This window comes from Notamacropus eugenii, chromosome 4 (genome assembly GCF_028372415.1).
Source record: "Notamacropus eugenii isolate mMacEug1 chromosome 4, mMacEug1.pri_v2, whole genome shotgun sequence".
Lineage (NCBI taxonomy): Eukaryota > Metazoa > Chordata > Mammalia > Diprotodontia > Macropodidae > Notamacropus > Notamacropus eugenii.
In genome coordinates, this window is record NC_092875.1 from 452,990,578 (window position 1) to 453,278,935 (window position 288,358).

At 37.2% G+C, this 288,358-nt stretch overlaps 1 protein-coding gene across 1 annotated transcript; it reads left to right on the plus strand.

Annotated features, from left to right (window-relative positions):
- Positions 1 to 27,927: 27,927 nt before the first annotated feature.
- TMEM161B (transmembrane protein 161B) lies at positions 27,928 to 152,068 on the plus strand. Its single transcript, XM_072606201.1, has 12 exons — positions 27,928 to 28,178; positions 81,666 to 81,769; positions 90,229 to 90,312; positions 91,516 to 91,613; positions 93,752 to 93,908; positions 122,738 to 122,889; positions 123,444 to 123,504; positions 123,982 to 124,122; positions 126,897 to 127,010; positions 135,342 to 135,516; positions 139,823 to 139,919; positions 141,513 to 152,068. Exons 1-12 carry the CDS (start codon positions 28,176 to 28,178, stop codon positions 141,788 to 141,790), a joined length of 1,464 nt encoding a protein of 487 aa, XP_072462302.1. The 5' UTR covers positions 27,928 to 28,175; the 3' UTR covers positions 141,791 to 152,068.
- The last annotated feature ends 136,290 nt before the right edge of the window (positions 152,069 to 288,358 follow it).

Consider the following 288,358-nt stretch of genomic DNA (forward strand, 5'->3'; position numbering starts at 1 on the left):
CATGTGTTTATATGTGTGTATAGCCTTTAACATCCATCACCAGTCTGAACATGCTAAGCTGGGAATTGAACAATTTCACTTTCTCTCCGTCTTCTGTAATAATCAGTTCACTCCAAGAAGTTTTCCTGAAACTATTTTCTCAGGGCTGTTCCATGCTTTGCGGTCATCCTCTATTACTTAATTTGATCAATCAGTTTCTTGTGTCTCTACCTTGGTTTCTTTATATGCATAATTTTCCCCCTTTCCTTTTCATCAAAATTGTTTCTTTGTGCTTTCAGAATTTCATTTTTTAAACTTAAAAAAAATCACTCTATCCCTCCCATTATTTCATCCCACTGAACAAATTTAAATAAAATAAATTAAAAAACAAACTCAGACAAAAAACCCCCCAAATTTCTCAATACATAACTGTATAGTTGGGCAAAACAAATTCTCACATCAACCATGTCTGGAAATAGATGTCTCTGCATTTTAATTTGATCACCTTTCTGTCAGGAGGTGAGTAGAATGCTTAATCTTTATTCTTTTGAACTGGAAGTTTATCATTTCATTGACCAGAGTTCTTTTGAAGCTTTTTTTCTTTAGGTGGTTATTACTGTACAAATGTTCTTCTAGTTCTAACCACTTTGCTCTGCATCAATTCAGACATCTTTCTAGTTTCCTCTGAAATTGTCCATTTCATAATTTCTTATAACACAACAATATTCCATTACACTCACATGCTACAGATTATTTAGTAATTCTACAATAAGAGGACAGCCCTCAGCTTCCAATTTGAGGCTAACCTGAAAAGGGAAGGGGAAGGGATTAAAGATTTCTCTACTACCTACTATGTGCCAGGCATTGTGCTAAGCTCTTAACACATACTATGTCATTTGATTCCCACAGCAACACTTCTGGGAAGTAGGTGCTGTTATGACCCTCATTTTATAGCTGAGGAAACTGAGGCAAGCAGAGATTAAGTGACTTGCTCATGCCACAGCTAGTAAGTGTCTAAGGCTGAATTTGAAATCGGTTCTTTCTGACTCCAAGTCCAACACTCCACTCACTCTGCCACCTGGTTTCTATGAATATTTTTGTGTATACAAATCTTTTTCCTCTTTGTTTTGGTAATATTTTTGAAGTATAGGCCTAATAGAGATATAGCTGGGTCAAAGGGCAAGTAGAGTAAGAATTTCACTCTTGAGAGATTCCATTATTTCCTATATTGGCCTCCATTATTACTGGGCTAATCTCAACTATTATATGATTGGTATGACTGATATGCTATATGATACTGTATAATATATCAAAATATAATACAATGCAATATGATACAAAATAATTAACATAACAATACAAATCAGCAAGAGCAACTGATAAATGGTAAGAAAAGTTTATTTTTTTATATCAAAAAAATTTCAATTGTAGGGCTTGGTTTTGGGGACATGGCTGTTTAGGTAATTCTGGAAAGTAAATACAAAGGTTTTTTTTATACTTACTAGTAAAGAAAGAACATATTGTTTTTCTCCATTGACTTAAAAACCCTCAATTTAAGTTATTGTTGAAACTAATAAACAGCTGACAACGAAACTCTTTAATAGGAGATGCTGGATATCATAAAACAGCATCACTCACAAATTCTGGAGGTGGAGGTAGGAAGGAGCATTAACAGTAAAACAAAATTTTATTACCTGTCCTGCTGTCTTTGCACAGCTTATGCTAAAAATGTCCACTCACCTGTTGCAAAATAAGACAACATCTTTTCAACATTTCATTATACATAGTGCTTCTCATCACAAACTACAGACTATCTCAAAAGTTATTAACTTGCAGCGCTAACATTTTAAGGCCACTGCAGCATAGTGTTGATGGTTTATATTTCAAAGGAGAAATAAATCATTATACATAATTTTAAAGATGTTGCTAGGTTGCTTGATAAGCTTAAATCAAGATTAATGGGGTATTTTACTGGAAATAAGAGGCTAATCCATGAAGCCTGTAGCAAGATGGTGGGCTGTACTCTTTTCTTTGTAAGTTGCAGCCTTGGTCACTACATATTTAATTCTTTTAAGTCTTTTAGGACACCACTGAATGCAATAGTAGGAATGCTATGATAGTCATAGCACATTCACACAGACATAATTCTGAGTCTACTGAAATATTAAAGATTTGTCTCTTTCAATATCTATCCTTGACATAATTACTTGATTTGTCAAGTCATTTGATGACGATTACACAACACTTGAAATGTGATGTCTTCAAGGGAAGAACAGACCTTTCCCAGGTATTCATGAGGACAGTCTGTTGAGCACAAGATGGTTAATTATTCTTACCTAATATATGATGTTAATACAACAGTGATTTAACTCATGCTATCCATAACATTCCCAACTATATCTGTGTTATGTTGTAACACCAATGTGATAGCCATAGCCACTACTATGAATATGCACATATATTTCCAAGTTAGATTCACAAAATATAATAACCTCTCTTCCTCAAAGGCAAAATCAAAATATTTATTTAGAACATCACTATTAGGGTACCAGAAGGTAAGATTTAGCAAGATACTCATTGCCAATCCAGAGAGCACTGACATCTTAAGCATTCTGTTAAGGCCTCCCCACAAACAAGTTCCCCTAGGCAAAATTCCTTCCTCCATCTCCCCCTCCCCCCATGCTGCCTTCTCTCTCCCCAGCATTTTATTTCAGTCAACATTCTGTTGGGCAAGCTCCTCCTATTCTTTTTCTGTTGGGCAAGGTCCTCCCACAATGGGCTCCATGTGACTTAGGCTCTATGTGACTCAGGCTATATCACAGCTGTGAGCTGAGCCAGAGCACAAAACAGTTACATAGGCTTATTAATGGACGGGGAAGATCTTCCTATTCCATTAACATTACACATGTCAGTCACTGGATAAACAGTATTTTCTGTGAAAATTTACCTACAATGAAGAATACTTTAAACAAACATTATGGCATGGGATCTCATTGTCTATAGTCCCTTGGTCAAAGTTTTGAGCTCCCTTTTATGTGTTGTCATTCCCCACTAAATGTGAGCTACTTTCGATCAAAAATTACTTCTCTTGTCCTTGTATCTGTTAATGCCAGCGCCCACCTTGTACTAAGTGCTTCATATGTCTTTACTGATTGATTACCTCCTCATAAGACAAAATCACTGTATAAACACCTATGTTGATTCAACATCTGAAGACCAATCACACAAGAGACTCAAACATAAGTATAATTAGTAAATCAAAATTCTCCATAACTTCTAAGGAGATTTTAAAATGGTTAATGATCTGTACATTATGTTGATGTATCAGCAGCCAACTGGTCAGGCAAGTTAGGACGCCCTCTCCCACTAAGGGACCTTAGCTCTAGAATATGGTAGACAGTTGTTCAGTCCTACCTACCCTCTAAAGAGAGGAGTTATGCTCTTTTCTCCATGTCTTTGGCTCTTTGTGACCCCACTAACTAGCCTTGGGGGAAAATCTTAGTTATGGTTTATGTCTTGGTTATCACCAAAAGGATTCCTTTGAGAAGTACCCAATGTACAAAGTAGATCAGGGATAAGATTTCTACTTCCCTTCAAAAGAAAACATTAGAATACAAAAATCAAGTCAAACCAGTTAGCATTTATTAAGTCCTTACTACGTGTCAGGCATCATGCTAAAGACAAAACATGAAAAAGTAAATCATAATTCCTGTTGTATTCTTGGTAGAAGTTGATGTTTAAAATATTAAACATGAAACACTTAGTGGAACTACTGGACAGCCATTTTGCCTTCACTTTGATTCTGCATCATCCAAACAACTCACTCCCTTGATGTCCGTATTTTCTGTAGAGCAAGGGCATGGCATGGCCTAGGCTTATTCTCCTTATTTATGGGGTTATTTTCTCCTCTGAAAAGCACTATGCTAACTACAAGGGATATGTCCTGGTCCCAGTCACTCAGACCTCTCTGTGACTCCACAAGGTAATCCCTAACCCTGGAAATATCCATCTCAGGATCGCCATTCTCATTTATGCTCAGGGAAAGAAACATAAAGCAGAAGAGCCAGCTACGGCTTTGTGATGCAGTCTCAGGGTCATCTAGGACAGCCCACATACTCGCTGACATTTGTGAATTATTGCCATTATTACCAAAGTATAGTGGGAGAGGGGGAAAAACCCATTCTTCCTCAATAAGAACTGTTAGAGTGCCAAGCTACATTTTCAGGTGAGGGGAAGAAGAGAATTATAATAATATAATATAATATATTATAATATAATATAATAATATAATCCTCAATTATAAGCATTTATGAAGCACCTTCTATGTACAAGGAATTGTGACAGAAATAACATTGTTCAAAAAATCTTGTCCTTATGAATATCGACTAGGGTATAAAACACAGAGTCATATGGTTGCCAAAGATGTTTGCCCTTGACATGCAAGATGACTAATTGCATTCCAAATGGAAGGCAGATTTCCTATATATAGATGATGAGGTACTCTATATTCTTCTGTTCATGAATATTTTGCTGATTACACCATCTCCCAGAAAGCTCAGTGATATCCACAAGTCCTTAGAAGAGACAGGCTTGCCAATCCATGCTGGAAAAACCAAATAAATGAAAAATATCTGTTCAGACTTATATTCAGTTTGGTGACCAGTCCTTCAGCTAGTCTATAAGCATCTATCTATCTTAAAGAAACATTGTAGATGGACAATAAGATGAGTCTACAAATAATTTGGAGGAAGACAAGCTGGACTACATTTTTAAAACTGTTTAGTGTTTCCAACAATCTCAAACTTCTCTGACACAAAAACCCATCATTTAGTTTTTGTAAACTTTTAATATTTATGAATATCCTTTGTTTTTCTGCAACTCTCATTTTCAATTATATTCTTCCCCACCCCCATCAGTAAGTCATCTCTTGTAACTTGTAGCAAAGAAGAGAAAAGAAAAAAAGTATTTCAGCAAAACTAACCACCACTTCAACCAAGTCTGATATATGTGAAATGTTCCACATTCTTAGTTTACCACCTGCGCAAAGAAAGTAGGGTATTGCATTTTCTTATCTGTTCTCTGAAGTCCATTTTTTTTCAAAGACTAAATTCTTCCAGTGAAAGAGGCAGCATCATATAGTACACAGAATAGTGGACTTGGACTAAGGAAGACTGAGTAAGGTACAAATCTGTGATATATATTAGATGTAACCATAGGCAAATCAGTTAACGCCTCTGAGCCTCGGGCAACTTCCTAAGGGAAGTGAATAGATGAATTGCTACATGCATCAGCTGAAGGACTTCCCATATAGATGAAATCACAACTCACAAAAATTGTGAGTTATCCAAGGGGCAATGAAAAGATACAAGGTAGAGGTAAATAGGCTTCAGCATAACTCTAACTACTGCCTGCATGTGACAAGTGATATGAGAAGTAGCATCCAGGAAATATGTGACTGGAAAAGGAAGTAAGCCAGTCATATAGGTGGGAGTTTTTCTTGCCTTTTTCTTTAAAAAAAAATTATTTGTTAAATGATCAAGCATTCCTTTTTCTCCTTCCCATCCTCCCTCATCCACTGAAAAAAATAGGACAAAAGGAAGGAGGGAAGGATGGAGTAAGGGAGAGAAGGAAGAAAGGAAAGAAGGAAAAGATACAGAACTTGTATATCTCATAGGCACAGTCAAGCAACACCTTTTCTCATATTCTTCATATCCAAAAATGCATTTTGTATTCATGCATTGGTAAGGGAAGGCAAGGAAATAAGCATTTACATGAGTAAACAGAATCCTGAAAATTTTTAACATTCATTTTTTAAAATTTTGAGTTTCCAACTCTCACTGTCCTTCTACCCATCACCAATCCATTGATAAAATGAACAAAATGATATAATCATATATTTGAAATAATGGAAAACTATTTTTAACATTCATTTTTTAAAAGAGAATCCTGAAAATTTGTTTAAAAAGGGACATGTAGAGTTACAGTACTGAATTTGTTTCTGCTACAGAGGATACCTACCAATACATCACAAAGCACTGATGACATCAATATTAAATTTGTACTTTATGTTCTAGGATAAGATAAACTTCAGGCCAACCTCAAACTTCATAATTCCTGCAATCTTGGCATTTATATTTCTTTGTAATCTTTTATGTTGAATTTCATTATTCAGATTTCACCTAATCAGAACATAGTAAAGAATCAGATAACCAGAAAGGCCTTTGCACAGCCTGCACCAAATAAAAGCCATAAAGACTATGCATTAAAACTAATATAAATTACCCTTGGAATGTCCAATCTAAACAGACATTTTCTCAGAGAAAGAGGGAAGAATCTGGTAGAACACTCCCGACAAACATTGGGTGATAATAGCATGGACCTCTCAGGGTTGTTACAAGGATCATATAAGGTAATATTTGCAAGATGCTTAGCCCAGTTGCTGGCACATAGTAGGCACTATATAAATGCCAGCCGTTATCATTATTTATCATCAGCATCATTTCTCTGCACTAAGCCTAGCACAAGTTTAGGTGCTGCAGGCAGAAACTGGGACAATCCTATGATATAACTGTATATTGGAATGTTGGAGTCAGGATGCTTTAAGCCTATTAATGTATGTAGGGTTGACTGTCACTTAGTCAGTTACCATAGGGTACTGCTTCCAATTCTTTCCGAGCATCTGTGATTGAAAGCACTTTTATAAAAAGACAGTGTCAGAAAGGTTTCTGATGTTGGTGATCTTGACTATCCATCTTGTTTCTCAAAAAGCCAGTACAAGAATATGGCACAATTGAGATGATTTACTTAGGTAGCAGAATGAGAGCGGATCAGGGAGCCAGGAAAACTAACATACTCTTGAGAGTCTTGGGTTTACAGCACTGTCTGTCTTTCTGTGTAAATCCCTGGGGTTTAATTCTGTGGGAAGGGGCTTGGTCCTGTTAATGGTACTGCTGAGAGAAGGGGTTCTCTTTGTCTAGTCTGTGAGCAAGGGGAATAAACATAGGAGTGTGAAAGGGCTTCTTCAGATGACAGTAGTTATGAATGTAGATGATATCCTGTGTTAAATATGACCCCAGGTTCAGGTGATTTGGTAGGATCTTAGAAAGGTTTAGTGTAAGCTTTTCTGTTTCATTACTACAGAGGGTAGGATCAAGTAGATTTCACCACTAGGATTTTGGGTCATGCTTAGTAACTGTTCTCAAAGGGCTCAAGATGACCAGAGGATGTTTCCTGAAGCAGTATTCAATTCAATTTGCTAAATATGTATTAAGCGCCTACCATGTGCTAAGGGCTAGGGATACAAATAAGAGAAAGAAAGCTAGTCCCTGACCCTGAGGAGCTAACAGTCTAATGGGGGAAGAAAGATGGTGAAAAGGAAGCTGAAATATGAGAACGGGGAGAAGAAACAAGCTACTGATGGAGGATGGAGAGGATTCGGGCCCAGCTTGCTCACTGGCCCATGGCAACACCAGGTCTACAGTTTCTCTTCCTTCTGATAGGAAGGAAAAGTCCTCAAGCTCAAATTTAGTGTCTACATATTATTTTTACTTTCTTTACATGCAATTCTAATGAATTATTTCAATTCAACAAACATTTATTAAATTCCTAGAACATGCCAGAAGACAGACAGTGAGCTATATATAATGAAAAGAGAAGATGGCCTCTAAGTTAGGAAGTTCAAGTTTGGCTTCTGACATATACTGGGTCTATGACCCTGGACAAATCACTTAACCTCTCAATGGTTTAGGCAAGTCTCTCAGATCTAAACTGGAGAGCAGATGCTGACCCGTGTTGGTAGAGTCCCTCACTAGGAGCTATCAATATTCATGCAATCACACATCCGGTATCCGACATTATGAAAAGCGCTGGGGGTACAAAGACAAAATTAAAAGAATTTCTTGCCTTAAAAAGTTAATAATTCTACAAGAGAGAAATAATAGATAAGTATGTATCATGCAATACGCTATAATTTTGTGAGAAGGGATGAGCACTACAGACTGGGGGAATCTGAAAATTCCTCATGAAGGTGAGAAACTGAGGGGGATGATGGTGATGATGGTCAGGAGGGTCCTTGAGACCAAGGAGAGCAGGGAGGATGTTCCAGGAACGAGACAACATTGGCAAAAGGCCCAGAGGTGAGAGAAGGAAAATCATTTACAAGAATCAGAAAGTAGGTCAGTTGAGCCAGGATATGGAATTTGTAAGGGCTGTAATGTAAAAGAATTCTGAAAGGACAGGATGGAATGAAATTGTAAAGGATATTAAGTTGTTAGAATTTTATGTTTATCTTGAAGGCAAGATGGAGCCACTAGAGCTTCCTGAGAAGTGAACCATCAAAATTAATCAACAGAGCCGTGTTTTAAGAATATGCATTCAGAATACCACTGCTAGCTCTATATCCCACAGACATCCAAAAAAAGGGAAAAGGACCTATTTGTACAAAAACATTTATAGCATTTCTTTTTGTGGTAGCTAAGAGTTGGACATCAAAAGGATGCCCATCAGGTGGGGAATGGCTAAACAAGCTGTAGTATATGATTGTAATAGAATATTATTGTGCTAGATAAGAAGTGACAAGCAGGATGATTTCATAAAAACCTGGAAAGACTTATTTGAACTGATGCATAGTGAAGCGAACAGAGCCAGGAGAATGCTGTACACAGTGACAGCAATATTTTTCCATCAAGAAATGTGAATGACTTAGCTATCCTCAGCAATATAATGATCCAAGAAAACACCAAAGAACTAAAGATGAACCATACTATCCTCCTCCAGAGAAAGAATTGATATTGATTGATTATAGACTGAAGCATGCCATTTTTTCATTTTCTTTCATTTTTTTCTTTTACCTAAGTCTTTTTAAGCAAAATGAGCAATATGAAAATATTTTACATTAAAAAAAAAGAATATCTAGTCTGTGTGGAGAATGGAGTGGAAAGGGGAAGTCAGGAGTCCAATAGGGTCACACATGATACGTGAAATGGGATTTGAACCGAAGACTCCCTTACAACAAAGCTAGTGCTAATCTACTACATCATTGTGTTGACTGAGGGTATCCAGAATTTCTGGCATACTTTAGTTTTATAAGCTCCATTCTATGTGTTTCTATTTTTGGTTGCCTTTAATCAGGTGATATGATGATCAAGTTTTTGTTGCAACTTAATCGACCAATCAATATTTGCTTAGGCGCCAATTATGTGCTAGGTACTGTGCTAAGTGCTGGGGATACAGAAAAAGTCAAAAGATAGTCTCGCCCTCAGGGAGTTTACAATCTAAGCAAAGTCTTAATAATGAAATAATCTTTCAGTCCATCTATGCAGGAATTCAATAGCTTTCTCAATCCACTTCTGCCATGGGGATATATGATACTTCAACTTAAGGATGTTCTTTCACCATTTTACATTTCCTCTATGACTTATGATGGCAACAGCTTTAATATAGATTGTTGTGTCCATATCCTGAATGTCTTCACATTTTCTACCAAATTTGTGGGGGAATATGTTCATTTATAATGGCTATACCAAATGGTCCCTCTTTACTAGTTGGGTTCAATATCATGAAACACAAAAAAAGGGCTTTAAAAAACTGATCAAGGTATCACTTTCTCTTCCTTGGAAGCATCTGAAACATTGTCATTGCTTTTGTTACCCAAATCATTATTGGGTAGAATTTCTAGAGGGGACAGTAAGCTAAGATTTTCAATAATTTTAGAATTCTTGGGTTTTTTTCTCTTTATATTTACATAATTCTTGAGCTCCCACTCTTTTCATCTAGTTTGGGTTTAGAGATGAATTTTTTTAAAGTAACGACCTGCATTGATCTGCAATATGTTCTGTAACTCAGAAATGCAAAAGGTAGTGTACAACCCTTAATTATAGCTGGTAAAATCTGTTTCCAGTTTTGGTATGTAATACTGGTACATAATAAAGACATACATGCCTTCATCCATTTTGGTAGTCAGTGCCATAAGCACCAAAGTGGTTCCCTAAGATGGGGCATTGAAGTTTATAATTTGTTCTGGAATATCTAGTCTTTTTATGGTACTGGAATATGAAAATGAGTCACTTGCTCCACTATCATCTGTGGCAAGCCAATCATCACAAAAGTTCTGAGTAGAGGCATCCTGCAATTCTGTATTGTTCTGTTTCTTTGGGTCTTAGGATTGATTACATAATGTTGATCAGGATGCCCTGACAATAAATATTACTACTGGAGCATAGTTTTCTGGCACTTGAGAACTCCTGTCTAGCCTTCTCTGCTACTATAAGAATCTCAGGGTACAAAGTTCATTAACGTGCCTGGAAATCTACTTTGTCACTTCTTGTGGACAACAGCTTTGAGGAAATTGAACATGGATTAGGAGTTCACATAGAACCAATGAATGAGAGTGACACTTTCAAATATTTGGTTCTCTACATGCAAAATACATTTAGCACAGTTATAAAAACTAAGTTGAAGTTGTATACACACGTACATATATACATATATACCCCCCCACACACATATAGTTGCTTGTTTGTTTTGTTTTGTTTTGTTTTTGGAGAGGAAGGCAAAGCAATTGGCATTCAGTGACTTGCCCAAGGTCATACAGGTAGTAAGTATCAAGTGTCTGAGGCCAGATTTTGAACTCAGGTCCTCCTGACTCCATGGCCAGTAGTCTATTGACTGGGCCAACTAGCTGTCCTGAGCCTGTATATATTAAGAGACTCACTGACATTTTGTAGTCAAAATTCAGTTGAAAGACTATGTTTAGAGCAGGGGTGGGGAACTTGTGGTCTCAAGGCCACATATAGCCCTCTAGGTCCTCAAGTGTGGCCCTTTTACTGAATCCAAACTTCACAGCATAAATCCTCTTAATAAAAGGATTTGTTCCGTATAATTTGGTCTCAGTCAAAAGGCCACACCCAAGGACCTAGAAGGCCACATGTGGCCTGGACACTGTGGGTTCCCCATCCCTGGTTTAGAGCAACTGACATTTCTGCAATGCCAGTCTTAACAGATACCTTTCCAATAGTAAAATGGACAGCAGTGGATTTAGAAAATATCCAAATAAACACTCACATATTAACAAGATATAAGTTGTATCATCCCAAAGCATATATAGAGAGATTGACATTCTCATCAAAACGGACTGATAAATGTTCTCCTACTACGTAACAGCAAAAAGTTTACAAAAGTACTTCTTGGACAGACATTTCACAGAACAACAATAAGGCTGATAATGCATGTATCCCTGGATCAAATGTAATAGATAGTAGGTTATTAGTGGATGGAGAAACAGCTGAGATCTAAGAACAGAATGAAAAGGACGTTCCTGTTCAACATGCGCATAAACTCAATAGTGCATCAAAAGGGAACCTTAAGCAAATGATTGAGTCAGGTGGACTTTGTTTACAAAAACAGAGAATGCTCACGTTATCAACACAACTGGATCACGTAAGTCATTCCTTCTTCCTACTTTTCTCTTGGGTTTCTTGCATAGTGTAGCAAGGTGTGTGTGTGTGTGTGTGTGTGTGTGTGTGTGTGTGTGTGTGTGTGTGTGTGTGTGTGCATGTACATGTGCGTGCATGTGTGTTCCCACGTGGGCACCCATGGGGGAAGGGGGAAATTCTCCACTCACCAGTAGCAATGGTGTGTTATGGCAGAAGTATGATATGTTTGCACAGAGCCTGGGAAGGAAAGGGAAAGATATTACTTCCTGAATCCCAATCCTCTTTTAAGAGGAGGGAGAATTCCAAATTCCTTAAATAGCATAATTCTAGAATTTAGCCTCTTGCAGAGAAAGATTTCCAGGACAGCAGCACCAAATCTCAGAGTTTCCTTGTGGGTAACTCCTGTTTCAAAAGCTATTGAGTTCAAAAATTCTACTTATTGAGTCTTCTAGTGAGAGATTTCCAAATACCTTCGACTTTTTTGAAGAAGGAAGAAGGCGGTCCACACTGTTCCTGATTAACATCATACTTGGAATCCAAAGCAAGGGCTCCTACTCTTCTTAAAAGAACATAGAGATACCCTGACCAAGCATTTCAAACTAAGCCAGAAGCTGGAAGTGTACAGAAGATGGTGATGGGAGCAACTATGCACATCCCTTCAGACCAGCATCTTGCTGAGTGTAGTAGATCAAAATTCATCAGAGACTGGAGAATGAGCTCAACAATACGTAGCAATATGTGCAGTCCTGTAGCATCAGAGGTATGAACTGCTTCTTCTTACAATATCCTAGCCCAGAGGTGGAGAATCTGTGGCCTTGTCTAGGTTCTCAGGTGTGGCCTTCTGACTGAGTCTAAGTTTTATAGAACAAATCCCTTTATTAAGGGGATTTGTTCCTGAAGTTTGGATTCAGTCCAATAGCCACAGATATTCCCCATGTGTATGCCTCTCATCATGTTTGCCCTGGTCACTCTATGTTGTACCTCTCTTCTCATGAACATGACATTTATAAATTCTCACAATTGGCACTAAAGGCATTTGTGTGCCCCAGGTTTATTGGGAAGATGTTTCACTGCCACTTTTCTTACTATACTACTGTAGTTATGGATAAGCATATTTGCAAGAGCTAGTGAACTTTATAGGTAAGAATCCAAGGAGTACCTTGAACATGGAGTATTCATAATCTGTGGAATCTCATCCTGTGAGTTGGGCAATGCTCCCAGGAGCTAAATAGAAATTACAGAAAGTTCATTCATAAAGACCTTGAACTTATTGATTGACACAGACTTTGCAAAGAAATGGTAGAAACTGCAACATACAGCAAACTTTTAGTACCTACCAAATGCACATGGAGTTAGAAGTATACACCAGAAGCTGCTTATTCTTCATAAAGTAACAGATGACAAATCTCTATAATACAAATACAACTCCCTCTCCACAACCTTTGAGAACTCAACAAGTAAACTGTGTTGGAATTGGATCATGCTTATTGACAAAACCATTGCTCAAAGTCATGCTGATCTAACAATGACACACAAAAATGTAAGTACATTTTAAAGAGATATCATCATACTGAACACTCATAACTTCTAAATTTAAAAAATACAGAGACAGTAAAAGAAATTAAAATCAGGCAGGAACAGTAAGAAGTAACATATTATAGCTGAAACACGGTCTACTTCCTTGAGTCTAGAGAAAACAAGCTTAGATCCCCAAACTTTCATTCAATTAGAAAGAACAACAAACAAAAATAATTTTATCTACCTGTGCAATAATCTATCAAACATTAAACATAAAAGAAAAAGAGTAGTATAGGGACTTGTCCTTTGGCCATTTCTGTCTGAACTCCACTGAACAGAATGAGAAAACAATAATATTTTCACATAATTATAGTGTTTTCAGGATGCCCCCATTTGATCCTTAAAACAAAACTGTTAGGTCCATGTTCTTATTATCCTCATTTCATGAATGAAGAAACTGAGGCCCAGAGAGTGAATGACTTATCCAGAATCACGCAGTGAAGTGTTCTCTGAAAGTGATTTCTATCCAAGGTCGAATTCCAAGTACAACATTTGATCCACTAGACTATACTCTGTGTCTGAGGTAGAACGAATATTTAGGTTATTTGGTATCTTAGCCCAAAGTTTATTAATAATAGCAAATTACAAGTGGAAAGGTCACAGTGCTTTATATACCTTAAAGGGACATAAAAATGCCAGCTATTATTTTTATTGTTATTATTGGCCACCAATTAGATAGCTTTAAGAACTGAATGAATGAAAAGCATTTATTAAGCACTGTGCCAGGCACTATGTTTAGCACTGAGACAGACATACAAAAATCACGACAGTCCTTGTTCTCAAGAAGCTTACATCCTCACAGGGGGAGACAGGGGAGTGGAGGCTAAGGAGTGGTGTTTTGGTTTAGGAAGACACAGAGATGGTGAATGGAGTTATAGGGAAGAGGAGATGAAGGAGGAAAAGTTTGGAGGATGGGCTCAGTGGCATGGCATGAAGATACATGAAGTGACAGCTGATATTTAGGAAGGATATAAAATCTTTTAAAAAGAAAAGATAGGAAATCAAAAAGCCCAGTGATTTAAGACCATTTATTTGAAGAGCAAACAACCAAACAAACCTTAATAGGCCCTGAGGGCATCATTGCTTTGCAGCACAGTACAATAATTGCTATCCATAAAGCAGCCTTGTGCAGTGGAAAGAAAGTTGGATTTGGGAATTAGGAGACTGGGGTTCCAATCCCTGCTCTAACACTTATTTGTTTTTGAGACCAAGCTTAAGTAACTTCTCTGATTCTGCACTTTCTCATCTATTCAATCATAAGATCATGAATCTACTGCTGAGAAGGACATCAGAGATCCTTCAGTATAACTGCACCACCACCACCATTTTACACTGATAAAACAACTGGGGTTCAGAGAGTCAAAGCAACTTGCCTGTGGTCATAAACAGATTGTGAATGTCAGAGGTTGGATCTGAAGCCAGATCTTCTAACTCCAGTACTGGTCAGTACTCTTTTCCATTGTACCATGATGCCTCCCATGATTAATCAATAAGCTTTTACAATGTATAGTTGGGGATAATAATGCATACATAAACTACCTGCAGGGTTGCTGTGAGGAAAATTCTCTTTAGAAGTTCAAGTCACACATAAGTGTTGATTGATGATGACGAATATTAACACTGAAGTTTGGGTCTAGTTTACAGACAACGTAGAAGCCACATTATCTTCCATATTTCTGAACCACTGAACTACAGTGATGACATGATTGTCATATCATCCATATTATTGTGCTAGGATTCACGCGTACATATTTGAAAAGAATGTCAAAAATGACTATAAAATCCTGCCAGTCTTTTTCTTCTCAAGCAATGTTACAAAAGTGATTATGGTAAGTGTTCTACCTAGCCAGGTTTCTAATCCATCAGATATGATTTCTGAGGCATCCCCTTGGACCTGACTGTTCTGTCCAAGATTTGTTTATATTAATGCTCCCATAAGAGTTCGTATTAATTACATTGACTCTGTGATTAAATTTGATAATAATAAAAAGACTGTACATTGTATTGCTTACTTTCTCAAATGTCCCAGGGGTGGCACTCTAGGTCCTCGTGTGACCCTCTGACTGAAAGCCACATGTGGCCTTGAGGCTGCAGGTTCCCCACCCCTGGCTCCAGATCATTTATTAATCCAAATGCTCATATCTGGGGATCTACAGTTGTTACTATGTTGCTAGTTCTGGGCTTACCTACAGTCTTCTAATCTAATAGCATTTGAAGCAAATATGGTACAGTGGGAAAAGTATTTGATTTGGAGGGAGAAACCCTCGGTCCAAATCCTTGCTTTGCCACTTCTCACCTGTGTGACCAGCTCCCTTATGTTCTCTGAATCTCAGAGTCTTCATGTGAAAAACAAAAACAAAAACTTGGACTAGCTGGCTCTCTAAGATTTCTCTGAGTTTTAAAACTATGATCCCATGAGTTGTAAAAAGTTTGTAGTAACCTGGCTGTTGTGGCGATCAAATGAGATAACACCTTTAAAATATTTTATAAACCTTGACTGTATAAATGTCAATTATTATATTAGGTTTCCCCTCTTGGTAGGAATAAATAGGCTGCAGCATATTTCTAATAATGACTTTTGCACAATTAATGATGTAAAGTTATTATCTATGAAACATGATCAGAAGAAGAGGTAGACTGACTATATTTTAACAGGGATGGCTGGTGTGTCAGCGGTAGAAAGAAGACTTCTGTCTGAACAGATTTTTACCTTACAAAGGTTAGTTTTTATATAAACATTGTTAAAGATGAAGCAATATATGCAATTGAACTTTAAGCACATTTATCATTTAACATAATACTTGTCATTAGCCAGTAGAAAAGCATTTTATATCATAAAAGCTTATTCATTTTCAATGATTGGTTAGGTGACTAAACATTTTTTAAAATGAATTTCTTTTTCTTAGAAAAATATTATTTTCTACTACATATTTTTGTGATTGAACATTTCTACTTTATTCTTGTTTTAAATCAAAATACAGAAATAAATGATTAAAAACAGATTTAAGACTATGTTTGCATTATAAGACAAACATGGAAAACTTTTGTTCAAACCAAAAAGACTAACATCAAAATCAAATTTATATATATGATTACTATATGTTAAACTTCTTCAACTTGGCAACTTGTTTCACTAAAACATTATTTATTCAAAAAATTATAAAATAAAGAAATTTAATATTAAATCTTGCAGATAATAAGCATATGACATATAAACATATGACATCTTGTTGGGTTACGTCTTTAAATTCTTATGGACTGTCCCACAGAATATTTTTAACTATTTTATTATTAGTTTTATAATTTCACATTTAGTACTTTTGCAATTATGGGTAGAATAAAGTGTATATTTTGTAATTATAACCTCATGATATAAATTTTAATTTGCTATATTTGAGGAGTAAAAATAATTAGAACAAAAAACACTGGGAATCATTGACTAGAAGAAAATATACAAGAAGTTCCCCTGTAGAAGATCCATGGGACAGCATAGAAAAGGATAGAAACATAGAATAAGAGGGAATAAATGAATTGAGCTCTGCACTGATGGAAGGAAGAGAGTGTCTACATAAATGAGAGCAAAGATCCACTGAAATATATTTTTCTCATTGTATTATGGCAAGTAATATTATGTATTCAATTATGAACTATTGTTGAAGTTCTGTCATTATTTATATAGATCATTATTAATCTAGATCGTACAAAGGAATAAAAAGCAGCATGGCGTAGTGGAAAGAATGCTGTTTCTGGATTTAAAGGCATTGGGTTTTGTTTCAACTTGATCGGACAAGCATTTATTAAGCATGCTACATGGAAGTGACTGCATACTAGAGTTACCACGATGAAAACAAAACAATGTTGACCTTGAGGGAGCCGGAAAGAAACAAAATAAGACAAACAAATAAGTATAATACAGGATAACTAGAGGGGGCAAAAAACCCCACTAGCAATTGGTATGATCATGGAAGAACCATTGCCTAAGCTAAGTCTTGAAGGTAGGCAAGAATTCTGAGAGTCAGAAGTGAGGAGGAATGAATTTCAGAACAGGGCAAAATGTACAAAGGTGGGAGAGGGAAGATCCAATTCAGAAACAGCTAGCGGTTGATTTTGGCTGATGGTTCTTACATGGGACAAGTATGAAGTTTGGAAAAGTATATTCCAATTAGATTACAAGGTATTTAAGCACCAAACTGAGTTTACATTTTATCCTAGAGTTCTTGGGAAGCCATTCAAAGTTTTTGAGCAAGTAACATGGTTGGGCCTTTGCCTTACAAATAATAAGCTACAATGAAGATGAATTGGAGATGGGAGATATTGGGGTTAGAGACCTATTAAGAGACTCTCTCTCCCTGTACCTTAATTCTAAACCTATCCTTTGCCCTCATTGTAGCATCTTGTCATTCCACCTTTACCTGCTTTTTCCAATTTTCATCCCACCTCATTTTCCTTCCTTCCAAATCTGCAGTGAACCAGTTCAACTGTACTTTACCCTGAATCCTTCATTCCTTTAACCATGCTATCATCATTCTTCTAACAAAAACTTTTAAACCAAATGATGTCATAACTGCATCTGAAAGCATATACGACATTCTACTTTGATACTTACCCACTTCTCTAGTGAGAGGAAGGACGTGAGTTCATCATCAGTTCTTTGAACGAAGACTGGTCATTTCAGTTAGTCAGTTGGTTAAGGTCATTCAGTTTAGCAATGAAGAAATTATTTGTAACCTTCCAGAAAGGACATAAATTAAAAGGTGGAGTCAAAGGCCTGATTGCAAGGCTTTGAGAAATTAAGAGGGATTTGAGGAAGTACAGATAATGACTTGTAGCAGATTTTTTTTTTAAAGTTTGGCAATGAAAGACAGGAAAAATATAAAATGCTAGTTCTTGGGGGTGGCAGAGTAATAACAAAATTGAAATTTTTTTAAAATATAAAATTGTATTCCTGGGTTTTGTATTCCCTAGCTTCTTGTCCAGATGTGGCTGCTACGATGATGGAAGGAGACTCTGGTAGACGCTATGTCAGAGCACACTCACTGGGGATGTCTTTTGGATTTGTCTTTTTGGGATTGTTTTTAGAGGTTTCTGAGAAGTTAGAAAAGAAGAATTCACAATGCATCTTGTTCCCAACACTCGGGATGTGCAAAGGCAGAATTAAAGGTCTTGTATGTGGTTGCCTCTCTTTTGTCACAAAAGAGGCCTCTGAGAACTTGCAAGCTCAAGCAATCATGATGAGGATCAGAAGCTAAGGAGTGAGGCTTTCCTTGGAGTTAGAACTGATGGGACATGGTGGTGAGATTAATCTGTGTTAAACACAGATTAGCTCAAAGGGAGCTATCTGCCAGGTAAGCTAGTGGACAATATCTTCTCAGGAGATGGTTGAACTTAGGGGCGAAGCCAGCCTACTCTCCACTGCAGAAAGTCAAGGAAGCTGTTTCCTTATAAATGATTTGTTTTCCCAGTTGTTTATACTTATTGATATTATCTGTGAACCTCTTTCCCCTTTACATAAAAGAAAATCCAAGGTGTTCTAAATACACATCTGGTGTGATTAATGGTGGCAGTAGGCAGAGATTTGAGAAGAGGTTTTGCTCTCAAGGTAAACACATTCCTGCTTGTGGTTGAGGTACAAGGGAGGAAGAACAGACATTGATTTTATTAGGAAATCCCAGAAGCAGTGGAAGTGTACTGTTATGCTACCAGGCAAGCACAAGTTTCTATTAGCAGAAGAGTCTATAAACTATACCTTATGTGTGTGTATATATATGTATATATATATATAAAAACCCCAAAACCCAGAAAAAAGGGAGCCATGCTGGGGGAGGAGGTGAACACACTGCCTGGGGTTTGCCCCCACTTTGTAAACCTTTAAAAGGAAGTATTTCTTAAATTCTTTACGTTCTCTCCAAGTGAGAGGATTCACACCTAAAGCAGGATCTGCAGTTACCAACCTTGTTCCTCTGTATCACCTCCCCCACCACCATCCTAGTTCATGTTTTGATGGAACATCCCATAAAGGGAAATGATCCTCCTCTGAAACTCCAAATGTGGAAAAATGCTCTTTACATGCTACATTCCATTGAAATTTTTTTTTATTATATCAAGTGTTTTTCTGGATTTGTATTTTTCTGATACAATGGCAGGCTTGCTTTAGATAGAGGGAGTGGAATTTTTCCAGAAATGACATTGATAGTACAAGGTAAAGGTAAGCAAATTCGCCCAGAACAATTTTTCATAAATGTGATCATTGTTCTTAGTGTGGCAAAGAGTAGAGTGGGACCCATATCTGTAGCGAGGTTCCATGTGTAGCAAGGGGGCTGCTGTCCCTGAAGGCCAAATAGATATCTCTAGCTTCTTCTCCTCCCACCCTTTTCCAAGGGAGACATTCCTGCCAAAGGGGAAGCAGAAGGTTGGGGCAAGAGGCTACTACCCTGCTTTCCTCAGAAAGAGGGGTGTCAAGTTAAAGCATATTTTTCTGCTCCCTTAAAAACTGTTTGTATAGGGAACATGATTTGGTTCCATCTAATTTCTGATTGCTTTGTCATTTGCGGGGAAGGGGAGACCCCCAAGCTTGATACCAAAACTTGACACCCATTTCCCCCTACTACCAGTTCCATAATGAACAGAGAGAATAGCAAAGAAGCCCATTTATCCAAAGTGTAACAAAACAGAAATCAGAGAAGGTAATATACAGAATATATACTAGACAATACAGACTGAAGAAAGTCTCCCATTAGGAATAAGATAACTCAGCTCTACAAAGAGAGAGTATCCTCGATCTTACTCAGTGAGAATACTTCCTGAAGTCTCTACAGTAGGAATCTAAGAATAGGGACACAAGGGAGATTATCAGCACCTGTCATGTCTTCCCAGAGAATTTTCCTTCAGCAACGTTTAGCAGGGTTGGCCTTTTCCATCTCCTTTTTCAAAGTGGGAAGCCAGGAGTGTCAGAAGCTATTGATTCTTGAGGAAGACTTGAAGTTTGATGAGCCCCAAAAGGGAAGACTCTTGCTTGAAGTATCCCAAAGTGGGGATTGGCTGAGAAATGAAGCTCTCAAATGGGGCAGCACCTGTATCTCCAACAATAATGAAAAAGGCCCATACCAATGGGCTTTGGGAGAGATTCCTTCAACCTCTTTATTTTAAGGATGAAGAAACTGAAGCTCAGAAGTTAGGAGAGTTATTCAAGATCATAAGAGTTAATAGTGGTACTCAATATTGACTTCAAATTTATGCTCAGTCATTGTACCATAATGGCTCAGAAAGAGCACCTACTGGATTTAAAATGTGGCTGAGCCCAGAACTGGTAAAATAGCTATCATTTGGGTATTCTCAGATATAGGCATTTGGAATGAGGGTGACTTGAACATCTGGGAAGGTGTCCAGTGTTATTTCTAGCCTCCTTTTGACCATCAAACTTATCAAAGAGCCAGAGAAATATGAAAGTCTGATGGGGAATATTAATGTGAGCAGATATAGATAGGCCAAGCAGGAATGGATGGACTGGAAAATTGGGTAGGTAGAACATTCATCAAAATTACACATATAACATTCCTTAAAAAGGGCTATCTAGGATTTTACTGAGACACTTCTGACATCACAGAGTCAAATCTGTACTCATAAATCCTAGCACAGTCATATGACAGTTATGAAATCAACTATTCATGCACATGCCATATTACAAAAGTTTAGTTGATGCAGAAGTTAATCAACATCTTGAAATATGACTATACAAAGAATGCCAGATCTAAAAACTCTGACTGTACCATACTCTATTAATAACCTACATAATCAAGCCAAATTTCAATCCAAAAATGGTGGTATGAGGAGGATTCTGCATATCTGCCTTTTTGGAAAACTTTGTTTCAATCCTTTGGAAAGTTCTTTTGATACTCTGTCTAAACCGTCTCTAATGTTGCTAAAGCAGTTGTTCAGGAATTAATTATTATAATTACTAATATTATATAAATGTCAGTTAAGTTTATAAAGCACTTTACATTCATCAACTAACTTGTCTCACCAACAACCCTGTAAGGTAAATACTTCCAGTATTATTATTCTCATTTTCTCAAGGAAGCTGAGGCTCAGAGGGATTAAGAGAAAATTTCCCAATCATATAAGTAGTATATGGCTACATTTGAACCCAAGCTTTCTTGACATCTAGGTCAAAGAAGTCTTTAGGGGAAATATATCTCTAAACCCTTTCATCAACAAAAGAAAAACAGAAAAAAATCGTTGAATTGAATATGTAACTAAAAAACCAAGTGTCCTTTCCCTTCCCTTCCCTTTTCTCAATAGCTCCCCATTGCCCAGATTACATTGTGCCACAGAGGACCCAACAGAGTAGGTGCCATAGGGCGCCCTTCCTCTGATATTCTTGCCAATGGCCTTCCCTTCCCTGCAAAAGGTTGATAACCTCCTTTGGAGGCAACTGAGAGTTAGTGTCCTACCCTGGTCTTAAGGGCCATTCTGAGTTATATCCCTCCTATGCAGATCATGCTATGTGAATGACTACAATCAGAAATGATGAGACTATCAGTCCTTACCATCTGCCCTGCCACTACAGCTTACAAACCTGAGTACTGCCATCCCACCTACCAAGGCACTCAAAGAATCTCTAGGTAATCCCATCCAGCCTGCAGTTGAATATTCCTTTAAGTATTGTTTCTTCCAACTAGAAAGTGAGTTCCTTGAGAACAGGATCAATTAATTTTCTTTAATTTATAGCCCCAAAGTTCAACACAGAGTTCAACACATTCTAAGGGCTTAAGAAATGTTCATTCATACACCATGTTATCTCTTTCAATTGTTATAAGCTTATGACCAGGCACTATATAAAAACTTAAAAGATAAGCAGCTTTTACACAACATCAGCAATATGCTTTTATGTATTGTATATAAAGTCAGGTTTTGTACCCTTATAATTGATAGTGATAATCGGCAATTTAAAACCAGTGACAGCCAACAGCTAGCCATAACTGAATCCTGCTATCTCATTTTTTTGTGACTGAGTGATGTAGGATTAGACAATAAAAACCTGAATCATATTCAGCAATAGCTAGACCTTTATTTAGGTAACTTGGTTTGATACTGGTTCTGAAAACTGTGACCTGATTATCTTAGTAGTATTAGAAACCACAAAATTGATTGAAAGATGGACAATTGGGATTATTGTCCTTGGGGGAAGCAGAAAAGAGTAACTGATGATCTTCGCTGTGGTCAGTAAAAGTACATGAAGAATCACTATAAAGATGATAACCAGGTATCTACCAAACAAACAAGAGATGACTGTTGTGACATCACAAGGATAATGTCTTGACTTGCTAGTGAACTGTACTGAAGTGACACAAAGCTGTACAAAACTTCACTCTCTCCTCCACAGTCATCAGTCTAGTGGCAAGACATAAGCCAAGACAATTGGCAATGGCCCGAAGATTAATGTAAATTGAAGGAAGGATGCATGTCCTGACTGTAAGACATTTTATACTAATCAACTGCTGAAATGATTTTTGAAATCCTTTTCTCTTTTAGACAAATCAAATAATCTTTCAAATTTGGCTTAACTAAGGTGGAGGGGTAATTGAAGAGAAGAACTTTCTTTTAACAGAGGCAGGGACTGATATATTGGGCACTTGCACAATACCCAACTTAATATTTATTTATTCTATTTGCTTAATAGAACAAAGTTTGCTGCTAATGACAAGTAGGGTGAAAAAACCCAATAATTTATTTTAAAAAATGAGATTTCAAAGTTATCTTGATAAATTCTATTAATGAGCTGACATTAATACAGTGAAAATCAAGCCAAGCAATTCTAAAGGATAAAAAGTGCCACCACAATTAACATGTAAGAAAGTATAGCTATCTAAATACAACAGATTTAGTGCCTTACAGAAACACCAAACACATTGAATTTCAGGAATTATACTCATAAAAGTACTATAAGTAAATCTGTTTTATGAGGCTTCTTTTGATATTCTAGTAATTAAACGACTTTATACAAGGTTCAAGAAATATACCAAAAGCATCACATTAAAGATCTGATATGAGATTGAAGTTGTTTAAAATGAATATTATAAAAGTCATTGATAAGGGGTCAGTTTTTTATCGCAGTACTACACCTCATGTAGAAAATACTAACTACAACCAAATTAAAAAACAAGTCCAAAGGAAAATAATTATTAGTAATTATTTAAAAGCTCAGAATAAGTCAGAGAGCAAATACATATAACAAAGTAGAAAGAGCACTGGACTGAGAGTCACAAGCCCTGGGCTCCAGTCCCAGCTTTGTAGTTTATGGAATCAGTATTAGAACTGAAGGTACCTCACAGCTGTAGTTCAACACACAAGCTCTTGAGGCCTCAATTTCCTTTTATATAAAACCTTTAAATAAAAATCTAAACGATCATTTTAAGGCTCAAATGAGAACATACAAAAATGCTTTAAAAACTGTTAAACATGATACAGATTTACATTTGTACTTATCAGAAAGATAGCAACAAAAGTGTTGAGTAGCCTGTCTTATCACTAACAGATCTTCTCACAACAACCAACAATTATTTGGTTGAAAAGACAGGACAACAAAAAGAACAATTTTATTGCCTTTAAGTACATGAAGGGATATTCAGAAACCATAAAGCATTCATTCAATAATGGGGACAGGAGAAGAAAATGGAATAAGCATTTATAAATTGACTACTATGTGCTTAAGCACTTTACAAATATCTCATTTAATCAATAAAGTACTTATTGAGGACCTATTGCATTGTAGTCTGTGCAGTGGAAGCAAATAAACGGAAACAAGTTCCTCTGCCCTCCAGGGAGTTTACAGTTTAATTAGAGAAATAAGATATAAATAAAATGAGGGACAGTTACAAAAGCTTTTTACAAATTCATGAATATATAATAACACAGTACAAGTTGTATGCATTAAAGACTATGGAGAGTTCACTGGGGAAAGGGTTAGTTAGGAAGGTTTTTGAAAGCTATCATGTTAGGCTTTGAAAAAAATCATGGATTTTATAAGTGGGGAGGAAGTTCAATGAATAGCAAATAGCTTAGACACTTCAACGTAGATTTAGTAAACTGAAGAATAAAATGAAAGTGGGACACAACTTATGAAAGACCTGTACGAGTAAGGAACATGTGTTCTTAAATCTTTTTTGGGTCACAGACTATTTCGTCAGTCTGGTGAAGCCTGTAGACCCATTCTGAGAAGGCTTTTAAATGTATGAAACAAAATACATACGATTACAAAGGATTCTATTACTATGTAGATGCTATTCAAAGTTATCAACATTTTTTGAAAGTTCATAGACCCCAGGTTAAGAACCAACCCCTGCCCCAGAATGCTGCTTCCCAATGTATTTCAACCCACCAGTGCATACTAGTCAGCACCATTTTCTGCTAGAATCTTTTCCTGATGCCCCCAATTGCTAATGTCATGCCTCCCATGGTACTTTGTCTTTATTTTATGTGTATCATGTCCATTTATTTTACGTGGTACAGTGGATAGAGTGCTAAAGTCAGGAAGGTCAACTCTGTGAATTCAAATCTGGCCCCACACACTAGATATATGATCCTGGGGAAGTCATTTAACCTGCTTGCCTCAGTCCCTCATCTGTAAAATGAGCTCAAGAAGAAAATGGCAAATCATTGCAGTATCTTTACCAGGAAAATCCCAAATGAGTCACAGAGAGTTGGAAATGATTGAAAGAAATGAATACAAATAACATGTATGTTATTTTGTAATAGTTTATGTACACATACACTACATGCTGTACACATGTAAATTTTTTCTATGTTCTTATAAAGTAAGTTCATTGTGAGGAGGGATCATTTTATTCTTTGTACTTCTATCCCTAGCGCTTAGCACACAGATGCTTAATAAATAACCGACTGAAAGAAGGAACAGAGTATTTTACCACTTCTCTCAACTGGCTCCTAGAATCCTTCTTTGGTTCTCTCACCTTAACTCCAAACAATCCATGTTTCCCCCCCACTCTCCCTGCTTTTCCTGTTCCTCTTCTCTTGGGAATTCTTTTCTGCCTATGTTAAAACTAGAAACTTATATGCAGGCAGTTTTCTCATCTATAAAATGGGGAGCTGGATGATCTCTATGTTCCCTTTTGGCTGTAAATCCTATTACTCCCCTGACATTTGTGGGGCTACCGCATGCCATAGAATGAAATTGTTTTTGGGTAAAATATACAAACTTCTACAAATGGATGTAAACTGCTCACAATTTGGTCCCATTTTATTAAGGATCTATTTAGCAATTAGTTGTGATGGGGGGCAGCCAGTCAACTGAAATTAAAGGATACTAACCAGATGTTATCATCTTCACAAAGTGGGAGTACTGAACAGGAACCAGAGTGCAGAAACTTCTGGTTTTAGCAATAAACAGTTAAGCAGCTAGACATCTAGTTGTGATTTCCCTTAGGCCTCATTTTTGCAGGAATAAATTTTACCCTGACAAAAATTTGCACCTGACTGGGACATATATGGAGACAATCTCAAAGAAAATGCCCAACTTAGGAGAATGCATTGTCCTGGATTTGATGTCACATCTTTTAATTCATAAATTCTTCCCTTCCATACCTTTTTATGGAGGTGGCTACTGCTTTGAAAAGGAAGCTATTACAGAGAGTTCTCAAATGATCACTGCCACTCTCTATGGTTAACTGCCCCTAAACCAAGTGCTACTGTAGAGTGCAAAAATTGGGGCTAAGTGATGAAGATTCCAACAATAATCAGCAGTTTCAGAACACCCCAATTTCATCACCGTACTAGTCTCCCACTCCTACTCCACCATCTACTTTGTACCCTTCTCTTGTCTATAAGACCTGCCCATCTTTCTTTGTTTATGATCAGGACTCTCAGGATCACAAGACTGATACTAGCGTCTACTTGAAGCACCAGAAGAAGGGAGGTAGGTGCAGTCTCTACATTCTTCCTTCCGGCTTCTTCTCTTGAAGCCTTAGTGCTTTAAATTTCCCAAGAGAAAGTGGGGATACCTTGAGAATTGTTTAGTTGAAGGGACATTATGGGTTCTAGTCCAACCCAACTCCTTCATTTTATAGACAAAAATATTATATTACCCAAGGTCATATAATAAATAGTAAGAGTATTTGAATCCAGATTCTCCAGCTCCACATCCGATGCTTTTTTTCACTGTCAGAACTGCAGGATCAGAGGGCATGAGCACTTGGTGGGGGGTACAGCCATTACCTGTAAGAGATTCTTCTCTCTCAGCTTTCATCCCTCCCCCAGCCACTGGACCCAGATGTCTCAGGAGGAGAAAGTGAGGCTGGTGACCTTGCACAGCCCTCCCTCACTCAAATCAGTCATATCATCTTGAAGTCATAGTCCTCTCCGAGAACGAAGGACAAACACAACAATCCATGTAGGATTTCAGGTCTTTTTTCCGGATGCCATTTTTTCTCATTTCCTTCTAGTCCTTCAGAATGGCCCTAGGCTGGGATGGTAAGAAGATGGTCATAACCTAGCCCTGTCCTATTACTGCGGTTTGGGGTGCTGAGAACCCTGAAATGCAAGGGTATGTGCAAGGGTCTACCTCGAAAGCCTTCTTTCAGCTGGAGTGGCAAGGTTTTATTATAACACCAGTAACGCCTGCCAAGATTCTTAGTGTATTAAAACTCCCATAGGAGCAGAGAGAGTTCCTATTTGATGAGGACGGGACTGATACTTACATGCCCCCCCCCAAAAAAAAATCCAAAACAAAAACCCTTGAGAAGATCAGGATGGGATTAAGGAGTGGTAAATAGCCCAGGGTGGGCCGGATGGAAAGAGTTAAAAGGTTGACGAGAGGATCTAAAAGGTCAGAAAGCCAAGGTGACCGGGCAGCCCAAAGGATGGGAGCATCTGGGTAGGGTGGGACGGGCAAGAGGTCGCAGGCAAACCACCAGAGTGGGAATGTGCACGGTCTTTTCCTCGTAGGGATCCAGGTCCCCTCGCTACCTTCCCATTCCCCAACACACGCTCTCCACGTTCTAGCATCTTCTCTAACGTGCAGGTAACACCTCCCCTTCAACGCTAAGACTGCCGACCTCACTGGCTTCCTTGAAGCCCCAACTCAAATCTTACCTTCCACTGGAAACCTTGCTAACAGCTCTTCATTCTACTGCTTTCCTTTTTTAAAGTATTTCCTATTTCCCTTCCATGTAGTTTGCACAGATTTGCTTGCACGTAGCAATGTGCAATGTAGCAATGCACGTTGCTACATTAGATTGTAGGATCCGTGAGGGCAGCATCTGTGTGCTCCCTCTAATTGTATCCTCCGGGTTCATCAGTGCCTGGCACGCACGCGGGGCTAATTAAGTGTTAATTGATTGACAGACCCATTCCTAGGTCCTAGCGGTCTCCGGTCACAGACAGACACTGACGCCACAGTCCTGGCTTTCTCCCCGCCAAGGTCGGAAGGCGATGGGGAAGGTCACAAGGAAAGTTACCAAGGACAAGAAGGTGACGAGGGGAAAGGAGAGCCAAGGGGGTGGGGGTGTCCACGTGAGGCACCTGAGGGGTGCGGGAGAGGAGAAGCATTTTACGCGCCGGGCTGAGGGAGGGGCACCTGCCCAGGTGTGGCCGTCCCAGAGAGGGCGGGGCGGGCAGGGAACAGTCTAGACACGTGTGCCGAGGGAGAGGAGGAGGGGAGGCCCGGCCCATCTCCCGCGGTCCCCTCACCTTGGGGGCCCGATTTCGGCAGCCCCAGCACCGACTCGCCACGCGGGGACCGCCGCCGCTCCCCGCCCCTCGGGCTCCCCGAGCCCAGCGCGCGCACGCGCATGCTCACACGCCGAGCAGCCCGCGCGCCGCAGCTCCTCCTCCACTCTCCTTCCTCCTCCCTCCCCGGCGCCGGCGCGGGTGACGGCCCCTCCTCCCGACGTAACCCCCCCCCCCCCTCCCCTCGCAGAAGTCTCCGGGGCTCCCACGGAAGTCCTGTTTTTACAGAAGACGCCCCTGCGTCCGCTCGCTGGCTGCGTGCCGCGAGGTCGGCTCGGAGAGTCTCTCAGGAGGCGGGACTTCCTGTCCCGCGCTCTCTCGTCTTCCGGCTGGAGCCGGAAGACCCCCCGCTCCTGGAAGGAGTCGGAAATTCCCGTACGGGAAGGTGAGACATTCCGGATCGTCCTGGGAAATCAGGAGGTGGGATCACCTTGCTCCAGCGCCATGGTGAGTCCGCGTGTTCGGGAAGCGCGGGCCTGGGGTGCACGCAGAGGGAGGGAGACGCTTGGCCATTCCCTTCCAGAAGCGGTGGGAGGTGGGTGAGCCCCGAGTGACAAGCCCCGGAGGCGGAGCCCACCGGGCGCCGGTCCTGCTCTGCAGGTGGCTGTGGGTGCCCGGGCTCCGGCAGGGCCGCCCCTCGCTGTCATCCGGGGCAGAAGAGTGCTAGTCGTGTTCCCACCTGCTTCTCAGTCAAGTTCCCACCGGGAAACCGCGTGCTTGAAACCTGCCCAACTGGCATCCGTTAAGTACCTACTGTGTGCGAAGGTGAGGTCAGGACCCAAGGACCTTGACCTCAGTAGTCAAAGTCTTGTGCGCTACGGGAGAAGACCCATTCATCCTCTTCTCAGACAATGGGATGATTGTCTTCTCAAGAAAAACATTCTTAGAGTACAAAATGGATACAAAGTATCATAGTGTTCACGCAGGAGGTCCCTTTTCCTTCTCTCGGGTAAGGATAGTAGTCTTTGCGCTTGAAAGGATTTGGTGCTTGTGTAAAAGCTGTTACACTGTATCTGCCTCTGCATAAACCACCTGCCTAGCTGAGTGTTAACCTTCATTTGGTACCTGTTCAGGGTCATCTGTTTGAAACATTCAGATAATAGTGGGGGTCTGTGCTTTTTGTTTTGCAGCTTCTAAAAGGCTTTGAGTCTAAATCGTAGTGAACTGTTTTGTGAGACTCTTTAGTTCATATTTTACACGTATTCTCACTTGTCACTTAGATTTTACTACACTGCATTATGTAACGTACAAGTTGGCAGGGTGGTGTAATGGAGAGAGCAGTGGATTAGGAGGCAGAGAACCTGGGCCACAAATCAGTTTCTGCTATTTACTACTGACCTTGGGCAAATCACTTAACTTCTTTGGGTTTCAGTTTCCTTATTTTATTGAATTTAAATGACCTCTAAACTCCCTCAGCCTTAAATTCTGTGATTCAGTTTATTTTACTTAGTGAGGTGAGTTGCTACACAGTTTCTTCAGAAACATGTTCACTTGCTTATTAAGTTTAAATAACTTACAGGGCTAGACTTTTGTTGAATGTAGCTTCAGCCAAAAAAAAAATCTGAAGGTTAACTTGCATCATTAAATACTAAAGAACATGAATATATATTTGTTCACCATGTTCCCACTAACTAGCAGGTCACCCAGTGAAGCTCTTAAGAAGTCAATTTGAGCCCCAAAAGTCATTTATTAGTTTGATAGAGCCTGCCGCCATGAAATAAAAATTCTTTGAAAAGAAAAGGATACACTGAAAAGTAACATTGATTTAAAGTCATGCTCAAGTATTATACAAGCCAGACATGAAGGGGTAAAGTGTAGCCTATCTCCAGACACATTTGGTACTACAGTGTTGTGTAAAGGATGAAAATACTAATAGCTTATTTCACACATTTAAATTAATTAATAAGTCATGGGTCCACAGTGGGCTTCTAAGGGCAGTTATGGATATCATTGCATTGTGTGAACAATCATGCCATTCTACAAAGAATCCCTTCAGAGATGGAATAATGAGCCATATTATCATAGGTCCTAATACATTGACCTTTTTTATGTTCTGTTAGTGAACTTCAGCCTTAGTTTCCCCATCTGTGAAGTGGGCCAGAGACACATACCTACCTGCTCTTGGCCTGAATCGCTGAGCTTTTGTGAAAGACAGAAGTGGATTGGTTATTCGTCTAAAATTATATTCCAGAGAGTTTAAAACTTAGAATGCCACCAAAGGTGGTGTGTGTGTGTGTGTGTGTGTGTGTGTGTGTATACATATATTTTATAAAACCTCAGGACTTCTTAATGAACAAAGGAGAATATACTGTATATTTCTATACTGTATATAAACTTGGTCTGATGACTGTCACCATTGCCCAACATTTTTAGTTCACTCGAGTTGGCTTCTGTAGTTTACTTTTGTTCATTTTATCTACATTTCCATGGTTAGGGATGTTTGTGTTTTTAGTTCTCCTGACCATAACATTAAATACTAGGCTGATTCACTCATTTTTTCACCCTCGTAGTTAATTTATATTTTTTAAAGTCAAGATATTCTTTTTTTCCTTTTCTCTGGTATGTCGTACCTCTAAATCACCTGGTATATATAACAAGGTCAGTATTCCTGTTATGTTAATAAATGCCTCCCAGAAGACCCAAGATTATTTTTAAGCTATTTTTAGAAAGTTCACCAAAGGAATAAAGACTAGAGTCTTCTCTGATTATGTATCAAAAGTAAAATGGAAAATAAATAAAGCCAGCATATAGAACATAGAAAGTGGTGTAAATGACCAACTTAAAATAGGAGAAACTGATTAGGAAACTAAATCTACAGTTAGTAATATAAATCTAATCATTTCCCTTGAAGATTAAATTATAATTTCCTTTCACTTAGAACTTCCCACTTTATTAACGTTTCTGAGGCCATCTTTTTCACACACACACACACACACACACACACACACACACACACACACAGAGTCTGTTCTTTCAACTTTGAAAAAAAGTTAGACCCAATAGACTTGAGTGAAAGGACATTTCAGAATTCAAAATGAAAAGACATTTCAAAATTCAGTTTAACAAACATTAAGTGCTTACAGCGTGCAATGTAGTGTGCTAGGTCCTGGTAAAAGAACAGCCCCATCCAGAAGAACATTTCTAATGGAAGCATCATATTACAACAAATGGCAACCTTGAACAAAATTTTATCAAGCAGTGAATAGTCCTTACACACACTCAAAGGTTAGTTCACAGTTCAAGAAAGGAACTTGCCTATACACTATTAGAGTAAGAAGCTCTGAAGGACTGAATCTTCTTTGGGTGTCAAGTCACTGGTATACTATTTTTCTAAGCCATGTAACCATACAGTTTTACTCTTTGAAAGTTATAATTTTTAAAGATTTAGTACTGTGAATACTTTAAGAGTTTTTAATCAGGATATGTTAATGTTACTTTTTGGCAAATATTCCTTAAATAAATTGGTTACCAGGCATGGTGGCCTATATTTATAATCCCAGCTACTGGTGAGGCTGAAGCTAGAGCAGGCTTGCACGACTTGGATCTCCTGGGCTGCTTGGAGCATGTCAGAGGATTTCCTTTACCTACAAAAGATGTTTTCCTCTGCATTTTTCAGGGCACCTGAAATCCTTTGAAACGCTGCAAGTCTTGGACCATAAGCAAGTTGTGAAGGTCTGGTCTAGAGGATCTCTTGAGCTTAGGAGTTTTAAACTGCACTAGGCTATGCTAATTGGGTGTCCCACACCAAATTTGGCATTAAAATGATGAGCCCCCTGGAGCAGTGGGTCCAACAGGTTGCCTGAGAAGTACCCAGTTCAGAAATGAGCAGGTGAAAGCCACTGTGGCTATTAGTAGTAGGATTAGACCTGTGAGTTACCTTTGCATTTCTAGCCTGGGCAAGATGGAGAGATTCAGTCTTAAATAAGAAATAAAGAAAATAGTTAAGTTCTTTAGATATTAATTTTAGTTTATAAATCAGTTTACGTTTTATGATGTGAAAATGTATTTGTTTTACTACACATTTTAAAGTTAGTCACTTTCTTATGTCTGAATCAAATAGCAAAAACAAATGGTTCATGTGTGCCAGAAGACAGTGGGAAGCTGAATTTAGTCTTTAGTTTTGTAGTTAAAAGAAATATTTCTATGCTACTGTTTTATTGTAAACTGTACAAAAGTAATAGAAATATACAGTAGTTATAAAATGTAATACAAATGTCATGTAGTGCCCTGTATATACTAAGCACTTAGTAGGTATTGAAAGAATAAATGCCTGTTGAAATCCTTCTCTTCCGTTAAGGCCAAAGTCAGGTGCCATGGTTTTTATGAAGTCTTTCCTGAGCAGCTTTAATGAATGTAGGACTTCCTCCTCTCTTCTTATACAGATCAGGTTTTTAAAAACCGAGGACTTTCTATGTTCCAGGAACTGGGCCAAGTGAAGAGGACACAAAGAAGTGAAACAGTTCTTGCCTTCAGGGAGCTTACGTTTGAGTGGAAGATATGCATACATACATGTTTTCATACACAGGTGTTCCAAAAGTCCTGTTGTTTTAGGCTTTAATCATAAGCAGATTCAATGCAAGGTGGCATCTAATGAGATTTAGGAGACTTTGTTTGGATAGTGGTGCTTAAACTGAGTTTTAAAGGAAATCAAGAATTCTTAAGGCTGAAGATCTGGAAAAAGAATGTCCCAGGCATGTAAAGGCATGGAGACAGGAGATATGTCATATCTCTGAAGAAAAGGGAGTAGACCAGTCTCGTTGAACTATAGAGAGAAAATTAATGTATAAGAAGACTGGAGAGGTGGGAAGAAGTCAGAATGAAGAGCTTGGTGCCAGACGAAAGAGTTTAACATTTGATTCTACAATTAAAAGAGAGCTGCTGAAGTTGGGTTTTTTTTTGGTTTTGTTTTTAATGAATAGTCATTTAAGTGCTTACTATATGGAAAGCACAAATAGTAAAGTAAAATAGTATTTGCTCCCAAGCCCCTTGGAATCAGCATATAGGAAAGATTTAAGGTGCAATTTATGGGAAAAGCCTCAATGTCCTTGGTGTACTGCAGCAAAGCAAATGTTTCTTTAATATAATTCCTGCTGATCAAATCATATCAGTTTCTGATAGTGAACTCTTTGATGGTGCCAAGGTCTTTGGTATCGAGAATTTTCCTCTCTGGTTCTTTGGTGGCTAGGGGTGTACCCCTTGTACGAGCAGTTATCAGGCTGCATCAACACAGGGATTGCCTCCCAGGATGATAACTGGAGGCGCCGGCTGGAAGCAGTGCTAATCTCAAGGCTCTTTGGTTCAGGGTCCTGGGCTGTACACATCAGGGTCTGAGGGAGGATGATGGCCAGGGTATTTGTGGTTGTTTGACCTGCCTGCCACGTGCTGCCTCCTGTTTCCCCCACAGGTTGCTTCTGCTAAATTGACTTGCCTGCTCTGTGTGGAAATTGGTGGGGATGACTAGCCCCTTTTCCTTAGTAGTTGTTGCCCCAGATCATGACTGTAAGGGCATAATTACATGTGTGCTTTAGGAGAATAGCCACTTTGGTGACTGTGTAGAGGATAGATTTGAGTGGTGAGAGACTTGATTTAGGGAGATCAAATAGGAGGCTATTGTAATACGTAAAGTGAGAATTGATGAGCTACTTATCTAAAGTCATAGCTGTACGAGTACAGAGAAGATGAGATGTCCTATGGATAAAAAAAAATTTTGCAACTGAGTGGATGTGAGTGGTGAGGGAGAATAAGGAGATGACCATATCACTGAGCTTATGAATCCGCCTGACTGTAAAGATACTGATACCTTCAACAGTAATAAGAAAATTCTGCAGAGGAGTGGTGTTTAGGGTAAAGATAATGTTCTTTTTGGGGAAGTTGAGTTTTAGGTTACTATGAAGCATTCCAGTTCTAATTCAAACATTTCTAGTTTGCCCATTTTTCCTTACTACATTCTTCCTTGTCTCTTCCTTGTGTACTTTTCTTATTCCTTTTATTACCTTGTAAACATCTTGAAGGCAGATATGGTTGTTTTTCATTTTGTGTCTCTGTGGATGTTTAATATCTTTGTTGAATTAAATGGTGTATGTGCTGTTATCCCCCTCCTAGGCTATAAGGTTCCGAAGGGTAGGGACCCTTTGCTCCCAACATTTTTCTTTTCATAATAACTATGTACTAGGCACTGTGAGGAAAGGGAAAGAAAGGGAATAAGCATTTATATGCACCTACTCTATGTGAGGCACTATGCTAAGAGCTTTATAAATATTATCTCATTTGATCCTGATAACCTTATGTGGTAGGTGTTATTATTATTCCCATTTTATAGTATAGGAAACTGAAGCAGGCAGTGATTAAGTGATATTTAAGATTCAAAATGCCTAGTTTCTATATATAGTCTAGTTTTATTGAATCCCAAGATTCTAATCTGGGGATATAACTGGGAATGTTTCACCATAAAACTAAATGTGGGTAAAAATGCTGTTTATGGAGATTGGAACTTGGACAAAGTCAAGGTAAAGTTGCTGCAATAAAAATCAGCTTACATTTGAATTGGATGCCCTCTAAGAGTTTTTCTGTGGTTTTAAGATATACATTATTGTATATACTTGGATGTTTTTAAACAAATTACAAATATATTAAGTTTTCATTGTGTTAACATGCATATGATGGAATACTTATAATGGAAGATTTGTTCAGAGCTACAAATTGGGGTGCCAGCATCACTTCCCTGTCATTTGTAGAATAGCTAGAGACCCAAGTCATTGGTAGTGGTTCTGGTGGAGACTTCCTTCAATATTGTAGGAAGGGGATCTGGAGTAAGAACCAGTGGGCATGTGGGACTTAACCATTGTTGAGCTGGCTCCCATCACCAACAGTTTTTTTCAGTGCATAGTGTGGAGGGTGGAGTAGTTAACATCTAAATTCTTCTCTAGCTTTTACAGTTGAATGATTGTGGTCTTAAGGAGGTGGCCTACTTGTCCTTATACTGTTACTACTTATTACTTCTGACCAGGATTTCCCTTCTCCCTATCTCATTGCAAAAACATGTAGCAGCATTCTTTCTAACATTTCTGTCCCTGAAGTAAGCCCCTATTTGGATGTTTATAAGAGGTTTCACTGGTAGTAGCAATGGGGAGCACCTAGGGTGGTGGGAAATCTTCCTTCTCTCCTCTTTCCCCAAATATTTCCCTTTTTTTCTTAATAGAAAATAATTCTTTGGGGTTTACCGCCTACTCTTGGGAAGAAATGGTCCCTTTTATTGGTGATCTTCTAGTGGAAGCTGGATTCCTAACTATTTGTTGGAAATATTGTAGAAGGAACTTCTATTAAGCTATTGGTTGGATTAGAGATGGTAAACACTCCTGAGTGAAGCCAAACCAGATTAAAATGTTAATTGGGAATTATTTAACAAAATAAATACAGATACAGCAAAACAGAAATAATGTTGATGTGTCCACAGCAATATCCTTATTACAGTTTAATGCCCTGTTTCTGTTTGAGTTGGACAGCCCTGGCTTAGATCACCTCTGAAATTCCTTACAATCCTACTATAACTGTACCACTTAGGTAATCCAGTCTTTGGGTAGTGGACTTAAATAACTGTAGTGTGATTGATCCACTTTTCAGAAAAACTCTGGGAGCTGAGGAAATTGCTGAACAGTCTAGAAGTAAGGTGGTAGAAGTAGAAGAATGTTTTTCTTCCCTTCCCTGTTATCACTCCATTGCACACTCTCAAACTCTTCTCTTGTCCTGCACTTAGAAGAGTGGGGATTGGATGGTAGCATTAATGGGGTGGGCAGAGGGGCGAGCGGAGGTTAGACGAGAAAGGGTTATGTGTATGTTTGGGATTCCCAGTGGTGGGAGTTTCTTTTCCTTCCCTGGTGCATGCTTCTTGGAGTGTCTGGTGGTCTCCTGAGGTAAGTATCCTTTCAGATTACTGTGTGTGAGTGTGCATTCAGGTGCCAATGTGCCACCTATGCTTAGACTATAGAAATGACTCTTTAGGAGAGTACTTCAGAGGAGCCGTCCAGACTTGTAAGAATGTCCGAGAATATCTCGAACTGTGCTAGGCTGTGATTACTCTGTTCTTACAGTAAGCTAATGGACTTATCTTTTTTTAGATTAGCGACAAATATTTTTGAAATATCTCTGAATTACTGATAAGTAAATGACTGATAAGTCATTCTATGTGGTTATGTAAATAGCATCTTTAACAAGGAATTAAATTGATTTTTATCATAATATACATTGTTACAGACCCCAGCAATTAACTAATGACCTTTGACTTTACTTTCCCTTTTCTCAATGTCAGAGCTTCCTGCTTGATTGTAGGAAAATTAATCTGATTGCTGTGTAGTGGTACAACAAAAACCTCATAAGGAATGCTTAAATATTTTTTTTGAGGCTGAGAAAACATTAAATAACAAAGAGTAAACATAAATAAGGCAGAGGGCATTTGTAAGGGGTGAATGAGTCTGGAATATTTTTGTGTAGCTTTATGTTATGTGTTTTTTAGGGACACTGCTTATATGAGACCATTGGTCCTTGTGTAGAAAGTTGTGAGAGAAGGGACCGAAGAGGAGAAGAGACAAGGACTTGATCTCACTAAGGAGAAAATTATGTAGGTGACTTGAAGTTACCTTGGGGTAGGGGTTCAATTTGTGAAGGAGAAATTTGGGCACTGTTTCTGCCTTTCTTTGTACGCTTAGCACTTATTGCCTTGTGCCTGGCACATAGACCTCATCTAGAGCATTGTGTTATATCACAGTTTAAGAAGGACATTGATAAGTTGAAGAGTGGCCAGAAAGGGGAGGAGGGGAGGAGGCTGTTAGCGTTCCAGAATATCCACAGAAGACATATTTGCATCTTCTGAGGTGGTAAAAGCTTTTCATACTTCTTGGAAATATATGACAATAATCTACAGATAATGTCAAGAATACGTATGTAGATAAAGAAAGAAGAGACTTGTCCTGGTCTTAGGTGATTTCTGAGAGCTGGAAAGGAGGGTTTGCTGTTGACTTTAGATAAAAAATCAGTAGCTGTACAGTCTTCTCAAAGCTTGCTTTAAAATGCAACAGATTACCCTCTTAGACTTGTCAAGTCAGAAAACATTTTACATTTCCTGTGATTTGCATTGGAAACAAATGATACTGGAAGAGTCTGGAAAGAATCTCTAGGAATTAGGAAGACCTGAGCAGGAAACTCAAGGGCAGAGGTGCTATTTTCAGCATTATAGCTGATTGGAGAGAAAAGTAGGCTATAGAAAGTGTAGATTTGCCTTTAAGATGATATTGAGTAACTGGGATTTGGCTTTCAGAACCATACTTCATCATGTAGAAAAGGATCCTGTGTAGGATTAAGAAAAATGTAGAGATTGGCTTTAAACAGGGTAGGGAAAGTAGAAAACTCCTAGATCAAAACACTCACCCAGACACTCCGCCAGCCAAGGTGAACAGGAGCATCAGAGGGTCCTAGTCTATTTCACATGACACTGACCAGCAAGAGGGTCGGGGACAGTGCTCAAAAGTCTGCATAGATGCACCGAGTATGACTGATAAAGTAAAGTAGAAATATTAAAGATAAATACAACAATATGGATAGCAGTTCTGGAATGTGTCAGTTCTGGAAACATAATAAAACCTTTTTCAGTTCAACTGAAAATGTTAAAATATATTTCTCCTTTGCAGACTTACCTGAAGAAAGGAAACTATTAATATTTAATAAAATTTCTCAGGAAATAATGCCCTCTACTAAGATTCTTTTCCACATTCTCTTAGACCTAATTTCTCTTAGGAAAGTGTGTAAAAGGTCAAGAATCAACTCTAAGGCTCTGGGAAATAGATTATCAGTGGTAAACAGAAAGAAATAGAACTGTGTAATTTTGTTTTATTGTGTAGTTAAACTTTCCCTGTTCAAGATTCCTATAACTTTGGAGGAGGCAGAGTTGAGTTAAGGCACGATCCCTGCCATTGTGAACATGATGGTTTTTTAGAAGGATATACTACATAAAATTTAAAATTATCAAGGAGCTGACAAAACCTGCACATGATGGAGATGCTTGGTACTGAAACATAGCATACATTAGTAGGTAGAGAAAGTGCATTTAGCTTGTATCAAGGCCTTTATTAGAGAGGAAAGGAGAGATGCAAAGATTCTGTGGAATTACAGTGGGCAAAATCAGTTGGATAGAAGAACTTCTAAACTTAAATTTTCATGCTTTGAGAAACCTATTAGAATTGCCCCAAGTGACTGGTAGTATCTTCATTACTTGAGGTTTTCATGTGGAAACTAGGCAACCACTTGTAGGAAAGAGCTAGCATTTTTATAGGACTTTAAGGTTTGTAAACAACTTTGCAAATATTTCATTTTAACTTCACAACTACTTGCATGCTAAGTGCTATTTATTATCCCCATTTTATAAATTAGAAAGCTGAGACACAGGTTATGCATAGATTGTACATATGTAATACTGCAAAACATTTGTTGGAAGGATTCTTGTTTAGAAATGGGTTGGATTAAGACTTCAGAGGTACCTTTTAAATCTGATTCTGTGGGAAAGGGGAAAAATCAAAGAAAACCCCAAGATTTTGGACATGATAGAATAGTTGACTAATAATATCAATGATAATTAAAGTGAATCAGAAGAAAGGATAGGTTTGGGATAAAAGATCAATCAGTTTTCAGATATGTTGAGTTTGGTGTACTATTGGGACACCCTGTGAAGTAGGAGTCCTGGAGCATAAGCATATTTGAATTAGGCTTTATATGATATGTGGATAGTAAATAGTCAAAAGATTTTTTCTAAGGATCAGAAACAGTGTTAACAAAAGTATAGATAAAAATCTTTTTAGTAGGCTGTTGGGAGTTCATAAAAGAGATAAGGGCTGGACATAAATATTCGTATATTATTTGAAGTTGGGAGTAAATGAAATTGCCAAGGGAAAGAATGGAAAAAGTGGTCAAGGGTAGAACCTTGGTGAACACACATTGGAGAGACTGATAAGGCAGACAAGATAACATCCAGTGTTGTTTGAAATGCAGAGTTTATAGCTATTAAAGCTTAAAAATTACTAAAGTGTAAAAATGACTAAAGCTTAAAAATTACTAAGACTTTTGGAATACCCTATTTAGGAAGAGTATGATGTGTCTGAAGCTAAAGGAGGAAAAATACTCAGAAGAAAGTAGTCATCAGGGTCAGCTCTTCAAAGATGTCTAAGAGGAAAAGGACTGAAATAACCCGTTTAGGGTCATAGGATCATAGATTGAGAGCTGGAATAAAGGTTGTCTATTATGTTGTATTCGTTTTAAGTTAGGAAATTGAGACCCAGAAAAGTGCAGTCATTTTTAAAAGGTTACAGCCCTACACTGTGCATGATGTTATTAGGAGGACATTGGTGACCTTTGAGAATTTACATTCCATAGGATAGTGGGGACAGATTTTTCACAAATAGCAGAAACTTCTTCCCCAGACCCAAGTCTTTGATAGCAATCCAGCAGTGTGATACCTAGACTGGGAGGGATTCTAGGGTTAGAAGCTCTAGAGGACAGGGCTTCCTTTTGGTAAAAAATGTCTCGATACTTACAAATTTGGTTGGTTTTTGCCATCTCTCTTTTAAATGAGGGTGTTGGATAGTTAACACCTAAGATCTTTTCTTTCCAGGTCTCAGAGTTCCATTATTGTGGACCTTTTTTGTACTGTTGCTCTTATTTCTGATTGAAGTTTTTCTCTCACTGTTTTACTGCACTTATGTTCCTCCAAATTGTCCTACCCCAAAAGAAAACACCTTGCCTTTTATAAAACTGTACAAGTTTCATGTTTTTCATTGCCAGCAGCAAAGTGTGTGTATGTGTGGGAGTGGGGGAGAAGGGAGGTAGAGATTTTTCCTTCTTTTCTCTTTTCCAAAACCTTTCAGTTTTTTAACTGAACAGTAAATGACTGAGGAAAGACAAAAGTCAATGAGAGCTTTTATAAAATAGGATGGACTGTCTTGGGAATTCATTTCAGTTCATCAAGATTTATTTCATGCCTCCTATGTGCTGGGTACTGTGCCATACCTTGGATATACAATGACAAAATTGATATAGTCCCTTTCCTTAGGGACCTTAGATTGTACTGCAGGAGCTGCTAATGGAAGGAAGTTTTCTTCTTCATTGGTGGTCTTCAGATAGAAACTGTATGATTACTTGCCAAGGATGCCAATTGATTGAGGGCATTCCTGTTCAGTAATCAGTTGGAGTAGATGGCCTATGATGTCCTTTCCAATTCTGAAATTCTGAGGTTCTGAAAGTTTCTGAATGAAGTTACTTAACCCCTTTAGTCCTCATTTTTCTCATTTATAAAATGAGGGGGTTGAATTAGATGGCTTCTGAGGTCTCTTCCATGCTCTCTCAGGTCCTGTGGCATAGAAGCCAGGCTTTTTGAGGCCTGAATTTCATTGTAGGCGGATGAGATTGGGCCACTGAAGAGGGAAAAGTAGAAGATGCATGAGAAAAAAGTGATATTTCTTGGAGTAAGATCTTAGAGGACGCAGGGGGGAATAGGATTGAAGGGGAACATACGGAGAAAGAGGATTAGCGTTAGCAAAGAATAAGAATACTTCATGCTCTGAGGTAGCAGGGAAGAAGAACAAATAGGTAATAATATTGAGATATTTTGAGAAGTGGAAATGAATTGAAATTCATATTCCTGGATGTTCTCAATTTTCTCTGTTAAGTAGAACACAAATCATCTGTCATAATTGTGACTTTTGGGTATGTGACTGAAATTTTAACAAGAAAAAGATTGGCATCAGTTGCTGTGGTGGATAAAATAGGGAGTTATCTTCAAGGAGGAGAATTTTGAAGAACAGTTGAAATTATGAACCTTGAGTTAAGTTATCATATGGAATCAGCTTAACATGATGACTTTCTGAGACACACACATATTTGTGTGTGTATGTGTATATATATATATATATATATATGTATATATATACACACACATATACAGAGAGCTCAAGTCTGTTGGTGAGGCAAATATTGTTTTGATATCGAAACTTGAAAAATAAAAATCAGACATATGGAGATGAATTGTTTTATATGATGGAAGAAACTGCTGGATGATGAACCAGTGTTATTGCTGGTCATTCCCTTCTCTCGAACTTGGGTCACTCATCCATTAGGTGTCAGGAATGGAACTTCAATGCAGGTCTTCCTGGGTCTGACTAAAACCCTTTATCTACAAATCTGCCTTTTACCTCCTCTCTTCTCTACCTTTATTCATTTGCCTTTAAAAAAAATCTTCAATGCCCTTAAGTAGTTGTACTTAAATTTTTATTTTTCTGTTAATCTTTTAAAAAGTCTAATTATATAGTTCATACAATATAGTGGAAGTAGTGAAGAGAAATAATAATGTAGGTTCACCTCAGAATTAGAATAACCTGGATTCTTGTCCTTCTTGAGACATGTTACTGTCTGTGTGGTCTTTGATAAGTCATTTAACCTCTCTGTGGCCCAGACATATTTGAGACTCTAAGTTGTAAAATAGTTGCTGATCTGATTGGAAGAGTGACTTTTCACAACGGGACTTCTCTATATGAAAGAAATCACAAGTCTAGGAGTTACTGAGGAGAAGTGGTGTAAAGGATTTCATCAAAGAAATGTATGACTGAAAAGAAGGGCTGGTCAGAGGGCAAGTATCCATGAGAGATAAAGAGCCCATGAGCTTCACTGGTATCCTGACTATCTCAGGATGACCAGAAGAAGGTTCCCAGGCTGTTGGGTAGATTCTCTGTGGAAAACTTACGGACAAGAGCAGTAGAACAAGGATAGGCATGAATGGCTTATTGGGACACTTGGAGAATTACCCATATTGATGAGATTGTGGATCCATTGGGGAATTTGATTATTCTGAGTAAATACATTCTAAAAGTTTATATTATTTGAATTCTATAACTTTCTTGGTGCTTCATTGCCCAAGTTCCACAGACTCTTGTGATTTTTACTCCCAGAATTATTTGTGAGATTCTGTAGCAGCAAACACTCTGACACATCCAGGATGATCTGCTGGCACAGGTTCTTAGATCTGCTTTGCTAAAAGGAAAGTAACTTTTGAGGGGTCAACAATATTCTTAAATCACACATACTAACAGAGAAAATACAGGCAGAGAAATAAAGACCAACAGACAGAGCATCCAACTGTCTGACCATAAGCAATACATAACATCACAGACCAACAGACAGACCAACTGTCTGACCATACATACATGTATAGTTATCACAGAGAGAAGCACCAAGAAATGGGTTTTCAAAGCCAGGGGGCTCCTTAGCGGCTACCCAGAGTCTCTTCTGGGACACAAACCTTCCGAAGAGTAAGCCGCAGAGCAAAACCTCAACTCAGAGTATATATACACACTTTTCAGAGCTGGAGGGCATCATGACCCTCATAACCCAGTATCTTATTAACAGTTAACAAAAGATAAGGGCCTTCCTATGAAATCTCCCCTAATCAAGCTTCCCTTAATGGGCTCCACCTGAGGCCTATTAAAGCTGGGAAGATCTTTAACTCTCATTAATATTACATTAACATTGTATATTCTCTTGGATTTTTAAATGTATGTTTTTTTGCTTAAATTTGCTGGGAAACTGACCCTGAGATCAAGGCCCATTTTCTTCATTTTGTATATCATGTTCTTTTAGTCTTCTCTAGTTTTAATAACAGAAAATCTTGTGAGACTCTAGTAGATATTTTCATACATGATGTTTTTTCTTTCTTGAAGGAGTTTTTCTTGGTTATTGTAGTTTTGAAGTTTAACAGTGATCATAGATTTCATAGAGTCATAGATCTACAGTTAAATGTACGTAGCTGTTCAATGCTGAGTTTCTCCTTGTCTCACTTATTTAATAGAGAAGGTTGCATGGCAAAATGTAGATCTGCATCTGTGGAAGAATTTGCTTACCCAGAGTTCGCTACATGAATTAAGTTCCAGAGCCCTGTCTAATCCCATCATATCAGTATAAGCAGCATGTTTGTTCTCTCTCTCTCTCTCTCTCTCTCTCTCTCTCTTTCTCATTTCAAATGTTGAGACTTTTCTTGTTAATATGTATCTTTTCATTGATCATATGTTTGTGTAGGCTATATAATTTATTGTTATTATAAATGTATTTCCATTTTTATTTTGTTTTGATATATACAAATACGTATGATTTGGAGTTAATTTATACTCTAAACCTCATTATCATATCAATTTGTTTTTTGTTTTGTTTTATTTACTATTTTATTCAGTTTTAATTTTTCAGTAATTTTGTTTCTTTTGGGCATTTTTATTTTAGAATTTTACAGAGGTGCTTCTTTTATTCATATAAATCTTATGGCTAGCTTTGTCATTATTGCATTTTGAAAATATGAGTATTCCATTGTGATGGAGAGGTGAATTTGTGAGCTCCAGAGTTTTGCCAAATTGAACTAAGATCTCACAGGTTTTAGTTAAGCTGCAATTTCTCAAAGTATAGATCTTATTGTATAAAGAGTGGTTCGTTTGCCAAGAAGTGATGAATCCTATGACAATAGCAAAAGTACTGAGTTTGATTCCTGACTTAATTTGTGTGAATTCTCTGGGTCTTTGTTCCTTCATCTGTAAAATTAGGAGTTGAATTAATTGATCTCTGAGGTTCCTTCTCCATTTCCAGAACTGTGATCATTAACCCTTGAAACAATAACAAATGACTCTCAGTCCTCTACAGCCCTCTTTTACTCTTGTCCAGTGAGCAGTGATAGTGATAGAAATGGGGACTTAGGGTGCTAAAAATTAACTTGTTTTTATGTGTTCTGTACTTTTTAGCTGTTGGTCACCTAATTGTGTGAGATAACAAAGTTTTATGGATATGTTTTGTTTTTAGAACAGTTATTTCCTTTAATGTTAGACTTTTATCTGTTGACCTACAAATTGACAAAGGGAAAATCTGAACCACATCAGTGTTGATATCTGCATTTTTGTGGTAAATGACAAAAGGAAGTTGTAACTAAATGGAAAAATAATTCTGGGATTGTGTCAATGTGGCATCATGTCTGGAAGCAGAGAAAACTCAATCCTCTACAAATATACCAGTGGGGCTTAGAAATCCACCACTATATAAAGAAATAAGAAAAGTTACTTATAGACCCCTCTGCCTAGTCCAGGAATCCATAAGGACCCCTTGAAGCCATTGGAGACTTAGAGGTAGACAAACTTGGGTAAATTGAAAACAGTACAGTAACAGTCTATGATAATTATGGTCAGGGCATACTTGGTGCCTGTGACCTTGAGTTCAGTGGTAGGAGATAGGACCTGTGCAAAGACCAACTTGAGATACTCCTGAAGCCCAATGCATTTCCAGAGGGAACAGCCCTACCCAAGGAACCCCAGTGTGATACTAGCAACCTAAACCCAGTACTGGGAGAAAGACTTTAGGCCCCTTGAAGTATCTCTGAAGCTGGTGGCAGGAGCTTAGCACAGCAAGAGGGAGTCCATGGGCAGACTAGCAAGACTCCCTTGAAGCATGTACCTAATCCTGGCCATCATTCAGGACTTAGGCAGGCCATGATCATGTCATGAAAGCTTGACACGGAGGTTGACATACCTCACCACCCAATTTGATATTAAGACTGATAAGGTGAAAAAAACAAGGAAACTCTAAATATGATGAAAAATAACTTGGATTGAAAAGTGCCCAGAGGGTAAACTCAAATGACAACAGTGGCCCCACTACAAGTTCAGGTAAAGCCTTAGAGGAAAAAAAAAGCCTGCCCTGGTCATAAACGCTACCAGAGTACCTGGAAGAACTGAAATAAATGATACATAATGAAGTGTAGGAAAGAATGGCAAGAATTGACACTTGAAGATCAATGGTGGACAATCTGAGTCAAGAACTGAATGCTCTGAAAATCTGATTGTGCTAAGCAGAAAATAACTCAGGAAGGTAAAAAGAAATATAAGAGCACTGAAAAAGAAAAGATCAAAGTCTAAGAAATATTAAAATCATTTGACCCAGAAAACAGATCCAGGAGAGATAATCTAAGAATTACTGAACTACCTGAAAATCAAGACAATCCTACCCATCTACCCCCACCCCCCCCAAAAAAAGTAGATACCATATTTTAAGAATTATAAATGAAAACTGCTTAGAACTCTTAGTACCAGAATATAAAGTGAAAATGAAAATAATCAAGTGGTCACTCCTTTAAGAAATCTCAAAATGAAAACTCCCAGGAGCATCATAGTCAAAATCCAGAGCTTCCAGGTCAAAGAAAAAAATATGGTGAGTGGCCAAAGATGGAGCCACAGTAAGGCTCATGCAAGACTTATAAGGTATTATATTTTAGGAGAGGTGAACTTGGAATACAGAATTCCAAAAGATGAAAGCTATGCACTTACAATTGAAGATGGCTTATATGACAAAACTAAGTATTCTCCAGAGAGGGAGGGGAATATAGTGGAAGGGGAATGGATCTTTGAAGACCAAAACTTTTGACATGGAAGTATACTTGCTAAGAGAAACATAGAAGGTACATATTTATTAAATTGAAAAGGAATATATGAGGGTGAATAGTACACATTTTAATAGAGGGATAAGAGACATGATTTCCCAGAATCATCTTTAGGGTCATAGAAAAAAGGCAAAAGTAACAGAAGGTCTTTTGATGATTTTCTTGTTTTCTGTGCTCTTGGGAGAACCCCAGAATGGAAGAACTAGAGTTCTACACTGGAGGAAAAAGGAAGAAAGGGAGGAAAATCTCATCTAATAGTGCATAAAATGAAGAGTATATAAATGAAGAAAGGGTGGGAGGAGCTAGGCAAATGAACCTGACTTTCACTTGAACTAGACAAAGGAAGATTGAATATAATTACACCCCTCCAAATATACACATGCATATTTTGCTCTTAAAATATTTTAAATTCAAAAGGGAAGGCACTAGGGAGAGCAGAATCTAAAAGAGAGAAGAAAGAATAGGTATTGTTACTAAGCAAACAAATTTGAATGTTGAAAAGAGGAATTTGGAGGGAGAATTAAAAGGAAAGGAAGGAAGATAAAAAAGAACACCTGGAATTAGGGTAAAGGAGCAGAAAAGAGCTGCTACAGTTTCATTTGTGAGGAGGAAACAAGAATTTATTAAGTGCCTACTATTTATGTCAGGCACTGTGCTAAACTCTTTATGAATATTCCATTTGATCCTCACAACGTTCCTGGGGTGTAAGTGCTACTCTTATTCCCATTTTGTGGTTGAAGAAACTGAGGCAAGCAGAGGTTAAGTGACTTGCCCAAAGCCACAAAGCTATTGTCTAAGGCACAATTTGAATTCTTCCTGACTCTACATAGTGGCCAGCTGTGCCACCTAGTCACCTCTTATAGGTTATAAGTAACAGGCAAATTCCTAATTTTTTTAAAATTCCATATATGTAAAGAAGCATATGGGAACAAAGAGAAGAAAAAGTACAAGAGGACGAGATGGAAGGATTCACATTTAACAGTCACAACACTGAATATGAATAGATAAACTTACCATAAAATGAAAAGGATAGCAGAATGGACTAGAAAACAGAAACCCACAGTGTGTTATTTACAAGAACCAAGAAACAGACTTGAAACACAAAGATTCACATAGTTAAAATTAAAGGCTGGAGCAAAATCTGTTATGGTACAGCTAAACTAAAAAAAGCAGAGGTAGATAGGGTTGCAATAAATGTGAACATGATTAAAAAAGATAAGTAGGTAAATTGCATTGTATGAAGGCACTATAAAGAATGAATCAGCATCAGTACTTAATATATGTGCACCAGATAGCATAGCATCTAAATATTTAAAGGAAAAATTAGTAGAAATACCTAAAAACTATAATGATGGGTGACTATAATGTATTCCTTTTATACCCTTTAGAAATGATAACTCTGTTGATTAATTGATTGGAATATAAAAGATTTATATGCCATTCAGTTGAACTGGACATCTTCACAAATATTGACCATTTGGGGAACAGTAAGATCTCACTGCAATAAATTTATATCTGGTAATCAGAGATTAAAATTAGTTGGAGACTAAACAGGATTCAAAGAACTGGTGGGTAAAAGAACAAATCAAACTATAGTAATTATAGACTAATTCTTTGTCAAAGAAAATGACAACAGATGAGACAACATTGCAAAGTTTAAGGGTTGCCACTAAAGCACTTGTTATGGGAAAATCATATTTTTAAACTAATCAACCAAAAAGAGAAAGAATAAGTCAAATTGGGCTGGTAGCAAAAGAAAACCTTAAGCAGTAACATATCAAATCCTCAAATAAGCAACAAAGTAGAAATTTAAAGAATAAGATTAATAAAATTCTAAACAAAAGACTAATTGGTAATTGGTATTCAATTGGTAATTAATTGGTAAAACTATCAGCTGCTTTTAAAAATGTAGCAATATAAAGTTAGGTAATTTGATTTTTTTAAAAAGAGAGAGGATCATCACCAAATTGTTCATTTCAAAAAATGAAATTTATCAGAATAATTTTATTAGAGAAATGAATTTGTCAGAAACTGTTTTGCCTACTTACATGCTAATGAAATAATGCAACAGTTCTCAAATGTGATCCCCTGGGATTCCTTTCTCTTTCAGGGACTTGAAAGCTTAAAACTATTTTTATAATAGTATTAAGACATTTTAATTTCTAATACAGTAAATATCAGTGCATATAACTCTCATAAACAAGACCTTTGGCTTCCTCAATTTTTATGTAGGTGGGATCCTGAGACCAAAAAACTTGAGAACTGCTAACTTATAGGACATAGAGGAATATTTACAAAAATATAAAATATTCAGATTACTAAAAGAAGAGACAGACTACTTTAAAAGCCAGTATTAGACAAAAAAAAAATTAACAATTTACGAATGAACTGTTGAAAAGAGGAGAGGAGAGAAATCCCTAGTACCACAGATTTATGAGTAAATTGTATTTTATGTTCAAAACAGAATGTACCAAGTTATTTCTGTAATACAAATGTGGTCTTGACAATTAAATCAAAGAGAGTAGAGAAAGAAAGTTAGAGATTAGTATCCCTAATGAACATTAAAGCAAACACGTAAAAAGAGGAAGATTATGCCTTATGATTATTTTGAGTTTACAGCAAGAATTCATATTTTATTTAAAATGAGGAAGATAATAAATATTAAAAATCATGTAAATAATACAAATTATAAAAACATGGTTATATGAGTAGGTGCTGAAAAGACTTATAAAATCTAGTACTCCTTTCTATTAAAAATTCAGAAAAGCAGAAGAATGAATGACCCTTTCTTTAATATAGTAAATAATATTTAGCTAAATTCAAGAAGAAACATTATGTGTAATGAATAAAAGTAAGGGTCTTTTTCAGTGAAGTCAGTGGTAAGCATAGATGCCCATTACCACTCCTGTAGTTTAACATAGTGCTACAAGTGCTAGTTGTAGCAAGTATAGCTGATCTGTGTATAGTTGTTTACATTCCGGGTCCCGGATTAGACCATGAGCTCCTTGAGAGCAGGGAACTTTTTTTTGCCTTTGTACTCCTTGGACTTAGCACAGCGTCTGGCGTGGAGTGGCCACTTCATAAATGTTTGCTTACTATTTTGGGAAAACAGAAGTATCATTTTTTGCAGATGACATTATGATTTACTTAGAAAACTCTATAGTCACTCCAAAAATAAATCAAAGCAATATATTCAGTATGTTGCAGGGTATAAAATAAATCCATATAAATCATCAGCATCCTTGTAATACTACACCAAGAACCAACAAGAAGAGCTTGAAAGAGAAATTCCTTTTGAAATAACTCCAGAAAGTATGAAATATTTGGTAGTACATCTACCAGGATAGTCCCAGCAACCATATGAATCCAACTATAAAACACTCCAGAAATAAAGATATAAAGAGAAACATTAACTGTTCATGGTTAGATTGAGTCAATAAAATAAAAATTATAATACTACCTAAATTAATTTATTAATCAAATTACCAAAATAATATTTTATATACCTAGAAAAAATAATAAAATTCATGCAGCAGAACAAAACGTCCTCAATCTCAAGGATAATAATGAAGAAAGTGAGTAAGAAGGCAAGTATATTAGAACCTGTTTCCAGACTCTACTACACAATAGTAATCATTGAAGGAATTTGATATTGTTTAAAAAAATAAATTAATCAGTGGAACAGTTTAGGTACCCAGCATACACAGGCAAGTGAATATAGTAGCAGAATCTTTGATAAACCCAAAGACCACAGTTGCTTCTGTAACAACTCACTATTCCAAAAAAAACACTGCTGGGAACACTTGACAGAAATCTGGCAGAAATTAGTTTTACAACAATACTTCATACCATGTACCAAGATAGGCTTCAAATGAATACATGACCTAGATGTAAAAAGCCACATCATAAACAAAATTAGTGGAGCAAGGAAGAAATTACCTTTTGGTACTGTGGTTAGGTGCAGCGTGGTTATTAGAAGGATCCCAGAAGATGAATTGACAATTTTGATTATATAAAGTTAGAATATTTTCTACAAATCAATCTAATGTAGTTAAAATAAGAAAGGAAACAGATGATTGTGGAGGGTGGGGGAACTTTTTGAGCAATTTTCTCAATAAAGATAATATCCAAACACGTTTGTATGTAGGTATGTATATATGTATGCATCTATGCAAATGGAACTAATTCACATTTATATAAGAATCAATCTGCAATAGATAAATAATGGAAGGATATGAAGAGGTACTTTTCAAAGGAAGAAATCCAAGCTATCTTATAAAAAATGTTCCAAGGCACTAATGGTTAGAGAAATACAGATTAAAACATTTCTGAGGTTCTACCTCATACCCATCAGAGTAGGAGAATGACAAGTGAGGCAAATAACAGATGTTGGAGGGGTTTGGGAAAAGAGGCGCACTAATACAGTCTTGGGTAGAGCTGTGAATTTTTCCAGGTCTTGTTGAAAGCAATTTGGAACTATGTTCTACTTATACATGAGACCCATGACCTGAAGAGATCCAGGAAAGAAGAATATATATATATATGCTTTATACACAAGCATATTTTTAGCGCCTCCTCCCTTACTAGTGTTTTATTTTTTCAAATTATATATAAAGATAATTTTCAACATTCACTTTTATAAGATTTTTTTCTCCCTCCCCTACCTCCTCCCAAAGACAGCAAACAGTCTGATATAGGTTGTACACGTACGGTCATATTAAAATATTTCCACAGTAGTTATGTTGTGAAAGAAGAATCAGAACAAAAAGGAAAAATGATAAGCAAAAAAAGTGAAAATAGTATGCTTTGATCTGCATTCAGATTCCATAATTCTTTCTCTGAATGTGGATAGCATTTTCCATCATGAGTTTTTTGGAATTGTCTTAGATCATTTCATACTGAGAAGAGCGAAGTCTGTCAAAGTTGGTCATAGCACAGTGTTGCTGTTACTGTGTACAATGTTCTGGTTCTGCTCACTTCACTCAGCATCAGTTCATAGAAGTCTTCCTACGTTTTTCTGAAGTTTGTCTGCTCATCATTTCTTATAGAACAATAGTATTCCATTACATTCATACACCACAACTTGTTCAATCTCTCCCCAATTGGTGGGCATCCCCCTTAATTTACAGTTCTTTGCTACCTCAAAAAAAAGCTGCTATAAATATTTCTGTACATGTGGGTCCTTTTCCCTTTTTTATAGTCTCTTTGGGATACAGACCTATGAGTAGTATTGCTGCATCAAAGGGGATACACAGTTTTATAGCTCTTTGGGCACAGTTCCAAATTGCTCTCCAGAATGGTTGGATCAGTTTACAACCCAACCAACAATGCATTAGTGTTCAAGTTTTGCCACATCTTCTCCAACGTTTATCATTTTCCTGTTCTGTTATATTAGCCAATCTGATAGGTGTGAGATGGTACCCTCAGTTTTAATTTGCATTTCTATAATCATTTTTTTATATGACTGTAGATAGTTTTAATTTCTTCATCTAAAAACCACCTGTTCATATCCTTTGATCATTTATTAATTGAGGAATGACTTGTATTCTTATGAATTTAACTCAGGTCTCCATATATTTTAGAAGTGAAGCCTTCATCAGACACACTGACTAAAAATTCTTTCCCAGCTTTCTGATTCCCTTCTAACCTTGTTTTCATTGACTTTGTTTCTGCAAAAACTTTTTAATTTAATGTAATCAGAATTATTCATTTTGCATTTCATAATGTTCTTTCTCTCTTGTTTGGTCATAAATTCTTCTTTTCTCCATAGATCTGTCAGATAAACTATTCCTTACTCTCCTAATTTGCCTATGGTATCACCCATGCTAAATTATATACTTATTTTGACCTTACCTTGATATATGGTATAAGATGCTGGTCAGTGCCTAGTTTCTGCCATATTAATTTCCAGTTTTACCTGCAGACTTTGTGAAATAGTGAGTTATTATTCCAGAAGCTAGAGTCTTTGGGTTTATCAAATAGTAGATTACTGTAGTCATTGCCTGCTGTGTTTTGTGTACCTAACGTATTCCACTGATCCACCACTCTATTTCTTAGCCAGTACCAAATAGTTTTGATGATTGCTGTTTTATATCTGGTATGACTAGGCCACTTGCCCTTGTATTTCTTTTCATTAATTCCCTTGATATTCTTTACCTTAGGTCTTTCCAGATGAATTGTGTTATTTTTTTCTCGGTCTATAAAATAATTTGTTATTTTTATTGTTCTGACACTGAATAAGTAAATTAATTTAGGTAGAAGTGTTATTTTTATTATATTAGCTTGACCTACCCATGAGCAACTGATATTTTCCCAGTTATTTAAATGTGACTTTATTTGTGTGAAGTGTTTGTGTTAATATAGTTCCTGGGTTTGTTTTGGCAGGTAGACATATCTCTTGCTGCTAGGCTTTGTTAGTAATACGTAGAAATGCCAATGATTTACGTGGGTTTATTTTATACGCTACAACTTTTGTAACATTTTTTTTTAGGAGGAGGGGCAGCTTTGTGGTACAGGGGTAGAGTGCAGGGCCTGGAGTCAGGAAGACCTGTCTTTGTGAGTTCAAATCCAGTCTCAGACATTTATTAACTGTGTAACCTTGGGCAAGTCACAACCCTCTTTGCCTCAGTTTCCTTATCTGTAAAATGAGCTGGAGAAGAAAATGGTAAATCACTCCAGTATCTTTGCTGAGAAAATCTCAAATGAGGCCATGAAGAGTCAGGCACAACTGAAAAAAGGCTGACAATAACAAACCTGCTTTTTTTGTGGGACACAAAAGTTGTAAACTAATAGGTAAGCTAATTTTGGGTGTTTGTAGATAAAAATTATGGCATATGAATGTAATGGAAAATTATTGTTGTGCCGTGAGAAAGTGGATCTTGAGACCAATACACTGCTGATGATGAAGTCCACGGTTTCAGAGGACATTGGTAATTTGGCTTGTCAAGTATCAAAGCAGTATTTGAAGCCAGATGGTCTAGACTCCAAATTCTCCTGCACTGCCTTATACTCCTGTTGGTCACCAAGTTTTTATAGTTCTCAACTAATAGTATGAAATATTTTAGAAGTTTTGCTTGGTCTCTTCTAAATAAACTAATATTTAGACAATTCATTATAAAGCAGTTAACCAGTATTTGAGAACCACCATTTGCTGTGGAAAAGAATGTGAGAATATTCTCTGGACCCTATTCTTCTCAGTCTCAGGCTGGTCTCTTAATAATTTCTTAAGCAATTTTTTCCCCAGTATTATCTCATTAAATATAACTATATTCCCTTATAGACCCACTCCCTTCCAATTACTTGTTTTCAGATTTGATCCTGGCAAACATTTTGGTAAGCATAGAATAATTTATAACAGACAGTATACCTTTTTATGTCTCATGAGGCCATAACAATATTTTTTTACCAAATAACAAATATGATATATAAAGCAACTAGATTCAGAGTAATATACTTTTAGAATTAAATACCAAGTCTATTGCCCTTATTTTTCAGATGGGAAAATTGAGACTCCAGAAGGCAGATTGGCTTATCCAAAGTCACAAAGCTGACACAGGAAGAACATAGGCTAAAATCCTTGTTTCCTAGATCTTTGCTAAATGTCTAAATCAAAAAACCAACTGCTAAATCAGACAACTGCAAAATTATTCAATTTGATTAGAGAGTTGGTAGAATGGAAACCTATTGGCTTCAACAGTGGTTTGTCTTTACTTTGGTTCTTTGATCTTGTTAGTGTAGGTATATCCTCCAAGGGTAAAGATGGCGTCCATCCATCCCTGCCTGTCCAGTGTAACTTTTTTTGTCTGCCCATAAACTTGCAACAAGGTGTCTATCTAATGTGTTGGGGCCTTTTTTGCTTCCTCTTGAAAATCTGAGGATACCTATCCATTCCTTGCTTTCACTTTGTGATCAGTATATATCCTCATTTGGCCATTCATTTTGGTTGCTGTCTTTTACTTCATTTTACTTTACAGTTCTTCATTAGTCATGTGTTACAGTCTGCTCATGTCCATTTTATGCTTTTACTTTTGCCTTTTATATAAGATACAGGTTTAATTTTTTTAAAGATTATCATATTCCATGATTCATAGTTATATGGAATTGCTAAGGAAAATATTGCCTACAAGATTGCTTTTATGTTAGGTGAAGCTCAGGATCTTTAAAAGCTATAGTTTGCCAAAGGCAGTCCAGTCTACTTTCTTCTTGTCCAGTGATGGGCCTGTCTGGTTCATTGTCCATTTACCATATCTTCCTTATACATATATACTGATGGACAAATTTTATGGGTTTTCCATATAATGACTTATAGTCAATATGGTAGACCTATTTTTTCTGCTTGGTTTTCAAGTTTGGATACTTGGTAAAGCCATAGAGTAATTATGAATCTCATTTAGGAAACTGCAGTTCTCTGAGGCTTACTGTAATCAGAACAGTATTTTCAGCAAATTAGAAAATCTAGAGAATTTATTCTGTATAAAGATACCATCTTGTATTTGAACTCCGTGGCTGTGTTGTCAGACTCAAATGGAAATAGTTCCCTACTAGCTACATATTAACTTATAAAATCACAAATTAACTTTCCCTGTGAATTGCATGTTGATTTATTTTGTTAAACATTTCCCAATTACATTTTGATCTAGTTCTAGCCATTCTTGGGAGCAACAGCAGCGAGTTTGACATGTCTGCACTACTAGACTCTCCTCTATGACAATGGCACACATGCTTATGAGGACAAAACATCTAGTTCTATTTTCCTTCCCTTGTTGTTAATCAGAGGGACATTGAACAAAATTACTTAGCCAGAAAAATATTGCATGACTACAACAATGTAAATGGAAAGAACAATCAGAAACAAAAAAATTGAAAGTAAGCATAACAAAATTTTAAAGATTAAGCATAATTCCAGAGAGGTAGAAACCTTTGTGGAGATAAAAGGTCCACATTCCACATTTTTAGACTTTTTCGTTGTATTAACTGGTTGAGCTTATTTTTTCCTCCTTCATTGTTTTAAAAAGATTCTTTTACTTATGGCTCCTTTAAAGTGGCAAGAGGAGGGATACTGGGGAAAAAGAAATGCATTGAAAAAAATACCTATATCAACAAGATCAAAGAACCAAAGTCAAATAAAGAGAGACCACTGTAGATGCTAATCTGGGTTTCTAATTTACCGACAGCTAAACCTTTCTAATCAAATTGGATAATCATGCAGTTATTGTCACCTGTTATACCTCTCTTATCTATGATCTTGATATGTGCATAAGAAACACTTTATTGGAGGAGTTTTTGAGGTTGTGCTTTACTTCACCATATCAAATGTTTGTTTTTTGTATATTCAGCAAATACAAACGGTAATGTCTTATGTATTTCACACCTTTGGTCAGCTATGAAACTACATAAATGTGACGTGGAATATTTTCTAGCTTTATGAAATTTTGAGAATATTCTACATGCTTGTGGATGCATCATGATGAAGGTTTTAGAAGAGTACAGATAGGCTTCAGAAAACAGTCCTCTCAAGGTTTATAAAAGGATACTAAAGACATATGTTTATAGTTATTGATATTTTCTTGGTCATCTATTTTGGTTCAAGATTTTTTTCAAGCCTTTGGTGTTCTTCTGTCTTAAGAATTGATCCTTTCAACTTTGTTGCCTCTAGCCCACCCAGTCCCACTTCTGTGTCTATTTGCCCTCATTCTTGTTTCTTCAGTTCTATTTCCAATTCCCCATATAGCATGTTTCCAGGATGTTATGATGTTATATTATAAATGTTGGTGGCTCCATTATCATTGAAGGCAAAAATATTTTGTTATACAATTTTCTTTAAGATAATTTCCATATCCTATTTTTGTTGCACTCGCTCATTTAGTTTCACTCTTAAATGCCCTAGAATGTTTTTGTGCAGTCAATTCTCAATCCAGACTTTCCTTAAATGGTATTTTTCCTTTCATTCATTATCAGTGGCATCATCCTTCTCTGTATGATTTTATAAGAATTTACATTTTGCAATGCTTTATCTTCCATTTATCTGTGTTTGGGGAGGATATCAAATGATTATTGACTGAGGTAATTTCTAAGTTCTTTTTGTGGTAATTTATTTACATTTGGTAAATTTGGGAAATGATGGTCTGTCTTGATTTTTGTTCAGTTTACCATTTTTGCTGAGTAGCTTTTTAAGTTGCTTTGATTGCTATTACCTCATTTGCTGCATTCTGTATCTCTCATTTTTTTCTTCTGGTTTGGCATTGGTTTTGATCTAACAAGTTGTTTCATTGTCCACCAGGATTGCTGAGATAGGATGACTCCCATAGCAACCATTTCCTGTCTTTTAAAGTGTAATCAGTTTATTCCAATGGCTATATCATCAGTGGACATAAATGAATAGTTCTCAAAAGAAAGATTGAAACCTATTGTCAAACTTGAAAAATTGTTCCAAATCACTGATAATAATAGAAATACAAATTAAAGCAACCCTGAGGTTTTATCTTACACCTTTGCTAATTGAAAAAAGATGACAAAATATAGCAGCCGTCAGTGGTTAGAGGAGTTTTGGAATGATGATTATACTGTCTTTGGAGAATTTGTGAAATAGAGCAACTGTTTTGGAAACTAATGTGGAATTGTACGAATAAAATGAATAAAATCTCCTTACCCTTTGAAACAGAGGTTCCATTTCTGGGCTTTTAACCCAAGGAAGCTATTGATAGGAAGAAAGTCCCTTTATACACCAAATATTTATAGAAACACCTTTTGTGATACACAGGATTAGAAACAAAGAGGATGCCCATCAAGGGGAATGACTAAACAAATTATACATAAATTTAATGGAAAATTACTGTGCTCTAAGAAACAAAGTATGTGATGAATACAGAGAAGTATGGAAAGATCTGTGTGAACTGATGCATTGTAAAGTAAGCAGAGCCAAAAAATGTACAACTGCAACAATGTAGATGAAAAGAACAACCTGAAGCAAAAAAATCGAGTCATTGTAACAACATTTTAAAGATTAAGCATAAATCAAAAGAGATATGAGAGGACACCCTCCAACCCAAACCTTTGTGGAGACAGAAGGTCCACATCACACATTTTTAGACTTTTTCATTGTATTATCTGGTTGAGCTTATTTTTTCTCCTTCATTGTTTTAAAAAGATACTTTTTTGGATGACTCCTTGGGAATGGCAGGAGGAGGAATATTGGGGAAAACAATCAGAAGACATCTGTAAAAATCTTATTTAAGAAAAGAAATGCAAATCAAAACAACTCCGGTTTCTTCTCATACCCAGCAAATTGGCAAAGGTGACAAAAGATGGGAAGAGTCAGTCTTGGAGAGGTACTACATACCCCTAAACTTAAAAAAAAAAAGTTATATGGTCATTTGGCAAAGGAGAGTGACCTGGAAAAGGTATGACTTTCTCTCTCCCAGGTTCTGAAAGGTTTACTTTATATTGTATTTTGACAAGGGTATCTGAATATGAATCATACCTACACAGCTGAGCGTTCTTGATTGAGGTGGATTAAACTTTCAATAAAATTGGAAGCCCAAACTGCTGGGAAACCCAAAACACAAGCTTGAGTGGACCCAAAACAAGTCGTACGTGTTGTAACTCCAAACATCAAAATTTTGGGTGGGTCTAGGACCAAAGGAACCAGAATTCTTTGTGGCCATCTGTGGTCTTCCTAGAGAGTTACTGAGGTCAGGATGACATTCTGGGTGCCAGCAATCTCTAATCACGTAAAGAAGGATTTAAACGATATAATAATGTTTTCTGAGCACTATAATAAAGCATTTTCTCACAGTAGAAATATAGTTTCACTAATGTGCTATTGATGGAGCTATGAATTGACCCATTTATTCTGGAAAATAATGCAATATATCATGTTTAAAAGTTAGTTTGAAATAAGAAATCTCACTGTTTAAACATATATTCCAGGAAAGTTAAAGATAGAAACAGTAACCTTATATAAACCAAAATATTCATAATTATACCTTTTGTAGTGTTAAAGAATTGTAGTTAGTTGCCTGTAGATGGGGGAATATCTAAACACTTGCAGAACTTGAGAGTAATAGGCAACTCTGAAAACACTTTACATAATGCAGATGAACAGAACAACAGCACAAAAAATTGAATTTGAATTCTGATGACCAGTTCTAGTTCTCATGAACTGTCCTCTTTGTAAGAAAGGAAACCTATGAGTATATGCACTCTCAGACTTGGTTGACATGTTGGCTGTTTTTACTGAACTCTTTTAGTTCTCTTTTTTCTTCTTTGTTCTGAGTAGAGGGAGGGATAGGGATATTTTTGGAAATGAAGGAAAAGCAAAGATATTAATATAGCTTTTTAAAAATGCGATAATTTAATTCCCTATGAAATTATATTCCTGACAAGAAAACTAATCTTACACTTTCTTTGTCTTTCCATCTTTCCTTTTTTTTTGTAATCTATCTTTCCATTCAGCTACAGCATCCTTTTGTCTTAATTCATTTGCAACAGGTAACATGACTGGCATAATTTAGTTCTTTTAGTAGTATGTCGACTTGGTCATTAGTGATTTCACACTTAGAGTGCCATCAGCTATATCATTACTCAAAAATGAAGTGAGACTACATAAGAATGAGGGCCATTTTGTATTTTCCTTTGTTTCATGAGTTGCTGGGGCTAAAGAATTCATTAAAAAATAGCTAGAATAAACCTTTTAGTGCATAGATTGATCCTCAAAGTTCTCTGTTGCCAGTCTGAAAACTCTTTACTCTCCATTGTTATGACCTGCTAAAAACCAGGTAGAATCTTTCACGCTTTGTGCTCCGACTTCATTTCCAAAATCCTGGGATCACCTCTACACTATCAAGACACATGACTTCAATTTTACATCTCCAGTTGCCTTTCAGGCATCTCACATGTAGAATTTTGAAATTTTCATGCACCGCTTATATATTGTATCTGCCTATTTTAGATATTTGGAAAGTATTACAATGCCTTGTTACAAATAGATAGATTCTGTCTTATGCTAAAGTTAACAACAGAAGTCAGCAAATTTGTGTATTATCCTCTTGTTTAATTTTCAAAAGTAAATGTTAATTGTTTAAAGCTTTATCCTTTGATCACAGTGTTTACATACAGAGTTGACTGAGATCACCTCTTTTATGTGAAATGTAATATTAGCGGATTTCAGTTATAATTTTGAGATACCAATAGCTTCATTCATGATTACAAATAGCTTAAAATCAAGACAGAAACTTAGCAAAAGTAGTGAGCAATTAGTATAGTGTTTGACCTCCAGTCGAGAGATATTTCCATTATACTTACAAACTAAATAAGTATTTCCATTATACTACTAAAAAGTACAAACAGATGATTCCTTGAAAAAGGTCTCTCATTTGAATCAAAATACTAAGGGTTTGTTTGTTTGTTTTTTTTTGCATTTTAGAGACAATCCCTCTAATGACCATATAGGTGATAAAAAATATATTGGGTTATTTTAAGCATCCTATTTTTTCTTTAGAGAGGAAGCGTCTCTATCATAGCCTCTTTTGTTATTCTATTTATCCTTTTTTATCTGAAGTTGAATATCATCAGTTTCTGTTTTAAATTCACCTCTAATTTTTTTAGATTTCATAGTGACAGCCAAAATAATTTTCTGTCAGTGTATCTTAACATAGATAACATACTTAATCATGGTAATAATATTCAGATTTTCAGTCACAGACATACATATTACACATTTAGGTCATTAGTTTTTGTTTCTTAATTATTATTATTAGTTATTATTTTATGTGAATTAAATTTGTTCCATTCTTATAGTCTTGTCTGATTGCTTAGCTGCATGGTATAGTGTGCATGTGTGTGTGTACATACACATATATATCTTCATTAAGTTTGTAGTATGCTTGACTAATTTATTCACCTACCATGTGCAAGGCACCTAGGTGGCACAGTGGCTAGAGCGCCACACCTGGAGTCAGGAAAACTCATCCTCCTCAGTTCAAATCCTCCATTATCTTTGCCGGGAAAACTCCAAGTAGGGTCAGGCATAGTCAGACACAACTGAAATGACTGAACAACAGCCATCACAACATGCTCAAGGTATTGTGCTAGACACAGGTAATGTAAAGATAAAAAATGAAACAGTCCCTACCCATAGAGGACTTATAGTCAGTCTAATGGGGAGTTATATCATGTATACAGATAAGTAAATAGAAGGTAATAAAAAGTATTTTCAGAAGATAGAGAGCTCTAATGGGGGATAAGGAATTAAGAAAGGCCTTGTTTGGAAGGATGAAACCTGAGCTATGTTTTTTAAGAGAGAGGTGTAAAAGAAGCCAGTGCCATTTATGGGGGATAGACAGATTGTATATAGAATGAGAAATAAATAGGGAATAGCTAGTAGATCAGTATTAGAACAGGGAATATTTTAAGTGGAGTAATATGAAATAAGAAAAGGTAGGTGTGTGCTAGGTTATGGAGAGTTAAATGTTCGTGTTTCTCTGTTTGATCTGAGAGTCTTTAGGAAACTCCTGAAACTTTTTTAACTAGGAGGGTGACATTGTCAGATCTTTGTGTTTTGACAATATCAATTTGACCCCTTTGTGGAAGGATATATTAGAGAGGGGGAAAAAGTGGTTGCAGAGAAACCAATTAGGAGACTTTTTTGCAATAGGTGATTAGAGCTTAAACTAGGGCAGAGGCTGTGTTAGAATGAAAAGGCAAGGGGAAGGGAATAAGCAGTGCTCTGATAGTTTTAACAACTAGGGGAAGTATGTGTTGTTATTATCCCATTTTATAGTTGAGGAAAAGGAGGCAGAGTTTAGTGTCACATGGCTATTAAATATCCAAGGTGGGATTTGAAGTTACTTAACCCTGTTTGCCTCAGTTTCCTCATCTGTAAAGTAAGCTAGAGAAGGAGATGGCAAACCACTCCAATATATTTACCAAGAGAACGTCATAAAGGGTGGGGTGTGACTAAACAACAACAAATACTCTCCCCAGAGAAGCAGAGATATTAATAGAAACACTATTTGCAAATTTAAATAGTATCATGTGTCCAAAAGGAATACTGTCAGTAGTTTCAAGGATCTAAAATGAGATACTATTATTCCTTTGGCAGCATTATAGGTATATATAAAATAGAGAGATCAAATCATTCTTTCCAGTGTTTTCACCCTATTATTCCTCTGTTGGAAATATTTGTAATTTCTCCAATCTTAAGGTGGATTGGATATTTTGTTAAGATCCACAAGTATAATAAATAACTTTCACCTTCTTAAAACTGGAGGGAGATTGTTTATAGCTTTCAATAAGGAAAAACATGCCTTAACAAGTATTTATATTTTAGTAGCTCAACATTTTTGTTGTGTTGCTGAAATCTCATGTCTTATGTATTAAAATAATATTATAGTAGTCACTACTCTAATATGTCAGATGATTTGTGCTCCTAGTCTTTTTTTTTAACATAGTATTCATATCTGTAATGGTAAAAATAACTTCATTGATCCTTTTGACTTCTCTGTCCTAGAGTTTTCATAAATTAAAAATAATTTGGTCCTAGTGTGCTTTTACATTTTACTGGCATGATCTGCATTTAAGTTGATTATTTTATTTGGATATTAAAATCTTTTTATTATTCCCATTATGACACTGGAAGATATTATTTCATTCTATGACACTGGAAGATATTATTTCATTCCCTCCCATGGTTTCTGGTGAATGCTGAATAATTCCCTTTCCTTTGTGCGTGAAGATCTTTCTCTTGGGCACTTAGAAAATTTGTTTAGTTTTTGTGGTTCTTCAGTGTTACCACTGTGTGTCTTGGACTTTCTTTTGATTATTCAGAAGTCTTGCACAGTTCTGTATTATTTTTTGCACTGTAGTTGAGGCTTTTTGATTTGTCATGTTCCTTTTGGAGATCCATGTTCCTTCAGTTATCTTTATACGTCCTGTCATTTTAGATCTATGTGTTTTGCCTGTGTGGACATCATATGTTAAACTTTTTCCAGATTTTCATTTACTTCACCATATTTATATTGCCAATCAGTTCTCTTGTTTCTTTGGAGATGTTGAGGTCAGGGAACCATAACATTGAGGTTTGGAGTGCTTGGGATCCCAAAATACTGATATCCCATATCTTGCCCAAATGTATTCGACCCAAGCCTTCTTTCAGCCAAAGTAAAACAAAGTTTATTAAAGATTTGTCATGTTGGGTTGACTCTTAAGAAGCCTTACCATTTGTGATGCTTGTATTAATAAGCAGGCCAGATTGAATCTGAGCCTTTTCATGGAAACAAGGATATTATATATAGAAAGACTGTGAGAGGGATCTGGGGGTGGTCTGGTGGTCTAGTGTGATGGGAGGAGGGGTTCAGGGAATGTCTTGAGGAGTCCAAGGAGGATCTTAATGGGATTGGGGTGACTACTGGTCAGAATCAAGAGTGTGGGATTCTGATGTGATCCAGAGTGGGAAACTGCTGGAGGCAATTGGGAGATAAAAGACAGTGGAGGGTTGGGATGGGAATCCGATGGGGCCATCCCCAGGTAACCGACAATGGAGGGCCAGGAATGAAAAGCCAAATTAAGTGGGAAGATTCAAGGAGAGTTCAAGGAGGTTCTGGCAGTCTGTACCCCATCAGAGGGACTCACCACAAGTTTTTTTTTTCCTCTTATGCTAATTATTTCTGTTGTGTAGTACATAAATTCTCCCATCTGTTCTCTTTTAACTTTTTTCATGTTTTCATTTCTCTTTCTTTCTTCAACCATTTGGGAACATGGGGGAAGGTAGGTGGTGCAGTGGATAGAACAGCAGTGCAGGAGTCAGGAGGACTTGAGTTCAAATCTCACCTCAGACACTTGATACTTACTAGCTGTGTGACCTTGGGCAAGTCACTTAATCCCAATTGCCTCATCCTGGTTTATCTCCAGTCATCCTGCTGAATATCTGGTCACTGAATTCAGATGACTCTGGAGGAGAAGTGAGGCTGGTGACCTACACAGCCCTCCCTCACCCAAAACAAAGTCAAATGCAAGTCATGTCATTATTTCTCTGATGGCATGGTCTTCTTTGGCAACATATTTGGGAGCATACTTTTTAGGTTCTGTTACATTTAAACGTTAAGGTAAACCGAGAGATAAGATTCTGTGCATGATCAATATATTTGTTAGGCCACCAGTAATTGACAAATTGGACCAATGGCTTTTCTCTATGATCGTTGAGTGAGGGCTGACAGGGTCTTTAAACCTAGGGTGTGTCTTCATTCATTATTCAGATCTTCCCTGGGAAAGTTAAGAAAATTCATATTGGTAGACGTTTAATGAGGAGATAGGATGAATCATCTCAGCCCCTCCCCCCTTTCAGAAAATGGAAGTAGTCGTCAGATAATGGGATTTTGGCTGTGAACTTTGCAGCTGCTTTGATTGAATCAATTAGAATTTGGTTTGAGAGGGAGGTATGGTGGGTGAGGTTAGGAAGGTGGCTAATACTAGGGTGAGGATAAATATTAAAATAGAATTGAGACTTACGTGACTGAATAAAGAGTAGAGGTAATTAAAAGACAAAAGCTTGACCTTTAGGGGAGTTTCTCTTGAATATAGGTGATGGGTGAAATTACTGGGTTTAGGAGTGAGTGTTAGTAAATTAATATATTCCATTTTGACTAAGTCTTAAAAATAGAATTATTTGACAACTAAGATGTTGGTACTTCCTCCCTGGTAAGGATTTAAGGATGTTAATGGTCAGACATTTGGAAGCAGCTCTATTGACTTTGTATTCCTTTATATTTTCTCTGAAGTTCAGGGTGCTGACTGTTTCCCCTGAACTGACTGAATGATACATGTACTTGATTAAGGTGATGGTAACCCCCTCCAAAGTTGCCTTTCCTTTTAGAAAAGCAGATCAAAGAACCTGTGATCTCAGGCCCTCCTGTGTGTGTTAGGGTGCTTACTGTTATAGTTAGGGACAGGTAGCAATCAGGGGAACTGCCCAGTGTGTCTGGTTGTATTCCCTGCTAGATTGTGGGGTTTTTTTTTAGGAAGTAATTGCTGAGAAAACTGGTGTTTTTTGCTGTTAATTCATAAGACTTTTTTTTTTTTTTTTTAACCATGTTGAGCTTTTCTGGTGTCTTGGTCTGAGGGAACACCTGTAATTGCTTTGCTTTACCTCATGTACATAATTCCTATTTTGGGGAGTTTTCCAGAGTTAATGAGAGCTAGAAACATCTGTTTTGTTGATCACATAATCCAGGAAGACTGTCTACAGTATAAATGAGCGAATGATTAAGATTGAAAACTCATGTTTTATGTATTGGAGCCATTTCATGATTTTTCATTGCCTTGTTCTATTCAGATCTTTCTAGGCATGAGCTATAAACACTAAACTTATATAAAAACCTCACAAGATACTGATCATTCCTTTTTCCTCTCTAGCATAACAAACAGTTCAGACTCTTGGCCCCCTTTCACGTCTCGTTTGTCTTGAAGGCTGAGTTTACGTTAGGTTGTTGATTCTCTTAGAAGCATCCCATGTAATCAGATGTTTATCTTTAATGTAAGGCCTAGCCTGTATTTAGTGATATATTGATGAAAGCAGCTAACTTTTGTGCAGTGTGATCCTGGACCTCATGTTAGTTATATTGAGAGAGGTAATACATTTATTCTCATCCCCATTTTATAGATGAGAAACTGTTCAGTTAAGTAATGTGCCTAGGCAGGGTCACACAACTAATAGTTGTCAGAGATCAGAATTGAACCCAGACTTTCTTGATTTGAATGTCTTTTGAGTTCAGTGTTCTAGTCATGTGCCACATTACCTCTCTATGACAATAGATATTAACACACAAGTAATGCTAATTAAAGACTTGGATAATTGGTACAACTTAGGTTAAGAATGATCTAGAGTGAGTTCTGTTTTAATAATATATGAGCCTTTTCCCCTACTCTGACCATAATGATTGATTACATGCTACTGATGAGTTATTTTGCATTATATGGAAAAATTTGTCTTCTTTGAGACATGATCATCATGATCTTTTTTTTATTTCTTCAAGGAGGTCTGTGAAAAGGAAATATTTTCTCATTCCTTCTTTTGTACAACATGGGACAAGTACTAAGAACACATGGTATGGACATAACAGACTTTATTTTTCTTTTATTTCTTTTTTTAAAAAATGTAACTTATTTTCCAATAAGGCATTTATCTTCTCAACCTCCTATGGCCTCCTCTGTATTCCCTTCCCCCAACCCTGTCATTCCTCTTTATTTTCATCTCATATCAGTTACAAACAAACAAGGTCCTTGCCTCAACCTCTCTCTCTCTCTCTCTCTCTCTCTCTCTCTCTCTCTCTCTCTCTCTCCCCCCCTCCCTCTCCCTCTCTCCCTCTCTTCCTCCTCCCCTCTTTCTCTTCCTCTCTCTGACACACATACATTCTCTCTCTCTGTCTCTCTCCCTCTCTCTCTCTCTCTCTCTCTCTCTTTCTCTCTTTCTCTCCCTCCCTCTCTTTCTTTCTCTCTCTCCCTCTCTCTCTCTCTCTCTCTCTGTCTCTCTCCCTCCCTCCCTCCCTCCCTCCCTCTCTCTCTCTTTCTCCAACATGAAAGAGCCAGAACTTGGTGCTTTCTCATTTCCATTCACAGTCTGATACTGGATCACTTTTGCTCTCCCCGCTTCCCCTTTTTTGGGACTTGGCAAATGCTATTAAAGAGAGAACATTTTGGCTCATCAGACATTTATGCTGTTGATCTTGACTGGTGGTCTTTTTGTTCATCTCTAATTAATCCCCAGGTAATGCAGGAGTTATTACACTGCTGTCACCTGAGGCCTCTGCAAATTTTATATTACCTTCTGCTTTCACTTCCTATACCTTGCTTCCTATTTTACTGAGAAGATCTGTCATGTCCAGAGTGAATTCCCAGTTTCACTTTCATCTGCTTAACTGGATATCAGGTGATCTAGCTTCTGCATAGCTGTCATTTCTTTTCTCAGTTTTTCCTATAGCACTCTTATTTGATTTTTAAAATCATTTTATACTTTTGTTTTTAAACAAATAAATCTCATTAGTCCTTCTAAGAATTTCTTTTTGGACCTGTATTCAATCTGCATTTTTCTTTGAGACTTTCCTTGTAGATGTTTTCAAGTTATTTTCTTTTGTTTGTGTATCTTGTTTCCCTGTTGAGCTTTTCATGTTCAGATTTTTTTGTTTGTTTTTTTTCCCGGTTTCCTTGTTTTTTCAGACTGCTTCTTGACTTTGGACTTTGTGTTACTAGAACTGGGCTTTGCTCACCTCTTGACGGGAGGTATACTTACTTTAACTTCATCTTGTATGTTTGCTGCTTTCACCACTCAGTCTGGGGGCCTTTAAGTTTTTGGTGCTTCCAGTATGGTGTGATCCAGGGAGAAGTCTGTTCACTGCCCTCTTGGTCTGTACTCTGGTCCTATCACAGGTTAGTTCCCAGCTCCTTTGAGACCAAGACTTCTCCTTTACCCCATGGGACTGTGATTTGGAACTGAGTAATTGGTTACCAAATAGCACCTGATCCTGCACCCAGTATTGTACAGAGGTCCCCTGGGAATCACTTTCTGCCATGGTGGGTTCTCCCTGGGCTCAGGACTGTTCCCCACTCACTGTCTTCTTTTTTCCATTTCTTTATATTCCCAGAGCTTAGGACAGGTACCAGAACCAAGTAAGCACTTAATCAGTGTTTGTTGACTAATGTTATGCCTATAAATTGTAATTTTAAAAGTCAGAAATTGAAATGTGAAAATCTTTCCTGCACTCATTTTCCTTTCTAGGCTTGAGATTTACTGAAAATGCAGTATGTGCTGGGATGTGGAAAGCCTTTTGAGTAATTTTTCCAGAAGTCTGTTTCAACATTTCAAGGTGTCTGTCACAGTAATATTCAAGCAACCCCTAAACTAGAAGAGTAAGACTGTTGGGTAATAGTCACTTTCTTTTTTTCCTCTTTATTTATTCAGGGAAATGATAATCAAAGCCATTTGAGGTGGTCTTTTAAGTCCCAAGTGTATATGTGGATATTCCTTCTAATGGTAATAGACCTATTCTTTGTTTCAGTTGGTTTGCCAGTAGCAGGAAAGCTAGTTTAATGAAATATAACAGCCCGCTGAGGTTGACACAGTGTTCAAAGTTTCGAGATCTTTTTTCTTTTTTCCAGATTCAATGTTTGTTTTACTTTAGTAAATTATTTCTCGTATTTGCAAATATTTTGTCTTATTATTTGATGCATTATAATCTTTGGAGAATTTTCTTTCAATTTGCTTCTTGTAAAATAATTTTGTAACCTACACAGGAAACCAAATTACTGACAAAAATTGAATTGATCCTTCTTCAAGTCCATAGTCGAATAACTTTTCCATGCTCTTCATGGCCTCAGGTTAATAGCTATGAAAAGGTTGAAACCTAACTTGCCCCGTTGTTTCACCCTTCTTGGGTGCTTATGAGCTATTTCATAAATAATTTTCCCTACCCCAGCTATCAAAAGAATCCAGGCCTAGGGGCAGAGAATCCAGACAGAACTCATCTCCTTGCTCAAGTTATTGTCTTGATACTATTAAAATCATCAAGGCTACTTGAGTCAATGACCCATATGGTTGTGAGTGTGGTTGTGACTTTGGCTCTTATGGACTTGAGAATCTTCAGTACATCTCTACTCAGCTAAATTCATGATATTTTCATGAAAAGTATATATAAATTTAAGGTTGCATTTATGAAAGATGATAATATAAAGTTTTATTTTATAGATTTATTTTCAGAACACAATTCCTTAACAGTCATCATATCTTAAAACCTAGAAACTATGGAAAGTGGCAGTTAAAAAATCGCAAATGGTAGTAATAAAGTTGAGTATTTCTGATATAAATTATTGAGATTTCTTAAATTTAAACCTATAGTATTTTACTGTATTAACTAATAATTGTAACATAATTGGTAATGAAATAGTAAATCAATTCAGAAATCTTAGAAATGCTATGACATTTGAGGTATAGGAAATAGCATATAATTGGGGAAAGCTTCTGCCATGTGTAGAAATAATTACTAAATTGATTTCTTTTTTATGTAAGAAAGACTGAACAGTGTATGGAAGGAAAAAAAAACATTGGTGAAAAACTTGATGCTTATAGGAATACTTGCCTAAAATGCCATCACTTCCTATTTATATAAGGGAAAAAATGGCAATAAGTTATGTATTTCCTATATTACATATATTTGATTCTTTTCAGAACACATCTGTTAAGCATCCTTTGCGTGCAAGGCCTTACACAAATGAATATGAAAGTCTCTAACTTAAAAAACTTAAATGTAATTGGGAGATAGGATATGTATGCAGGAAGTATAAGTAAAAGCAGTTTGGGGCCATCAGGGAAGGCTTCACTGTAGAGGCAACATCTGGGCCGACCCTTGAAGAAAAATGAGTTCTGAGAGGCTGACAATAGAGATTACAGTTCCTGTGTGATGGGGAATGGGAAAGGGAGATTAAAGTTTTTGGAGATGTGTGATGTAAGGATGCATAACAGCAGGAATAGTTATGAATACATCAGATATGCCAGTCTGGCAGGAATGTAGAATATTATTTTGAATTAAGTTTGGAAAGTTAGGTTGGAGCCAGATTGTGAAGAAATTTATGTGTTCAACTGAGGAGTTTGTACTCATCTTAGAAATAAATAGGAGTCACTGAAGTTTTTTTGAGCAGGGGAATCATATGTTCATATCTGAATTAGAGAAGGAACAGCATGGAAATTGGGGAGATCAATCAGCAGTCTATTACCAGGAGCCCAGCAAGGGGGTAATGAAGACTTAAATTAGGGTGATAGCCATGGGATTGGGGTGTGAGAACTGTATAGCAGTAGAATTGAAAAACTATGAAAAGAAGTTGGATATTAGGGGTGAGGTAGAGGAAAGAATCAGGGAATCTGAGGGTCAGAAATCCTATTGACTGGAAGGATCAGTCACAGCATTTCAGAGTTGGAAGCACCTCAGCAAATGTCTGTCTAAACTAGACCTAAAAAAAGATTCTTTACTCCAACATACCTACCAGGCTTTGTTTGGAGACCTTCCATAAGAGGAGAACCTAACTCCTGAAGTTACCTCTTGCCTTTTTTTTTTGAGTGATGGCTGCCTTAGGAGACAGGGAAGAAGAGAAATATTTTTTTTCAGTGTGAAATGCCAATGGTATGTTCAGTCGAATGTCAACAAGGAGTTGGTAATGGGGTTCTGGGGTTCAAGACATAAGTTATGGCTAGATATAAATATTTCTCAAATCACAGATGTAGTTGTCCAAAATTTTCTATGTTAAGTACATGTTATTTTTCTTGATTTGTTTTTAATTTTAAAATTATAACTGTTAAGAGGGAAGGAATAAACATTTACATAGCTTACTGTGTACCAAGTCCTGTGCTAAGCTCTTTATAAATATTATGTCCCTTTATCCTTACAACAAACCTGATAGGTTTATGCTATTGTTATTCCCATTTTTCAGATGAGGAAACTGAGGAAAACAGGTTAATTGACTTGTCCAAGGTCACACAGTTGGGAACTGCAAGAGGCTAAATTTGAACTCAGTTCCCCCTGATCTACTAGTCTAATCTACTGGGACACCTAGTTTCTCACAGTTGTTAGAGCTATTACATCAGAATTAAAGTCCACAAGGTCTTTCATCATTACCAGTCTATTTCCCATGAAGTTTTCTCTGTCACAGTACAGGTGACTTTCTTTTGAAGTGGTGTATCGTCCATCATTTGAAGTATCCAGGTAAAGGCTTGATCAGAAATGTTGTTTAAAGGGATTCTAGTTTGAGTAAAAGATTAGAATTCTAATTGGAAACATCTGTATTTCTATCCTTTTACATCATTATTCTTTATCTTATCTTTCCAAAACTTCACATTAAAGCCTATCCTTCTTAGCTTTATCCTTTCACCTCACCATTTGCTTCCATGAATCTCACCAGGTTTTATGATATTTTTCTTTGTGCACCATAAAAATTTGGGTATTCGTGTATAGGACAATGTCATGCATATGTTTTTTGAATTGCCATATTTCCTTGGAAGTATTTTGTGTAGGACAATTAATAAAGGAATTATAATTGTACTTTTGACAAAGTGGTACAGTGCTATTTGGCAAAGAATGTAATTCACTAGACATTTATTAAGCACCTACTGTGTTCTGTCAACACTTCTAGGCAGTAGGGTAGAAGGAAGCCATTTAAGTTTGAGAGAAAGGAAGAGTACCAAGAAAAGATTATAATGATAGAAAATTGCATTACGCAGTAGTGTTTAGTTGTTTGAGTTATTTGCTAGTTACTAAGACTAAAATCTTAGTAATTCTTATATCTGTAGTAGAAAAGATAAGGTAATGACACTGGCAACTATTGAATTTTCTTTTCTGTCTTTCAGCAAACATTTATTGCCTGTGGTGCTCAGCTCTATATTGGGTTTTCTGAGTACTAGAAAAGAATTGAGAATCCAGTCTCATTGTTTTTTTTTTCCCTTTTTGAGTATAAGCTGGAAGACTAACCTAAATCTGGCCTGAACCATAGCAGTGTAATATATTTGTGTTATTTTTCTATGTATTTTGGATAGTAGATTTATATCAGTCATATTTGGTACAAATATTTTCCTTTATACTTTCTCTTAGTTTTTCAGCGTTGGTTTTATTTATACAAACTTTTAAAATATTATTCATCACAATAGTCTCTTGTGTTTTGTGATAGTCTGTGTCCTTTATTTAGCTAAAAATTATTCCCCTACCCACCCCCTCATCGCCCATGGCCATAGTTATGGGAAGTTTCTCCTTTTTTGTATGTATAGGATGACCTTTTCCCTTCAGGTTGGGTATCCATTTGGAACTTGGAGTCTAAACCTAATTTCTGCCAAACTCCTTTCTAATTTTCTCAGTAGTTCTTGTCAGAAAAAGAGTCTCAATGCTAGTAATTTATGTTCTTTTGTGTAACAAACACTGTGTTAGAGAATATTTTCTTCTGGTTTCTGTTTCTGCTTTTGCTTTGTTTCCTGTTTTGTATAATTATAACATTCACTTTTTAAAATTTTTAGTTCCAAATTCTGTCCTGCAAGCACCCCCTGCACACGTTGAGAAGGCAGTATCAGTTATACAAGTGAAGTCATTTAAAACATTTCTGTATTAGCCATGTTGCAAAAAAAGAAACTAAAAGTATAGTCAGTTCTGTGGATGTAGATAATATTTTTCATTGTGAGTCCTTTGGAATTATCTTGGATTGTTGTCTTGCTTAGAGTAGCTGTCAGTTGATCATGGTTATAATATTGCTATTACCATACATAATGTTCTTCTGGTTCTGCTCATTTCACTTTGCATCAGTACATATAATTCTTCCTTTTTTTTTCTGAAACCATCCTGCTCCTCATGTCTTATAGAGTACAGTAGTATTCCATAACGATCATATGCCAAAACTTATTCGAATAGTCCTCCATTAATGAGCATTGTTCAGTTTCTAATTCTTTTCCACCACAAAAAGAGTGGCTATAAATATATTTTGTACATGTTGACCCTTTTGCATTTTCTTCTCTTTAGGATACAGACCTAGTTGTAGTATTACTGGGTCAAACTTTATGCACAGTTTTGCAGTCCTTTCTTTGGTCATAATTCCAAATTGTTCTCCAGAGTGCGTGGACCAGTTCATAACTCCACTTGCAGTGCATTGGTATCCCTATTTTTCCCTTTCGGCATTTGTTATTTTCCTTTTCTGTTGGGTGAGTCAACCTGATAAATATGAGACCTCAGAGTTGTGTTAATTTTTATATCTCTTATTAATACTGATTTGAAACATTTTTATATGAGTATTTTTTCTTTTTTAATTTATTTTAGTTTTCAACATTCATTTCCATAAGATTTTGACTTCCAAATTTTCTCCCCATCTCTTCCCTCCCCCCACCCCAAGACACCATGCATTCTGAAAACCCCTTCCCCAATCTGCCCTCCCTTCTATCACACCCCTCTCTTCCCTTATCCCCATTTTCTCTCTTTTTTTATAGGGCAAGGTAGATTTCTATACTCCATTACCTGCATTTCCAATTTCCCAGTTGCATGTAAAAACAATTCTCAACATTTGTCCGTAAAATTTGGAGTTCTAGCTTCTGTCCCTTCCTCCCTCCCCACACTTCCCCACTATGAAGGCAAGCAATTCAGTATAGATTATACATGTGTAGTTATGCAAAAGACTTCCATAATAGTCATGTTGTAAAAGACTAGCTGTATTTTTCTCCATCCTATCCTGTCTCCCATTTATTCTATTCTCTCTTTTGACCTTGTCCCTCCCCTAAAGTGTTTACTTTTAATTACTCCCTCCTCCCATTTGCCTTCCCCTCTATCATCCCCTCCCACCCCACTTATCCCCTTCTCCTCTACTTTCCTGTAGTGTAAGATAGATTTTCATACCAAATTGGGTGTGCATGTTGTTCCCTCCTTAAGCCAGCTGTGATGAGAGTAAAGGTCACTTTTTCCCTCTCACTTCCCCCCTTTTCCCCTCCATTGAAAAAGCTTTTTCTTACCTTTTTTGTGAGATAATTTGTCCCATTCCATTTCTCCCTTTCTCCTCTCAATATATTCCTCTCTCACCCCTTAATTTTGTTTTTTTTTAGATATCATCCCTTCCTATTCAGATCACCCTGTACCCTCTGTCTATATGTATATAATGCCTCCAGCTACCCAAATACTGAGAAAAGTTTCAAGAGTTAGAAATATTATCTTTCCATATAGGAATGTTCAACTTTAGTAAGTCCCTTATGATTTCTCTTTCTTGTTTACCTTTTCATGCTTCTCTTGATTCTTGCGTTTGAAAGTCAGATTTTCTATTCAGCTCTGATCTTTTGATCAAGAATGCTTGAAAGTCCTCTATTTCATTGAATGACTACTTTTTCCCCTGAAGTATCATACTCAGTTTTGCTGGGAAGATGATTCTTGGTTTTAATCCTAGTTCTTTTGATTTCTAGAATATCATATTCCAAGCCCTTCGATCCCTTAATGTAGAAGCTGCCAGATCCTGTGTTCCTGATTGTATTTCCACAATACTTGAATTGTTTTTTTCTGGCTGCTTGCAATATATTCTCCTTGACCTAGGAACTCTGGAATCTAACTACAATATTGCTAGGAGTTTTGTTTTTTTTTTCCGGATGTCTTGCAGGAAGTGATTGGTGAATTCTTTCAATATCTATTTTACCCTCTGGTTCTAGAATATCAGGGCAGTTTTCCTTCATAATTTCTTGAAAGATGATGTCTAGGCTCTTTTTTCATCATGGCTTTCAGGCAGTCCCATAATTTTTAAATCGTCTCTCCTGGATCTATTTTCCAGGTCAGTTGTTTTTCCAATGAGATATTTCACAGTCTTCCATTTTTTCATTCTTTTGGTTTTGTTTTGTGATTTCTTGATTTCCCATAAAGTCATTGACTTTCATCTGCTCCATTCTAATTTTTAAAGAAGTATTTTCTTCAGTGAGCTTTTGGACCTCCTTTTCCATTTGGCCCATTCTGCTTTTAAAAGCAATTTTTTTCCTCATTGGATTTTTGGACCTCTTTTGCCATTTGGGTCAGTTTATTTTTAAAGTTGTTATTTTCTTCAGCATTTTTTTGGGTCTCCTTTTAGCAAGGTGTTGACCCACTTTTCATGCTTTTCTTGTATCACTCTCATTTCTCTTCCCAATTTTTCCTCCACCTCACTTATTTGATTTTCAAAATCTTTTTTGTGCTCTTCCATGGCCTGAGACCATTGCATATTTATTTTGGATGTTCAGGATACAGAAGCCTTGACTTTTTTATGTCTTTTTCTAATGGTGTGCTTTGTTCTTCCTCATTCAAAAGGATAGAGGAAAATACCTGTTCACCAAGAAAGTAACCTTGTACAAGTGAGTAGTACAAGGACTGAGAAGTGAGACTGGTGACCTGCACAGCCCTCCCTCACTCAAAACAAAGTCAAGTGCAAGTCATGTCATCATTTCTCTGATGGCATGGTGTTTTTTGGCAACAAAGGACAAACACAAACCTTCTACAGTCTCATTTTTTTTTTCCTTTTTTGGGCATTTTCTCAGCCAGTTACTCGACTTTTGAGTCCTTTGTCAAGTGGAGGGTATACTGTAGGGACCTGTAATTTCTGAGTTCCTCCAAGGTGGCACAGTCAAGGGAGAGGAGTTACTCCTCTCCTATCCTGCGCTCTGGTCTGGGAGCAGCCACAAGCTTTTCTGCCTAGGATCTGTGATTAGGGTTCCCTCTCAGCAAATGCCTCCAGCTCCACCAGCCAGTGCTCCTCGTCACCCTCAGGGCTGAGATCCAGATCCCAGATCCAGATCAGCAGCTGAGATCCAGATCAGCAGCTCAATTCCCCCAGGGTCTTTAGGCCAACGGCTCCAAAAATGGCTGCTGTGCCGCAGTTACTTCCACTGTCCTGGGCCTGGGGCTAGGGTGGACCCTGCTCCCTTCTCACCCAGGTGAAAGAGTTTTCACACTGACCTTTGAAGTTGTCTTTGGTGTTTGTGGGTTGAGAGATCTGGGAACTGCAGCTGCTACTCGTGATTCCATGACCTGATACCTGCTCCGGTCCTGTCCCTGCTACGTTGCATGGCCAAGGCTGGGCTGCGCTCTGTGGGCTGCTCTCTGTGGGCTTTACTCTGCTCTGAGCCTGATGTGATAGACCTTTCCTGTCAGCCTTCCAGGCTGTCTTGGGCTAGAAATCTCTTTTACTCTGTCGTTTTGTGGCTTCTGCTGCTCTAGAATTTCTTTAGAGTCATTTTTTACAGGTATTTGATGAGCCTTGGGGATAGAGCTAAGAGCAGGTCAGTCCTTGTATTCCACCATCTTGGTACCTCCCCCTATATGAGTATTCATAGCTTCAATTTCTTCTGAAAAACTTCTGTTGCACAACCGTTGACCTATTTATCAGTTAGGAATTGGCTCTTATTTTTACAAATTTGATTCAGTTTCTTATATGTTTGAGAAATGAGGCCTTTGTCAGAGAATCTTTAACTGTAAAAATTTCCCCAGTTTCCTATTTTTCTTCTAATTTTGGCTGCACTGGTTTTGTTTATGCAAAACCTTTTGAATATAACTTAATCATACTAGCTATTTTACTTCTTGTGATCATGTCTGTCTCTTGTTTGGGCATAAGCTCTTCCCCTAGCCATAGATTTGAGAGGTAAATTTTTGCATGTTTCCTTAATTTGCTTACATCACCTTTTATTTCTAAGTCACGTATCCATTTTGATGTTAATCATGGTATTTGATATTAGATGGTGCTCTGTACCCAGTTTCTGCCACGCTACTTTCCCAGCAATTTTTGTCACATAATAAATTCTTGCCCCAAAAGCTTCTATCTTTGGATTTTCAAACGCTTAGATTACTGTGGTCATTTACTGCAGTATGTTCTGTACCTAACCTATTACATTGATTGACCACTCTATTTCTTAGTCTATACCAAATTATTTTGATGATTTCTACTTTGTAATATAGTTTGCAATCGAATACTGCTAGACCACCTTCCTGGTGATTTAATTGGTATGTCACTGAATAAGCAAATTCATTTAGGTAGAATTATTGATTTGATCAGTCCATAAGCAAGTCATATTTCTCCAGTTGTTTGCATCCTACACATGTTTTGTGGTTACGTCCTGCAGTTCCTGGGTTTGTCTTGGCAGGTAGAATCCCAAGTATTTTGTACCTATAGTTATTTTATTAATGGAATTTTTGTTTCTTCTGTTGGGTTTTGTTGGTAATATATAAACATACTGATGATTCATGTGATTTTACTTTATGTCCTCCAACTTTGTTTCAAGTGGTTTTTGAGTTGATTCTCTAGGATTCTCCAAGTGTACGATCATATTGTCTGAAGAGTGCGATAGTTTTTTTTTCCTCATTGTCTGTTCTTGTTCCTTCAGTTTCTTTCTCATGTTGTGTTGCTATACCTTCTATTTCTAGCACAATATTGAGTAATAGTGGTCATATTAGACATTCTTGCTTTATTGCTAATCTTATTAAGAAGGCTTCGTTTGTCCTCATTATTGCTTGCTCTTGGTTTGAGATAGATATTACTTGTTATTTTAAGAAAATCTCCATTTATTTCTATAACATTTTTAATTTTAATGGGTATTGTATTTTGTCAGAAGCTTTTTATGCATCTATTATGTCATGATTTTTGTTGTGAGAAATTATTATTTTCTGTTATTAATAACCTGTTATTAATTAGAATCCAGTGTTCTTTTTTTCTTTCAGGGACCTGCCCCTATTGGTCAGTCTCTGAAGGACACGGCTGACCTATGAGATTGGCCTAATATTCTGGGAACATGCAATTTTGAGATGGACCTCACCTAAGTAGGAGACCTTACTTCTGTTTAGAATGTAATGTAATCTAGATGAATTTCATCCCCAAAGCATCAAGTTTGAGCCCTTGTACCCTTCCATTAGAGTTTAGGGTGAACCAGCTGATGAAAGAGAATGCCAGCCAGAGTGGTCTGGGTAGAAATGATTTCCTTTGTCCAGATTGTTGGAAGCAGCTGAGTCTCATGATCAAGCCTAGATCTCAGAAGGAGGAACTGAAAACTTTCAGCCCACCTCATTTAAAAGTCTGCCCCTTCATTAATTATTCACCAATCAGGGTTGATTTTTCAATTGTAAAGGGTACCCCCACCCCCTTTTCCAGAGATATTTAAAGCATTCTGTGTCCACGTAGCTTTATCTTTGGTTACTGAGAGAAACTCATTTATTTTTTATTTTAGCTTGCCTAATTAATAAATTCATTATCAATTACCCAGAAATCCTGTCTCAAATTGTTCATTCACGCCAGTTTTTGTTATTAATATCATAAGTTAAGATTCTTTTGCTTTGTTTCTTGGTTACCTAGTGTGGTCCTATGATATGCTTTTCTCCTTTTTTTTATATTTTAAACCATGATAGTTTTAATGGCTTAATTTCACAATACATCTTTAGGTCTAATGATTCTATTTCATTTCTCATCTACAAATAGATTTCATTATTGTTTTATTCAGATGTATAAAGTAATTCCCTGGTAACTTTAGTCTAGTACTTGTTTTATAAATTACATTATTTCAGCTCAACAGTGAAAATTTTACTTTCAGTTAAATTTTTTTCTAAATCTTAACTCAGTAGTCTGCAAATCCCATGTGAAAGTTTCCTTGAGTGATGTAGATTGCAGTATGTATTTGTCTATATATGAGACTCTTGTCTATGTCTTCCTTTCTTTACAAAGGGTCTACTCAACATGTGGGGATAAAGAAACTTTTCCAGTTTTTTTTTTTATATCCAAAGGGTACTAGTAGAACACATAGATACTATCTGTCAGTTATTCCTCACTTGCCATGTGAGTCATCTTTTTTAATCATACATTTCTTTGGTTGCTTCCCTTTCTTTGGTTTTTCCAAGGTTCTTTTATTTCTTATGTTTTGATGTCTGTGAGTTCACACCATGTGCCGTTGTTATTATCTAAATGTAGTATTATTTTCAAAAATTCTTACTAAGTATCACATGATTTTTTGGCTGTCAGCATTTCCTAATGAGAAGTTGTATTGGTGCTTCACAATAATGGTTCATTTTCCTTTTACTTATACAGGGTAGTATTTTGGGGAATTGTTTTCTGTTTTATGACATTTTCTTTTTAAAAGTCAGACTTTAACATTCTTTGGGTTTTCTTTAAAAGTATCATTGTAATTTTGTCAGACATGAAACTAATGAAACTAATACAGCATTTTGCATGTTATCTTAAGAAATAAATTCAAGTTGGAGATAGGTACTTTTTTTTTGTTTCATTTATATTTGGGAAATGGTTCTTTTTTTTAAATTTATTTATTTGAGTTTTCAACATTCATTTCCACAAAATTTTGGGGTTCCAAATTTTCTCTTCATTTCTCCCCTCACCCACCCCTAAACGCCAAGCATTCTAATTACCCCTATCACCAATCTGCCCTCCCTTCTAACATCCCTCCCTTCCTTTATCCCCATCTTCTCTTTTGTCCTGTAGGGCAAGATAACTTTCTATACCCCATTACCTGTATTTCTTATTTCCTAGTTGCAAGAACAATACTCAACAGTTGTTCCTAAAACTTTTAGTTCTAACTTCTCTTCATCCCTCCCTCCCCACCTATTCCCTTTGGGAGGACAAGCAATTCAATATAGGCCATATCTGTGAAGTTTTGCAAATGACTTCCATAATAGTTGTGTTGTGTAAGACTAACTTAACTATATTTCCCTCCATCATGTCCTGCCCCCCATTTATTCTATTCTCTCTTTTGATCCTATCTCTCCCCAAGAGTGTTGACTTCTAATTGCTTCCTCCTCCCATTGCCCTCCCTTCCATCATCTCCCCCACCCTGCTTATCCCCTTCTCCCCCACTTTCCTGTATTGTACTATAGGTTTTCATACCAAAATGAATGTGCATTTTATTCCTTCCTTTAGTCGAATGTGATGAAGTAAGCTTCATGTTTCGTCTCTCACCTCCCTACTTTGTCCCGCCTCTGAAAAGTCATTTACTTGCCTCTTTTATGAGAGATAATTTGCCCCCTTCCATTTCTCCCTTTCTCCTCCCAATATATTTCTCTCTTACCACTTAATTTCATTTTTTTAAAGATATGATCCCACCCTATTCTATTCACCCTGTGCTGTGTGTGTGTGTGTGTGTGTGTGCGTGTGTGTGTGTGTGTAATCCCACCAACTACCCAGATATTGAAAAAAGTTTTCAAGAGTTACAAATATTGTCTTTCCATGTAGGAATGTAAATAGTTCAACTTTAGTAAGTCCCTTATGATTTCTCTTTGCTGTTTACCCTTTCATATTTCTCTTGATTCTCTTGATTCTTGTATTTGAAAGTCATAGTTTCTTTTCAGCTCTGGTCTTTTCATCAGGAATGCTTGAAAGTCCTCTATTTCATTGAAAGACCATTTTTTCCCCTGAAGTATTATACTCAGTTTTGCTGGGTAGGTGATTCTTGGTTTTAATCCTAGTTCCTTTGACTTCTGGAATATCATATTCCACACCCTTCTATCCCTTAATGTAGAAGCTGCTAGATCTTGTGTTCTCCTGATTGTATTTCCACAATACTTGAATTGTTTCTTTCTAGCTGCTTGCAATATTTTCTCCTTGACCTGGGAACTCTGGAATTTGGCCACAATGTTCCTAGGAGTTCCTCTTTTTTGATCTCTTTCAGGAGGTGATCAGTGGATTCTTTCAATATTTATTTTGCCCCCTGGTTCTAGAATCTCAGGGCAGTTTTCCTTGATAATTTCATGAAAGGACTCTTTTTTTGATCATGGCTTTCAGGTAGGCCCATAATTTTTAAATTGTCTCTCCTGGATCTATTTTCCAGGTCAGTTGTTTTTCCAATGAGATATTTCACATTATCTTCCATTTTTTCATTCTTTTGGTTTTGTTTTGTGATTTCTTGGTTTCTCATAAAGTCATCAGCATCCATTTGTTCCATTCTAATTTTGAAAGAACTATTTTCTTCAGTGAGCTTTTGAACGTCCTTTTCCATTTGGCTAATTCTGCTTTTTAAAGCATTCTTCTCCTCATTGGCTTTTTGAACCTCTTTTGCCAATAGAGTTAGCCTATTTTTCAAGGTGTTATTTTCTTTAGCATTTTTTGAGGGTCTCCTTTAGCAGGGTGTTGACCTGCTTTTCATGCTTTTCTTGAATCTCATTTCTCTTCCCAGTTTTTCCTCCACCTCTCTTACTTGATTTTCAAAATCCTTTTTGAGCTCTTCAGTGGCTTGAGCCCATTGAATATTTATTTTGGATGTTTGGGATACAGAAGCCTTGACTTTTATGTCTTTCCCTGATGGTAAGCATTGTTTTTCCTCATCTGAAAGAATGGGAGGAGATATCTGTTCACCAAGAACGTAACCTTCTATAGTCTTATTTTTTTTCCCTTTTTTGGACATTTTCCCAACCAGTTACTTGCTTTGGGTCCTTTGTCAAAAGTAGGGTATACTCTGGGAATCTGTAATATCTCAGTTCCTGCAAGGTGGCTCAATCCAGGGTGTACACTGATCTGGAATCAGGGGGAGATTTTTTGTGTCCAGAATCTTAGCAGTTACCTCTCCACAGCCACCTGGCCTCCAGTTCCGCCAATTCAGCGCAGGGGGCTGATTTTCAGATAAGCTGGATGGGCAGGGCTTCCATGCAGTGTGAGACAAAGACCAGCTCTCTCAGGGCCTTTACACAGGACTGAGGTAAGACTCAGCTCCTCAGTGCCCCCAGGGGTTTTACGATCCAACAATGTATGCAGGCTGATGTAGAGTCTGCCCTGAAAATTGCTGTTGCCTGCCTGATGTGGCCTCTGTTGGCTGCTGCCTGAGCCCAAAGCTATGGGAAGGCCCTTCTCCCTTCTCGGCCAGCTGAAGGTACCCTGTCACTGGTCTTTGGCACCTGTGGGTTGAGAGATCTGAGGACCCACTGCTGCTGCAACTGGAGATTCCGCCCCCGAGGTGTCCTCCTCCCAGAGTCGTATCGTGCCTCCCGCAGGGCCAAAGCTGGGCTGGGCTCTGCACTCTGCTCTGTGTCTGGTGCAACCGATGTTTCCTGTGGGCCTTTCAGGTCACCCTGGTCTGGAAATCTCTTCCACTCTATTGTTCTCCACTTCTGTTGCTCCAAAATTTGTTGAGAGTCCCTCTCTACAGGTATTTTATGGGCTGTGTGGGGAGACCCTGCGTATGTGTGTCTTTCTACTCCGCCATCTTGTGGAAATGGTTCTTAAACAAGGTTTGTGGATATTTGTTTCATTATTGGTCTTTGTTACTCTTAATGACTTTGCACATGTTTTCGTTTTGATACACAACAAAAGATAGTTGTTTTTATTTTTAGAGAACTTATATGATGAATATTCACTTTTTCTTAAAATTGATCTATGGAGACAGACCAACAATCTACTGATCACATATAAAAAAAACTTTATCAGGCATGTTAAATGATTGATATTGAACCAATAAATAGCCAATTTTTAGTCACACGATAAGCAAGTTTTTGTGTTCCTCCAAATTGACTGTACATATTATGTATCACTAAGACAACAAAGTCAAATAAGTTCTCTGTCTGTGATTGACCACCATTACAACCTTGTTCTTTTGGTATGATATACTAGGGGTATAAAGAAATTCAGTAGATAGCTGAAGACATTTAAAATTTTCTTCAAAAGTTGCCTTCTAAAAATTATCTATAGCCAGAGGTTCTTTATGTTCATTTTGAAATTTATGCAAAAACTTGCCTTGAATTCTGCCCTTGCATCATTATAGTATTGATTATTCTATGAGATTGCTGCTTAGGTGAAATTAAATGTCACGATATGGTTATTTTGCTACTTCATTGACTTTAGCCTCCTTTACCAAGGGCTAGCATTATATAGAATTTCATTGTTTATAATTGGGCTTTTGGCCAATATCTGGGAAAAGAATTAACAACGTATGTCATGCAAATTGAAGGTAGCATCAGGGTTTGGGGACGGTGTGTCGTGTCGTTTATCCAGTAACACTCAGACCTCTTATTATCACTTTGTGATCACTACTAGAATTGATACATTGTATATTCCAGAAGAGCAGGGGTCACTGGGTGTAGTAGTGCCAGTACGATATTCACAGCACCTATACCAGCCATGAATATCTCAGCACAATACTGAATCAGGAAATGCAACAAATTCTCCACATGGAAGATGTAACCATAACATTTATTCAGACACCAGAATGCAGAGGACAGCACCACAAACCATCTTCCTTAAATAAATCGCAAGTTCTTTTGCTCACACTAGCAAGTTGCCTGCTTGCCTGCATCCTTCCTAGCTCAGATTGCTGTCATGACTAGCCTCTTAGTCCAGCTTTAACTCCGCCTCTTCCTGTTCCACCCTTCCTTTTCCACCCCTTCTTGTTCCATGTGACTTAGACTCATGTAACTCAGGCTTCCATGTGACCCAGGCAGGTCACATGAGCCTGTTAATGAATAGGAAAGATCTTCCCATTTAAATTGCCTTTATTACTGGGTTGGTATGTCATTTTGGAAAAGTTTGCTGTCCTTTATGGGTTAAAAAGAATAAGTTGAGAAAAGAAAATACTAAAATAAAAAAATATGCCTTCAGGGTAAAAATAAGAAAATTTAACTTATACAGAAAAATTTCCATGAACATACTTTCTGAATCATGTAAATCATTTTATGTATTTAGGTTTCCCTTGACTATTTCATATACCTGGGTATGATCCTTTGATAACTTCTTGTGGAGGATAATGAGAAGATTCTTAAATCTTTAAACATTTACTTTTGAAATGTAGAATATCTAACATTATGATAGATTTCTATAGTAAACAGACCTTTGCTATAATATGGTTTTTAAAACCTCATTTAGGGGATATATGAGATTCCCTTAAGGAAACCCAATAGATTTCTACATTGCTTCCCCTAATTGAGCATTGATGTATTACTGAATTTGTTTTTCCACAGGGTGTGATAGGTATACAACTGGTTGTTACCATGGTGATGGCCAGTGTCATGCAGAAGATCTTACCTCACTATTCTCTTGCTCGCTGGCTTCTGTGTAATGGCAGGTAAGTCAAGAATAAACTGATTTTGATAACAACTTAAAAATAAATTTCATTTAGCAGAGTTAACTTCAGAAAATGAGTATCAATTTCTAGTGACAACTTTAAAAAAAGGGAAGAAAGGAAAAATTTTTTAAAATTACATTTTTATTAATTATCTGTGTAATTATTTGGTTAAGTTGAAAAGCTGACAAGGTCGAGGTAATAGATTCATTTCCCATGTGAACCAGTTAACTTTGCTATGTTTCACAGGCATTGGTATCATTCTTAATTTTTATCAGATTCCTTTAAAATTCATGTTGTTGGTCACAGTAGAGACAAATAAGTTTGTTTGAATCAAACAAAAATCCATCTCTGCTAACTGGAGAAACAAGTCAAAATATATGCCTCACTAATAATGATCCCGTGTACGGATTAATTGCAGTTGTCTTCTATTAGATTTTGTGATTTGTTTTGCTGAAAAGGGCTTCAAAATGTTTGACTTTGAAAGGATGGGGACAGAGATAGTGATTACTTCATATTATTTAAGTTTATATGGATACATATTGTTTTTCTCTATAGAACGTAAGCTCTTTGAGGGCAGAAGATTTATTTTTGTTTTCTAACACTTAGACACAGTTCCTTGAACACAGGAGGTACTTAATAAATGGTTTTTATTGATTGATTGTACCATGATCGCAGTAACCAGAGTTGCCACTTATTTGTTGGTAATATTTTCCTTAGTTTTTATCTTTGTGAAAACATACTCTTCGGATGTATTTTTCATCCATTTTCTTATGTTTGAGCCTTTTGTGGAGATGGAGAATAACTGAACACCATCTTCCTCATGATAATTTCATACACTTAAAGACAGGCAGACCTTTATTTCTTTTAATGTTTCCATATAGAACAGGCCTAAGTTTTAGTCATCTGGACTAACAGTCATTCTCTCCAGTTTTTTTCTACCTCGTCTATTTTACAATATTACAGAACCTCACTAATCCAGTCTAGTAGAAAAAGGGAAGATAGTTTAAATTAGAAACTTGAAAATTCAGATTTATAACAGTCAATAGTATCATGACAAAGATTTAAAAAAAAAAAACCAGAAAAGATCTGTTTTAATAGTTAAGGGTCATTTCTAATTGGCATATTGATTGAATGGTTGAATACTAATTGTAAAATTTTTTAAGAGGTCTTAACATTTGTTCTATAATCTTACTTGCATAATTAATTCACTTAGTTTATCCTTTTCCCATAGATCATGTAAAGAGAAACTAAACAGACAAATTTATGTTATAACATTCCAAATTATTTGAACTTGCATTTTTATGTATTCTTATTCTGCAGATAAAATTGACCTTAATGCGTTAATGAAACTTTGGACTCTTCAGATCAAATTGTACTGCCTCTGTCGTGTACTGATAACTTCTATGTGTATTTGTGTTTTGATCTCTCTTTAAGATTTTTTTAACAAGAGCAGACATAAAACGTATTTTCTTTCACTGATATTGTGTCCTTGGTGACCTTTCTTTATCTTGTATTAAATATTTTTTCTGATAAAGTATTTTACCTTGAGTTTTTGCCTGTTGTGTTTGCTATTTTTACTAGGAAAAAAAGATTCTGAAAATTCAGATTGCTGAATTTCCTTTTCAGTATTCTTGAATTTTCTTTGTAATTTGAGGTATTTAAGCTTTTGATTTTGATTAATGTATCGTTCATAAATTTGTACTTGAGCATCAGTAGAACAGATTGGAATTAGGTGATAAGGGTTTGAATGTTGAACTATAAGTAAATCATTTAATTTTTCTGAGGTTTAGTTTTTGGGTCTGAATAATTACGATTAAAAACATGCCCACCTACCTCATAGTGAAGTGAGGAAAGTACTTTGTAACATTATAGCACTTTATTGGCTATGAAAGTATGAACTTGTTATAAAGTAGATGAGTTGCATTATTTAAAATTGCTTTCAATATCAAAATTGGTATTGAATACAATCTATTGGTACCACAAATTCTTTCCAGGAGTATTTTTTCTTTTTAGTCAGGCCAACTCTCTTTGCCTTTCTTTTTATATTTTGCTGTCTACAGTTTTGTGGTTTATAATACCTAAATTTCTGATGAAGGAGAAATTTATTTTGCTTTTATTAGGTAATAATATTAACATTCTTAATATAAATTTGAAGGTCAAAAGTTCTGATTAATTTTTTTGTTGTTGTTAGTTCATGTGAAAGCAATCTACCCAAATTGGAAGAGATCTAGAATTGGAATGAAGAGCCCTGGGCTTGAATTCTGATTTTATTTACCATCTTTGTGACTTTGGGCAAGTCATTTCATCTTTCTGGTTTTCGCTTTTTTAACCTCTAAGGTAAAGGTCTTAGATTAGAATTCACTCCAAGACAGAGGTTCTTAACTTTGTTTGTATAATGTACTTTTGGGAGACTGGTGAAAACCCAGAGACCCCTTCTCACAATATATTTAAATGCATAAAATAAAATGTATGTTATCACAGAGAAAACCAATTATATTGAAATTTAAATACAGTTTAAAAAATATTTTTAAAAAACAAGTTCATGAACTCCAGTTTAAGAATCCTTGCTCTATGGTATTTCCAGCGTTCCAGCTCCACATCTTGTGATCACAGTGATACTTTAAAAGCATTGTGAATATTATATATTTCTGTCTGTGTTGATGCTAGGTAAAAGGAAAAAACATTGAGAAAAATTCTTCAGTGCTGAGATGCTTTACGGAACTTGAGAGGAGCTTTCAAGTGAAAGCTGTTTTTAATAACAAAAAAATCCATCAAAAGTAAATAATGTGAAAACATTGCTGTCTAGGTGCTAACAGTTTAGGAAGAACATAGATAAACTAGTGTCCACAGTCCAGTTGTCCAGAAGAGGAAAACTACAATGGTGAAGGTTCTTAAATCTGTGTCACGTGAAAATTGGTTGAAGGATTTGGGTATATGGAACCTAGAGAAAAGCAGACTGACATGACGGCTTTGTTCAGAAAGACTGGAATGTGAAAGAGCCATTAGATATTTTTTGTTTAACCCCATTAGGCTGAAGTGGAAGCAGTAGTTGGAAGTTACAGTGGCCAAGTTAGGTTTGAGGTTTTAGGAAAAATTATTTCAAAATCAAATGAGCTCTCTGGAAGATTGCATAAAAGTACATATAGTACCAGATCTTTTTCATGAAGTGTGGTCTAGAGCAGTGGTGTCCAATTCAGAGTAGAAGTGGGTTATATGAGGGCCCACAGTCATATTAGCTATGTTTATTGTATTTTGTTGCACAATTTTCAAATTGCGTATCATTATATTCAAGTGTCCTCCTGTGGGCTATGAGTTGGATACCTCTGGTCTGAAGGATTGCTTATAACCCTTACAGTTCTGGACATTTGTGGGGTTTTTAAAAAATGATGTATGTACTCAAACTTGCTTTGTGCATTTTGTGTTTGCCTTCCCCTGTAGACCACACAGCTTCTTTTCTGATTGATAGTGACTTTTTGATAATGCTGCTCTCTGTCACAGCCTCTGTTCCCTTGTGGAATGAAGGCCACCAGCTGAGACCTGATTATGGTAGACAAGTAATCCAACCATTTGTCACAAGGGTAATAAGATAAGGAAATAAGGAATTTCTGTTTTTTTGCAGGTTCATCTTAGTCCGGTCCATTTACCACTTAAACTTCTATGACCATTTTACTTCCTGGTTTATGAAAAATTTTTGCTATTATTATTTGATTGTTCTGTTTTCCCCTCAGCCGGCCAGCCAGAAAAGTTTAATTCTTGACCAATATACAGCCAGTGCTGTAGACATTGTCATTAAAACTAAACTACCTCCTTTTAACTTCTGATCCTGGCTTGGTCAGCTTTAGAAGAAGGAAGAGGTATTGGGTTTTATAAAATCATAGTAGCAAAAGATTGTATTGAAAATGGAATTTTTCTCCTTTTCCCATTTTTTCCCCTATATTCTTTTGTGTAGCCTATGCTTAGAAAGCTATCTTAAGCCAATCTTATCCTAAAATTTGAAGAACATTACTATAAAATATTGATAGGGATTATTAAGCACATACCAAGTATGTAATACAATTTAGATCATTGAACCTGTGGCCTAGAGGACACTCGGGGCCTTCTAGGTCCTTGGGTGTGGCCTTTTGATGGATTCCAAGTTTTCTTGAGGACCTTGAGGGCCACATGTGGTCTGAAGGCCACAAGTTCCATACCCCTGATTTTGAAAAATGTCATCCATACTAATAATAACACACCTCTGTGGGAACACACTTATTCTGTATTATTCAAATTATTAATGACTTTTCCCCCATTCTTCCAGTTTTCTGTCATTGTTCTACTTTAAATACCTTTCATGTTTGGAAATGAATTTTTGGCAAATTAGAAAAACCAAGCAGCTTTTTAGGGGTCTCTGTCTCTATCTTTTGAACAACTTTACCATATCCTATTCCTATCAACTGGCCAAAAAAAAAAAATCACTGAGGAACTGGCAGCATCAGGATATTGGCCAGTGTGTGTGGGGGACAGCACAAACACCCCTTACTCAGATTGACTGCTCAGAGGCATCTCAAGGTAAAAACAGAAAATCTCCTTTATTGGGTTCTCACGAGAAATGGGGCAGTTCCTTCACCAGTAAAGCTGGAGTAGGGAGGCGCCTTACAGAAGCAGAATGGCAATTTATATAGACCCTGACTTGGAAATCCCCCTCCCACCACTGACCATTATTCTCATTGGCCGAGAAGCACGGTCTTACATTCTGGGTGCAAAATCTAACCAATCCCTTTTGAAACCCAGTTCAAGTTTCCAGCTCCTAGACATTACAAAGCCTGTGAAAATAAACGTGGTTATATGCAAATTAGGCATTGAAAATATACGCAAATGAAGCATTGATGACTCATGCAAATTGGGCATTGAGAACTTATGCAAATCAGGTGGACCTGTGTGAGGACTGCAGACTGTATGCACATATGCATATTAGGTATTGAGGACTTAGTGAGTCATATCCAATCATTGATCCTAATGCAATACGTAGCCTTATATGGAAATCACCTGACTCTGGAGGAATGGAAACCTGGGCCTAAGGTCTCTTCCACTCTGGGGAGAAGACTCCACATTCCTGAGAAGTCTTCACTAAATCTGTTCCCATTCAGCCAGGATATGCTGCTTTTTAGGTTCTTCTATTATTGTTCCCCTTTGAAATAAGCTATTCTCCCTGACCCCACAGGTGTACTTCTTGTGCCCAACCTTGTTCCCTTACCTGACTGTAATGCTAATGAGAGTTAAAGATCTTTCCTACCCATTGATGGGCCTGCTCATTGATTGAAGCTTGATTGGGGAGGTCGACATCTTTTGTTAATTTCTGTTGAGGCACTGGTTCTCAAGGGTCATGATGTCCTCTGGCTCTGAAAAGTATGTAAATACTCCGAGGTGAGGTTTTACTTTGGGGTTTACTCATTGGAAGTGTTTGTTTAGCCAGATGAGACTGTGGGCAGCTGCTAAGGAGCCCCCTGGCTTTGAAAAACAAGCTTCTCTCTCTGGTAATTATGTGTGTATGGTCAGACAGTTGGAAGCCCTGTCTGTTGGTCTTTATTTCTCTGTTTATATTTTCTCTGAAGTTCAGGGTACTTACTTTTGCCCCTGAACTAAGTGAATGATATATGTGCTTGATTGAAGTGATTGTTGACCCCTCAAAAGTTGCTTTCCTTTTAGAAAAGCAGAGCAAAGAACATGTGCAGCAGGCCCTTCTGTGTGTGCTGGAGTCCTTGCTGTTATACTGATTATTAAAGGCATCATTACAGTAGGGTGACTGACTAGTAATGGGGTATACTGGTGTTTATATGACACATTGTCCAGTGAAAAATATTTCGCCTAAACATAAAAGAAGATACAATCTTTTCTGATCAATGCCTTGTCCAAAAAATCTCGAATCCAGAGCTACAGAGTGTTATACTCTGTTGTAATTAAAGTTCCTTTTTGTTTTGAAGTGTCTTGCTTCGCCCCTCTTTTCTTGGAGAGGTAAGTGGTAGGCTACAATCTTTTTGTACATTTGAATAGTGGGTTTTGCATGGGGATTTGGGGATTTCTCCTTGTCAGTGCCCCTGCTAGACTTGCTTTTCTCTTTTCCTGAGCGTGCCCTTGAGCCTGATGCATTATCTTTGCCTCCTCCTCCATCCCCTTAGGTTCCTTAGTTTGGTGAATTACCACCTCTCTCATGTCCCTAATAAAAAAATCTACTGCTCCGTTCAAATGCGCAGTAAATTTGACACATCACCTATTGGGTATGAAATCACCTCCATATTCATTTGCTGGGACTTTTGCCTGTTTTCTTGCATGTTGCCTGATCCTAAGAGCCCACCAGCTTTCTCCTTTAAACCTACTATTCAAATGCACAGTAGGTGGGACCTGTGACCTAAGGGATGGGGGAAAAAGTTTAAATACCTCAGCTCTGCTCTAAGATAAATGCCTGAATCCCTTGCTCTCCTTGCCTTGGCCATTTTTTTCCTTCTGTCTGAAATGACCATGGTATTCTGTTAAAATTGTCAGCAGAGAAGAACAGGGATCTGTTTGGCATATGCACGAGAAACTGAATTTTAAGAAATAAGACTGAGCAGATTTTTTGGAAATGAAAATGTTACATATTTTTGTAAGTTTTCATCTTAAAGTAACTGAAGAAAAAAAGGATTCAAATGTGAGACTAGATCTTTCTTTAGTTTTCTATATTGTATATTTAGGGTTGGCAGCTTTTTGGGAATGATGCAGTCTTACCAGTCTTTTCATATTTTACATATTTACACACATCACATACACATATTCTCTCTCTCTCTCTCTCTCTCTCTCTCTCTCTCTCTCTCTCTTTTCCTCTCTCTCTCTCTCCTTCCTGAAGATTCAGGATTCACTTCATTCTCACTTCCTTGTATAATTAGTTTTTAAAATTTGACTGAGATACTAGTATTTCTTAAATTATAAAATAGATTAATTGAAGTGATGTGGTTTCTTTTCATTTTGTGATGTACATGAACTATATACATTTTTTTTTTTAATGACAGACTGTTGAGCAGAGTTACTAAAATGACGTGTTAGGCTAAGATTATCATCTTGTGTAAGTGAATCAGCAGGCAGGAATATTCCAGATATTATTATTCATTTTGGCATGTTTGTACTTGTATTTGATATAGAGCGATATTTCACTCTTCTCAGCAACAAGGCTAAAGAACTTAGGACTAAGCAAAAAAAAAACCTAAACAACCCAGAGACTAGGGGTCAGGGCTTGAAAAGCCAAATAATGGTCACAACGCCCATGCATTTTATTGATACAGATTTCTCAAGGGCTTCTCTGTCCTTGTCATTGGATTTCTAAGCCTAAAGCAGATTAAAATTTAAAAACTGAAGAGGCATTGTTATAGGTAAGTGTATTGCTAGCAGTAAGTTGCAGCAGAAGACAAGACAAACACAAACTTGGTGAAAAAAAGGGGCATGGCAGTCTGAGGCCTTTTAAGTGTAGAGGCAGATGGCATCTCAGATCTTTCATTTCTTCCTGTAATTATGGCAGAGCACAATGATGTATCGTAGTGGCAATGCTGAGTCATCAGTATGTTGTTAATTTTATTTTTTTAGAAAATCCTTTCCAATTTCTATATTGAATCATAATTTTCTTTTAAATGCTTGATGCTTATAGAGGTCAACCCTCATCTATCTAGAAAACTTGGCTAAAATGAGTAGAGGGTTCTAAGAAAACAAAGTTTTCGTGTATTAAGACAATTCTCTCTAGTATTATTAATTTTCCTTCACTCTATAGAGAGCAAGACTATAAACCAGTAATCTTGGGGCTCAGAAATTGCTTGTTGGTTCAAGGGTTCTGATAAATGTTGCAAGTTAAAATTCTTGCCCCAGGCTAACATTTCTGAAAGTACCAAACCTGCACTTTGTGGCCTTCCCCCTTCCAACATCCCCTCCCTAGCCAGTCTTTGTTTTATTTTAAATCAGTCTCTCCCTATGTATAAACTATGTGGATAGTGTAAGTACAGATTTAATTCTTTTAAGAAGTAAATAATGCAGAAAGCTTGATTATCAGCAATTTGTCATCCTTTTTGTAGTTCATGTAGTTTCCATGGTTCCTTTCCTATTTCACTATTTAATACCTATAAGAGAATAAGAGATTGAGATGGGCAATGCAAATTGATCACTTTTACCACTTGATAACATTTCTAGGGAGAAAAGTTTAGGTAGGACTTTCCTCCTCCAGAAAATAGAAAATGAAAAATGCTGTTAAAAATAAAGTCTGTGGACTTCACCTTACGCATATGGGGAATATCTGTAAGCAAAGTCATAATTTATTTATTGGCATGGTCTCACAGTTCAATGAAGAGAATAACAGAAGGAATGGCTTACTGTAATATTTAGAGTGACCATGTCAGTATCTTTTTAAAGCTTAAATGACCCTGATATATTTTTACAACTTATTTTGTTGGTTTCTTTTTTGTTAGTTTGCGATGGTATCAGCATCCTACAGAAGAGGAGTTACGCCTTCTTGCAGGAAAACAACAAAGGGGGAAGAGCAAAAAAGATAGGTAATTGTGTTATTGTGTTTATATGATAGTGTCACATTATTGGATACAGTTTGTTAAGAGAATATTTTTGCGTTCTGCTTTCAGATAGAGAAACTTGGAAAAGGTGAAGAGACAAAGGAATTTTTAGTGGAAACACACAAGTTATAAAATGTCCGTATAATTGAAATAGTTTAAGAAAATTTGATGTTCAAAAATCCTAATATAGAAAACGTAAATTAGATATTGACTAGTAACAGTCTTGAGGCAGTGTTGTGTTGTAAGTATATCTGTGGAGAGCTGGAGCACAAAGCAGACCTGGTTTCAACTTGTTCTGTGACCTTGGACTTGCTACAGTGTTGCAGGACACTAACCATCTTTTTGAGCAAGTAGAGATTAGTTGCCGATCTGCATTGTGGGAGAGTGTATCCTGGGAGATCTTATTCATTTCTAGAGTCATGTCACTAGTGCTTTATACAATATCCATATATACATTAAAAATAATTTTCTCGAAGCTTTATGAAATATTTATTTGACTATAAAGTGTTACAGACCTTTATAGTCCAAGACTGTTTATAGCCATAGAGTTTTAAAATTTGTTTAGTTTTGTAGTGCTCCAAACTTTTACTTGACATATTTCTTGAATGTATACACCAGTAGTCTAGGGTTTTTTCTTCTCATTAGTACAATGGTTAGATCTGTTTAAAACATTTCTCCAGTTAAGATGTGTCCAGGACCATGCCTTATAGATAGTATTTGCTAGTGTATTTACATAATCTTTATAACGTTTTTTTTTAAATTGAAGCTATTATCTAATGTTTTAAATGATCTTATTTTATATCTCAGTTATAGGGTATATATTGGCAATTTCTTGGGACATTCAGATCTATGACACTTATTTCAAACAGTGAGAAGGGATTTAGGGTTTGAAGTTGTTAAGATATTAATTAACTAATTGACATTATAAATAAAATGTTTGTTCCTTTAAGTTGGATGTACTAGTATTCACTTAATAAGATTTACCAAATAATCATTCATTGAAATAATTTACCCCTAAAATTTTTACTTCTTTTCTAATAACTGATTGATTCATTATCTGCTATTCATTACCCTTCCATTATTTAAATTATCAGAGATTGAACTTCTCACTTTAAAAACTTAAGTTTTGACATAGCAAACCTAAACAACACTTTGATAACTTTTTGCATTTCTTAACTCATTTTATAGGAAATATAATGGTCATATTGAAAATAAGCCACTAACTATTCCAAAGGATATTGATCTTCATCTAGAAACAAAGTCAATTACTGAAGTGGATACTTTAGGTAAGAAAAAATTTAGTCAAGGATTTTTGGCCAAGAGTTCTGTAAAGCTCAGTTGCACATTACCTTAGAGACAGTTTAAACAATAGAACTTAGTTGATAGCTGCTATTATATTAATGTTAATATGTAGGAACTGTGTAAACTTTTAGAACTAAGAAACTCCTAGAAACTTCTTTTAATTATGTTTTTCTTCATGGAATAGTTTAGACTATAATGAGTTGTATGTTATTTTAGCCATTTTACTATAGGAAAAGAGAGCTTAAGTGGCTTATAAAAAATATACTATTTCTCAGGCGTAAGTGTTGAAATCTCATAGCTTTCCTTTCCTTAATGCTTCTAATTCCAAGTCTCATTCTACTATAATATTCATAATGAGTAGATTCAGTTGATAGATGTGTATGTTAGTGCTGAATTGTTTTGTTTATAACATTTAGATCTGTTAGAGAACAGTGTGGATATGAGCTATGTAAAACCTCATTTGTGGTTCCAGTTGGACCCTTTACTCTGTCACTGAAAAGAAGTGAATTTCTGTGATTCGCTTTAGCTAAATGGTAAAATGTGTATATTACTTTTTCCTTTCAGCAACCAAGAACTCTGTGGAAAAGAGTGCCTTTCACATAGTGAGCTTTTAATAAATGTTTGTTAAAAGAGGGAGGCAACCAAGCTTGGAGATGCCTAGAGATATGATAGGATGAAACCTTCAGCTTTACATTCAGAAATCATTAAATATATCTGAGAACATAAGTGCACAAAAGAGAGCTAAAACAATTATGTTGGATATGAAATTAGAAGTGTGTTAAGTCAATTTGAAAGCAAGTGAAAATTTTAGCTAAATTGAAAAAGCATTAAAGCTTGTTACTTTACATCTTGTTATATTACCTCTTCACAAGGAGATCTCTAAGGGTTGTCTTTTAACCTGCCTTGTTTTGAATAGCATTATTTTATTTTAACATACATTTTTTTTAGATGGGTGATTTTTAAAAAGATTCAGAAATTTTAAAACTAAGGGATAAATATTCCATCCCCAATTCCCACAATTACCTCCAAAGGAATGTGTATTCATTTTATATTAGGAGTCAGTGGAAGCAAAGTTTAACCCATAGAATTTTGATTTGGTAATAAGTAGTATTGTATCACTGGGTGTTTATGTAATGTCAGGGTATTTGTTTAGACACCCATGTGGGTACAATTAGGCTAACTTCTTTATTATTTATTAATTGTGTTTGCTTTATCCCTGAAGTTTTAACAGTATAATAGGATAAAGGAAGAAATAGAATCACAAAGATATACACATCAAGATAGAAACAGCATTACCTATCACCTATTTGTTATATTTTCATCTTACCTTTGCTCCTTAAAAAAAAAAAATTACTTCTATCCAGTTTCAGGCCCTTACCCCTGCTTAGATTTGGATCTGTCCTTTCCCAGGTGACAGAATTTAGGAAGATTATGGAGAATACAAGAACTTAGGTCAGTTTTAAAGGCTCCCTTTAGGGAAACATATTAAGGAATTTGGAGACCAAAAGAAAGTAGAAATATTCAGAATATTCTCCCTCTAATGCAAACCCTTAGAAATGGAACATTTGGAACTTAAGAGGCTAGATTTCTTAGTGTTTAAGTAGGGAACCATCAAATAGGAAAAACTGTCTTATACTTTTTTTTGGTAACTTACAGTAACTCATATGGAATAACCCTTCCCCTATCATTGATGTTAAAATGGTTCAAGTCTCTTTATGAAAGAAAGCTCAAAAGCCAGTGTATTTTACCCAGCCTTACATGTATCCTCAGGATATAATGTCATAAATGAAATTCTGTCTTAAAAAATATAATGCTTCAAAATTTTCTTAAAAATCAGTAGTCAATTAATAAAGTACAATGTATTTATAGTCATTTTAACATAAATTTAAATATATTGGTGATAATCAGTTTACTTTGATTGTTTAGTGCATGAGATCCTAAAATTTGTAACATTTAATTTTGAATATAAGATTCTGTATTACTGGATGTTAGCATCTTGATATTTGCAAATCTTTTCTAAAAATCTACAAATAGAATTTAATATGCTTAAAATTAATTAAATATAAGTCTGTATCTGCTATTGATGAAAGTTCTTTTGTGTTTGAAAATCTTTATTTTTCAGCATTGCATTATTTTCCTGAATATCAATGGCTGGTGGATTTCACAGTGGCAGCTACAATAGTCTATCTAGTAACTGAAGTCTACTACAGTTTGATGAAACCTACACAGGAAATGAATATCAGCATTGTCTGGTGCTTGCTTGTTTTGACTTTTGCAATGTATCCTTCGCTGTACCATTTATGGTCATTTCAAATGATAGTTTGTGAATTTATTTTCCTTTTCCAGTGTATGCTCATAGAATTTGTCAGTTTGAAAGATAGCAAGAGTAGTGAAAACACAAGCTTTTATTTTTCTGTTAGACTGACATTTTGAAGACAGTGAGCAAACATCAATCTGGTGTATATTCTGAACTGACCATATTTTGAAAATTAGTTGACCTAGGAAAACCTACCCTGAAACTAAGGTAGAATTTTTAGATCTTGTATTCAATACAAAGCTGAATTTGCCAGCATCTTTACAAAGCAAAATGCTGTACTGTATAAAAGCACTAATCATCCAAATTAGCTGAAAAGCATGCATAATATATCCATATTTCTATAATTGTAGTGGCAAATTTAGTTCAAGCATTTAAATCTCTGTGGATTTTAGCTGATAGAACTACTTCAGTAGTTAAAAATCATCATGTAATTCAATTTCTTAAATCTCCATTAAAGCAGAATGTGTCTTCTCATAATCAGCAGTCAGACTATATAAAGCATAATGAAAATATTTTAACCTGACCAACTGTTGTCCTTCAGATGTCATAGATGTTGCATTTCAGTACATCTGGTGCTGATTTTTGATGACTTTTGAAATATCATAGTGTTAAAACAATGTCACTTAGTGTTCTGCTTTTCATTTTTCTCAAGTCTGTTTCATTAATTTATAGTGTGAATATGTACATCGATACACATTTAAAACGACATATAACACCTTTGTTAAAAAAGAAAAAGCACTACATATGTACATTTTTGTTTTAGATCATGATGCTTCCCTGGATACCTGTTGAGAAAAGGATATTTGTTAATGGCAAGGCAAATTATTGATCATGTGAATACATTTCACCTTTTGCTTCACTCTTAAGCACTAGCTAATAATATGAGAGTAAAGGTCCCACACACTCTCCAGCATTGAACTGACTTGGCTTAGTCTTAACAGAGCTCTTGTGAAAGTCACCAAACAATGCCAACCCTGCGGGATCCCAGGAGCTTGCTGTCTCCCCATCATAGAGGGGACAGACTGTGCTGAAGGGCTGAGAATACAATCTATTTTCCCCTAACTCTGACCCTCCACAATGGAAGAAGGGAAGAAGAGGGTGGGGGGTTTTTAAAAGAACCTGTAGAATGTGAGAAAATCTACTCTTTTCCTATCTTCAGACGTATGAGGTATGCAGGAATCTAAAATTCCTTTAAAATACCAGATGATCTAACACCAACCATGATACTATTTACAGCCTGTCTTTCATCTTAGCTGTAGTGTATCTGGTATGCCTTTCTTTCCCTATGCGCGGAGACTAGTTGGAATGACCTCTGTCTGGCTTCTGTTCATTTTCTTATTGTCTGTGCCTGCTTATTAGTCAAACACATGTCTCCATTGATTACATGGAACAATAGCCCTCCTTAATTCTAGAGTAGCACATAAATCAGCTGAATCAGAATACTTCTGCAGTCATTGCTAGTGGAATTGGACTTTTTAGAAGACCTGAAATTGATGATATATAACTTAAATAGTTCTAAATTTAAAGGTGCAAAAAGCATAATTTTATTGCTGTGATAGTTTTCACGTATAATATTTGGCTAATCAGATATAAAGGCAGTGACTCTAATGGAATTTATAATCGAGACTTGTAAGAAATTCCAGAAGACAAATAAATGGAACACATAAAAAAATAACACAGAAGCCCCAAACCTTATAGATCCTCAGATTCCATTTGTTTTCAGCTTTATATGAACCATACGTTTAGCCTGGCCCTAGCCCTAAAGCTATCCAGGGCTTCAGCCTTACCCTTAAAACAACCCAATCTGATTCTAGCCATTTGGCCCCTTTCTAATCATAGACCACCTCTTAGCCCAAATTTGCTATTCTGCAGTTCCTGAAATTACTCTATATAACTTTAAAACATACATGATGTAAGAGAAGATTTAGGATGGAGGAGATATGTGGAAAATATACATAAATAGTATACTGTTATACTAAATGTACTTATATCTACACTAACTATACTCCAAATACCACCATAGTCCCATAAACCCTTTACAGTCACTCAATTTCTGTTCCTACAGATTTTCAGAATAAGGGAAGCAAGCAGGAGGAGACTTTAATTTAACTACTTAAATCTTAAGATTTTTGGTTAGGAATGAAACTTTTAGACACTTGAAAGTTCTAAATATATATATGTATAGATTAAAAAAAACTTGAGCAAACTATAGCACAGGGACTAATATTGAGTCAATTACGTGAATTTGAGTGAGTTGAAAGCTGTTTTACAAAGAAAGATAAAGCTTCTCAGTAGTCCTATTATATTTGGTTAAAGGGCTGGATCATTAGTCACATTTCCACAGTGCTTGTATTTTACAGTGTAGATGCTTTAGGTACAAAAACCTCTTGTATGTGTTTTTATGGCTATGTTTAAAATTTTTAATTTGAGGGAAGTATCTACAAAAGCTGAAAAGCAAATTTTGTACCATATAAAGTATTAATTTAAACTGAAATAAGTTTTGAAATTTGTAAATTCTATCAATGTTTAGCATTTAGTCATTGACCAGATTTTTAGATCAAAGGTCACTGAAGACATTTGTTCACTGTAGAGTGTAAGGACAGTGGCAAAGTAAAGCACTGAAAAGTCACCTTTCTTGAGTTCCATGCATGGTTCAAATTCATTTTCCTACTTCACAGAAATGTTCTATTTTGCCATACAAACCCTGAAGTAGACAGTGTGAGATAGTAGATATTGCCAGTGAATCAAAGTTGCTGAGACTGTGCCAGAGTATTTGTTTTGTTTCAAAAACTTGCATATAGCATATTATATCAAAGATTGTTTCTTTTTCAGATCTTTCTAGGTCTTCTGTGCTAATGTGGCAAATCACAAATGTGGCTTGCAGGCCGGAGACTTATGATTAGACTGAGAATTTATTTGGGCCATACAACCTTATTTCTGAGAACTAATTAATTTTACAATTCAATTTTTTTGTTAAGGTGATAAGTTTTTAAGCTTAAAATTGAGATGAGATTAATTTTTAACAAGTTTCATAAAACTTAAGAACATTAACATTTTTTACTAGTTGAGTTACTTAGTGGTTTATAAAATCTTTACATTTTGTGCTTCAGGGATCGTTTTTTAGGTCTTTGTGTGTTGTACTCGAAACTACTTTGACTTCTACATTTATCAAAATGAGAGGTATCATAAGAATTTTAGTCAACTATCAAATTCTTTTCTTTTTAAAAATAGCATCCACAATTGTGTTTTCTCTATTTGTGGAAGAATTTTAATATTTTTTCTTCTGTTTAAAATAATGTAATATGTTTTCATATCAATTATGTAAAGGCGTATATTTTAACAGGGGGAATCTTACAAGATTATTTTTTATCAGGTTGCAAGTTAGAATCAGATGAATATGTTTTTTCTTAAAAGATTCTATTTGATGGGCCCTAAGGATTATTGGCTACTTATTGTTAGCATTCCACATGCAGAATGTTGAACAGAACAGTTAGTATAACAAGTGTTTCAATGCTTTTTCTTTTGTACTAATAGATGTAGGTTTACTCATTTTGAACAGGAAAAGAAACAAAAGTATTTGTTTCTCTCAGTGGTCACTAAAAGATATTTTTCAGCTATATAAAGTTAAGAAACTTTAGATGTACATGGAAATCTTTTAGAAAAGTGAGAAAGTAACTTGTTTTATAAAAGCTAAATTTTGCTAAAGTCAAGAATTTACAAAAATTTCTCACTAGTGACTGTAGTAATGTTTTGTCAGACATTTCTTTTAATACTGTAGTCCTGTTTTTCTTTTAATGTCTTATCTGAAGAGAAAAGGGAAAAATATGTTTGTATGATTTGGAGTTAGATACAGTCCTTCACTTTCCACTTTTTAAAATTGTGAACTGCACATTTAAAAAGCTCAATAAGCAATTTGTAAACTGATGGTAACTGATAATAATTCTGATTAATCTTCTGGGAAGCATCCTATGACCTGTAGCAAGTCCTTTAAATTTCCTGAGCCTCACTGTTCTAATCTGTAAAATGAGATAGTTACGTTAGATGACCTTTGAGTGTACTTGGCCAGCTTTAAATTTATGTTCCTGTGATAATTTTTATAGGCTTTATTAACTAAAAATGTTTCTGGTTGGACCCAAGAGCATCTGTTCTGTGTAGAGAGCAGGGCAGTTTCCAATACTTTTTCCCTATCAACCCTTCCCCCCTCATTATTCTTTTTTCTTTTCTAAATTCAGCACATTTGCATAAAAATTATGACATCATTCCAGCACAGAAAACATTAATATTGAATTAGTATTTTTTTAGAAAAATCCATTTCACATGGGCTTTTTAAAAAAAAATCCTACTTGTTCCATTTTCTTTGTTTGAGTTCAGTTTTTCTAATATAAAGCAGAATGAATTAACACTTAATAGCAGGTGGTCTCTAGTAACTAGTATTGAGAGATTAAGAGGGAAAAAAATTAGAGAAAGAAAATGATTACATCAGTAGGTTTCCATGTACAGTTTTCAGAATTTACCAGTGAGATCATAATTTGCAGACTGATCTGTAAAATTAATGGTATAAGGAAGGTGGAAGTTGGCTGGTACTTATTTCGAATAATTTTTTGTTTGTTTGACCCCAAATAGCTATAAATGACACTCAACATATTGACTAACTAGATTTTTTGTAAATTTGGAATGAATGTTTTTATTTTAGCCATTATATTAAATTTATCATTCCTACATTCAGTCTTTATCCTTAATATAAGAACCTGTTATTTACATGGTAATTCTTAACAGTAATTATAAAAATGTATACTACTTTGAAATGGTATAATTTTAACATAAAATAAAGCAAGAATTTTACAAGTTATGTAACAGTCTTAAGCATTTTTAGATGTATATTAATTTCTGTTTCTATAATTCAACGTAAGAAAATTTGGAATGAATAAATATCTCATGGCAGAGGGTAAGCGTTTAAGAAGTCATCATAGCAGTCACGTTCGGCCTTCTTTTTAAGAAAAGTTATACAGTGGGAGAAGAAATATTAAGTGACTTTCTGTTATAACAGAAGATGATCACTATTTAATAGTACAACAATTCACCAGGAAATTATGTGAAGGTTAACATGAATATAAATTAAAACTTGTAGACTAGGTATGACAGCAGCTGCATTCTCTGTAGTGTTAAGACCCATGCTTGTACTTTGGAATTCCTAATATTGGTACCAGCCTGTATCATTTAAAGGTGATGTTTTTGTCCAATACAGTGCCATACCGTGTTGAGGTATACCAAATTCTAATCTTATGGAATAAATTTTGTTTTGAATTGGTACATCTTGCAAAAATTCAGTGTAATAGCAGGAGATTGGTTTGTCATCTTGTAGTTTTTCAAAATACTATGCACAACAGAGAATCTCTTCTCTTAGATCTTTATTTCCTATACCAGGGAATTCTAAGGGAGACTTGTTTATTTTATCACAATTACGTATTTGCAACTAGAGAAAATTCAGGTCATTCCATAGAAATAAAGGTAGAACCACTTGGGCAAGCTAGCTTAAAATATTAATGTTTTCCCACTGGGATTCATTGTGGTGTTTCAGTGGTACCAGAAGTGCCCCTTCCTATTATTTGTCCAGTGAAACCAGCTGCTGGTTCTAAACTGCCACTTCAGTACTGTGTAATTGAGGTTACTTGGAAATAAGTCATTTCACTATGTAATACTTGAGCTTAGAATATTTTTCAAAATTTGAATTTAAACATTGATACATGTAAACATTTCTATAGAAAGAAGAAAAAAAGCTTTATGTGTGAAAGCTGCGAATCTCTGTTATGTATGTCTTTTTCAGAATGTATTAACATGATAGTTCCAACTGTGCCATCATACGAACTTCTTTCTACTTTCTTCTGTGTATTTTTTCAGTAGTAAGAAGCATTAGGCATGTTTCATCCTTGATCTTCTAGCATTATGGTTGGTCATTACATTGATCAGAGAGGTTCATAAGCTTTTCGAAGGGATTTTCCTTTATATTACTTTAATCATTATATAATTAGTTTCCGGGTTCTATTTACTTCACTTAGCATAAGCTCACACGTCTTCTTACGTTTCTCTGATTCATCCGTTTCATTATTTCTCATGGTACAATGATAGTCCATTACAGTCAGATATGATCATTTGTTCAGCAGTTCTTTAACTGATAGGCACTCACTTTTTTCCTAGTTCTTTGACACAACAAAAAGTACTGTGGTGAATATTTTTGTATGTGTGGGTCCTTCTGTCTCTGATGTCTAGGAACATGGGCCTAGAAGTGGTATTACTGGTTATGCACGGTTTGGTGACTTAGGGTAGGTTCCAAATTGTCTTCCAGAACAGTTCGGCCAATTCACAGTTTCACTAATAATTTATTAATATACCTGACTTCCCAAAGTTTCATCAACAATTTATGTTTTTTCCTCATTTCTCGTCGTTGCCAGTTTGATGGGTATGCAGTAGGACCTCAGAGTTGTTTAAAATTTAATTTCTCCTATTAATAGTGATTAGCACTTTTAATATGGGATGGGATAGGGAGTTAAATTGTAGAATTAGAAGCTAACAAAATCTAGATTAAATTTTAGTGGATTAAATTGAGAGACAACCACAACCAAGAATTTTGTCAAGGTAAAATTAACTTGTCATTGCAAGTTATGGCCAAGCCACTGAAAGAGGGGCGTTGAGAGAGACTGCATAGAATGCAATTTTTGAAGCTCAAGGTACACATATTCTATCACTTAACAAGCTATATGACCATGGGTTAGTCATTTGGATTTTCTAGGCTTCAGTCCCCTGATTTATAAAGCCAGAGATTTGGACTAGGTGATCTCCAAATCCAGTTCTGTATTTGTGATTTCATATGGTTCAATTTTGTGTTGTGTTTATTTTTGTACTATTATACCAGGGCTTCAGAAGTTCATGATCATTCATCCAATTAAGGCTGTCATGGCAAAGGGATATAAGGCAATCTTTGTTCTGAGAGGGGTAACTGGAGAGGTGGAATATAAACACAAGGTAATAACAAATTAAGTGTCTAAAGAGTGGTATAAAAAGTAAATGGAGAGCTAGGTTGCAGGGTGGAGCATGTTAGGTGTAATGTTAGGAAACTTGAGTTCAAATTCTTCTTCAGATATTACTAGCAGTGTGACCCTGGACAAGTCTCTTAATCTTTGTTAGCTTCAGATTTCTCATCTATAAAATCAAACTTCATATTTGTTGCAAGTTTTTTTCTTGACGTAATATACATTAAGTCCATTTTAGAATTTAAAGATCTAGAACTCTAAGACTTAAAGGATATTATATATGGGAAAATAGCTTTAACAAAGGTAGGAAATTCCTCATTTAAAAAAAGTCCTAATTTATGTATTTATTGTTAGTTTTCAACATTCATTTCCATAACATTTTGAGTTCCAAATTTTCTCTCCATCTCTCCCCTCCACCCACCCCAATTAGTGTGCATTCTGATTACCCCTCCCCCCAATCTGCCCTTCCTTCTGTCACATCCCTCCCTTCTCTTATTCCCATCCCCTCTATTTTCTTGGAGGACAAGATAGATTTCTATACCCCATTGCCTGTGTGTCATTTCCCAGTTACATATAAAAACAATTTTTAACATTTATTTTTATAATTTTGAGTTCCAACTTTTCTCTCTTCCTCCCCACCCATCCCCACTGAAAAGGCAAGCAATTTGATGTATGTTATAATGTGTAGTTATGCAAAAGACTTCCATAAAAGTCATGTTGTGGAAGACTATATTTCCCTCCATCCTATCCTGCCCCCCCATTTATTCTATTCTCTCTTTTGACCTTGTCCCTCCTCAAAAGTATTTACTTCTAATTACGCCCTCCTCCCACTTGCCCACCTTTTTATCATACCCCACTGCCCACTTGTCTTCTTCTCCTCTACTTTCCTGTAGTGTAAGATAGTTTCAGAGCAAATTAAGTATGCATGTTATTCCCTCCTTAAGCCAAATGTGATGAGAGTAACTTCACTTTCCCCTCTCACCTCCCTTCTCTTCCCTTCCATTGAAAAAGCTTTTTCTTGCCTCTTTTATGTGAGATAATTGCCCCATTCTATTTCTCCCTTTCTCCTCCCAATATATTCCTCTCTCACCCCTTAATTTTATTTTTTTTTAGATATCATCCCTTCCTATTCAACTCACCCTGTGCCCTCTCTCTATATGTGTATAATTCCTTCAACCACCTTAGTACTGAGAAAAGTCTCAAAAGTTACAAATATTATCTTTCCATGTAGGAATGTAAACAGTTCAACTTTAGTAAGTCCCTTATGATTTCTCTTTCCTGTTTACCTTTTCATGCTTCTCTTGATTCTTGTGTTTGAAAGTCAGATTTTCTATTGAGCTCTGGTGTTTTCATCAAGAATGCTTGAACATCCTCTATTTCATTGAATGACCATTTTTTCTTCTGAAGATTATATTCAGTTTTGCTGTATAGGTGATTCTTGGCTTTAATCCTAGTTCCTTTGACTTCTGGAATATCATTGTCCAAGCCCTTCAATCCTTTAATGTAGAAGCTGCTAGATCTTGTGTTCTCCTGATTGTATTTCCACAATACTTGAATTGTTTCTTTTGGGTGGCATGCAATATTTCCTCCTTGACTTGGGAACTCTGGAATTTGACTACAATATTCCTAGGAGATTTCCTTTTGGGATCTCTTTCAGGAGGTGATTGTTGAATTCTTTCAATATTTATTTTGCCCTCTGGTTCTAGAATATCAGGGCAGTTTTCCTTGATAATTTCTTGGAAGATGATGTCTAGGCTCTTTTTTTCATCATGACTTTTAGGTAGTCCCATAATTTTTAAGTTGTCTCTCCTGGGTCTGCTTTCCAGGTCAGTTTTTTTTCCAGTGAGATGTTACACATTGTCGGCTATTTTTTCATTCCTTTGGTTTTGTTTTATGATTTCTTGATTTTTCATAAAGTCTTTAGCTTCCATCTGCTCCATTCTATAAGGAATTATTTTCTTCAGTGAGCTTTTGGATGTCCTTTTCCATCTGGTCAATTCTGCTTTTTAGGGCATTCTTCTCCTCATTGGCTTTTTGGACCTTTTGTCATTTGGGTTAGTCTATTTTTCAAGGTGTTATTTTCTTCAGCATTTTTGGGGTCTCCTTTAGCAAGCAGTTGACTCATTTTTCATAATTTTCCTGCATCAATCTCATTTCTCTTCCCAATTTTTGCTCTACTTCTCTTACTTGATTTTCAGAATCCTTTTTGAGCTCTTCCATGGTCTGAGACCAATTCCTATTTTTCTTGGAGGCTTTGGATGGAAGAGCTTTGACTTTGTTGTCTTCTGTTTGCATGTTTTGGTCTTCCCTGTCACCAAAGTAAGGTTCTACAGTCTGATTCGTTTTTTGGTTTTTGCTCATTTCCCCAGCCATTTACTTGACGTTGTCAAGATAGATCTCTGCTTCCAGTGGGGATGGTGGGGTGTACTGTCAGCCACTAGATTCCTCCACAATCTCTGGATGTAGAGCTCCAGAAACAGTCATTGTCTCTGTCCCTGCTGCTGCTGTGGCTGCTGCGGGTTCCTCCACCCCCTTCTCCCTCTGCCACCCTGGGGCTGAGGCTAGACCACTCTGCTCTCCTACAGTGGTTCCTAGGGCTTTTTCCACTGATCTTCCAATTTGTCCTCAGCATTTTGGGGTCCTGAAGTCTGGAAACTGCCACAGGTGTAAGAGATTCAGTCTCCAAAAGGCCTGCTCAAGTCTTGTCTATGCAGGCATGGCCCATGGTGGACTGCACTCTGCTCCCAGCATGGCACAATAGACACTTCCCAGTGACCTTCCAGGCTGTCTTGGGCTGGAGATTTGCTTCACTCTGTTATTCTGTTGCAGCTCCAGAATTTGTTTAGAGTCAATTTTACAGGTATTTGGCTGGACATAGGGGCAGCGCTGTAGAAAGTGCATGCTGTTACTTTTTTGACTCCTGCCTCCCCCCCATTTTTCATACATATATAATGTGGAATTTTTACTTATTGATCTCTGTAGACCCCACGTAGCTCCATTTCCTATGATCCTATGATCCAATTACATGTTTGTCACCTGGTTGGTGCAGAATTAGAGGTTCATGAGGGGAAGAATGGGGAACAGGAAAAAGTGAGAAAACTAGAAAAGCCAGTTGAGATCATATTATGCTAATTCTTGGAATTTTCTTGTTTTTATTCTGTAATTGGAGGTTTACTATCGGTTGTTTACCAAGAGAATATTTAATGAAAATAATGTTTCAGGAAGAGAGAGAATGGTAATGGGCATTTATTAAGTGCTGCTGTGTGCCAGACTCTGTGATAAGTTCTTTACAAATATTATCTCATTTTATCTTCACAGTAAACCTGGGAGGTAGGTACTATTATTTATCCTCATTTTCCTGTGGAGAAAACTGAGGCAAACAGTTTGAGTGACTTATCTAGGGTCACACAGCTATTAAGGATCTGAGGCTAGCTTTGAACTCTGGTCTTTCTGAGTCTAGGGCCAGTGATGGTTTTATGATGACAGTGATGGCATGTAAGATAATTACAGAGAGGAAAGGCCAGGGCAGAGAGATTAGTTAAGAAGATAATCTAGGTGTGTTTTATACTGATGAGGGTGGGGACACTGGAAATGGAAAAGGGATAGATTTTAAAAGGCAGCAATTTAACCAATGAGGCAAAATTTTTAAAATATTATTATTATTAGGATAAAGCCCACACTGTTGGCTTTAAAAACTTGTAGTACCATAATCTTGTGTATAAATTAAAATTGAGTTAATGAGTGTAACAATAATCCTTAAAAAATATTTTCAATAAAATGGCCTATGATTTTATTGGTACATTGAACTTCCTGTGAAGAAATTCTGTCCTCCAATGAAGATCGGTGCAAGCTTTGTAAATGATAAGATTTGGAGAGCTGCCCAGGGAACTGGGAGGTTAGTGAATGTCCCAACAGTCATTCAACCACGATGTGCTAAACTCTTACTGTCAACACTTGAAACTTAGTTTTTTCTGACCCAGAGGCCTCTATCTTACTTTTCCAGTATGATAAAAAATAATCTCTTAATTCTTAAATTCTTAGCAGCACTGCTTAGGCAAACATTATTTTTTACTCTTCAGTGATAATAAAGGAATTGTAACTTGACTTTTTAGGTTCTCATAAGCATTCTTAGTAACTTATGAAACGTTTTCCTATGGCCTATGGCTCAACAAAGGTCTTGCAATTATAGTGAACCCTGGGTGTTTTATATAGACCTATTTCCTCTGTCTTTTTGCTCTTTACTACATTTATATCTTCATGTATCTGCTGCAGACCTACTCTGATGCCCCACAACAGCATTCATTTTCAAAAATTATTCAAGCAGATTCCAAACTCTGAAAGGCTTTGCTAAAAGGTGGAAGGAGTCTCAGATGAAACAGTGATAGCTTATCCAAAAAACCACCCAATCTGTCTAAGAACAGAGGCATTCCTCACCATGTAGGCTGCAGAGTTGTAACAAGATTGTGGTCTGCATTGGTGGGTAGAGAGCCCATGCTGGTAATGTGGAGCCTTGAACTATCATGTCAAGAAAAATAATTTTTTGGAGTTTTTTTATAACTGTAACATGTAGGCCTTTTTGGTTTTTGGTAGAGGGAAAGAAATAAAACCTTCATTGACACCTATTATATGCCAGGCAGTGGGCTAAGCACTTAATATCTCATTTAATTTTATCTCATTTAACATTATCTCATTTAATCCTCACAAATAACCCTGCAAGGTGGGTGCTATTATTATTCCCACTTTACAGTTGAGGAAACTGAGGCACCCACATTGAATAACTTGTTGAGGGTCACACAGCTGTGTGTCCAAGGCCTGATTTGAACTCAGCTCTTACTAAATCCAGGCCTAGCACTCTCAAGAGACCATAAAGATCATGCACTCCAACTGTAGTATTTTGGAGATCAGAAACTCAAGGCCAGAGAGATTAAGTGATCTGCCATACAACTCATTAGTGACATAATTGGAACTCCAACTGAGTTCTTAATTCTACTCCACTGTTCTTAACATATTAAATACAGATATTCATAATAATGCACCCTAGTGAGTCATTGGACAAAAGAGTTTGAGAATCAGTCCTACTATGCCAAATTCTACAAATGTTATTTTTTTAATGGATAAGTGGAATTTTGAAGTATTTTGAGACCTAAGGTTGCTATACCTCCTTTAATGTTCTGTAAAGAAATGTGACTGAAGATGACTGAAGATACAGTGCAGACCAGGAGCTCACAAAGGAGATCTGGGCTGGATATAAAGATTTGTGTTATCTGCATGGAAACAGGGAATGAATGTAAGTGTTAAGGGAAAGAGTAGAAAAGAGGGTCAGAGAGAACTTGGGGAGCACCTATTTTAAGAGGTTGGGAAGTGAGAAGAAGGTAGAAAGAATAAGTGACAAAGATAGGAAGAGTGCTTAATGTCTCTGAAGCCAAAGGAGAAGAAATCCTAAGAAAGAGGGGGTCATCATTATTGTTATTGTTTCGGAGATGTCAAGACAGATAAAGGACTAAAATTACCTGTATTAGAAAATGAATTGAGATCTGAAAGGGATCTAAAGGTCATCTGGTTCAACTTCATTTCACAGATAGGAACTGAAACTCGAGAAGAGAAGCACCACTTTTGGTGATGCATGTAGTAAGGTGGTAGAGTTGAGATTTGAACCTAGGTACTCTGACTTCAAATTCAGACCTCTTTACCTTGTACCATATATCAAATAGGTACTGGGGGTTCCTGGTTACTCTTAGAGGGTTCAGAGGGAGTAGAATAGTAAGGATGGAAGTCAGCTTAGAAGATCTTGAGACTCAGTTGGGTACAAGGAGTTAGAGCATGTGTAGGCTTGCTCAAAAAGTTTGTTGTAAAAGTGGGCAAGGCCTTCTCTATCTCCTTGTCTTGGAGAGTGTTTCCTGTGAGTTGGACCAAGGATCCTTGCAGGGTTATCTGGGTAGAAAGGGTCACTGTTGGGTGGACTGAGATTTCTTACAGAATTAAATTAGTACCAGGGAAACTTACTCCTATTAAGCCGGTTCCCAATTCCCTCTGTCTTTTTTTTCATGTGCAAAATAAAGTGACTGTACAGATTAATGTTAAAATTCCTTTTCAGCTCTCAGAATTCTGAGCACATAGGCTGGGAGCTATTTATCTTTCTGATGCTAACACTTCTTACTTTTGACATGGTTTCTCTCTTCTCCATCCCACTGCAATAGCGTGTCATGCCATCCATGCCTGTTGTGTTGTCCATGAAGTGAGCACATGCCCGTTATTGAAGTTTCATAATGAATTTCACTGTTGGGGAGAACAATGGACTGGGGCAGGAAGATTGAAAGGAAATATTCCCCTATCTGACAGTCAGAAGGGAATCATATCTTCTCTCCTTCTACCCTACCACTTTTTTTTTTTTATTTAAAGGTCTAAACTCTGTGGGGAAATAAAGAAGCCTATTCCAACAGGCTACTTCAGGAATTCATTTTAATTTTACACATTTGCGTACCAGTCTCTGTGCTAGGCTCTGGGGAAATAAAGGCAAAAACCAAACAGTAACTGCCCTCAAGGAACTTCTCTTCTAGAAGAGGAGCTGCTACCAGAGATAAGTTGTGCTCCCTTTTATTGATGGTCTTCCAGCTCAAGCCAGATGAGCATTTGTCAAGAATTTGGTAAAAGGAATTTGGTGATTTATCAGTTGAGCTAGGTGACCTCAGATGTTCCTTCCAATTTACATATAGAATTCCAAATATAGATTCTTTCTAATTTGCAATACTGTTCAGATTTTTTTCTTCTGTTCACTGTATGCCTTTTTCCCCCTCTCTTTTACTTTCAGTTTTCTTATTGAAATAGTCATTATATCATTTGTTAATGATTGATACAGTCAGGTAACCAGTGGAACATAAGGGCCTTGAGGGAAGTGGACTTTTCTCATCCTTGTCTGAGTAGCCTGATCACCTAGAAGAGTTTTATATATACTAGGTACTCAATAAATACTTGAATTGGTTGTTTTTGGAAGTACAGCATCTCAGCAGCCTCATTCAGTTTGTTACTGAACAAAAATTCCTTGTGGGATATGCCTGGCAGCGGGGCAGCCCATGCATTTTGTTGAAAGCTTGAATGGTTAGGAATTTCCTCCCCTTACATCTAGCCTATACTCTGCTACTTTGTAACTTCCACCCATTGCTCCCTGTTCTAACCCCTAGATTCAGTAAAATAAATGGAAGCCCTCTTCCACGTTAGGGCCCTTCAGATGTTTGAAGGCTGCTGTTACGTGTCCCCTAAGTAAACACTTCTCCAGGTTGTGTATCCCCATTTCTTTCACCTAATTCTCATATGATCTGATCTTTTATAATTTTTTTAAAATTCTGAACTCAAACAGCAAATAAAATAAGCATGTCCATATATGAATTAGAAGAGGATTGTGTGTGAAACTGATTCTCTTATATAACAACTTCCATGTTTTTTAAAAAACATTATTGATGTTGCTGTTTTCTTTTTTTTTTCTTTTATTCGAGGAAGGTTAAAGACAAATCAGTTGCCAGTTTCCCTCTACTCTCAGTCCTCCCCTACCAAATTGGAAAACAAAAACGAAGCTCTTGTAACATGTGCATAGTCAAGCAAAACAGATTCCCTCCTTGGCTATGCCCAAAAATGCGTATATCTCTCTCTCTCCTTTTAGTTCGTCTGTCTCTATCAGGAAGTGGGTAGAATGTTTCATCATCTCCTCTGAAATCACGGTTGATTATTAAATGGGTTAGAGTTCTTGAAAGTTGTTTGTCTTTGCATTTTTTGGTTATATAAATTATTTTTCATATAAATGGTGCCCCTGCACCATTTCATAAAGCCTTCCTAAATTTCTCTGAAAGTGGCCCCTCTGTTATTGCTTCCATCGCGGTAGTATTCCATTACAGTTCTATGCCATTGTGGTGTTCAGCTTTCCCCAGTTAAATGTCCCTTTGTTTCCAGTTCTTTTCTCCGACAAAAATGTTCTGCTGTGAATATCTTTTTACATATACATTTTTTTCCTCATTCTTTGAAATTATTGACATATCGACCTTGTTAGGACTGTCTTTGAGTCAAAGAGTTGGACCCAGGTTAATGACTTTTGCAGCACAGTTCCCGATTGGTTTCCAGAATGGCTGGGCCATTTCACAGGTCTGCATTAAGTATGTCAGTGAAGCAGCACTTATGCACCTGCTAGGAGCCAGGCACTTGTGCTTAGCACTGGGAATATAAAGAAAGGAAAAGGACACAGTCCCTACCCTCAAGGAGACATCCAAGCAAGACACATACAGGATAAATTGGAAGTAATCAATAGAGGCAAGAAGCTAGATGCAGGGAGATCCAGAAAGGTTTCTGGCAGAAGGTGAGACTTAAGCTGAGACTTAAAGGAAACCAAGGAGGTAGGAGACGAGATGAGAAGGGAGAGCGCCCCAGGCCTTGGAGACAGCCAGTGTAGTATTTGAAGAACAGCAAGGAAACCCATGTTACTAGACCATAGATTATGTCTGAGGCAGAGAAAGGAGGGATAAGGCGTAAGAACACTAGAAATGTAGAAAGGGCCAGGATACGTAAGACTATAAAAGCCAGAGGATTTTACATTTGATCTTAGAGGCAATACGGTCACCAGAACTGTTTGAATTTGGGCAGGGGTGTGTTTGGCCAGACTTGTGTTTTATGAAGATCACTTTGAAAGCTGAATGAAAGACAAGCTATACTGGACAAAGAACTTGATAGTTTTGTGGGAGATAGTCCAGAAATGAGGTTATGAGGTCCTGCAATATGGTTGCAGTATCAGGAGAGAGAAGACTCACATGAGTGATTTTGCAAAGTCAAAACAGGCCTTGGCAATTGATTGAATGGGTAGGGGCGGAGGTCTGAGTGAGTATATCTTCTTAAAGCCCTGCCAACAGTTGTAATTTTCCTTAATTTTTGTTTTTGCGAGTCTGATAGGCATAAGATGGAACCTCAGAGTTATTTTACTTTAGACCTTTTTTTCATACAGCTGTTGATGGTTTGAGTTTATTCCTTTGAAAATTGTATTCATATCCTTTGATCATTTATCTGTTGCACCATGGCGTTTCAATATATTTAAGTCAGTTTCTGATACAACTTGGATTTCAAACTTTTATCAGAGAAACTTCTGCAAGAGTTTTTCCTATTTAACTTTTCATTCTAAATTTAAACTGCATTTGTTTCATGTGTATGACTTTTAAAAATTTAACCAAAATTGTCCATTTCATCTTATATGATCCTCTCTACCCATTGTTTGTTTAGGAATTCTTCCCTTATCCAGAATTTCAAAAGTTTATTTCTTTGTTGCCCCTTTGGTTTGTTTGTGGTCTTTGATACCTAACTAACCTAACCTTTTAGGGCTTATCTTGGTGTGTGAGATGGTTGCCTACACCCAGTTTTTGCCAAACTGCTTCCCAGTTTCCAGAGTCTGGTAGTGAGTCCTTACCGTATAAAACTGGGAGTCTTGAGATTTCCAAACACTGTGCATGCTTGCACACTTGCACTGGGGTTCTCTCCCCTGCTCCCATATGTGTGTGTGATTACTTCTGTAAAAAATGTGTTGTGATTGATTTTCTTTTCTCTTCTTCTGTTACCCAGTACCAGATTCTTTGGACGACTGCTGCTGCGTTCTGTAGTTTTACATCTGGTGCTGCCAGGCTGTCTTCCCTTCCCACTTTTTACGTGATTCCCTTTGACATTGAACTATTGTTGCTTCACATGAACTTTATGATTTTTTTTATGGATCTATAAAGCTATGTTTTGGTAGTTTTATTAACATAAGTTAATTTAGAAAGCGCTGTCATTTTCTATTATATTACCACAGTCTAATTAACATTTCTATGGTTATTTAGATCTGTCCTTATTTCTGTAAAGTTTTTTATTGTTATTCTTGTACAGTTGCTTATGTGTGACTTGGTAGATAGACCCTCAGATATAATTGTGTATCTTTAGTTATTTAGAATGGGATTTCCCTTTATCTCTTCTTGCTGTTTTTTGTTTTCGTTTTGAGTTTGGGGAGGTTTGGTTTTGTTTGGTAATAGAAAGGGAATTGATTTATGTAGTTTGATTTTCTATTCTTTACCTTGCTAAAGTTATTGTTTCCGCTAATTATTTTAGTTGACACGTTAGGCTTCTGTAGACCATCGTGTCATCTATAAAAAGTGACAGCTTTGTCTCCTATTTGTCTGCACAAAATCCTTTTCTTATGGCTATGCCTTCCATTTCTACCACTGTTTGAAATGATATTTTTGATAATGGACAGCTTTGCTTTATCCCTGATGTTACTGAAAACTTTTAGCCTTCTTTTAAATTAATGTTGACTGTGAGATTTATGTATTATTCCTGTAATTCATTCCTGTAATCCACCTATCCCTTTTTTAAAAGCAGAAGTAGTAAATTTTACCAAAAGCGTTGTAAGCATCCTGTTGATTTCATGTAGATTTTATTATTGTTGTTAATAAGGTCTATTATGTTTGCATTTATTATATATTCACATTTATTTTGTAAACATTTGGGGGCAGCGTAGTACAATGGCTTGAGTAGACCGAGGGGAGCTGATGGTAAAAGGATAAAGTGCTGAACCTAGAGACGGGAAGACTCATCGTCCTGAGTTCAAATTTGGCCTCAGACACTAGCTAGGTGACCCTGGGCAAGTCACTTAGTTCTGTTTGCCTAAGGTTCCTCATCCCTAAAATAAGTTATCTCTGAGGGGGAGGGGGAGAGGGAGAGGAACCTCTAGGACCAGATGTATGCACAAGTGAACTTTATCTGACATTTAAAGAATGCTCAATTCCAACACTACAGAAACAATGCAGAAACAGGAAAAGGTCTGCTCAAATTCCTTATGTGACCAATATGATTTTGTTACCCACACCAGGGAGAAATTAATCAGGAAAAATACAAAAATAATAAATAAAAGATGACTTTTTTTCAGTTCCCGTTTCTCTAAAATTAGAATTTTAAAAATTTTCTTTCTTCTGTTAATCTGAATATGATATTTTTGTGAATATTCATCTCTTACCTAAGTTACCAGTTCATTAGCATATAAGTAGGCAAAATATTTTCTAATAGTTTCCTTTTTCCTCCATTTGTGAATTTTTTCATTTTTGATGCTAACAATTTGATTTTCCTTTTTTAAAAAAATCATACTAGATAACTTAATTTCTTATTAGTTTTTTCAATGTTTCTTTACTTTCAATTTTGTTAATCTTTGATTTTTCAGAATTTCATATTTATTATTTAATTAGGTTTCTTGACTTGTTGCTTTTCTATTTTTCAAACTTACATTCCCAACTCACTGATCTATTCTTTTTTTCTTCTGTTAATAAAATTTGGAATTTGAAGAGTTTTAGTATTTTGCCTCATTGCAATTTTATTTGTTTAAATTCTCATTTTTTTTTCTGATTGGTTCTTTGTTTTGCCAGTTCTTTAGAATTTAAATATTTAACTATCCAATTGATTTTTAATCCTTATTTTTTTGAAATGGGTCCTGTGTCAAATATAAATTTTTTTGCGTACTTCTTTATAGTTATTTCTCTGCATTCATTTGATTGGTTTTTATACTTTATAATGAATTGTCAGTTTTGTAAAAATGCTGTGCTCCTCTGAAAAATATGTGTACTCCTTTGTGTTCTGACTGGATAATGGCCAAGAACTATCATTGATAACTTTGCTAAAATTCTCTTCAGGTCAGTAATTTTATTCGCGTTCATCTTTTTGGCAGATTTTTCTGGGTGTGAAAGGAGTGCATCGAGGGCCGCTGCTCTGCTGGTCTTGCTGCCTGCTTCTGCTTGTGATGTGGCTGACTTTTCCTTTAAGTATTTAGATGCTACACCATTAAATACTGATATTTATTATCTTTGTTGTGTTTAAGCATATTGTAGTTTCCCTGTTTGTCTCTTTGAGTCTGTCAGGAGAGAGACTATTGCTGGAATTATAGTTCTTGGTATCTGCACAGACGCAATAATTGAACTCGTGGCTGCTGCTGAAGCAACCAGCTCTGGCAGTATTGAGCAAAAATTGAAGAAGGTCTGGCTCAGAACAGTTGGGGACATTTACAGTTAGTAGATGTGACATTGATGAAGAATCAGCAAAAAGATAATGAGGAGGAGCTGAAAAGATAGGAGGAGAGCCAAGAAAGAGAAAGTCACGGAAACCTAGAGAGAAGATGCTGTTCAGGCAGGAAAGGCGGTGAGATGTTTTCATGTGCTGCAGAAAACTAGATTAGGATTGAGGAAAGGCCATTCATTTGGCAGTGAAGAGGTCCCTGGTTACTTTGGAGAGAGTAGTTTCAGTCGAATGCTATCATAAGCCAGATTGCATAGGATTTAGAAGAGATCGAGATGAGAGGGAAGTGAAGGCTCCCAAGTGTAGATGCCTTCCTTAAGGAATGGAGCCATGAAGGGGAGTCGAGAGAGAATGATAGCTAATGGAAATGGCGTAGGTTCAAGTGAAGATTCCTTTAAAGGTGGGGAATATGTTTGTAGGAAGTAGTGAATGAGCCAGTACATAGGGACTAAAGGTTAGTGAGAATATGTAGATCATAGTGAAGATGAGAGGGGAAGAGATCAAAGGTGATATGGAGAACAGCTACCTCTTCATGTAAAATTGGAGGAAGGAGAAATTGTTGGTGAAATACATGTAGATGACGTGAGATGTGATAGGAGGGAGAAAGATGAAACTCAGCAAACAGTCTCAGAGTGTGTGTGTGTGTGTGTGTGTGTGTGTGTGTGTGTGTGTGTGTGTGTAAAATCTTCTGAGAGGGTTGGGGAAGAGGTACAGTGGGAGGCTTGAAGAGATGTAAGATTTAGAACCGCTACTATGGAGAGGATAGCAGTTCAACTAGGAAGAAAGATCATTTTTGCCTTGTTATAGTGGTCTGGTTCCCAGGCACTGTGGTTTGTTTTCCTCCTGCTCCATTCACCAGTATGAAATAAAGCAAAGGTGGCAGTGTTGGGAGTGACCCGAAGTGTGGGCATGGCAAAGCTTGGGACAGAAGGGCAAGAGATCCAGGAATCATGGAATCTAGTAGATTTTGCTCTTGTCCCTTGTTTTAACTTTGCTAACTTTTGTTTGAACTGTCTTATAAACGAAATATGTTGTATTATTTTAATTCCATTCTCTTTATCTTCTGCTCTGTAGGCAAGTTTATCTTACTTTTATGGCTGTGATTGCTAATGGTTGATTTCCTTTTATATCCTCCATGCCTTCACAGAGAAGTAAGTGGTGAAAGCAAGTGCTCTTCTCATCTCCTTGCCCAGACCACAACCAAAGGTTCCTATTCTTTGTTTCTTTCCTTTTAACCTCTTCTTCATGATGCAGTCCCCAGTCTTTGGAGTTTGTTTTGCTTATGACTCCTCCTTTACCAGTCCTAGCCTTCCTCTTAAACCTCCTCCTTAGCTTTGTGTTGTTCAGTCCTTAAGTGGTATCTCTGACTCTGACCCTATGTGGGGTTTCTTGGCAAAGACAGTGGAGAGATTTGCTATATCCTTCTCTGGTGGATGAAGGCCAACAGAGGTTAAGTGATTTGCTCAGGGTCACACAGCTTGTGAGTGTCCCAGGCACAGCTCTCAATCCACTGAGCCATCTAGCTACCTCCCCAGCTTACCTCCCCAACCTATTTCCCTGTTTAATATATTTCTACACCAAACTCTTTGTGTCTGTGTATTCAACCTTCCTTTGACCAGTTTAAATTGAGATTCATGTGATACCTGTTCCCCTCTCCCTGCCACATCTTCCTCCAGGTATGTATGTATATTCTTCATCTCATATCGTTAAGTGAGAGAGTAAGTTCCTTCTACTTTCTCTTCCATTCTTTCTGAATATATTCCTGTTCCTTCCCTTTTCTTAAAATAGAAAAATAGAGCCAGACTATCCCCATGCTGTTTGTCTTATTTAATTCTTTCTATGACCCCTTGAAAACTTTAGCACTCTAAGGAAACACTTAAGTACTTCATTGTCCTAAAGCCTCTTTGAAATTTGCAAATGTATTTACCTTTTTAGTTTTTTTTTAAACTTCTTTGTCTGTATTGCCCTTTCATCTAGAATGCTTGAAAGGGCTCTGTTCCATTCTCCCTGATACATTATACTCCCTTTTTCAGGGTATATTATTACTGGGTTGAAAGTTTATCTTTTGCCTTTTTTGACTACTGTATGCCAAGATCACCTATTCTTTCTAATGGTAGCTGACAAGTCTTGTGTGATTCTGACTGCAATTCATTGTTAGTTGAATTATTGTTTTCTTTTCTTAGTCTTTGCAGTGTTTGTTTTGTTCTGTTTGTTTTTCTTTCTGTGTCCTGGAAAACTTTGGATTTTGCCTGTGATGTTCTTGGGAGTTTTTGTTTTGGAGTTTCTTTCAGGAGATGACAGATTCTTTCTGTTTTTTACTTTATCCTCTAATAGAGCTGGGCAGTTTCTTTTATGATTTTGTGAAATATAGTGGCCAGGTTTTTTCATTTAGTCATGGTCATCATAGGGACTGGTAATTCTTAAACTGTTTTTCCTTGACCTTTTCTATGCCTGTTTTTTAAAAAAAATAATAATAGATACCTTACATATTCTTTTTTTTTTCAATCTTTGACTTTTTTCTGAGAATTTCTTGTTGTATCTGTTGACCTGAAAACTTGGTTAAAGAAAAGGCAACAGGCTAAATGCATACATTTTATGATTTAATTAATTAATTAATCAATTCCCTATTAAAGACAACGGTAACATAATGCATTATGGAGCCAGAAATGTTCTGGCTACCGATACAAAGAATTGGGCAGCCTTAAATATGTTTTAGGACAAAGAAGTGTTCTGTGTCCTTCAGATTTATGATCTCCATAAGTGACTAACTAGACCATTAGTAAAGGAATTTCTTAATTGCATAGGTTGTAAATACAATAAGATAACAGAGTTTGACAAAGTTTCACATAGAAATTATGACCCAAGATGTCTACTATGTTTTCTTTACCATTAACATGCCATAACATAGCATATGTCTACAAATATTAAGATATGGAAAACGTCCCATTATTCAAGATAGTGTCTTAGGTTAAAGGTCTCTTAAGGAATGTTGTCAGCCCTGGCAGGCTTTTGTTGACATAGGAAGAGGCATTCTCTGAGTTTGCTTCAGAGAGAACAAAGAGATTATTCCAAAATTTTATATTAAACATTATCTTATCATAGAGTCATTGATTTCTTATCACTCAACTTTTTTTTTTAAAGAGAATGTACTACTTGTGTAAGGTGTTTTACCTTTTGATCTAAGGTATTTCGAATTGCAAGTCTTCCCCTCCATAGTTTAATTGTCTTTTATAATCTCTAAACTTCTTCCAAGTACTCTTGTAATCCTTTTTTTTTGTAGCTATCACGGTCTTGTTCTCCAGTAACATGTTTCCTCTTGGTTGATTTTTGACCCATGATTTTTCTTCATAGTTTTAATGTAATCTTCTGTGTTTACTTACATCATTAGACTTGGTTCCTAGCTTAAGATTTAGTTTTGGGCCCAGGTTCCATCCCATCTCGAACTCGTGAATAGGGCTGATCTCACTTTTCTGGGTTCTTCCCTTTGTTTGTCAGGGCTCAGAATGCTGATGGGCTTTAGTTCTTTTTATAGCTCTGTGATTGGCTCTCTGGGAGGGACGTACTAGGTGGTTTTTTAATACTCACAAAGCTTCTTTGATCTCTTCCTGGATTCTGTCTCTTTGTTTTCTTATTTATTATTATCTATTTGTATTTTTAGTGTTCCCTGGGCTAGGACACTGTAGTGATTTTATCTCCCTAGGATTTTCCTGGTAAGGGTTAGGGCTTTTAGCTTTCTAACCTGCTTACCTGCTTACCTACTGGCTCCTTTAGTAAGGTCCCTCTTTTATTATCTGCAGTTTCTAGTTATTTTTTGTTATTTAGTCTTAGACTGCATGAAGGGACTTAGGGAAGTTTCTTTTAGGGTTTTTAATTCATTGTTCAATATGGGCCTCTTAAGATAACTTATCTTTCATGTGGCCATCTGTGTGGACATCTTCCTCTCTAGGCTGTTCTTCTGCAGTTCCTTCTCCTTGTTCTGACTCCCTCATCTCTCCTCTGCCCTTGTGGTGCTGGAAGTGCAGGTTCCTGCATGACCTAATCTTAAATCCTTTGCTATCCTGCTTGCCCTCTCTTTGGTCTTCAGCTCCTCTGTGTTTACTAAAATGTGGCATTATATTGTAATTGAATAAAATATTCATATATAGGCTTATGAAGACATAGTTCAGCAAGACTATTAAGTCCCAGGTTCTATATACTGCTCCTCAGTTGAAAATTGCAACACAGATTTTTGGCTTCCATGTTATATTGTTGACTTGTTGAGTTTGTAATTTGTTGAAACTCCCCCATCTTTTCCAGACAAACTCCTGTTTGGTCATGCCTCCCCAACTTATACTTGGAAGGTTGATTTTTTTTTTCCTTTAATTCAAAAGTTTAAATGTACTTAATTGTACATTTATGCCTATTAAATTCCATCCCAATACTATAGGCCAGCATTTTAGCCTAATGAGAGCTTTAAAGGAAGAGTAGCCCAAGTATCTTGTACAGGAAAACCTTGGTCTTCATTTTAGAAAGCAGTCTTTCTTTGTTATTTGAACTACTGAGAAGGAATCAACATATAATCACTTTTTTCGTTTACTTCAACTTCAGTATATTGTTCTGGAATTTCAGTAAACCCTGGTAAGTATCAGAAGATAGAAAATTTTGTGTAACTGCAAATAATATGTTCCTGTTCTGATCAAAGCTTAGCTATGTCTTTCTTACACACTTAGATTCTCATCTGATAGTTTAGAGATAGTCTGTGCCGCCCATCAACCGTACTCAAGTATAAATTCTCTGAGGGTAGTGATCATGGTTTATTTATCTTTGTATCTCCCACTACCTAAAACAAAGTTCATGTGTAAATAGTGTGTATTCAATTGGTGTAGAAAGGAAGAACTGATTTTTATTGTGATATGTCATCCTATGTTTTTTTTTTCCCAAGGGATAAATGGCTCATTCACCTTATATCACAGCAAACTGTTTCTTAACTTATATGTCAGGTAAGATCACACATGTCAAAATGTGAATCTGTCAAGTGAATAACAGCGTCTTGCAAAAAGTGGTGCTAGAACATGCATAATAATTAAGTTTTGTAGAAAGTGAACACGTAAAAGATAAAATTTTTTTCATGTTCCATCAACATAATAATGATCATAATCATAATGATCATATTGATCGTATTGAATCCATTGAAACATGATAAAGTAAGGTTTCTGTCAAATTTGTGATCATACCATTCTTAAACATTTCCCAATTGCTAAAGCAATTGCCTTTATCTTCACTTTGCAATGAACAGTGAGAAAGCTCAGGTTAAAGTTTAGTGAGGGTTTATTAATTCCTGCTGATGGTTTTGAGACCTTTAAAAGGAATTTTGTGGGGAGACAGAAGAAGAATCCTAGGATGCAGTCTTGGCCCCAAAATAGGGAGCTTGCCAATTTGGGAAATTTATCAGATTTGTTGATGAGTGAAACTGTACGTGTGTGTGTGTGTGTGTGTGTGTGTGTGTGTGTGTGTGTGTGTGTGTGTGTGTGTGTGTGTGTGTGTGTGTGTGTGTGTGCATGTGCATGTGTGTGTGTGTGTGTGTGTGTTACAGAAATATCTTGCCTGAAATATGATTGTCTGTCCTCTTCCCTCATAATAAATATCTGGAAAAAGTTGACATTAGACTTTATGGAAACTTAGCTAAACCAACTTCTTTGTTTCAGTAGAGTTTAGAAATTTCTAGGGTTTGGCATAAATTCAGAAGAGACTGTAATTTTTTTTTAAAGTTTGATTGCAATAAAAAAACTGAAGGATGCCATTTAGCTAAGGTATTGAATATCATTTACAGGCATTTAAATAAAGCATTTAATAAAGCATTCAGTTCTTGGTGAAAAGACTTTGCTTGAAATGTAACTATTAATACACATAAGTTGTAGTGAATTCTAGAACAGATTAATGGAGAATAGAGAAAATAAAAAAAATTTATTCACTCTTCCTACCTCAACTATTTTTCTTCTTTCACTTAAACTCTGGGGAAAAGACAAAGCCAGTTGGAGCTGTCAAACCTTGGAGTGTCTCCTTTCACAGATAGTCTTTCCAGTGCAAGTTGGAAGACCACTTATGGAAATGCTAGATAGAGAATGAATTTCTTTTGATATATGAGTTTGACTAGGTGGCCTGAGCTGTCTCTGAGATTTAACATGTTCAACACCTACATTCACTGATACATGGACCAAAAGGTAAAGGAAGCTAGATAGGTAGATATTTTATGTTTTCGTATATACAACAGACCAAAGAGCAAGAATAGGCATTCTTAATAGTTTCCACTTAATAAAAAGCCTATATAGCTTCAGAATATTCTATATGAGTAAAATAACACAATTTGATATGTATATTTATTATATGTGGCAAATATACATACTGTGGTGTCAAATTACCTTCTTGAACTTACACTAAACATTATCCAATTATGCAGGGCATCTCAGGAGTAAATTAACTGAGTTCTTACTTATGACTTGTCCACAACTAGTAAGTATCAGACACAACTGTTCCTGATGTACCATACTTCCTCTGTCATTCAGGGCCCTCCCTAGATAGCCCCATAGAGACTTTAGTGAATTGAACAGGAAGTGAGGTAGGATTGTAAGAACTTCCTGCCTCACCACAGGATGGCTTTGAATAAGAAATCTAACTCTAATGACTTACAGATTAAAGAAATTATTTTTTTAGTATATTTTGAAGAGGTTTGCCTTCGGGTGTGTTACATGCTTGCCTTGGGGAGACTAAAAACATTTGGTATAGGAGAATCTCTGCCTTTTGGAATTTACAATCTATTTGGGTACAAGTTCTGTACCACGTGCTGTTTCAGGTTCTGGGTGATTGAAGTGAGGAGGGATCAGAGCTGACAGGGGGCAGGGAGGGGTGTGTCTAGAAGGGATTCATTGAGAAGGAGCTCATCCTTTAAAGAATATGTAGGGTTTAATCAGACAGAGATGGAGGGAGGTGTGAGGCTGTTGCATTCACGGGGAACAATATGAAGAAAGTCATGGAGGTGGAGAATGCTGAATGAGTTTAGACAATCCACCAGTTGCTAATGGGGGAAGGGTATAATGTGAGATGATTTTGGAAAGACTGAGTGATATCAGATTATGAGGGGCCAACAGAATAATGTATAATCAATCATCAATTATTTGGAACTTAGGAACATAATTTTCCTCAAAGAAACAGTCTTTGAAATAGTAGTGTTTGGGATCCTAAATTATCATATAAAGTCTGTTGACTTAATAATGTAACTTAAAAATATTTCATCATTATAATGGAAAAATAATAATAAAAATGTAATCAAATTGCGTAAACATCCATTTATCTTGAATGCTGGTACTTGAATAAAAGATTATTTTAATGGAATATATTGCACTATGAATGGTAAAGGATAGGAAAAAGGGAGAGCATAATATATGCATAATTTATTTGAGAGGTAAAAATGTATTGATGGTATCTAGCTCTGGTCAGTGACTGCTGTCCATCCAAGACATTTTGGTTTCTGTACGGGAACAGTTATAGGAAAAGTAGCAGTTTAAAAATAATTGCTAAAATGAACCTAAGAAATAATTTTACATTCACATCCCATTATCGGTGACTTATCAAAGTGGCTCTAGTGAGTAGAGCCAGGGCTAGACTCAGATATAGGTCCATTGTTTGTGCTTTAATCTGAAAAATGTCAATATCATTGTGTTTCCAAGCATATTGGAAAAGACTTACTTAATAGCTTTGTAAGGATCAGGAGGTCTCTTGGGTTTATAGTTATGTGAATGGTAAAGAGTTTGTCTATTTTGTGCTCAGAGTCACAGCGTCATAAAACCAAAAGGGACTTTGGAAGTCGTCTACTCAAAGGAAACTGAGGCCTTAGAAAGGTGTGATTTGTCCAAAGTTACATAGCTAGTCAGTTGGTAGAGCCAGGGCTATAACTTTTTCCACTTCAGTAATGGAAATGATCCTTACTTTGTGAAGGTATTATATTCTGAGTTCATTTCTAAGCTTGGTTATTTTGAACTCAGCAGTGTTTCCTTAGAAACAATATTATAGTGAAGTTCCCAAGCTGTCTGAGCCCTTAAGGTTAGAATATAAGACTAAAAGGGTAATAAAGACTATTTCCACCGCCTCCAGCCCCTGAATATAGGATTGTCTCTATGGGAAAATTCATTGATTTCCAATTTCGGATACTGGAATAAATACATCTCCCCTTGCTGTAAGTAGAAGGTTCTTCTGTGCGTAAAGGTGGTAGGTTAGTACTAGCATTGAAAGCCTAACTCATGACTGTATAGGTGACTTTTTTTCCTTTAAAGAAGGCAGTGGTATTATAATGGAAAAATCACCAGAGAAGCAGAAGGACCTGGATTCTAATTCAGACTTTCTCCCTAGATTCACTTTGATCAAGTTGCTGAAAGTTTAATTTGATTGTAAATTATTTCTGAGGTTCATTTTAGCATTGTTTTTATCTTATGAATCCCCTTTTGCTTCGAAAATCTTGAAGCATAGGGGTGTGAGGAAAATATTCAGAGGTCAAGTCACTGGCTGGGAAAATGCCCAGAAAAGGGAAAAGAAATAAGACTATAGAAGGTTACTTTCTTGGCGAACAGGCATTTCCTCCCTTCCTTTCTGATGAGGAAGAACAATGCTTACCATCAGGCAAAGACACAGAAATCAAGGCTTCTGTGTCCCAGCCCACCCAATGGGCTCAGGCCATGGAAGAGCTCAAAAAGAATTTTGAAAATCAAGTTAGAGAGGTGGAGGAAAAGCTGGGAAGAGAAATGAGAGACATGAAGTCAAAGCATGAACAGCAGATCAGCTCCCTGCTAAGGGAGACCCAAAAAAATGTTGAAGAAATTAACACCTTAAAAACTAGCCTAACTCAATTGGCAAAAGAGGTTCAAAAAGCCAATGAGGAGAAGAATGCTTTCAAAAGCAGAATTAGCCAAATGGAAAAGGAGATTCAAAAGCTCACTGAAAATCTTGAAGCATAGAAAAAGTGCCTTGCTTAGAATCATGCTTAGCATATTTGCAGACTAAGCCGTAGTGTCCCCAGTTATAAAACTAGAATAGTTTTTCCTGCCTGGTTTCACGAGGTGTGCACTGGTTTGGGAGTGAAAGGACTCAAGTTCCTATGTTGATGTTGCCAGGCTTTTACTCTTAGCCTTTGAGGGCCTCAGGTTCTTCCTGCTAAAATGAAGCTGCCGGACTAAATGACCTCAAGGGCCTTGGGCTTCCAGTTCTAAATCCTGTCTTATCAATCCAGGAATTACTGATGATTTTTCTTAATAGGCCCATGTGTTGCCTAGCATACTGAAGGCAAAATAATTACAAACTATTCTGAAGAAAATCTTAGTTTCCTAAAATGGCTCCTTTTCTGGTCTTCCATGTCTCCAAAAACCTGTTGCATAGAAATTATTATAGTACAATATAGTACAATACAGTACTCGTTTGAATTTTAATATCTTCTCTGTTTGGCCAAGAACAGCATTCCTACTCTTTATGCTCTTTCCTAAGTCAGGGCTATGCTAAACCACACTTGAACCTGCTCTGTTCCTAAATGTTACATTTCTGCCTTCCCAAAGATACTCACCTGAGGTTAGTTTTCTATGGGTACAGGTATGTTGTAGGGAGTGTTGAAACTCTGACAGCATTTCAGGTAGAGTTGGACTCCACAAAGTTGTTCCCTTTTTTCCTGAACTTTTTATTCCTACAGTAAGGTACTGTTTTCATTGACTACACACTATTTCAAAGTAGAAGAAGGTGGTGAAAGATCAGTTTGTGTTACCTTTGGATTTTTTTTCTTTGTCAAAGCCATGGCAATCTTGATTGTTACTGAAAACTACCTAGAATTTGGACTTGAAACAGGTAATAAATGCTTTGAACTTTAGATGATTTTATAGACATCTATATGCATACATATTTTATGTAAACTTGTCGCCCTCCCCCTCATATTAAAATAACTTCAATGTTTCAGGTGTACTTTTAATGCCTTCATGTTTGAAATGTGTATGTCCCATTTTAAAAGGCACAATTTGCTATTCATTGTCTTTAAAAGAATTCAGTCTTCATTGGGCAATATTTGCTTTGTTGATATTATTTGCTTACTTTTCATTTTTAATCCACACCCTGCAACTTTCTTACAGTTAAATGTTTCTGTGATGCAAAAAAATTAAACAAATTCCTAAAGAATTAATGCAAATTTTATTCACGTTCATGGAATGTACAAATATCAAAGGGATGTTTTCAAAGGCTGTTCCTGTTAATAACCAAATTTTATTGCATTGTGGCATACTAATTAGCACATGAAAGAGCTAAGCTAGACACTTGAAAATTTAAGATGCTGTTTTCTAGCATTTTATTTCCAAAAAAAGATTCTGTATTTTGCCCCTGATAAGAATAATCCATTTTTTTTTCTACAGGTTTTACAAATTTTTCAGAAAGTGCGATGCAGTTTCTTGAAAAGCAAGGTTTAGAATCCCAGTAAGTTTTGGAAAATTTTAAGGATAAAATCCAAATATTTTAGCTGAAAATTAAGATTTACAGTTTTGGGAAGGAAACATTCTTTCTGGTGTCATCTTTGTTGCTTTACTTGTTCCCTAAAAACTTTATCCTTGTTACAGGGAAGTTGCATTATTATTTTTGCCTCTAAACTTTGTATCTCTCTACCATTATTAGTCTTGTTTGCTTACTTTTGTTTTGACCTTTCCAGATTCAAACAATTCTGACCAGAGTTTGCTTTCTCTGATGTTTCCTCTTAAAAACTTTCTGCCCATGAAAATTTTAACTAAAGTCATAGTTGTCTTTATCACTACCATTGTTGAGTCAGAAATTTACCTGAATCTATTTAAAATGTTTGTGCTTGTGATTACTAAATGTAGTTTGTGGGATAAATTGATGTGAAAAAGAAAATTCATGAAGTCACTTAAGGAAATATTCATGAGTCTTTTTGTTTTTTAGGGGTCCTGTGTCTAAACTTACTTTCAAATTTTTCCTGGCCATTCTGTGTTCACTTATTGGTGCTTTTTTGACTTTCCCTGGGTTGCGGCTGGCTCAAATGCATCTGGATGCCCTGAATTTGGCAACAGAAAAAATAACACAGTAAGCGGAAAATGTACATAAGCACATGCAGATAAATATATGTTTTTCATCCTAATGCAGGTATATGCAATTCATTGTAATGAAAATTAATAATGAAGTAATCATTTGATCTACTTAGACTGTACTTCATATTTCCACTACAAGTTGAGCACCCTCTTTACTTCTGTTTTTGTTAGTGCAATGCATTTTTAAAAGCTTTTTATCCTCTCCCCTCCTGCCCTTACAAATATAGTTTGTTCTTTGAGATGAATGTAAGACACATTTTTGTGCTTTTATTTAAATTCTTAATACAGTGGCGCTAAACATGAGAGTGCAGATGCAGGTATTTTGCTTTCTTAATCCAAGCACATGATTTTTTCTTAACTTTTATATTTAGGCACCAAATTCACTAAAACCTTAGTTAACATCACAAGAAATGACTGTTTTATTGAGGATTGTTGAGAACATAATTTAAGTTGTTGACATTACATAATCTTGTAAAAATATTAATCAAATTATTGCTCTAAAATTTAGTTTCTTACTCTGCACTGTTGTGTCATTGAACACTTTTTTAGTTTGAGTTGTTTTACTGAATTTCTGAAATAGTTCATGAAGCCCATTGCGCAATATACTCTCTGATTATCAATAGATTTTTCTTTAATTCAGAATATCTGGGGAAAGGCAGTTATTTGTATACAGTTCCATTTATATATAGGTCCAAGTTTCCCTCTAGTTTTTTTTTTTTTCCCCTGCAGTGGAAGCCCAAAGTTGAAAATGTTCCATTTGATCTATTTATTTACAATCATTAGGATCCTCTGAGTAATTCATATTTCCTAACATTCCTTGTCTGTAAAACCCTGTATTTAATGATGGTGCTTCTTTACAGTCTTTTCTTAGGGAGATGAGCATTCATATCTCTTTTACCTGTGTCATTTTCCTTTATTTAATTTTGACAGTCCTTTTGTTTTGTTTCCCCCACCTCCATTTTTCTGCATATGCTTTGTGTGTGGGTGTACTTATTCCCACCTCCCACCACACACCCCTTCATCCCCTTTTATTTCCTCCTTTTACTCAGCATGCTCTTGGCTACATCCTGCCTTTCTCCCACCACCCGTCTCTCTAATGGCTTCTTTTAAGAAAAAACCTGATTCTCCCCCTCCACTCTACACACACACTTCAGTCCACTAACCCCAGCGTTATGATTTAAATAAGCTGAAAAGGGTGGGTGGAGGGGAGCCCTTCACAAGCTACTGAAACCGCTGTGGGCTGCTCCTTGATACTATAGTGTTCCCTAGCAACACTGCATACCTAATACTGCCTCTTTCTTTGGCTAAGCCCACTGCCTTACTCAGACTGCTGGATGAAAGAAACACTTCATAAAAATATTTAAGCATTTATTATTTTTGTGGACATTTTAGTGGCCCTTGGAATTAAATGTGGTTTTGTAAAGATCCTGCTTTTGTGTGCTTGGGAATTTTTTTTCCGGGGGGGGGTTGGTTTGCTGCAGCCCTTTCCTGAATACCCCCACCCCCCATTGTGTTACAGCACTCTGCCTAGATACAAGGGGTGTGGGCATGCTAGCCTGGCTTTGAGAGGAGCGTGACTGGCACAAAGACATTGTTACCCTCGTGGCGGGCATCAGCTCTTACTTATGTCGCAAGAGAGCTGTGGCCAAACTTTTACCTTTTTCCTGTCAGGTGTTCATGGTTTCTTAGTTCAGACACTGTTCCCCATACAATTCATTATCATTTTCAGATACAGCGATATTAGAGCCACCCCTTTTACTTTTAAAAATGGTTCTTTAAACCCCCTCAATTTTAGCCATTCAGGATAGTTGACAATAAAACCAGCACCTGTAAAATAAAATAACTGTTCTAAAGAATTTGTCTTTGTTCTAAAATAATAAAAAAAAATCTTTTCCAACCATCTGTCCCAATGGGATAAAAATTCCGAGTACAATTAACAATGAAGTTACAGCTATGAACTGAAACCCTTTGCTGTATTGGGAATATTGCCTTGTCAGAAGTGAAATAAATTTCCTTGATTTGTATAGGATATGAAAATTAATTTCAGGTATGTTCTTAATGATCCAAGAAGAAATGAAAATTTGTGAATCACATATGATTTTGGTAATGTGATTTAAACTTTTTACATGATCATTATATACTGAAGGGATTCTAATTGAAACAGTGTTTCACTCCGATTTGTCTGCCATATGCCTTATAGAGTAGTATTATGGACCTCTCTAATCTCTAGCACTTAAATGGATATAACTTTCTTCTCTATAATGAGAAGACACATTCTTTTAGCTACATTAAATGTAAAAAACTGACTTCTCTACATCTCAGAATTCACTGGGGTCATTGAACACTTGATTCAGAGAACTGCTCATAGAGCTTTTTATTGGATCTGAGAGCAAGTATAGCAGAAAAAAAGGATAGTGGAAAGAGTATGGGACCAAGAGACTTGAGGGTTCTCATCACAGCTCTGCTCCTGACCAGCCATGTGACCTTGGCTATCCTTTTTGAACTTCAGTTCCCTATGTGTACAGTGATGACAAGGCCTTCCAATATTTCTGTCACAAAATTATTGTGGAGATCAAGTGAGATCAGGTATTAATGCATTCTGGGCAAAAATAAAGCAGCATATTATAGAGTAGTGATGGTAATAATATTAGTAGAGTCTAGAGTATCACCAGTAAACTCTCAGCTTCAGTCTGACTCGAGTTTTCCACAGGCTAATTATTAGCATGTCTCCTCTTTCTGTAGTCATGATAATTTTTTATGTGCTTTCAGAACATTACTTCACATAAACTTCTTGGCACCCTTCTTTATGGTCCTGCTGTGGGTAAAACCAATCACCAAAGACTACATTATGAACCCAACTTTGGGTAAAGAAAGTGTTCCTTTGTAAGTAAGCATTCATTTTTGTATTTTAAAATAATAATAAGATTTTCTGATTGATTTTGTTCAGTTGCACATTTAGTGTAATAAAATACTTTTTGACCTTATGTTATCATTGAAATGCTATTTTAATGAAAATCATTAGAAAAAATTATTTTAAAAAAGATAATAGACAAGAAGAATATTATTTAAAAGGTTTGCATCATTGAGATTTCTCTCAGTAAAAGTAAACTTTGGGTCATCAAAATTGAAGTTACAAACTATTAGATTTCATTGGTCCTAGATTTAGTGTACTTGCAATGTGAAAAAAAAAAATAGTACCATTATCCAGACGTAGCAGGTTCATAGATTAAGGAATTTGGAGTGAAAAACATATAGTGTAAAATTGCTTTCAATGTGACAGGAACACCAAGATATTAAATTAATATAGCCATATTATGACTATTCTTCCTTTAGGTTTAGAATATATTTGTCCTGGAACATACATTATAGATGATAAATTACATCAGAGTTGTTTTGTTTTTAATAGGATCTGTATTATTTAAAGTTAAAACAGAACTTGTCAAATTATCCAGTTTTAATATAGCTTGATTGGTCAGTATTTAATAACTCAGGTGCCAAGTACCTTAATCATTTTACTCCTCATCTGTAAATGAAAAGTTGGAGTAGATCCCTTATGAGGGCCATTTGGATCTAATTTCTGTATCATCCTAAGGTTAGAGGAAATCTTAAACTCTGTGTAGGAAGACACCGTCTCATCTAAACTTTGTGCCTAGTGGGGCACTCTGAATACAACAGGCTCTTAGTGTTTCTTTAAGGAATGATCTTTTCTTGCTCCTAATTCAGAATTCTTCAGTCTTGCTTGTAACTTGGTCATTGCAGTTGAAATTATACAATCTTCTCTAATCAATTTCTCCCAAGTTCTAGTAAAAGAAGGAGATGGGAGAACGGTAGTAGAATGTCAATTTCCTCTTGAACTGTATTTAAATCGTAAGAAGGATAGTGTCACAGCAGAAGATAGGGATCTTACCCTTTATCATCTCTTTCCCTTTCTCAGCCTCTACCTCCATTTCATTGTTTCTTGACCCCAGCTTCCCAAACATTACTAGTGAAACTAAACTCACCTCTGTTCCACCCTTGATTGACTTTCTCCAACCATCAGACAGTTCCATTAAGTAATTAGACAGAGACAGTAAGGTTTATTTAAAATTCCCAGCCCACATGGTAGATCGTGAAAGGACCAAGGCAGGCAGCCTGTCAATCAAGAATGCAGGGTGGTGGAGGAAGTAAGTGACAGATTTCTCTTCTGTCATATAGGCACAATAATTTCTAGGAAGTCCTTTGTTTGCAATTAAGAACAAAATTGGTTGTGATGTAGATTCTGCCCTGAAATGGATTCAAACATTTATGTATTCTTTTGGTAACAGTATTAGTTATTTAAGTAAACCAAGTCCATATACCTACATGAGGAAATCTAGAAGGCGGCACTGTGACAAAACATGCCTCACTACAAACACACACGTGTATAAGTATTGTGGGTGTTTACATACACATCACACATACATATATGTATGTACACATATGAAAATGTATATTTTAAATACTTTCAAGTTCTCAGGAATGATTGGTAGAGGATTTCTTTGCCTTAATTCACCATACCTCCCCATCCTACACCTAGCTGGGGCTCTTGAGATCTAGTGCATTGACATTCAATTTAAGCTGCTTACTGAATATTTGTTAGTAATAGTTAAGCAGCATGATACAGCAGGAAAGAGAATTAGATTTGGCATCAAGAGTACCCAGGTTCATGTCTTAACTCTGCTACTTAGTACCTCTATAAATTTAGGCCAATCCCATAATCACTTTGGCCTCAGTTCCCTTGTCTGTAAAATGAAGGAGGTTAGACTAGGTCATCTCTGAAGATACCCTAGCTCTAAACCTATGAAGCTGTATAATACCGCGTCATCTCATTTGATTCTCTTCTAGACCAGTGGCGTCAAACTTAAATAGAAATGGATCCCTGCTGGCCAACATGCTGACCAAGACATTATTTGTGTTGTTATCTATGTATTGTATTTTTTATTTTATTAAACATTTTAATCCAGTAGGGCCTCAGGGGCTTGTGGGTCCCCTTGCAGCCCTCAAGTTTGACACCTCTGCTATAAACAACCCTAGCAGGTAAATGATGTAAATCCTCTCATTTTACTGATTAGTAAAATGGACTCTAAAAAGATATTGAATGACATATCCAAGAGGCTGAAGTAGGCTGTGAAGTAGGCAGATCTTCTGCCTCCCAAATCCAGTTCCCTTTTCCACTGTATCATTATTGCTACTGATTTGTTCCACTGTATCATAGTACTACAGAACTGATTTGTTCTGGGTCCACATTTTTCTGATCACTGTAAGTTAGGTTATGTAAACCATGTGACAATATACAAGATTTCACGCTTTTCAAAGATGTTTTAGGACTCTTTTCTTCAATTAAAAAAGAAAGTCATATTTTTGCGGCAGTTAGGTAGCACAGTGCATAGAGTGCTGGGCCTGGGTCAGGAAGACTCATCTGCCTGAGTTCAAATCTGGCCTCTGACACTTACCAGCCGTGTGACCCTGGACACGTTACTTAACCCTTTTTGCCTCATTTCCTCATCTATAAATGAGCTGGGGAAGGAAATGGCAGACTATTCTTTGCTAAAAAAAAAATCCCAAATGGGGGAGAGTGAAGCCCAACTCAACAACATTTTCTAATTATTTTTGTCTATGCTGCCTACTGGCTCTTCTTCCTGTCACTATCAGTACACTTTTTGAAATCATTTTTTATTATGCATTTAGTGAACATCAACAAACACCATCATTTCATTGTATTGAAGTCCAGAAAAAAAAACTACTTGAAGATATGAACTATAACATAACTTTTTTGTGTTCTTCCACTACACTTAATCTCATCGTTTTTCTTTGTCTCATTTGGTCTGACCTGTAGACCAGCTGACCTACTCTTTCTCCCTCTCTCTCAATCCACTACCATTTCATGACTGTAATCTTTTTTTCTAGCCATTGTACCCTAGTCTCCATCAATAATCTTTGATTATTTTATCTCCACATATACACTACCTTTTGTGGGAGGAATGGACAAGCAGCTGTGGAGGTGTGTTCATAAGTCTATCTTATCAACTTGGTTTTCAGCCTACCCCACTCCATGCCCTATGGAAGAAGTCCTTCAGCTTTTAAAAAATTATTATTACAGATACATTTGTTTTTCATTTTTGCAGACTTTCAGTTTTGCACAGTTTTTGGTTTTAATTTATTGGTTTATACTTGATTTGCCCGGAAGCATTTTGAAAACCGTAATAAAATCTCAGAAAGTAAAATATGAATCAAACAGAGATCTAGTCCAACATGAATTCTCCTCATTGACCAGTTAGGTCCCTTCCAACCCCCCACTTTGTACTGTGATTTTGTAGTTCTACTTAATTACAAGAGCCAGTTTAACCCTCATGAATTAGGGTTCACTCTATCAGATGTGACCCTAGCCCTAAGCCTGAAACTTGCCAGGGTCTAAGAAACTTGGGACTACCAGCTAAGTTAAAATCCAAGCATTTAGGTTTTCTAGCCCAACCGCTCTCAAACTTTTTGGCCCTAGGACCACTTTATACTATTACAAGTTTTTGAGGATCACTTTCAAAGAGCTTCTTTTTTATGTGGATTATGTCTATCAATATTTACCATATAAGAAATGTAAATGCTTGGTCTTATTATAAGTACTTTTGATCTCAAGAACCCTTTGAAAGGGGCTTATGGGTCCTGGGACCACACTTTGAGAAAAGCCATTCTGGACCATACCAGAACTGTATTGCAGTTGTGTTGATAGCAGTTGAAAATCTCCCTCCCCTTCCTCTGAACATATAAAGGAAGAACATCAAGATGATCTTGTGATTTCCTCCTTGGGAAAAAGATGATTTAGGATGAGTCTGAGCTTCTAAAAGATGCTGCTGGGAGAAGTAGGCTTTCAAAACTGTACCAAGTGACATTTGCCAGATGCATGAGTTACTAGAATACTAGTTGACTCCACAATGAAATCTGAAGTTGCCCAAAGGACATTGCCACAATGGAAAACCAAAATGGATGAAAGACCTACTTAATTTCAAATTATGACATTCATTAGACTATTAAGTGAGTTCATCAGTACATGTATATCTTAGATTGGCAGTGCAAATGGAAGATGAGCTGAGCCTAGAATTGAGTAATAAAAAGACTTTGAACTTAGTTGCACTGGAAAAATTATATAGTATTTTCAAAGATCCTAAGCTTCCAAAATCCTTTGTTTTAGCACCAGTATTTTGTCAGTAAATACATAGGCTGCAAATCAGCTTTCTCAGAAAAATAAAATTTCCTGTGACCCAGACACATGGTAAGCTTTATTTTATTAGTCGCAATGACTTGAGCATGAGAAGTGTCACCAAAGGCGTCATCCTCAAGGGCATGTATTATTGGAGAAGACGACCGTCACTCTGTGTGAGGAATGGTTCCATTACGGCTCTGCTACTCCAGTACATAAATGGACCCATTATCATAACCTGTCTATACCTGCTCATTGTATGTCTGGTTCTGCCCAGTGTGCCGGGGACCTTGCTCACTGCCTCTCGACATCTTGAAGAGACCAGTAGAACACCTGCTCTACCCACCATTGACCTTGCCACGTGGTTAGCCCATATGATTTCTCATTACATAGTTCTTTCGTGACATCTTGTACTCCTTCCTCCAGTGATTCCTGTTTGTTATGTGTTGAAGTCTGCCCTCCACCACGCATTTCTACATTGCTCTTCAAGGATATTCATTTTTATTTTCTAGAAGCCTATTTTATTCTGTGATTCACAGACTTACAATACCTCCAGTAGAGTATTGTTACTTAGAATTGACTGTGGTTTTTGGAATGTTTGCAGTCTCCCTGAGACAGTCCAGTCTCCCTGTTTTTCCTGCTTTGTCCTAGGACCAGATTGCTTTTCATTTGCGTTGTCTGCCCAGATATACATTGATGAATTCTATAAGTTGTCCAACTAACTGCACACCATAGTTAAAACAATAGTTCTTCACTTACTTGATTTTTCTTATGGGTTTTGTTGGATCAGAATCTTTGGATTAGAGCTCTGTCAGGAAGCTCTGCGATGTTCCAACTAGCAGTCTGTCAACCACAAATGGAAGCATCCAGAGGACCTTTATTAATATAGATAAAATATTAAAATAATTAGACTTTTAGAATGTTGGGCAAACACTTCCTTCCCCCTTGATAGTTTATGGAAGGACATGGACAAGAAATTTACAGAATGGGAAAGTGTGGTTGGATTGCATCAGTGGAGGGAATATGAGCCCTAATGAAACCACAGATCCATTGCAGTAAAAGTGCAGATGACAGCCTGTGGTTTTCTTAATCTTGAGGATAAAGTAAAATTATATGTGTAAAACACTTTGCAAACCATAAATAGGCAAATAAATGTTAGGCATCATTAAAGTTCACATGCACTTATTAAGCTCCCACAGTGTTTCAGGCACTGTGGAAACTGCTGGAGATACAAAGAAAGCCATTTCCTCCACCAAAAACAAAAACCCAGTACCTGCACTCAAGGAGCTCATGATCTAATGGAGGAGAAGTACAGACAACTAAGTACAAACAAGATATGAGCATTGCTAAGAGTGTGGGCACATGGAGATGGAAGAGGCCAGGAGGCCTCAATACCTATATTAGATGATTCCTCTCCCAGGCAGAAGCTGGGCTGAACCAGTCATGTCCCTTCTGAGGAGGGGGAAGTGTGGTTTCCAGATGGACATTGTCTGTCCCTGGCATAGCCCAGCAGTGGTCAGGAACACAACTACAGCCTAAAAGCCTGATGAAGTCCTTATATCAGCAAGTGCCCAGTATACACAGGAGGACCTTCTGTACAGGCTTTTAGATATGCATTTCTGAAAGGAAAGCAGCTTTGGAGGGGTCAGCAATCACTTTAATCAGGCACATGCATCATCCACTTAGTTTAGGGGAAAAAGTCAGCACCCTGAACTTGAGAGAAAATACAGACAGAAATAATATCAGGACAGGCGTTCCAAAGGTCTCACCATAAGCAATATATACGTGGTTACCAGAGAGAAGCACCAAGGTCTGGGTTTTCAAGCGGGGTGGGGAGAAGGGGAAGGGCTCCTTAGTGGCTTCCTAGAGTCTCATCTGGCACATCCAACTTCTTCCCTAAGCTCCAAAGTAAAACCTCACCTCAGAGTATTTATACACTTTTCAGAGCCAGAGGGCATCACAACCCTTGAGAGCCAGTGCCTCATTAGAAACTAAGGAAAGGTGTGGACCTCCCCTAATCAAGCTTCCCTTAATGGACATGCCCATCAGTGGGTAGGGAACATCTTTAATTCTCTGACATTACATTGGACCCCAAGATCTTTCACATCCATTACATGGGCAACTTGTATCTGAATAGGCATTAACATTTCTTAAGTAAATACAACATAATACATAATAAATCATGAACTTTACATTTGCAGAATACATAATATAGCATTAGTCTTTGGGGAGTGAGCAACTAGCTCCTTCCTCAATCCAAAATAAAATGTCCAAATAAAGCCCTTCTTGGGAGTGTGTTCTTGTCTCCACACTGCCTCTGCAGGCTGTCTCAGGTGCAGGCTCTAGTGAGCCAAGTCCCAGTCTTAAAAATGCTCCAGCCCTGGGTTTGAAGTCCTGAGGGGCAACTGGGAACAAAGCCATCACAGTGGGGTCCTTGGGAGTACAGGACATTTCCCTCCAGCCACCACAGGCATCTCTACCCCCTGGGTTCCAAACTGTTCCAGAAGAACACTGCAAAAAACTGCACTCAGTGCCTTGCTAGGCTGTCCCCATATTGCCTTAGGGCTGAACTGCATGCAGGCAGCTAACTTCTCCTGTTCCAGTACTCACCTCCCCAAGGTCAGCAAACCAGCAGTTTTCTGCTCCTACTCCAGGGCTCTGTTCCAAGCTGTCACTGCTCTGGCCTGGATTCTGAATCTTTCAGGGCCTTCATCCCTCCAGTACAGTCAGGAGCCCAGGCTCTGGCCATCCCCACCTCCTTGGGCCCCACAGAACTATAGCCACCACAATGGGGAAACAACAATTATCCCAGCCCCCATACTTTCCTTTTAATTTGCAAATCCTGCCAACTGCGCCATAAATGTACCAGCAAGGACCCCGACGTGCACATATCATTCACTTAGTTCAAGGGAAAATCAACACCCTGAACTTCAGAGAAAATATAAACAAAGATCAACAGGTGGCTTCCAACTGTCTGACCATTACATATATACAGTTACCAGAGATAGAAGCACCAACGTCTGGACTTTCAAAGCCAGGAGGCTCTTTAGCAGCTTCCCAAAGTCTCATCTGGCCAAACAAACACTTCCATTGAGTAAACCCCAAAGTGAAACCTCACCTCAGAGTATTTATACACTTTTCAGAGCCAGAGGGCACCACGACCCTTGAGATCCAGGGCCTCATAAGAGATTAACAAAAGGTGTGAGCCTTCCCTAATCAAGTTTCCCTTAAGTGGGTAGGTCCTTCAGTGGGTGGGAAAGATCTTTAACTCTCTAATTAACGTTACAGACTTTGGCTTTAATTTTTAATGTGCAGCCTCCGATGCCAATCCCTTCCCCCAATGGGTGGACACAGGCAGCATTGGTACCCTTGAGTATTCTATAGACCACCAGTCCCATTGACCTCCCAACAAATACACACAAACACACACCCCACCCCCCAATAAATCCACATACTTCATTCTTTGCTATATGCACACATGTGTGCACACCAGCTCAACTATACATGTACACAGGCCATCACATATCCATCCATACAGAGCATTTCTGTGTTTCCTCACCCCCCAACCCTGTTCAATATAATATTAAATTACATTGGAATAATTCTAACAGGGAATTAAGGATAGACATTAAAAATACCCATTTAAGGTATTATAATAATGTTTAGTAAGATGGGAACATTTAAAAATGGACTAGTGGTGGTTTTTTACAAGAGGTATTGAAGATCTGGAATGCAGCCCTCAAGAGCCTTTTTGATTTGAGATCATGAAATCCTGATGTGCAGATGATCAAATGACACTTTAGAGTTGTTCTCTTTCCAGTGTCTAACTTTAGCATCTCTGGTCAATTAAGAGAACCCCATTCTAGAAGATTTTGCAGCAGTATAGTGAGGTTCTGCAGGCTTCTCTGCTTTCCCTTCTCAGAGTCTATATGTTCAGGTATCCACAATGAAAAGTAACTCCACTGACCTTTGACAATGCTTTTATCACCTTGTTTAATCTGCAGAATGACAGAAACTACATTTGATACTGTTCGACTATGGTTGATAATCCTGCTGTGTGCTCTGAGATTGGCTCTGATGCGCAATCACCTGCAAGCTTACCTGAACTTAGCCCAGAAGTGTGTGGATCAGATGAAGAAGGAAGCTGGCCGAATAAGTACCATTGATTTGCAGAAAATGGTAAATATTTTGATAGAATAAGGCAATCTCCTTATAAGAAAACAGAATTAATTAACTTATTACAACACTAATCCTATCCCATAGGTTGATTTTCTTTTCAATATACACAACAGAATTCAATTCAACAGGCATTTATTAAATGCCCTCTGTGTGCCAAGCCCTGGGCAAGGGATTTTCAATGCAAAGACAAAGCTGAACAGTCCTTGACCTTGAGGAGATCTTCTGTCAGAAGGAAATAATATTGTACACAAATTATTAAATTACACACACACACATGCATGCATGCATGCATACATGCACATATACCATAGAAAATACAAAGTTACTTTTGGGGAGGAGAATATATTTGGGAAGATCAAGAAAGACCTTTGATTGGGAGAAAGTGTGGGATACCACTGAGGGGGGGATTAATCACTCCATCCCAAATTATATCATCAAATGAGATGAAAACAGAAAAAAGTGAAGAAAGCATCAGTTTCAACAAGATGCCCTTCCCAGTCCTCACAGTTGCTAGAGCCTTTGCTCCTCAGATTACCTTCCATCTGCTTTGTGCGTGTGTGTTTGTTCTTCATTGCCAAAGAAGACCATGCCATCAGAGAAATAACAACATGACTTACACTTGACTTTGTTTTGAGTGAGGGAGGTCTATGCAGGTCACCAGCCTCACTCCTCCTCCAGAGCCATCTGAATCCGGTGACCAGATATTCATCAGGATGACTGGAGATGACCCAAGATGAGGCATTTGAGGTTGAGTGACTTGCCCAAGGTCACACAGCTAATGAGTGTCAAGTGTCTGAGCTGAGATTTGAACTCAGGTCCTCCTGACTCCTGCACTGGTGCTGTATCCACTGCATCACCTAGCTGCCCCCATCTGCTTTGTACCTGTCTTGCATATACCTGTTTATGTACTTACACTTTCCCCAGTGAAAAGATAAGTTTCTTAAAGGGAGGGGTCATTTGCACCCTCTGTGAATTTTCAACACTTACCATAATTCCTGGCACCTGGTTGGTTGTTGTCCTTCATTTGTGAAGAAGACCAAAATGACATTACTCTGTTAGAGTCAGCTTACAGTGCATCCGTCTGTGGCTGATTAGACCTAGGAGCTTAGAATGCTCTCCCACAGACCAGGAACAGAATTTGTGCTAGAGTCTTTAAGTTTACACATCTCACATTTCTTATTGCTTTGCTCATAGAGCGCAGTGTCTTTTCTGATGAGGGCATGCTATGCTGGGTGGTCCTGTGCCGATGCTTCCCATGTCACACAGTCAGCGTCCTTCTATCCCTTCTTCTGGTCACCATGTCAACACTTGCTCACACACTTGAATTTTCCATAAGATAGTCTTTTAGGCAAGTGTATGTTTGGCATTCAGACCACGTGACCAGCCCATAACAGTTGTGCTCTCTGCAGTAAGTTTGAATGCTTGGCAGTTTAGTTGAAGAAAGGACCTCAGAGTCTGCTATCTTATCTTGCCAAGTGACCTTCAGAATATTCCTAAGACATTCAAGCAATTCAGTTTCCTTGCATGCACTGGTATACTGTGCAGGTTTCACAGTCATAGAGGTGGTAGCACAATGGCTCTGTAGGCTATTTGGTAGTCAATCTAATACCTCTTCACCACACTTTCCTTTGGGAACTCCCAAACACTGAGTTAGCTCTGGTGATGCATGCATCAAACTCAACATTAATGTGTACCTCCCTGGAAAGCATACTGCCAAGGTATGTGAGCTTATCCACAGCATTAAAAATTCTCCATTTGCTGGCTGGTGTGGTGCTGACTTTTGGAGTTACCTATGTTTTTTTTGTGTTAATGGTTAGGCCAAAATTAGCACAAGCAACAGAGGAGTGAGCCATACTTTGTTACATCTCAGCTTCAGAGGCTGCATTGAGTGCACAATCATCTGCAAACAGAAAATCATGCACCAACCTTTCTTCCTCTACTTCTGGCTTTGCTTGTAGCCTTTTCAAATTGAAGAATTTACCATCAGTGCTGACCTTAATGCCGTATTTGTCCTTATTGAAGGCATTTGACAACCTGGCTGAAAATGCTAAAAAGCATGGGAGGCAAGCCTAGTTTCACTCCGTTGGTAACTGGGAAGGCACAGGAGCATTGTCCACTAGCATGCCATCGTGAAATTGATGTATAATACTGATGAACTTCTCCAGACAACCACATTTTGACATAATTTTCCATGAGTCCTCATGATTGACTGTGTCAGAGGACTTGGTCAGTTCTACAGATGTTCTGCTCTTGGCATTTCTCCTGCAGTTGTCAAGAAGCAAACATCGTATCAGCTGTTCCTTAGCACTTGCTGAATCTACTCTGTCTCTCAGATGGGTGACCGACTGTTTTCCAGGGAAAGGATCTGCTTATTAAGGAGGACTCTGGCAAGAATCTTTCCAGCAGTGACTAAGAGAGAGACCCCCCTCCCCCGTGATTGTCACAGGACAGTCTATTTCCTTTACCTTTATAGAAATGGACTATGGAGGCATCATTGAACTCCTGGGGTATAACTTATTGCCATATAACCCAGAAAATTTCAGTCAGCTTTTGTACGAGCAAGGGACTTCCCACCTTGTAAATCTCAGCTGGAATAGAATGGGCACCAGGTGCTTTGCCACATGAAAGGAGCCTAATGGTCCTCAAAACCTCTTCTTCAGTTGGAGCTTCAGCTAGGGAAGGACTGACTTCAGTCTGAGGTAAATGGTCAGTGACCTCAACATTGATTGATGATGGTCTGTTGAGAACACTATGGACGTGTTCACACGGTAAACGCTTAGTAAAATACTTAGTGATTGTCAAATAATTGAGATGTCATTTGTTAGGGAAACAGAATAGTCCAAAAGTAAGTCATGAGGAAATGGGACAGCAGACTGCAGCATTTCCAAAGTCATCTTGCTGTATCCATCATGAAACAGGAAGTTCACTTAAGAGTCTGATACCATCTCCAGCATGGGTACTTTACCCAGTGGAAACCACTATGCTTATGGAAGGCCCAGAAACAAGCAGTCTCCATATTTTACTGTTGTGGCAACAAGTTGCATCTTTAGGCTGGAAACGGTTCCCAAATACTCAACTCTACTGGGGGCATTTTCCAATAAGTAAGAACAACTTATTGTTTGGTAATCCTTAAGTCTAAACTAATCGTAAAAGTCATAACTTGATCTGTATGCCAGGTACTAGAAAAATAAAAGGTTTCCATTCCATTCCTATTTCTGCTTTCCCTGATTTTAAGTGTTTTAAGATAGAGAACCTGTTAACACTACACTGAATAAGCCTTTGTCCAGTCTTTATGACTTACAGAGTAAGGAATATTTGTTCTTTGGATTAGAAATTTTTTCCCCTGTTGTGCCCTTACTTGAATACCATAAAATAAGTACATGATTTATGGTAAGAAACCCAAAGAAGAAAAAATGTGAGCCATCCAGTCTCTCATTTCATGGTAGAAACAAGAGTGAGGTAGCTACTCTCCATTTTTGAGTTCCATAGTCTCCCCACATACCCCTGTTAAGAGTTACGTGAATCCTGGACCCTTTTTCAGCATCTTTTTTTCTTTTCTGTAGTCCCATCTTAATCACAATTTAACGATCAGGAGTGCTGCTCACCTAGAGTAAGTACTAAGCAGCTAGGGTGGCTCAGTGGGTAGTCAGTGAGTCTAGAGACAGGAACACCTGAGGTCAAACCAAGTTTTAGACCCTAGCTGTGTGACCCTAACATCTGTCTGCCTCAGTTTCCTCATCTGTAAAATGGGGATAATAACACCTCACAGGGTTGTTAACGCGCCTCAAATGAGTAATATTTGTCAGACCTTTAGCACAACACCTGGCACATAGTAAGTGCTATTAAAAAATATTTGTTTGCTCCTCTAGAATTGAATTTGGTCTTTACAAAATAAAATGTTTACATTTATAGTTTTGCATGGTATTTTTAGCAACTGAAAATATCGTTAAATCTGTTTTAGGGATACCCACTTCCCTCAAATATTAGCTCTTGATCTAACTTCCAAATATCAAGAATACATATCCATTAGCATGACCTTTCAGAGATGTCAGTATAAGGAATTTTTCGCCCCATTTTCCATTGTGTCCATAAGAAAAATAATGAGTGAGTTTTTAAAGTATTATTTAACTTTTTATATATTTTTAAAACCCAAAACAGGAACTTGTGATCCTTTTGAACAGTGAGATCTTTTTTAAAACGCAATATTTGAAGCAGTTGTAATATTGTGAAAATTTGTAAGTTCAGTGTAACAGTGACATTAAGATTCTCAGCATCTGTAGTCACTCAGAATTCTTGTTGTTTTCAGGTGGCAAGAGTCTTTTATTACCTTTGCGTGATCGCACTGCAGTACGTGGCGCCTCTGGTCATGCTGCTCCATACGACCCTGCTTCTGAAAACGCTCGGTACGCATGACTCCGCCATGAGTTTTGTATTCATAATGCACCGACATATGAATATGAAGAGTGGGAATGCTCTCAAGCACGCATCTCAAAAACCCTAGATCGCAAAAAAGCTGGAATTACTGTTAGCATAAAAAATATTCATCTGCTTGTCTTTGAAAACTCAAGATCATAAAGTTTTGACGTTTCCTGCCTGTCTTATTGTTCTGCATGCTTTGTGTTTATATCTTTAAGAGGATTACCAGCCACCTACTAATTCTTCCCTTTTAAATGAGTTCATTGATCAAATGCATATTATTTATCTCATTTTGTATGTAGCAAGAGGATAGCCTCTTAAAAACTCATTGCTGGAGTTAAGCTGCTATTAGTGTTTTAAAAAGTTTAACAGTGTTCCACCAATACTGACTTTCACTATACAGAATGTTTCTTTGACTTATTGTCTCGCATTTGTACACTTCATTCTAGAAGATTTCTGATGAGAGGATTAGAATTCAGCACTAAAAAGTGTGAAGTCTCCCTAGTGTCACGGCCCCTTGGCTCAGTTGATTCAAGAGTTTTGCTGATCAGATTGATTATCAGGAGGTGTGTCTGGAGAGACCACAAGGCCACTAGTGCTGTGTGAATGGGTGTGATAGATAACCTGGGAAATCTGGAGATGCAGTATAGAGAAGAGAGCTGTAAATACAAAACGAAGTGTGTCTGATGAAAACTTTCTGAAAGTTATTATTAGTTTCTAGCGTTGACATTGCAAATTATTTCTTTTTTAAAATGTCATTATGACATTGAGAGTTTCTCACGGAATAGTGAGGCCTTTTAAGAAGCCGGTTAATCTGTCTTCCACCTTGCGTGTTCTGGCTAAAGCGGTGGTTGGCTAATAACTGAAGAGTCATGGCTTTGTGATCAGTCGGCAGGACCCAGCTTCAAGTCTCGTTCTGACGCAGCCTAGCTGGTTTACTCTGGTGAAGTCACTTCATGTGCTGTGATTCTCCTTTTTGTCATCTTTTTGTCATAAGAAATGCCTGTGGTGCCTGGCTTGTTGTGAAGACCAAATAAAATAATAAATAAATGCAAGTTGTTTTTTAAGCCACAAAACAGAATAAGTGTTAGTATCCATCATCATCATCATTATTGTTATGGCCATGCCCTTCTTTAAGAAAATGTGTTTTTCATTATCTTACCATATTTTAGTTTCCAGAGGATCATAGATTCAGAGCTGGAAAAAATCTCAGAGCTCATCTGAGTCCAGTGCCCTCATTTTAAAAATGAAGAAGTTGGAAAGGTTTCAGGAGTTTAAAGAGGCTAGGTGACTCGCCCCATTGATTAGAAATCAATTCAAAAGTATTTCTTTTTTTGCGTGTTATACTTCCAAGGTCAAATTGTATGTAGTCTTGTTACTTACTCAGGTTCAATAACAAGTTTTATTTAAAGGCATGGTACTAGTTGCTCTTTTTTAAAATTTTGTGTTCCACATCAAGTAATAATCTGGTAGCCTGGCAGATTTTGTTGTTCTTAATTGCAAAATTTAGCTAGAGTTTTGACATTCATTTCTCACTTTAAAAAGCATTCATGTTTGATTTGTTAACTTGAATTTTACAGGGAATCATTCCTGGGGGATTTATTCCGAGTCTAGCTCTGACTCTCTAGTGGAGAATCATCCATTCTCTGGTTCTGTTCACTCCGAATTACCATCTGCTGATGAAAAAATGAAGGTAACTGTTACCCAGATAACAATGGCGCTGGGCAGCCTAAAGACCATCTTCACTCCTCTGCTCTTCCGAGGGCTCTTGTCATTTCTGACCTGGTGGATCGCTGCTTGCCTCTTTGCCACAAGCCTTTTTGGACTTTTCTATCACCAGTACCTAACCGTGGCATGAAGTACTCAGCTAACAGTGTCAGCAACAGCAAAAGGTAGTGAAGGCAACCTGTTGTGGAGCCCATGTGCCTTTGAAGAAAGGGCTGAGGAAAATGAGAAGGAAGCATAAAGACCGAAGAAAAATACATATCATCCAAGTAGCTTCTTTTTTTAAAATTCTTCCTCTGTCTTCTCAGGGTGAATTGATGTTTTAATGTCTAAAATCACAAGTTGGTTTGTTAATTTCATTATGTAAATAGTAGGTGAGTAACTGTTGAATTGTGGCAGTGGAACTGTGACTTCTTTCTTTATATAGATATATACATACACATATCTGTGTGTGTATGTACATATATATGTATGTGTATACATACGTGTGTGTATACAGACACATGTATACATACACTTATGTACACATTTATTGATGTGAGGGCTATTTAAATGCTTGTGATACCTTGGTTTACAGTAACACCCCGCTGTCCTTGAAATTTTGTTTATGACTTCGTCATTGTCTGATGCCTTTTAATGGTATTTAGGTACTGGCAATATGAATGGTGACTGCCTGGAGAACAGTCTGGAAACTGAGCCATACTGGGTGGGGAGACAAGGGAGAAAAAAATAACTTCTGTTGGAGCTGGATTAGCTGCTCTTGCCGATGAGTGACAGCGACTACACCAAATCCAACAGGAAAGAAGAAACAGCTGCTGTATATTACAGCAAGGAAGCTGTAGCGTGTTTTAATGTAATGGAGATGTGAGTGCGTAATATCAGCCAGCACTGCTGCCTGAGCATCGCAGGAATCGTTATTTTAGAACGTACCTTGTCTCAGTCTCTGCAGCTCCTTAAAACAACAGACGGCCATACGAACAATCGCTTGGAGCAGCTTGCTGCCAAGATTGGGTCTCATGAATTGGGGTGGGCCTCAGTTTCTGGTTTTTTTCTATATTATTGGACAACTCTGTCTTAAAATACTATAAAAATATTTATCAACACTGATCAGACTTAAAAATACTTTTTAGTCCTGCTGAATGCATACATGTATTGTACATATTATATATTAAGTATATAATATATTGGAGCTCTAAAAGATGAACATAGGAAAATCTTATTTTAAGTTGCTGATTGTGTATCAGAAAGGTGATTAAATGGAGGTACAGATGTGTTTAGAAGTTCAGGATTTTTGAATGAAAATTAAAAGTCATTTTTGAAAGTTCAGCAGGAAACTGTTGATTTGTGCTGCCTTACGACACGTTGGATTCTTAGCTGGAAACTCCCCTCGTATATTGTAGTTCTTACTGTCATTTCTTACGTTGCCCAGAGTGAAACCTTCAGAACTCTTTATATTAGGACCAATAATAAAAATTCCATTTGAATCTTTATAAATCAAATCTTCCTAAAAAAAATAAATAGGACTTTTAAAAATGGCTTACCCTGTAGTTTTAGAAACAAGAAATAAAATAGAGATTTTATTTGTTAGGTTGTTTTGTTTTCTAATATACACATACAGGCATATGAACATGATGAATTTGTACATTTAAAACTTAAAATTCAGAGTTAGAAATTTAAAGATTTACATGGAGTTCAACTATAAAGTAATGTGGTTAATTTTTAAAACAACTTTAAAAGAACTTAGACATCTAAATGAGAGTTGTCATTCCAAGCAGCCACCAAGGCAGATCTATTCCACAATGCTGCCACCGCTCAGACTATTTCTTTAGTTCATTTCTTTGGAATAGTCTTCAGAGCCTGTGGTATATTCCTTTTAATATTCTCAGTGATGTCAAAATTTTCACCTTTGTGAGTGACTTTGAAATAGCCAAAGGTCATTTAGAACTAAATCTGATGAATAAAGTGCATAATCAACCCTGGGTAATACTCTTTGGGTCCACAATAAGGTATGACTAAGTAAGTAGTGAAATTCATTTACCCGTGTATTTTATCAAGTGCTCCTGAAACCAGTTCCCATTGGAGAGTTCCAGAATTGTTCTTTGAGGGGTACCAGTATTAGTGAACTAAGTGGGTAGCCTCTCAAGGTTGTATAGAAGGAACATTTATTTAGATGTATAACTTCTTATGTTTGGTAAAGTACTGGCCCTGTTATTTTATCGTCATTTCTCACATCTGCCTTTCTAAACGTCATTGTCGAGTTAGGGAAAATTCCTTGTGTTTGTTGAACTGCCATATTTATGGTGTGTGTGTGTGTGTGTGTGTGTGTGTCTGTGTGTGTGTAAATAAGGAATTGCGTTTGAATAGTTCTTAATTAAGTGGGCATAAATAGAATTTGTTGTTTTTACAATTTTAAATTCTTACCAAAGGCCCTACTCTTCAGTGTTTTAAAATCCGTACTGTGGGATAAAGTATACAAAGAAGATAAGATCTATCCATAAATTGAAAGAAACTACATTTCATATAACTTCTTCATTATTTCAGATGGATACCTGTAATTCAGAAAATATACTGATGGTTCATTTTTAAACCTATTTTGTATCCAATTTCTAAGCCACAAATTTTGCACAGGGTGCAAATTACTTCAAGTACTAGATATCTCTTCAGTTCTAGAATAAATTCTTGAGGAACAGTTTTTTGAGAATAGATTAAGGATAATGATTGCTAACAAGAAAGTTTTCAAGGGCTTGTAGCAAGCAATACAGCCTTATGGGTGCAAGTGTGTGTGTGTGTGTGTGTGTGTGTGTGTGTGTGTGTGTGTGTGTGTGTGTGTGTGTGTGTGTGTGTGTATGTGTGATTTAAAGAAGCTTGATACTTCAGAATTAACCAAATTTTTATTTTTGGAATTTTGGTTGTTCAGTTAAACAGTAGAGATAATGCAAACTATTGGTTTATTCTAAATTTCATAATTTTCTTTTTTTTTTTTTTTTACCTCTACCAGACTTTTTTTTACATACTGAGTAGATAAATTATTTTTTAGGTTATTCAGTTGTGTTTTCCATATTGAGTAGAAATACTTAAAATCTTGTGTTGTATGACTTAATGAAAATTTCCCACAATTGTCCCCCAGAATTACAACTATATGACACACATTCATATAAATGGGAAATGATCCATTTTTCATTTCTGATCTAAATCATCAATAAAATTATTAGCAGCATTTCTCCTTGGGTTATAATTCAGGGAAAAAAAGTTAATGAAATTGATAGGTCTAGGGAAAAGAAAATAGTATTCATTATGACACTAATTATAATACAAAAGAATATTTTTTTTCTTGTAAATGAAAGGTTAAATTCTCTACTTCTAAATATAGAATTTTAACATTTCCTGAAATCATCCAGTCTTTCCATCTGGTAGACTTTCTGACACCATCTCATAATTGGAAAATTTTCTGTTATGGTTTATGGTTTGTAGCTCTGCTCAGCAAAGTAAAACTAAGTGATTTTTGAATGTGGATCATCCAGTGTCTTCATGGAGCTTTAGTTGGCTTAAAGAATCAGATCCAACCATACTTAAGATCCCAGTGCTTGAACTCAGTCTCAAACAGTCACACAGTTGCAGCTTCTTACTCCCACTCATGTCATTATATCTGTACCCTGGCTTTATAACTGAGCCAGTCATACACCTGGAGAATGGTGATGTGGACTCTGAACATAGTCATGAAGCTAGTATCGATCTTTCACTCCTTTTCTTCAAAGAAATCAGTGGTTTCCCTTTATTCTTGCTTGTTTCTGTCCTTTAAAAAAAAAAAAAGAGGATAGAAGTAGGTTTTTTAAATATATATTTGGTTTGATCCAGTTGTTGTTCTCCTTACAACAGAAGACTTTTAAGTTGGGTGGACCTGAGAGAGAGGTGGAGAGGGGCAGGGCCAGTGGGAGGGGGAGAAGGAAAGGGAGAGAGCACTTAGAAGGCAAGAGACTGGATAGGCTGCAGGTGACCTTCCTTGGGCAAGATGATGACTCTTTGGGTCTCAGTTCCCTGATGTGCAAACTAAGGAGAGTGGACTGAATTATCTCCAGGGTCCCTTTGGGAATGCTCTAACACTTCAATTCTGATACAAGTTCATCTTTTTTGATTATTACTTGAAGGAATATATACATATAATAATACTTTATTATTTAGAGATGACTGTTGACCATACTTCTTAATGAACATTTCTTGAGTGCTAATTGAAAGTGATGATATACCAGACTTAGAAGTACTTTTTACCAAAAATAATGATTTTGGGGTAATCAGATTGCAGTTTGCCATCTGTATGAAGCACGCAGTCACAGAATTTAGCTGACAGTGAAAGAAATAGCCAATAGAGAAGACAGCAGGCATGTTTATATTGCTGAACAAAAATGTATATTCTCCCCTCCAGCACTCGCTTTCCCCAAAAAAGGCCAGATATTTTAAAATAGCAAATTTAACATCTGGAGTACATTTTCACCAAATCTATTTCAGTTTAATTCAACTGACATTTATTAAGCGCCTATTAAAGGCACTGTGATAAGCACTGGGGATAGAACAGATAGAATCAAAATGCACCTGCCCTCATGAAACTGCCTTTTTCTGGAGGTTACCACAGGGACACGGATTTGTGTTTCTGTCCTCTGCACCTAGTTTGGCGCTTAGCATTTAATATACTTAGTATACTTAATAAATATTGATTGATTGATTGATTTATTAAATAAGGCAGTTGGAGGAAGGAAGAGACAGCACTTTGTACTGGATTAATTAGGAAAAGCATTATGGATAAGGTAGTACCTGACTTGAGCTTTGTAAAAAGCTAAGAATTGATTCTTAGAGGCCTGTCATTCTATTCAGGTTAATAGAAATGCTATTTAATCTTTATGCATATTTGGAACTACGTAACTTGACTTTGGCAAAAACAAACCCTATGTCTCTTTTTCTTCATCTGCAAGGTAATCTCTTAGACAGATTGGCATGTACCTTTTAGCAGGGAATCTGTGCCAACAAGAAAGTGAGACAAGACAACCCCACTGCCATGTTTACTTCCCAAATTCATTCAGTTCAGCAAAAGTATTAAATACTTACTGTATACTAGGTGTTAAGGAGGCAAAGATGAAAAAAGAATCAACTCCTGCTGTCAAGGAACTTACGTTCTTCTGGGTGATTAATGGTTATTATGATTTTTCGGTTAAAGAAGGATTTGCAATTAGAAAATTTTGCCTGTTAAATGGTTCAAATGACAGTAAACTCTCCAGTGTGGGAGTCTAGGGAAATCACTGTGAGGGAGTTACTTTCCCGTTTTCTCAAGAATTAACAAAATCCTTTGTTAATATATATTGTTAATATGTATTGTATACCATTCATGAATTTTTTTCAGGGGAGGGAGTATTTTTTTTACTTTTAAAAGAAAAGCATAATGCTTTTTGATAGTCATAGGAGAAGAAATTAATATTACACCTTTCCCTTATCACTTAGTCATGGTTTGGCTATATCTAAATACCTGCTTCAGCAAGTAGCTGCTAGTGCTATGAGCCATCTTCCCCAGTCACTACGTGTACTACCAATGAAACGGTCTTACTTTTTCCCCCCTCTGTTTTTACTGTGAAACACAGTGGTTAGTGTTTTATTGTCAGAATCCTTAGTAGCAGCAAGTCAAAGAAGGCACAGACTGGAAAATCTGATTCTAAAATTTCCTTTTACCTCCTCCAGAAACTTCCACCAATTGCTTGCTAGTAGAGAGGCAGATTTTCAGGGAAGTAATTAGAAAAGTCAGGGCAGGGGTGGGGAACCTGCAGCCTTGAGGCCGACTGGCTTTAGTTAAAGGGTCACACTTGATGACCTAGAGTGCCACATATTGCCTCGAAGCCACAAGTTTCCCACCCCTGGGCTATCTATATTACTTGATGGAGAAACCTAGACTCTTATTTTCTTAGGAGCCTTGGAGAGCCTGATATGGATGCCAAGGGAAATGATAATTTCCAGTTTTCTTATGAACAAGTTAGAACCTACCTATCAGCTTATCCACCCTTAAATATGTTGTCATCTCTGTCAATCAAAAGAAACTACAAAAAGTATTCTGTGTACCATCTATATTCTTTTCCTTCTTTCTGGGTTTAGGTTAGGAAAACATAATGAACCATATGTATGTGTAACAAATTATTTTCAGGGTATAAGTTATAATTCTTGAAAGGTATGTTAACTCTGTCTGGATAGTAGAGTTTAAGTTAATGAATAACTGCCCCAGAGTGGTAGTACCCAAGTGGCCTGAAACTTAATTCACCGCTCAAACTGTATAGATTACATCATGACATTTTTTATTCACCTTTGGAATATGAACTAATGTTTATTGAAATTCATATTAACTCTGACTGGTGATATAAGTTCAAATGATTAGAATCCAGAAGTGAAATCAATGGTGCATATGCTATCACTGTTTCTGTCTTGTCTGTAGGATGAATGTATCTGTTATCTATGTTATCTATGCAATAGTAAGTAGCCAAGCAGATGGATGGCTTAAATTATCAGGTAAATTTCCAGAGGCTGTGTTAGTGGCATATAAAGAGCGGGGCCCATGTATCCGGTACCTTGGCATTTGCCACATAGTTTTGCTTTGTGCTAGCGAACTTGAGCTATTAAATCTTCTAACCCACGTAAGAAATCTACAAAGTTTGAGATATGAAGGTAACATAATATGTTATAACTGCCCAGAGTTCATATGTATTCATTGGAATACATTGCTTAAGTTCAATTCAATTCAGTCAATATTTAAGCACTTCTTACATGCAAAGATTTATTCCTTGCATCAAAAATGACTTTTAAAAAAGTCTTTTCCAAAAAATATGGGGGGAGGGGAATCAATTATGAACATTGAGGCTGATAATTGCCGTTTAACTAAAAATAACTGCTAGTATACAGTAGCAACTCCATTAGAAGTAAGGAAAACGATTCAACATTATGGCAGATCTTTTTCAAAATGTGTATTTATGTTATGAAATAATTAAACAAGTGAAAGTATCACTTAAGTCTCAATGATTTAAAATTTTTAAGGCTTTAAGTTTGAAAATAGGGTCCATGATGTGATATTCTATACACTGCTGAGGATATTGGGAATAAATAGAAATGTATAGACAAAGAAGATTGTTTTCTTTAAGAAGGTTCTTCTGAACTTTGTTCCCCTCAACTTTTATTCTTAAATGTTAATGTTTTCTGTTTTGTGTTTTTTACAGTAAAATAAGATTTATAATTCTTTTCTATGAAGAAAACAGATGTGACTTTTTATTAAAAATTTCCAAAACAAAGAAAATCGAACTAGTTTGACTTACTTTTATAGAATAATTGAGATACTGAGAGTAAAATCAGTAATGGTTACATATATTTGCACTTATTCTTTAAATATCCGTTGTTACATTTCTTTCCTCTTCTGTAACAGGTGGCTGCATTTTAAAAGCTCTCTTGAAGCTCAGTTAGAGGAAATGAAGTTTGCAATTTTCTATCTTTAGGGGAATATAAATATCAGTTTTAAAATTCATCCAGCTTTTATTATTTAGAATATTCTTTAATTTCACAAGGAAAGAGAAATGCCTCGTGTCCTCTTAAGTTATCTCACTGTAGAATGTTATTTTATCCTACTGATAATAATACATGTTTAGCTTTATTAAGGAAAAAAAAAACTTTTATACTTGCTTTTTTTAGCAACAAACTTTATACTGGAACAACTATTTTGATTGCCTTTATCCATATATATAGTCGCACTACACTTCTTTCACGTATCCTTTATAAAGTTTGTTGTTAGCAGTATTCTTAGAGAATTGTAAACCATGCTCTGAATTAATTTTTACGGTTCTTTATAATATGTACCTTTTCTGTAGCTGATTTTTATGACATTCAAAACTCTGGGTATTCAATTTTATATGCATACTTGTAAGTGAGGAGAAATTCAGAAGATGTAAATATCAGTTTTCACCAATCATATGCCTCATGAACACCTCCTGGTATTTTTAAAATCATAGTATATCTTAATGTTTTATCTCATACTTTGAAAGTATGTCTTTATTAATAAGCTATAAATTACAAGATTTTCCATCAGAGACAGGAATCTTTAAAGTACCAAATTACTTTATAATTCACAAAAATTGCTTTCAAATGATTCATTTTTGTACAAACTTAGTGTGTAGACCTAAAGTTACATTTCAGTAATTCCAGGAATGCTGTTGGGTACGTTTAAATTAACGTTGAATTTCTGATACATTATCCATAAACTCAAACAACTAGCGGTAGGAAAATGAATAGTTACTTTCCTCACTGATATCTAAAATGCCGTATATTTCAATACAATCAATGGGGGAGGAGGAGAGAGTCTGTTTTGTTCCTAAAGGGATTGACATTATAGGTTATCATCAGTGGTGCTTGCTAAGAAATAGTCCATCTCTGCTATAGTTACTACATTGTAGTGGCCCACAGCTTGTCAGGAGTCATTCGTATCTGTCGTAAAGGAAAAGGGAAATCTGTAGGGCATCATTTTTTAAAAAACGTACAACAGTATTGTAAATAGTGCATATTAAAAAAAATACCATCTCATCTTCAGAATAAACCATAAAAATGTTAAGGTGCTTCAACATTTAAAAACTCCCAATTTTACTTTAGAGGGGACCAAAAAAAAAAATTCAAATTTTTAGCCATGGCAAAAACAGAGGCCATTTTCACTGTATTATATTGCATAGAATCTCTGGAATCAAAACATATTTAGCAAGTAGAAATCTCATGCTTGCCCATGTTATTTGAAATTATAAATTTTGTTGGGATAATACAGGCAAATCTTTATTAAAAATATACCATTGGCAACACACTCTCACAGTCCAAAGAAAATAACATTTTTAAAGGATTTTTTTTGCTGTTGAAATTCATCCACATCCAAAAACTTCTTTTCCTTCACTCTCATATTTGTCAGAGAGATGGCTGAGAAAAGGGAAGACCATAGGATTTTGTAACCTGTTCTTTTGAAACAGCTGTCTACAGCAACGAAATCTTGTTTTTGAATGAAATTTGTAGCATTAGTTTCTGAATTAAAAGCAGATAGTTTGAGTTTATATACATGGTACAAGAAATATTTGAAGGTCATTATTGGCCTTTACTTTTGGTCAAATTGATTGGTAGAGTTTGACATTGTGAACTAGTCAGAAAGATGGACTTTTGCAGTTGGCAGCAAGCATCCCATCTTGTACGTCAATGACCAACTGGTGTGAGGGAGTCATTAAAATTTAGATATTCATACTGTCATGCCACCGTGGGTACAGACAGCATCAGAGGCAGAATACAGTGGATTGAAATGAGAACAATAATTGTAAAGTGGGTTTTTTATGTGTTTTTTTATGTGTAAGTCATGACAATAGATTGTTGAATTTGGAAGTTTATTTTTTTAAGAACTAGAATTTTTGGTACTTAAAAGTATTTAATATACACAGTGATTCACCAAGAAAATTATGGCTCATAATTGTACATGGATAATTCAAAGAATGGATCATTTTGCATGTAAAGAATTAAATATATGTGTAAACTGTATATTTGAATTAAAATAATAGAGTATGCACCAAAGGAAGCACTCCTTTTAAAGAAGCCTTATAATGTCTTGTGCTTTTCAAGCTAAAATGAAATGTCATTAGTAATTAGCGTATTAATGTAATGATGGGGCAGGGGAAAGGTATCCCTATACAAGCTACTGTATAACCTTTTGTTGTTTTCTTGCACCATGTGTAGAAAGGTGCATTGTCTTTATTGCTGCTAATGTTTTATTTAAGAGATTTTTTAAAGCTTTTTATCCTCTTACTTGATAGATATTTGCATGTCGTTAAAAAAAAACTAATGATGCTGAGACTAATGAATGACTTGCCGATCTAAACTTTTTTAAGAAGATATTTTGCCAAGTAAGGAAAAACTGTGACATTTTATTGAAAATGTGGTGTTTTTTTTTTCCTAATGTTCCCATTAATTTATTTGAAAATGTATTTTTTTTTTCCCTTAGGAAAATTCTTAAGCACAAACAAACACTGATTTTTTAAAAAAGTTTTAAAGGGAAGACACTTTTCTTCAAAGAGACTATAAATAATCATATGATTTGAAAGTTCTTTATTTCAAACTAGTTGTGATCATGTGTAGATACTATGAAATGCAGAGGAAGATATTATAAACAATGTCTATAGTTTCAAAAGAAAAGAAATACTTTCCCCCCATCAGTTTGTGTATTTTCCCTTTCCATCACTGTAACACATACAAACTTCGTTTTTTCTGTTCCTTTACCCTTGCATGTGGTATATTCCATTAAATTGTTTTTTACATAGTGCTGCCTGAATCAGAAATACAGCAACTTTGAAACCAAAGATCAATAAAAGTATTCCCCACCCCATGTGTTGATGGTTGTATATCTTGTTTGTCTGAAATAATTTTTAAATTGTTACTTCTTGGCTTTGCAGATCAAGAGCAACATGTGAGTAACTTTTGAAAATATGTTTCTCTGTTCCTTAAAGGATTAGACCTTATTGATTATTAGCCTGGTAGGTTGTTGTCCTTTGTTCTCAGAAAGGACCAAAATGACATCACTATGCTAGAGTCAAGTTATAGTTTGTCTGACTATGGCTGATCGGATCAGTACAAGCTCAGAATGTTCTACCACAGGTTGGGCACAGATAGTCCATGTGAACATTTAGAGTGGACTCTCTAAATTTGTGCATCTTGTGTTTCTTTTGAGAGGTATTAAACTGGGAGGTTGGTCAAGTTCCTGTGATATATGCTATTTCAAAGCTTTGTGCTGTTAAATTTTCCTTCACTTAACACTAGAATGCTTCAGAATATATATTTGGATTAGACAAAAGATAGTTCTTTTGTATAACATTTCAAATACTGTAATTCATTGGACTTCAGCACCCATATATCATTACCATCCACAACGGAATTGTTGTGTAGTACTTGCCATAACAAAATGTTTTTCTTTGATGTTTAATAGTCCTCAGAATTAAGGGGTATGTGCATGATTCCATGCACATTTCATGGCACTGGTCTCATCAATATTCTTCAGAACTGAAAAAAGCTTTGATATGCTGTTAAAACCAGGGTCACATTATCCCAGAGAGCACTGAAGCATTTTCTCAAGGCTTGTAAAGGTAGTCTTTGCTTTAGCAGTAGGGGAATTGAACTATCTCAACTCTTTAACTCCTCTTTAGGTTTCTGATGTGGAAAGTAACTAATGAACTTACCTTCCGATTCCAGAAGCATTTATTAGGAACCCAAGAAGGTGGTATCTATAAATATTCTCACAATGAAGCAAGGAGGATGCTATTTACTTTTTAGTATTAGATTGTTGGTACAGTGGGATCTCGGTGAAAGAAGGACTTTGTTTACCCACTTGTTAGAAAATTTACTAACACAATAATGAATTATATAGTAAGACAAGAAATATATAGTCCATGTGATATTGAAAGTGAGGACAGGTATCGTTTTTTGCTTTTCTTGAGATATCCCAAGTACAGTGGCTAGTACGTAATAAGTACACAGTACTTAATAAATGCTTGTTAACTTGTAAGGTGGTCAGCATATTATCTCTCTAAAAATCCTTGTGTAGCGAACTCTTAGCTGCTGGTGAAGATAGAAAGCTTAGAATCAATTTGAATTCACAGCATATAAGCCATGGTCGACAACCACCTTCAATAAGCCACTGAAATACAGTTTTTCTTCAGAAGGCTCTGGTAACACACAAATGACCCTTTCTAATGTTTACCCACATGTTGAAACAGTTCATCCTGGTCTTCTAGAATATCCTTATTGGAGCAGTGAGGATGAGTGAATATATCTGGTGGTTGACTTTGGCTAATCAAGAAGGTGATAGTGAGAAGGTAAAGCACTGAGTCTGCTTCCATTGTTGACTAAATTGAATATCTGAGTGTCACAAGCACCAAACAATAGAGTATTTGTGCTAAACATTTAGTATTGTTTAACTGTTTTTAATACAACTGAATTCTGTCCCTGTCTTCTATAGACCTAAACAAAATTCATGGCATCAAATAAGACATCAGTTGACATTCCTGTCCCAGTCAGCTGGTGTCCTGATACAAAATTCACCCAGCTTGCTGGTTTAAGGTATGGTCAAGGTCTACATCATCCCATGTAGTTGAATTCGTTCTCTTCCCATCTCCCTGACTCCCTTTTCTTTACCCTTATGGAAGGAGTAATATAGAAGGGCATCTAATATGTAATCTGTTAGGACTCTTGCGCATTGGAAACAAAAGTTTTAGAGAAATCCAAATTGATTGTAAAGCCATGAATATTAGCTATTACATGGACCCAAGATTTGATTTCAGCTCGTTTGGCATTGATAACAAATGACTGAGTAAAGTTACAAAGGCCTTACCTGAAAAGGACTATCTTCAGAGCCATTTCTCCAAATCCTGGGAAAGTCCTTCAAACCATGGAATTCAGGCATCCAGAGAAAATGGCACTTTTATAAATACATACATACATACACACACACGTGTACATGTATATATATATATATATATATACATATATATGCTGAAATTAAGGAATTAATAGTATGAATATTTTGGTTTTAGAGTGGAATAACTTTACATTCCACTTAGACACTAACTTACAATTCTACCCACAGATTTCATTGCTTTGATTTTTGTTGAACCCCTTGATATGTTCCATCAGTACTCCAGTGTTAAAGATTTATTAGCATATTACAATAAATGTGTACAATACAACCCTCAAAAGGTCTGGAAGAAAAAGAAGTAAGTGATCAAAATAATTGAAAATAAATTTTAAGAGTTATCCAACTAAATACATTTTAAGAAGGAATGGGTGTGCTTTTTATCTGAACATTGTGAGAATTCATATACTCAATATACATCTGTATTAATGGCATTAGTGATATTGCTTTCCATTGATATGCATTGTTAGAAGCTTCATAATCAGGAGTAAAAACCGTGTAGGCATTATATCAGTGTTTCAGAAGTATTGTCAAATGTGACAATAAAGTAGGCATTTTAAGTGGGTTAGAATTGGCAGAGGTGAGAAACGAGGCCTGTTGGCAATTAGACCTTTTTTTATAACAGGATGACACTGTCCTGAAAGATATGATGAAAAATCCCCAAAGAAAATATGTTGGTGTCAGTTAACTCAGAGTAATCTTGGATTCTTCAGAGTTTCGAAGAAACAAGATGAAGTAAAAGTCATTGAGCATTTGAAAGGATGGATGGGGTCTGGAGGATCACCACTATGGGACAAAGAATACAGAAAGGGAAGATAATTGTAAGGAGATAAATACTCTACAATTTTGCCTAATCTGCCATGTTTTCCCTCCAACTAAATGAGAACAAGTAATTACTATACACTACCATTTTATCTGATAATTGCAGATTTCCACTTACCATGATTTATGAAGAACTGCTTCCTGGTTTGTTTATTTGCTTGTTTCCCTCACATCATCGGCTTTGCTTCATTCTGGGGGGATTCTTTATGTATTAATGAGAGGCGGATGGGTAAATAGAGTACTGGGTTAGGAGTTGGAAACTCCCAAGTCCCATTTCTACTGTCTTCTACCTGTAAGACCTTGAGTAAGTCACTTAACATCTCTGAGTTATTGTCCTCATCTATAAAAGGGAGACTAGATTAAGTGGTCTCCTAGGATCCTTTCAGTTCCAACATGTTTGAGGAATGGAAAAGCCAACTTGGATGAGTGGCAGAGTATGGATAGGGAAGTACTGTATTGAGGCTAAAAAGATAGGTTGGAATCTTACATGGGTTGTGTGGAACTTTAAAGCATAATTTATATTTTGTCCTATAGATAACTCAGACAAACTAGAAATTCCTGTCATTGACTGACTAAGGGAATGACACAGTTAGATCTGTCTGTACTTTTTAAAATTTTAAATTAATTTTTATTTTTGCTCTGAATGTAAAGCACCACGAAAAAAAGCATTTTCATATACCACATTTTTCTGCATAGTTGTAGCACCCTGTTTTTTCACTCCAAAAATTGGTTTATAACCTTTCATTGGTAATCATTGCATGGCATAATTCTGTTCATCATGATGCTTAAAAGGTAAACAGAACGGCAATGTATTCACCAGTGCCATATGGATACACTTTTATCTCTCTCACATTTGAGGTTGTGAACCTAAGAGTCTCAGTGCAAACTTGCCTGTTTTGTTTAGATCTCTGCAATAGTAATGGTATTGTCATTAAACTCAATGAAGAGCTTTAGGTGCAAAGGGAGTGGGCAGATAGGTGAAGCTTCCATAAATATGTCACATGTTATGATAAGACTTGAATCTTCTCAGTTTTAATGTATATTCATGAGCAGTCCGTGTATCCTAATCTTGGCACCAAAGACAGTTTAAGTAACAAATTATTTTTAAGTAATACTGGCACAATTTTTTAAAACTTCACATAATGGTCGCAAACCCCTTTTTTTGTGAAAAATTTGCATGAAATCTGCTACGATTATGAAGTGAAGTACAGTTTGCAGCAGAAAACAGAAGATTCCATATGAAACCATGAATCTCCACAGTGCTTGCTTAAAACAAACAAACAAAAAACAGGTAGCAAATTCTCCATGTAACTGTCCTACTTGTCTAGGCTTTCTTCTGAACTTAGGTGAATTTTGAAAGATACTATAATAGCTCCCAGTTTTCTCCTCTACCCTTTTTTATTTCCCCATCTAGGCACTTTTTTTTAAGACCATGGTTTTCATTTCATCTTAACCTGTTTCCCAGAACAGTATGTATTTAATACCTAATATCTTACTTCCCTTGCATCCCATATTTTCTTCTAGTCTTTTGGTTCTAATATTTTTTGCTGTCTCAAAGGAGTCATTGAGTTCTATTTGATCTCTTCTAACTTTTAGGGATTCTAGTAGTTTCAAATGTAGCAAAAAGTCAGTCAGAATGAGGACTGAAAAAATATCACCAGTTTTAGCAACTAAGAGATCATCGGTAACTTTGAAAAGAGCAGTTTCAGCTGAAGGTTGGGCAATAAGTGAGAAAAGAAGTGGCTGTGAAGAAAGAGTAGGTCCTAGAATTTAAGGTATCTGAGGAAATGGGAGCCTGAGGGAGCAGTTCAGTGGATATTAAAGTCCTCTAGTGTCATACATAGACCATTAGTTGAAGAGCTGAAGGAAATCGTGAGCCAGGTATTCACATTACTTTATGGTCAGAATTGATTCATGAAAGACTTTTTCAGTATCCAGATGACCTCAAGAGAAATTTAAATAAGCTCTTTTTTTTTTCCATCAGTAACTTGCCTCATTAGTAATTTATTGGATAAGAAAAGAATGTGTTACTTCCATGACGCACAGAAAGGGGTCTACTGCACAGATCTGTGATCATGCATCATTGGGAAGAATTATAGTGAAATGGGAAAGGGCTGGAATTTGCACCCAGGACCCAAATCTCAGTTCTGCTACTTACTGTGTGACTTTGAAGTCCCTTAACTTCTCTGAGCCTCAGTTTTCTTATCTATAAAGTGAAGAATTCATATTTGATAACCTCAAGATCTCTTCCAGCTCTAAATCAGTGATTGCAATTACCCTGGGAGACCTTTCAGTGGCATGTGTGTCTTTGTAGATTCTTGGCTAGGGAAGGGTTAGGGCAAATCTATTATACATTACGGGGGAGGGGGGAGGAGGGAGAGAAGAACTCCACTGGTTCACTATTAATTATAAAACACTTGCATGTTTTATTTGATCCTCATAGCAGCCCTAAGTATTATCTCCATTTTGCAGATGGGGAGACTGAGCCTCAGATTAAGACTTGGAGTGTTGTATAGTGGCTAAGAGAGTTTATCTCAGTCAGGAAGATCTAGGTTCAGCTTTCAGTGCCAAACTCAACTCTAATGCTGTTGTTTTCGGAGAAAGTACCAATCCACATTGATAGGGGGAGTTTCCTGTGCCCTATCTCTCTAAGGTCACAGAGCTAAATGTCTAAAATGAGGCTTTAATTGGAATTGGGAGGGGCAAATTGTCAATTTTCTGCTCCTTAACATTGAAGGACACTGATATTTATTTAATCTACCATAAATTTTGTTAAAAATAGATCTGATAAAGCACTATACGACAAGCATTACATGTAACTGACATGATGGGGGTTGTTAGATGACTATTTTTGTTTTTGCATTATAAAGATGTTATGGCAATGCTGAGTGTATGCTTGAGCATGCTCTGGGTTAGTGGGGCTTTAGAACTAAATTGAAATATTTGCATTTCAGAAGCTGCAGAGCAGAGCCCAAGAGCTTTCTCCTCCTGTGCTCTAGTTAACCTATGTTCTATGGCTCCATAGTGTTCCCCAGTACTGATTGACGGGGTGTTCATAGTCAGGTTGGGAGTAGAAAAGTGGGGCAACCTAATAACGGTGCAGCTTATCTAACGTTAGTTTTCTCTTTTTAATCCATTGTCTAACATGATATTTATTTCTCTAGTAGGAGGAGAGTGGTACAAGGTCTACAAGCTATATGGGATTACGTAGATATAAGAAAATAGCTCTATGGAACCTTTTAAAAATAGGTTCCACAGAGCACACAGCTCTTTAGAAGCTGCCAGAAAAGAACTCACAATAAGAGGTTAGCTTTTTCATATAATAATGGTGTGAGAGAAGTAGAGACTGCAAAGGTTAATAAAGCACAGAGGACCTCGGCCTCAGCTCTAGCGAGAAGCAAGGAAGGAGCCTGGGCAAGTAGAAACTCTTGGAGAATGAAAGAGATGACAGGTTTAGGTGTGAGATTGTTAAAGGGTACTTTGTGGGTAGGATTCTGTACTGGAAAATAGTACAGAGAAGTATCCATAGTAGGAATTCTTGGTTTTCCTGGAAGTAGCAGTCATCTAAATTTGTGTGGAGGACTGGAGGAAAGGGGATAGATTGACACTGACTGAATGGAGCATATATGTGTACTAGATACCCTGAACTGTTCTTGATTTATAGGTTTTTATTATTTCTATGCTGTAAAAATGTAATATGCCAGCTGAACCTCTTGTTAGCTGTGCATAGGCAAGGATTTTTGAGAAGCAGACAGATCCCAGAAATATTTGGGTAAACTAGTCTGTGCTGCCATCACTTATTTTTGGCTTCCAATTTAGCTGTCTTCCTTGACCTTTGTCTGGCAAATTGGTGACTGCTTCTGATCTCTTCCTTCTGATACATCATACCCAAATTTTCTTTATCCCTGTGGACTGTGTTTCTTTATCTTCTCTGTACACTATATCTCAATACTATCTCAACTGGTTATCTCATGGATTCCATGGATTCAGTTTACCTCTACACCGATGATTCAGCCCTAACATCTCCCCTGACTTCCAGTCTCAACATCTCCAACTTCCTATTAGATGTCTTGAATTGTGTGTCCTATAAACCTTTTAAACTCAACATGCCCCAAAGTGAACTCATTCAGCTCACCTCAATCTGTCCCTCTGCTTCTTAACTTCCTTATTACTATTGAAGGTTCTACTGTTTTTCTATTTGCCAGGCTTTGCCACCCAGGCGTCAACTTTGAATCTGTTTTTACATCCCATGTCTAATCTGTGGCCAAGTCCTGTAGAATCTACTGTCATAACAACTCTCCTATGAACCTCCCCCCACCCCACTTCTTTCCTCTAAAACTGCCATCACTCTGGTGCAGAATCTCTTCCAGTCTACCTGGCCTATTGCAAGAGACTTCTAATTAATCTCCCTACCTTAGATCTCTCCAACTCCAGTCTATCTTCTGGCTCAACTGTCACAGTGATCTTCCTAAAACACAGGTTTTACACATCACAAACTCGCTTCAATTCAATAAACTCCAGTGACTTCATTTTACCCCTAGAGTCAAATATAAAAATGTTACTTTAAACCTTTCAAAATCTCACTTCTTCCTACCTTTTCCATCTTCTTTCACCTAACTCCTCTCCACATACTTTATGATCTAGAAACAGTGGCCTCCTGGTTTTTCCTTGCACATGATAGTGTATCTCCCTACTCCAGGCATGTTCACTGATCATCTCTGTGCTCCCCTCATTTCCTTCAATTCTAAGCTATCATCTCACTTTCTACAAGAAGCCTCTCCTGATCTCTTTTAATGCTAGTGCCTTCCCTCTATTGTATACCTTCTATTTGTTTTATGTATATATGTGTGTGTGTGTGTGTGTGTGTCTGTGTGTGTATGTGTGTATGTGTGTGTGTGTGTATATCTGTGTGTGTGTATACACATATAGTTAACAGTTTTCACTCCCCATTCCCATTAAACTGTAGAGTGGGGCCTGTTTTTATACATGTACAGCAGCCACACCCCGATAAAACCCTCTCAGCAGACAAGTTAAACCAGGTTGAGGGTAACTGAATGGCCTCACAATTGTTGATGAGTTAGGGAGATGTCTACCCCAAGCATGTGAAGACTTCTCCCAGTGGAATGGGCAGATGAGAACAATTTGTTCCAATGGCCATGAAGGCAGCTGAAGTAGGCACTGTGAAGCTTGTATGTGTATCGTCCTTCATTGCCGAAGACCATGCCATCAGAGAAATAACAACATGATTTGCACTTGACTTTGTTTTGAGTGAGGGAGGGCTGTGCAGGTCACCAGCCTCACTTCTCCTCCAGAGCCATCTGAATCCAGTGACCAGATATTCATCAGGATGACTGGAGATGACCCAGGATGAGGCAACTGGGGTTAAGTGACTTGCCCAAGGTCACACAGCTAGTGAGTGTCAAGTGTCCAAGGTGAGATTTGAACTCAGGTCCTCCTGACTCCTGCACTGGTGCTCTATCCACTGCACCACCTAGCTGCCACTGTGAAGCTTGGTCAGACATTGGAGATACCAAGGTCATCCACTGCATCCTGGGCCTTTGCCAGTCATCTTGACTTTTGTCTTTCCACTAGACTTGGCTTACTCTGGAAGAGATAATGAGTCCTCTCATTTTGTGCAATTCTGCCTTACTTAAATCCAATTCATGTGAAAGTCAAAATATCATCCTTTGATGCCATCAGTTCTCTTTGAAAGTCAAGGATGAACAGTAATTAAGTACCTACTATTTGCCAGGTACTGTGCTATGAGGGTACAAAGAAAAGCAAAAACAAATAAAAACACAAAGCTTCTTGGAGCTCCAGGTGAGAGTTGGATGCCAGCTGGACGCTATTGGTGGATGAAGAGCCCTGAAAAGGACTCAGTAGGCCCTCACAACAGAGGTGCTACTCCTCCTGGAACATCCCAGTGGGTATACTTATTAACTTGATTTTATTTGTTCTTAGGAGACTTATGCTTTGTGGATTAGCATCAGTAAATCCTGCTGTTTTATCATGTCTAGCCAAAAGTAAAAGATTGGAACTGGCCACAACTGTCTGATCTTTTATTATAATTTTCCCCTAAGTACCTCATAGGAAGGCTCAAAGGAATCGTTTAGATGCAGGCCTAGGAGAAACTCAGACTTCATTAGTTTCAACTTTCATATTTTGTAGATAAAGAAGATGAGGCCAAGGTTATAGGAGTGAATGGCAGAGCTGAGATTTAAACCTTTGTCTTTGACTTCAAATCTGACTCTTCACATTGTGGCCTGATTGAGTTCATGCTTAAGTTACAGTGCAGATACATGTACTCACTCAAGTTTCCGTGAGTTTTCAGTGTCTTCATTCTATTGTCATGTCTGCTACTGTAATGTACAGCTGCCGAGGTAGAACACATTCCAATTAGAAATTTTATTAGCTCATCAAATTTCCCACATCTCCTGGGTAGCAAACCAGCTTCATACATAGAGTGTTACACATAAGTAATACATATGTGGTCTGGTTAGATATGAAGGGTCTATACCCTGGAATATTACCACTCTGAAATCTTTCTGCAGATAATAGAAATTCCTCCATTGGAAAGTTATTCCCTTGTCTTTAACCCTTCTCAAAATAAAGGATGGGGAAGTTTGTACTTAGAGCAAATCAACCTATTGGGTGGAGATTCACTGGAAATAAGAGAATGAGAATGCACCTTCACCAGCTTCCCAAGTTTGTCCAGAACAAGTTTTGTCTGGCCTATTATCAAGTAGTCTTTTACTGATGAGTTATATAGTGTGAAAACTTTTAAGAGACTAAATCAGAGGAAGGCCAACTGTATCCGGTCCTCCTAAGCTGACCTTTGAGTACTAGTGATGAGCTGTCATCCAAGTAACCAGGCTAATTAATTTCTGAGACTGGTCCCTTAGAAGTGGCTCCAGTGCTAAGATCTTGACTTCCATTCCTGCTTTGTCCCAACAATACCTAATCTATCTTCATCCCTCACCTCAGATTTCCATTGGTAATCATTTTCAATTCACATGATCAAGAGTCTGCTTGCACCTGATATTTACTGGCCAGCCTCAACCCTTTACCTTCGCTCCACTTCCACCTTGCTTGTTTCATTTATTTAGCTATGTAGATGTTCTTTCCCCCTGGATGAATGTAATTTCCTTGAAGGCCTAGAATAAACTAATTTTTGTCTTAGTATCATCAAGTCCTAACAAAGTTCCAAGCCCGTGGTAAATGTTTAATATATGCGTATCAAATTGAGTCCACCTCATTGGGAAAGATTTAGAAGTAATTCCCACTCAGTCCTGGCAGATTGACCAATTCCAGACATCTATTTCTAAGTCACTACAAGCAATCCTTTGGTTTTACCACAAAACCCTGCCTTATTTCAACTGGAAATTTTATCTGCATCATTTTGGTTCACTAATAGGAAGCTCTTCTGAGGCTAAATTTGATGTAGAATGATTCATAGATGTTGCTGCTGCATAATATGCTGTTTGGGTTATCCCAAAGGACATTAGCACCAATTACAATAATTTCACACAAAAGTTTAATAAATATAAACTAACTGCCACCACAGGGAGGCCAAAGAATGGATTGGTTAATAAGTGTCTGACTTTGTTGTTAAAAGGGAAATGGCAACTTAAGACAACTCTGGTTTAAAAATACAAACTTTGTAAAAATTTAAATGAGAAAGATAATGAAATGAGAATGAACAGTATCACCTAATGAAGCAAAAAAAAAAAAATAGTGGCGGGTAAAATTCAGTTTAAAGAAAACTGAAAGACCCAACTCACAAAATCACCCTAAAGAATTTTAAGAATAAAAATGTCAGGATTACAAGGAACAAGAAGAAAAAGAGGAAAAGATCCACAAAAGTTTTCTGTGTTTGCACCAGCAAGACAGTAGAGCTCTTTGGATTCTAACATAAGGTCAGTTATTAGTCTCAGATTAGACCAAGAAATTAGAAATTAGAAGAAATGCCTGCTAGAGGTAGCACAATTGGGAAGTTGATCCATTCACAAAGTCTTCGAAGGAGGGATAAGATTCCAAAAGCTGAGAAAAAATGTCTTGGAGCTTATACCATAATATAAAAAGCATAAGTATATTTTTTTCAAAGAGGAGACTTGAAAACATCAATAACTACCTTCCATATACTTACTTTGCCATCTGTGTAAAAATGTTTATGAGAATCATCTGCACAGGCACCAATGATGCCCTCAACAGGGAAAAAGCAGGTTTTCTCAATATTCCACAGTAGAAGGGAATATTAATTAACTTTACTTCCCCCATTTGACTGAAAGATATAGAGAATTAAAGAACCCATGTGCTTATTTGTCAATTTGTTTTAAAAATACATTAGATTCAGTAAAGCAAAGCATCAGGATTTATTCCAATAAGGTGACTCCAGAAAAAAAGGATAATTTTGGGAGGTCCTACTTTGGTAAACTTATGGACAATCCCATGCAGGATGGACAGACATGGATGAATTATGATCCACTTTGTTGGGAGGTGTAATCAAATCAATGACATTACAGTTCCATTTGAATGAGATACATAGGTCTCCTTTTTCTCTCACACCATACCTCATTTCCCAAATCCCCAGAGTTTGATGGTATAAAACAGCTGAGTTTTGCTGAGAAAAAAAGTATATAGTTACAATCTCTCTTGTCAGATAATACTGGAGTGATACTATTTGGAAACTAACTTACCTTTAGAACTGGAACATGGCATTTATTTGAGCACCTTAGGCAAATTACTCCCTCTGGGTGTTAGTGTCCACTTCAGACTTAGAACTTTCTCTGTAATACACACAGACTTGACAGCATAAGATGAATATCTACAATATGTGCCATTTCTGACATTAAAACGGTGTTCATTTATAAAAAGTATAATATATTCACACATGATGTCTCTCACAGGTATTGTACCCTGGGACCCTGCATACCCTGCTTCTGACATCTGAACTGGATTCCTCTCATTTTCTACTTTCTTCCTGTGGCACATTCCATTGAAGGTTTTTGGTACATTAAGTGCTTAGGAATTAGCACTCTGATGGCCTTTAAGTCTGTAATCAACTTTCAAAACCAGAAGTCATCTCAAATAAGAAAAGTTATTTCATGAATATGAAGATTTTTTGCTGGTAAACAACATTTACATTTTAAACTATTTCATTTTTGTAATGCCAACATTCAATGATAAGTCTGACAATTGTCCTTGTAGAAGGAAAAACAGACCTGTTTGCTGAATTCCATTGAGCTTCTCTATCTACGCCAAGGCCCACAGAATATCCCTGAGTGGATAGAGCCATTGCTGAAGATAAAGTATGAGATGTTCCTAAGAATACTTTGTCTAGTTGTTTTTCAGATGCTCTTCCTATCTGCTTTTTAATGCCATTTGCATTTCATCATATAGTATACCCAGAATGTGATGTTAGAGTCAAATATGGTAGCCCCACTGTCCTTGATAATGAAAAGAGTTTATTATTTAAAAATATGTGGATGCTTTCCAGTTTTCATCTCTTTGTATTCCTTCTAGTTTCATCCTTAAAATCATCCTCAGGATGACTTGGCTTAATTGAGTCACCACACTTACTTTGAACTTGTTTTCCCTCCACTGCTTCTTGCCTTTTCATAAAGCAATACCGTTTAGAATCTTCCACCATTGTTCTCCAAAAGATTTTGCAAATGTGTTTCACTCTAAACCAAGGCCACCTTTTTCTGCCATGTGTCTCCACTTAGCAGAGATCAAGTTTTGTGCTGGCTGAGGCAGCTTCTAGATTCTTTGAATCTCCTTGTTAGGGATGTATGGGATGTACAGGGAGGACAGTAAAATGCATGGATTGGAACAATTGGAGCTTGGTCAGACTTTAGAGATGCCAGGGTCATCTGCTACATACATCCTGGGCCATTGCCAGTCTTGATTTTTGTCTTGCCACTGGACTTCAGTGACTCTGGAAGAGAGAGTGAGGCTGATGACTTTGTGCAACAGCTTCATTTAAATCCAATTCATGCACAAGTCAAGACATCACCCCATGATGTCACTGGCCCTCTTCAAAAACAGGAACAGCAATTATGACGATTGATTTATGTTGGTTAGACTTCTTTAGGAAATAATTATAGTCTTTGTCAATGTTCTTTCTTTTACCCACTTCCAATTTTTCAAGTCAATTGCTTGTTTAGATAAGTCAGGTTGGAGTTATTTTAACTGCATACTATATCTCTTTCTTTTAGTTTTGTATTAATTTTAATTTTTGCTCTGACAATTCAGTGGTCCTACTATGCACACATATCTGATTTGGAAATGACCCCTACATTAGTAACCATTTTCTGTTTGTTTAAATATAACCAATTTCTTTTTAAATTGCTTTTCTTGTTCTGTTATTTGATGCTCAGTGTCTCCTGGCTCTTTTTTAGAAGAATTCACTCACGATTTATGGGTAGGGATGTGGTGGTTTCTGCTCAATACGTTAAGTCTTTGGTTTCTCTCATTTCTTATCTTTAAACAATATTTTCTAGTTGTTTTCACCATCATCCTCTATGTCCACTTTTGCATCAAAGACACCAAGTAGATACATATCTACATACATATTTATGTACATACACCCACATAGACAGATTAATTAAATTATTCAAGGAATTTCCCTACCCCTTTATCCTTTGCAACATGCAACAAATGCTGGCACATAAGCTGCAATTATTTTCACAGTGACCCCTTTTCAAATACTTATCACAAGTATTACCTTATGAGGAGACTAATTCTCTTGAGGAATTATATTCCATTTCATCATATCAGGTCTACTGCCTGGTCTCCTGTCTTTGGGAGGAAGGGGAGAAATGCCATTTCATCAGCTCCTTCTCCTGGTCCCCTCATCCGAGCCACCTAAGGTTCTGAGAGGATTCTACCCTGAGGTCAAACCCCTAGAGATGTTGATAACTTATGAGAACTTATCCTGCAGCGTTTAACAAACTCCTGTCCCATCATGTCCTCCCTATCCCAGTGATTCTGACCCACTGGCTCTCATCATCTCATTCATGAGCCAGTCTTTATCCCCCATTAACTGATCCCTTCTTCTCATTTCTCTTAACCTTAGGTCTCTCTCAAAATGTCCCACTTGAAGGCTACCCACTTGTTCCATAGTGCTCTTTGGAATGCCTGCTCCGTAAGTAACAAACTGGCTTCCATTTAAAATCTTTACCTTTCTTCTTCCATCTTCTAGCTCTTACTGAGACCTGGCTCCCTCTTTATGAAATAGCTTTCCTGGCCATCCTTTCCAGCACTGGCTGAACTTTCAGTCATTCCCTAGGGCTCTGTTCAAGGAAGGAAGGAAGGAGTGAGGAAATGAAGGAAGGGAGGAAGGATAGAAACAAGCATTTATTAAATACCTATTTATATGCTAGCATTTTATAAATAATATCTCATTGGATCCTTGAAGGTAGGTACTATTATTAATCTCATTTTACAATTGAGAAAATTGAAGCAAACAGAGATTAAGCAACTGCCTGGTGCTATTCATCCAGTAAATGTGTAGGGCTAAGTTTCAGGTCTTCCTGTCTCTGCACCATCTAGCTGTCCTGGACTCTCTTCTGTTCTCCTTTTATTCTATTTGACTTGGTGATCTCATTAGCTCCCTTAGGTGAGCTCTCTGCTGATGATTCACAGATCTACTTATCTAGCCCTAAAATTTCCTAATTTCAAAGTGGATGTCCCAGAGACATTTTAAACCCAGTATACCCAAAACTGAATCCATTATCTTTCACCCCAATCCTTCCCCCTTCCGAGACTCCTTATTTCTGTCAAGTACACTATCATTCTTCAGTCACCTAGACTTTCAACCTAGGTGCTGTCCTCAAACCTTTATTTACTTATGCATATCTGTTGTCAAATCCTGTCAGTTCTGCTTCATGATATCTCTTCTTCTGTACTCTTCCCCCACCCCTCAGTTTCTCCCCATTCTAGTTCTTCCTCTCCTTAATTGTCAAATTGATCTTCCTAAAGCTTGGGGTTGATCATGTTAGGCATGTCTTCCTACTCCACTCCAGGATTAAATACAAAATCCTCTAATTGGCATTCAAAACTCTTCATATCCTGACCCCTTCCTACCCTTCCAGACTTTTACATTTTATTTCCTTCCACATACTCTGTGACCCAGTAACATTGGTTTCCTTCTTTTTCTCTTACACCATATGCCATTTCCCAAATCTGAGCATTTTTAACTGGCTGGTTATCCCTCACGCCTGAAATTCTCTCTCTGCATCGCTGCCTCCTGGCTTCCCAACTAAAATCAAAGTTTTCCCAATCCCCCTTCATGCTAGTGCCTCCCCTTTTTTAATTATCTCCAATTTATCCTGCATATATTGCATCTTTACACAGTCTTTTGAGTGATATCTCACCCCTGAGACGGTGACATCCTTGAGAATAAGGATTCTTTTTTGCCTTTCTCCATAATGAGTTAAACACACTTAGTGTTAAACATTAAATAAACACTTAGTAAATGTTTGCTCACAGACTATTTATTTCCTGTTACTTCCACACATGTAATCAATCACTCAACCATAAACATTTATTAAATTCTTATTCTGTATCAGACATCATACTAAATGCTGGTGATACAAAGACAAAACAGCCCTATCTTCCAGGAGCTTACATTTCTATTAGAGGTAGATAACACCTATATAGGTGTATATGACACAAAACAAATGCAAGGCAACTGTGGATGGGATGGTACGAACAGATTCCAAGGGGTTGGGATTAGGGGAGACCAGGAAACGACTTCTATAGAAAGTGCAACTTGAGCGTGTCGAAGGACACCAAAGATTCTTAGAATAGGTGGTGAGGTAGTGGTTGTTGTCAGTCAGTTTTCAGTCATATCTGACTCTGTGACCCCACTTGGAATTTTCTTGACAAAGAGACTCAAGTCATTTGCCATTTCCTTCTCCAGCTCATTTTGCAGATGAAGAAACTGAGGCAAAAAGGACTAAGTGACTTGCCCAAGGTCATACAGCTAGAAAGTGTTTGGGGCCAGATTTGAACTCAGGAAGAAGAGTTTTCCTACCTCCAAGCTCAGCACTCTATCCATTACTCCACCTAGCCTAGGTGAGGCAGAGGAGAGGGAAGTAAAACCAACTCTGACAAATCCTTTTCACTTTTTTTTTTAAAATCTTTCCACTGAGAATCTATGGGTCATGTTTTCGTAACTCAGCTCCTCCTATAGTACATCTAATTGTTCACGGGATGGGGATCTGACATTTAGAGTGCCAACAAGTAAGCTAATGTTTAAAGAGGAAATAAAAGTCGTGATATTCTCAGTATCCCTCCCCCATTTTCAGCTTCTTCCTCCATCACTGTAGAAGGCGATGTGTAGACTATATAGGACAGAGAATCATTTTGTATATTTTGTGCATTTCATGAATTGTCATGGCCAAAAAACTTTTTATCTAGTGGTCAACCTCTTGCTGATGAACTTCTCTTCTTTTAGCTATACTGGCCCTTGGAGAGCAGACAGAATCTGTTATCAGAACCATACTCAGTGTTTTTTCCAGGTTGGCAGAACTTGTGAGAACATGAATTCCACCCACATAAGCATGTGAAAACTAGGGCTTCCTCTATACCCCAATGAGGACTTAGTACATTGGAGTCATTCCTGGGAACTGAAAGGGACATCAGAAGCCAGCCAGCCTAACCTTATTTTACAGATGAGAAACCTGAGGCCTAGGGAGGTTAAGTGACTTATCTAAGTTTACACAGGCAGAAAGAGGATTCGAACCCTCATTCTCTGACATCAGAGTCAGTGGAAGTAAGCTGCTTCTCATCTGTTAGGAAACCAAAGGGACTATATTAACAAAAGATGTTTTGTGTATACAACCTGACATAGTTCATCTATGAGCTAATTTTAAGGATGAGGGCACTGAGTCCCAGAGATATTAAATGACAACCTAAAATCACAAAGCTACTCAGCACATTGAGGTAGGCCTCAAGCCTGTCTTGTGTCCTAGCCTGGTGCACTTTCTTTTTTAAAAAAATTAATTTATTTTAAATTTAAATACTAAAACTTAAATACACAGTAAGAAAAGAAACAAAAACTTAAATACAAAATAAGAAAAAAAAGCATTGCCATGTGCACAGCAGAATGTAAGAGAGGATTCAGAATAAATTTCCATTTCAAGAAAGTCTATAAAATCTAGTGCACTTTCTAATGCAACATGATGTTTCTCTCTATCCACACTGCAAAACCTTATTCCTCAATTATTCTTTATATCAGGATTTACCAAGTTAGAAAATGAAAAAAAACCCAGTTAAGTGGAGGCAAGAAATCTTGAAAATATGCAATCTAATGCTTATGTCCTTGCGACTATTTTACTCCAAGAATGTGGTGTTCTGTTTACATATGGAATTTTCAACTGCCTTCTCTAAGCCTGGACAGCTAGGTGGATAGTGCTGAGCCTAGAGTCAGGCGGATATACTTGAGTTCAAATCCAGCCTCAGATGCTTGCTAGCTTTGTGACCTTTGCCTCAGTTTCCTCATCAGTAAAATGAGCTGGCAAAGCACTCCACCTTTGTCAAGAAAAGCCCAAATGGGGTCATGAAGAGTTGGACATGAGTAAAATGACTGAACTAGAAATACCTCCGTCTTCTTTTATAAGGGGCTGAACCTCAATTCTCAGCTTCTTACTCCACTTCACATCAAGTGCCCTGCCTGGTTTCAACTCCACACAACCAGATGCCCCTCCCAGGTTAAGCTCATCCCCTCCAACCTCACCACCACACTGTCTTGATTGACACCACCTCCTGCAATATCCTCTCTGCTCCGATTGGAGGGCTGGAGGGTGGAGTTCCAAACTTCTTCCAATGCTTTCCTCTGTAGAGGACAGAGAGTGGAATCTTAGCTTATTCCACTTTGCATCTGTTGCTCTGTCTAGTTTCAATTCCACAGAATGAGTTGACCAGCACCCAGTACTCCCTGGTGTCCTCTCCCCTCCCCAACACATACACACCCTGTTTTCCTGCTTCCCTTTGTGCGTTATCTGCCTCTTCAGATTATAAATTCATTGAGGGCAGGGACTATTTTTTTTATTACCGGTATCCCCAGCACTTAGCCCTGTGCCTGGCATGTTGTTGTTCAGCCTTTGTTTTCAAAGAGGACCAGTGACATCACTATTGTGGCTTGACTTGAACCAGACTTAAGTGAGGCAGAGTTACACTCTCTCTTCCAGTGCCATCCAAGTCCAGTGGCAGGATCAAAGTCAAAGTGACTGATGAGGACCAGAGATACAGTGGATGACCTTGGTGTCTCCAATGAATGAACACCTTGTACACTCCATGTTTTGATGTTTAATATTTATTGGATTGGAACTGATTGTCTTTCTTTCCGATTTTGTTTTAACATCCAGTTTGTTCATTTTCCATATGTAGATTAAGTATCCTTGAGGTGTTCAGGAGGACCAGCTCCTCTGGTGTGAAGGCTTGCAGTACTCTTTTCAGGGCTTTGGTGTCCACTTGGCACTCAACTCTCACCTGTGGCTCCAAGAAGCTATAGCGTGCGGGGCGGTCAAACCCGGCTACAACTTTCTCAGTGGGCTAAACCAGGCTGAGGATAACTGACAGGCCTCACAGGATTGGTGAGTTAGGGGAGGATGTCTACCCCAAGCATGTGAAAACCTCCCGGTGGAATGCACGGATGAAAACAATGTGTTCCAAAGACCATGAGGGCAGCTGAAGCAGGCACTAACTATGGCGTGCTCAGTGCTTGGTCAGACAAGGACGATGCCAGCGTCATCCACTACGTCCCTGACCCTCACCCAGCATCTTGACTTGTGCCTTGCCACTGGATTTTGATGTCTCTGGAAGAGAGAGTGAGGCAGAGGACTTAGTTCAACTCTGCCTTATTTAAATCCAATTCACAGAAAGGTCAAGACATCATTCTGTGATGTCATTGGTCCTCTTTGAAAAACAAAGAATGAATGGTAATCCTTACCTAGCTCTAATTCATGCCAAAGTAGAGGTGGCATAGAGGATTCAGTGTCAGACCTGGAGTCAGGAAGACCTGAGTTCAGATCCTGCCTCTGATAGCTTACTAGCTGTATGATCCTGGTAAGTGACTTCATCTCTCTCAGCCTGTTTCCTCATCAGTTAAAAAAAAAAGGGGCGTGTGTGTATGTATGTGAGTACAAATAGCCATCTACTTTATAGGATTATTGTGAGAACTAAATGAGATCATATAGGTAAAGACCTTTGCAAAAATTAAAGTGCTGTATACACGTTGTTTTCATTATTATCATAATAGCATTTTGATTATTATTAAGCAGCAGCGTGCTAAAACAGAGCCTAGGATATCTTAAGAATTTTGTGCTCGTTCCATGAGAGAAAGCCATTCAAGACATGTGAGGGCTTCCCGGGCTGGCCTGAGGCCTCACCTGTGCTGGGAAGGAAAGGGATTTTTTCATGTGTAGCAAGCAGCACGAGGAATTTAACAAGCTTGAACCATGGTTGATACGACCCATTTCCTGGGAGTAACTAATCGGAGTGGAGCGGATTCAATAGCCCGCAAGACAAAGGTAGACTAGGAAACCGTGTCAACATGACAATGTTACACCGCTCCTCCATTCGTGGAGCAGGCCACAGGGGAAAAAAATATTTTAACTGAAAAAAGAAATCCATCAGTCTGCAGAGGGCGGCTTCCATTCCGACGTCTCCCTTTTGCTCCAGCATTCATTGACAATACAATGCAGCGAGACGATTAGCGGGGTATTCCTGGCGCGCCCTCCCAGCCCCCTCGCCTTCCTTTCTCGTTCCCGTTCCTGTTTCAGTTAGAATTCCGGACAGATTTAAACACTCATTCTCACACATATACACACATGGCTCTGGAGATCTCATGTCAAATTTCTGAGGATGGGGGGGTGGGAGGGAAAGGCTTTCTGAAGCAGAAAACTTTTCCGAATTTTGATTACTCCATGATATTGAAAATGGAAATTTTGTACATCGTGTCCTTGTGACCATTTTTTTTTTGTACTTGGTGAACAACAAAAACAAGGAGGGGAAATACAGAACAATTTCACACCTGAAATTGAAGGAGTTGATTACTGTCATTTTGATGATGTGCCTTTTATAACGTTTGCAGTGGTTAAGAAAGACTTTATGGTTTGGAGCCTGAGCACTTTAAAGTGATTCAAAATTATTGAAGAGCTGCAAATTTTATAAAGTGCCTCAATTTGTTACTGACTCAAGCAGCCCTGGAGCTGCTGGCAGAGCTTTTAGTGTTATGCACAGCCTGCAAATGCTCTTAGAATCTGCCCAGGTGTCTCTTCTTCACATGTGTCCATCCTGGATGCTCATGCTCATAGACGCACTCCCATTCCAGCCCCAGCAGCAGCCTCAGTGCTCTCATCCAGAGGCAGCATTCTCACCGGGGTGGGGGGTGGGGGGGAATCATTTGGACAACTCAGAAAACAGAAAAGCAGCCCTCGATTGGCATCTTGGCTTTGCCAGGATTAATAAAACAAACAAACAAAAAAAACTTCTGGCCACCTAATCGGGAGTCTCAGGGGGAAGAAGACAGCTTAGAAATTGCAAAATGGGAGGCATCTTGTTTTAAAGTCTCTAGAATACACTTGAGAGACTAATGTAGAAAAAGCAGGTGCTTTTAAATGGACTGGGACTTTTAAAAGTATGGATTAGTAAGTGGTTATTCTCTGCTTTCTTCCCACTGTGGACTCTGACTCCCCAGGCTCTGACATGTGTCTGTTTTGGTGTAACAGAAGGATCTGCTGACCTTGCTTGCAACTATAAGGCATAATTTATGAAATGTCAAGTGACCAAGTAGTTTAGGTATTTGTCTAGAATTCATTTGTCATTCCTGCACAGGTGGAAAGATTTCCAGGTTTTCTTTTTTTTCAAGGTGTTTACACAGCTTCTGAGTGTTTTGTTTTGTTTTGGTTTTTTTTGGTGTGTTTCCTCCGCATTGCTGACAGGAAAGTCATCACGTTTGGTCTTTTCCCAACCATCCTTCTCAAACAGCTCAGCACTTTCTCTAAGGGACTGCACCATCAGGAAGGATGATCAAGCTTATTGAACATGAAGTAATTGAAGGGAACAATGGGACTTAAGAGTGTTATTGATCCAAAAGTAAACATGTGTTTGTAACAGTTTGTGTGCCTGCAACAAGATGGAACGTTGGAAGAAAACTCATTTTACAGATGAGGAAACTGAGGCCCAAAGAAGTGGAAATGATTTGACCTAGATCACAGAGTTGCAAAGTCCTATCCTCTAAGGAATCCTCAGAAAGTGCCTTTCCTCTGACACATTTTATCCTGTCTGTGCCTTGTTCAAAAACAGTTATTTCCATGTTGCTCCTTCTTTAGACTCCTCATGAGCAAGGATTGTTTGTGTTTTACCTTTCTTTGTATCCTTGGGACTTGGGGGATGGGGAGGAAGAGAGGGAATAAGGATGTATTCAGCACCTACTATGTGTTAGGTACTGTGTTAATCTCTTTATAAGTATTATCTGATTTGACCCTCACAGCAACTCTGGGAGATTGGGGAATGGGGAGAATGGGGATGATCCCCATTTTACAATAAAGGAAACTGAGGCACACAGAGGTTCAGTGGCTTGATCAGGATCACACATCTAGTAAGAGTGTAAAACTGACTTTGAACTCGGATATTCCTCCCTTTAGTTTCAAAGCTCTATTTACTGCGCTACCTGATCTTAGGCTTACCATGGTATATGGCATGGAGTAGGAACTTCATAAATCCTAGTTGACTGACTCCTAACTTCTAGGCCAAATGTTATTCTGCATGAAGTTGTGGGTGATTATTGTTTGTACAGGAATAGTATAGTCTTATGTCAGTGTTTTTATTATTATTTTAATAGAGTCCTTTCAACTTGACATAATACTTTTCTTGTAACGGTCCAGCAGGTGGTACAATTTTTATTATCTTCATTTTACTGATAAGGAAATGGAAAGGCAACTTGCTCACTTGGTCACAATTGGTCAGCAAGTGCCAGCCACTTTCTGGATTCCAAGCTCAGTGCTCCCTGTCTTATGCCACTTAATATGACATAAATAATTTTAAAATTTTAATATATTAAACATTATTAACATTATGTTTATATTAACATGGTATGTTATTATTTATTATATTATATTAATAAATATTCATGAATAAAATTATTTTAATATACGTTCATTAGAAAGAAATCCTTTGTTTAGAGATATATTAATCTATATGAAAGAAGAAAATGGAAGTTACTTGAATGTACAATTTTGGTCTTTTATTTCAAATTCCTAAAAGTGACACTGTCCTTATTTTAATAATATATTTTATTATAAATATTTGTGTAGTAAAATGGAACAAAGTATATCAGATATTTCTCCCACCTTATTTTTCTTGGCAGAGTTTCCTGAATAAATAGAATGAAAGCCTAAGAGAATGTTACTTTTCTCTCCTCTTCTCCTCCCACCTTCTTCCATAAACATTTCTTTGGAGCTATAGGGTCATTCCTGACCATCTTCAAGTGATGACATTTCCTTCTCCAGCTCTTTTTTTTTTTTCCAGGTGAGGAATCTGAGGCAAACAAAGTTAAATGACTTGCTCAGGGTCACACAGCTAGGAAGTGTCTGAGCCAGATTTGAACTTAGGAAGATGAATCTTCCTGACCCCACCCCGTGCACTATGGTGCCACCTAGCTAGTATTATATTAAGTACTTACACATAGTAAGTACTTTATACATGCTTGTTGAATTGAACTGAAGGATTTCAGCTATGTGTACTTCTGTTGGAATCCTCTCTATGCAAAAAGCAGAGCTACTAATAAATAAGTGATTTATTTCTATTAATCATTATTTCATTTTTCAAAAGATGGAGACAATGAAGAGAAAGCCTATTCTAGGCTTGATTATGAACATTTTCCAGGAAGAAGTAATTATGGGGGTACAAATGATGGACCTTGGGAAGAAGAAATCACCCCTTGTTGGAGTTTGTGAGAAGAGAAAGTCATCCCAAGCCAGAGGAAAAAATTCTCAATCTTGAAATGTTGATGATATGAGCAAAAAATTCTGATGAAACAGAAAAGCAGCAGGAGAAATGTCTTGGAATGAAAACTAGGAACTTTCCAACCACATCTGATTTTTAAATGACACATATTGAAGGTAGGATAAGGGTAGGTAACTGAGAAGGGGCATACAAAAGAGAAATAGTCCTGCAAGGAGAAAGTGAGGAGCATCTCAGGCCAATGATGAATGCTAAGGATGGGACAAAGGGCTATTGTTTTAATCCTATTGAGGTGTAGGGTAAGTTGAAAGAATAAAGATAGTATGAATATAGAACTTGAAGATTTACAAAGAGTTTTACATATGTCATCTTCATTTTACAGATTAGGAAATTTAGGCTGAGAGAAGTTAAGTGACTTGCCCAGGATGACATAGCCAATGAGTGCCTGCAGCTGGATTCAAACCTAGTTCTTCTTGATTTTACATATTCTATCCACTGAGCCACCTCAGATCACTATGGGAATAGATGGTCTAATGGAGAATGAAGATGAATAAATGAAAAGGAAGAACTCTTGACTCTTATTTTGCCTGTCTTTTCTTTCAACTATTTCTTCTTTGAAAGACTAGAATGAAACTAGTCATACCATAAGAGAAGAAATAGCAAAAGATCATATATTGGTTGTTCAGTCCTGTCCAACTCTCATGACCCCATTTAGGATTTTCTTGGCACAAATGTTGGAGTGGTTTGCCATTTTCTTTTCTATCTCATTTTGCAGATAAGTAACAGAAGCAAACAGGGTTAAGTGACTTGCCCAGGGTCACACAGTGTGGGAGGCTGGATTTGAACTCAGGAAGACGACTCCTCCTGATTCCAAGCCCAGTACTTTATCCACTGTGTCACCTAGATACCAAAAGATGGAATAACTAATCTCAATGAGATAAATTCACTTCAACAAATATTTGAGTATGTGAAAGATACTGAGCTAGGTGATGGAGATGTGAAGCTTTTAAAAAATGATTTAATTCCTCTCTTCAAAGAGATTATGTTCTACTAGTGGAGGAATGAAATGATGGAGTGAAGGTAGAAATTAACTCCATTTTTGCTTCTAGTTTCTATTCCAAGAGAAATCATCATCGAATAGAAAAAGGAGTTAAAAAGGAGGTCAGGGAGTTTATAGCCAGAAAGGACCTAAAAACCACATAGTTGGAAGAATGAAAGAAACATTTATTAAGCACTTGTTATATACCAGCAACTACGCTAAGCACTTTACAAATATTGTGTGGAAACAACTTTCATTTAAACTGGTTTTATTCTGATAAGGAACACCAATAAAAATGAGCAGTTCTGTATGCGTGATTGAAGAAAGGATTATTCATGAAACTCTGAATCTTTGTTCTTTTATATAGTTTGCTTTTTGAAAGCATATAACTCATTATGTAACTTGTTAAGCTATTTGGTTTTACTTTGTGGTGCCTTCTGGTTATCTGTTTATTCTATTGTGTATATTTTTAAAAAGTCATTCCTTCCTCCCTTCTTTCCATCCTTCCTCCCTCCCTTCCATCCTTCCTTCCTTCCTTCCTTCCTTCCTCCCTCCCTTCCATCCTTCCTTCCTTCCTTCCTTCCTTCCTTCCTTCCTTCCTTCCTTCCTTCCTTCCTTCCTTCCTTCCTCCCTCCCTTCCATCCTTCCTTCCTTCCTTCCTTCCTTCCTTCCTTCCTTCCTTCCTTCCTTCCTCCCTCCCTTCCATCCTTCCTTTCTTCCTTCCTTCCTTCCTTCCTTCCTTCCTTCCTTCCTTCCTTCCTTCCTTCCTTCCTTCTTCCATTTCTCTCTTTCTTTCTTGACAGCTCTATCCATAATTCCCCTCTTACTCTCTCTACATATTTTCCCTGTTGGAAAAACTTTTACAATATGTTCATGAATTTTGTCAGAAACTGAATTTGAACTCCCTCGCCCATAATTTTCAGATGTCAATCTCTTCTCCTTTCTTTGTAAGAGTAGGCCATTGTCCCATTTCTGGACCTGTGTGTTACTTCTTCTATTCACACTTTTAATTATCATTGACTCTAACTTATCATTCACATCTACCAGTTTGTTTAATATTGTTCATCTACTTGGGACTGGTGACATAAACTCATCAAGGGGCAACGAAATGCTTTCTTATTATCTTTTCCTATGTCTTCATACAACATAATTACAGTAAAAGCACAGATATTGATGGGAAGGAGGGAAAGAGAGGAGAGAGAGAGAGAGAGAGAGAGAGAGAGAGAGAGAGAGAGAGAGAGAGAGAGAGAAAGAGAGAGGGAGAGAAAGAGAGAGAGAGAGAGAGAGAGAGAGAGGGAGAGAGAGAAAGAGAGAGGGAGAGAAAGAGAGAGAGAGAGAGAGAGAGAGAGAGAGAGAGAGAGAGAGAGAGAGAGAGAGAGAGAGAGATCAAGTAATTTTAAGTGCTAAGTGTTACAGACACTGTACTCTGGGGATACAAATAAAACAAACAAGACAGACCTCGTGTTTGGGGAGCATCCATTCAGTTAAAGGAAGACAATGCACAAAAGTGCTACCGATAAGTGGGGAAGTATATGGTCTCTGGCATGGTATAAAGAGGGCTTGGACACGGGGTAGAGGCCTAGATCCCAGAAAGAGAGGGATAGCTCAACTATCAGAACTGGGGAATGAAAGGGACAAGTCCAACGTCGCAGTGAGGGCAAAGGATGAGATGAGCATGACGGCCAGAATATAGGAGGTACGATGTGGAGATAGCTCTATAATCTCTCCTGGCAACACACATAAAACATATACATACCCATTGTGGTGCAATATTCCTTTTTCCTTACATATGTCACGAACATGGGTCTAAAACTACAGACCCCAGACATTATAGATTACATTTTAGCAGTTACAATTGTGTTGGCCCTACCACACCCTCAAATACACAAACAAATACTTCCCCCTCCCCACCCACAGTAAGTAATTTGTAGTTCTCTCCTTTCTACTTTCCCCTGTCAAGCTTTGCATGAAAGAAACCAGAATTAATCATGACTCCTAACTCCCCTGTGTGAAGGGAGCTCTAGATGATGGCCTTGGCACATATGTGCGCCGATCCACAACTGTGTGTCACAATCCATCCCAGTCAGCGTTCTGTAAGGGAATTTCAACCAGGTTCATTTACTCCTGCCTGATTCACTTTGTGGTACAATGATTTGTTTGATTAAAGTGCAAACCACCTGGATATTTGTAAACAGACTGTACAAATATCTAGGAACTTGGTTTCCATTAAAAAAGTTGAAGAGCAGAGGGTTAAAGTGCCCAAACTTAGTATAATAATGAAGAATGAGAGTCACTTATGCTCCCTTGTATAGCAGAAAGAGACCTTAGGTAGAAGACATTTGCATGTGGAATTGGCAATAGTATTGTACTCCCTTAAATCCATGCAGATATTGCTCAGGAATGTAGTTTGAGATATCCAATATGACTGCAGCTCTTAGGACATTTAATTGTACCTTATGAACTTTGAGGAGGCTAGGTGGTTTGGTGGGTAAATAGTCATGGTTAGAGCAGCAACATTTAGATAGTACACCGAAGTCACAAAGTGCTAAGAGAAATTATATCTCATATGAATGACCAATGATTAACTGAGATTGAGTTTTCCTTCCTGTTTTCTCATTCAAAATTCAGTCTTTCAAGGAGATTACTGACCTCTCCCCAAAATTTACCCCACCTCGACCATATTATCTAGGTGGAATTGTTACTTCACTTAACTAGAAAACCTCACAGAGAATCTAATCTAGGAGAATTCCAGCCCATTGTGTTCTACTCAGGTAAACTTGGGGGCAGTAAAGCCCTTTGTCTAGATTAGGAGGACTGGGGGTGCTCTAGTTAAAGAGGAGTAAGAGTGACATAATCAGTCATGTTCCCTGGCCCCTCATTAGAATAAGCTCATCTCTTATGATAATATTCATTCTCTCATTAATTGTTAACTAGAGTTGATTGCCACCTATTGGGAACACCCACTCTTCCAAGGGCATGAAAGCATTCAGAGACCTTCAGTTTAAGAGAAAAAACCAAATAACCATACTTTTATTTATTATTTGCTAGTCATAATTGATAAAATTATTAATTACCCAGAAATTATCTCTTGAATTTATCACAATTCTTTACAAATAGTGTCTCTAATACAAATCTTTATCCTCATCACAACTCTAGACGTAGGTGCTATTATTATCATCAATTCCATTTTATAGATGACAAAACTGAAACAGACAAGGGTAAATGACTTGTCCAGGGTCACACAAATAGTAAATTTATGAGGCTGTATTTGAGCTTAGATCTTTCTGAATCCAGGTCCAGAGCTTCAGCTAGGTGGCAGGGTGGAGAGAACACTGGAAAATATATGTACTATTATTGTTCCCATTTTACAATTGAGGAAACTGAGACAAATAGGGGTTGTGACACCCACAATCACAGCGCACCCAAACACGGAATACCTTCTACCAGAATTCATGGAGTCGGAGCCATTATGTTGGGTTCCAGGAACAGTGACAAGTCTTGAACAAAGAATTCACAAAGTGGAGGGATATCAAAAAAGGCTTGAAATGTCGATTAGAGTTGAAACCATGACGGGCTTTAAAAGACAGACTGAGGAATTTGTGTTTTATCTAGAGACAATCGGGAGCCTAGAGCAGTATTTGAGCAGAAGAGTGACAGGGCCAGACCTGTGCTTTAGGAGGATGATTTTGGTATCTGTGTGAAGGAGAGATTAGAGGCAGAAGAGACTGGCAGCAGGGAGATAAATTAGGACACTATTAATAACAGTGCTGGCAAGCAGCCCTGAACGAGGGTGGGGCCCAGGTGAGTGCTGAGAAAGAGAGATGTAGGAAAACTGTGGTGGAAAAAATGGGGTATGACAACGGGTGAATATTGGCAGTGAGGGGAGAGAAGAGACTAAATGAGGGTTCAAACCTGAACTAAATCTGACTTAGCACATGATTCTATTATCCTCAATAGAAATAGCTATTTTTCAGTCATGTTTTACTCTTGTGAGCACTTTTGGGGATTTTTTGGCAAAGATACTGGTTTCCCATTTCCTTCTCCAGCTCATTTTACAGATGAGGTAATTGAGGCAAACAGGTTTAAGTTACTTGCCCAGGGTCACACAGCTAGTAAGTATCTGGATTTGAACTTAGGTCTTTCTGACTCCAGGCTCAGTGCTCTATCCACCCCACCTGCCACCTAGCTCTCCTCAATAGAAATAGAAAGATTAGGAGAAGGAGTGGCTTTTGGAGAAGATGATACGTTAAGTTTGAAACCTGTTGAGTTTGAGGTGCTAGTAAGCACCTTATGAACTCAGGTCCTGCTGACTCCTGCATTGGTGCTCTATCCACTGCACCACCTAGCTGCCTCATCCTGAGTCATCTCCAGTCATCCTGAAGAATATCTGGCCACTGGATTGAGATGGCTCTGGAGGAGAAGTGAGGCTGGTGACCTGCACAGCCCCCCCTCACTCAAAACCAAGTCAAGTGCAAGTCATGTCATCATTTCTCTGATGGCATGGTCTTCTTCGGCAATGAAGGATGAACACGCACACACACACACACACACACACACACACACACACACACACACACACACACACACACACACATACTCACACAAGCACCTTACACTTACAAATAACCCTTACATGGAATATACTCGTCTTTAAATATCCTATTTGAACTTTTTTCAAAACATGCCTAATTTCCAGCATTTAAAGGCTGTATGACGATGATAAAACACTGAAATCAGATTTTATTTTGAATGAAAGTTCGTAGGCTCAAATGCTGATTCTGTTTCTTACATACAACCTGTGCCCGTGTGCTCTTGGACAAGTCATTGATTTTCCATAGGTCTCAATTTCTCCAGTTGTCAAACTAGAGAATTTTACTGTGTTCTCTAAGCTTCCTTCCAGTTCTAAACTTATGAATCAAGTTTTTAAGAGGAATAATTAGCATTTATACAGTGCTTTAAGCAAAGCACTTTACCAATATTATCTCATTTGATCCAGCCAGGCCTGGCTCTAGACATCTGGTCACCATATGCATGAAGATGTTAATTAAATCCCTGAGAACTGATGACATCACTAAGATAGAGCACAGAGGGTGAAGATGGCCTAGGACAGAGGCGTGGGGTACAGAACAGTTAGTAGACATTGTATGGATGATGGTCTAGCAAAGGAGACTGAGAAGTTGTCAGACAAGCACAAGGAAAACCAAGAGAAAACAGCATCATAAAAACCCAGAGGAGAGAGTATGGGGGGAGGAAGGTGATAAACAGGGTCAAATGCTCTAGGGAACTCCGAAAAGATGAGGACTAAGAAAAGGTCACCAAATTTGGCAAGTAAAAGATCACTCCTCAACTCTGGACAGAGTAACTTCAATCTGAGTGATGAGATCAGAAGCCAGATTGCAGAGGATTGAGTAGTGAGTGAGAAGTGGACACAGTGAGGACACATAGACCACTTTGGCTAAGCTTTTGACTGAGGAATAGAGGCCACATCAAGGATAACTGCTTAAGCCAGAGGTGGGCTGCACTTGAGGACCTAGAGGGCCACATAGGGCCTCAAGGCCGTAGGTTCCACACTCCTCACTTAAGGGAATAATAGTGTCTAGAGAAGGTTTTTAAAGGATGGATTGAAAGTTAGTCAGACTCAATGACCTATTGTACACAGACCTGCTTGTCAAGCAGCCTAGGAGGGAGGCTTCTTTCAGTCTTCAGCTTTGTATTACCTAAGGCTCATCATCATGGTTCTATCTATTTGTACCTGGAAATTGTCATGTACTTGCTATCTGTAATGCTAATGAGAGTTAAAGACCTTCCCCACCCTTTGATGGGCCTGCCCATTAAGGGAATCTTCATTAAGGGAGGCCCACACCTTTTGTTAATTTTCTAATGAGGCACTGGTTCTCAATGGCTGTGATGCCTTCTGGCTCTGAAAAGTGTATACATACTCTGAGGTGAGGTTTTACTTTGGGACTTACTCAATGGAAATGTTTATTTGGCCAGATGAGACTCTGGGCAGCTGCTAAGGAGCCCCCTGGCATTGAAAACCCACATGTTGTTGCTTCTCTGTCTGGTAACTATGTATGTATGGTCAGACAATTGAATCTGTCTGTTGATCTATGATGTATGTATTGCTTATGGCTGAAAGCCCTGTCTGTTGGTTATTATTTCTTTGTATTTTCTTTGAAGTTCAGGGTGCTGACTTTTTCCCCTGAACTAAGTGAATGATATATGTGTTTGATTACAGGAGATTCTTGACCCCTCAAAAGTTGCTTTCCTCTTAGAAAAGCAGATCTAAGAACCTGTACAGGAGGCCCTCCTCTGTATGCTGGGGTCCTTGCTGATACTCTACCTTGGGGGAGGAACTGAGGTGCAATACCCATCATCCTCTTGCTAACATGAACCTAAAGTTATGAATAAAAGTTGACCCTATCCTAGAGCTGTTGCTGATCCTCAGTGATCACCCCATCAATGTGGAGCTACCTTGATGTACTTTAATAAACCCTTAATTCTCTTTCTCTTAAATTTTTAATCAGGGCAAACGTCTGGATGAAAAATTTTCTTTTTAACTGATGTTTTTAAGCAATAGTAGATAGGGAGAGAGATTAAAATTGAGAGAGAGGGAAAGAGAGAGACAGAGACAGAGATAGGGACAGAGACTGAGAGAAAAAAAGACAGAGATAGATACAAAAAAAGACAGAGAGAAGATTATTTTTTTGTCACAAAAGGTGAATTGGTGTTTTCTTGTTATATTATTATAATACTTATATACAAAGACATACATTTATATTCACTTGATATACTTAAGTTGATGTCTGATTTAAAATAACCAAGACAAAGATATTAACTCAATACTATGTTAGCATTATAAAAATAAAATTTTCCCTCTTGTATTGAGCAATATATTTCTTACTGCCCACTAAGACCATGATAACTTTTTCTTACATATGAAGTCATAAATAACATATTTTCACATGTTACCAAAAAAAGCCAAGAAAAATAAAGAATGTGAAAAAAGTATGCTTCAATCTGCATTCAAAGTCTATCAATTCTCTCTTTGGAGGTGGACAACATTTTTTATTATTAGTTCTTCAGAATTATCATGGATCACTGTATTGAGCAGTGTAGCTGAGCCTTTTACAATTTATGATCAATATAATATTACTGGTACTGTGTACAATGGTCTCCTGGTTCTCACTTCACTATGCATCAGTTCATGTAAGTCTTTCCAGGTTTTTCTGAAGCCATCTCCTTCATCATTTCTTATAGCATAGTATAGAATTCGATAGTATTCCATCACAGTTGTATACAACAACTTATTCAGTCATTTCATGTCTTTGCCACCACAAAAAGAACTGCTATAAATATTTTTTACATGTGGGTGCTTTGTCTTTGTTCTCTTTAGGACATGGACTTGCTTGGTCAAAGGGTATACATAGTTTCATAGCCCTTTGGGCATATTCTCTAAAATTGTTAGAACACATCACAATCAACTGTTTCTGTTTGGATGCATGAGGGAACACCCTAAGAGTTGGAAGAGAGCCTTAGAGACCATCTAGGTTAGAAAAATAATACTCTGCAGCATACCTTGCAAGTGTTCATCTAGCTCCTTCCACCAGAGAAATAGAGAGAAATCTAGTCTCTCCTGTAGTGGACTATGTATGCTATTTAAGAATGATGTAATTGTTAGAAAGTCACCCCCCCCTCCAACCCCCAGAATGAAGCCTAATCTGCTTCACTATTACTTTTATCTATTACTCTTAGGACGCTCCCTGTCCTTTGGAACAGACAGGCAGGCAACATACATTTATGAAGCACTTATTATTTGTCACACGCCGTGCTAAGCACAGGGAATAGAAATATATTCAAAAAGACAGTTCCTATCTCCAAGGAACTTACATTCTAATGGAGGAAAATATCATAAAAAAAGCTGAAAAGGGGCTTCCTGAAGGTAGCCAAACAGAAAAAGTCTAGTCCTGCTTCCACATGACAGAATTTCAAATCTTTGAAGCCAGTTAGTAAATCCTTCCCAAATGTTATCTTTCAGCCAATGTATATGTGGCATAATCCTGAGATTCTTCACTCTCTTGGTCCTTTAGACTTTCTTAAACTTTTTAATATCCTTCCTAAACTAGAGTACTTAAAACTAAACACAAGACTCTAGATTTGGTCTAACCAGGAAAGCCTTCCATCATCTTGGATGTTCTGCTTATCTTAATACATCTGAACCCCTTAACATTTGTGGCTAGCTTATTATACTACTGACTGACATTATGCTTGCAGTCCACCAGAACTCCCAGATTTTTTTCAAAGTATTTTCTAGCTATGGTCACTTGAATTTTATACCTGTGAAGTTAATTATTTGAATGCAAGCATAAGGTTTTAGATAGATACTACTTATTAAAATGAGGCTAGTGACTTTGCACAGCCCTACCTCACTCAAATCCAATTCACTTGCAGTCATGACATCACCTCCCTGAAATCACGGTCCTCTTTGAGAATGAAGGACCACTACAACAACAATGAGAATTTATATTTACTCCTATTAAGTTACAGTTTATTAGTTTTGGTTCAATGCTATAAACTCTAGAGCATTTTTTGGAAACTTGTTTGTCATCCAGACAATAAGCCACCTTTCCTAGCTTTGTGTCATCTGAAAATGTATAAGCTTTCTATATATTCCTTTATACATAATATTTATAAAAAAATATTTAGTAGCAAAGAGATGAACTCAACCCTCACCACTCATATTCAGTCAAGTACCCAATTTTGACAGCTCTATCTCCACAACTCCACACCTCCAGAGACCTGCCTAGGGGAGTAAACACATTTAGCTTTGGCCATTGCAGTGGTCCCTGTTTTTGAGAATTTCAATGCAGTTTTATTCACAATATTATAGTAATTATACAAAACATTCTCCTGGTTCTGCTTGCCACATGATGCATCAACTCATACAAATTCTGAAATCATGTATTTTGTAATTTCTTACAGCACAATAGTATTCCAATTTACTCATATACTGTAATTCATTTAGTCATTCACCTATCAATAGGTGTCCTCTTAGTGTCCACTTCTTTGTCACTACAAAAAGAGCTGCTATAAATATTTTTACGTTTGTGTTCTTTTCACCTTTCGTCTGAGAGTGTGTACCATTTAGTAACTTTGGGGCCATTCGAATAGTTGGACCAGTTTATAATGCCACCAATAGCATATTAACGTACTTGCTTTTCCATAACCTTTCCAATATTTGTAATTTTCCCTTTTTAGTCAACTATGACAATCTGATCAGTGTGAGATGGAATCTCTGAGTTTCTTTAATCTGTATTTCTCTATTTGTGATTTGGAGAATTTTACATGGTTGTTGATAACTTCAATTTCTTCTTTAGGGAACTGCTCTTTCATATCTTTGGATCATTTATTTATTGGAGAATAGACATACAAATTACATGTAAGTATAATATATCATAAATTATACATTTGAATCAATTTCCTCTATATCTTGGAAATGGGACCTTTATCAGAGACATGTGCTGAAAAACTTTTCCCCGAAGTTATCTCTTTCCTTTCTAATTTTAGTTGTAATGATTTTATTTGTGTAAAAACTGTTTAATTTTTTGAAATCAAAATGGTCCATTTTATTTCTGGTAATCTTCTTAGTACTTTGATTATAAACTGTACTCTTACATATAGATATGAAAGGCAATTTCTTCATTGTGCCTCAATTTTCAAAAATGGTGTAAGCTGTTATATCTGGCATGTATATATATATCCATTGAGAGTTTAAGTGTTATATGGTATGAGTTATTAATTAGAACCTAATTTCTACTACACTGCTTTCCAGTTTTTTGTTGAATAGTGAATCCTTACTCTAGCAGCTAGCATCCTTGGGTTTACCTTAGAGTAGACTACTAGTTTTATTTCCATCTGTACGTTGTATAGTTATACTGTTCCATGGATCAACTTGTGAGTTTTCTAATCATTTTTTTAAATGATTAACTACTTTGTAGTGTAGTTTGAGATGCGACATTTCTACGCTCTCTTCATTCCTACTTTCTGTTAAAATTCCTGATTTTTTTTATTTTTTCCAGGTGAATTTTATGTTTCTTCTAGTTTAATAAATAATGTTTTGGTAGTTTGGGTTAACTTTTATTAGAAAAGTGGTGCCCACTTTTTCTTCTAGGTGAATGTAAGCATTTTGATCATACCATATCCCCATACATTTGCTTATGTTTACCTTTCTAGACATCTTTTTGACTTCATATTTACAGTTTAGAATTTCAACTCAGCTCCCATCATTTTTTTTCTCAGTAAAGCTTGGAAATCCTCTATTTGACTAAATATCCATTTTTATTCCTTTTTCTATTATACTAATTTTTTGCAAGTTGCTCTGGGTAAAAAGCCATCATTTTTTCATTTTGGGGGCATCTATCGTATTTCAAATTCTGCTCTTTTTTAGAGTTGTAGGTGTCAGGTCTTCTGTGATTCTGACTGTGCCTCCTCTGCTTTTGATTGAAGCATTTTTTTCCCTTGACCTACAAGTTCTGGATTTGGACTGTGACTTTCCTCAGAGTTTTCATTTTGAAGTTCCTTTTGGGAGGTAACCAGTGGATTTTTCAAATTTGTTTAGTATTTTTTGTCTCATGGAATTATTGCTTTCTATTTGAATTCATTCTAAATTTCAGTGAATTTAACTCTTAGTAAGATTTAGAACATTCTTTATTTACCCTGTTTATTTCTCTTCCCATTCTTTTCTATAAAGGTCTCAATTAATTTATTATGTCTTTCTCTCCTCCCCACCCCCCCTCCCCCCATTGTTTCATTCATTCCAGGAGTTCTTATGGGCAAAGCATTCTTTTATCTGAGGCTCTGCTTGTTATTGTGGTGAAGTAATTCCCTTTTTGGAAGTTTATGCTTATCCCTAGATCTATAATATTTCTTTATCTTTAGTGTCTTCTATTTACTCTTATTTCTAGCCTTACCTTCTGAATTGGAACTTCGTGGCAGGACCGGCTCGACACTCTCAGGTACCATCAGGTCCTGCTTGGGCGTGATCTGTATTATCTGGGCTTTTGTCTCTGACTTTTACTTCCACTACCCTCTATGCTGAACTAATAATTAATTTATGAAACTATGGATTTATAAAATGGGGGCAGATATACTCACCTCTTTGGGTACTTGCTGAGAAAGCCTGTGATGGCAGCAGGAAACAAAGAGGGAATCACATTGATTAGGCACAAAGGGCACAGAGACAATCAGTAATATGGGTACAGAGGCAGACACCACGGGAACAGGGGATGGAATGGTGAAGGAAAGCAGGCAGCATGGGGGAAATGAAAAGGAGGGGGAGAGCAGAGAGTAACACTCATGGAACAACAGTTTGGAGCTGGAAGTATTAGAAGGTGTGGACCCAATGGAGATGAAGAGTTCTGGGGAGGAGGGAGCAAGAGTTTGAGATATCGTTGCCACTTTGAGTTAGTTCGTTAACATATCCAAATTATCTCAAAGCTGTTGGTAAAACTTTAAAGATAACATGTTCAAGTCCTCTTGAAGTGATCAGCATTATCAGATGCATTTTGATGGTCTGCCACTGAGAAGGTCTGGAATTTGTCTGAGATTCATATATTATAAGGCCAGAATCCTGACAGCAGCACCTAGATGGCTTCCCCTGACATAGTGCCAGGATGTGAATTTGGGTTAATTTGTCATACAATTTGTAAATTATGATCCTTTGATCTTTGGCTTAGTTTGTGTCAGACTTCTAGGTTCTTCTTATTTCTGGTTTGTTGTTGTTCAATTATGTCTAACTCTTTGTGACTCCGTTTGGGGTTTTCTTAACAAAGATACTGGAGTGGTTTGCCGTTTTCTTCTCCAGCTCATTTTGCAGATGAAGAAACTGAGAGGCAAATGGAATTAACTGATTTTCCCAGGGTCACACAGCTAGCAATTGTCTGAGGCTGGCTTTGAACTGATGAAGATTTGAACTTTTGACGTCAAGCCTGGCACTCTATCCACTGAGCCACCTAGCTGCCCTATTTCCTGCTATTGCCTCTTTATACCGGTTACTTATAAACTGACTAACTAGAAGGTGATGTGGGGGGTGGGGAAGAGTGCTCAGGGGAACCAGAACAAGATGCAATATTTAATACAGTGCTCAAAATGCTCACAAATTTCAGGTCAGCCTGTGTCTGCCAGGTATGAAGCATTGTGTTTTCCTCCAGAGTGACTCGGTGCAATCTGCTGAAAATTTTCATTTCTTCCAGGGCATTGTTAACCACGGATCATCCTCTCCTTTCTTCAAGCTTTCCTGGCTCCTGGCAAGGCTTGGAGGTCAGACTGCCCTGCAGTGCTCCTCTGGATTATTCCTTGTTGGCACACTCAGGAGGCACCAGGTGTCCCTAGAGTGTTACTGGTCCAGATTGAAAGGATCACAAGAAATATGTTTGCCTTGACTTTTCTGGGTTTTCCTCTTACTTAATTTGGGTTGTTTCTGGTTGTTGTCTTATGTAGGACTAGTCTATATAAGGGAATTTTCTGTTAACATCTCTTTGGCATTCTTGATGATCATCCAGCTTGGTGCTCTCTGTTAATCTTTGCTAGACCACTCGTGCCGGGATATGCTGCTCTTGTGCCCTCTGTCACTTTTACTAGAAGTTTTATTTGAATTTCCTGGTCATTATTCAATGTGGTGCCCTTTCTGATCATTACTGTTTTATATGTGGAAGTACGAGGATTCTCCTCAACATTTCATGGCGTCACCTTAACTAGAATCCCATGACCTTGAAGCTATGGGTTCTAGGAGGCAGAAGTGAGAGGGAGTGTGCTCACTAATCAATGATTATAGTAATCTGCTGTTTGATAAACCAAACGATTCCAGTGTCTGGAATAGGAACTCACTATTTGACAAAAACTGGAAAACTGGAAAACAGTATGGCAGAAACTAGCCATAGACCAGCATCTTACACCTTACACAAAGACAAGGTCAAAATGGGTACATGATTTAGACATAAAGGGGGAGACCATAAGTAAATTAAGAGAGCAAGAAATAGTTTACCTGTCAGATCTATGGAGAATGGAAGAATTTATGACCAAACAAGAGATAGAGAACATTACAAAATGTAAAATTGATTATTTGATTACATTAAATCAAAAAGATTTGCCCTAACAAAGCCAATGCAACCAAGATTAGAAGGGAAGTAGAAATCTGGGGAACAATTTTCATAGTCAATGTCTCTGATAAAGGCTTCATCTCAAAATATATAGAGAACTGGGTTAAATTTATAAGAATACAAGTCATTCCCCAATTGATAAATGGTCAAAGGACATGAAGGCAGTTTTCAGATGAAGAAATTAAAGCTACTATAGTCATATGAAAAAATGTTCTAAATCACTATTAATTAGAGAAATACAAATTAAAACAACTCTGAGGGTACCACCTCACACCTATCAAATTGGCTAACATGACAGAACAAGAAAATGATAAATATTGGAGAAGATGTGGAAAAATTGGAACACTAATGCATTGTTGGTGGAGGTGTGAACTGATCCAACCATTCTGGAGAGCAATTTTAAACTATGCCCAAAGGACTATAAAATTGTGCATCCCCTTTGTTCCAGTAATACCACTACTAGGTCTGTATCCCAAAGAGATCATAAAAAGGGAAAAGGACCCACATATACAAAAACATTTATAGAAGCTCTTTTTGTAGTGGCAAAGAATTGGAAAATGAGGGAATGCCCATCAATTGCTGAACAAGTTATGATATGTGAATGTAATGGAAAATTATTGTTCCATAAGAAATGATGAGCAGTCAGACTTCAGAAAAAGCTGGAAAGACCTATATAAACTGATGCTGAGTGAAGTGAGCAGAACCAGGAGAACATTGTACACAGTAATGACAACACTGTTCAATGATCAACTTTGATAGACTTAACTCTTGTCAACAACGCAATAATCTAAGACAACTCCAGAGACTCATGATGGAAAATACTATCCACATTCAGAGAAAGACCTATGGAGTCTGAATGCAGATCTAAGGATAGTATTTTCTCTTTTATATTTGTTTTTTTTCTCATGGTTTTCTCTTTTTGTTCTGATTCTTCTTTTGTAACATGACTAATGTGGAAATATGTTTAATATGATCATACATGTATAGCCTATATCAGAGTGCAAGTCATCATGGGGAGGGAGGATTGAACAGGGAAATTTTAGAACTCAAAATCTTATAAAAGTGGATGTTGAAAACCAAAATTAAATTAATCTAAAAAAGGGAGTGTATTATTTTAGACATTTGGGACAGCTTTGCAGAGGGTCAGAGAGAAGAGCTGGGATGCTGGGATCTGGAAATGGCAAATAGACAGTTGGGATGGAACATAGAATTTGTAAAGGGGAGTTTTGTAGAACAAGCCTGGAAAGGTAGAATGAGGGCACATTGTGGTAGTCTCTAAAAGTTCAACTGATCAACGAAACAATGAAGACTGGGCAATATTGGCAATTATTCCTATCAGTATTTTTCCCCTTATGGGTCGGCTAGGGTATAGGGGTGGGTTCCCAATGGTACTTGTAGCTGTGGGTGCCAAGGTGAAGGTTAGGTTAAAACTGGCTGGAGAGCCCAATACCCAGGTAAAAGAGGGAAGGTTAGGTGCTCATAGTGGGAGGTGGCATGAGATAGCAGCTATCATGTGGGAAGATTATACCTTATTGTGCTGGAGAAAAGCCCAAATTGGCTATTGCGGTGAGGGTGGGACAGAACCCACATTCTCCCACCTTCTCCACTAGTTGATAACATATCCCTTGGGGTCATTCCAAGGCTACTCAGGAGGCTCTGACCTCAACTTTGGAGACCACTGCTCTGTAGCATGAATATGCCTTCCTTTTTTTTTGAAGGAGAAAGCATCAAGAATCTGACTACTTACTTACAATCAGCAAAGAGTGAACTTACCCTCACACTCTACAGACAAAACCATGCAACTAATTAAGTGTGATAATCTATGGTTGTCTCTATTTTGAGAAAACAAAACAAAATAAATATTTTTTTTTACTTTTTTTTCAAGGTCTTTCTTTTCAGGGATATCATCCAAATGAACTCTAGGCCATAATAATTTCTGCTCAGAGCAAATACAAAAGGGATCCCCCAAAATCACCTAATCCTCATATAATCTCATGTTATATCTTAGTTAATGTAGATTTTGATGAAGATTATGTAGTTACTTACCCTAAGACTTGGGTCACACATCCAGATATACTGAATACCCATTAGTCCTATTTTCATTATACCACAAGATCTCCTAAACACTTCTCATGACACTTCCTCCCAAACTATATTGCTTTGTAGCATTGCCACCCATTTCATATATATTTATATATTCATTTTGTCTCCTCAACAAAATCATTCTTTTCTAGAGGATAGGGTTGTGGTTATGACATCTGAGAAATGATGACATGACTTGCATTGAGCTGGATATGAGTGAGGAAGGCTATGCAAAGTCACCAGCATCATTTTCTCCTCCAGAGTCATCTGGATCCAGTAGCCAGATATAGATCAGGAGAACTGGAGATGACCCAGAAGAGGGCAGGGACCATGCTTTGAAACTCCTAAACATTTAGCGCATACTGAACACACAGCAGATACTTTACAATGTTGACTCAAAGTGAAATGAAATAATATTCACCTTTTCATTACTTATGTGGTAGGAGTAGAAAACTTCCCTGATACCCAAAAATGAGTTTGCTGCTACCTTACATGTGACTCTTCATAGATTTTCTCATTTTTTAGAAAAGAAAATCTTTGGTGCATTTGTTGTCAACCAGTAAGATCCTTTTTTGTGATATAAACCACAGGTAGGAAAACTGCAGCCTCGAGGCCACATGTGTCCAGAATGTTCTGTGAAGTTTGGATTCAATCAAAGGGCCACAGTCAAAGGGACCTAGAGTGCTACATGTGACCTTGAGGCTGCAGGTTTCTCATCCTTGTCTAAACCTCATTCCTGTTATAAAGATATCTCCTTATTAGACTTCAAGTTCCTTGAGGGTGCAGATTATCTTCTCTCCACTTACTCACCTCTTATGAACTACTAAGTACCTTGCAATCTACTTTCTTATCCTAACACTGGGCTGAAACCATCATCTCTGGCAGTGCAGGAGAACTAGGCTCTCCTAGCCACCATCTTGCTAAGAGGTCCAATAAATTTCCCTTCATTCTAGAATATTTCCTTTCATACAGTTTCTATTTTCTTCCACTCATGGAAACTTGGCACCATCTGGAAGACACTGCACCACAGCCTTTCCTTTATAAAAAAGGGCAGTCTCTCTTTTTTGCACCCTCATCATATTCACCATATTCAAGGTTACCACTGATCCCTTACCTACTAAATGTAAAAATCTTTTCTCATGTCTTATCATCTTTGTTCTCCCTAAATCTTTGATAATGTCAACTACCCTTATGTCTTAGATACTCCCTTGTTCCCCAACCTCTGTGACCCTGTTCTCTTTTGGTTTTCCTCCTACCTGTCTGACCCCTCTTCCTCCATCTTTTTTACTCTTCATTTGTCCTACCTTTTAAGCACAAATATCCCCAAAAGTTCTGTCTTGTATCCTCTTTTCTCTTTAGATTTTCCCTATTGTTATTCCCATCTTTATATATGATTTCAACTGCATTTCCATGCTGATGACTGTCATTCCTTAATCCCATTTGTGATCTCTAGTCCTGCATTTTCAGCTCTTTGCTGGACATCTCTTGGATATCACATCATCATCATATTACACTCAATTTGTCAAAAACAGAATTGACCTTCCCTCTTGATTCTGTTCCCTATTTCTGTTGAGAACACTAACATCCTTTTGAGAGTTGTCCTTAACTCTTTCCTGTCCTTTACGCAACTAATCAGTCGATAAATCTGTCTTGTCAATCCTACTTTGGCAATATATGTGCTATCTGTTACCTTAAACATGCACACACACACACACACACACACACACAGAGCCTATATCTATTTCATATCCTTATCACTCTTTACTGGATTACTACAATGGCCTCTTAATTGATCTTTCTAAGGCACAGGTCTGATCATGTTCACTTTTTTTAAAAATTTATTTATCTAACTTTTAACTTTCATTTTCACAAAATTTTGGGTTCCAAATTTTCTCCCCTTTTGTCCCCTCCCCCCACCCCAAAACACCAAGCATTCTAATTACCCTTATCACCAATCTGCTCTCTCTTCTATCATCCCTCTCTGCCCTTGTCTCCATCTTCTCTTTTGTCCTATAAGGTCAAATAACTTTCTATACCCCTTTGCTTGTATTTCTTATTTCCTAGTGGCAAGAGCAGTACTTGACAGTTGTTCCTAAAACTTTGAGTTCCAACTTCTCTTCCTCCCTCCCTCCCCACCCCTTCCCTTTGGAAGGCAAGCAATTCAATATAGGCCAAATCTGTGTAGTTTTGCAAATGACTTCCATAATAGTCGTGTTGTATAAGACTAACTATATTTCCCTCCTCCTATCCTGTCCCCCACTACTTCTATTCTCTCTTTTGATCCTGGCCCTCCCCATGAGTGTTGACCTCAAATTGCTCCCTCCTCCCCATGCCCTCCCTCCCATCCTCCCCCCCACCCTGCTTATCCCCTTAACCCCCACTTTCCTGTATCGTAAGATAGGTTTTCATACCAAAATGAGTGTGCATTTTATTCCTTGCTTTAGTGAAATGTGATGAGAGTGAACTTCATGTTTTTCTCTCACCTCCCCTCTTTTTCCCTCCACTAATAAGTCTTTTGCTTGCCTCTTTTATGAGAGATAGTTTACCCCATTCCATTTCTCCCTTTCTCCTCCCAATATATTTCTCTCTCACTGCTTGATTTCATTTTTTTAAGATATGATCCAATCCTCTTCAATTCACTCTGTGCACTGTCTCTATGTGTGTGTGTGTGTAATCCCACCCAGTACCCAGATACTGAATAGTTTCAAGAGTTACAAATATTGTCTTTCCATGTAGGAATGTAAACAGTTAAACTTCAGCAAGTCCCTTAAGACTTCTCTTTGCTGTTTACCTTTTCATGCTTCTCTTCATTCCTGTGTTTGAAAGCCAAATTTTCTTCTCAGCTCTGGTCTTTTTCATCAATAATGCTTGAAAGTCCTCTATTTCATTGAAAGACCAATTTTTCCCCTGAAGTATTATACTCAGTTTTGCTGGGTAGGTGATTCTTGGTTTTAGTCCTAGTTCCTTTGACTTCTGGAATACCCTATTCCACCCCCTTCGATCCCTTAATGTAGAAGCTGCTAGATCTTGTGTTATCCTGATTGTATTTCCACAATACTGGCATTGTTTCTTTCTAGCTGCTTGCAATATTTTCTCCTTGACCTGGGAACTCTGGAATTTGGCCACAATGTTCCTAGGAGTTTCTCTTTTTGGATCTCTTTCAGGCAGTGATCTGTGGATTCCTTGAATACTTATTTTGCCCTCTGATTCTAGAATCTCAGGGCAGTTTTCCTTGATAATTTCATGAAAGATGATGTCTAGGCTCTTTTTCTGATCATGACTTTCAGGTAGTCCCATAATTTTTAAATTGTCTCTCCTGGATCTATTTTCCAGGTCAGTTGTTTTTCCCATGACATATTTCACATTCTCTTCCATTTTTTCATTCTTTTGGTTTTGTTTTGTGATTTCTTGGTTTCTCATAAAGTCATTAGCCTCCATCTGTTCCATTCTAATTTTGAAAGAACTATTTTCTTCAGTGAGCTCTTGAACCTCCTTTTCCATTTGGCTAATTCTGCTTTTGAAAGCATTCTTCTCATTGGCTTTTTGAACCTCTTTTGCCAATTGAGTTAGCCTATTTTTCAAGGTGTTATTTTCTTCAGCATTTTTTTGGGTCTCCTTTAGCAGGGTGCTGACCTGCTGTTCATGCTTTACCTGCATGTCTCTCATTTGTCTTCCCAGTTTTTCCTCCACCTCTCTAACTTGATTTTCAAAATCCTTTTTGAGCTCTTCCATGGCCTGAGCCCATTGAGTTGGCTGGGATACAGAAGTCTTGACTTCTGTGTCTTTCCTGATGGTAAGCATTGTTCTTCCTCATCAGAAAGGAAGGGAGGAAATGTCTGTTCACCAAGAAAGTAACCTTCTATAGTCTTATTTCTTTTCCCATTTCTGGGCATTTTCCCAGCCAGTGACTTGACTTCTGAATATTCTCTCCACACCCACTTCGCCTACAGATCCTCCCAGCCAGCACTTGGGGTCTGAGATTCAAATGCTGCTTCCCAGCCTCAGGGCTTTGGGTGGGGGCAGGGTTGCTATTCAGTGTGAGATCAAGTTCAGGTGCTCAGGTGGGGGCAGGGCTGCCTCACGGGCTCAGTTCCCTCAGGGGGTTTATGCAGAGACCTTCAACAATGGATCCAGGCTCCTGCCTGCTTGGGGAGCCCTAGTCTGCTCCCACTTCTGCTGCTGCCTCCCTAGGGGGCCCGAGCCATGGGGACACCCCACTCCCCTGTTGGCCACCCAAAAAGACTCTCTCACCGACCCTTGTCACCTGTGGGTGGAGGGACCCACGCAGCTGCTGGAGATTCCGTCCCTGAAGCCTGCTCGGATCTGCTCCTCTCGGTGCCACGGCCAAGGTAGGGCTGGGCTGGGCTCCCGGTCTGGGGTGCGACGGACCTTTCGCGTCAAGTCTGTGTGGAACAGAAATCTCTTACACTCCGCTGTTCTGTGGCTTCTGCTGCTCCAGAATTTGTTGCTCCAGAATCTTTTTTACAGATATTTTATGGGCAGTGGGTTTGGAGCTAGCGTATTTGCGTCTTTCTATTCCGCCATCTTGGCTCTGCCCCCTCATGTTATTCACTTTTCAAAAAAATCTGTGGTTCCTCATTCCTTAGGATAAAATATAAAATCTACAGTCTAGAATTTAACAAACATACACACACACACATACACACAAAATCTGGATTAGCACATATCTTTGGAGCCTTATCTCATCCTACTGTCTTCCAAAAAATGTAAATTCTCAGGGGTAGGGAACTCGTGACCTCAAGGTCATATGTGGCCATCTAGATCCTTGAGTGTTACCTTTTGACTGAGTCCAAGTTTTACAGAATAAATCCTTTTATTAAGGGGATTTGTAAAGTTTGGATTCAGTCAAAAGGCCACACTTGAAGACCTAAAGGGTCACATGTAGCCTTGAGGCTGTAGGTTCCCCTCTCCTATATCTAGTTAAACCCATCACTTCTCCAGAATTCTACACTCCATCCCCTAATTTCTCTGAGTATTTGCAGACACTCCTTATACTTAGAATGCATTCTTTATTACCTCTAAGAGTCCTTGATTTCCTCCAAAGCACAGCTCAAGTTTCACTCTCTCCACAAAACCTTTCTGAAACCCCTGCTAGCACTCTTAACCTCCAACTTTTGTGTTATATTTATCTTTTTTATAGATATTGGGCCCTTGAAAGACAGAATTGCTTTCTTTTTCATGTGTTTCCCAAGTATCTGGCATAGGGTCCATAAATATGGTATGTACCAAACAAATGCACACTGAGTGTATTTGAAACTTGTAAAAAGGTCCCTACTGACTCAATGTCAGAACTGACCTGGTATTATCAGGGATGGGTGATGGCATACACATTCAGAAAATGGATTCAGGTGTGAAGGCTTTTCTCAGGAGAAAATTCTCAAAAAATCTTTCCCCCCAGCAGGAGAGGCACCACAGTGAATTTGCAAGGACCTCCTATTTGTGATCAGAGTCGGATTCTGCTCCTTATGACCTGGATGACTTTGGGCAAATTCTTTAATCTCTATAAGTCTCAATTTCCCCATTTGTAGAATAAGGAGGTTGAAACTGATGATCTTTAAAGTCCCTGGATGTCCCATCAACATCTCAGACTCATTATGTCAAAAGCAGAACTAATTTTCTATCTCTAAATCCTAAAATCTGGAGACTCCTAAGAGGACACTTACTTCTAGATTATGATTTATATACATCCTAAGGGATTCTTCTTTGTGTATCTATAGATAATTCAACTTTCTTTGGGATTTAGAGCTAACAATCTTTTCCTTGAAATACAATATGTTTATTACTCAATACTTGACCTAATGAAGAAAAAAGCAGCATAATTTGGGAAAAAACAATACTGATATCCATCAAAGGTTCTGAAACCTAAACTTTTTTTTTTTTTTGGCTATGTATACTGCGCTAGAGAGGAACAGAAGTTAGATAATAACATGAAGAAAAGATAAGGAATAAGTGAATGAATTAATGAAAAAGTTTTTATTCGTTATGTACTGTAGACCAGACACTGTATAATAGATATGGATATAAATGTGAGAAAATCTCTGCCCTCAAGAAGCTTGGGTTCTAATAGGGTAAGACACATATAGGACAGGGGTGGCCAGGGAAGGACATTTTAGTGTGGGAGATCACAGGGGTGGCAAGTGGAACAAGAAGGCAGTTGACTGACATTGCCTTTCCAGAAGAAATGAGAGCATTGAATTGATTCCCAGAGTAACAGCTGGAAATATGGGGTGGGGTGAGAGGAAGATTTTTGTATTTCAATAGGCATAAGAGCTTACAGGAATCCCCAGGAAAGGTGGTGCGATTAAAAATCTTATGATTTTAGTAAACACTCAAGATTTTTGGGAGCTACTCCAAAGAAGATACAAGCTTCCAAAAAAGGAAGGTTAGCATCCAGCTCCCCGACTCAGACATGGTGGAGTCAGGCTCTGCTGTCGTGTTTCGAATGCAGTATCCATTCAGGGTCTACCGTATGTTTACTCCAATTTCTATAGGTTCTTCCATGTAGCTGCTCCACTTATCCCCAGTTAGAAATCTCTCTTTCAACTTATTTTTGTATTGTATTTATCTTATCTTTGTATATCTTAGGCTCCTTCTAGTTAAACAAAAATTCCTTGAAGGAAGAGACTATTTCTTTTGTCTGTGTATCACCAAACACCTAACACAGTGCCTTTGTGCATTATTGATGCTTAATAAAAATGTCCATTTAATTGAATTGAAAGTTATAAGCAAGAGTATCTTTTGTGTGATAGTGCAATTCATTAATAACAAAGTTTATCTTTCAGACAACACTTGGTGAAACACTTTGTCTACACCATGAAGAAATTACTGTGGAGCTTGTTAGACTGGCTAAACCAAAGCATTTAGAATTCTCTATTTTGCAAAGAGTAAGTCCTGCTAAGAAGAATAATACATTCTCTAAAGATATTTTGAAATTGAGTTTAGTTTGAACACAAAGCAGAAGTTCTAATTCACCATAGATTAATAGTTTACGAACCTCATTAAGGACTCCTAAAAGTGACCAAGAGTTAACCATATTGCTTTTTTTCTTCTCTTTTTTCTCTTCTTTTTTTTTCTTCTTGCTACAGATGAAGTCTGTGAATTTATATAACCAAGAACCACCTGCTTCTTTTTCAGTGCAGTCGTTTGTATTTTGATGACTGACTCTTGTACCAACTCTAAATCCCATGAGCTTTAAAGTAGATAGTCAGTGGTCTGATAACTGAATTTCTTAATTGAGAGATTTCTTCATAGGCCTGAGTGGAGTAGTTTGCTGTGTAAACAAAAGATAGCTTGCTTCCTGTTTCTTCCCCTTTCCGTTGCCTCAAAGAATTTTCCAAAGAAGGTGAAAATTGTTGCTCAGGAGTTTGCATTTCGCATTTATGACACATAGTTAGCATTTTGTTATGTCTGTGTGGTAGCTTTCATTTAAGAGCGCTTATAATCTAGGAATCTTGTCAATAATTATTAAGATGCAACCAGCACTGGCATGGAACCAAATAGTTGTTAAACAGAGCATAACAGTTTAGAACAAGAGGAAAAGAGATAGGATGGAGACTCCTACCTTTGTGTCCAAGTAGAGCTGTGAGAAGAATTTAAGTAGGCAAAATATAGCTGCCAAACTGATATTGGCCTTAAGTCTTGTGAATATTAGCGGTGGTAGGAATAAAGATAATTTCCTCTGGGAATTCTTTCTGCAGCTCTGTTAAGTCATTTGTAATCTCTTAAATGATTGTACATCAGAGAGGCCTGGGGAGGGGGAGTGCCAAAATCTTTCCTCTCCATGCCTCTCACCGAATGATAGAGGATCTTTGATTATTAAAGTACCAGTAGCTACAGTGTTCCTAACTTGGCGTTCAGGCATTGTTTGTGATGGAAAGAAAAAAAATGTTACCACTTTAACTGCAAACATCATTTCCCGAAGCATCCCAAGTTTTCCTTAGAGGTTTCTATGCCAAAAATTGACTTTTCTGTGCTTGCTTGGATAGGAAGCCTGGATAAAAGTGGTGTGTCTGAGAGCATGATTTAATCACTTAATGCCTTAGTCCAATTGAAAACATAACCCAGCCTCATTCAGATGATGTAGCACCGAAACTTGATCTTTCTACTACGTGTGCAATCACTGATATTGCTGAGGGAAGTCTTATGGCTGTTGAAATGAAAATTAACTTCATAGACTTAAAGCTGAACTTAAAACAAAGAGTTCATTCTTGCATGCCACTGATGATTCTTGAAAATGTTGCACAGACTAAATGAGCCCAAAACTACCTGAAGGAAGTAAGAAAGGAATAGATAGTGAGAAGGATAGGAGAGAGGAGGAAAGATTCTTTAGAAAAGTAATGACAGTAAGAAATCTATCATGACATACCTCTTCCACACAGTTCTTGATTATATAATTGGTGAAATGAATCAGCTAATCTTCAGAAAGAATGAGAAAATCCTGGAAGGTATTAATTCTCTAAGTTAGAGCTCCTGGTCTGTATAAGTGGAGGGATTTGCCACACTGGAAGTTCCCACACCTATAAAACCCACAGGTCTGTACCCCCTCCCTCCCCTTAAGTAAATTAATATGTAGGCTGTATACTTTCTAGTGTTTACTAGAATTATAAGATTTTGAATCAGACCACCTTTAGTGGGGAATCCTGTAAATTTTTTTGTCTATTGGAATACAAAGCATGGTTGAGAAGCTATCAAATTATTTTCCTATTCACGAAGTATATAATATCATAAAATTAGTCCCTGGACCATCTGTTGGTTCTTGAAACTTCAAATGGGCCCTTGGCACTGTTCAGTAATCCTTTTATTCATCTTAAGTAGACTCATTACTGCATTCCAGTGGCTATTTCAAGTCTTTTCCACTCTCCTGAAGTTCTAATACCATATACCTAGGTTCTTGGCTTTAAATGGCCTTCCCTCCCTACTTCAGAAGATGGATGCCATCACACGTGAGCTCCTTCCTCTTGATTTCAGACTCTTAGTATAGCTTCATCTATTCTTTTCTTTATCTCCTATCTCAAAGGAAGACAACTTTCTAAGACATGTTGTGGATCTTATCTGCTCCTATGACTTGGGTATCCCACTAATTTGGTGACCCCCGTCGTGTGATCATTCAATAAATTGCATTTTTAGTTACTGTGGAGGATAAAAAAATATAGTATTGCTCTTACATGAAGCTTATGGTATTTGCTACTGCCAACTAAACTTGGGGTCAGATCTGGATGCAAATTCTTGTCCTATCCTAACTAGCAATAGGACCCTGAGTGTAATTTTAAGCATGAGTTTAAGTTTCCTGATCTGTAAAATATATCTTGAATACTATACTTTGCATATAGACCTATGACTCTATGTCTGATAAGTCTTTCCCTCTGGCTTTCTGATACTGTTAACAGGCTTCTACCTCTCCCTCTCCCATCTCAGAGACCCTACCCTTTGGAGCTCAGTGAGGCTCCTCTTGATAGAACTAAATGATACTGACTAGTTTTGTTGAAATAACCTTCTAATTGGCTTCCTTGCCTCAAGTCTTTCTCACTTAAATCTGTCATTTATCTTCTAGAGGGATTTTTCTAAAACACAAGTCTGACCATGTCACTTTACCACACCCAATGAGCTCCATTGGCTCCCTATTACCTTAAGGATCAAATGTGAAAAGCTTTTACGACTTAGCCCTTTCCTACCTTTCCAATCTTCTTATGTGTAACTCCCCTACATATACTCTATGATGAAGATACACAGAACTAGTTGCTGGTACTCACACATGACATTCAATTTCTTGACTCTGTGCCTAGTACTGGCTACCTCACACAACTGAAATGTTCTTCTTCCTCACCTCTATCCTCTGGCTTCCCTTGCTTCCACCACTGCTTAGCTCAAACCCCATCTTCTGGATAAGGTAGATATGACAGATCTCTGGAGAAAATTGAATGGGAATAGAAAGGAATATACCTTTTTCTCAGCAGTAGATGGCACATATACAAAAACTGACCATGTTCTAGGGCACAAAAACCTCACAATCCAGTGTAGAAAGGCAGAGATATTCAATGCATTCTTCTCAGATCATAATGCAATAAAAATTATGTGTAGTAAAAGGCCATGGAAAGATAAACCAAAAATTAATTGGAAACCAAATAATCTAATTCTAAAGAAGGAACAGGTTAAATAACAAATCATAGAAATAATCAACAACTTCATTCAAGAGAATGACAATAATGAGACAACCTACCAAATCTTATGGGATACTTCAAAAGCAGTTCTTAGGGGAAGTGTTATATCTTTGAATGCCTACATGAATAAAATAGAGAAAGAAGAGATCAATGACTTGGGCATGCAGCTGAAAAAACTAGAAAAAGAACAAATTGAAAATCCCCAAGTAAATACCAAGTTAGAAATACTGAAAAACAAAGGAGAGATTAATAAAATTGAAATTAAGAAAACTATTGAACTAATAAATAAAACTAATAGTTGGTTTTATGAAAAAACTAGTAAAATTGATAAACCTTTGGTCGATTTGATTTAAAAAAGAAAGAAGAAAAACAAATTACCAATATCAAAAATGAAAGGGGTGAACTCACCTCCAATGAGGAGGAAATTAAAACAATAATTAGAAATTACTTTGCCCAACTTTATGCCCATAAATTCAACAATCTAAATGAGATGAATGAGTATTTTAAAAAAATATAAATTACCCAGATTAACAGAAGAAGAAGTTGAATACTTAAACAACCCCATCTCAGAAAAAGAAATTGAACAAGCCATCAATAAACTCCCTAGGAAAAAAAATCTCCAGGGCCAGATGGATTTACAAGTGAATTCTATCAAACATTTAAAGAACAGTTAATTCCAATACTATATAGACTATTTGGGAAAATTGGGGAAGGAGTCCTCCCAAATTCCTTTTATGATACAAATATGGTTTTGATACCTAAACCAGGAAGAGACAAAACAGAGAAAGAAAATTATAGACCAATTTCTATAACAAATATAGATGCAAAAATTTTAAATAAGATTTTATCAAAAAGGATACAACAACTTATAACAAGAATAATACATTGTGATCAGGCAGGATTCATGAAATGCAGGGCTGGTTTAATATTAGGAAAGCTATTAACATTATTGATCATATCAACAACAAAACTAACAGAAACCACATGATTATCTCAATAGATGCAGAAAAAGCTTTTGACAAAATACAACACCCATTCCTATTGAAAACACTGAAGAATATAGAAATAAAGGGAACTTTCCATAAAATAATAAGCAGTATCTACTTAAACCTTCATCAAGCATTATATGCAATGGAGATAAGCTAGATGCATTTCCAATAAGATCAGGGGTGAAACAAAGATGTCCATTATCACCACTTATTCAATATGGTACTGGAGATGTTAGCTGTAGCAATTAGAGAAGATAAAGAAATTGAAGGAATTAGAATAGGCAAAGAAGAAATTATCACTCTTTGCAGATGACATGATGATATACTTAGAGAATCCCAGATATTCAAGTAAAAAACTACTTGAAATAATAAACAACTTTGGCAAAGTTGCAGGTTACAAAATAAATCTGCACAAATCTTCTGCATTGCTATATATTAGTAACAAAGTCCAACAGCAAGAGATAGAAAGAGAAATCCCATTTAAAGCTAAGGTAGACACTGTAAAATATTTGGGAATTTACTTGCCAAAACAAATCCAGTGACTATATGAACACAATTACAAGACACTTTTCACACAAATAAAGTGAGATCTAAGTAAGTGGAAAAACATCAGTTGATCATGAGTAGGCCCAGTCAATATAATAAAAATAACAATTCTACCTAAAGTAATTTACATATTTAGTGCCATACCAATCAAACTATGAGATAATTATTTTCTAGAGCTGGAAATAATAATATTAAAATTCATGTGGAAGAACAAAAGGTCCAGAATATCAAGGGGACTAATGAAAAGAAATGCTAGGGAAGGTGGCCTAGGTCTACTAGATCTCAAATTGTGTTATAAAGCAGCAATTATCAAAACCAGTTGGCACTGGCTAAGAAACAGAAGAGTAGACAAGTGGAATAGGCTAGGTATTCAAGACACAGTAGGCAATGAATATAGCAGCCTCCTGTTTGATTCAACTCAAGGATCCCATCTTCTGGGATAAGAACTCCTTGTTTGACAAAAATTGCTGGGAAAACTGGATAACAGTGTGGCAGAAACTAGGCATAGACCAATGCCTGACACCATACACAAGAATAAAGTCCAAATGGGTACACAATCTAGTCATAAAGATGGATACTATGGACAATTTGGTGGAGCAAGGAATAGCGTATTTATCAGATTTATGAAGAAGAGAAGAATTTTTGAGTAAAGAAGAGATGGAAAGCATTATGAAGTGCAAGATGGATAATTTTGATTACATGAAACTGAAAAGTTTTTGTGTAACCAAGCCCAGTGCATCCAAGATTCAGAAGGATGCAGAAAACTGGGAAAGAATTTTTGCAGCTAGGGTCTGTGATAAAGGCCTCATCTCTAAAATATGTAGAGAAATGAGTCAAATGTACAAAAATACAAGTCATTCCCCAATTGATAAATGTCCAAAAGATATGAATAGGCAATTTTCAGAGGAAGAAATTAAAGATACCTATAGTCATATGAAAAAATGTTCTAAATCACTATTGATTAGAGACATGCAAATCAAAACAACTCTGTGGTACCACATTGCACCTATCAGATTGGCAAACATGACAGAACAGGAACATGATAAATGTTGAAGAGGATGTGGGAAAGTTGGAACACTAATTCATTGTTGGTGGAGCTGTGAGCTGATCCAACCATTCTGGAGAGCAATTTGGAACTATGCCCAAAGGACTACAAAAATATGCATAGCCTTTGACCCAGCAATACTGCTTCTACGTCTGTATCCCCAAGAGATCATAAAAATGGGAAAGAGTCCCACATGTACAAAATATTTGTAGCAGCACTCTTTGTGGTGGCCAAAAACTGGAAATCAAAGGGATTCCCATCAACTAGGGAATGACTGAATAAATTATGATATATGAATGTAATGGAATACTATCGCACTATAAGAAATGATGAACAGGAAGACTTCAGAGAGGCCTGGAAAGACTCATATGATCTGTTGCTGAGCAAAAGGAGCAGAACCAGGAGAACTTTGTATGCAGCAATGACCACAGTGTGTGAGAGTTTTTTCTGGTAGACTTGGAACTTCATTGCAATGCAAGGACTTAAAAAAATTTCCAATGGTCTTTTAAGGCAAAATGCCTTCCACATCCAGAGAAAGAACTATGGAATTCAATCACAGAATGTAGTAGAACATTTTCTTATGTATTTCATTTTGGTTTGTTATGTGATTTCTCCCATTCATTTTAATTCTATATAGCATGTCTATAGTGAAAATATATTTAATAGGAATGTACGTGTAGAGACTATATAAAATTGTATGCCATCTCGGTGAGGGAGAGGGAAGGCAGGGGGGAGGGAGGAGGAAAAAAAACTCAAGGTTATATGGTAGTGATTGTAGAACACTGAAAATAAATAAAATTAATTTAAAAAAACCCATCTTCTACATGACATTTTCCCCATTTCCCCTACTGCTAGTATCTTCTTTATGAGATTATCTTAATTTACCTATAAATATCTTATATTTTCATAGTTATTTGTATGTTTTTTCTTTCTAGAATATGAGCCCCTGGAGGGGAATGACCATGTCTTTGCCCTTCTATGTAGAAGTGGATGGGATATTCATAGTCATCAACCCCTAACTCTTAATTTTGCAGATAAGCATACTGAGGGCCAAAAAGGTTAAATGACTTGTCCAGGGTTACAAAGCTAATCAGCAGCAGTTTAGATACTACAACCAAAGCTTCTTGACTTCTCACTTAATGTTCATTCCACTATAATAATGACTTACCATGGTATAGCATGTAAAATTTAAAAAGCATTTTACCCCCAGCAACTCTGTGAAGAAGGTTTTGTTTGTTCATTTTGGGATTGAATTAGTATCAGGAACTCCAAGCAGGAAGCTATCTATTGGGAACTACCAATTCAGAACAGCAATTATTGTGCAACTTATAGCCTTAAAAAGTTATCTGGGACACTGAGAAATTAAAGCCAAGATGTGTCAGTGGCAGGATCCAAAATCAAGTCATCTAATTTGACAGCAGCATTTTTTTAGATACATCCCATTGTCTCCCAATACGTGATTTTGCCTTCCTTTAATGATAAAAACAAGTCACCTAAACCATTATCACTGCTTTGTGTACTTTTCCTAACCTTTGTAGAAATAAAACATCCTTTTAGCTTAAAATGACTCTATGGCTGGAAAATTTGCTTTTCTATGTCTAATAAGAGAAACTCCAAAGTATACATCCTTTAAAAAGTTTAACAATAACAGCAGTATTCATATTAATTAAATGAATTACAAGAAACCTACAAAATTACTCTTGACTTAAATTATTTTGAAGTTAATTCCAGATACATGCAAATATGTTATATTAATAAGAATTAAATTAATCATGAAGTCATTAAAATTTTAGAGTTGAAAAGGATAGTAATATTCTCATCTAATCTTCTTATTTTATAGATAGTAAAACTGAGACCTAGAAAAGTTTTGACTTGCTCAAGTCCAGATAGTTAAACATTAACAAAATAAAAACTAAGTAGTATTCTTTATTTGTAAAATCACATGAAATATTTTTCAAGAAGCCTTCAGTACTATATGCTTCATGTTTTAACTAAGATATTTTTAGAAGTTCAAACAAAGTTTAAAAATTTCATTTAAAAACCATTTTATGAAAGAATATTATAATAAATTTATTTGTCATTAGTAATTGAAATAAGTTTAGTAGAAAAATAAGTTTACTAGAAAACTTTAAAAAAATTTGCATTTATATGTATTAACTAGAAAAACATCATTTAGCCCAGTTGTATTACTGTTTAAATCTATCATGTGATGACTTCCAGTGCCAAGAGGGCAGAGTGAGCAAGGAACCCTCTGAAGACTTCCCAAATTCCCCTTCAAACAACCAGAAAACTGAGTCAGAATTGATCTAGGAGCAGAAAAGTTCCATCTCACTGGGTAGGAGGGGAGCAAAATCCAAGAGCAGCAGCAGTAGCTATCCTCACAGCAGGGGACCTGCAGCAAGGTTCCAAGCCCAGGGAAATCCACCAGAGATACACTGTGCAAGCCAGCAGCCTCCTAGGCAAGTGAGCAGTCTGTGCTATATGACAAGACTCTCCTCCCTCCCACATCGCCCTCAGCACAAACCAACAGTTGACCCCATTGCTGACCAGTAATGAAGCCCTGCTCTGGGGTACACCAACTGAAAGACCTGGCCCTTTGGGCCCACAAGCAGAAAGACCCTTTCTCCAAAGCAACCCTGCAACAGGCCCCCGCCCCTAGCACAGACCAGCAACAAGATCCATCCTCCAGGGCCAGCCACCAGAAAGACTCTGTTACCACAGCAGTAAAGCCCCACCACTGGAGGAGGCCAACAGCTAACCCCCACACCCAGAGAAGGCTAACACAGAGGTCTCATTCCCCAGCACAAGCCAGAAGGCAAGCCTACCCTTTAGCAAACAGCTAAACTCTAAAGCCCAGCAAAAGCCAGCAGTAAGAACCAGAGGCCCAGCACAGAATACTTGGTATGGTGCAGGACCAGAGCCCAACTCTCATAGAAAAACATAAAGTCACAAAAAAGGTGGAAAAAATGAACAAAAAGCAAGAAAGAAATTGACCATAGAAAGTTACTATAGAAGAGGACAAAAGTGTCAAAATGGCTACATGTGAAGTCTCAAAGAAAAATGAAATTTGGTCTCAGGCCCAAAACAAATTCGGAGAGGAGCTTCAAAAGGATTTGAAAAAAGCAAATCAGAGAAGTAGAAGAAAAATTGGGAAAAGAAATGAGAGTAATACAAGAGAATCATGAAAAAAAAGAGTCAATATTGTAGGAAAACACATGCAAAAATTTACTGAGGAAAATAATTCCTTAAAAAATAGAATTGGCCAGGCCAAGATAGTGGAGTAGAAGCAGGGACCTGCTTCTGCCCTCTCCTCAAAGTCCTTAAAATACCTGTAAAAATAACTCTAAACAAATTCTAGAACAGTAGAAGCCATGAAATGACAGCATGAAACAGATTTCCAGCCCAAGAAAACCTGGAACGCCAACAGGAAGGGTCTGTTGCACCAGACTCAGAGGGGAATGTAGCCCAGTGTGGGACTGTCAGCACAGATGGGACTGGAGTAGGCTTCAGGGTGCTAAATCACAGGCAGCTGCTGTGGTTTCCAGATTTCTCAACCTACAATTGCCAAAATCAGCTTCAAGGGGCAGTGAGAAAGCTCTTTCACCTGGTGAGGGGGAGCATGATCTGACCATAACTCCAGCACCAGGGCAGCAACAACCACTACTTGTGGAGCTTTTGGCCTACAGATGGTGGGGGAATCAAGCAGCTGATCTGGGTCTTAGTGCTGAGTGGTTGTTCTGGGGTGAGGAGGAGCATTGGCATGGTGGAACTGGGGGCAGCTGTGGGAAAGGAATCATACTTGCAGTTCCAGGGCAGAAAAGAGTGCTTGTCATTGCTCACAAACCAAAGTGCAGGCCAGGAAAGGAGTAAACACCCTTCCCTTGGCTATGCCACTCTGGAAGAAATGAGAACTTACAGGTCCCTAGAGATATCTCAGAGAACAGTTGCACAAAACCTCTGAAGCCTGGCATAGTATGCTTTCCATTTGACAAAGGACAAAGGTGAAAGGTATTTTCTTTCATTCTTTTGGATGAGGAAGATCAAAGCATACAACCAAAAGAAGACCAAAGCATGGAACTGGAGTAAGACAGCAAAAGTCAAGGCTCTTACATCCAAAGCCTCCAAAAGATATGAAATGGTCCCAGGCCATGGAAGAGCTCAAAAAATATTTTGAAAATCAAGTAAGAGAGGTGGAGGAAAAATTGGGAAGAGAAATGAGAACAATGCAATAAAATCATGAAAAATGGGTCAGCAGCTTGCTAAAGAAGACCCAAAACATGCTGAATAAAATAACAACTTTAAAAATAGACTAAACCAAATGGAAAAGAGAGGTTCAAAAAAGCAAACAAGGAGAAGAATGCCTTAAAAAGCAGAATAGGCCAAATGGAAAAGGAGATCCAAAAGCTCACTGAAGAAAATATTTCTTTAAAAATTAAAATGGAGCAGATGGAAGCTAATGACTTTATGAGAAATCAGAAAATTATAAAACAAAACCAAAAGAATGAAAAAATAGGAGACAATGTGAAATATCTCATTGGAAAAACATCTGACCTGGAAAACAGATCCAGGAGATATCATTTAAAAATTATTGGTCTACCTGAAAGCCATGATCAAAAAAAGAGCTGAGACATCTTCTTCCAAGAAATTATCAAGGAAAACTGCCCTGATATTCTAGAAACAGAGGGTGAAATAAGTATTGAAAGAATCCACCAATCACTTCCTGAAACACATCCCCAAAGGAAAACTCCTAGCCAAATTCCAAAGTTCCCAGGTCAAGGAGAAAATATTAAAAACAGCCAGGAAGAAACAATTCAAATATTGTGGAAATACAATCAGGATAACACAGAATTTAGCAGCTTCTACATTAAGGGATTGAAGGGCTTGGAATATGATATTCCAGAGGTCAAAGCAGATAGGATTGAAACCAAGAATTATCCACCCAGCAAAACTGAGTATAACACTTCAGGGAAAAATGGAATTTCAATGAATTAGAGAACTTCCAAGCATTCTTGTTGAAAATACCAGAGCTGAATAGAAAATTTGAGTTTCAAATATAAGAATCAAGAGGAACATGTAAAGGTAAACAGAAATAAGAAGCCATAAGAAACTCATTAAAGTTGAACTATTTACATTCCTATATGGAAAGATGATATTAATTCATGAGACCTTGTGCAGTAATAGGGCAGGAAGAGAGAATATGTGTTTGTGTGTGTGTGTGTGCCTGCATGTGTGTATGGGAATGTATGTATGTATGTGTGTATATTACATATGTGTAGGTATGAAAATGTATGTTGGTGTATGTGTGTAGGTATATGTATACATAGACAGAGGGCACAGAGTCAGCTGAATATAAAAAGAGAATATCTAAAAAATAAGACTAACTGTTCAATGGAATTTACTAGGAGTAAGAGAAAGGGTGAGGTAGAATGTAGCAAATCATCTCACATAAAAGAGGCAAGAAAGAGCTTTTACAATGCAGAGGAAGAGGGAGGAGATGAAGGAAATAAGTAAGCCTTACTCTCATGGGATTTGGCTAAAGGGGGGAATAATCCACACTCAATTAGGTATGGAAATCTATTTCACCCTGCAGGAAGGCAGGAAAGAAGGGGATAGGAGAGGGAAGGTATTAGAAGGGATAGCAAATTGGGGAAAGGGATAATCAGAAGCAAATACTATTGTGGAGGGACAGGTCAAGAGAGAGAATGGAATAAATGGAGAACAGGACAGGACAGGACAGAGGGATGTGTGGTTAGTCTTTTGCAACATAGCTGTTATGGAAGTCTTTTTTGTGGCTACACATGTGTGACCTATATTGAATTGTTTGCTTTTTCAATGAGGGTGGGTGGGGAGGGAGGGAGGGAGAGAATATGGAACTCAAAACTTTAAAAATCATTGTTAAAAATTGTTTTTGTATGCAACTGGGAAATAAGATGTACAGGAAATGGAGTATAGAAATCTATTTTGCCCTACAGTAAAATGGAGGAAAGGGGGATGGAAGAAGAGGGGTGACAGAAGGGAGGACAGAGTGGAGGAAGAGATCAATGGAGTTCATGTTGTCCTAGGATGGGGGGTGAGGAGAGATGGGTAGAAAGTTTGGAATTCAATTTCTTGTGTAAATGAATGTTGAAAACTGAAAAAGGAACAAATTATATATATTTTTTTAAAAAAAAGAATTGGCTAGATGGAAAAGAAAGTACAAAACTCACTGAAAAAAATAATTTCTTAAAAATTAGAATCAAATAAGTGGAAATTAATGATTCCATGGGACATCAAGATATGGTAAAAGAAATAAATTTTTTTTAAATGGAAGAAAAATGTGAAATTTGTCACTGAAAAAATAACTGAAGTAGAAAATAGATCCATGAGAGATAATATAAGGACTATTGGACTTCCTAAAAGTCATGATTTAAAAAAAAAGCCTGGACAACATCTTTCAAGAATTTATCAAAGAAAATTGCCCTGATATATTAGAACCTGATGGCAAAATAGAAATTCAAAGAATCCACTGGTCACTGACTGAAAGAGATCCCAAAATGAAAATTCCCAGGAACATCGTAGCCAAATTCCAGAGCTCATAGATCAAGGAAAATGCATTGTGAATGACCAAAAAACCCAATTCAAATATTGTGGAGCTACAGTCAGAATTGCACCTGATTTGGCTTCCACATTAAAGAACTGGAGGGCTTGGAATATGATGTACCAGAAGGCAAAGGAATAGGATTACAGTCAAGAATCACTTACCCAGAAAAATTGAATGTAATCTTTCAGGAGGAAAATGAATATTTAATGAAATAGAGGACTTTCAAGCATTTCTAATTAAAAGACCAGTTCTAAATCAAAAAAAAAATGACCTCCAAGTAAAGACTCAAGGGAAATATAAAAAGTTAAAAAAGAAACAAGAGAAAACATAAGAAATTCAATAAGGTTAAACTGTTTGTATTTCTATATGGCAGGATAATTTTTGTAACTTTAACAACTTTATTACTGTAAGAGTATTTAGAAAGAGTATGTGTAGATAGAGGGTATGGATATAAAGTGATTTTGATGGCATGATACTCCAGAAAAACAAAATGAAGGGATGAGAAAGAAAATTGCACTAAAAGGAGGGGGGGGGGGGATTGATTTGGAAGTAAATTATCCCAGATAAAAGAGGCATGAAAGATATGCTATAATGGAAGGGAAGATGGGGGTGGTGGTGTAGGGATAGTGGGAAAGCTTAAACCTTGGTCTCATCAAAATTGGCCCACAGAGGAAATAACATGCACACTCAGTTGGATGTAGAAATCTATCTTGCCCTATAAGGAAGTAAAAAGAAATGGGGATAACAGAAGGGGGGGGGACTGAAAAAAGGGAGGGTATATTGGTGAAAGCAGTGGTCAGAAGTAAAACTCTTGTGAGGAAAGGGTGGGATGTAAGAAGGGAGAGATAAAAAGTGAAAATCACATGGAGTGAAATGCAGTTAGATATCATAACTATAAATGTGAATGTGATGAACTCACACATAAAATAGAAGCAGATAGCAGAATGAATGAAAAAAAAGAATCTTACAATATGTTGTTAATAAGAAATACATTTGAAACAAAGAAATACAGGGTAAAGAGCAGAATCTATTATGCTTCAAATGAGGCAAAGAAAGCAGCAGTAGTGATCATGAACTCAGACAACAAAAAAGCAAAAGTATATATGATTAAAAGCGATAAAGAAGGAAGTTATATCTTGCTGAAAGATACCATAGACAATGAAATAATATCAATACTAAGCATATAAGCACCAAGTGATGTAGCATTTCAATTTTTGAAAGAGAAGTTGAATGAGTTACAGGTGGAAAGAGATAATAAAACTATACTAGTGGGAGACCTCAAATTTCCCTTCTCAAATCTAATAAAAAAATAAATTAGGAAGAATTTAAAGAGATGAATAAAATCCTGGAAAAGTTAGACAGGATAGCTCTCTGGAGGAAATTGAATGGGAATAGAAAGGAATGCACCTTTTCTCAGCAGTACATGGCACCCACACAAAAATTGACCATGTATTAGTACATAAAAATTAGTACAAAATAAACCAAATGCAGAAAAGCAGAAATAGTAAGCGATCCTTTTCAGATCATAATGCAATAAAAATTACATTCGATAATGGAAAATGGAAAGAGAGATTAAAAATTAATTGGAAATTAAATAGTCTAATCTTAAGAAACAAGTGGATCAAAGAACAAATCACAGAAACAATCAATAGTTTCATTGAAAAAAATGACAACAATGAGACAACATACCAAAATTTAGGTGACCCAACTAAAGCAGGAAAATTTATATCTCTAATTGCTTGCATCAATAAAATAAAGAAAAAGCAGATCAATGAATTGCATGCAACTAAAAAAGCTAGAAAGAACAAATTAAAAATCCCTAATTAAACACCAAATTGGAAATCTTGAAAATCAAAGGAAAGATTAATAAAATTGAAAGTAAGAAAACAATTGAACTAATAAATAAAACTAGAAGCTGGTTTGATGAAAAAAAACCCCCAATAAAATAGATAAACCATTGGTTGATTTGATTTAAAAAAAGAAAAAAGAAAATAAAATTACTGGAATCAAAAATGAAGTGGATGAACTCACCACCAATGGAGAAAATAATTAAGACAATCGTCAGAAGCTATTTTGCTCAATTGTATGCCAATAAATTTGACAATCTAAATGAAATGAATGAATATCTACAAAAATATAAACTGCTCAGATTAACAGAAGAAGAAATAAAATATTTAAATAACCCAATCTTAGGGGGGAAATGAGCACACTATCAGTGAACTTCCTCAGAAAAAATCCCCAGGACCGGATGGATTTGCAAATAGATTCTACCAAACATTTATAGAACAATTAATCCCAATGCTATATAAACTATTTTGAGAAATAGACAAAGAAGGAATCCTACCAGTTTCCTTTTACAATACAAATATGGTGCTGATACCCAAACCAGGAAGTACCAAAACAGAGAAAAAAAATTATAGATCAATTTCCCTAATGAATATTAATTTAAAAATTTAAGTAAATACTAGCAAAGAGATTACAGCAATATAACAAGGATCATATACTATGACCAAGTGGGATTTATGCTGGAAGGCAGACTTGGTTCAATATTAGGAAAACTATCAGCATAATTGCCCATATTAATAATGAAACCAAGAGAAATAATATGCTTATCTCAATAGAAGCAGAAAAAGCCTTTGACAAAATACAGTTCCTATTCCTATTAAAAACACTAGAGAGCATAGGAATAAATGAAGCTTACCTTAAAATGATAAGTGATATTTATCAAATGGTCAGCAAATATTATCCATAATGGGGATAAGTAGAATTCTTCCCAATCAAATAAGGGTGAATCAAAGATGCCCATTATCACCTCTATTATTTAATATTTTACTAGAATAATTAACCACAGCAACAAGAAAAGAAAAAGAAATTAAAGGACAGTAGGCACCAAATGAGGAACCAAAACTATCATTGTGCAGATGATATGATGCTATACTTATAATATCCTAGATAATATGATGCTATACTTATAATATCCTAGATGATCAACTAAAAAATTACTTGAAATTATTAACAATGTTAGCGAAGTTGCGGGATACCAAATAAACCCACACAAATCTTCAGCTTGTCTATATATTACCAACAAAGTCCAGTAGCAAGAGATTGAAAGAGAAATTCCATTTAAAATAACTATAGACAATATAAAATACTTCAGTGTCTACCTGCCAAGACAAACCCAGGAACTATATGAATACAACTATAAAATACTTCTCACACAAATAAAGTCAGATCTAAACAATTGGAAAAATATGAATTACTTATGGATAGGCTGAGCCAATGTGATAAAAATGACAATTCCACCTAAACTAATTTATTTATTCAATGTCATACCAAACTATCAAAATATTTTGTAGAGTTAGAAAAATAATAACAAAATTCATCTCGAAGAACAAAGCTCAAGGATATCAAGGGAATCAATGGGGGAAAAAAGGAAACGAAGGTGGTTTAGGTCTACCAGATCTCAAACTATATTATAAAGCAGTAGTTATCAAAATAATCTGGTGCTGGCTAAGAAATAGAGGGTAGATCAGTGGAGTAGATTAGATACAAATTACATTGCAGTAAATGACCATAGTAATCTAAATAAAGTCATAGATCCAAACTTCTGGCACACAAACTCATTATTTGATAAAAAGTAGTGGGAAAGCTGGAAAACAGTATGACCTAAAATAAGTATAGATCAAAATCTCACACTGTATACCAAGATAAAGTCAAGATGGGCACATCATTTACACATAAAGGGCAATATTATAAGCAAATTAAGAGAGCATGAAATAACTGGTCAGATTTATGGATAAAAGAATAATTTAGAACCAAAAAAAGATATAGAGAAAATTACAAAATTTAAAATAAATATTTTATGATTATGTAAAATTAAAAGATTTTTGCACAAACAAAACCAATGCAATAAAAATAATGAGAGCAGAGAACTGGAAAAAGTTTGCAGATATTATCTCTTATAAAGGCTTCATTTCTCAAATATATAGAAAACTGAGTAAAATTTATAAAATATCCAAGTCATCCCCCAATTGATAAATGGTGAAAGGATATAAACAGGTAGTTTTCAGACAAAGAAATCAAAGGTATCTATAGTCCTATGAAAAAAATGCTCTAATCACTTTTGGTCAGAGAAATGCAAATTAAAACAACTCTGAAGTACCACCTCACACCTATCAGAATGGTTAATATGACCAAAAAAAAAGAAAAAAGAAAAATGTTGGATTTGGAGGGAATGTGGGAAAACTGGGACACTAATACATTGTTGGTGGAGTTGTGAATGAATCTAACCATTCTTGAGAATAAATTAGAACTATACCCACAGGTATAAAACTGTGCATACCCTTTGATCCAGCACTATCATTGCCAGGTCTGTATCACAAAGACATCTGGAAAAAGGGAAAATGACCTTTTTGTACAAAAATATTTATAGCAGCTCTTTTTATGGTGGCTAAAAATAAGAAATCAAAGGGATTCCATCATTTGGGGAATGGCTAAACAAGCTGTTGTATATAATTATAATGGAATATTATTGTGCTATAAGAAATGTCAAGGAGGATGATTTCAGAAAAACCTGGAAAGACTTACATTCAATTATACATAGTGAAGTGAACAGAACCAGGAGAAAGATGTATACAGTAACAGCAATAGTGTTCAGGGAAGAACTGTGATTGACTTAGCTTATTCTCAGCAATACAATAATTCAAGACAATCCCAACGAACTAATGATGAAGGATTCAATCGTCCTCCAGGGAAAGAACTGATATTTCTTGATGCAGAGTGAAACATTTTCACTTTCTTTCATTTTTTCTTTTATCTAAGTCTTCTTGTACAAAATTACCAATATGGAAGTGTTTTACATAATTGCACATATATAACATATCTGATTGCTTACCATCTCAGGGAGGGGAGAAGGGAGGGAGGGATAGAATTGGGAACTCAAAACTTGAAATAAAAATGTTTAAATATTGGAAAGTAATAAAAAGATTGGACCAAAAAATCTGTCATTTACTTCTATCTTGATTATGTAAGAATTATAACCACTTTTGAAGAAAGATTATAGAAACAATTTATTTTCATGTATAAAAATCATAAAGGAAATTAAAAATACTTTTATGGAAAACCTTTAAAATAGCCACATATTGCTTCATAGGCTAAGCAATGGTTTTATAGGGTTAAATTTAGAAAATTGCTATAACATGATGTCTTTGTATTAATGAGTCAGAAGTAAACATATAGTAACAAATAGGCAACAATCAAGTTATAGCTTCTGTTAATTACATAACTTCAAGCATCAGACTTGAATTTTAATATTTCATATTCATTATGTTTATCAGAGTTGTATACAAAGGCCTTCTTCTATATAAGAGGAAAGACAGTTACATAGGCAAAATTAGCTGGTAACTATCTCCAGATAAGATTTGAAGGCAATTTAAAAGTAAGGTGAAAAAAGAAAGCCTAAAAGTCATGTCTTAAATCTAGAGACTTGCTTCCTTTTCACTTACATGGTCATATTATGTGCATCATTCTTTCATGGTAAACTCTATACTTCCTACTATCTTTAAGGGTGTTCTTATAGTCATGACTGGATGGGTGGAATCTCAGGCTGTCTTGTCAAATACCTATGGGATCCTTATACTGAAGTACTTTTATTTGGATGTACACATTCCCAATCTTGGGGAAAAATTGGTTGAAGAAATACCTTCCACCCGCATCCCCTATTCATCCACCCTTTGCACATTCTTAGCTTTTGCTAACCCCAATAAAAGAGTTATTTTGATCATAGGGCTCTTCCAAGACAGGAGGGATCATCTCTTCACTAAAGGTGTGGGGATAACCTCTTCACAAGACAGGGCAGCTGTCAGGTATCAAATATTCTCAGGTGTTCCAAAGTTTCTCTCTGGAGTTAACAGTTGCCCTGGGGAGCTCCTGGGTGGCCTTTTGATTCTCTGTTCTTTGAATAAATTCCCCCCAAGAGTACAAGATGAGCCTCCACTTCCTACCATTCTTTTCCTATCCCTTTTACAATTCCCAAATGTCCTTCGTTTTGATCTGGGGATTTTAGATCTTCACTTAGTGGACTTTGAGGTTGAGGCACTCAATGCAATTTATCCAAAGAACCTTCCTGAGGTAGTGTGGAGGTGGGGGTGGGAGTGAGGGTGAGGGTGAAGGGGATGGGGCTGACAAATCGCTCATTCTCTGAAGTTTTTTTACCTCTGGCTTTTGTCGTAACTGAGGTTGCTCCATTTCTTACCACCTACTCCCTTAAATGAAGGCTTTTCTTCTTAGAAAACTCAAGACAGAAAATAGCTTCAAAAACAGTATTGCTGAAAAGGAATGATTTGGTAAAATGCTGAGATGTTTCTGCAGTGCAGTGTCTGGTTTTCATTTGTCCCTCCCCCTCCCTCTCCTATGTGTCTGCAGGCATCCGTGCAGGGTAATAGGTGACAAGCAGGGAATGAAAGCCTTAGTGTTCTGCATTTTTCTCTTCTGCTAGAAAGCTTTTCTTTGGATTGTTTTAACCTTTAAGGTTTTGTTTGGAAAACATGTCAATGCTTCTATCCTCACTTCCCCCACCTCCTTTCTTGTCTTCTTTCTTCTCTCCCCCCCTTTTTCCAAGATAGATCATGATAAGTTCAAAGGAAAGAGAATGGGCCAGATTTCCCAAAATAGTAATCTTTAGCAATTGTTTGGTCAGGATTACCATCTCAATGTATGAAGTAATGTTATCTCTGTCTGATGTACTGCTAATAGACCTGAATATCATAGGACTAGACATAACCCAACCACTAACTTACAAGAATGGCATACCTTCATTTTGTGGCCATCAATTTATGCATCACTGCCCACCCACCCATTCTAGACAGTTTAGATGTGTCTCCCAGTAACAGGGAATCCTATGAAGACAGCCCTGAAATACATTCAAACAAACATCTTTTGGACTGAGCCCCTCAGTGTGTGTCCCTTGTAATTCCAGAAAGATCTTTGCAAGGTCTCAAGCCTCTTTTCTATCAGATCCAGAGACTTTAAAATTAAGAGCAGTTGTGAATCCCAAAAATGACACAAGGGAGAGGGTGATAAAAGGGAAAGGGAGAAGCAAAGTAGAAACCTGCAGATTACATATTTATTTTTATATAAAGAAATGATACATATGTAATTTTAGATTTTCTTTCTGAATTAGAGTTCTGAGGCTATAGAAAACCTATTTTTAACACTCCCCTCTCCCATAACAGCGCTGATTGCCTAAATTGCTTATAATTGGATGCAACGCATTACTGGAGACGGAGGACGCATGATAAGCAGCCTTCATTCTTTAGCAGATTTGGATAATGTCTTTGGATGAATATCTCTGATCAGGAAGAACTAGAAAACTCTTCAGCTGCCCTGAGTATTCCAAAGGGTTTATGAAATAAAAAAAAAATATATTCTGACCACTATACGTTCCTGAAAATATATTTTGTTACTTATAAGACATTGTGTAAAAATAGTCCAGCATCACCATTACCCCCTGGATCCACAATGGCACTAGTAGCAGACTTCTTTCATCTTCTCCCTTTCCGTTACCCCTCCCCCCAACTTGAAAAATTCCGGTACAATGAAGTGACTTTTTAAAAATTAGAAGTTCCTGTTTACTGCTTTTCCTGATTTGATTTCTTTTCATTCTTCTGCTTTTTACAGGAATTTCTTTGTCCAAGTATATCTGGGCCTTGCCTATTAAAGTGGTATATTTCAGCACCGGGAAAAAGACAGCAACCAGAGAAACTCCTGAGAAATATTCAAGCAGTTTGGTGAGCCACTGGGGGAAAGTAATTGATTAGATAACAAGTCGTTTTTAATAATATAATTAAAAGGTACCATACCTTTAGCTTTCTATGATCAAATAACCATGGTGGCACCAGATAAGCTTTTCTAAGTCAATTTCATAAGATGTTTCAAACCTACTCAAGATTAGAGGTTTCTCAGATGTGAAGAGCCCCCTGGACCCCAGGAAAATTGCTATTTATTTTAATAGAAACAAAGCCAAATAGTTACATGTTAAGAGTGACCAAATATATATTTCATTTTTTAGACTTAAACAAATTTAATGCAATTTTTATTTCTGGTGAAAATATTCCAAGAAGAGGTTTCTCCACCTAAATCATCATTTTGAGAATCTTAGTTTCTCCCTTGATTTCTTTCCATTAAAAAAAGGAAAAACTAATGTTCAACAAGGTGCAGAGAACCTGGAGAACTCACCTTAAACCCTGTTTAAACTGCTTCAGAAGTGGGTCTAGGTCACAGTAGGGAAAGAGATAATGGAACTTTGGGGAAAAAGGGAGAGAAAATAAATCTGATATTCCATACTTGTGTCCATTAAAGAACAGTTTGGTAGTTACTTCTTTGGCCTTGCATCCCCCTTTCTGATTCCATTGTCAGTCAATTTTGGTTTCCTTTTTGAGTTTACTTATCCGTACCTTGATTCTAGAGAATACTAATTCTCCTACTTTAAAAATACACCTCTATAAACACCTACATTTTATTTTGGACCTTGAAATAATTTCATACCATGCTTAATAATTCTAACTTCCATAGCTATTTTATTTCTCTCTTACCTTGATAGAGTAATTAAATAACCTTGAAAAGTGTGTTTGTAATTTTAGAGTTCAAGGTAAATATACCATGCTGCTCCTTTATATTTCTCCTCATCGTGTAGATGGTTGAAAGAAACCAAGAGGAGAGAAAAGTATGACGATTCAACGAATTAGGAGAAAAAGCAATGGGAATGGTAATGAAGAGTGTGTTATGATTTAGGGAGCACTCTTTTTGCGTCCCATTGCAAAGCGAGGGGAACCATCAAATCTCCCAGCCAGAAAACCTAGCCTTGATGATGTGTAGACAGACCTCTTCTCTTAGCAAGTAAATGAAGCAATTGCTATGAAATGAAATTATAGTTAACACGGGAGCAGGTAATGCAACGCACCCCTCCTGTGCCCTGCCATTTCAGTGAACTCCCAAAATGAGCTAGAGAGAGGGATAGGGGGAGGAGGGAGAGAGAGAGAGAGAAGGAGAGAGAGAGAGAGACAGAGACAGAGACAGAGACAGAGAGAGACATAGAGAGAGACAGAGAGAAACAGAGAGACAGAGAGACAGAGAGAGAGAGATTTAGCAAGTTAAGAGGTTAAATATTTGAACAGATCTGTAAATATATAGACAGCTCCTGTTATTTGGAATGTTTAATAATGCCTTTTGTAGTGCAGTCTGGCTGGGAGGCTTCTGAAGGTACGGATCCCATCCAGGCACCTTCATCCCGGGAAACCAGCAGTAATATTCAAGGACACCTAAAATAAAAACACCAGCACTCTCTTGTCTTTTGCCTAAAATAGCATAGGTTTTTCTATCTCCCCCATAAAATTTTTTTAAGAATATTTTTTCGATTGTCTTTTTAGAGTAACTTTCAGGAGCATTCTCTAAAAGTGACCTTCAGGATAAAGTGGTTAGACTGTGCGCCTTCACTGATGGATATATTGATCTCTGGTTAATCCACAAGTCTCTTCTCCGAGCCTCGCGGGCTTGTAGGTTTCACCTGGAGCAGCCACGTGGGCTTCCCTGGAGGCGGAGGGTGGGTTTCTTTATGCTGGTTCTTCTGAACACTGTTAAGCTACGTTTTGGTGTGTCAGTCCCGCATGTTCCTTTTAAGGGTGTGCGGGTGGGGGGGCGTCCGTGGGTGTGTCGGTTCTGAGGGCTGTGAGGAGTCTGTCTGTGGGTGTCCTTAGGTGGGTCCTGACGCGGAGGCATTGTATGTTGTGCCCTGTGTGCGCAGATCCGTTCTGCTCGCGTTTGGGGGAGCTCTGTCCAGGATCATCCCTGCGTGTCCCCCCGCCCCTCGTGTTTTCTGTTCGTGGTGTAGCTATTCCCCGTGAGTGCACCGCGTGGGTAAGGGCATGCTGTGCCTCGTCACAGGCGTTTGCGAGAGGGGCATGCGTGTTCTGTGTGCCCGTCTGTGCGCCCGCTCCGGGGGTCTGGCTCTCTGCCTTTTGTGTTTCGTGTCCGTGGCGCTTCTGCCTTTATGGACACGTGTGTTTTTATTCCCCGGGTCTGCGGATTGCCTTTCGTCACAATGGAGACCTACGGAATGCACTTAAATGTGTATATGTGGGTGAATATCCCCCACACACATCTTACATGTACGTAGATAGGATTCCTGCCTTATCTTTCAGCCAAGCACCTTCTTGTTTCCCCCTTTCTCCCCCCCCCCAGGAATATTTATTGATGTGATCATCTGAAATGAAAAGTGGTCTCCCAGGAAAGGAGCGGGAAGAGAAAGGAGCGTTCATCTTTCTTAATAGACGGGGCAGAGTCGGTTGACTGGATCACAGGGGTGTGTGTGTGCGTGTGTCCGTGTGTGTGTCTGTGTGTCTGTATGTGTGTATGTGAGACAGAGCGGGGTGGGGGAGGGGCAGGAAGGAGAGAGCCTCGCGAACAGAACAAAGATGGGCCGCTGCGGCCCCTCGCGGTCTAGGCCCACATTGCGGCTTCCCGCGTTCTCCCCGGCTTTTCTTCAGCCGGAAGGATACAGTCCTGGCCTGGGCCAAACCACTCAGAAAGCCCCTCTAAGACCCGGCCCCCGGCCGAGAGCCAATCCCCAGCTAGGATGCAAATCACCCTTCCGCTCCTTCGACTCCGCTTCTGCCCCTCCCCCTCTTGTCCTCTTCCCACCCCGCCCCCTCCCAGTTTCCACCTCTTCCCCCCCACCCCCGCGCCCCCTCCCCTCGGCTTCCTCCTCCTCTCTCGCTCGTGCAGCTTGGCTGCTTGCGCAGAGGGCAGGACTGGGAGCCTCATGCATATGCAGATTGTCCTCCTCCCCCTCCCCCTCCCCTCTCCTCCCTTCCCCCCTCCCAGATAGCCTCGCCTGGGTCCGTGCTCTCCACCATGTGTGCTTATTGGAGCGCTAGTCCGGGGCTACTGATTTCCCAGAAGGAGGCACACACTGGCGCTCGTGGGGGCGGCGTGGGGGAGGGGAGGGAAGGGAAGGGAACGCCGCTCTCCTTGAGATGCTCGGGAAGGTCAAGTTTGTGGCTTGCTGAGCAAAGGGGAAAGGGGGCTATCAAATCCGACTGCGGCGCCCCTGGCCGGCCTGGAGGAAGTGCCTGCGTGCAGACGGCTTGGGGGCTCCGGATCCCTCCTCCTCTCTCTCTCTCTCTCTCTCTCTCTCTCTCTCTCTCTCTCTCTCTCTCTCTCTCTCTCTCTCTCTCTCTCTCTCTCTCTCCCTCTCCCTCTCTCTCCCTCTCCCTCTCCCTCTCCCTCTCTCCCTCTCTCCCTCTCCCTCTCCCTCTCTCCCTCTCTCCCTCTCTCCTCTCTCCCTCTCTCCCTCTCTCCTCTCTCTCCCTCTCTCCTCTCTCTCCCTCTCTCCCTCTCTCCTCTCTCTCTCTCTCTCTCTCTCTCTCCCTCTCCTCTCTCTCTCTCTCTCTCTCTCTGTCTCTCTCCCTCTCTCCTCTCTCTCTCCCTCTCCTCTCTCTCTCTCTCTTCCTCTCCTCTCTCTCTCCCTCTCCTCTCTCTCTCTCCCTCTCCTCTCTCTCTCCCTCTCTCCCTGTCTCCCTCTCTCTCTCTTCCTCTCCACCCCCACCCCCCCCACATTAATTTCTCCCCAACAGACCAATTTTCTGATCACTTCCAAAAGGCTGGATTATGACGGATGGTTTTTTAAGCCCAAATCTAGTGTATATTTTTCATGTACATCAAAACTACACAGCCCCTTAAAGCGCAAAAAATTGAAAACGAGATCAAATAGTCTTAGATCTACTTGGGAGTTTCAGAAGGAATATACTGAGAAGTGTGGGTGTGGGGTGCGGATCAGGGGTTATTTCCCTCCAGGAAAGGGAACAGGTTGGAGAGCCAGGCAGGGATGGGGATAGACGGCAGCCAGGGAGGACCACCACTGAAACAGGCTAGTGAGCAAATTACCCGGGGCAGGGAAACAAGTCCCGTAAAAAGAAACAAGAAAAAACAAAAAACAATTATGCCAAGAAAAAACAAAACCAGAGACTCACTAGTTGTTACTATTTATATGGAAGTTTCTAGGGTACCTTAAGACTTGTAAAGGCTGCCGCCTAAGCAACTGCAATGCCCTTGCTCTGAATAGTATGTCATCTGAGGCACATATGGGGGAAGGAGGGGGGTTTGAAGAGAAGAGTCGCTAGAGATAACTGTTTGTAGGATCCTCTGGTAAGAAAGCCCTGAGAAGGTGAAGTGTGTTTCTTTGCGAAATCTGCCGTTTACTTCCATATTTATACAACAGCTTTATCAATGCATTTTTCAAAGGAACTTCAGGCCATAATTCTGAATCAATTTCCATCAAATAGTGCCCAGTGATGTGGTAAGTGAAGGACTGATTTGAAATATTTTATCAACATCATACCATCTTTCATTTAAGGACAATTTCATCATTATGCATGTGAAGAATAAATATACACATATAGATACCCATATAGATTGTAAGCTCTCTGATGTCTTGGAATGAAATCATTATTGCTATCAATGAAAAAAATGGATGTACACACATATATATGTGCAATATATGTGCGTTTCAAAAGACAGCATATTGCACTGAATAGTGTGGGCTTCAGAGTCCTGCCTCTGACACTAGGTGTAAGACTCTAGGTCAGTCATTTAATCTCTTAATGCCCCCAGGCAACTCTCTAGGGCTATAAATTGTAAAGCAAGTGCCAATGTGCATTAGTAGAATGAGGTTCCTCACTAGGAGTTTCATATACCAATAAAATCAAAGGTCTGTCTGGTCCAAAATAATTTTATTTTGTAATGAAAAACTAAGATATCTAACCTTTTGGCATACTTTCCCTGCCTGTGTGTGGCTTGCCAAACCCTCAGAAAACCTTCAACCCTTGTGTATAACTCACATGTCTGCATAATATTCTGCAGCTTTAGATTTGCCTCATGCAGGGGACCCCATACATAGGTCCTCAGGAAGGAAACACATCTCCTGTGAGTGGATCCACATGGGGTCTGCTGGTAGTGGGGGCTAGATGCCACACCTTTTAGGGGAGAATTAACCCGCCCTTACTCTCCCTTTGCCCTTGTCCAGTTCTGCCCTACTTCTCTGTCCACTCTTTGTCATCATCAGGAAGTAGTTCTTAAGGGTTGGGCCTTGTGTGGGGCATTTAAGTTGTTAGGGTCCCTGAACTTGAGGAGTTTACGATTTAAGTCTTCTCAGAGATTTACGAGCAAAGACTCCTCCAACTGACTACAATATCCTCAACTCCCATAACCAGATCTACACTACTTGGATACTATGACTCAGCTCATGTATCTTTTCCTTAGGAGGCTTTCCTAATTCTCCCTCTTGTTATTTCTTTCTCCTGTTACTTTGTATTTACTTATTTGAGCACAAGTTATATCCCAGAATGTAAACTCCTAGAGGGTGAGGGCTGTTTTTCACTTTTGCCTTTGTTTCCCTAGTACCCAAAATAGTGCTAGAAATGAAGAAGGCACTTAATGAATAATCATTGATTTAAAAAATCATCTCCCTATTTCCCCATTGTCCAACTTCTACCCTTGCTTCTAGGCTCCAGTTCTACCTTTTTTTTTTGTATAGACCAGAATGCCTCATAATATTTCTTTAAGGTACTGGAAACTTTGTCTAATGAGAATTGGTTGAAGGAATTGGGGATGTATATAGCTGGGAGAGACACTTAAGGGATCATGATTGCAGTTTTCAAATATCTGAAGGCTTGTCATGGAGAAAATATTTTATGTGCTTTCAAAGTGCCAGACTAAGACCAATGGGCAGAAGTGAGGGAGAAATCACCTATTAGCTTAACAAGAGAAAGAACCAGTGAACAAGTGATATGGTGACAGTCACTGGGACTGTTCAAATGGAGTCGGGATGACTGTTTTAGGCAGCCTCTGAGGTCACTTACAATTCTAAGATGCTATGAGACAGGGCAAGAGATTGTAATGCTTGGTAGTATCCTATATGTCCTGGAGCTTGCCTGCCTTTTAGTTTCATGATGCTGTGTACAATCAGTAACTTTAGATGGAGTCAGGAGTCTTAAAATAATAATAGATTCCATTTCTATGGCACTTTATATGGTTTGTAAACTTTATGAATATTATCTCACTGAATTCTCACAAGGACCTCTTAGATCTAATATTATTATCCCCATTTCACAGAATAGGGATTTGTAGCTTCAAAAAGTTAGTGACTCCCTATCTTCAAAAAACCTTTCCAAGTCCTCCTTTATATAATGTCTTTGCTCTGACATCTCCAGTATATATATATAGATAACTCTGTGTGTGTGTGTGTGTGTGCACATGTGTATGGGTGTGAGTGGGGGTGGGGGTTTGTGTGTGTGTGTGTGGGTGTGGGTGTGGGTGTGGGTGTGTGTGGGGGTTTGTGTGTGGATGTTCTGGTCATGACTATTACTGATTTCCCTCATGAGCCTGGTGAAACAGGAATGCTTTTGCAAGGGTCTGAACACGTCAGTGGCAGCATCTATCACTATTATTTTGTTTGTGTTGATTTCCATTTGCTTAATATTTCTATTTTGTACTGCATCGAAGGTCCTTAAGACCTGAGCCTATCTATCACTGCTCCTTAAAAAACCTAATATGGGACTGTGAGCCTATACCATAGCTTTTGCCATTGCTGCTATCAATTGACCTCAGCAAATTGTTCCAAGTTTAATAGTGTTGCTGTGAGGGGCACTGGTGTAATAGAGATCCTTTAAGAGAACAATAGCCTGCTGGTGACATGTGGCACAAATGACACCGGATCAAGTGTCCATGGATCAGGTCAGGATCTATTGTTTCTAATGAAAATTAAACTTCCAAAAGTAAAAGGAAATGGCCTTTCCCTGACCATCTGTACGATGATGGACTCTGCAAAGAAAGTTGCTTCTTTCCCAGGCATTGTCTTTTTAAATGGGACAATGTTCAGGAGAGATACATTGGCCTACTATGTCTGATGTGCTGGCTTTCTAAACTTTGGGTTTTTCCTTTCCATAAAGCAGCTTAAGTTGGAGCCTTATCATAGTGCAGAAATAATGATATCTCAAGGCCTGTGCACTGCATTCATGAGCAAGGAAAGTCCCAGAACTAGGTTGACTCAGCAGAACCTGACCAGACTGCTCAATGTACTGATGAATACCATTGCCCTGAGGAATTAAATGTAGAGAGGCTCCTGGAGCTTGTGTAAAGTTTTCTGTGCCATTTAAAAAAGGAATCTACAGAAAAAAAGGAGGAGGATTTTTAATTTTAATGTTTTACTCATCGGTTTAAGTACATTTATAGTTTGCTTTGCAAAATGTCAACAGACATCCCAAGTGAATAACATTTTTAAAGATTGAATTTCCTGCATTTACTCTAATATCAATTCAAAGAATGTGGTTATCAATGCCTACAGGTTCATCTATGTTAGGACAGCCCATTAAAATGATTGCTAGAAGCATACTTTTTTGTAACCTTTTCCAGTACTCAAACCTCTTAGTGGATGATGATTGAGAAGGTTCTAACATGTTAAGAACTCACTCCATATGTGAGCTGTGTCTACAAGTCAGTTTGAATGGGCTATAACTTTGTAGCAAAGATTTGAAGGGATGGGGAGAAGAAAGGAGGGAGCACCTAAAGTACCAAACTACATAATGAACTTTGCAGACTGGTATGAGGTGGCTTATCTCCCTTCTCTCAATACGGAGGTGATGAGCTAAAGATATGGAATGAGTCTTATACTGTCAAACTGGACCAATCGTAGCATCCTAGAATTTGAGAGTTGGAAGGGACCTCAGCTCATCCAGCCCATACTCAAAAAAGAATCCCCATGATGACACTGAGGCAGATAGCACTGAGGTGAACAGCACACTGGCCTTGGTGTTGGGAAGATCTGAGTTCAAATCCAGCCTCAGATAAATTTACCCCCTTTCTGCTTTAGTTTTCTTCCCCACCCCACCCCCAAAATCAAATCTAAATTTACCTTTTTGTGACTTCTACCCATTTCTTCTGGTTCTGTCTTCTGGGGCTAACTGGAACAAATTGAATCCTGCTTCCCATGACGCTCCTACAAATACTTGAACACAGCTATTATGATTTCCCTGAATCTTCTCTTCTACTGGTTAAACCTCCCAAGCTCTTTTAATAAGGTTTCATGTGACATGTACTTGAGGCCCACTATTGTCCTCCCTGCCCTCTTTGGGATGCTCAACACATTTTCAATATCCTGCTTAAGAACTGCACATGATATGTGGGCTGAGGATCTACACTTTGGCTTGTTTTGCTTAGCTCTACTTTATCACAGAGAGTGTCTCTTGGTAGGGTATTAATTAGAAATGACATCATTGCAAAAAATATGTCAATAAGATATTTTAAAAATTATCAAAATAGTTAACAGGAGTACTTTGGATAAAACATATGGAGACACAGCCATCTTCTGGACTAAGTTTACAGCTGGGATGTTGGGAATTAGAGGGGGTCATGTAGTTGAGGAAAGTTTCAAGATGGAATTATGTGTGAGTGAGATAAGAAAGGGAGGAAGGGGGGAAGAGAGTGAGATAGAGAAGAGGAAGAGGTAGAGAAGATAGAGTCTATTTGGTTAAAAATAAACAATTTCTACAGTTCTTGTCTTTCTCCTCAGGGGATTCTTGATAGCTATTGATGGCATGTTTTGGTGATGAATAGCTTTTGAAACCTCCATGCTATGTATTCTGTGCTCTGCTGATGGTTGGATTGGTGCTTGGGACATTTCTCTTCCATATCGCTCATGGTATCATACTTTTGTATCTCTGAGAAACCTAGGATACACAAATACTATCTATTTCCCCACTTAGGAAGCATATAGGTTGTATAACAACACTCACTTAAATTTTTTTTAAATTTATGAATCTAACGAGTTCTTAATTTTCTAGTTAAAATTTAAGCACTTGGGTTTGGAGTGAGAAAAGATTTGGTATCAGAGGACCCAGCTTAGAATCTCTGCCCTGTGACTTGCTGTCTTGTGACCTTAGAAAAGTTTCCTATCCCTCTTTGCCTCAGTTTTCCTTTGTAAAATGAAGGAGTTTAACTAAATTTCCCTTGTGGTCATTTCTGGCTCTAAATCTATGTTACTATCATCTGAGTTCAATCCCAGACTCTAGCTACTATTGTTTGATCATGTGAAAGTAAGTTCTCTGGGCCTCAGTTTCTCATCTGCAAAATGAGAGGGTTGAGCTAGATGATATCTTAGGTCCCTTCCTACTCAAAATCTTTGATTCTGTGTCCCTACCACAAAATAACATGACTTATTTTCTAAAAACAAACATTCAAGAATTTGTACCTCCAAGTAACTAGATGAGTGCTTTTGCCTTCTAAGTTTTCATCAGACTGAGAGCTATACTCTTATTAAATGTGACCTGCTGTTCAAAATATTTTTGAAATAGCTTTCAGAGCCTGTGGCATCTTCTCTTGAATCTTCTTCCTTTTAGGATTGATTTGATTTTTAGTATTAGCCTCAAGTCATCCAGATTCTATCCTAGAGAATGAGGTGAACAATTTGGTAATATAAGTTTTGGCCCATCATGAGGTGTTATAAAGCATAAGGCAAGTTTTCTTGTGTTGTTCATAATGTGACTCTGAAGCCTGTTTTGGAAGTGGCATTCCATGAATGTTTTGAGTGGTGACAGCATCTTTGGAATAAGCCTATGACTTCCCAAAATGACTACAATGAAAGCAACATAGATATGGGTAGAAAAGTCTTATTATTAGTGTCTAATTATTCAAGTATTATTTTATTGGTGAGGATCTGTGAGTTCATCAGCATCGGGAACTCTAGAAATTCCATGTAGAATGACTGCCCATATATAACCTATTTAAAATTGCTTACCTTCTCAATGAGAGGAAGGAGAGTGAAGGAGGGAGGGAGAAAATTTGGAACTCAAAATTTAAAACATGAATGTTAATTGTTTTAACATGTAATCAGAAAAACTTTTAAAAAATGAAATTCCATGAACATCAGCAAATCGTCTGAAAATTATAGTCTTACAGAGTTGCCTGGGCACTGAGAGGTTAAGTAAGTTGGCCAGGATCCCATAGCCAGTATGAGTCAGTGACTGGACTTAAATTTAGCTCTTTCTGATTCCAAGACTAGCCCCACATGCATCACACTGGCCTTGTCTGAAGTCTGCTATTTAGATCAAGTTGGATTTTTGGATATTGATGTTGCCACCCACATTGATACATGTGGTTGAGTTTATTTCTTGCCAAAATCTTTGTTAGTCATTGCATACTCATGATTTTGACTGTTGAGAATTTTTCATGAAGTCCCAACTGGGCACTTGTAGGATTATGCTTCTACCTCATATGTTTTCTTTAATAAAACATTACTGGATTCTTGTGGAAGAAATGTAAATTAATTTTCAAATGTTCAAGTAATTGTTATACAGCAAATATTATCACACACATATACACACAGCCATAGAAAGTTTAATCTATTTAAGGCTGTGGATGATGTAACCAAAGTTCCCTGCTCGCTAGCCAAAAAACAAAATCCTATTTCACTGCTAAGATGTAAACAGTAAAGATTTGATCGAATGGTTAAATTTCACAGCTACAAAAACACAGCTGTGAAACATAACTTTTAATGTGCAATAAAGCCAAATCACTTTACATGCTAATAATGGATTTTTCAAGTAAAGACCAGAGTGACTTTAGCATCATTTTATAGTATTTCAACATATTTACAAAGGTCACCTGCTTAGAAAAGAATGTTCTGAAGACACCTTGGACAGTTCTCTACCTTAAAATCACAACATGGAAAGAAAACAAAACAGCATATATGTATCTGCATGTGTTAAACAGCTATTAACTCAATTACACTAACAAATCTCCTTTCTCCTCTATTTTCCTTTATTTTTTAATAAAATTTTAATGAAGCTTTTATTTCTGTGTCAGTCATTTCTGGATATACCCCCCTTCCAATACCTCCTTTAACTTAACCCTTCCTTGTAACAAAGGCAAACAGTAAAACAAAAGCAACTATTTCAGTAACCATACTGAATAATGTACACAAAACTATGTCCTCCAACTTTCTGTCAAGAAGAGGAAGATATGTTTCTTACTGACTTTCTGAAATAAGATTATCCAATCTTTTTTCTTGTAATTAATAATAATTAATACTTCCTTTTAACTTTTAACTTTCCCTTTAACTTTCTTTTCATTTACATTTTAATAGTCATTGTACAAATGGTCCTTCTGATTCTACTTATTTTACTTCACATCAATTCATAAAAATCTTCTCTGAATTCCTCATTCATTATTTCTTACTGGACAATAATATCTACTACATTCAGTTTGTTCTAAATATTCGGTTTATTCAGTCACTGTTCAATTGACAGGCATCCACTTTGCTTATACTTCCTTATTACCACAAATAATAATAACTAACATTTATATAGCACTTATTATGTGCCAGGCACTGTGCTAAATGCTTCACAATTATCATCTCATTTGAGACAACAATTCTGCAAGATAGGTGCTACTATTTTTCCCATTTTACAGATGAGGAAACTGAGGCAAAGAGATTGAGTAACTTACTCAGGGTCATCTAGCTAATAAGTGTCTGAGGCCAGATTTGTCAGGTCTTTCTGTCTCTAGACCTAGCACTCTAACCATTGTATTACCTAGCTCTTTAGAAAAGTAGAACACAAAAAGAGTAGCTATTATAATTTTGGTATATGATAGAAATTTATTTCTGTCTTTAACCTCCTTAGGGTATATACCTAGTAGTGGCATGATAGGGTGACAGTATATGAATAATAGATAATTTTTTCTTATATAATTCCAAATTGTTTTCCAGAATGGTTGGATGAATTCCTAGCTCCCCCAACAGTATATTAGTGGACTTATCTTTTTCTGACATTGAGTACATTTTTGTCATCTTTGCCAGTTTTCTGGGTTTGAGGCCCAGCCTTGGTGTTGTTTTAATTTGAATTTCTCATATCATTCATGATACGGGGTTTGTGATTATTGATTTTTTTTAATTCTTCCATTAAAAACTGTTGGTTCATGTATTTTGACCACTTTTCTATTGAGGAATGAATTCTGGTATACATATTTGTGCCATTTCCCTATATATCTTGGATTCCAGACTTTTATCAGTGATATTTAATGCATTTTTTTGTCACTCTGAAGTTTCCCTTAATGTTCTCTCGGTACTGGTTTTGTTTGTGCAAAAAGTTTTAGTTTTGTAAATTGATATTTTATGTTTGGTTTTTTTTAAATGTTCTTTTCTATCTTTTATTTGGTTAATAATTATATCCTTAATCACAGTTGTAAAATTTACTTCCTTCTGCTCTCTTCTTCTATTCCCTATCCCCCCCATGATGTCATCTTTCATATTTTGGCAGCATATTCATTTAGAGCTTATTGTGGCATATAATAGAATGTGCACGCTTTCCCCATTTCCATCTTTTAGAAACCCTAATTTCCTTCAAAGCTTAGCCTAGTGTCACCATCTACTTGAGGCCTTTCCTGATCTTCCCAAGCAGCTAGTGCTTACTCCCTGAAATTAAATTTTCTTTATTTGGTATATGCTTAGTTATGTATATGTTGTTTCCCCTGAGGAAATGTATGCTCCTTGAGGGCAGGGACTGCTACATTCTTGTAACTCTATCATCTAGCTCCTTGCCTGGCACAGAACAACTGCTTAATAAATCTTTTTTGATTAACCAGTGCTCATCGAAACCTTAATTTCTGCCAAAATGCTTTCTAGTTTCTCCAGAAGTTCTTGTCAGATAGGAAATCCTTTCCCATCTTATGTTCTTGTATCTGTCCAACACTTTTGCTTTTCCCCCAGCTGTTTAAGTCTAGATGCTTGGGACAAGAGTGTGGTAAACTAGGAACTTTAAGTGATTGTAACACTTTTGACTATAGAAGAGCCACAAAACTGAACTTATGCGGTTTACCAATATGGGAGAATGGAGTAAATAAAACATAAAAGTAACTCACATACCAATACAGGGTAAATAGTGAATATACACATATATATATGGGCAGTATCCCATTACTATTCCCATCTTATCACCTTGCCTCCAAACAATGAAAATTGATTTCATACATAAACTCCACAGGAAAATTGTTGTTTTTATTAGTACTTATTATTTATTTATTCCTATTATTACATATTTTATAATATATGAAATAAGACAATTTTATTATATTATTATTTTATTATTATTATTGCTGTTATCATTTCTTTCTCCTTCCATGCATTGAAAATACAAAAGAAACACAGAATTCTGCCATCACAGAAGAAAAGGTAAAATTCTCTTCCAACCTGTACTTGCAAAGACATTGACTGTTCATCTTGTTCCTGCTACTAGCTTCCTAAGTGTAACTGAAAAGTTTCTTAGCTTTAATGTCTGACAGTAAACTGGGAAAATGAACCATGGTTCCTGATGCGTATGTGGATTGACTAGTTAGTGGTTTTCAAGGGCCAGATAAACCATGTTCACTCCCTTCTCAAAGTTATCATTTCTGGTATCTTTGCTTTCAAATTGCATTGTTTGTTTATAAAGCCCCAGGACGCGACTTGCTCACCAACGTCAAAGTGTACTTTTTGTTTCATTTTTTATTAACCTTCTTACCAATGGATCTCTGTTGGGATTGGATTTGATTTGATGAACTTGTAGTTCATGTGCATATAGAGGCCCTCTTCAGATCCACACTATCTCTCATATTCACAGGAAATCCTGAGGAGTGAGTTGTCTGGTGATTCCAAACATTTCCAGAGGTTGTTGATAGAACTAGGACTCTTTGGAAAGAAGTAATTTTTGTTTTGTATTCCCAAGCCCAGTGCCTAGCACATAGTACTACCTTAATAAATACATGTAAAATAAAGAATTTAAGATCCCATTGGCACATGCATGTGTATGCTCTCACTCATGAGAATTAAATACACAATTTAATTCAATTTAATACATATTTATTAAATGCCTACTATATGCCAGGCTCTAAGTGATTGGGATACAAATAAGAAAAAGAATGTCTTTGCCCTCAAGGACCTTACAGTCTCATGGGGGAAGACTACTCAAAGAAAGGAAGCTGAAAAGTGGGAGGGTGGCACCCCAGGAGAGCACCTAGCATCAGGGCATTCTGTGCAGTAAAAATCAAGCATGGCTGCTGATGGAAAGAGAAGAGTTTCCTGGAAAGTTCAGATCACAGCCTTTACAAAGGGAAGCTTTGGGAGGCATTCAGTGCTCTATCCTCCAGCCCCTCCCCAATCAGAGGGATAGGCAACCGAGGGAGTTGAAAGTGTTGCTATATATATGTATTAGATTATCCTGGAATGGAGCATGATGCTCAGTGGAGTTGCTGATGGAAAAACCTGATGGAAATATTTACCATTATGTTTGTACGTACCAAAATTGTTTTTGTTAGTTTTTAAATTTTGATATTGCTAATCTACTATCTATCTGATAACTTCTGAAAATCCTTAGATAAGCAGGTCATTGGATCATAGATTTGGAGTTAGAAAGGAACTGGGAGGTCATCTAGTCTAACCCCATAATTTTACAGATGAGGAACTTGAAGCCCAAAGAGATGAAATTACTTGACCAAGGTCATAATGGTATTAAGTGACAGGAATAGACTCAGGTTTTCTGTCTCTAAATCTCTCTTTCCACTTTGTGAATGCATTGAAAATTTCTTCAAAACTGATACTGACCCTGTTAAATCCCCTTAATGGATGAGTCATCCAACCATTTCCAAATCCATTCACAAGTACTATCATCTTATGCATATCTCTCTATTTTGTCCATAAACATAATGTGAAAGACTGTCAAATGCTTTTCTGAAATAAATTTGTCTATCCCATCTTCTGTTCTACTTTTCTGGTTACTCTGTCAAAAAAGTTCAGCATGACTTTTTCTTGATGAACCCTAGCTGATGTTCCATGATTGTGGCTTTCCTTTTGAAGTTCTCAAAAAGCATCTCTAAAACATGTATTCTGGAATTCATCCAAAAATAGTTTACAAGTTCCATCTTCTTTTTTGAAAAAAAACAAAACAAAACAAAACAGACATTTGTCCATTTCCATGGTCTCTTTCCCATTAACAAAGATTTCTAAATCCTTTCCCTCCCCACTTTATTTATTTATTTTTAGTTTTCAACATTATTTTCCACAAGATTTCAAGTTTCAAATTTTCTCCCCATCTCCCCTCTCCCCACCCCAAAACACCATGCATTCTGATTAACCCTTCCCCCAATCTACCCTCCCTTCTATCACACCCCTCCTTTCTCTTATCTCCATCTTCTCTCTTTTCTTGTAGGGCAAGATAGATTTCTATACCTCATTACCTGTATTTCTTATTTCATGTGAAAACAATTCTCAACATTCATTCCTAAAACTTTGAGTTCTACCTTCTCTCCTTTCCTCCCTCTTGACCCTACTGAGAAGGAAAGCAATTCAGTATAGGTTATATACGTCTAATTTTGCTAAAGACTTCCATAATAGTCATGTTGTGAAAGACTAATTATATTTCCCTCATCTTATCCTGCCCCCACTTTAATCTCTTTTGACCTTAACCCTCCTCAAAAGTGTTTACTTCTAATTACCTCCCTCCTCTTATTTGCCCTCTCTTCTATCATCTCCCCCACAACCCACTTATTCCCTTCTCCCCTACTTTCCTGTAGTGTAAGATAGATTTTCATACCAAATTGAGTGTGCATGTTACTCCTTCCTTAAGCCAAATGTGATGAGAGGAAGCTTCACTTTTTCCCTCTCACCTCCCCCTTTCCCCCTCCATTGAAAAAGCTTTTTCTTGTCTTTTTTTATGAGAGATAATTTGCCCCATTCCATTTCTCCCTTTCTCCTCCCAATATATTCCTCTCTCGCCCCTTAATTTTATTTTTTTCACATCATTCCTTCCTGTTCAACTCACCCTGTTCTCTTTCTCTCTATATATATTTATGTGTGTATGTGTGTGTGTGTGTGTGTGTGTGTGTGTGTGTGTATGTAAAATCCCTCCAACTATCCAAATACTGAGAAAAGTTTCAAGAGTTACAAATATTATCTTTCCATGTAGGAATGTAAAGAGTTCAGTTTTAGTAAGTCTCTTATGATTTCTCTTTCCTGTTTACCTTTTCATGTTTCTCTTGGTTCTTGTGTTTGTAAGTCAAATTTTCTATTTAGCTCTGGTCTTTTCATCAAGAGTGCTTGAAAGTCCTCTATTTCATTGGATGACCATTTTTCCCCCTGAAGTATTATACTCAGTTTTGCCAGGTGGATGATTCTTGGTTTTAATCCTAGTTCCTTTGACTTCTGGAATATCTTATTCCAAGTTTGTTGGTCCCTTAATGTAGTATCTGCCAGATCCTGTGTTATCCTCATTGTATTTCCACAATACTCGAATTTTTTCTTTTTGGCTGCTTGCAATATTTTCTCCTTGACCTGGGAACTCTGGAATCTGACTACAATATTTCTAGGAGTTTTTCTTTTCGGATCCCTTTCAGAAGGTGATGGGTGAATTCTTTCAGTATTTATTTTGCCCTCTGGTTCTAGAATATCAGGGCAGTTTTCCTTGATAATTTCATGAAAGATGATGTCTAGGCTCTTTTTTTGATCATGGCTTTCAGGTAGCCCCATAATTTTTAAATTGTCTCTCCTGGATCTATTTTCCAGGTCACTTGTTTTTCCAATGAGATATTTCACATTGTTTTTTATTTTTTCATTCTTTTGGTTTTGTTTTATAATTTCTTGATTTCTCATAAAGTCATTAGCTTCCATCTGCTCCATTCTAATTTTTAAAGAACTATCTTCTTCAGTGAGCTTTTGAACCTCTTTTTCTGTTTGGCTAATTCTGCTCTTTAAAATTCTTCTCCTCATTGGCTTTTTGGGCCTCTTTTGCCATTTGAGTTAGTCTATTTTTAAAGGTGTTAATTTCTTCAGCATTTTTTTGGGTCTCCTTTAGCAAGCTGTTGATTTGCCTTTCATGATTTTCTTGCATCACTTTCATTTCTCTTCCCAATTTTTCCTCCACCTCTCTTACTTGATTTTCAAAATCCTTTTTGAGTTCTTCCATGGCTTGAGACCACTGCATGTTTATTTTGGAGATTTTGGATGCAGAAGGCTTGACTTTTAGATCTTCCTCTGATGCTATGCATTATTCCTCCTCAGTTGAAAGGATGGAAGAAAATACTGCTCACCAAAAAAGTAACCTTCTATTGTCTTATTCTTTTTCCCTTTTTTGGGCATTTTCCCAGCCAGTTGCTTGACTTTTGAGTTCTTTATCAAGAGGAGGGCATACTCTGGGGAGCAGTAAGTTCTCAGTTCCTCTGAGGTGGCACAGTCAAGGTAGACAAGTAAACTCCTCTCCTGGCCCGTGAGCAGGATTCCCTCTCCAGAGCCTCCACCAGCTTCACCATGCCAGCCAGCACTCCACCTCATCCCAGGGCCACCACTCAGGGCTGAGATCTAGATCAACTGCTCAATTCCCCCAGGGTCTTTAGGCCAGGCCTCCAACAATGGAAGCTGCCACATCCTGAGGCCGGGTCTAGACCACTACATTCCATTCTCTCCCAGGTGAAAGAGCTTTCTCACTGACCTTTGAATCTGTCTTTCATGTTTGTGAGTTGAGGAATTTGGGATCCACTGCTGCTGCTGGTGGTGCCTTGAAGCCTGCTCCAGTTCTGTTCTTGCTGCAGTGCAGCCAAGAGTGGACTGCTATCTGCTCCACGCCCAGTGTGATAGACCTTTCCTGTTGGCTTTCTGGGCTGCCTTGGGCTGGAAATTTCTTTCACTTTGTCATTTTGTGGCTTCTGCTGCTCAAGAATTTGTTTAGAGTCATTTTTTGCAGGTATTTTATGGGCTGTCGGAGGAGAGTTTCTAGAGGTGTGTCCTTCTACTCCACCAACTTGGCTCTGCCCTCTCTAAATCTTTTTAACAGTGATTTAGCAATTATTTCTGTAGCTAAATAGCTCATTGAATACAATACCAGGCCTAGAGTGAGGAAGACATGAGTATCCTTAGATACTAACTGCATCACCCTGGGGAAGTCACTTAACTTCTGTTTGCTTTAGTTTTCTCAGTAGTAAAGTGGGCATAATGACACCACCTATGTTGTAGGGTTATTCTGAGCATCCACTGAGACTGTAAAATGTTTAGCATAGTGCCTGGCATGTAGTAAGTGTATGTAAATGCTCATTTCTTCTCTTGCTTTCACATCTGCTAGTTTCCTATGAAGTAGTTCTTAGAGACTTGAACTCATGGAAGGCTATGAGATGTTGCCTAATTGCCTCATCACTTGTCTTAGGTTTCTATTCCTTGCTAATAATTTCTTCCCTATCCTTTCTATCATAAAAGTCATTCTCCTTGGAAGAGAAAAGAAAAACAAAATAAAAACTGGGTCATTCAATTCTGTTCCTTCTTTGATTTCCTTACTCCCAGTAAGTCCTAAAAAACAACCCCCTCTTGTTGTCTTTAGCCTTCCTCACTATCCTCATTTCATTTGAGAGTTTAGAACTAGCTAAGTGGTTCTTACTAGACAGTTTTGTATTTATCCTCATTTACTTGACCTTACTTCCATCTTCTCTATATGTGTTTTAAAAAAAACAACTCTGAGCATTTCAATGAGTTCCTGGTATTTATCCATTGTTTTTTTTTAAAGTTACTTCACTTTTTGCTTCTCTTTCTAATGATTTATACTTACATCTCCAGAATTTCACTCTTAAAAACTTCCCATCTTTTTTGTGCTAACTCACCCTGCAAAATATTGGCCATTGGAGCCAACATATTCTTTCTTTGAACTTTTTGAAATGTTTTCCTCAGATCTAGAATATACTGCAGACTACCTGGGTTCCCTCTCCTTTACAATTGTAAAATCTATGATGGAATTGTCTTTATCCCCAAAGTTTTTGTTGTTTCTTTTTTTGCAACTATTTTTTTCTTGCTTTCAGAATCAATTTTCTATATGTTTATTTTTTTCCCTCTCCTCCTTTTCCATTTTTGCATAGCAGTAGTACATTTGTTACCTGTAAAATCTGCTTATTTTGCTTTCTAAAGTTTGGTGGTGAAAGAGGCAATTGCAGATTATCAAAGTATCTGATTTTCTTATTCCTCTCCCTTGAATATCAATGTGACTTATGAGTAAGTTATAGAAACTCAATGTATATTGAGAAGGCCAAAGCATTGGAATTAATTGAGTTGAAAGCTCTTTTGAAAGTGGCCACCTCTTCCATTTCTTTTTCCTCTAAACAAATCACATACAAATTTCCCTTATGGTTTTGGAGAGGATAACCTCAAAACTAATTAGTGCTCAATTTAATGGAAAAAGGTCAATTTAATCAAGCCACTACATAGTATTAGTTAGACCAAAACAATTGTTTACCACCACCTCCTCCCAAAGTTGATTGTTTTGACACTGACCAGCCCTCCCTCCTCCATCATCTTTATATTTATATTTCTGGGTGCTATTCATTACTCTAGGACCCTTTTGAAATTATGCAGTATGCGTGCCATTAATTTGTACTTATGTCTCTGTTTATTTATCTTTTCATGGTAAGTACTCCCGTCCTAGAATGTCCTCCTTCTGGACTATCTAAACTTGTTTTAGGTTCTTTTAAAGTGTCAGGAGGTGATTCCCGATTCTCCTCATTGTTTATGTCCCTTCCCCCTGACTTTGTATGTATTTTGTAGATATTCTGTACTTATTGATCTGTGATTGTATCATACCATCATCCTCCAGAATGTAGCTTCCTTGAAGTCAGGGACTATCTTGTTTGGCCTAATTCCTGACTCATCATCATCACCACCCTCACCATCATTATAATGATAATAGCAGTGACAGCATTTATATAGTGCTAACTATGTTATTTCATTTGATCCACCTAGGAGGTGTTTAATAAATGCTTGATGATGGACGGACTGTACATAATATAGCATTATTTCTGTCCTAGCCTTTCATTAGGTCTCATAGACTCTAAATGTCTAAATCTTTTGTTTTGTTTTGTTTTGTTTTGATGAACATAGTGAAAAGAGGGGATGAAATATACAGATATGCCTTTGCCTGACTTGGTGTTGAATATATAATAGGCCTGCAATAAATCCTAGATTGTTTAATTAGCATGAAAATAGTTTGGCTTCTAGTTTGATAATGCTGAAGACTTCGTAGTTTCTTTAGTCATTAGGGTGTTGCCCTTATATTGCTTTCTTCTCAGTAGGTGATCTGTACAGTAGGTTTGCTTTTTCTTCAGATGGATTGGTCTGCATTTACCCTCGAAAAATCTAATTTTGTTATTTCTTGCCTATGCTTTTGCTAGTTTCATGTCCTTTCTTACTATTTTCCCATTTTTATTATTGTTCCAAATGCTTTTCAATTTTGTGTCACCTACGGATTTAGTGAATTCTCTGTTTATCCTTTGTATCATCACCTTAATGAAGGTATTAACAAGAGCTGAACAATATTCTGAATTTCACAATGTTCTTCTGGATATCTCCTGACCACTTAAGGGGCTCCTGTTTATCATTATCCTTAGTTCATGGTTTTTCATTTGACATTGAATTCCTGTGACAGTGCTTGTTTCCAAAATAATTTCTATGAGTAATTCAAAGTAGACCTAGGGACTGTAAGAAATTGCTTTTCGGATGTTTATATTTTGTCTTTTCTTTTGATGTTCCCGTGTCTTATGTTGTCTGCCTCTATTGCTATTTCAGGACTCTCAACAAACCTATCTAAAGGACCAGAGTAAAGATGTGGCATCATAATCAGCCTGATTGTTCAGGTTTGTTTAGATCATAAGCATTTCTAGGACCCAACTGGTGTGGATTCACCTAGTTTTTCAGACTAGTATTGATATAAACTGAAGTTTATTATTAATTCTAATTTATTTTTCCACTTGCTTGAAACTTGAAAGTATGTTGAGCCTTATATGTAGGTAGAGTAGATTGCTATATATGTGTTATGCTTTTTGAAAAGTTTAATTGATTTTTTGTTTTTATATTACATTATAAGATTACTCTCATTCCATCAGAGTTCTCTTGTAACAAACTTAAAAAAATAAGTAAAACTAAAAATAAGGTGATCTCATCTGAAAGTGCATATAACATTCCAGATCTGTAGCACCCTCTCCCTCTCTCTACGTGTCTGGTTTTTAAATGAACAGAACTCACATTTATCTGCCTTCCACCCACTCACTCCACTGAAACAGAAAGAAAAACAAATTTCTTGTAATAAATATGTAAAGTCAAGAAAAACAAATTCCCTCAATGACTTTATATGGAAATACATACACACACATCTCTTGTATACTATGTCCATCACTTCTCTGTCATGGATAGCATGCTTCATGAATGGTCATTACATTAATCAAAGTTTGAGTAAATGAAACCATTTTGGGAGAAATTTGCTGCAAAGATTTTTTCAAGTCATTTGTTTCTCTTTTAATCTTAACTTTATTGGATTCATTATACAAAAACTTCTTAATTTTATGTAGTCAAAATTATCCAACTTATCTTCTGTGATCATTTCTTTCCTTTGTCTGGTCATGAACTTGTCTTCTATCCATTGATCTAATAGGTATTTTCCCCTGTCATATTTTTCTAATTTGCTTATGACCCAACCTTTTATATTTAGGCCATATACTCATCTGAAGCATATCTTTTTATAAAGTGTGAGGTGTTGGTCTAAATCTACTTTCCATCGTAATACTGTCCAATTTTTCCAAGAATTTTTCATCAAATAGTGGTTTATTTTCATAGTAGAGATATTTGCATTTATCAAATATTTGTGTACTAGATATATTTGCTTTTGTATGTTGTATTATTCAATTCCCCTTATTAACTTCTCTATTTTTAACCAGTATCAAATAATTTGGTAATGACTAGTTTATAGTATTGTTTGAGATCTGGCTTGCCACTCTTCCTTCAAGCCCATTTCTTTTCATTATTTCTCTTGAAATTTGTGACTTTTTTTTCTCTATATAAATTTCATTATCATGTTTTCCTGTTCTATAGAGCAATCTTTTGTTAGTTTTATTAGTATAGCATTGAATAAACTAATTTAGGTAGCACTTTCATTTTTTTTTTTAGTGGATCATTCTACTCATAAACAATTAATACTTTTCTAATTATTAAAGTCTGTATTTCTATGAAGTTATTTTTGGTTTTATATATATTTGTTTGTGTGTATCTTGAAAGGCAGACTCCCAATTATTTTATACATTTTGGAGTAGTTTTACATGGAATTTCTTTCTCTATGTCTTCCTGCTGGGTTTTATTGGTATTATGTAGAAATGCTAAAGATTTGTGTGGATTTATTTTATATCCTGCAAGTTTGCTGAAGTTATTGTTTCAATTAATTGTTTAGTTGCCTCTTTAGGGTTCTTTAAGTACACCATCATGTCATCTATAAAAAAGTGATCATTTTGTTTCTTCTATACCTATGGCTATTCCCACAATTTCTTTTTTTTGTCTTATTGTAATTGCCAGCAACTGTAGTATTATGTCAAATAGAAGTGGTCACAATGGACATTTTTGTTTCACTGCTGAATTAATTAGAAAAGATTCCAGTTATTCTTTATTATATATAATAGTAGCTCTTGTTTGTAGATATATGGCATATATCATTTTAAGGAAAGGCTCATTTATTGCTATATTTTCTAGTGGTTTTTTTTTTTTTTTTTACAGAAATGGGTGTTGTATTTTGTCAAAGCTTTTCCAATATCTTTTGATATTATAATGTTTGACTGTATTATTAATATGATTGTTTGCAAATTTCATAATAATAAACCAATCCTACATTCCTTGTATTCATCTAATTTGGTTATAGTGTATGATCTTTGTGATGATGACAACTAACATGCAGATTGTACTTACTAAGTGCTAGGCATTGTGCTAAGTACTTCACAGTAATTATCTCATTTAGTCCTCATACCACCCAAGGAGATAGATGCTCTTATTATCCCATTTTTACAGATGGAAAACTGAGGCAAACAGAGGTGTATGTAATGGTAATTTAAAGAACGTAATGGCAACTTAAAAGGGAAGATCTTTCCCATTCATTAATAGGCCCATGTGACCTGCTTGAGTCTCATGGAAGCCTAAGTCATATGAGTTTGAGTCACATGAAGTCTGTGGTAGGAGGAGCTTTCTGATCCTGTGGAATAAGAAGAGGCAGAGGTGGAGCAGAGCTGAGAGGGAGTTGGTCAGACTAGTCAGAGCTGGGAAGGACAGAGAAAGCAGGCAGCTGGGGCAACAACTAGCATGAGTGGGAGAGCTTGTTTGTGATTTTGTTTAAGGGAGCCTAATAGAGGGAAGATTTAGGGATATTAGTGCCCCTGCATTGTTTCTTGTGTACAGATTTCTTTGTTGCTATGATGGATTTGACTTTCTGGTGCTGGGATTCAGCTTTCTGGTGTCTGAATAAATGTTTTGCTTCTGTCTTCCATGTGAAGAGTCTGTTACATTTTGCAATTCAGAATTGTGCTAGTGGATTCATAGCCACCATAGGTGCTGTGAATATCACGTTGGTGCTATACCAGGGTCACTCATTTTGTAGGTATCTGAGGTTGGATTTGAACCCTGGTCTTTTTGACTTTAGGCCCAGCACTCTATCCACTGGATATTGTTTTTTAGTAATTTTCAATCATGTCTGATTCTTTGTGACCTCTGTTGGAGTTTTCTTGGCAAAGATACTGGAGTGTTTTGTCATTTCCTTCTCCAGCTAATTTTACAGATGAGAAAACTGAGGCAAATAGGATTAAGTGATTTCCCCAGGGTAACAGAGCTGGTAAGTGTCTGAGGCAAGATTTGAACTCAAGTCTGACTCTAGGCCTGGTGTTTTATCCACCGTATCACCTACTTGCCCAAATGTTGCTTTTTGCTCTTTGCTAATATTTTATGTAACATTTTTGTATCTATGTTCTTTAGGGATATTGGTTTATAGTTTTTTTTTTCTGGCCAAATCTTTATCATGAAAAGAATTTGGTGATATCTCTTCTTTTGCTGTTTTTGTAAACAATGTAATACTGGAATTAATTGTTTTGTGAATGTTTGATGGAATTCACTTGTGAATCCATCTGATCCTAAAATTTTTTTCTTTGGAAATGTATTTATGATATTTTTGATTTCTTTCTTTGAAATTGGGTTGTTTATATTCTTTATTTCTTATTCTGCCAATTTGGGTATTTTATATTTTTTAAAATAAATATTTTTTATTTCATTTAAATTGTTGGTTTTATTGGAATGTAATTGCATGAAATAGCTTCTAATAATATCCTTTGTCTCTTTTTCATTTCTTGTGCTTTTCCTTTTTTGTTTTGATTTTCCTCTTTTTTTAATAAAATTAACTAGTGGTTTACCTATTTAAAGGTTTAAAATAAGCCAATTCTGTTTGTTTTTGTTTTTTGTTTTTTTTACTATTTGAATGATTTTTTCTTTCAATATTGTTAATTCTTTTTAATTTTCAGGATTTCTATTTTGGTGCTTAATTGGTTTTAAAAAAATATATTGGCTTTCTAGTTTTTGTTATTCTTATTGTTGTATTTTCAATTCATCAATCTGTCTTTTGTTTCTTTGTTTGTTAATAAGAGAGTTTAGAGATACAAATTTTCTCCTAAGGATTGCTTTGGTTTCATCCCCTAAATCTGGAATAATACCACATTCTTGTCATCATCTTTGATAAAATTATGCCTCATTTTCATAGTTTGTTCTTTTGACTTGTTCTATGATTTGTTCAGTTTCCAGTTGATTTTCAATATTTTTCTTCCAGTAGCCCTTTATTTAATTTGTTTTTTATTGCATTGTGATCAGAAAAGAATGTGTATATAATTTCTGTTTTCTACATTTGTTCATAAGATTTATACATCCTAAGATAAGATAAATTTTTATAAAGGTAACATCCACAGCTGAAAAATACATATACTCCTTTTTATTTCCATTTAATAATTGCCAAAAGTATATTATATCAAATTTTCCTGAAGTTCTATATCAAGTTTTTCCTTACCTTCTTTCTTATTAATTTTTTGGTTAAATGTATTTGGACCTGAGAGGGTAATTTGATCTTCCCCTCTATTATAGTTTTATTGTCTTTTTCTCCCAGTAATTAATGTAGTTTTTCTTTTAAGTGTTTGGACGCTCTTCGGTTGACTGCATATGTTACCTATCGAAAGCAATTCATTGTCTACATTACATTTCAGTAAAATGTAGTTTCCCTCTTTATCTCTTTTAATTAAATCTATTTTGTTGCCATCTTGTCTGAAATCATAATTGCTACCTCTGGATATTTTTTGTGTGTGTTCAGATATTTTTCTTGTACCCATTATTTTAACTATATTGAATCTTTGTTTCAAGGGTGTTGCTTATAAATGATGTGTTGCTGGATTTTGCATTTTAATATAGTCTATTAGCCAATTCTGTTCACATTTGTGATATTTATTTCTCTCCATTCTATTCTCGTATACTTTTCTTCCCTACACTCCTCACTATCCATTCATTTCTATTTCTTATCATTTCTCTTTATCCCCTTGAACTGTATCTTTACTATCCTCTCTAGAAGTTCAGGATTTGTATCAACTTCTCTCTCACCCTAAGGAATCCTGTAGTTACCTAATAAAAGCAGTGATGATTCAAGCTTCTGAGTTGATGTTTCCTTAACTGGCCCTTGTAGTGTTACTAGGGGCAGCTAAGTGGTACAATGGATAGAATGCTGGGCCTGGAGTCAAGAAGCCTCATTTTTGTGAGTTCACATCTGACTGCAAACACTTACTAGCTGTGTGATCCTAAGCAAGTTACTTTACTTTGTTTGTCTCAGTTTCCTCATCTATAAAATGAGCTGGAGAAGAAAATGGTGAATCACTCCAGTATCTTAGCCAAGAAAGCCCCAAAAATGTCATAAAGAATTGAACATGCCTGAAAAATGACCAAACAAACAACTGAAATAGTGTTATTATAGAGTTGTTAATGTTAACTGGAGAGCAAGATAGCCATGTGTGACCTATTTATGACAGGGTAGTACAATGCAAGGAAATCTAGTTACTTGACTGGCCCTTCCTACTTGTCTTTATTTATGAACTGACTGTCAAGAGCTGGTTGTTAAATTTTAGCAAGAGCTTTTATACCTTGGCAATTAGCAAACACTACAAGTCAGGGCCTGATTTATTGTTCTATTGATTGTCTAGACTTAAGAAAGTAATGGAGAAAATGTTAATGATGCAGATAAAATTTGAAAGTGTTTTGTGCATTTTCAGAACTCTGCTTGTTAAACCTTTACCAGCATATTCCTGGTTGTGTGTCTGCCTGGGGTAAGTTTCATGTCTTGGGCTGTGATGAAAGCTGCTAGACGTAATGAGTTTAGAGCATAGGACAGAGCTTGGTAATGATGACTTAGTTTCACAAGGAAAACTTGCATCTATGACTGTGCCTTCTGAATTCTCATTTTCTCTCTCAGTTATGCCTGTGTCTGAGGTCTTTGGTCATTGGATCTTGACAGTAAGCATGTATCTCTTATCCCCTGAAGTAGATTTTAAGTTCCTTGAACACAAGCACTAGGAATTGGGATCATGTAAGGTTAATGGTGGGTGGGGGGAAGAGTTAAAGATCCTTCCAGCCCATTAATAGGCCTCAGATACCTTTGGATAATTTCTAATGAGGTACAGGATCTTGAGGGTTGTGCCCTCCAGTCCTGAACATTTCGTCAACTATAAAATTAGGATCATAAAGTCTCAGTTTTATGAAATTGAATAAAATTTAATAAATTTAAAATAAAATGTAAATTTTAGCATAATTTTCCATGAAATTGGGCCTTCAAGTCTAAAATGAGAATATAAAACAAAGACTTTCATTTCTTTTGGTAGCTGAAATAATTATATAAATAACTAGTTAGATGGCTTAGTGGGAGGAGTCCTGGAAACTGAGCTAGGAAGCCCTGAGTTCAAATTTAACTTCAGACATTTTTAAATTTTGTGACTCTGGGCAAGTCATTTACCTTCTTTTTCTGCCCCAGTTTCCTTATCTGTAAAATGGGGATAATGATACCTTGTAGGGTTGTTGTGAAGATAAAATGAGATAATATTTGTAAAGGGATTTGAAATCATAAAGGACAGGTTATTATTATGCTAGCTATAAGTAAGCATTTAAAAGCTAGAGGTACAACATTTTCTCTCCTCATGACTCTCTCTCTTCCGTGGCAGCCTCATTTAGTCTCTATGTTTTATCTATCCACTCTCTCCAGTGACTCTCAAACTTGTATGTCTAGCTTAACTTTCCCATCAACTGTTGCATGTCTTACTTTAAACTCAACACGCAGACAAAACAAAAACCTAATTCTTCTAACGTTCCAGTTTCTGCCATTGGTATCACTATTCCTCCAACGTTGGTTGTTGGTCTTCATAATTGAAAAGGACCAAAGTGATTTCACTATGTTGGAGTCATTGGTAGAGTATGTCCAACATGGCTGATCAGACCAATATTAACTTGGAAGACTGCCACAGGTCGAGCACAAATAGTTCACATGAACATTTGGAGTGGAGATGTCTCTAAATTTGTGCATCTCCCATTTCTTTAGAGTTACTGCAATTCTACTTTGCTCATAGAGCACAGTACCTGTGGGCACACTATGCTAGGTTTTCCTGTATCAGTATCTCCCATGACACACAATTGATTCCAAAGTTCTTCTGAGAGACCTATTCCTCCAATAATATCAGAGCTGAAACCTCAGAGACACAGCTTTGGCTCTTTTCATCATTCCCTGTAATCAAATTCTATTCATTACACAGGTCATTTTGAATATTTTTCCTAAACACCCTCTCCTTTATTTCCTGCCACCCATTCTCATAATTTATTTCTTTTCACTTTGAATATTTCAATAGATTTCTAACTGATCTCCTTAGCTATATATAGCTTTGATCGTGTTACTTTGCTACTCCCTGTGGTCTATAAAATTAAGTCCAGATTCCTTAGTCTAACATTTAAATCCCTTTATGGTCTGAATCCAAATTGTCTTTCTATCCTCCTTTCCACTTTTCCCCTTTGTGCATACTATAGGAAGCCAGGGAAGTGTGGGAAGAGGAGAGAAGGTTAGATTTGGCCTCAAAGGACCTGGATGTGACTCCTGAATACTTATTACTGGTATAGTCTCTGGCAAGCAGCTTCTCTGGGCCTCAGTTTCCTCATCTAAAAAAGATAATGGAATTGGACTGAAGGACTCCCATGTTTCCCTTTGTGTCTAAATCTATGACAATGATTTTTTCTCTGAACACACCCTATAATTTACCATCCTATGTCTTTGTTCATGCCAATACTATTCCTTCTACCTGGCATACCATGCTTCTTTTTTCTACCTACTGAAATGCTATGTGATATTTTAAGTCTAGGTTCTCAGAAATGATCACAATTTACCTCATATTTTATACTTCTTACTCATTTTTACATTCATAGCACCCGGCACAGTGATAGGTGTTCAGTTTGTTGAAAGATTGAATAAAAAATTGTCATAGTAAACTAGTTATAAGAAAATTTTTTTCTTTCTATGATACATTTTCTATAGTTATAAAACATTGGGTTTTCTAAAATGTGGAAATCAATAAAAATTATCATCAAGAATTAAGTACTAGTTGAATCCATCAACTTCAACTCAGAACTAATTCTTTTTCCAGATTCTGTGTCTTTTAATAAAACAATTGACCTGGGTTTTTTCTCCATTAGTGGAATCCCTGATGTGGTTTACAGCTTTGTGGTCCCTCTGGGGCTACCTATTAGCCCCACTGATCCATTATCATCCATAATTCTTTTTAAAAACCAAATAAAATTTACTGCAAGATAGCTGATCTATGTATTTCCTCTTCAGATATAAGCTTCTCCATATCTTCCTTGAATTTTCAGCCCTTTACAGGGTCTACTTTTATTGCAATGTTCATGCACTTGTGGTTCAGATTTATACCTTTGGAAGGTAGCCACAATGTGCTACTATCCTCACTAGAAATGGATTAAAAAAACCCACAGGGATCTATGAATAGTTTTAAACTATTCGTGCTCCAACTAAATTTATATAGCTTTGTAGTGAACTGAGGTACATGTTTTATTGTTTAGCTTGTAGCTATCCCTTTGGGGGCCTCTAGGGTTGCAGTGGATAGAGCACTTAGGGAGGTCTGGAGTCAGAAAACCCTAAGTTCAAATCTGGTCTCAAACACTTATTTCTTGTGTGACCCTGGGCAAATCACTTAGACTCTGTTTGTTTCAATTTCCTAATTGTAATATGGGAATAGCAATGGCATCTACTTTCAGAGTTGTTGTGAGGATTAAATGAGATAATATTTATAAAGTGTTTAGCACAATGGCTGGCACATAATAGGTGCTTAATAAATGCATATTTCCTTTCTCATTTTTTCTTCTTGTGACCAATGGTGGAAAGAGAAATTCTTTCGTCTAGAAAGTATGACTGCATCACTGTGAACGTCTTTGCGTCTGGTTAAATCCAGTGCAAAGAACAGAAGAGAGGTTTAGGAACTGCATTCACAAGAGTATGACTCCTATTTCCCTCCCTTCTTCCTAAGTGATATCATCACTGGAGTATCATTTCTGAAAGCCAGTTGCAGCTTGAAGAACATACTGTGCGTCTATGGTTTTCATGATGAAACCAACGCTTTCTGTGTCCCAAATGTTCTCTCCTTGTTGTTTTCTCAGCTAAGTGGGATTTGCTGGGTTTGTTGGCTTAGGTGACATGCCCAAACCTCTCATGTATGCTGTGAACTGTTGATAAAATACCAAGTGGTATGGAAAAGGATCTGACAAATGGATAACCACTAAATTTTCTTATCTAGGTAAAAAGTTACCATACCCAAAAGTTCATTCTGTAACACCAACAACAAAAAACAACATGTATGTAATCTCATCTTATACTTCTAACCATTCTGACAGATAGACATTTTATCACCCTCATTTTACAATTAAAGAAACTAAAAGAGACAGAGGGTAAATGACTTTCCCAAGCTCTCACATCTGAACAGAATTCAAACTGAAGTCTTCCTGACTAGAGTCCAGCACCGTATCTACCATGTTATCTAGCTGCCTTTGCAAAAAAGGCAAATCACAAATTGTTTCAACTCAGGAATAATGAAAACTCAAGCATTCTTAATTTTTTTTGTGTCATGGGCCCTTTAGCAGATTAGTGATGGCTCTCTACCCTTCTTAAGAATCGTTTTTAAATGCATAAAATAAAATACAAAGGTTTTCAAATGAAACCAATTATATTGAAATGCAGTCATCAAAATATTTTTAACTTCTTAAAAATAAGTTCTTGGACTCTAAAAAAACATTTTAGAGGGTTTAAAAAATACTTATCTAATGAAAGTCAAAATTTTCAACAAAGACCCCATCTGAATTGCATCAGAAATACCAGATTCAGGTGTAATAGAAGAAAAAGTGACTGAATTGTCATAACCACTTAACTATGGCTTTTTTTTGTTTTTGTTTTTGTTTTTTTTACTAAAAATGGTGCCTTCTGCCAGCCTTAAAATACAGCATTGTAATTAAAAGAGGGACAATATGCGCACAATAGGTCTCTCTCATTTCTAATGGGAGCATAAGGTTAATCAATAAAACCTCAAACCATATTGTTTGGTTTTAGCAAATGTTAGAGAAATAGCAGTTCCTTGGAAAATAGATCGATGATAACCATAAAAGCCATTTGACTCATATCTCAAGTCTTTTAATGTAAATCTCATTCCTTCTCTTACTATGTCTCTTTTCCCTCATATATATGTATATTCCTAACACTGCAGTGCTTGTCAGTTTTATTTTATCTTCCAAATTCTGTCTTTCTAATGGAGGAAGTTAGATGGTGTCCTGGATTTGGAGTCAGGAAAACCTAAGTCTGAGGCTAGCCTCAGTCCCTTACTCACTGTGACCCTGAACTTATTATTTAAACCTCCCAGTTTGCTTGGCTCAACTAGGGTTGTAGTAAGACTCAGATGAAATAATTTATTGTTATATAGATTTTGTTGTCATCACTGTAGTTGTTATATTCATATAGTGCTAGGATTCATGAGTACCTCTTTTTTAACCAGAAGAAAATGCTGTCAATAACATCCATAACCTTAAATGCTGCCAATTTTAAGCCTTATTCCTAGTAGCCAAAGACCTCTAGAATTATCCTTGTCAGATCTAGGAAAATAGCCAACCTTCCCAGCAGTTTTCTTTTGTATCTCTGAACTTCTGCATCCTAGCATTTCCAGGCCTAGGAGCGATGGTGTGACAATTGCATAGTGTTCCCTCTTCCCACTCATTTCTGCTTCAAAGGGTCAGGATGACCTACAGCGTAGCAAAATAAGCTCGTGGTACAGTTCAGTCAGATGTCCTCTGAGAAGCTAAGAAAAGGAGTAAAGTTATCACAGTGTCATAAATGAGCCACCAAAATAAGCTATAAATGACAGTCACAGGAGAGACTTTTCCTGTTCAGTGGAAGACTACCTCTTCCTCCTGAAATCATCTTAGGACATATCTGAACCCATAAGTGTCTTATTACTTGGGTCAAACACGTAAATGGCCAAAGGTCCTAAGATCTGGAAATCAGGGTTCTTCTAAGAGAAGAATCTGAGTAAAAATGGAAGATATAATTCAGGAGCTCTGAACTGCACATTTTTATTTTATTTTACATGTGGAAAGATCCTGTTCTCTCAGGTCTGTCATGCCTATGGCATTTTGGGGCTTTGAAAATTCTAAGGAAGGATTAGTTGATATTTTTACAAGTTGGCAGGTATATTTTAAAATCTGTCATAGGTCCTCTTTACCCCATCATCTTTCACCAAACACTGTGAATACACCATTGATCTCAAGCCTACAAGTGGGAAAGCAAATTTGCCCTGCCAACGCAGTCTATTTAGACTAATTAATCTGATAAACTCTTCCAGTAACAAAATCACCCTCAATGTCCTTGCCCCCTGTCCCTAATGTGTTCTTATAGTCTATGCACAACCTCTTGCTTGGGTTTGAATTTTTCTTTGGATACTTAACTATCTGTGTGACCTTGGGCAAATCACTTGGCTTCTCTCGTTGTCGTCATAAACATATATAAAATGGGGAAAATAATACTTGTAGCTTCATAAGATAATATATGTAAAAGACTTTGCAAATCTGAAAATGTCAGCTATAATGTCTTATTGCTACCAAAAATCCTACTCTGATACCTCGTTGTGACTTGTAGATAGCCCTTGATTATTTTTTAATTTTATTTTATTTCAGTAAACAAAAATCTATTTCCTCCCCCACTGCAAAAAAGAGAAATAAAACCCTTGTAATAAATATGCATATTCAAGCAAGACAAATTGCCACATTGGCCATTTGCAAAAAATATCTCTCACTCTGAACCTGGCTTTCATTTCTGTATGCTTCTTCATCATTTCTCTGGAATCATGGCTGATTATTGCTTTTATCAGTGTTCTTAAGTTTTTCAAAGTTATATGTCTTTATAGTTTTGTTATAATAATAACAATAATAATAGTGTTTTTATAGCACTTTAAGGTTTGCAAAACAATATATGTGTCATCTCATTGGGTCTCCTAATAAACGGAGGTAGATGTTATTGATATCCCCACTTTACAGTTATAGCAGCTGAGACCAGGAGAGGCTGACTGACTTGCGCAGTCACATTCAAGTATCAGAATTGAAACTCAGGTCTTCTTGAGTTCTTTGAGTTCTTCTTACCCCTCTGTACCACCTAGCTGCCTTATAGAAATTGTTCTCTGGTTCTTCTCATTTCACTGTGCCTCAGTTAATATAAGTCTTCCTAAGTTTCTCTGAAACAATCCCTTTCTTTATTTCTTATAGCACAACAGCTGTAACAACTAACCCATCTACACTTCCTCATGCTAATGTTATTTTTGTCTGTCAATTCAATCAGTCAAAAAGCTTTTTATTAAACACCCAGTTGTTGACAATTACAGTTGCCCTAAAGGGAAATTGGTTGCCTTGGGAGGCAGTAGATTCCTCTCACTGAAAGTCTTCAAGTAGAGACTGTGGCACCACCTGATGGTGCTCTAGGGGAGATTACTGGTCAGGAATGTGTTGGAATAGAGGGTTGTTGTAGTTTCTTCCAACTCTGAAATTCTGTGATTTTTAGGATCCCAAAGGAAGGGAATACCCCTCTCTTTAATCCCTGTAATGTCTCTTTTAATGTGAGCCAATTCCTCCAGATCATCTCCAAGCACTCCTTCTACTTTGTTGACTTGGATTGCTGTATCTGGGAGGGACCTTAGAGACCATATAATCCAAATTCCCTTAGTGATAGCACTGTTACAGGCATTAGTGGAGAGCCAAAAATATTTGAGACATGTTCTTTGCTCTTGCAGAATTACATTCTAGCAGCTAGGTGGCGCAGTGAATGGAGCACCAGGTTGGAGTCAGGGAGACCTGAGTTCAAATGTGACCTCCCACACTTATTAGCTCTGTGATCCCGGGCAAGATACTTAACCCTGTTTGCCTCAGCATCCTCCTTTGTAAAGTGAGCTAGAGAAAGAAATGACAAACCACTGGAGTATCTTTGCCAAGGAAACCCTGAATAGGGTCATGAAGAGTTGGACACAACTGAAATGACTGAACAACAACAGGAGATCATATGACACATTTAGTTTTCATTCTGACCCATGGTTTCATTGGTGTATTGAACTCTTGGTACCAATTTCCTCTACTAATTTTAGCCAGAAACTCATCTGTAGCTTATAATCTTACAGAGTTACCTGGGGCACTTAATTGCCATGCTATCACAGGCAGGGGCAAGATAGGATGGCAGAGACTAAAGTAGCAGCTAGGAAATTACTGAGTGGGTGCCAGAGTATAAACCAGTGGGTTGGTCGTGTGCCCTGCTGGAGTGTAGGGGTTGGTATGTATGTGTGTGAATGGTGCCATGTAAGAGAGTTAGATGTTAGTGTTCTCTGCTATTAATTCCAAAGGGTGTTATTTGGTGTATTGGCCTATGGAGACAGTGTGGCATTTTTCATATTTTGGGGAGTTTTTGAGAGTTAGAGAGAACATCTTGTAGATGATGTGCTGCAGAACTCCCAAGGGCATCCTAATAAGAAATCTTATGTCCTTTTCCTGTGCTTTAGGATTGATAGTCAATATTTATTCACCTGTTGACCACTTTCTCCTTGACACTCTAATTTTGGAAAATGTAATAACTTGACTTTCTTTCTAGCTTTTGGAACGTTCCATTGTGTTTTCTTTTATGATTTGTTCTTTTTCCTACTTCATTAATGTGAATTTTTTGCATTCCTTACCTTCTCTCTCACCCTCCTCTCCCCTTCCCCCCAGTCCAATCAGTTGTCAAGTCCTGTGGTTTATACCTTCTTAATATCTCTTGCATATATCTTCTTTCCTCTGACATTTCACCACCTTGGTACAAGTTCCTCATCACCTCATGCCTAGACTATTGTAACAAGCTGTTGGTTGGTTTCCCTGCCTCAAGTCTCTCCCTACTCTGGTTCATCCTCTGTGTAGCTATCATATTGATCTTCCCTAATTCCAAGTCTGACCGCAACTCTTAAGTGGATCCCTGTTTCCGCTAGGCTGAAATTCTCTATTTGGCTTTTAAAGCCTTCCATAACCTAACTCCTTATATTTCCAGTATTCTTATATTTTACTCCTCATCCCCTTCTCTCAGCCCCAATGTACTTTGAGATTCAGTAACACTGATCTCCTTGCTGTTCCTTGAAGAAGACACTCTATCTCCCAGCTGAACATTTCATTTGCTTCCCTCCCCCCTCCCCAAGGCCTGGAACCCTCTTCTTCCTTATCTCTGCCTCTTAGTTTATTTGACTTCTTTCAAATCTCAGCTAAAGTCCTTCTGCAAGAAGCCTTTTTTCATCTTCTTTGATGCTAGTGCCTTCTATCTATTGATTAGCTCAAATTCATTTTGTGTATATAACTTGCCCCTTCATAGTTTTTTTTTTTTTTGTATCGTCTCCCCTATTACATTGTGAGCTCCTTGAGAAGCAAGGATTGCATTTTGCCTTATCACCAGCACTTAGCATAGTTCCTAGAAAATAGAAGGCCTTAGCTTTTCTTTTTCTTTTCCTACATTTCACCCTTTTTATGATCATGAACTTCTAGAATTTTCATTATAACTTCTATGCATTTAACTCCCAAATATCTCTAGCCTTTTACCTCTTTCTTAACTTCTAACATCTTGCTGGGCACCTTTACTTAGATGAACTATGAGTATTTAAAACTCAATATACCCATAATCAAATTAATTATCTTTCCTCATAAACCAGCTTCTGCTATTGATTTCCATTTCTGTTAATGACAGATTCTCCAAATCACAAAATCTTGAAACTTCGTAGTTATTTTTGATTCCTTTCCCTTTATGTCAAACCAGTCACCATGTCCTGGTGATTCTAATTCTTTATGTCTCTCAAACCTGTCACTTTTATTTTAGACACACTACCTTAGGTTAAGTTGTCATTTTCTCTGATCTAGACTATTACAATGACCTCTCCCCCCTAACCTATTCTCACTTCTAGCCTTTTCCCACCTTTTTATCATACCAGATGAATCCTCTCCAAACAAGTTCTGATCGTTACACCTCCTTGCTCCCCCTCTCCCAACTAAAAAACCTTCATGGGCTCCTTACTCTCTTCCAAATGATGTCCGAAATCCTAAGTCTAGAATTTAAGCACTTCTGGAATTTAGCTCCCACTTGCCTTTCTAGATTGGCTTTTCCATTGCCCAGAATGAGCAAGTACTTCTAAGTGCTTGTTACATGTAAGCTGTTTTTGAGATGCTGTAAATACAAGGATGAAAAAATGATAGTCTCTGCCACTTCTTATTCATTGACTAAACTGAACTTTTCTTCCCCAGAATATCCTTTTCACCTTCTCACCTCCACAATTTTATTAATGTTGTTCCAGTTAGTTGTACTGGAAGGAAATCTAATTTTCCCCATCAAAATTCATTCCATAGTGCAGGGTCTACTGAAATTCCATATCCCTAAAAATTACTGATTTTGTTTTTGTTGTGGTTATTAAGTTGTTTTCGGTGGTGTTTGATTCTCCATGACCCCATTGGGATTTTCTTGGCAAAGATACTGGAGGGGTTTACCATTTCCTTTTCTGTCTCACTTTGTAGATGAAGAAACTGAGGCAAACAGGGTTAAATGACTTCCCCAAGGTCACACAGCTAGACTGAGGCCAGATTTGAAATAAGGAAGATGAGTCTTCCCAGTCCCAAGGCCAGTTTCTATCCATTGTACCACCTAGCTGCCCATCTTTTGTTTTATATCGCCTTAATTTCCAAATATATACTTAACTTCTTCCTTCGTTAGAGAGACATCTCTTATAAGAAAGAATTTTTAAAAAGAAAGAGAAGAAAAGCAGTTAACAAAATCCAATAGCACGTTAACTCAACCTGAAAGTAGATGCAATATTTTTCACCTAGAGTCCCCCACCTATGCAAAGAAGAAAGGTACATTTTCCCACCTCTTTCTTGGGGCTAAAGGTTCAGTTTCATTTTATTTCTCTTTCTCTTTACATTTTCGTAATGATTGTGTATATTGTTTTCTTTCTTCTGCATATTTCATTCTGTATCAGTTCATATAAATGTTTGCATTTAAAAAAATATTATTTTTGTTTATGGTTCCTATAGCACAGTGACATTCTATTACATTTATATACCACAGTTTTAACTATGTCCCAACTGAAGAAAATCTACTTTTGTTTCCTGCTCTGAGCACCCTTAAAACATGCTGCTATGAATATTTTAGTATATATGTTACCTTATTTTCTATCTTTGACCTCTGTGGTATATGCTAGTAGTAGTAGTAGTATTTTTTGACTTTCTGGGTCGAAAGATATGTACATTTTAGTCAATTTTTTTTTTTTTTAGCATAACGCCAAATTGCTTTCCTGAATGTTTTGACTAGTTCATGGTGATTCCAACAGTGAATTATTATGCCTGTCTTTCATAGTTCCTTCAATATCTACTATTTCCATCTTTTGTCATCTTTCCACATTTTCTGTGTGTGAAGTGAAACTTCAGAGTTCTTTTGGTTTGCATTTCTCTTTTTTCTCGTGATTTAGCACGTTTTATATTAAGTAGTTTGGAACTCTTTTGAGAAATATTGGTTTATATCCTTTGCTTCCTTATCGATCAGAGAATGACAATTTGCCTAATAATATAAAATGACATTTGATCCATGAAACCTACCTAAGACATTACCTCCTGTTAGAAATGACATTGCTTCTCTGAACTAACCACACTGTTTACCTCTCTTACAATTATCATCACATTTTACCTTATAGTTATTTATGTGCATCATTTCCCTTAAATTAAGCTCCTTGAGGTAAAGACTGGACCTTACTCATATTCATTATCTCATAAAGCACCTAATATAGTGTCTTCCACCTAACAATTGCACATTAAATATTTGTTTAATGAAGAACATAATGAAATAAAGTTATTGACCAATCACAGTGTGTTTCCCAGAAAAGAATAATATGATATTTAAGGGGTGATTATCTTTTGAAATGCATCTGATTATTTACATTTCTTTTGTTAGATTTATATTTTGAAGATGGTTCTGTTTAAAGTCCTTGAAAATTAGACAAGACATCTCCCATATACATCATAGTCTACTCCACGACTAATGCTATTCTGAGATAATTTTGTACAGTTACTGAATATTGACATGAGACAAGGTGTTCAATCGGGAAATATATGTTCACATCAGGTGTTCACCAGTGTCAGATGATACCTTGCATAAATATAAAGAAAAGCAGAATTTTCTACTGATATCATTATTCTTCAAATGTTGTTATTGCCTTTCCCTCATTGTTTACTAAACTCAAACCTTGGTCAATTAATTTCACCTGTCTAGGTTTTGTTTCTTTATCTAAAAAATAAAGAGTGCGCATGGGTAATCAATGGGGAAGCTATAACAGCACTGCTAGTTCTGAACCTTCCTAATATGTTTTAGTGGAAGACATATTGATGCAAAAAGTAACTGGCTGATCTATCCTGAGAGGAAAAACAAAATGGATGAAAGATGCATGTTGTTTAGACAATGGCAGACATCTCTTTTCTTCTTATAACCAATTTTTGTTTTGTGAATTCAAAAAAGGTTTTATCTTATAATTATTCTTTATATAAACATATTCATGCTCTCATTCTTTTTAAAAAATATTCATTTTATCCTTTGAAAAGTTTCTAGAGCCACCACTTTCTCTTTGAATTTCTATTAGTTTTCTCAGTTCAAATTTGATCTTGATTTTTCAAACAAATATACCATGGAAAGGCTAAATAGGATGGCAAGTCTTTCATATATCTTCTTCAATCCTTCCTGAGATAAACTTGTTGATGATTTTATTGTCATTACATTACAAATAAGCCAAAGGCAATGGAAAAATCCATGGTTGGCACAAGCAGCCTTAAGGAATGTTGTCAAGCTTGATCTTCATAGGGAAAATGAACTAAGATGTGTTTATGAAAATAGGACATATTTGACCAGAGATGGAAGTAGGTCATGAAACTAGAAGTAGCAAGAATAAGAAAACAGACGTGTAGTCTGAGTGGTACTATAAAAGCAAGCACCCTGACATACACAGGAGGGCCTGCTGTACAGGTTCTTAAATCTGCTTTTCTAAAAGGAAAGCCACTTTTGAGGGATCAATAATCACTTTATATATCATTCACTTAGGGAATTCAGGGGAATTCATTCAGGGGAAAAAGTCAGCACCCTGAACTTCAGAGAAAATACAGAGAAATAGTAATCAACAGACAGGGCTTCTAACTGTCTGACAGACAGATCCAACTGTCTGACTGTTACATACTTATATAGTTACCAGAGAGAAAAGCACCAACATCTGGGTTTTCAAAGCTGGGGGGCTCCTTAGTGGCTGCCCAGAGTTTTTTCTGGTCAAACAAACACTTCTAATAAGTAAGCCCCAAAGTAAAACCTCACCTCAGAATATTTATACATTTTTCAGAGCCAGAGGGTATCACAACCCTTGAGAACCAGTGCATTAGAAATTAACAAAAGGTGTGAATTTCCCCAATCAAGTTCACCATGCCCATTAATAGGTGGAGAAGATTTTTAACTTTCTGATTAGCATTACAGGTACCCAAGTACCTTGACTAGACTTAAAAGAAAGACCTTTAACTTGTTGGGTAATATGATTTCATAGAGAAGAAAATATGGACAAAATTGCACAAGATGAAAAGGCATGGGTGTATTATATAGGTTGCCTCTTATTTTCATGACTTTTTGTTCTGCAATTTTGCTTACTAAATAGACAAATGCATTGTGCATTCTAAAATAAAATTTCATGTTGTACTGGTATGTCTCCTGGAATACGTATTCAAAAGCAGAACTTTATATGTGACTATATGATGAATTCATATCTATAGTGCCAGATGTCCATCAATGTTTAGAAAATTAGGAGAGCTGACATGTCTTCTGAATCTCATTGCTTATGGAATTAACTTTCCTCTGGAGATCTTTGTACATCAAAAAATTGTTTGAAACAATTAGTTTTAGAGACAGTAGAATAAAAAGAATGGTAAGTAACCTCTCTGCCAATCTCAATAATAACAACAACAAAACCAGATAGGTGTGCTAACACTTCCTAATCCAAACAGTCCATCAGTTAAACAAACAATTGGATTGAGAAAAAGAATAGTCAATAGACGAACAACTAATTTAGTAATTGATACATATTTTCTAGGACATAGACACAGGAATGGGGCAGGTAGGTGTCACAGTGGATAGAATGCTAGGTCTTGGAGTTAGGAAGACTCATCTTCCTGAGTTCAAATCTGGCCTCAGACACTCCCCAGCTGTATGACCCTGGGCAAGTCACTTAACCCTGTTTTCCTCACTTTCCTCACCTGTAAAATGAGCTAGAGAAAGAAATGTCAAACCACTCCAGTATCTTTGCCAAGAAAATCCCAGATGGGGTCACATTACTGAAAAACAACTGAACAACCACAAGAGCTACAGGCATATTAGGCTCCATACTCAGAGGCTTATATAATGATGCAAACCTCTCAGAAAGCCCCTATCATCTACTGTCTCTCTGGGTGTTTGTTTGCATGTCTACCTGGAGAGACCACTTTGACAATATTAATGATTAGTTTAGAAACAACCAATAATTTTAGGGAGAAAAATATTGGTTTATATAATTTTATTTCATTTAATCAATAGGTTGTTTCTCTAACCCAAAGTAGCCTGTAATTTTGATATTAAGTAGACACTTTCTGAGTGTGTAGATAGGGCTTAACACAAAGAGATGCATTTAGAAATAGTGCATTTCTAAAAATTCCTAGCTTTGCTATTCTGTAGCACAAAAAAGGCCAGGGATAGTTGTCTGTCTAAAATCTCCTTTTCTTTATGTTGAAACACTAGGTAATATTACCCTCCATATCCTATCCACCAAAAGACAGGTTCCTAACCCTAACTTACTCTCTCCATTCTAGAGGTAGTATTGGGGAAGTACCAGCCCTCTATGATTCCCAGGGAATGCCGCAGGGGTCCATGACTCAAAAAAATATTAAGAACTTTTGTCTTAGACCCATACTTCCCAATCAGTATCCAGGCAAGCTTCAAACCTAGGAATTCTAGAAAAGACACAGTTTTAGTTCCATTATGATTGATCTAGGAGTAAAAAATTCTAACCCTAGTCCCAAAGCCCATTGGTATGGGTCTCTCTCCTCATTGGTATTGATCGCTGCCCCACATCTGTTGAGTTACTTTGCTTCCAATGAGAGAATTCTTTCACTCTGTATTGTATAGTATATATTCTCCTATGTATTCTTTCTTTGATTTCTATTTTGCTGTGGTTTAGATAAGTGCATTTTTTTGCTATTTGCTATCTGTGTTCATTCTGAATTGGTATTGGAAGGGAAAGGAATATCTAACTCCTTGAATATAAAGCTTGGGGCACTCCTTTCCCCTAGACTGATAATATTTAAGGTAGCAGATAGATATAATTCCAGCCTAGTGATCCCTCTCTCTGAAGAGGGTAGAATGCCACCTGCTGACCTCAATATCCTACTTCTTTTCTTGGAAGGAAACAGTCTCCCTTGGCAAAGTGTGTGGAGAGAAGAGGCTAGAGTTATCTATTATGCCTCCCACCAAGCTATACATATTACATGTGGGTGGAGTGGTCAACCTTGGTTCACATGAGTGAAGTGATTTGTCCAAGGTCACACAGCTAGGAAGTGTCTGAGGCCAGATTTGAACTCAGGAAGATGAGTGTTCCTCACTCCCGGTCATGTGCTCTATCTATTGCATCACTTAGGGGCCACTTTAGTAACATATTGTTATCCAAAAACAGCCTAGCTAAAATCAGACAATTTTATTACCAGAAATCTGACTTTCATGTAATGAGTATTTCTCATCACAGCAATCCATGAATATATCTGCTAATTTGTAGAGGAAGTATCTGCCCTAGGGAAACCATGATCTTTTAAAATAGGGAAATAAGGATACACACACACACACACACACACACATCCCTACACATACATATGTATGCATATGTACATATATACATATATATAATATTGCAAATCTATCTCCATGTATACATTATATCTATCCATATGTCTAAACAGGGAGTTCATTTGTCACATAGTTACCTAACTATATATGCCTATATATAGGGCATTGTTTCCATATTTATTTTTTCAATTAATAAAGTTGCACCCTTTGTAGTTATAACTCCATAGGGTGTAACTACAAAATTTAAACATTCTATTAAAATACACAAAGCAAAACTGCAGCAATTAAATCAACACATATGAAAAATATGAGCTTTAAAATGCTGCCTTATTGGGGAGGGGTAATTTACACACACACACACACACACACATACGTGTGTGTACATATGTTTGTATATGAAGAGAGAAAATCCATAGAAACTTTTAATGATATTAAAAATCATTGTTTATGTCATGGATATAAGATATGGATTTGTACCTCCTCCATTTTAACCTTCATCTTTTAACTTATCATGTAATCTCCCATTATTAAGCGTTTAAACATCCTTTTATTTTACCATCATTAATTAGGTAATTCTCAAAGTGTTCCTGAGAGATGGGTCAATATTATCTACTAATTAAGTATTCGTTTTAACCACTTGAACACAGTAACTGTACCAGGAGTATAGCAATATAAACCTAACAGACACAGTCTTTCCTGAGGAGAGAAATATATTCCTTATGTGTTACTGTATCATCCTGGATTTCTTGTCTGTATAGTCAGGGCCCCAGTGTTCTGAAGTCAAAAAAGGTTCGTATGTGTCTTTCCTGCTTGTGGAAAGTGTTTTAGGTTCTGACATGAGTGTAGTCAGTGGAAGAAAAATAGGAACTGTACCTGTGACTTCACTGGAATAGGTAACTCCATAAATGAGGAAATCCTCTCTGCTAATGAAGAGAGGCACCTTCTCCACAACCTGCTTGTCTGAGTGGCTTACAACAGCAGAGTCAAACTTGGGGACTGGCTGACCAGTAGTTGGAAAATCTCCTGACAGTGGCCTGAACTAGTAATTTGAAAATGTTTAATAAATCAATAAAAATATAATGTAGATAATGCTAATTTGTGGTTTTCTGAGTCAACATTTGACCTGCAGGGATCAGTTTCTATTTGAGTTTGACCCCACTGCCTAGAGCACTCAGAGGTTGAGTGATTTGCTCAGGATTCCACAAATAGCAAATGTCAGAGAAAGTCTTGGAACCTGGTTCTTCCTGGTTTCAAGGCTGGCTCTCTATCTGCTATGCATTCCATGAAACCTATCAATCAAAGGAAAGTAGGTAAAATAACGAAGAGAAAGAGAAGCTATTTCTATTTCCTCTCAGTGAAATGGACAGTAACCTACCTCTTCAGTGGTGTGCTGGAATCATCTCCTATTGCCTTGAGGGTGCTGTTTGTTAAATTTTCAGTTTGAACATTTCCACCTTAGAAATCAGCAAACTCTACAAGTCTAGGTTTGGATTCATGTTTTGTTTACTGTTTAGACTTAAGAAAGCCATGGAGAAAATTTTAATAATGGAAATTGAATTTAAGTGTGTTATATGTGCTTTTTTCCCTTGAAAAGCCAGTTATTAAGCATTTCCTAGCATATTCACTTGTCTTAGACAATTTTAAGAGCATATAGTGTATACTGTAAGAAATCTGAGGGAAAACAGATTTTTCTTGACCTTCATACCCTAAATTGGGATAACTGTTTAACTCTACTTTGTTTAACTCTACTTCATCTGAGAAGATAGGAGGAAGATAGTGTTAGAAGCTAATAGTAGAAGGGAAAAGAGAGTATTGTCACTTTCTGTTAAAAGTAGTTCCAGTTGTTTCTTCGTCTTAGCTTTGTAAAATTTGTGCAAAACTTTTTAATTGTTTGTAATCAAAGCTATCCATTGTAATTTTTATGTGGTAATCCTCTCTATTCATTGTTTGGTCATGAAATGTTTTGTATCCATAGATGCCTGCAGGTAAGGGTGTGATATCCTATGTAGATAGAAGGAAGGAAGGGGGGGGGGGGGAGAGAGAGAGAGAGAGAGAGAGAGAGAGAGAGAGAGAGAGAGAGAGAGAGAGAGAGAGAGAGAGAGAGAAGAGAAGAAGAAGAAGAAGAAGAAGAAGAAGAAGAAGAAGAAGAAGAAGAAGAAGAAGAAGAAGAAGAAGAAGAAGAAGAAGAAGAAGAAGAAGAAGAAGAAGAGAAGAAGAAGAAGAAGAAGAAGAAGAAGAAGAAGAAGAAGAAGAAGGAGGAGGAGGAGGAGGAGGAGGAGGAAAGAAGGAAGGAAGAAAAGAAAGTCGTGTTGCCCAACTGGCCAGTCCCAGTTTGTTCCCTAGTGGACAGCTCCTCTCTACTCATGGGCACTGTTACATGTCCTTTGTTCTCAAAGAAGACCATGACATCAGGAAGGTGATGCCATGACATGCAAGTGAATTGGATTTAAGTGAGGGAGGGCCATGCAAAGTCACCAGCCTCACTTTCTCTTGACTCTGCAGATTTGTTATAAGGAATTTTGTTTTTCTTTCCTTTTTTCTCAATAGGGCGGAAAGAGGGAGGGAGAGAAAATCGATTTCTTATACCATTATTACTATTATTTTAAATAGAGACATGGGGAGTATGTGCTACAGATATATAAGTGTGCACTTTTAGATGAAGTCACTCTAAGTTTTATTCAGTTGTTTTACTTTGTTACAAGAGCTTTCTCTTGAAGTAGAAGTAATCTATAAATGTTTGTAATGTAAAAAAAATCCATGCATGTCAATAAAATAATTAAAAAAACCAAACAGATTAAGGGGTCTGAATTCCTGGATTCTATTTATAGCTCCATGCTTGCTTTGTTGTACTATGTGGGGCAAGTCACTGGCTTTTTGCTCTATACATTTCTCAAGAATAATTGCTGCCAGCAGATAATGTTGGTAAAATCCATGGATAGAAAGTGTTCTATGTGGACGAAAGGATGTATTATCATGTCAGTAAAATGGGAATAATAGCACCACTTTGTAAAGTGCTTTGGGGCCCTTGGAGGAAAGATATTACTGAGGGTAAGTATAGAGTTACAAAGAAAACTCAAAATGAAGGATGCTTCAGTGGCAACTGTTTTAATAACATGTTTCATGGGGACAGGTGAACTTGCACTATTTCAGAAAAATGAATGTTGCTACTTAATGGCAAAAGCTGTCCAAGTGTAATCATTTCAGAGAGTAGCTTTTTTCCTGGCCTGAGCTGGGCTGGAAAAAAGGGTCCGGTGATTCTCCAAACAGGTGGACACTCTGCATGATGGGAATCATGATCTTTGTCTGTCAATTCAATTCCACAATTCCACAAACACGTTAGGTGCTTGCTACACCAAAATCATATCCACCCTTCATGGGCCAGCTCAGGTGTCATGTCTTCCATTGAACCTTTCCTGATTACCTCCAGCAAGAAGCAATTTCTTCTACTATTGAGACTGTGTGGCAATTCGTTCTGGTCTCTCTCTGGGAACTTACAGGACAAAACTGACTACCTTTTTATTCAAGTGTTTGTCTGTAGAGGCATCTTGTCTCCTATTCTAGATCATTAGCTGTTTTTTAGAACAGCAGTCACCATTTTTATAGTTCTTTATACTTTACAAAACACTTTCCTTACCATGACCCTCTGAGATGGGGTAGTGCATGTTTATTCTCTCCCCCTTTTTTGCAGACTCAGAAAGACAAAATGACTTGCTATGTCCACATAGCTGCTAAGTATCCGTGTCAGGATTTAAACCCAATCTTCTGGATTCCTGTCCCATACTACCACCATTTATACTTGTATCCCCAAGTCCAAGTATTGTGTTTTGCACAGACTAGATGATCAGCAACAGATGAGTGGCAACATCTTCCATAGGAAGTCACGGTTTGCTATGACTCATGGATATCTGGCAGATCTGTAGTTGCCCTTATACTGGGTGTACTCACATCAAAGGTAACAGCTTCCATGTGGGCACATGCCTTTATTGGAATTTCCATGATAACACCAATTTGTGATTAAGAAAGTGAAAAGCAAAAAATGAATACTTTCTGGAAAGAAGAGAACAGAAAGCAGTGTTTGGGCCCACCCAAGTCCTTAGTTTTTACCAGTACTTGGGGGATGCTTTAGTTTTAGGAAGTGGAGTGATGGAGTGTTGATTTCTAGAATACCACCTTCCTGTCTTCAGCACAATATCAAAGGGAAGGAGGCCTTCCTGAGTGAGCTTCCTCCCATGCTGTGACTCACTGAAGGTCCATTATTAACCCCACCAATTCATGTCCAAGTGGCATCAATCACTTGGGTCACACAATGCCTGACTGTAAATTATGACATTATCTCCGAGTGGGAAGGTGATAATAATAATCATACAGAAAAAAGAAAGAAAGAAATAAAAAGCTCCCAGCCTGGCCCCAGCAGGGTGAGGTCCTTAGCAAGACCTGTCATATTTGTTTTTAACATGAAAGACTTGGTTGTTCCCTTGCAGGTCCATACATCACTGGACCTGTCATGAGTTTCTGTAGGACCAGTTGACAGAGCTCAGAATGGCAGCTGCTGGATGGCTTTGGGGAGCCTGACTCAAGGAACAGTTGCTGGGGTACAGGGACTGCAAGTATTCTGCTAGAGACTGACATCCTGTTGTGCTGTCCCGCCACTGCTCTCACTAAGTCACAAGGAGAAGTAAACTGCTGTCACGGAGATGAAAGGCCCCCTTCCTCTGATCTCTCCACTACAAAATTACTTCAGTGCCACACTGTATTTTATGTCAATACCTATTTTATTTTTCAAAATTGAAAAAGATATAAGTACATTGTTCCCTGAATTCCTGATGCTCTGGGTAACCTAGCAACTCAGTATACCACATAGCACACAACACAATGTCATCATGCAATACATTCAGCTCACAAGCCAGCAACACAGATTTCCCTTGCAGATGATTTAGATTAAATTGCCAGTTAATCATTGCTATTAATTTAAAAAAAAAAATAACAACCCTCCCTTTTCATTTCTTAACTCAAGAATTGTAGGGACGACTGCTTAGTTTTAATTGTGCAAGGGGGGCAGAGAGAGAGAGAGACAGGCTTTCAGACTCTCCATTCTCCAAGCTATTTGCATGGGATTTGGGTAGCAAGCAGCAGGCTGGAGATCGATAATGACATGCGATAGGAGAATACATTCAGGCCATTTGGAAACCCTGCAAAATTCTCAAGTTCCAAATTGGCTCACGGATACCACCTCTGGGAAGTCCCTGGAAATAGGGGCTTATCTGCTGTGGTCAGGCTGCTCAGCTATGCGGACGCTGCCCCCAAATCTTCACAGAGGTCTGCCAGGGAGCCCTCTGGCAAAGCCGTGATGAGTGGAAGGGTCAGGAATAAGTTCAAGGAGCTTTGGTCTGAAAGGAGGGAGGGGAGCAAGGTCACGACAGAGAGCAAGGGACTTAACAGAAAAATAGAAGAGGTTGGGAGGAAAGGGATGGACAAGTGATCAAGACAGTGAAACAGAGGCAAGGACAGAACAAAGGGGACAAGGGGAAATCACTGGAAGGGGGAGACACCAAATACAAATAGGATGACAAAATGGTGGCAGGGTGGGTGTAGGATGGAGTGGGGAGGGAGACTCTGGGATTTTTTTTCTGGTTGTTTTTGGTAATGGAGAGGAATTTCTAAAGTCAGTGCTCTAAAGAGCCATGTCCCTGAGCTCAGATGGAGAATCCTTCCAGCTGCTGCATTGTCAGTTTGACCTGTTCATTTGCTTAACCACCTCTTTGTATTTCCTAAGAAATTCCCCATTTAGTTAAGAAAACACATTTTTCAGGATTGTTCCTTGTGAATAATTCACTGCTCCCCCTCCCTCCAAAAGCAATCGTTTTAATTTGGTGCCTTCTTTTCTGAGCCAGTGGAACTTTAAGAAGCTTTCTCAACTGTCTTAGAACTCAGACCTCAAAAGGAGTCCTTAAAAGCCATGCTGTTTCTCTCCTTAGCAAGTCACCTCAGTCTGAAGAACTAAGGGCCTTTCATTCTGAGTACATCCTGCTGCTTTTTAATAATCTGCAAGTGAATTAGGCATTTTAGCCTCTAGGTTACAGCTGTTGCAAATAATGTTTTCTCCCAATCATGAAGAAAATATCTTAATACATTTGGAGAAGCTAAGCAACCTGTTATGTGAAAATGTGTCTGGTGTCCATCTAAATTGAATTAACCTAATTTGCTGTTATCAGTGGGAAGGCACTTCTGGAAATGTTACGTTTCAGAGAGCACCTTTCACTTGTCCCACTGGCTAGCCTAGTTTTGTGAACACTTTGGCATTTTGAAAGAGAAAGGACCTTGTTCCTCTGTCCTTACCTATGATGCTGATGAAGAGGCAGATCATGAGATTAAACAGTAGTGCCACTGAGGGCTCGACCAACTGAACCCTAAAATATCATTGAGTACAGCTACATGTATTGGTGGACAGCCAGGTGGTACAGTGGATAGTTCTTGGGCCTGGAACCAACATTCATCTTCATGACTTCAGATCTGGCCTCAGATACTAACTAGCTGTGTGATCCTGGGCAAGTCACTTTACTCTATTTGCTTTGGTTTTCTGATCCATAAAATGAACTGGGGAAGGAAAAGACAAATCACCCCAAAGTCTTCGCTAAGAAAACTCCTCCAAAATAGGGTTACAAAGAGTCAGACATGACTGAAACAACTCAGTAACAAATACATAGCGGTGGGATAATGGAGTTGACAAAAATGTGAATATGATGTTCATGTTCTGGGCTAGACAGTCAAAGAGTAATCTGAACTCTGTAATCAGCACCACCCTGAATGCTGCATTTGGATTCACAAGATCAGAAGTGTGCTAATGCAGAGAGGGGCTATCTCCTCCGTTGATTCTTTCTCTCCTGCTCCATCCCCTCTTGGAAGGATGGAAGGATGAATTAAAACAAAAAAACAAAAAGAAACAAATTAGCATTTTTGTCCCCAAAAGCATGTAAAAGCCAGACCACCCATGGGGACTGTGTTCTTGTCCAAGCTGCAGTGGAATGACCTGTGCACGGGGCGGGAGGAGGGAGGAGGAGGGGGAAAGGGGTGTTTCTGTTGCTGAGGTGATGGGGTGTGAGGCTGGGCCAGACAACTACATTCTTAGTGTTCAAGGTTCTTGGCGGGAGGGAGGTTTCAGGAAGGGGAAAATGATTGGGGAATATGTACTACCCAGTGACTCAGAATAGTTCTGTTTAATTCTTCAAAGCATTTGATTTCAGACAAAGCGTTTCTTTCAGGTTGCAAGAAAAGGAGACTAACCGGATACTTAATTTAAAGATGCTAACATGCCCAAGGATGTTACAATCATGTCTATGTTGTGCTCGAACATAATAATAAAAGGGGAGTTGAGTCAATCATAATATAGCTTCTGAATGTTTAAACAGCTGACAGCATCGATGGTAGCATGGTGTGATGGAATTGGAATTAGAAGTCCAATTTAAAATGTGGATAATAAGGCTTGAATTGGTGGGTTGTAGGGATTGTACAGGTGAGAAAACTAAGTCCAGAGAGGTTAAGTGACTTTTAAGGACAGGACCCTATGTCTACATACAGGCTGTTTTGCCTGGATGTATAGATCTAGCCAAAGAAAGTTTTGTTCGTTACAGACTCCATTCGATGAGAAGCTAACTTTGGGTTTGCCTTTGAAAGGAAGAGATCATGATAAGCCATGGATACCATACATTCATTACCTTGAATCCCACCCTACGAAACTTGGCTTAAAAAAAAGCAGTATTCTTACTGTCTCAAAAGGGACCTCAGAGGTCAGGAAACCATGGGATCATAGATTTAGAGCTAGAGGGGACCTTAGAGCCATCTAATCCCATCCCCTCATTTTGCAGATGAGGAAACGGAGACCCCAAAGTAAATTGATTGGTTCTGTCACTTATTGGTATCATAGTACAATTTGGAATATTAAAACTGGATGTTTATCAGATAGTATGGTAAAACATGCAAAAAAAAAAAAAAAAAAAGAAACCCCCAAACCAGGGAATCATTTTCTGCTACTCCTGCTTTCTCATTGAAATCGGTTTAAACCCACACTGGCATAATATGCAAATTTTTACATATTGAAAAGAAAATGGTCTCCCTTTTCCCCCCATAGGTCAATCATGTCTCCGTGGAGAACTCTGAACTCACCTGCTACCCTTTGTTGTCTTCACATCCCACATCAAGGGATGTGGGATGAGAATGTTGGGGGAATGAGACAGCAGCCCCGAAAAACAGACACTTCTATTTTGTACGTGGGGGTCATGCAGCAGTGAAGGAAGCATCCCCAAATCTAGGGTGACATTTCCCTGAATCACTGTGGTTTGTGTGAAAATGAATAAGTGATGAAGAATGAAAGGACCCAAGACAAGATGTGAGATGTCCAGATTTATAAGACACAAGGTGAAGTAAGTAAGTTGGCCAAGAAGATGGCCGATTCAGGCAAAATCATCCGGGCTGTTTCTTCAGTGAGCTAGCATTTCAGACACAGAAATATTGTGGGTTTTTTCCCCTGAATTATCCAGGAAACTTAGCATAGGCCTTTTATTTCCTTTCAAGCGAGCAACAGGCATCAAAGTGAACTTGCCTGGGGAAGAAATTGATTTTTTTTCTTTAAAAAGGAAACCTTAAGGTAATGATATTCATTTCAAATCAAAACAATAAAAATCGTAGAAAAATCAAATTAGGACTTTAGAAATGGGGAAATATATATATATGTATATATATACACATACAAACATATACACACATATGCATGTATACACACAAATATATATAACCCTGGTATTTGGAAAATTATCATATATGGTATGTAATTCTGGTATATGGAATGGGAAACATTCAGGGCACTGTTAAAGAGATACTTTTTTTCCCATTGAATTTCATTTCAAGATTTTATTTTGTCCTGAAAAAGAAGCTACATCCATAACTGAACTGTATGGAAGTTTTCATCATTTTTTTATGTGCATCTGAATCATGTGAGTAAAAAGACCAACTCTTTGGTGTGTATTATGTGTATAATGGAGATCATTAATTCATATTGTTTTAAAATTTTTATTTAGGGTATTTCATTTCTGCATCACAAAGTAGTCCACACTGCTGGCCAAGGCAAAAAGAGAATCCTGACTTCCAAATTCAATCCTAATTTAAGGCCATACTGTTATGAAAATGTGTTACCTTCCTGATCTTTTCTTTATATACCGTATAATTTTCCAGGGTCTGATTGGTTAATAGATGAATGTTTGTATAGGCTCTTTTGATAATTCATAATGCCGTCACTTGGAGTTGTCTATTTTATAACCTTCTAAGATATCCCTCTGTATGTTTTCTTGAAACTCTAATGATAGAAGCTTAGCTGTGTTTTAAAGGTAGATTTAGCTGTTTTGTGAGACTTTAACCTTTATTTGCCAGTGTAAGGTGATTAGTATCCCTGCAGCCAAATTGGATATAGCACACTGTTTGATCTTAGACAAAGTGTGCTTAAGAGTGAGATCCATAGCTATGTTTCAAACAGTTTTTATGATAATTGTGTTTGAAAATAATAATCATGATCTCATGTATTTTATTTTATGCATTTAAAAACATAAGATGGAAAAAGTACCCAATTTTACTGTCAAAAGGTTCCGATGGCACACGCACAAAAGTTTAAGAACCTCTGATTTAATTAATGCAGAAACATTCTGCCCTGTACTTCCCTACTGAGGTTCACTAGCTGGTCACTCCAAACAATGGTAGACACGGGCTAATAGGGTTCATATCTGACCGACACATGTAGATTTCCTTGGTAGATAGCAAGATAGTGGCTGAAAATGACACCCTGTGTTGCAGAGGGTCCACTTTGGTGGCTTCCTTTCAATCCTATCACCATCATCTGACACACTGCTGCTACCTACAGGCCCCACAGCCACACTTGCCTGACTTGTGCAAAGTGTGGGAACAAGCATTGAGCTGGGTCAGAGGGCATGAAGCCAATGTTGCTACATGCATGTCTCAGCTTTTGTGCGGGCCCTGGATTATTCCTACTTTATGTAGATTTATCCTCTGTGAGATCCAGATTGTGCCATATGGGATTCCTGTGTATTACTAGCTAGGACACATGCCTGTGGGAAATATTCTAATGAAGGACAGGCATAGGCGGTACTGACTAACAGTAGCTTTTCCCAGGAGATATTTGCACACAGTAGAGGATTTTACTAAGGGGGGCTTAGGGGTTAGGTCTGGGGGCAGAGACATTTTAGAGTGTCTGGGAAAAGAGTATGTGTGTCTGGGTCTTTATAGGGTGTGTATATGGAAATGGGAAGGTTTGAGGGTGAAATTTTCTGATTGAAAATAATTTATTGTGTTTCCTTTGTATTTTTCTCCCTCATTCCTTTTCTTTTTTTTCTGCTTGCACTCTCTTTTATTGTCTTCTTATATGTTTGCCTTCGCTACCCTTCATGTTTGTTTTCTTCTCCATCTAATTTCACTTAATTTTAAAATGCTACAAAAATTGTTTTAAAAATTGCTAAAATGTTTAAATTTTCTCTCCCTTTCTGTTGTTTCTCTTTTACTTCAAGACACTTTTTTCTGATCTTGCCTTCTTTATCGATCCTCCTATGTTTTAAAGATATTCCCCTTCTCTCTTTCCCCTATGTACTATCATTTCCCATATTTTTGTACAGTAGCATTGGTGTCCTTCCGGCTTCCCTTTTTCAAGTTTTTCCTGTCATTTTAAATCTCCTCCCCCAGATCTCACGCTTGATTATTTTTGATTCAATACTGACTAAATATAATAAAAATATAATGCAATTTCTGTTTTTCTTTTGTGGTGTCTTATTTGGTTTCATATTCTTAACAATTTCCTTAATTATTCCTATTACATTTCTTATTTGATCTCCTATATAATCCTCATCTTCTCTGACATATCTAATTACCACAATTTCTCCTTTCTTCCCACACTTGCTTCTTTTGAAAACGTTTTACTCCCCGTTCTTAACCTAGGCGAAGAAAGGAGTTGATCATAACTAAAAAAATTTTCCTAATCACCTTTCTCTATATACTGGCTCAGTTTAATTATAGGATTTTGGCAGGTTATGAACTGCCACTGAATACAGGTTTAGCCTTAGCAAAATTATCAAATGGTTGAAATTAATTTTTAGCTAATGTCCCCCAAATCTCTAACTCTTCTCCCTCCACCTCCAACTTCTGATTTCTCTTTGGGGGGAGGGTGCTTTCTCCCTATTCCAATTCCATGTGCTTTTTTGTCTTCCCCTACTCACCACAATTCCTTCATGTAGTCCTACCATGGTACCCAATTAAGACTTTTGCTCCACATCCAATGTCTTGGATATTTCTTTGCTACCATTAAAATGGATCTGTCCTGCTCAAGCTTAAGCCTTCAGGGGGCCTGTTCTGTGCTGACAAACTAAAATGTGCTAATGTCTTAGTGGCTGTTAATGGAAGACTATGTTAACTCTCCCAGGTACCATTTTTATATTCTCAAAGGGCCTTTAAGAACAATGTCTTAACCCAAGACAATGTCTTAATTCAATGTCCATAACCCAAATGATGACTAGAATGGCCTCTTAGTATTTTTTTTTTGTCTATAGATAGGACTTGTCCAGATCTTGTATTTCTCCACTTAAAATGACTTCCTTATGGAAAAAGATAAACCTTTTTATGGATGTAGAGATGGAGAAAACCTTAGAGTTAATAGAGTCCAGTCTCATCATCTTGTAAATGAAGGAACCCAGGCTCAGGGATGTTATGATTTTCTTAAGGCAACACCGCCCATAAATGGCAGAGCCAGAATTTGAACCTAGATTCCCTGACTCCAAGTACAATGCTCTTGCTACTGTATGCCATTGCTTTGATGCCCCCATCTTTTGAAGTATAATTTAGTTTTTTTTCTATCATAACAGTGATTGATCATGATAGGTATCATGGTGGAGACTTTTAAAAATTTAGTTTTTCACAGAAAAATGATGAGAGATAGAGTACGCAAGGATTTCTCTTTCCTGATATTTCCATGACTTATTCCTCAATTTTTATTTCTAAATACTCATTAGCTCTTCAAAAGATCTTTTACATGTAGTTACTCTTGGCAGGATTGGTCCACCCTTGCTAGGATTTATAGCTGGTGTTTAACTGGCAAGGAGAATGAACCTTAAAAATATGTGGAGTGAGCAATGGCCTACCAATGTTATCTAAAGGGTATTGGGAAGGACTGATCTCTCACTGATGCCAAAAATTCTTATACACTTAGAAATTCATTCCATTGACCAAAGACTTAATATTTTATTAATATGAATATACATCCACGAGGAACATCTCAGGTGGCTATTTATAAGGATCTGTGACTTTATATATGTGAACACTTCCTCCAAAGATGAATATCCCAAACTATCCATACTTGTCCATCCTGTACACTTCTTGTCCATGAGTCCTAGGAATCCTTTATGGGAGTCTTCCTGATGTGTTAGAAGTATTCTTTTAGGTTATTTGAAAGTGCATAGACACCAGTGGAGCATAGCTATCCATCTATTATCTCTAGATCTAGATGAATGGTCCGTCTCTTCCCTCCACATCATACACTCATGATACCCCTTCTCTAGTCTAATTCTTTGTAATATGTTGCAGCTACTCGTGTCCACCAAATACCCTTTTTTGTTCTTTAGGTAGACTTTGAACTTTAATTCTTTAGAGAATATGGTATCCCATGCTTCTCTTATAAGGTATCACTGAAAGAATGTTGTTTAAACGAAACAGAGGTGGGTGTGAGGGGAGGGTTTGTTTCAGAAACCCTTTTCCTGAGAATAGTGAGGGAGGTCAGAGAGTGTGTCAGGGAAAGAAACATATAATACTGAATGAGAGAAGAGAAAGGAAGGAAACAATTATTTATTAAAATGACTGCTGTGTGCCAAGCACACAAGCTCTTTACAATTATTGTCTCATTTGTGTTTCACAACTCTAGGAGGTAGGAGCTATTATTATCCCCATTTAATAGTTGAGGAAATTGAGGCCAAAAAGGTTAAGTGACTTGCCCAGGGTCATAAAAAAGTAGTAAGTGTCTGAGGACAGATTTGAACTTAGATCTTTCTGACTCCAGACCTAGGACTCTATCTACTGTGTCACCTAATTACCACCAGGCAAAAAATTGGGAAGGGATGCCACTGAGGGATAAGATGGATGAAGAAAGGGAATGTAGGAGTTGTGGAGGACAGAGAAATCCATATAATCCACAATTTGCCTAGTGCCAGACCTACGGTAAGGCAACTGGGAAACCAGAACTTTCATCACTCTTTATTGTTCTGGATTTTTATAGGGGAAGGAACTGAGTCATGTTCAGATCAAAGGTCACATGGTGGGTCAGAAGAGGAAACAGGAATTGAATTTAAATTCTCATATTTGGTCATCATTTATATTAGACTACCCTTCCCTTTCATTTGAATCTTTCTTTGACATCTACTACCTGTGAGATTTTGGACAAATTAGTTTCTTCTGTGCCTCCTTAGGGGACTTTATGCCTTTGAGTTTCCTCCCAATTCCTCAACAATCCTGTGATCCTATAAACTGGTTATCTGGGTGAAATTTATTCTACTTCAGTGAGCTTTCCTACCATAACATAAAAGTTACCTCCTTTGTCTCAGTGAGGTTTGAGGTTCGGTCCTCCTTAAATTCTCTGCTCTTATCATGAAAGGGCTTATCCAGTTTATTAAGAAAGTAGGAAAAAAAATTCTAACATTCTAATATGTCAATCTGGGTTTGTTCCCTCAATTCAGTTAAAAATGATTAGGGTGATCATTATAATTTTAATCTTTTAACTAGTAGAAATAGCTGGGTACTTTAGAAAAACATTCTGTTGGTACCATACATGTTCTATGAATGAAACTTACTGTTTCAGAGACTTCCTTGGAATTTTTAAAGTGCATGAATGTGTGAGCCAGCCTTTTCAGTCTGATGGTTGATGACAAGAATCGTCTTCTATTCAGAATACACCTTTTTCCTGACTTTTCATGTGAGTGCTCACTGACATAGAATGAGCATCATGCGGGAGAAGAAAATGGTTTAAATTTCTGATAAATCTTCCAGGATCTTAATGAACTCCTCAGTGAGGACCACCTTAGAGTGAACTTTTCAAACAAATGTGGTAAACCCCAATGCTTATTCGTTACTCTCTTAGATCCCAAGAACCCATCTAAGACTGATATTATTCTAATAAATCTTGATCAGGTCTTTGGAATATAAAAAATGGCAGCAACAATAATAACAAGAACAACTAAACAACAGATTTTTGTCTTTTTTTCTTTTGTATTCAGCTAGCATTTGAAATTTAGAATGTTTTGCTACCTTTATTTTGATGCTAAGCTGATGCCGTGCATAGAATATATTGCTTGTTAAATTTAGATCCACAAAAATGTCTGAGGAAAATGATACAATTTAATTTCCTACCCTAGTTTTTATTTTTGTTTCTTCAATTATTTCATTTATTCTAACTCAGAGCTGAAGATATTAGTGCAGTAGGACTCTTTTTTTTGGAAGAGTACATGCTGTGGTCCAGTAAGTCAGGGTCAAATAATACAGGGCAACACCATGATGCAATACAGATTAAAGTTGAATGAGACATGGGCAATGAGAATCTTTTATGTGGATTCTGAGGATTGCAGTGGCTATGTTTTCCCCATACTTGCAAAACCAAACCAAACCCCAAATACCCACAAGGTTAAGCTATAAGAGGGCAAAGGACTCAGTAAGGTACAGTAGACATAACTCTGGTCTTCCAATCAGAATATCTGGGCTCTTTCCTATCTCTGATACTTCTGCGACCCCAGACAATTCACTTAACCTCTGTGATCTTCTCTTTCCTCATCTCTACAATGGGGGCAGTAACATTTTACTGCCTACCTTACAGGGATATTGTGAGAATCTTAAAGCACTATGAAAATTGTGAATGATTTACCTGTGAGCTGGTATGAGGCTGATGATCAGTTTGGATCCTATAGTTTCAATTTTGTTGAAAGCCAGAATAAAGCCATTTTCTATCCCTGGAGCTTGTTTGAAAGGGTACATAGGGTTAAGCAACTTCTAATACACACTAGGATCGGCAAGAATCATCAACTTTCACCATGAACAGGAGATTTTTGTTCATCGTTTCAAAAGAGGCTCCTAAGCCCTGGACTTCCTTTGTCAGAGGTGAGAAGCCACTCCTGAGCCTGAACTCGAAGATTCACTAATCCCTGTGAAGGGCCAGCAAATGACGAGAGGAGGTTAAGGTCATTGCCTATAAGCAATTACTGTTTTTTAACTGATAGAGAAATTGTTGGCTAAAGACAGCTCTTTTCCTGAACTATTCTACCCTGTGAGAAAGCATGAACTTGCCACTTCTATAAATAACTATTCGAAACACAACATAAGCCAATTAAAGAGATGACTTCATTTTTTGGAAGAGCCCCAAAAGGATGAAGCATGCTTTGTATTAAGGAAATAGCGTTCTTATGTGTCTCAAGTTCTCCAGGGTTTTTTCCTCTTCCCTGTAAACTACAAATAGTTTACAGAACTGGTGTATGCCTCTGTTTCTGTGTGCATGTGTGTATGTGTGTATGTGTGTGTGAGCATGTTACGTGCCAGCTTTTTTCCTTCCTGTGACCAGTGAGTCTCTTAATTTAAATAGCTGTGTATTTGGGTTTTTTTATAATTTCCCAGATAGAAAGATAAAGAAGGAGCAAGTCTATTTGATCAAAGGGATAATTAATTTGTTAAATTTCCTTTGTCTTGAAATGAACCTAAAATATTCCCTGGTCTTCTGTTTTTACTGCTGCTATTTCCTTCTGTTGTTATTTCTAACTTGTACCAGAGACTTTAGAGCTGGCTTAGGAAGTTTTTGCTTGTATTTGATATATTTTTTCTGAGAGTACCCCTAGAATGTCACTGTTGAAGAAGCTTTGCTTGCACAATATGGTCATTTACTTTTGCAGGACTTAGAGGATTATTAGGCAAGCAATAGCACAGAGGAAAATGTGGTAAGAAAGCTTTTGACAAAAAGTCCAGATGCCCAAATTTGGGACAGCACCTAAACATCTGGGGATTTCTCAAATTTCTCATTGTTTACCTTTCTCTTTTGAAAAAGTAGCTTTACTGATTGAAAATCATGAGAACCACTGCCCTGTTGCTGGCAACCTCTTGTCTAAGCTATTTCCAGATATGACGATGGAAAACAGGCAAACAGAATTTCTCTTTTGCAGATTCTCAAAGTGATCTTTATAACAGCTCATGATGTCAGAATCTGCCTGGTAAATTCTCTCTGAAAATATTACTTATACTTTCAGTCCACTTAGGCAAAAATGAAATATTTGCCAAATTGCAAATATTTGCTATTACAGCAAATGTAGTTGTATATTACAACCAGAATTTTTTTTTGTTATAACAAAGTAATTTACAAATCCCAATGAATGGGGCATATTTCAAGCAGTATTTGCTGCAAGAAAATTCTTATAAGTATACAAGAAAATTTTGATGACAAAAATGTATACTTTCATTGTTGAGAGAAGGCTTTTAAAAATGAAAAAAGCAGATGTCAGAAGAAGAAAAACGAACAGCTTGAAGTGTAGCTGAAAAATTACTGACAGATGACTGCTATTTTACTGTGCCTTTGAACGATGGACTTTATACTAAAAATAGTTATAGGATAATAGATTTGGAGCTTAAGGGGACTGTAGAGGCCACCTTGTCTAACTCATTTTGTAGATGAGGGAACTGAGGACCAAGCAGCTTAAGTGACCTACCCAAGATGACCTAGGTAGGAAGTAATGGAATTTGAACCTAGGTCTGATGCCAGATTCAGTAGTCTTTCCCAGTGCAACTCAAGACTATATTTGCAAGAGGCATTTGCCTCTTGTAAGATAAGTTATTAGGCCTAGGGACTGGACCTGCAAGTTATTTTCACAGGTATAGGGGAGTCTCTGCATGAGGAAGCTCTCTCTACCAATGCAGGTTTGCAATTTAACATCTTAAACCCTTGCTTAGAGAACTGAAACCTTAAGTGACCTTTCCAAAGTCATGCAGACAGTATGTGTCAGAGATTGGAGTAGAACTCAAGTCTCCTTGACTTAGAAATTAGAGTTATCCATTATGACACATTTCTGTAGATGTGAATATGTCGGTCACATCACGGTACAGGGCATAGTGCTGGATTTGGAGCCAGAGAATTTAAATTTCAGTCTCAATTCTGCTACTTACTAACTGTAGGATCTTAACCTTTACTATGTAAAAGATATCTATAGGATCTTAACCCTTCTGGGATCTTGTTTCCTCATTGGCAAGATGAGGGAGTTTGGACTAGATAATGCCTAAGGTCTCTTCTAGCTCTAAATTTATGATCCTATAAACTTCAGTTGGTTCCTGGAACTTTATAATCCATCTATGTCTCTCATGGTAGTTTCACATGCCAGTTGTGATAGGTTTCCAACTTTGCATATTAAATATTAAGAGTGCATTGCCCAATAGACTTTTCAGAAGAGTTTTGTTCGTTTCCTATAGACTCTACTTTGATCTGTGTCTAAATGTCATGTCAGGCTTTTATTTTCTTCATTTCTTTTATCCATTAAACTGAAAGCCAGTCAGTCAATAAGCATTTATTCAAGCACCTACTGTGTGCCAGTCATTGTGCTAAGTACTGCAGATGCAAAGAAATACAAAGATGATCAATTTGGATCCTATAGTTTCAATTTAGTCAAAAGCCAGACTAAAACCATTTTCCAAGCTGGGAGCTTTCAGCATATTCTTTGCCTTCCTTTTCTGTTACCAGGCATTAATGATTTCTTTCCTCCCAAATCCTTTCTTTTATATGACCAGAATTCCCACTTGGAGCCTACATCTTCTGCTTTTCCTTCTCTGGAGCAAGCTTTTGCCAATAAACTCTAATATTAAATTGAACTGATAAATTGCCAGTAGCTGGGCTTTTTGTTAGGGGTCAACCTCTATACTTTGTGATAGCTGTGACACTAAGGCTCAAAAATACTTGTATGTCAGTGTGTATGCAGTATGTATCCACTGGGGCTTAGAGATAGATGACCTGTATTGGAGCATTATCACCAAATATGAGAGGAAGTGTGGGCTAGTAGATAGAAGACCCAGCCTTGAAATTAAGAAGAGTTTCAAGGCTTCAAGGGCTGCTTCTGACCGATTTCAGCTGTGTGACCACTGACAAGTAACTTAACCTCAATGCCTCAGGCGACTTTCTGAGATTAAAAGTTATGATCTGTAGGTGGATAAAGGGCAGATAGGTGGCACAGTGGATACAGTGTGGGGCTTGAAATCAGGAACTCATCTTCCTGAGTTCAAATCCAGCATCCAATGCTTCCTAGGTGTGTGATGCTGGTCAAGTCACTAAACCCTAATTGCCTCAGTTTTCTCATCCACTCCAGTATCTCTGCCAAGAAAACCCCAAATGGGGTTGAAGAGTAAGATATGTGCAAATGACTGAATGACAACAAAAATAGGTGCATGTTCTGCACTAGTGCCAGCAGTTTTCATACCAAAGGTCCTATAGCCCTTATGAAGTCATTGGCTTGCAGGTCTAGACAAAAAAATATTCATCAAATGTAGGAAATCTTTGGGATAAGTATGGAAGGAAATAAGTTAATTCTTAAATTTCAAAACATTATTATCTTTTATTTCTTATATCATGTCCATTTCCAAATATATTTCTCTCTCATCCTCTCCCACAAAGTCATCTCTTTTAACAAAGAATAAAATGGAGAAAAAATTAGATTGCCAAGAGTAATCATCACAGCTACCACGTCTAACAACACCCAAGATATTCTATACCCATAGTCTCCCACCTTTGCACTGAAGAAAAGGAGCTGCATTCTCTTATTTCTTCTTTGTGGAAAGAGACAGCTAGGCAGCATAGAAAATAGAAAACTGGCCCAGGAGTCAGGAAGATCCTAAGTTCAAATCTGGCCTCAGATACTTACTAGCTACATGACCCTGGGCAAGTCACTTATCCTCTGTGTGCCTCAGTTTCCTCATCTGTAAAATAGGGATAATAGAACCTACCTCCCAGTGTTATTGTGAGAATCAAATGGGATAATATTAGCATAAATGCCTGACACCTAGTAAAAGCTATATAAATGTTAGCTTTTATTATTGTGACAAGGTTTTGTCATTCTAATTTCACAGTGTTCAGTTGCAATTTTTGTGGTTCTTTCTGTTTATATTGTAGATTTATACACACACATGCAGATATACATATGCATACACACACATATATATATATATATATATACATATATACTATGCTTTTGTTGGTTTTTCTCACTTCACTTTATCGGTTCATATAAGTCTTCCCATTCTTCTTTGTATTCTTTATGTTCATCATTTCTTATAGCAAAGTCATATTCAATTACATTTATATGCCACATTCTTATTAGTCATTCAGTTTACATGCATTTTGTTTCCAATTCTTCGTTACTACCAAAAATAATTATTTTGGTACACCCAGGCCTTAACAAAATTAATTAGCCTCCTTGGGGTATATGCCATGAGCGGTGAGATCTCTGGGTCAAAAGTTATGAATATTTAGACATATCAAATTGATTTATCAATTCAGAGCCACCAACACAATATTGGTTTGTCTGTCTTTCCACAATCCCTCCATTATTTACTATTTCCATCATTTTTTTTTCATTTTTGCCAATTTTCTGAGTATAAAAGGGAACTTGAACATTACTTTACTTTACATTTCTCTGTTTAGTGATTTGGAGCAATCTTTCATGTGATTGTTAATAACTTTCAATTTGCGAGCTGTTTATTCGTATCTATAGAAGTTTAAGTCTTACTCAGAATAATCTTCAGACAGGGCCTAGAAGAGTCTTTGTTTGGATCAGACCAGGTTACGGTCAAATTTATGTTGGCTCAGCGTCCTCATTAACTTCAGATAAACTTTTGATGACGCAGTAGTATTAGGGCTTAAAAATGTGTAACAAATTTGCCCTTTAAAGCAAACCTTGAGTAAAACAAGTTAAAGAAAGCCCATGCTGAGGACTATTCATTTTTTCCTTGGCAGCATTTATGAGTGCCTTCTAGTGCCAAAGGCGGTCAGGACTATAATTCACAAAGAATAACATTTTCAAACCTTGAAAAACTATTTTATATTTATGGGCTGGAATCAAGATTTTGTTCTTCCCCCAAGTACTGTATTCTCAGAAAAGGCCCAGATGGGACATTACCTACCTTGCGGACCTTAGAACACAACATATTGTAAGAAAACACAAATGCATCCCCCATTCTATACCTCCAAAGAATCCTTGTTAATGTAACAGGTTTTAATATGATTTTATCACGTTGACTGTTGATTGAGTGTAGGACAAGCTATCCTTCAGGTTTTGTCATCATGACTCTCTTATCAGATCATAAGTGACTATAGTGACTTGTCTTCATGTTTCTTCTTGGCTTACCTATTCTCATGTTTCTCGTGTTCTCATGTGTCTTGTCCTTTAATGACAGTTTTTTTTTCCCCATGGCTCTCTTGACTAACTTAAGCAATATCCCAGAGAAACCAAAAATCTATTGGAAGGCAATCAGCATACACAAAGATGTGTTTTTATCTACTATAAGGCTGAAGAAAGGTTCCCCAAATTTCTTGATGATTATGGTGAGGTGTATGTTAGAATGATCAAGGTGAATATAACAACAGAATATAATCTCTTTGAGAACACAGGCTTTCAACTTTGCCTTCATATCCTCAGGGCCCAACACAGTCCATAGTAGGGGTTTAATAAATGCTTGTTTCCTTAACATACCAGAAGAACTGAGTGAAGCAAAGCATTTCCTCCAAAGCTGGAATGAAATGAAGTTGAAGATGTTTCCTATTTTGGCCTGCTCTCCTTCTTCGGGAGCTCCTTGCTCCAATATACATCAGAAGGGCAACACATTGCTAGAATAATCCAGTGGTTATGTCAGATGAACAAGAGTAGTTAAAAGGAGGACAAAGCCTTTAGGAAAACATTTTTATCCTCTCCCCAATATATTTTAGTTTTTTGCTACTGAATGAGAGGCTAATTTTTGAATATAAAATGAAGTAGAGCTTTGAAGTAATGGAAAAAGAAAAAAAACCATTTTGGCCTCCATCGTCTGGACATTTCAGGCAAGGGGGCATTTTGAATGGTTGAATTATCTAGATTATTTCTTCTTTTTTCCATTCATATTATGGTTACAGACAAAGCCACAATTATCTTTGCAGAGTTCTCCTTATAAACTTGTGGGTGAGTGCACACTGCTTTGATTTAGATTGAATTATTAGTATCATTTTAGTTAAAGTTGTGTAAGCTTTTCTATCTGAAAAATATATTCTCTGATGGAAGCAAGAATATATGTGATACAGCAGATGAAGAAGGAAAAGCTTAAATATTTTATGTACTCAAAGGCCTTTCTCAGCAATCTTTTCTTCATGTAACCCTATCATGAATATTCATGCTGAGATTTAGGATGTCAACTTGGGAGCAAATGATTTTTAAATCAACAAAATCAGTGAACCCATTTGGGGTCTCTGTGAAAACTTTGGAGACATTCTTAAGCAATTTACTTTAAAAATATTTTGTCACTGACATGTTATTAAGATTAATATAATAACTTTAAAAAGTAGTAATCAACAAATATTTACTGAGCATTGAACATTCAAAAATGTTTTTTTTACTATTATATTATATATATTTTGATGGAAGAAAAGGTATTGAAGGGGTGATATGCTTAAGTCTATGTTTCATGCTTAAGCATGAAATGTGTTTGCACCAGAGTATTAAAATTTTCTACCCACTCACCTTGTCTCCACAGTTTGCCTGGCTTTCTAGTTCTGGAATCAATCTTTTCCCCTAAGGCACCCTTGACATTCCTGCAACTTTTCTGACCAATGTGCCCCTCTCTGGTCACCACTCCCCTTCTGTAATGGTAATTTAAATAGAAAGATCTTTCCCGTTCATTAATAGGCCCATGTGACCTTCCTGGGTCCCATGAAGTCTGAGTCGCATAAGTCTGTGGAGGGAGGAGTTTGCTAAAGTGGTGAAACAGTAAGGGTGGAACAGGAAGAGCTAGAGCAGAACTGAGAGGAAATTGGTCATAGCAGTTAGAACTGAGGGAGACAAAGGAGGCAGACAGCTAGACTTGTGAGTGTTTGTTTGTGGGAAGACCTACCGTGGGGAAGGCTTGGGGATGGTGTTGTCTTCTGCATTATTATTGTATATAGATTTTTGTTACTATGATGGATTTGGCTTTCTGGTGTCCGAATAAATGTTTTGGTTCTGTCTTCCATATGGACAGTCTATTATATTTCATGATTCAGAATTGCGCTGGAATATTCTTGACTGCCATAGGCACTGTGAATATCACGTTGGTGCTACATCTTCATATGTTTTCTTTCCCTATTAGAATGTAATTTCTTTGAGGGAATTGTTTTTTATAGTATAGTGCTTAACATACAGTAATAGTTTAATAAAAACTTCATTTGTTCACTCATTAAAAAAAGGATGATGGTGATGAGAATTGTCATCTTGGATTTGTAGTTCAGAGTGAAGAGCTTTCCTCTCTCAGCCTTGAGAATGATTTGTTGATGTCCCCTGATCTCTCCCCTCCTGTCTCCTTTTATGAGTTGCCTTTTCCCCCTACTCCCCACGCCCCCAACTCCTATTAGATTATAAAATCCTTGAGGGAAGGGACTGTCTTTTTATCTCCAGAGTTTAGGACAGTGTCTGGCAAACAGTAGGTGCTTAATAAGTGTTGATTGGATTGGATTGAAAGCTTACTAAGACAATGAAGAGGGACTTCAAGAGTGAGCCAGAAAAAAATTAGTGGCACAGGGGCTAAAGGAGAAAGAAGAAAGAAAATAGGACTCAGATTTGGCAAAGAAGGGAGAGATGGAAAAGGGCTATTAACCCCTATAGGCTATATTAGAACAAAAGGCTTGCTATGAAGTTTCTAGTTCTGCCCGTCTCTTCAAGGGCTAAGAGAAGTGCCAAGCAAAGATAGTTCAATGCAAACATAAAATCAAATTAGGGCAAAGAGCCAAATTTTCACAAAAGTGCTAGGAGTTTCCCTAAGTGGGGGGCTCTGAGCCATTGTGATTGCACCCGTAATTTTTCATATAATATAAAATCAATTAAGCAACAGAAGAAGGGACCATGTGGACCTAAGGGACCATTATATAGTCCTTAGCATAAGAAAGAGAGCTAATTATTGTAGCAGGATATAGCTAAATTTCCAGAGAAAAGGAGGTAGGCATAGTTACTCCTGGCTGGACAATTTCAAAGTAATATCTCCAACAACAGGCTCATTCATTCATTCATTCATTCATGTCAACAGTGTCATATATTTGTCACAAAAATAATCTTGATGTCCTTCCCTCCCCCATTCAAATAATGTTTATCAAGCGCCTTTCATGTGGCAGGCACTGTGTTGGACACTGGGTATATTGAATTTCTGTAATATTTTACCCTTTTCAGAATGCTTAATTCAAATCAATGCAATTATTAAGCATATAACATGCAAGGCACTGGACCAAGTGGTGGTGATGCAAAGAGCGAAGGAATGAATGAGATTTATTAAGTACTTAGTATGTGCCAAGCATTATGCTATGCTCTGGGGATTCAAATAGCAAAACAAGACAATCCTCATTCTCAAGGAACTCACTCTAATTCAGGGAGACAACACATAAAAGAAAGTTCAACTAGAAAGGCCCAGAGGTCCTTAGGTTAAATGGGTAGATCGATTTAACAATATGTCAGTGTTGAGGGACTACAGGGTTTAGAGGCAGGGCAGATAAGGCCTGGAGGACTTTGGAATAAAGTGGTAGGTGGTCCTTAATCTCATCTAAACAAATAGACCTGTTGATTTCTATCTCATCCAAGCCCTAAGAGCAGTTCACGCAGCCTGAGGAAGGGCAAAGGGCTTAGGTGACCGTAGTAGTGGTGGATCTTTCTATTGGTGTTCCTCTAAGCTCCCTCTCACCCTCCCTCCAAGGTGGTTCCAGTGTAGAATACAAGAGGGGAAGGAAAAGGAGTTGGGATCCCCATGTGACTGCAGGTCTTATTACTACCCACTCATCTGGAATGGGTTCTGGGATTTCAAGGAGAGAGAGAGAGAGAGAGAGAGAGAGAGAGACAGAGAGAGAGAGAGAGAGAGAGAGACAGAGAGAGAGAGACAAAGAGAGAGAGAGAGACAGAGAGACAGAGAGACAGAGAGACAGAGAGAGAGAGAGAGAGAGAGAGACAGAGAGAGAGAGACAGAGAGAGAGAGACAGAGAGAGAGAGACAGAGAGACAGAGAGACAGAGAGAGAGAGAGAGAGAGAGAGGCAGACAGACAGAGAGACAGACAGAGAGAGACAGAGACAGAGAGGCAGAGAGAAAGGCAAGGTTGGTAGGATCCAAAGACAAAAATTTTAAACTGCCCTCGAACCTTCAAATATTTTTAAGGGGAGGGAGACTGACTGGATGGGATTTATCAAGATACAAATAAGTAGAAGATATTTTGAGGAGGTAAGGATTACTAAAACTATAGAAAGCTAGAGTCTAAGAGGTAGAAGGGAAAAAATGCCTCACCAATATTGGAGTCAGATCATATAAAGGCATGGTGGTGGGGGAGAGAACGCTGAGTTTGGGGACCAATGAGTAGGCCAGTTTGGCTATAACAAAGAGTTTGTAAAGGCAAGGAATGTGCAATAAACCTGGAAAGGTGAGACTATGCAAAAATTTAAATGTCAGGCTAAGAAGTTTGTGTTTTATCCTAGGAATTCACTGAAGACTTGATCAAGGGAATGATATGCTTTAGGAAGATTATCTTGGCAACTTTGTGGAAGAGGGATTGGAGAGGGGGAGGGACTGGAAGGAAGGAGACAAATTAGGAGGCTATTAAAGTAGACCCAGTGAGAGTGACCAAGGCCTGAATCAGGAGGGTGCTAGGAGAAGGGATGGACGCTTTTACATACATGGCCTCATTTGATCTGACAAGCTCAAGGCAGTTTTCAAATGTTGTCGGTCAATTTTCCAAACATGCCTTTGAAATAGATAACAGAGGAAGTATTTTCTGTAGTTATTTAAGCTCAAATTCACAGATGAAGATGTTGAGGAAGAGGAATAACGGTCGTTATGCTCACTAAGCCCCTAGTTATATTGGGGCTTTTTGCTATTTGTGGGAATGATGAAAATGTGCTAAATGTTAAACCTTACCATTTAGTGGTTAGATATATAATTATAAGGATTTCAGTCACTCAAGGCGAGTTATTAATTATTCTTAATAAATAGGGACAGGTTATTTTATTGCCTAAATATAAGAGGAAAGATATATAATAGTTGGGTGTAAAATAATTACCCCAAATGATTAATAAAATGTAAAGTATTTTTCAGTATACTCTGTATGAGAAGACAGAAAACCATCCAATATATTTGAGAGCGATTTCCACCAGAAATGATAAAATGCAATTATTAACTCTTAACTTTTACATCTTCATCTATATCTCTTTACTGATAACAATTTTGTTGCTAAATGGTAAATTTTAGTTAACAGCAATGTTTACTTCTTGTCATGGTTCATTCTTTCATGAGACCAGATAAATAAGATGATAATATACTTTAAAAATAAACAACCTTGACCTTGAGGTTCAAATATAAAGAAGTCTCAATTTTAAAAGAGAACACTAGATTGACCCCAAATGAGGAAATACTGCTGTCTCATGGAACCATACTATCGAAAAGAGTATGAGATAAAAAGTCCGAAAGAGCACAATTCTCCTGTTGATCAGTTGCCCTTTTTGGAAATCTGTTTCTTTGTAGAAACCACGATAACTCTGTCTCCCTCCCCTTCCCCTCAGCTCTTTTCAGGAAGCCATCTAGCGTCTGTCACACTCCATGTTATGTTCTATAATAATACCACATGATTAAAGACACATGTATATGTATGTGGCAGTTTATCATAACTGTGCCAATGAAGACAATCAGGATCTATTATGCATTTTTAAAATCCCATACATATTTACAATGGAGGACATTGGCTGTGCTTGTCTCTTTGGTGTAAACTTTTAATGTTTATAACCCTTTTCCTTTCTATTCTTATTAACCCTAATGTGGAAAGAAAAAAAACAAACCCAACAACATAGCACCAAGTGCTTTAACTAATTTAAGTGAGCGGCAATGTGGCATGATGGACTGAACACTCCCTCAGATTCTGGAACACTTGTCTTCCGATCCTGTCTGACACACTGGCTGTGTGACACTGGGGGAGTCATTCAATTTGTCAGTTTTCCAGTTGACTCTCTAAAACTGAGTTGCAGAACTTTTGTTATTGGTAGAGGGAGTTTTCTCACAGGGAGTTCCTTACGTGAATAAAATGATAGTTGCAGAGCAAAAGTAAACCTCTAAATCAATCAAAACTTGGCATAAAAAAATTAAAGCCATGTTCAATGCCTTGAATCTTTTCTCATTGAAAATATATATTGTATAGTGAGGTGCTTAATTTTAGACTTGTGTGAAACAAAAATTTTAAAAATCAGTACCTATAACTTTTAACATTTTTAACACATAGCATTTAGAACATTTGTGGAAAATGGTTTAAAATTTTTTTTCAGTGTACCAAAAAACATTTCTGGAAAACATTGTATGTCTCATTGTAGTGCTTTGTGCTGTACAAATTTAAGAGTCCACATATACTGAATTGGGAAACATAATCGTGCAAGATGGAAAGTATGGGGGAAAAAGTCTCCAAAACAAGACAGGTGGGAAAAATAAACTAATCAGAAAAAAATGCTTTCAGTTTTATTGACTAATAGGTAAGAAAATGAGATTTGTGCAATTTAACTTGTATGCTTCTTCTGAACTGTTCCATTGTGGTCCATGCTCTGCACCATCTCAATGGCTTTAATTCCAAGACACAGTGAGGAAAGACTCTGCTAAAGGGGAGACCTTCACAGGAAGCCTCTTGGGCTTTGCTAGGGTATATTGTGGCCTGTTCTTAGCACTTCCTAAACTTCTGTGGGTAAATTCTTCAGAGAAGTTCTCACGATCAGCATTTTACCCAACTGCAGGTGGAAATCCCTGAGCATCGTTCAAGTGGCCCAATCCTTTTCTTTTGACGACTTTCAGAAATTCGTCTGGTAAAAGCTGTTTTTTAAAGCTTACTATTATTGGAACAGAAAATGGTGGTAATAGACCATTTAATATTCCAGGCATGACATCAATACAGATTAGAATAAGAATGGAGGGAAGAGTTATTGAGCCTTCCAGACATAGCTATAACGTAAAAAGAAAGAAATAAACAAAAAACACTGGCTACCAACTCCTAAGATCAAATCATGCTACTTCCAACCAAAGAATTGACAAGCTAATTTGGATTTCTGAATAAAACTATACTATTCATTTAAAAGGAAAAAAAATCAAAACAAAATGAAACTTTGCATCCTTTTAGTCAGGTATCTGCAAATACTCAATTCGTGTCAATTGTCTCAGGGAAAAATATAGGCTAATTAAAATGCTAATCTTTAGTAAACACATAAGTACTTGCATGAAAATTAAACACTTGGGCTGCTAATTTATGAATACGTGCCCAGACATCATGAGTACTACAAGTAGTAGGGACTTCACAGTCTTGGGCTTAATAGCATAGTCTACATGTCAAATCCACTTCAGGGTTGTGAGCATCTACCATTGAAATCACCCAGTGTGCCTTCTCTCAAGAGCATCTAAGGAGAAAAGAAAAGTGATGTGCACTTTGAGAAGATTATTTAAAGCCTGCAGATTCATTAGGGGAGAACTTAATTGTGATCGAATCTATAATCCTTTCAGTTCATCCTATAAATAATAACAGTCTGAACTCTATTGAATAACATGGCCTCTTTTGCACAAACCTATGGAAGAGAGTCCTTAAAATTGAATAGATGTATTGAATGGACTAGGGAAGTGGGAAGTGGAATTTGATAGACAGCCTTTCACCTCTAGGTTATTGGCTTCTATCTGACCCAGGTGATGAAAAGTCGTTGCTATACAATGGCTGTTTAGTAGTTCAATGTGTAATGAGCTGTTGGCTTCAGTCCATTTTTCAGTGGACAGGTGTCTGCTCACATCTCCACACACCATTCCACTTGTCAGTCACAGATGAGGTCAAGGGCTAAGTAGGAACTGAGGCTAAACTACTTTCTCATTCCGATGAGTAGAGGCCTTCCTTTGTTGATAGACTAGATTGAAAAACTAAAACCGCCATACTGTTCTTACTCTGTCTATTCTGTTGATAATCAGAGGATTTTGTCTGTCAGAACTGTCATTGTTGTTATTTTAAAATTACTAAATGCTTAAATATGCATGGTTATATGCAGTATATTACATAAAAAATTAC

Excerpts from the sequence above, each read along its gene's own strand:
- TMEM161B (XM_072606201.1), top strand. Across the intron at positions 122,890-123,443 it reads AGAATTTGGACTTGAAACAG|GTTTTACAAATTTTTCAGAA; the intron begins GTAATAAATGCT and ends TTTTTTCTACAG. Across the intron at positions 123,505-123,981 it reads AAGCAAGGTTTAGAATCCCA|GGGTCCTGTGTCTAAACTTA; the intron begins GTAAGTTTTGGA and ends TTTGTTTTTTAG.